Source organism: Oryctolagus cuniculus, chromosome 3 (assembly GCF_964237555.1).
Source record: "Oryctolagus cuniculus chromosome 3, mOryCun1.1, whole genome shotgun sequence".
NCBI lineage: Eukaryota > Metazoa > Chordata > Mammalia > Lagomorpha > Leporidae > Oryctolagus > Oryctolagus cuniculus.
The window spans coordinates 126,171,489-126,459,846 of NC_091434.1; positions in this window are offsets into that span (position 1 = coordinate 126,171,489).

The window sequence follows — 288,358 nt, forward strand, 5'->3', positions numbered from 1 at the left end:
CCATTTTCATTTTATTTGAAAGGCAGAGAGACAGAGACAGAAACAAAAGTAAGATCTTCCGCCTGCTGATTACTCCCAAAAATACATGTAGCAATCAAGCAAGGGCTATGCCTAAGTCAAAAGATTAGAACTCAATGCATGCCTCCTCTCTTTTGTGGCGGGGACCCAACTACTTGAGCCATCACCTGTTACCTCCCAAGGTATGCATTAGCAGAAAGCTGGAATTGGGAGCAGTACCAGGACTCAAACCCAGGCACTGATATGAGATGTGGGCATCCCCAGCAGCATCTTAACCAATCCCCAAATGCCTGTCCCACTAAATTCTAAGTTTGCAAACGATAGCTGGATTTTGGAGAACATGGATTGGCCTCCATGAGTGTGAGAGCTTCACAGTGTTAGACTTCTTTCCTGGTGAGATCGATGATGCTGTCAATGATTGTGTGATGTTGGGGACTATATAATAAAATATGTCCTTTTGGGAGATCTGTATAATGTAGCAAATTAGTGGTTTATTTGTTTTGAACAACAAAAATGCACATCTCATAGCTCTGGAGATCAGAAGTCCAAGTCCAAGATGCTAGGTTTGTTTTCCCTGCGGCTTCTCTCAGTGACTTCCAGCAAGCTCTCTTCTCAGTGTGTTCCCTTGTGGTATTTTCTCTTGCTGTGTGCATCCCGGGTGTCTGTTCTCAGATAGAAGTCATACTGGATGGTTCTTTCATACATGATGACATCATAATCCTTCAGAATCATGTATAGTTACAGAGTTGAAAAGCTCTTTAAAATATTTTCAGATTCTACATTACAACTAATCTTAAAGAAAGAGCGTCTTGTCAACTTCCCATGTGGTATCACAGAAGGCTGTTCACGATGATCTGAAGCGGCTGTTCAAATAAATTCTCTCCTTTCCAACTTTGTATCTCTGTGGGCTGAATTTTCCTCACAAGTTTAAATCAAAAGAACAAATTGTGGTGGTCTGAATGCAACTGTGGATATGATCACCTGCTGGCTTCTAATAAGCCAGAAATTAACTAGATACAAAAATGTAAGCCAAAGACCCTCCCTTCCATAAATTGGTGTTTTCCAAATAACTTTTCATGATAATATTGTTACTGGTACGCATAGGCTTCCTAATATTTTAAATTAATTAAGTGGATTTTCTAAATTTTAATTTATAATAATAATATTGATTGATTTGATTCACATAAACCTACTTCGGGCCCCTCAAAAAAATCAAATATAAAGTGATCTTGAGGGCCCTGCATTATGACATATGGGATAAAGTCCCTGCCTGTAACGCTGACATCCCATGTGGGCACCAGTTCATATCCTGATTGCTCTACTTCCAATCTAGTTTCCTGCTAATGGTCCACAGAAAGCAGTGGAAGATTGTCCAAATGTTTGGGCCCCTGCCAGTTACTAGCTCCTGACTTCAGCCTGGTCCAGCCCTTGCAGGTGTAGCCATTTGGGGAATCAATCAGCAGACAGAGAGTTCTCTCTTGTTCTTTCTCTATCTTTCTATATCTCCCTCTGACTGTAGCTCTGACTTTCAAATTAATAAATACATCTTTAAAAATAAAGTGATTTTAAAACAACAAGCCAACTAGAGAAATAACTAAGAGACAGATGATACAACACACATCTCCTATATTATATTTTCTCTTAAAACAGGCCTGGATATAGCTGCTCCGGTTTGCTTTCTTTATCTCTTAAACATATGTCAACATGCTGCAGGTAACTGTTGTATCCCCGTGCCTATTAAATTAGTAGATCTTTGACCACAGAGCCTATTCTGAACTTATTGAACAGTGTGTTTTGCAAAAGTGCCTGATGCTGTCCCTGGCCTCAAGTGCTTGCTTATTGAAGATTTGTTGAACTCAGTTAAATTTGATTACTTTTACACTTTTTCAGACTTATTTTGATCATTTAATATCCTATAGACATAACCTCAGACAATTAAGTTCACAGTGGGAGCTACTCACTTTAGCATCAAGAGTTAATCCCTCTATGTGCTACCTTTACAAAGAAAGCTATCGTATGCAGGCCAGGTCTTCCAAAGCATTTATTTGATGTAAGGACGGGAGCTGCAGGGTCTGCTGCCTTTGAGTTGCTCTGGCACAACACCATACTTCAAGCAGAGCTGTCTCCCTTTCCATCAGATCTTGCCTGTGAGGCTACATTGCAAAAGCTGTCCAGGGGCCAATGCTGATACCAACATGACTCACATGCATTACCCGTGTACACACACCCAACTGGGATAAAAGGAGATTCCATCATTAGGCTGTCTTTGGCACTGCAGGAGAGGGTGCAGTGGGGAGAATACTCTCATTTGGGTTCAACTCTGTGACGATTTAGACTTGGCAGACTGGTAGCTCTATTTTCTATCTGTGCTCAAAATTAGAGCAAAGGAGGAAGATAATATAATAAATATTTTGCTTAATGTCTTATACATTATTTTATTGATAAAGTTGGACTCCTTCACTGCATTCATTACAGGCTTGAGTGTTCATGGCAAAAGTTCATCCATTCAAAAAACATAGTTAGGGGCCGGCTCTGTGGTGCAGTGGGTTATAGCCCTGGCCTGAAGTGCCAGCATCCCATATGGGCGCCACTTCTAGTCCTGGCTGCTCCTCTTCCAATCCAGCTCTCTGCTGTGTCCTGGGATAGCAATAGAAGATGGCCCAAGTGCTTGGGCCTCTGCACCCACGTGGGAGACCTGGAAGAAGCTCCTGGCTCCTAGCTTCGGATCGGTGCAGCTCCGGCCATGGCAGCCACCTGGAGAGTGAACCAATGGATGGAAGACCTCTCTCGGTCTCTACCTCTCTCTAACTCTGTCTTTCAAATAAATAAAATCAATCTTTTAAAAAAAAAGAAAAAAGATGACCGACGCTGTAACACAGCTGGTTAACACCTTGGCCTGAAAGCCAGCAACCCATATGGGTGTCGGTTCTAGGCCCAGCTGCTCCACTTCCAATCCAGCTCTCTGCTATGGCCTGGGAAAGAAGTAGAAGATGGTCCAAGTCCTTGGGCTCTTGCACCTGTGTGGGAGACCTTGAAGAAGTTCCTGGCTCCTGGCTTCGGATCGGCGCAGCTACGGCGGTTGCAGCCATTTGGGGAGTGAACCATCAGAGGGAAGACCTCTCTCTCTCCCTCCCTCCCTCTCTCTCTCTCCTCTCTCTGTGTAACTCTGACTTTCAAATAAATAAATAAATCTTTAAAAATGTATATTTGGTTGGTTAAAAAGAGATGTAACACTTACTTTGTTCATCAGTGGGAATTTGCCAAGCATCTATTCTGCACACCGAGTATCTCTTCTGGTTTAGAAACTGTAGGAAGTCAGGAAGATAAGATATATATTAATGAGACACAGACTAATCATGCACAATAATCATGCACAAATATTTGTGCATACAGCTATAGCTGCAACTGTGTCTATTTCTATATCTATTTATCTTCCTTTTAAACCAGAGAGCTAGCGTCTGTTGTTTTCTAAAAAAAAAGTTTTTCTCATATTTTTAATAGGAAAACATAGGTTGATAAAATGAAAGACAGAAAACAAAAAATATGCATACAATAAATACTTGGTGATGAGCAGACTCATATTCCCCCAACGATGCCCATTTCCTAACCTGTGGCTATGTCACTTTACATGGCGAAAGAGACTTGTCATACGTATTTAGATTTAAGCCCTTCAGATGCAGAGATCAATGTGGCTTATGAGGCAGGAAGGGGGTGGCTGTTTAATTGGTTCAGTCCTTCAAATGAAGAAACTTTCTTGTCTGTGGTTAGAGAAAGCTTTGAGAACAAGAAAAAGTCCAATATTTAGGGACTTTAAAGAAGACAAAAGGGGCTCATGAGTGGTGGAATTAAGATGGCATCTAGAAGCTGAAAAATGTAAGGAAAAGTGAATGGGTGTATTTGGATGCTCCGGAAGAGTCCAATCCTGGGGCCGGTGCTATGCTACTGCAGGTAAATCCAGTGCCTGCAGTTCGAGCATCCCATATGAGTGCTGGCTCATATCCTGGTTGCTCTACTTCTCATCCAGCTCCCTACTAAGGGCCTGGGAAATGCAGCAGAGGGTAGCCCTTCAATACTTGGACTCCTGCTACACACATGGGAGAGCTGGAAGGAGCTCCAGGCTCCTGGGTTTGGCCTGCCCAGTCCTGGTCATTGAAGCCTTCTGGGGAGTGACCCAGCAGATGGAAGATCTCCTTCTGTGTGTCTCCCTCTCTCTCTGTAACTCCAATTTTCTTTATTATTTTTTTTTGACAGGCAGAGTGGACAGAGAGAGAGACAGAGAGAAAGGTTTTCCTTTGCCGTTGGTTCATCCCTCAATGGCCGCTGTGGCCGGCGTGCTGCAGACGGCATACAGCGCTAACCCAAAGCCAGGAGCCAGGTACTTATCCTGGTCTCCCATGGGGTGCAGGGCCCAAGTACTTGGGCCATCCTCCACTGCACTTGCTGGCCACAGCAGAGAGCTGGCCTGGAAGAGGAGCAACCGGGACAGAATCTGGCGCCCCGACCAGGACTAGAACCCGGTGTGCTGGCGCCGCAAGGCGGAGGATTAGCCTAGTGAGCCGCAGCCCCGGCTGTAACCCCAATTTTCAAATAAGTAAATGAATCTTGAAGAATAGAATCTAGTCCTGCCTGCATTTTCTATGAGGCCCAATGAGATCAGTGCCATAGTTCTCCAGGATAGTGACACAGTAGTCACGAGTTAAGTCCCTACGTTTGTGGAAATTTGTTAGAGCACACAAGGAAACACACACATCCTCAGTCTGCAATTTAAGCAAATCAGAGCATACTTTGACCATACTCAACGTGATCCTAGGAATAAATCCATTAGATACATTTCTATCCTCTATCCATCATAAAGAAATCATAGTGAATCTCTTGATCACCTCATGTTTGGCTCATGCCTTACTTTGACTTTTTTCTATGTTTAGCAATATGTGTTTCTATGGCAATTTACTCTTTTGCACACTTGAATGCCAAGATCACTCTTGACCATCATTTTATCGCTACCACATAGCACACGTGCCTAAAACACAGAAAGGCTCCTGGTAATCAAATTTGGTAAGGTTAGCTCATTATTTAAATGTGACAGAAGTCAGATCTTCTTCATAAGATAACCCACTCATATTATGGTATTATTTATAAATAGAATTCATTTTATTGCTGTCCACACAAATTTCTTTTCAATATTATATTCATGTAATGGTTATTATTTGTTCTGCTGAGTATTAACAACATTTGTAGCTGATTGTCTCAAATATTTGTATTTGCCAACTGAAGAAACAAAAATCTTGAAGACAATGGCATGTTTTACTTCTCTTAAATATTCCCATGTAATGTTCACAGCTGGACCAATAACTGAAGATTTTTAAAAGAGAGTGAGCATAATTTAAAGGGATTTCGCTCCTTATCAGTCCAATTTAAAGGTTACAATAGGTATTATTTTTCAGGGTATTCATCATACCACTGAATGAAGGAATTAGAGAAATATGTACAATTTTGCAAATCCTGGCATACCCAATAATAAAATGGCAATTCCATAATGACAGATGTCTGAAGTATCAGCTGGCACTGAAAGAGGGAGTCATGTCATAAATTCTGATGATTGCAAAGTAAAAACACCAGTTACGCTATGGTGGGGGGAGCATCTATACAGATAAAGGCAAAAGTAGGATACACAAAAATATATTAAGATTTCCAGAGGAAAAAAATGCCATGTAGATGTGAGCTTGCCATTATAATGACCAAGAAAATTGAAGAAACATATTTCAGTGGCTGCCTCAACTCACTTAAGGGGTGTGATCATTAGCCTCTGAAGGAATACTTGTAAATTATGCAAATGTTTGCATTATTGATACAGCTTAGTCACTTAACTAAATTTTGATAACATGTCGAAATCTTGTGAACCTCATCTATTCAAAGAGCTCTATGCACCACTCATTTTCAATGTTTGCAGAGCTTGCTGGTTTCATAAATGTGTCTAAGGCCAACTTTTTTTACATCACATATAAGCTCTTCCATAGTCATCAATCTTTCTTCCTTGGGCTTGTCCTTCTTTGAAGAAAGGACTATTTTGAGAAAGAAGGCTTTCTGGAGCAACATTCAGAAATAGAAGTCTCTTGGGTAGTAGATCAAGCTAGACAGGGATTAGGGTGGTCTCTGAATATATAGTATCTTTAGGGATGCACTTTTTTTTTTACTTTTATTTAATGAATATGAATTTCCAAAGTACGACTTATGGATTACAATGGCTTCCCCCCCATACCGTCCCTCCCACCCACAACCCTCCCCTTTCCCACTCCCTCTCCCCTTCCATTCACATCAAGATTCATTTTCAATTATCTTAATATACAGAAGATCAGCTTAGTATACATTAAGTAAGGATTTCAACAGTTTGCTCCCACACAGAAACATAAAGTGAAAAATAATAGATGATTTTTTTAAATGATGATGAAATCAGCTCAGACCTATTGTCATGTTTAATCCCAGTGAGAGTCAAGTTGGGAATTGATAATTTCTTTTTTTTTTAATTTTTTTACAGAAGATCAGTTTAGTATGCATTAAGTAAAGATTTCAACAGTTTGCACCCACATAGAAACACAAAGTGAAATATATTGTTTGAGTACTCGTTATAGCATTAAATCTCAATGCACAGCACATTAAGGACAGAGATCCTACATGAGGAGTAAGTGCACAGTGACTCCTGTTGTTGACTTTACCAATTGACACTCCTGTCCATGGCATCAGTAATCTCCCTATGCTCCAGTCATGAATTTCCAAGGCTATGGAAGCCCCTTGAGTTCTCCGACTCTTATCTTGTTTAGACAAGGTCATAGTCAAAGTGGAGGTTCTCTCCTCCCTTCAGAGAAAGGTACCTCCTTCTTTGAAGACCTGTTCTTTCCACTGGGATCTCACTCACAGAGATCTTTTTGCCAGAGTATCTTGGCTTTCCATGCCTGAAATACTCTCATGGGCTTTTCAGCCAGATCCGAATGCCTTTAGGGCTGATTCTGAGGCCAGAGTGCTATTTAGGACATCTGCCATTCTATGAGTCTGCTGAGTATCTCACTTCCCATGTTGGATCACTCTCCCCTTTATTTATTCTATCGGTTAGTGTTAGCAGGTACTAGACTTGTTTATGTGCTCCCTTTGACTCTTAGTCCTTTCATTATGATCAATTGTGAACTGAAATTGATCACTTGGAATAGTGAGATGGCATTGGTACATGCCACCTTGATGGGATTGAATTGGAATCCCCTGGTATGTTTTTAACTCTACCATTTGGGGCAAGTCAGCTTGAGCATGTCCCAAATTATACCTCTCTTCCCTCTCTTATTCCCACTCTTATGTTTAACAGGGATCACATTTCAGTTAATTTTCAACACTTAAGAATAACTGTGTGATAATTACAGAATTAGACCAGTCATATTAAGTAGAACAGACAAAAAAAAATACTAAGAGGGATAATGTATTAAGTTGTTCATTAACAGTCAGGGCTATGCTGATCAAGTCACCGTTTCTCATAGTGTCCATTTCACAAAGAATGTTTGTGTTTTGTGGGAAATTTGAGTTGGTTTGCATTTGTCTCTTCATCATGAATTCCTCTGTTCCCACAGCATACAGAACATTCATTTGCTTACATTTTTTTTTTCTTTGGATTCCTGGGATTGCTTAAGCAGTGCCTTATATGAGTCTTACGTCAAAGATCAGTGAACAACTATTTCACGACCAACTTTGCCTATGGACATCATTCTCTGTGCATCAATTTACGAAGCTATGGGAACCAGGTGGAGCTGCCTTTATGTCCATCTCTTCCACTATGAATTTCATCTCAAGAAAGTGCCTGGAATATAAAGGTCGTGTGTTGGTGAACTGAGATAAAGGCTTACCCAAGAGGAAAACGTCTTTGATTGCATTCAGTGTGGCCTAGTTAGGAGCCAAGGAAAATAAAGTGTTAGCTGAATAACACAGTAACATACTGTGTCACCTTCGGTGATTGGTTTAGTCTCACTCATTTCTCAGTTTTACAAGTGAATTCAACAAAAATCTGAAGGACAATTTGATGGCACCAGTGAAGGGAGATACTAATGCTGACCGTTGCCTGAAGAGGGACGTGAAATGAGCTGAACAGGCCCCAAGTTAACACTACTTTTTCGCTGTATTCATATGCAATCCTGGGGAGAAGAAATTGCTTATTATTGTCTTGGAGTAGCAGAGGAGAGACAACACAGTTTAAAAAGAAACAGCTGGAGTATGATCTAATCTCCATGTTCCAATTTACTTATGGATATAAGATGCATAAAAAATTTAATTCTTTCACTGAAGAATTTGTCTGCTGCTCCTGGCATGTCGCAGCTCTGCCAGGGCAGCAGTCTTGGCTTAGCAGAACCCGGGGATGCCTCTAAATAATAAATAGATTATTTACACAATAGAGCTTTTATCAGTTTAATATTAATTTCACCACAATATAGTAACTGTGTCTTAACCATAAATATGCCCTTATGTTCAGGTCACCCTTGTCACTGCCACTTGACCTCCTTAGCTGCAGGTGTAGGAAAGGAACAGCTCTGCCCCAGCTCTGGGAAGTGACATCAGACTCAATTAAACACTCATGCATTTATGGGTCAGCATAGTAAAGCAGGGATACATCCACAAGGGATGAATACTATATAGGTAGTTCCTTGGTCATGTGTGGATAATGTAAACTTGAGGTCTGCATGGCCTTCCAGTGAGTTCATAATAATGAGTTGGGTCTCAGGGCCAATTCTGTGGGATAAATAGGCTAAGCCTCTGCTGTGGCTCCAATCCCATGGGGGTGCTAGTTTGTGTCCGATTATTCTTTTTCTGATCCAGCTCTCTGCTTATGATCTGGGAAAGCAATAGAAGATGGCCCAAGTGCTTGGGCCCTTGCACCCATGTGGGAGACCTGGAAGAAGCTCCTGGCTCCTGACTTCAGATTGGCCCAGCTCTGGCCTTTGCGGCCACTGGGGAGTAAATTAGTGGAAGGAAGACCTCTTTCTCTGTCTCTTCCTCTCTGTGTCTGTATACTTACTCTTCCTCACAAGTAAATAAAATTAAATATTAAAAATAAGTTATAACTCAATATTTTGATCCAAATTAGCAAAAGAATATTTACTCCACTATTGTAAGTGGTTTAGTTTGTTGCTGTTGTTGTTAGTTGGATATTCACTATGTGTTCAAGATGATGTTAAAAATATGAGAAGCAGAATCTCAATACTTAACAAGCTAAAAGCCTAACTATCACATCTCACCCCTTAGAATTAATTCTTTCCAAAATTTAACACAAAAAACCAGATAATGGAGAAATTGGAAATCTTAAGCACTGTTGGTGAGAATGTAAAGTGATGCAGCTCCAATAGAAAACAGTATGACAGTGCTCTCCAAAATTAAAAACATTATTGTCACATGATACAGCAATTGTACTTCTTGCTGTATCTCCAAAACAATGAGGCAGAATTTAGAAGAGAGATTTGCACATCCAAGTTCACTGTGGCAATATTCACAACTGCCTAGAGGTGGAAGCAATCCATGTGTCTTTCTACAAAGTGGATGGATAAGCAAAATGAGGTATAGGCATACAATTGAATATTATTCTACCTTAAAAGGATGAAAATTATGACACCTGCTACAGCATTATACTGAATGCAGTAAGCCACATGCAAAATGACAAATATTTTATGACTCCACTTCCATGGAGGATTAAATGCATAGAAGCAACAAAAAGATGAGTGGTGGTTTTCAGGTGTTAGGGAGAAATGGGTAATGAGGGAGTGAGTTAATTGCTATAGAATTTCAATTTTCAAGTTGAAAAAGTTCTGGAAATTGAAGGTAACATGATATGAATATACTTAATATTATTGAAATGCATACTTAGAAAATAATATGGTAAATTTTATGCCATGCATTTTTATCACAAAATTGAAAAGTCTACATGGATATGCTATAACACAGAATGATGAACAGCATATAGTTAAATAATAAATACACATAAGAAGTCTACCTGGAGCCCAAATTTATATCTTGTGCTCTGAGCTTAGAGTTAACAGTTGTCCAATTTTTTTTTTTTTTTTTTTTTTTTTTTTGACAGGCAGAGTGGACAGTGAGAGAGAGAGAGAGAGAAAGGTCTTCCTTTTGCCGTTGTTTCACCCTCCAATGGCCACTGCGGCCGGCGCACAGCACTGATCCGATAGCAGGAGCCAGGTGCTTCTCCTGGTCTCCCATGGGGTGCAGGGCCCAAGTACTTGGGCCATCCTCCACTGTACTCCCTGGCCACAGCAGAGAGCTGTCCTGGAAGAGGGGCAACCGGGACAGAATCCGGCGCCCCGACCGGGACTAGAACCTGGTGTGCCGGTGCCACAGGCGGAGAATTAGCCTAGTGAGCCGTGGCGCCGGCCCGGTTGTCCAAATTCTTCAGCCATTCATTCTAATCTGATTGGTTACTGATCACTCCTGTTTATGACAGGATACAAGCACACACACACAGCCCAAATGTTGACCATACATGTAAACAACACCTTACCCATACAGGGCGGGAGAGAAGAGGGAAGGTGTGAGGCAGACAGAAACAGAGCAGACTGATCCTCTCAATGAAACTACAGGGCTTGAATCCTTATGTTGTCTAGCACGATCTGCAATGGCAGTCTGGATGAGCAGCAAAAGAGCCATCTGGTCTCCATGGGTCCAAAAGCACCAGGGTGTCAGTGGTGCACAGTTGAAATCATATTGGCTACAAAAAGTGGAAGAGAAAAGCAGGGAGTAAACTAGAGGGTTTGGGATATTTCAAAGGGATGAACAGACACTAGATAAATTGAAATACATAAAGAAACCGGGTGCAAGAGGACGGAAGGAGGGAGACAGAGAAGAGAGGAGAGAACGAATCAGCATACCCCTCTTCATATTTTAAGAAGCATAAATAAAGAGCTTGCTTGAAATTACGTTTGGACACTAAAATCTCCCCACATATTTAATACCCACTCCAAGTGTTCCAACAGTGAATCACATGGAAGATCTGAGGACGCGCTTCTGAGGACTTCCTTTCTGTTCCTACTTTGCCGAGCATCTTTGTTATGAAGTGTGCTCAGCTGTGCCAAATAGCATTTCTGCATCTATTGGGATAATCATGTAATACATCTTTATATCTCCACTAATATTGTGATACGATGACTTTCAAATATTTAACTAATTTTGCATTCCTGTAATAAGTCATATTTGGTCATTATATCATACCACTTTTGCTGTTGTTGGATTTAATTTGCTGTTTTTTTTTTCTTAAGGATTCTTGCATTTTTGTCTAGGATAATTTAACTCCTATTTTTCTTTATTTAGTTTGATATCAGTGCAACTCTGGTAACAGAGAATGAAGTAGAAAACATCTCCTCTTCCAATTTTTTGGAACAATGTATACAGCTTGTGTGATTTCTTCCTCCATTGTTTGGAACATGCCACCAGTTTTATTTCTGACAGTGTTTTAATGTATGCATTCTAGATAAATACATGTCATTAATACACACAGGGCTATTCAGTTCATTTATTTCTTCTTGGGTGTGTTTGGAAGTTTTGTGTTTAAAGGAATTTATTTTATCTAACTTCCATGTTTATTGGCAAAAAAAAAAAGTTGGTTACACCATTGTTTTATTATCCTTTTAATATATTTAGATCTGTAAGGGTATCACATCTTCATTCCTCTTATTTATCATCTCCATCTGCTCAGGGTTATATCACTTTTTTAACTAATCAAAGGATGAGCATTTGTTTCATTGATTTTTCTCCACAAGCTATTCATTTTTTGTTTAGTGATTTCCAGTGTGATTTTTGTACTTTTTTGCTTTCTTTAGTATTAATTAGGCTTGCTGTGCTAGTATCTCAATGTAGAAGTTGTGGATATTGACTTAGACAGTGACTTAACAGCTTTCTTCTATTCTAATACAAATATTCAGTGATGTGTCATTGCCCTATAAATTGCTTCAGTAGAAACCAAAAGTTTTTGAAATTTCATTTGTTCATTTTCAGTAAATAAAAAAACTCAGTAAATAAAAATTTTTGGTAAATACAAATATTCAGTAAATAAAAACATTGAAAACATTTTAAATATATTAACAATTAAAAATTTTGCAATTTAATTTTCCATATTTGGGGATTTTCCTGAAATCTTTCTGCTATGTGTTTCTCATTTTCTTCCATGGTAATTAGACAAAATAGTTTCTATTATTTTATATCTTAAAATTTATTGAGAACTGAGCTTTTTGTTCCATCATATTTGAGCAGTTGAGATGAATGTGTATTCTGCTTTTTTTTTTTCATGAGATGTTCTATAATTTTCTGTTCAGTCACTTGGTGACATTGCTCATCTCTTCAATATCACTGCCAATGGTTTGGCTTCACATAGGATACCAGACTGGTAGTTTTTTTTCTCTTAATACTTTGAAAATATTCCTTCATTATTGTCTAATTTCATTATGATGAGAAACACACCTTCATCCTATTTCCCACCAATGCAATATTTCTTTCTACTTGCCTGCTTTTAAGATTTTTTTTCACTTATTTTGGGCATTATGATTATCATGTGCTTTGTACAGTTTCCTTTACATGTGTTTGGGGTTCACTGTGCTTCTTGGATATGTAAGTTAACAGTTTTTATCAAATTCAGAAAACGTCCACCATTATGAGTTAAAATATTTTTTCTCTCACTCTTTTGTGTGGCTCCATTTACGTATATTAAATCATTTGAGGTTATTCCACAGTTAAATAAAGCTACAGTCATTTTTCAAATTTTTTATTATTTTTACTTTCATGTAACTTCTATTATTGTGTCTTCAAAATCATTACTCTTGCCTTCTGTGATGTTAATCCTTATTTTCTTTCATTGTATTTTCCATCTTGGACATTGTCTTCATCTCTAGAATTATATTTTAAGTCTTCCTACTATCTTTCGTATGTCTTCTTCATGTTTTGAACACAGGGAATGCAGTTATGATAACTATCTTATTGTCTTTGTAAGCTAATTCTAACAGTCCTTCTGATTCAGTTTTGATTGATTTTTTTCTTCACTCAGTGGAATCATACTTTCTGGCTCCTTGAATACCTGGAAATTTTGCTTGTGTGGAGTTTAGTCTGTTGAATGATGAATGTTTATTTTCCTGTAACTATTCTATAGCTTTGCTCTAGAATGCAGTTCAGTCGCTGAGAAATGCTTTGATCCTTCCAGGTTTTGAATTCAAGATGTGTTGGAGATGATCTGGATTGCAGTTAGCAGTCTACCCATGCACCCTTATGAACAACAGTTCCTATTGCTGTTGGTGGGAGCAGGCACAAGTCTCAGTGTTATAGGAGGGCCAGATTCTGGTGTTTCCCATAATCCTTTAAGGTCATTCTTTTCCCAGTCGTGGATGGCTTCTTTACTCCTGTGCTTTTATCAGGAATCTGTTGACCACTTGAGAAGGCCCTTCTGCAGATTGCCAGAATTCTTCCCCTCTGATTGTCTTGCAAATGTTAGCTGCTTTAGCTTTTTCCAGACTCTCAGTTCCATCTCCTAGCCCAGGTAGACTGCCTAACACTTTCTGGATTCCCATCGCTCTGTACCATGTCCTGGACTTAACCCCTAGACTCAGCATTAGTAGAAATGTATGGAAGTGGAGGAGAGATGAAACCCACACAAATGGGTTTTCTGAACTAGCAAAATTTGCTGTTTTTCTTCAAAAAGTTTCACTCAATTTGTCAAAGAACCTACCGAGTTTTTGATATTCCAAAAATCTTAAACATACATTTTTCAGTTTCTCATACTTTAGTGTCCAGAGACCAGTTCTGATCCAAGCAATCTTATTTGACTGGGGTATGAGAGAAAAAGGAAAATGAATAGTCACATGTATGATTACTTTGAGTCTCCTGACTTTAATAAAATACCTTTGGAGTGAATGTTTGGAACAGTAGTTAAGATGCTACTTGGGGGGCTGGAGCTGTGGTGTAGCGGGTCAAGCTGCCGCCTGCAGTGCCGGCATCTGCAGGCATCCCATATGGGCGCCGATTCAAGTCCCAGCTTCTCCACCTCCAATCCGGCTCTCTGCTGTGGCCTGGGAAAGCAGTAGAGGATGGCACAGGTTCTTGGGTCTCTGGACCCATGTGGGAGACCTGGAAGAAGCTCCTGGCTCCTGGCTTCAGATCAGTGCAGCTCCAACTGTTGCGGCCAACTGGGGAGTGAACCAGCGGATGGAAGACCTCTCTCTCTCTCTCTCTGTCTCTCTCTCTCTTTCTGTCTCTCTCTTGGTCTCTCTGTGTAGCTCTTTCAAATAAATCAACAGTAATAATAATAATAATAATAATAATAAATGCTTCTTGGGATATCTCCAACCAAAAAGTCTGAGTTTGATTACTGCCTCTGTTTCTAATTTCAGTTTCCTGCTATGTGCACCCTGGGAGGCAGCAGGTGGTGGCTCAATTACCTCAGTCTCTGCCACCCACATGGGAGACATGGAATGAGTTCTAGGCTCCTGGTTTTGATAAGGCCCTGTCCCATGTTTGCTGTAATTTGAGGAGTGAACCAGAGAATGGATGATCTCTCTCTCTCTCTGTCTCTGTCTCTCTCTCTCTCTCCACCTGCTCCCTCCCACCCTCTCTGCCTTTTAAATAAATCAAAAATTAAATTTAAAAAAGTAGAATAAAATGTGCATTAGCACAAATAAAGGAAGAGCTAAAGGCTGTGAATTTTTTTTTTTTCTCAACGTTTGTTGTTCACTGTATATGAACATCAGGCCTCTATGAGATTAATAGTAAACAGCAACAAATACAATTTGATACATAATAAAACAAAGCCATTAAAAATGTTCTGGAAGAAAAGAAGTGTGGACAATATATTCTTTGTGAGACACTGCATATTTGAAGTTTTCACCAAGTGATATCTTTCGATCAGGCTTTGTGGAATGATTGGGCAGCGGGAGTAGGAATGGAAATTAAATGCACAAAATGAGCAAATGCTGTGAATTATGAAATTCATTAAAGTTCTCTGACTTTTCTCTAATGAATAACATTTAAAAATATTCAGCCATATTTTTCTCCAGCTTTCAACCTTGAGAGGTAGATGTTCTTTTGTACATAATTTTCACTATGTGAATATTTTTTTTTTTTTTACAGGCAGAGTGGACAGTGAGAGAGAGAGAGACAGAGAGAAAGGTCTTCCTTTGCCGTTGGTTCACTCTCCAATGGCTGCCGCAGCCGGCGCGCTGCAGCCGGCACACCACGGTGATCCAAAGCCAGGAGCCAGGTACTTATCCTGGTCTCCCATGGGGTGCAGGGCCCAAGCACTTGGGCCATCCTCTACTGCACTCCCGGGCCACAGCAGAGAGCTGGCCTGGAAGAGGGGCAACCGGGACAGAATCTGGCACCCCGACCAGGACTAGAACCCAGTGTGCCGGCGCCGCAAGGCGGAGGATTAGCCTAGTGAGCCATGGCAAAGACCGTGAATACTTTTTATTCATTGGTATAATGCACCTATAAGAGACTCCTTTAAATAAAAATTCAGTACTTCTAGGTGCTCAGGCCTAAGTCAGATAACTTATTATCATTCAGTCTGGTACTTACATGACACGGACCTGAGAGCAAAACAAGCTGCTAAAATTTCTGAAAATGTTGTACTATTTAATGAGGTTTCTTATTATTTGCTGGGTACTTATCCATAGCAGCCATTGTGGTAATGCAGCACTGAACAAGGGAGACTTGTGACCTCTGCGGGACTCCTGGAAGATACTGAATTGCTACACAGGTTGTATGTAGTGACAGGACAAGTGATGTACAGGGTGATGCAGGTCATATCATGGTGGCTAAGAGGGCATACAGTGAAACCATATGACTTAGGTCGAATGAGAAGCTCTAGCAATGAGTTGACTTCCCTGTACTTCAGTGTTTAAGAAAACTGAATGTGAATCAAAGACTATGTCCTAGGAATTAAGTGAGAGAGAGAATCCTAGAGAAATGAAAGGGCAGGGCAAGTAAATAAGGTAGAAAAGGCGGGCAAATGAATGCCAGATGGTGCATTAGCGGAGGACAGCGTTTCTCAAGAAAGCACAGTGGGTGTATTAGTGTGTGACACATCTGAGAAGATGAACGCTGACCCTGGGTGTGTGGGTGGTCGATTGCTGGAGCGGAAACACAGGAGTATACGTTCCAGATGCACTCCACTTGCACTTCTGGGTCTTATCATGTGGCCCCTTTAGAAAGATCCAGGAAGTTGGAACCAAAGCCCAGGAAGTGGGTTCCGCATTAGAATCCAGGAGCAAGACTCCCTCAGCTGTGGGCTCATGAGAATGTAAGTGCCGTGAATGTGTATCTGTAGCATCAGTGGCAAAGGGGGAAATTATAACCAAGGGGTGCCAGTGCCTGTGGGCATGTAGAGTCCTGAGGATTAGCATTAGAGAAACACAGGCTGGGAACTGCAGGTTCACAAGAGTTGGCTGGGCATGAGCTAGTTCTTTGCAGAGGAAGCATATTGTAAAGCCAGAATTCTCATGCACAGTTATTACTTAAAAATGAACCCAGTAATTATGGTTATAACATGGTTGAAGTAAATTAGAATGGCATAAATAAATTATATTGGAGAACAAAGGAAATCTACATCAGGGTCCAACAGACCTGAAAGATGGAAAACAACAAATTCCAACCCATTTACAGACTTCCATGTTGGGGAAAGGAGAAACAACTCTAACCCCTCTAGACATGCTGTCCCAATAAGAGGAGAGAGGAAAAACTGAAACTCACTTGTTAAACTAGCATTCCACAGTCCAGGCTCACTGAAAAACAGCAACATAATCAAAGGACTATAAATACCCCCATATACCTTACCACCAGATGACTCAAGTTCTATTTGGCGAAGTTTGCTTTGCCAATAACACCATGTATAACAATCAAAAAATTGCAAGGCATACCAAAAGATAAAAACCACAATTTTAAGACACAGAATAAAATTAGAACCAAACTCAGATAAGGTAGAAATGGTAGAATTATCAGAATGTGAATTTAAAATAACTTATTAATATGCTATGTCTCTAGTGAGAAAATAGACCATACGTAGGAACAAATGTATAACATAGCAGAAAGATGGAAATTCTAATAAAGAGTTAGAAACACCTTGTCTTATTGTAGACTGGATGTGCCTGGGAAATAATCTTTGAGTTGAGCATTTCTGAATCAAAATTTATAAAACTAAAAATCAAAGAGGCAAAAAGACTGGAGAAAAACACAATATATAAGAATTATGGAGCAGATACAAAAGGTTTAGCATAAGAATTGTGGAAACATTAAAGGGCAAACAAAAGGAAAAGAACATATAAAATATCTAAAACAGTAATGATTAGTCATTTCTATAAGCTAATTTCAAGTACCAAACAACAACAAATTCAAAAAGCTCAAAAAACACCAGGAATGGTAAATATCCCCAAGCTACACCTAAGCATATGATATTCAAAATGTAGAAAATCAAAGTTGGAGAAACCAGAGGAAAAAGAATTGCTGATCTTTCAAAGAGAAACGATAGTAATTATGTAAAACTTCTCAAAAATCATGTAAGCAAGGAGACAGTGAAATATTTAAATTGTTGAATGATAAAGAAAATCTAGGGCAACTGCTTGGTGCAGCAGATAAGTTGCTTCTAGGGATAACTGCATCCCATAATAGAGTGACTGATCCAGCTTCCTGCTAATGCACACAGTGGGACAGCAGCAGATGATAGCTCAAGTACTTCAGTTCCTGCCTTCCCTGTGAGGGACACAGTCAGAATTCCTGACTCCTGGCTTTACTCCTTACTGTTGTGGCTATTTGGGATATGCATCGGTGGATGGAAGACTCCCTGTCTCTCTGCCTTTCAAATAAAATGAAAAAAAATGAGAATTTCATGCCATATAATTTATGTTCCAAAATTAAAGAAATAAAAGCTATCTGAGGGGTAAAAAAATGAGAGTATGTTGGCAGTAGACTCTGCCTGCCATGCAATAACTGTTAAAGGAATTTCGTCATAGGAAAAGAAAACGATACAGATCAAAAACTTGAGTCTACATAAAAAAAGGAAATACATTGGAGGTGACATGGGTACATTGTTTAAAAAATTTTTTCTTACTCAATTTAACAAGCTAATTCAAAATAATGGCAATGAAGTATTTGAGTGTATACTAAGGTAATTCAGAATTCATGGAAATATGTAATGAAAAAAATAAGCTTAGGATTAGAAGATGGCTGAACAGGGAAAATATGTGTTGATACTGATGATGGAAAGCTAGAAGAGAGAATGATCCAACATGGGAAGCTGGATACACAGCAGACTCATAGAATGGCAGATGTCCTAAACAGCACTCTGGCCTCAGAATCAGCCCTTAAGGCATTCGGATCTGGCTGAAAAGCTCATGAGAGTATTTCAGGCATGGAAAGCCAAGACACTCTGGCAAAAAAAAAAAAAAAAAAATGACCTAAATGAAAGATCTCTGCGAGTGAGATCCCAGTGGAAAGAACAGGTCTTCAAAGAAGGAGGTACCTTTCTCTGAAGGGAGGAGAGAACTTCCACTTTGACTATGAACTAGTCTAAATATGATCAGAGTCAGCAAACTCAAAAGGCTTCCATGGCCTTGGCAGCTCATGACAAGAGCCTAGGGTGATTACTGATGCCATAAACAAGAGTGTCAATTTGTTAAGTCAACAACAGGAGTCATTGTGCACTTACTCCCCATGTAGGATCTCTGTCCTAAATGTGCTGTACATTGTGATTTAATGCTATAACTATTACTCAAACAGTATTTTTCACTTTGTGTTTCTGTGTGGGTGCAAACTATTGAAAGCTTTACTTAATATATACTAAATTGATCTTCTGTATATAAAGATAATTGCAAATGAATCTTGATGTGAATGGAAGGGGAGAGGGAGCGGGAGAGGGGAGGGTTGTGGGTGGGAGGGAAGTTATGTGGGGGAAAAAACCATTGTAATCCATAAGCTGTACTTTGGAAATTTATATTCATTAAATAAAAGTTAAAAAAAGAAAAATCCATATACATAAAATTGACAACATTTCCACTAAGATCTAGGATGAGACAAAGATTCTCACTTTCATCACTGGTATTTAACATAGTCCTGGAAATTTTAGCCAGAGCCATTAGGTAAGATAAAGAAATCAAATGTATACAAATTGGAAAGGAGGAAGCCAAATTATCCCTGTTTGTGGGATGACATAATTTTATATATAGGGGAACCAAAAGACTCCATTAAGAGGTGATTGGAATTCATAAGAGAGTTTGACAAAGTTGCAAGACATAAAATTAACATAAAAATCAATAGCCTTTGTATACATGTCAATGCCACGGCTGAGAAAAAACTTGAAAAAGTCCCATTCACAACAGGAAATATTTAGATGCTACATTGTCAATGGCTCTATTTCATTAAAAGATATTATGAATGACTAATTGACAAAAAACTATATAAATGAAATGGTCATTTATATATTCAATTATTCTTTATAGCCATTGTCTAAACTAAACTAGGATTTTTTTTTCACTTGTTAAACTTCTTATTTGGGGATGTATTAAGCCTTTAAGGTATCTATGATATAAACTTAAAGTATGTTATCTCAAAAACAAAAAAAAAAGACGAGTATAATAAAAGAATGGGAGGGTGGTATTCAGGGAGGGAGGATGGGACTATCATGTTGTTAGACTTGCATCTTCAAATCATATTGCATCTGTTAAAATTAATTAAAATTAAAAAGGAAAAAAAGAAACAATAAGATTATTTTGGTTCAGAATGTGTTTAAATTTATATAATTTTTAAACAATGTGCATTTCCACAACCTTTTTGAAGATTCCACAGATATGTAATCTTACATACTTATGTGTGCCAATATGTAAGTGTAATGAGTAATGATACAGGAACAGAAGCAAATAATTAGGACTATCTTGTTATTACAATATTCTCTTGCTGTCACTGAAGCAGCTCAGTGCAATTTGAAAATGGACTTGGAGTAGCTATAAATGCATATTGTTAATTATTTAAGAACTATCAGGCATGGCACAATAAGAAGTACAATTATTATTCTAAAAAATGAGACAATGGTATGGATGGCACAATTAAAACCAAAAAGAAAAAAATATAAGATACAAAAGTAGGAAGGAAAAGAATAATGGGTAGAAAAGAATGACAAATATGGTCAATATTAATCCAATTACATTAATAATCATTTTCATCATCAATGATCTTAAAATGCCAATTAAAAGGGTTTGTCAGAGTGGATAAAAAACATAAGTAAGAGGAAGACTAATCCACTGCTGTTTGGAATGTAAACTGGTAAAGCCACTGTGGAAGACAATATGGAAAGACCTCAGAAATCTGAATATAGACCTACCATATGACCCAGCCATCCCACTCTTGGGGATTTACCCAAGGGACATGAAATCAGCATATGAAAGAGTTATCTGTACCCTCATGTTTATTGCAGCTCAATTCTCAATACCTAAGATATGGAATCACTCAAATGCACATCAACTGAAGACTAGATAAAGAAATTATGGTATATATACACCATGAAATACTACACAGCATTTTTAAAAAATCAAAATTTGGTCATTTGTAACAAAATGGATTGAACTGGAAAACATTATACTTAGTGAAAAAAGCCAGTCCCAAAGGGACAAATACCATATGTTATCCCTGACCTGTGATAACTAATAGAGCACCTAAAAACCAGATTATAGAAGTGAAACTGACACTGTGAGAAGTGATGACTTTGAACAGCCCTTGTCTTGACTGTTGGGGAACAGGTTTTTTTTGTTTTTTTTTTTTTTTTTGTACTATTTGTTGAACTTTTTAGTTAAGAGAGCTGATCATATTCGTATAAAGTTAATTGAAAACAGATCTTAGTAAAAAATAAGAGTGAGAATAGGAGAAGGAGGAGAAAGAGGGTGGGTGTCGCTCCCCCTCTTCGCGGAGGAACGACACAGGACCCTGCGTTGTTCTTTTGTCTGCTCGGCCCTTCCCGGGTTTGCTGCTGGTTCTTCCTGGGTTGGCTGCCGTCCCTCCACCTCCGTGGAGGGGCGAGCCCCCCTGCCACTTTCCCCACTTCCGCAGGGAAGCGGCACACCGCCGGCCGGCTCTCTCGGGGGCTGCTCAGATGTTCCTCAGGTGTTCCTGGTGCATGTTGTCTCTCTCCTCCTTTATAGTCCTCTTCCACCAATCCCAACTCTGCTACCCACACGCCGAGTACGCTGCTCTCCTCCAATCAGGAGCAGGATCAGCTCCTGCAGGTTACTGGTCGAACTGGAGGCAGCTGTGTAAAAGTTGTTTACTCCTCTCCCAGCGCCATATTGTGGGAGAGCAGATGCATAGAATAAGTCTTAATTCCAGTAACTTAGTCTAGTCCGAGTTGCTCCCCACAGGTGGGGGAGTGGGTGGGAGGATAGGTACAGTGGGAAGAAACACCATGTTCTGAAAGCTGTATTTAATAAATATATAAAGCTTGTATTCCTTAAGTAAAGGTTTCTGGGGGAAAAAAGAAGAGAGAGAAATATATGCCATCCTAAAACTAATCCTAAGTGAGAAGTTATAACTACATGAGTTTCAAAAAAAGTAAACTTCATAGAAAAGAAGTATTGAGGCATCAAGAGGAGCTATGAAAAATGATAAAAGGGTCAATTATCCAAGAAGACTTCACAATCCTTAGTGTATGAATGCCTAACAACAGAGTGTCAAACTGTATGAGAAATAATTGATGGAGTTTCAAGGAAAAATAAATACATCCACTATTACTCTTTAAGACTTCAATATCCTTCTGTGATAAACAGACAAATTCAACAGGCAGAAAATCCATCAGGACATGGTCAAATTTAGCAGCACCATCAATCTACTGGAAGTAACTGACATCTAAATACTACTTCATCCAACACCAGAATAGACATTCTTCCCAGGCACACATGGAACATTCACCAAGATGGATCACATTCTCAGGCATAGAACAAACCTTAATAAGCTTAAAATAATATAAGTTGCAAAATACTTGCTTTCACATCATAAATGAAGAATCAATAAAGGAAGATAACTGGAAAATTCTCAAATAACAAACTCAGTGCAAATATCTGGACCACATGGATAAAAAGAAATATCAAGAAAGGTTTAAGATTGGTTTCAGCAAAACAAAAATGAAAACTGAGCTTGGCAAATGTTGCATTGAAAGTACTGCTTAAAGGGAAATTCATAGCAGTGAATGAACAAAGATGTAGCATCAATAATCTGTTTCCACTTAAGGAAATTAGAAAGGGAGGAAAATTTATTCTAAATAAAGAATAAGAAAGAAAATAGTAAAAAATTAGAACAGAAATCAATAAAATTCAAATCAGTAAATTAATAGACAAAAATCAATGAAACTATAATTGTTTCCTTAAAAGAACCAATAAAATTCACAAGACTTTAAGTAGGTTAACAGAGGACAAAAGATAAAAAATATATACTCTAATACAAAATGAAAGAGGGGACATCACTACAGATCCTATGAACATTTAAAACAATAAAGAATTATTATGAAAAACATCATGTCACATATTTTATAATCAACATGAAATAGACAAATTTCTTGAAATATACAATCCAGGAGAACACACAAAAGAAGGAATAGACAATTTGGATAGGCATTTATCTATTAAAGAAATTGACTCAACAATTAAGCACCTTCCAAAGCAGAATTCACCAGACCCAGCATATCTGTAATAAAGAGATTGAATCAGTAAACAAAATGTCCCAATAGATAAAAGACCAGAAAGGGCTAGCTTTAGGAGTAAATCCCACTAAACTTTTTGCTGTAATCATGGCTTTATTGTTTGCATTTTTTAAATTATTTATTCATTATATACTTATTTACTTATTTATTTGAACAACAGAGAGTGAGAGAGAGAGAAACACATAGAGATAGAGAGAGAGAGAAAGAGAGAGACTGGTTAGAATGGCTTCAATGATTGGGCTGGACAGGCCAAATCCAGGAGTCAGGAATCCTATTTGGGATTCCTGCGGCGCCCCCACACAGGGTTCTGGTCCCGGTCAGGGGGCCGGATTCTGTCCCGGTTGCTCCTCTTCCTGTCCAGCTCTCAGCTGTGGCCTGGGAGTACAGTGGAGGATGGCCCAAGTGCTTGGGCCCTGCACCTGCATGGGAGACCAGGAGAAGGACCTGGCTCCTGGCTTCAGATCAGTGCGGTGCGCCGGCTGCAGCAAGCCAGCAGCAGTGGCCATTGGGGGGTGAACCAGCGGAAAAAAAGGAAGACCTTTCTCTCTGTCTCTCTCTCTCACTGTCCACTCTGCCTGTCAAAAAAAAAAAAAAAATCAATGGTTTCCATACTTCTGTAAGGAACAGCATAAAAAAGGAAGCTAAAAAGCAGTTCCAGGGCCAGCGCATGGCTCACTTGGCTAATCCTCTGCCTGCGGCGCCAACACCTCAGGTTCTAGTCCCGGCTGGGGCACTGGATTCTGTCCTGGTTGCTCCTCTTCCAGTCCAGCTCTCTGCTATGGCCCAGGAAGGCAGTGGAGGATGGCCCAAGTGCTTGGGCCCTGCACCCGCATGGGAGGTAGTACCTGACTCCTGGCTTCAGATCGGTGCAGCGCGCCTGCCATAGCGGCTATTTGGGGGTGAACCAACGGAAGGAAGACCTTTCTCTTTGTCTCTCTCTCTCACTGTCTAGCTCTGCCTGTCCAAAAAAAAAAAAAAAAAAAAAAAAAAAAGTAGTTCCATATAAGATAGAATAAAACATCTGGAGATAACAATCACATTAAATATTTTTGCTACAAGAAGTTAAAGAGGACATAATATTAACTGAAAGACATCCAGTGTTCATAAAAAAAGACTTCCCAATATCAAAACTAGTGCTGCGTTGCAACTGGTTAAGCTGCTGCCTATGGTGCCAGCCTCCCATATGGGTGCCGGTTAGAGTCCCAACACTCCGGTTTTGATACAGCTCACTGCTAATGGTCTGGGAAAGCAGTAGAAGATGGCCCAAGTTCATAGACTCCTACACCCATGCTGGGAGACCCAGATAAAGTTCCTGGCTCCTGCATTCAGCCTAGCCCAGCCCCTGCCAATGTAGCCATTTGGAGAATATACCAGTTGATTCCCTTTCTCTCTCTCTCTCTAACTCTGTTTTCAAATAAACAAATAATTATTTAAAACAAAGCCAAAACTAGCTTCAGTGTAAATTAAGTAAATTAGAATGTATGTACAAAGTGTCTAGTAAAGCATCTTGGACACCCATATCCCACATATATCACTTTTTCTCCTTTTCTTTCCTTGCATTTCCACTTTTTTGGTATTTATTGTTTAATTTGCCTTTACAAAATGTCTCAAACTTCCACTTTTTAATAAACATTTGTCTTAGAATAATGGTAATTTTTTTAAACTTTTATTTAATGAATATAAATTTCCAAAGTACAGCTTATGGATTACAATGGCTCCCCCCCCATAACTTCCCTCCCACCCACAACCCTCCCCTTTCCCTCTCCCTCCCCCCTTCCATTCACATCAAGATTCATTTTCAATTCTCTTTATATACAGAAGATCAGTTTAGCATATATTAAGTAAAGATTTCAACAGTTTGCACCCACACAGAAACACAAAGTGAAAAATACTAGTTATAGCATTAAATCACAATGTACAGCACACTAAGGACAGAGATCCTGCATGGGGAGTAAGTGCACAGTGACTCCTGTTGTTGACTTAACAAATTGACACTCTTGTTTATGGCCTCAGTAATCACCCTAGGCTCTTGTCATGAGTCGCCAAGGCTATGGAAGCCTTTTGAGTTCACCAACTCTGATCATATTTAGACAAGGTCGTAGTCAAAGTGGAAGTTCTCTCCTCCCTTCAGAGAAAGGTACCTCCTTCTTTGATGACCTGTTCTTTTCACTGGGATCTCACCCGCGGATCTTTCATGTAGGGTTTGTTTTTTTTTGTTTTTTTTTTTGTTTTTTGTTTTTTGTTTTTTTTTTTTTTTTTTTTTTTTGCCAGAGTGTTTTGGCTTTCCATGCCTGTAATACTCTCATGGGCTTTTCAGCCGGATCCGCATGCCTTAAGGGCTGATTCTGAGGCCAGAGTGCTGTTTAGGACATCTGCCATTCTATGGGTCTGCTGTGTATCCAGCTTCCCATGTTGGATCGTTCTCTCCCTTTTTTATTCTATCAGCTAGTATTTGCAGACACTAGTCTTGTTTATGTGCTCCCTTTGGCTCTTAGTCCTATCATTATGATCAATTGTGAACAGAATTTGATCACCGGGACTAGTGAGATGGCATTGGTACATGACACCTTGATGGGAATGAATTGGAATCCCCTGGTATGTTTCTAACTCTACCGTTTGAGGTAAGTCAGCTTGAGCATGTCCCGAATTGCACATCTCTTCCGTCTCTTACTCCCACTCTTATATTTAACAGCGATCACTTTTCAGTTAAGTTTCAACACTTGAGAATAACTGCGTATTGATTACAGTATTCAACCAAAAGTATTAAGTAGAACAAATAAACAAAAAAAAATACTAAGTGGGATAACGTATTAAGTTGTTCATCGACAGTCAGGGCAAGGGCTGATCAAGTCACCGTTTCTCATAGTGTTCATTTCACTTTAACAGGTTTCCTTTGTAATTTTTAGAAGAGTTATGAAGACAGTTTCCATATAACACACATCCAATTATTAACATATTTCATTAGTATAGCACATTTGCCACAATTAATGATGATACTTGATTCATTATTACTAGCTAATAATAAGACTAAAAGTATACTCCATTCATGTTTACTTAGCTTCTTTTTTTAAGATTTATTTTATTTATTTGAAAGGCAGAGCTATATATAGAGGAAGAAACAGAGACAGAGAGACCTTCCACCTGTTAGTTCCCTCCCAAAATGACCGCAACAGCTCGAACAGGGACAACTCAAATCCAAGAGCCTATAACTCCATCCAAGTCTTCTCCTTGGGTGGCAGGGGCCCAAGTAGTTGGGCCTTTGCTGGTTTTCCAGGTGTGTTAGTATGGAGCTGGACTGGAAGTAGAACAGCTGGGATGCCGGCATCACAGGTGGCAACTGAACCCACTGCACCACAATGTTGGCCCCTAGATTTATGTAGTTTCTAAGTGTGCTTGTGCTGTTCAGAGACCCTCTCAAGGTCAGCACATTGCATTTGCTCTTCATGTCTTCCTAAGCTCATCATGACTGTTAGTTTATTGGATACGTCTTGCCCTTGATGACATTAACAATTTTGAAGAGTGATGATCAGACATTGGGTAGGATGCCTGTCTCTAGATGCCCCATCTCTTTTTTAATGCTTCTCACAAGACCAAACTAGGGCTTTGGGGTTGGTGGGGAGGAAGACCACAGAGAGCTCTTTATATCACATCACACCAAAGAGTCAGGTAATCAACATGACTTTGCAGCTGATGCTAAACTTGTTCACCTGGTTGCAATGATGTTTTTCAGATTTGACAATTATAGAGTTGTTTTCCCCCTAATTTCCTTCCTCCACTCTTGTACAGGAAGTCACTAGGTAAGGATTACATTCATTTGGTTGGAAGTTATGCTTCACTTCCTGGAAACGGTGCATCTATATAAGGAATATTGAATTTTATATGGGAGATTCGTCTTCATTTATTTATTTAATCAATAATTTATTTTTATCAGCATGGACTCATAAGTATTTGTTGTATATCATGCAGCATAATCTGAGAATGCTTTGTACTTTTCGCTGCCTGAAATCATGTAAGTTTGACCATTGGAAGTTCTTTCAGTTGGTTCCTATGTCCCTTTAACAACTCTCCATAATTGTGGTTTCTTTCATTATTTTTCTGCTTCTGTTATTACAAGATTGTTCAAGCTTATTTTCTTTATTCCTCATTTCATACCTAAACTAAGCTGTTTTTCTAAGGTATTCTGGCTCCTTTTATTTGAGAGCATTTTAAAAACCAAGATCTGGGCACTAATGCTTCTTGGGGTATCACTTCTAGACTCAGAATGAGGGCATGTAGGAGTATGATGTATAATAACCTGTGTATTTATATGTATCTCTAAAGATGTATATTATGTACATGTATATTAATATGTATAAAATTAAATTAAACCTAAGTTTATGTGTCACAAACACTAACATATTACCGTATGAACCATTCTAGTCTTTCTATCCTGTTTCACTGCAATCTTCCATTCCAACAGCAGGACATCAGGTTCTTGCCATTTTCTATACATTAGATATTTTTTTTTAATTTTTTTATTTTTATTTTTTATTTTTTGACAGGCAGAGTGGACAGTGAGAGAGAGAGACAGAGAGAAAGGTCTTCCTTTTGCCGTTGGTTTACCCTCCAATGGCCACCGTGGCCGGCGCACCATGCTGATCCGATGGCAGGAGCCAGGTACTTCTCCTGGTCTCCCACGGGGTGCAGGGCCCAAGCACTTGGGCCATCCTCCACTGCACTCCTGGGCCACAGCAGAGAGCTGGACTGGAAGAGGGGCAACCAGGACAGAATCCGGCGCCCCGACCGGGACTAGAACCCGGTGTGCTGGCGCCTCAGGCGGAGGATTAACCTAGTGAGCTGCAACGCAGGCTAAATGTTTTTGACAGAGTTAGTGAGAGAGAGAGAGACAGAGAGAAAGGTCTTCCTTTTTCCGTTGGTTCACCCAGCCAAGTGGCCGCTACGGAGGGCGCGTTGCAGCTGGTGTGCTGCGCTGACCCGAAGCCAGGAGCCAGGAGCTTCCTCCTGGTCTCCCATGCAGGTGCAGGGCCCAAGTACTTGGGCCATCCTCCACTGCACTCCCTGGCCACAGCAGAGAGCTGGCCTGGAAGAGGAGCAACCGGGACAGAATCCAGTGCCCCAACCGGGACTAGAACCCGGTGTGTTGGCGCTGCAGGCGGAGGATTAGTCTAGTGAGCTGCGGCGCTGGCCCCATTAGATACATTTTTATTTCCAATCTATTTTATAGTGGTTTTAGAATTGTTAACACACACTTCTGTGGGGCTCCCCTTTTCAATCATAGCCATGCTTCTGTAGTTATTTTTTCCTTAATATTATAGATTTCACTCATTTTCTCAATTACTTAATCAAGATCTTTTTGTTGTTCTATACATTTAAAATATGGTTAGATATAATTTTCATGATTCTTATTCCTCCTTTGATTTCCCATTCTTCTAAAATATGATCCTTAACGTGCATATATTCAGATTTACTTTTCTTGTTATAAAGTTCTATGAGTTTTGACAAATGGCAATATCATACATGGTACTTTGGCCATTTTAAAATATTCTGTGTTTTGTCTATTTAAACTTCCTTCATTGCTAAATGCATGAAAAATGCCATTCTATTTAACTCTGTCTACAGTGTTAGTGTTTGCAGATGCCATATAAATGAATTTAGATACTAGATATGTTTTCAGACTTGTTTCTTCCATTTAACAATATGCTTTTTAAGTTTATCCATTGGGGCTGATGTTGTGGCACAGCAGGTAAAGCTGCTACCTATAATGCCAGCATCCCATATAGGCATCAGTTCTTGTCCGAATTATTCCCTGTCCAATTCAGGCCCCTGCTAAGGTCTGGGAAACTGATAGAAAATGGTCCAAGTGTTTGGGTCCCCGCCACCCATGTGGGAGGCCCAGATGAAGCTCTGGCTCTTGGCTTCTTCCTGGCCCAGAACTGGCCATTGTGGCCATGTGGGGAGTGAACCAGCAGATGGAAAATTAATATCTCTCTCTCTGTAACTCTGACTTTCAAATAAAGAAATCTTTTAAAAAAACTAAAATTCATCCATGTATTTACATATCTTAATTGCATATTCCTTTATATCACTGAATATAGACATATATCATTTATCTGCTCAGCCACGGAGTGACACCTTCATTGCTTTCAATTTTTGACTATAATGAATAATGTTGCTATTCAAGTTCTGTATGCAGGTTTTCTGTGTGACCATATGTTTTCAAGCCATAGAGATACATTCCTAGTAGTATGATCAATGATTTTTAAGGTAAGACTATGTTCAGTTTTGCTATAAACTACAACAATGTCCTTCCAAGTCAGTGTACCAGTTTGCTCACTTGTGAACAAGGAGGGTCACTCTTGCTCTTCCCTTTTGCCAGCAATTTAAAATAGCAAGTGTTTGGATTTAAGGCACACTAAAAAGGCAGCAGACCTATCTCATCTTCGTTTTAATTTGAATTTTTGGAAGAAAACTGAATCTGCCCTTATTTTCATATTTGGTGACCCGCCTATTCAAGTATTTTGCTTATTTTTAGTTGAATTGTTTGTGTATTTATTATTAAGTTTAAGAGTTTCTTGTATATTTTAGAAACAAGCTCTTCATCAGATGTGTAATTTTATAAATATTTTCTCCCATTTTGTATTTTATTCCTGTTCATATTGTCTGATGCCATCCACTTTCCATCACTATAACAAAAATCACAGAATAGGCGATTGATAAAGGAAACGAATTTACTTTGCTCGTAATTATTGAGGCTTAGGAGTCCTTAGGACATGGCAGCAGCATCAGCAGAGCTTCTGGTGAGGACATTTGCTGCATGATAATATGGCAGACGGCAGAAGGAGAAGTGAGTGGGAGCAATGGCCAGGAAGTGCATGGGGTGGACTTGCTTCACAACACACTCTTGTCACAGTTAACCACCGCCCCCCACCAAAGAGCAGCACTGATCTCATGAAAGCAGTCTCCCTGAGCATCTTTTACAGGTCTCACCACTTTTCAGCACTGCTACATTGGGAACTAATTTTCCCACACCTGAATTTTAGGAGACATATTTAAACCAGTGCAGCGTTTTTCAGAGTAGCAATTTATCATTTTAACAAGGTCCAAACATACCTCTTTATATATTTTTCCCTTTCTTTCATGGATTTGTGCTTTTGGTTTTGTATCTATAAACATTACCAACATAAAATTCATATAGATTTTTCTCCTGTTTTCTTCTAGATATCTTGCACTTTTGCCTTTTATATATAGATCTCTAATCAAACTTTGAGTTAATATTCATGTAATGTGTAACATGTGTGCTTATGTTCATTGTTTTTCATATATACTTCTTATACTCTGAATTCCATTTATTGAGAAGTGCTTTCTTTCTTCCTTAAATTGTCACTTTGATTTTATAAAATTTCAGTTGACTGTATTTGTGCAAGTCTACTACAAGACTACATATTCTGTGGCCTTGAACTAGGTATCTGTTACTTTTCTCACACCACATTTTCTGGATTACTATAGCTGGATCATAAGTATTGACATAAGCAATCTCCATTATTTTGTTGACTATCGGAAGTGCTTTGTATTTCTATAAAACTTTTAGTATCCATTTGTTAATATCTGCAAAAGGTCTTGCTGGGAATTCTGAGATTTCATTAAACTGATAGATCAAGTAGACAAGAATTAATATTAAGTCTACCCACAGGTGAGAATAAAATCTCTCTCCAGTTTTTTAGATCTTTGATCTTCCCTCAGTGTTTTATCATTTTCATCATGCACATACAACACATTTATGTTCTCAGATTGATTTGCAAGGACTCAAAATTTTGATATTGCTTAAATATCATTTTAAATAAAATTTCCAATTCTAAACTTTTATGTAGGAAAACAATTGAATTTTATACATTACCCTTGGATTTTGTTACTGTGCTATAATTTATACTTAATAGTTCTAGGAGTATTTTTTATATGCTAGGAATTCGTACGTCATTATGCTACATTCAAATGAAGACTGAGTAGATTATGACCTCTCAACTTTAAAATATTAATATTTCATATTTTTATTTTATGTAAAAAAGTAGTAATAGCAGTACAGTAGCAGTGATGATAGTTAGAACATGTAGCACTTATTATGAGACAAGAATTATTCTAAATTCTCCATGTATTACTTTCCCATCTCATTTCCTCCATTTTAAGATCTCTCCGGTTTTTATTGTTGGATTCAAATATTAGCCTAGAAGAAGACAATATGCATGATGCTACCTACTAGCAAGTGAAAAACTATTTGCATCTGCCTCGCTATGTTTCTGAATAAAGTCCATTCATTTTTAACCTCCTCAGCACTTCAATTCTCAGGCACACTTCCTAAATAGTAACTCATTGTTATTAATATATATTCATTTTATTCATTCAATATCCATTTTTCATGCATACTGTTTTCCAGGCTTATTAAAATATATATTATTTTCAGGCTGTTTGCAAACACAGGTGGGTTTTCAAATATAAATATGGACACTTTTAACATTTTTCTTCTAGTCTGGTTTGATGAGGGTACTTCAACTTTTTGGTTACATCATTGTTTTGAAACTTCAGAAATTATTAAAACTTCTGTTTACAACTACATGGAAATACATCTGTGATTCCCTAAATGGAAAACACAAGGAACATGACCTTAAAATTATTTGAGAACACTCACAGATTGTTCGAAGTATGTGCTGCTGAACCAAAAAATGATGGATGAAAATGACACTTAAAGTGACAATGTTACAAAAATTCAGAGACTACATAAGATTCTAAAATAAAAAGTTATCCTCAGAAGCAAGCACTGTGGCATAGCGGATAAAGCTGCCACCCAGTGCCGGCATTCCATATGGTCTCTGGTTCAAGCCCCGGTTGCTTCACTTCTGATCCAACTCTCAGCTGTGGCCTGGGAAAGCAGTGGAAGATGGCCCAAGTCCTTGCGCCCCTGCACCTGCGTGGGAGACCCAGAAGAAGCTCCTGGCACAGCTCTGGCAATTGTGGCCAATAGGGGAGTGAAACAGCAGATGGAAGACCTCTCTCTCTTTCTCTCTCTCTCTCTCTTTCTCTCTCCTCTCTCTGTGAAACAGCGGATGGAAGACCTCTCTTTCTCTCTCTCTCTTTCTCTCTCTCTCTGTGTGTAACTCTGCCTTTCAAATAAATAAATAAATCTTTTAAAAAAAGTTATCCTCACCCATTCTCGAACCACTCAGTACTCCTAGATTACAACTTCCGAAAGTTTAAATTATTCAGTTAAAAAGAAAGTTTCTGGGGCCTGTGCTGTGGCATAGCATGGAAAGCTGTCACCTGCAGTGCCAACATCCCATATAGGTACCGGTTCAGGTCCTGGCTGCTCGACTTCCAATCCAGCTCTCTGCTCTGGTCTTGGAAAGCAATGGAAGATGAACCAAGTGCTTGGGCCCCTGCACCCACATGAGAGACCCAGAAGAAGCTCCTGGCTCCTGGCTTTGGATTGGTGCAGCTCCATCTGTTGTAGTCATTTGGGGAGTGAATCAGTAGATGGAAGATCTCTCTCTCTGTCTCTCTGCCTCTCTGTAAACTCTGCCTTTCAAATAAATAAATAAATATTTATAAAAATAATAAATAAATAAATAAAAAGGAGATTATCCTTTCCATCACTGATGAGCAGTGGATGCTTGATGCATAAATTAAACTGATGACAATTAGATTAATGTGTTAACATCTGGCAGATTTTGACGATGGCCTTGTCTAAAAATGATCAGAGTCAGTGAACTCAGGGGGCTTCCATAGCCTTGGCAGCTCATGACAAGAGCTTAGGGTGATTACTGAGGCCATAAACAAGAGTGTCAATTTGTTAAGTCAACAACAGGAGTCACTGTGCACTTACTCCTCATGTAGGATCTTTGTCCTTAGTGTGCTGTACATTGAGATTTAATGCTATAACTAGTACTCAAACAGTATTTTTCACTTTATGTTTCTGTGTGGGAGCAAACTGTTGAAATCTTTACTTAATGTATGCTAAACTGATCTTCTGTATATAAAGAGAATTGAAAATGAATCTTGATGTGAATGGAAGGGGAGAGGGAGTGGGAAAGGGGAGGGTTGTGGGTGGGAGGGATGTTATGGAGGGAAGCCATTGTTATCCATATTCTGTACTTTGGAAATTTATATTCATCAAATAAAAGTTAAAAAAAATAAAAAAAAGAAGCAGGAAAGGGATGTTCTCACTAGCGGTGTCTACCTTGGGGAACAGACAGAACCAAAGTGGAAGGAACACACTGATAAATCTTATGGAAGGCATGAGCAGGACAGTGCTCTGTAACACCAGCATGCTTGGAAACCAGCAACCACCACCAGCACACATGCAGGTTAGCAGAAGAATTTAACAGCAAGACTGCTACCTAACAGGTTCATGATGCAAGTCTGGAACTAAAGCTAAACTTCCAGTGACAAAAAAAAAAAAAAAATGAAGGTGAAGAGTTTTACTTTTTCACTTTTCTCCCACCAAATGATTGGTTTGTCCTCTTCTACAAAGTTGAATAAATAACCAAAGAGTAGGGGCCTTCACTTTGGTGTAGTGGGTAAAGTCACCCTCTGTAGTGCCAGCATCCCATATGGGTGCTGGTTCGAGTCCCGGCTGCTCCACTTCCTATCCAGCTCTCTGCTTTCTTATTGGAAAAGCAATAGAAGATGACCCAGGTCCTTGGACCCCTGCACCCACTTGGTAAGACCCGGAGGAAGCTCCTGGCTCCTGGCTTTGGATCCCCACAGCTCCGGCCATTGTGGCCAATTGGGCAGTGAACCAGCGGATGGAAAACCTCTCTCTGCCTCTCTTTCTTTCTCTGTGTAACTCTGACTTTCAAATAAATATATAAATCTTTAAAAAATAATTAAACAGAAAAAAATTGCTAATTAAAGGCAAATTCATACCAAGAAATACTTTTCCAAATTATCTTTGATGTTTTTCCTTCGTCTTCCTGAACAGATTTCCAGTATGAAAGAAAATGTGGCTTTTCATTTTGTAGTTACAATACAATGTCTATTAAATATGGCTACTCCATAAATATTGATTATCTGGCTATCATGGTAGGATTCAGGAATGTTGCCAACCACTGTTTGTAACTCATATGAACCTTGTTGTACTAACTTGGATATATGTGGAATATGAGTAGAGTTTTCATGAATCTTCTATTTAACTCAACTTCATTCTGATTTTCAGCCCTTACCAAGGTTGCAGTAATCTTGTCATAATGGCTGCAGTATTCTCTCTTATTTCTACCATTTTTCATGTTTCTGAGTTCTGGCAATCTCACGTACAGCCTAGCTGATGAGTATGGTGAGAAAAGCACATCTGATTTGTCACAAACTGGGAAGATTTTTCTCTGGCGTCCCCCTCCTCTAGTTTTATTGTTGTTGTTATTTTTCATATGTAGCTATTGAGTTAGGCTTCACACTGCAGTCCCCTTTGGGCCTAGAAGTCTTACACTGCCACAACAGCTTCTACACATATATCTGAGGAAGGAATTCCAGACACAGCAAGGAAAATGGAGAAAAAATACAAACAGCACTCACACAGTATATAAAGTTATATCATTATTAGTTTCACTGTCTTTTTTAAATTGAATAGGTAGTGGCTGGTGTTGTGGTATAGCAAGCTGCTGTCTGTGACACTGGAAACCCATATGGGTTCCTGTTAAGTCTCAGGTACTCCACGTCTGATCCAGCTCCCTGCTAATGCACCTGGGAAGGCGACAGATGACAGCCAAAGTGCTTGGGCCCTGCACCCACATGGGAGTCTTGGAGGAGGCTCCTGGTCCCAGCTGCTTCAGATTGGCCAAGCTCTGGCTATTGTAGCCATTTGGAGAGTTAACCAGCCTATGGAAGATCTCTCTCTCTCTCTCTCTCTCTCTCTCTCTCTGTGTGTGTATGTGTGTGTGTAACTCTGCCTTTCAAATACATAAATAAATATTTAAAAAAGAATGCAGACATTAGTCAAATAGAACTGGATTTCACTTCCAATTCCAATTCTGTATGTGATTTGTGTATATGTGTGTGTGTGTGTGCTCCTGTATTAAGGTGTCTCAATTCCTGTTTTCAAATACGTGTGTGTATGTACTTTTAAGATACATATATTTATTTGCTTGTTTGTTTTAAAGGCAGCATGACCGAGAGGAAGAGACATACAAAGAGAGATCTTCTATCTCCTTGTTTATGCCCCAAATGCCTGCAACAGCAGGCAAGCCAAAACCACAAACCAGAAACTTTATCCTGGTCTCCTATGTGGGTTGCAGGGGCCCAAGTACCTTGGCCATCATTCATTGCTTTCCCAGGGAAATTCAGCAGCAGGGACTTGAATCAGCACGAGGACAGGCACTTTAAAAATTGGGTGTCTGCATTGCAGGGGCTTAACCCACTGCATCACAGTGCCAGCAAATATAAATTTTTTAAAAAATTGTTTTTATTTATTTGAAAGTCAGAGAGCCAGAGAGGGAGAACTCCCATTCACTCATTTATTTCCCAAATGGTTTCTTGGCCGAGTGCCCAGGATCTCAGCATGCTGCAAGCTGGGGGCCCTGACTGCACTGGTCCCTTGACACCTACCTCCTGCCCCTAGTCCTCAGTGCACAGATCTCACCTGGGTGCAGTGAAATAGAGTAAAGCCCATGCCAGACTCTGGCCTTCCAAATACTAACTACTGTCCATGTTTGCCCTGCCTTGTACCTGGGCTGCATCCCACACCCTAATTAGCACCTGGTTATCTGCACAGGTGAGAAGGAATCAATCAGTAATGACTATTCTAGTGCTTAAAAGCACTCTGTACCTTGGTCAAGAAGCTTTATTTCAGCCTCAACACAATCAGAGCAAATGAGTTAAATTTTACTAACAAGAAAACTGAAGCTCAAGGCATTCAGATTAACTTATATGTGACCATGTAATAGAAGAGGTGTAGATGAAATCTGAATCCCAGCCGTTTAGGTTCATTGTGAGTTTGTGCCTCTAACAGGCTTTGGAATTTAAGCTGAGAGGGATTTGGTTAAAGTCAAACAGCTTAGCCCCAACCAGTGACAGCTCAGGTGTCTTGTTTTCTCCCAAAGCAATGCCTGATACATTCTTAAATCAAGGGATGAATTGCCCTGCTATAATGATCTGCATATCAGCAGTGAGCTTGAGACACCAGCCCAAGACACTATTCTTTAGGGCACTTCCTTGCAACATGAAGGATTGAATTTTGCTATTATTACTATTAAAGAGAAAAAGTAAGTAGTTTTAATTTAAAATGTCAGCAATAATTACATCTCACTTGATATGATAATATCAGATATTATAAGGTCCTGACCTGAACTCTTGCCTGAAGCTAGAAAATATAGTGGTTGCCCTTTTTTTTTTTTTTTTTTTTTTTTTTTTTTTTTTTTTGACAGGCAGAGTGGACAGTGAGAGAGAGAGACAGAGAGAGAAAGGTCTTCCTTTTGCCGTTGGTTCACCCCCCAATGGCCGCCGCTGCAGCCGGCGCACCGCGCTGATCCGATGGCAGGAGCCAGGAGCCAGGTGCTTTTCCTGGTCTCCCATCGGGTGCAGGGCCCAAGCACCTGGGCCATCCTCCACTGCACTCCCTGGCCATAGCAGAGAGCTGGCCTGGAAGAAGGGCAACCGGGACAGAATCCGGCGCCCTGACCGGGACTAGAACCCGGTGTGCCGGCGCCGCAAGGTGGAGGATTAGCCTATTGAGCCACGGCGCCGGCCGGTTGCCCTTTTTTTAATTCATTTTCTTTTTATTTTAAATATACTAGAGGTGTTATTTCAGAGGTTTTACATTCATAGAAAAATTAAGAGAAAGATAGAAAGAGCATATATGCCCCCTGCTCCACGTATGCACAACCTCCACTATTACCACCATCTGTTCACTACCGTGGTACAATTGTTATAATTGAGGAACTTGTACCGACGTTCATAATCACCCAGTGATCACATTATAAAATAGGGTTCACTTTTGGGGTTGCACATTCTATGGGTTTTGATGAGTGTATAATGACAGATATCTGCAGCATAGTATTATCATACAGAATAGTTTCACAGCTCTAAAATTATTCTGTGTGTTGCCTATTCATCCACTTTCAAATAATTGCTTCACAGTTGGTACAACTAGCCAATTCCTTCCACCTGTCCTTTGTGTCATTTTTTCATTTATTTAACTGCTACATAAATATGTATGTATATTTCAAAAACCTGTTATCCATAAGATCAGTAATTTATTAATAAGAAAAATATATATTTTTATCTTTACTTCCTCCTTTTCAAATACTTTTTTTTTCTTTTTGTGGATCATAATGCACACAAGGCAGCAACCCTATCAACAGATTCTCTCAATGTTTGTTTGCTTCTCTTTCACTTTTGCTGGATTATTTCACAAATTCCAGGTTTTCTATCAACACTTTAAACACTTCACTCTACTTTCTTCTTGCTTGCATGGTTTCTGAAGAAGAGCCAGGTGTAAGTTCACATTTTGCTCCTATGGAAGTAGGTATTTCTTGCCTCTGGCTTCTTTCGGGATTTTTTTTCTGTGTCTTTGTTTTTATGCAGTGTGAGTACATTATGCGTAGATGTAGGAGTTTGTTTATTTGTTTTTTGTATTTATCTTGATGTTCTCTGTACATCCTGAATGTATGAATTAGCATCTAACATAGATTTGGGTAAATTTCCAGTCATACTGCTTTAAGATTTCTTTGGTTTCCTCTCCTTTCTTCTCCTTCTGTATGTCCCGGTGCACATATGTTCCAACTTCTGTTCTTGTAGTCCCTTAGTTCTTGGACATTTTGTTATTTTCCAGTTATGAGGTTTTAAAGTTTCTGTGGATGTGTTCTGAACTTCAAGGGTTCCTTCTTTTTTACCATGTGGAGTCTACTTATGGGCCTATCAAAGGCAGCTTTTATTTTTGTGACAGTGCTTTTGAGCTTTAGTATTTATTTTTGCTTTCTTTTCTTAGAACTTCCTTGCTGTCATCTTTTTCCACTAGATTCATTTGCAAATCAATCATTATTGTTTTAAATTCATGATCAGATAGTTACAACATGCCTGTTGTATCTGAATCTGGTTCTGATGCACGCTCTGTCTCTTCACATCGTCTTTTGTTTGTATCCCCATTGGTGTGTAGTTTTAACATTGAACATGGTACAGTAGGCCAAAAACACTCTGGAAAATATGTCTTTAGCAATATTGTGGTTAGCTATATGGGCAGGTCCTATGGCTAGGCCTCAATCTTTTAGTGAGTCTGTGTCCCTTGGCTTGTCTTTCAGTTCTCTCCAAAGCCTGAGGTGGGACAGGATAAAAGGAAGTACTAGCCTTGGGCATTCTTTCCTCCAGGGTGGTTTTAGTAGGCTCTGACCAGAGTCCCGTAGCTAAGGCAGTTGTGATACACCTTCTTCCAAGGGCAGGCCTTGTTCAGAAGAGCACAGTGCTCCAGCATATTTTAAAATGCCCTGGAAGCGTGGGGACATTGTCTTTGATCTTCACTGTGAGAACCCGGTAGAGTTTCTGGAGATAAAACTCAAAAAGTGTGCCCCTCCAGTTTTTCACTCACAGACTTTCCCATACTACATCTCCAAAAATTTGCCGATTACAGCTTAGGCTATCTCTCCCCAGCATTATGTTAGTAGTTGGAAGCTATCACAGTATTTGGTATCTTTGGCCTGTGTTCCCAAGAGGAAACAATGCGTTTTGTCCCTTGGAGAGTCTTTGCAAAAAATATTTCCCTTTTATTTGAATTAGAGTTAGTTAATTTCATATGTGTGTTATCTTGACGGGGACAGTGAGAAGCTGCCAGAGGGACTACGGAAGAATGAAGCACAGCTCTAAGAATGGCTCTGAAGCTGACAGGTGCATGTTATGTACAGTAAAACATCTCGAAGGCCTAGGTTGTGTGTGTTCGGTGGCTACTTGGGATGGGTGTTACAGGAAATGGGGGAGGGAACTTGAAATGTTTTGTCAGAGTGATGGGAGGCTGGTCTGTACTACTGAGATTTGCCTACTAACTCACATAAACTCCAAAGTCAAGGTAAGATATCATGTTTCCCAACTCTCAAACCAAGATTCTGTCTTCTACTCTGTATTGACTCATAAATTACTGAATTTAACTTTTTTTTTACTGGCAACAAAATCCCTTTCAAGAGCTAGGCATTTTCCTAAATAAGGGATATTTTCAGCTCACATCAGTATCCATGGGTTGTAACCATGCTAATGAGAGCTGGACTTTTCCAGTATTTAATGTTACTCATCAGTGAGTTTGGTTTAGAAAGTTTTGAGACTCCATATATCCACAGGCAAAGGCTTGGCTTGCAAATGAGATTGTGCCATATTTGTGGAAGGGGTTGTTCATCAGGCACGACTGATATGGGACATTGGAATGAAATCCCAGAATGAATGATAGTGACAGAAGGACATGCAGGTTCAAACCCTATTTACTGTTGCTTTCAGAACAGGAGCAAAATAAATGAAAAAGAACATAGCAGTGATTTGCTCTTTTGAGGCTATTTATTGGGAGTAAAAAGAAAATATTTACCATTTTTTTCCAGAGTCATGCATCTATTGAATGTAAGGTATATACCAGGAACCAAAGTCATTTCTTATAACTCCAAAGATGAATAAATAAAAACAGCATTTGCCTTTCAGCTAGCTATAGACATTGAGTGCACAAGCATTCCTAATAATCCAATTTTCCAAAAACATACTTTGTGAACATCACCAAAATATCCTCAGGGTAAGGACCCTATGCTGGTTATTCCATGAAGCACAGTGAGGGGCGATCACAAGGTTCTCAGCAAATATTTCAGCTAAAAGTAAATTAAACTTAACTCTGAGATACAGAAGCAGGAATGGAAGAATCTTGATAGTCCAGTTGATGAGAGTAAATGGAGTCGCTTATTACTGATGTGTGGGTCAATGGTGTTAGACAGGAGGAGAAGCAAGTCAGTGCCAGGAAAGCAAATCTAAGAAGTCAACAAGGCATATTTATTTATTACAAGTCCTTGGTGTCACTCCTCCAGCAAGCTCCAGACACTGTGCATGAAAATTTTAAAGCATGCAAAATTCAAAAATAGCACTGAAATACTTGAGGAAAAAAAGTTGGGAAAAGTCAGTGATGCTTCAGAAGAGTTGGGAAAGCTGGCCACAGCAACTTGTAAAATTAATTGAACATCGAACTTTAACACACAGAAAATTTTATGAACATATATGTAACTTAGCAAACTGCTCTAAATTTAACAGCTGCTTTGTAGAAGTGCCTCTGTCAAAGGAAAGAGCATTGCCAGCCCTTCCAGCCCCCTGACCGCCGGAACAGGGTCACATTGATTTTCTTCCCTGGTGGAAATGTTACCTTGACCACTATGGAAATTACTTTCTTTGCTTTATTTTGCAGACTTACTCTTATGAATCATCTACAAATAAAAATATTTATCTTTGATATCTTCAAATTTTAAATAAATTTCATCATTACATATATGTTTACATCTTTCTAATCAATATTAAATAAATTTCATCATTACATTTATGTTTACATATTTCTTTTTTTTGTTTGTTTGTTTTTTAACTTTTATTTAATGAATATAAATTTCCAAAGTACGGCTTATGGATTACAATGGCTTCCCCCTCCATATCGTCTCTCCCACCCGCAACCCTCCCCTTTCCCACTCCCTCTCCCCTTCCATTCACATGAGGATTCATTTTCAATACTCTTTATATACAGAAGATCAGTTTAGCATACATTAAGTAAAGATTTCAACAGTTTGCTCCCACACAAACATAAAGTGAAAAATAATAGATGATTTTTTAAATGATGATGAAATCAGATCAGACCTATTGTCATGTTTAATCCCAGTGAGAGTCAAGTTGGGAATTGATAATTTCTTCTTTTTTTTTTTTTACAGAAGATCAGTTTAGTATACATTAAGTATAGATTTCAACAGTTTGCACCCCCATAGAAACACAAAGCGGAATATACTGTTTGAGTACTCATTATAGCATTAAGTCTCAATATACAGCACATTAAGGACAGAGATCCTACATGAGGAGTAAGTGCACAGTGACTCCTGTTGTTGACTTTACCAATTGACACTCCTGTTTATGGCATCATTAATCTCCCTATGCACCAGTCATGAGTTTCCAAGGCTATGGAAGCCTTTTGAGTTCACCAACTCTTATCTTGTTTAGACAAGGTCATATTCAAAGTGGAGGTTCTCTCCTCCCTTCAGAGAAAGGTACCTCCTTCTTTGAAGACCTGTTCTTTCCACTGGGATCTCACTCACAGAGATCTTTCATTTAGGGTTTGGTTTGGTTTTTTTTTTTTTTTTTTTTTTTTTTTTTTTTTTTTTTTTTTTTTTTTTTTGCCAGAGTGTCTTGGCTTTCCATGCCTGAAATACTCTCATGGGCTTTTCCGCCAGATCAGAATGTCTTTAGGGCTGATTCTGAGGCCAGAGTGCTATTTAGGACATCCACCATTCTATGAGTCTGCTGAGTATCTCGCTTCCCATGTTGGATCACTCTCCCCTTTATTTATTCTATCAGTTAGTATTAGCAGGTACTAGACTTGTTTATGTGCTTCCTTTGACTCTTAGTCCTTTCATATGATCAATTGTAAACTGAAATTGATCACTTGGACTAGTGAGATGGCATTGGTACATGCCACCTTGATGGGATTAAATTGGAGTCCCCTGGTATGTTTCTAACTCTACCATTTGGGGCAAGTCAGCTTGAGCATGTCCCAAATTGTACATCTCTTCCCTCGCTTATTCCTACTCTTATGTTAAACAGGGATCACATTTCAGTTAAATTTCAACACTTAAGAATAACTGTGTATTAATTACAGAATTAAACCAGTCATATTAAGTAGAACAGACAAAAAAACTACTAAGAGGGAAAATGTATTAAGTTGTTCATTAACAGTCAGGGCTATGCTGATCAAGTCACCGTTTCCCATAGTGTCCATTTCACTTCAACAGGTTTCCTTTTTGGTGTTCAGTCAGTTGTCACCGATCAGGGAGAACATATGGTATTTGTCCCTTTGGGACTGGCTTACTTCACTCAGCATGATGTGTTCCAGATTCCTCCATTTTGTTGCAAATGACTGGATTTCGTTGTTTCTTACTGCGGTATAGTATTCTAAAGAGTACATATCCCATAATTTCTTTATCCAGTCTACCGTTGATGGGCATTTAGGTTGGTTCCAGGTCTTGGCTATTGTGAATTGAGCTGCAATAAACATTAGGCTGCAGACCGCTTTTTTGTTTGCCAATTTAAATTCCTTTGGGTAAATTCCAAGGAGTGGGATGGCTGGGTCGAACGGTAGGGTTATCTTCAGGTTTCTGAGGAATCTCCAGACTGACTTCCATAGTGGCTTGACCAGTTTGCATTCCCACCAACAGTGGGTTAGTGTCCCTTTTCCCCCACATCCTCGCCAGCATCTGTTGTTGGTAGATTTCTGCATGTGAGCCATTCTAACCGGGGTGAGGTGAAACCTCATTGTGGTTTTGATTTGCATTTCCCTGATTGCTAATGACCTTGAACATTTTTTCATGTGCCTGTTGGCCATTTGGATTTCCTCTTTTGAAAAATGTCTATTGAGGTCCTTGGCCCATCTCTTAAGTGGGTTGTTGGTTTTGTTTTTGTGGAGTTTCTTGATCTCTTTGTAGATTCTGGTTATTAACCCTTTGTCTGTTGCATAGTTTGTAAATATTTTTTCCCATTCTGTCGGTTGTCTCTTCACTCTCCTGACTGTTTCTTTTGCAGTACAGAAACTTCTCAATTTGATGCAATCCCAATAGTTGATTTTGGCTTTGACTGCCTGTGCCTCCCGGGTCTTTTCCAGAAATTCTTTGCCTGTGCCAATATCTTGAAGGGTTTCTCCAATGTTCTCTAGTAACTTGATGGTGTTGGGTCGTAGATTTAGGTCTTTAATCCATGTTGAGTCAATTTTTGTGTAAGGTGTAAGGTAGGGGTCTTGCTTCATGATTCTGCACATGGAAATCCAATTTTCCCAGCACCATTTATTGAATAGACTGTCGTTGCTCCAGGAATTAGTTTTAGATCCTTGATCAAATATAAGTTGGCTGTAGATGTTTGGGTTGATTTCTGGTGTTTCAATTCTGTTCCATTGGTCTATCCATCTGTTTCTGTACCAGTACCATGCTGTTTTGATTACAACTGCCCTGTAGTATGTCCTGAAATCTGGTATTGTGATGCCTCCGGCTTTGTTTTTGTTGTACAAGATTGCTTTAGCTATTCAAGGTCTCTTGTGCCTCCATATAAATTTCAGCACCATTTTTTCCAGATCTGAGAAGAAGGTCTTCGGTATCTTGATTGGGATTCCATTGAATGTATAAATTGCTTTTGGGAGAATGGACATTTTGATGATATTGATTCTTCCAATCCATGAGCATGGAAGATTTTTCCCTTTTTTGGTATCCTCTTCTATTTCTTTCTTTAAGGTTTTGTAATTTTCATCGTAGAGATCTTTAACGTCCTTGGTTAAGTTTATTCCAAGGTATTTGATTGTTTTTGTAGCTATTGTGAATGGGATTGATCTTAGAAGTTCTTCCTCAGCCATGGCATTGTCTGTGTATACAAAGGCTGTTGATTTTTGTGCATTGATTTTATACCCTGCTACTTTGCCAAAATCTTCTATGAGTTCCAATAGTCTCTTAGTAGAGTTCTTTGGGTCCCCTAAATAAAGAATCATGTCATCTGCAAAGAGGGATAGTTTAAGTTCTTCCTTCCCAATTTGTATCCCTTTAATTTCTTTTTCTTGCCTAATAGCTCTGGCTAGAACCTCCAGAACTATATTGAATAGCAGTGGTGAGAGTGGACATCCCTGTCTGGTCCCAGATCTCAGTGGAAATGCTTCCAACTTTTCCCCATTCAATAGGATGTTGGCTGTGGGTTTTTCATAGATTGCTTTGATTGTATTGAGGAATGTTCCTTCCAAACCCAGTTTGCTTAGAGTTTTCATCATGAACGGGTGTTGTATTTTATCAAATGCTTTCTCGGCATCTATTGAGATAATCATATGGTTTTTCTTCTGCAGTCTGTTAATGTGGTGTATCCCATTGATTGTCTTGCACACATTAAACCATCCCTGCATACCAGGGATAAATCCCACTTGGTCTGGGTGGATGATCTTTCTGATGTGTTGTTACATTCTATTGGCGAGAATTTTATTGAGGATTTTTGCATGTATGTTCATCAGGGATATTGGTCTGTAATTCTCTTTCAGTGCTGCATCTCTTTCCGGCTTAGGAATTAAGGTGATGCTGGCTTCATAGAAAGAATTTGGGAGGATTCCCTCTTCTTCGATTGTTCTGAATAGTTTGAGAAGAATTGGAGTTAGTTCTTCTTTAAATGTCTGGTAGAATTCAGCAGTGAATCCATCTGGTCCTGGGCTTTTCTTTGTTGGGAGAGCCTTTGTTTAGGTTTTCGATGTCTTCCTGGTTCAATTTAGGTAGGTTGCATGTGTCCAGGAATCTATCCATTTCTGATAGGTTTCCCTGTTTGCTGGCATACAAGTCCTTGTAGTAATTTCTGATGATTCTTTTTATTTCTGTGGTGTCTGTTGTTACGTTTCCTTTTTCATCTCTGATTTTATTGATTTGGGTCTTTTCTCTTCTTTTTTTAGTAAGTTGGGTCAATGGGGTGTCAATTTTGTTTATTTTTTGAAAAAACCAGCTCCTCGTTTGGCTGATTTTTTGGAATGTTTTTTCTTGATTCAATCCTGTTGATTTCTTCTCTGATTTTAAATATTTCTCTTCTCCTACTAGATTTGGGTCTGGTTTGCTGTAGGTTTTCTAGATCCTTGAGGTAAATTGAAAGCTCATCTATTTGGTGCCTTTCCAATTTCTTGATGTAGGCACCTATTGATATAAACTTTCCTCTTAACACTGCTTTTGCTGCGTCCCATAAGTTTTGGTATGTTGTGCTGTTATCCTCATTTACTTCCAGAAAGTTTTTGATTTCTCTTTTAATTTCTTCTATGACCCATTGTTCATTCAGGAGCATGCTGTTCAATCTCCATGTGTTTGCATATGCTCTAGGGATTCCTGAGTTGCTAATTTCCAACTTCATTCCTTTATGGTCTGAGAAGCTGCATGGTATGATTTTAATTCTTTTGAATTTGCTGAGACTTGCTTTATGGCCTAGTATGTGGTCAATCCTGGAGAAGGTTCCATGTACTGCTGAGAAGAATGTAAAATCTTTAGCTGTAGGATTGAAAGTTCTGTATATATCTGTTAGATCCATTTGGGCTATAGTGTCATTTAAATCTACTGTATCCTTGTTGATCTACTGTCCGGATGATCTGTCTATTTCTGAGAGTGGAGTATTGAAGTCCCCCAGTACTATTGTATTGGGGTCTAAGTCTCCCTTTAAGTCCGTTAACAAATCTTTTAGATAAACTGGTGCCCTGTAGTTAGGTGCATATACATTGATATTTGTTATATCTTCTTGTTGTATTGATCCCTTAATCATGATATAGTGTCCCTCTTTGTCACTCTTAACAGTTTTTGTGGTAAAGTTTATGTTGTCCAATATTAAGATGGCTACGCCCGCTCTTTTTTCATTTCTGTTGGCATGGTATATCTTTTTCCAGCCTTTCACTTTCAGTCTGTATGGATCTTTGTTGGAAAGATGTGTTTCTTGTAAGCAGCAAATAGATGGGTTTTGTTCCTTAACCCAATCAGCCAATCGGTGTCTTTTAACTGGACAGTTCAGGCCATTCACGTTCAATGTGACTAATGATAAGTGGTAACTTTGCCCTGCCATTTGCCAAAGATAAGTTCTAATATATGCTTTGAATTCCCTGTGATCTTTTGCTGTGAGGTTTCCTTCCTTTACCTTCTTTCATATTGATGACTGTGTTTCTGTGTTTCTGTGTGTAACACATCTTTAAGCATCTTTTGCAGGGCTGGACGAGTGGCAACAAATTCTTTCAATTTCTGTTTGCTATGAAAAGTCTTTATTTCACCTTCATTCACAAATGATAGCTTTGCAGGATATAATATTCTGGGCTGACAGTTGTTCTCTCTTAGTACCTGGGCTATATCTCGCCATTCCCTCCTAGCTTGTAGGGTTTCTGATGAGAAGTCAGCTGTGAGTCTGATTGGAGATCCTCTGAGAGTAATCTGATGTTTCTCTCTTGCACATTTTAGGATCTTTTCTTTATGTTTCACTGTGGAGAGTTTAATTACAACGTGTCGTGGTGAGGATCTCTTTTGATCGTGTTTATTAGGGGTTCTGTGAGCTTCCTGTACTAGGATTTCTCTGTCCTTCTCCAAACCTGGGAAATTTTCTGCTAATATCTCACTAAAAAGGCCTTCTAATCCTTTCTCCCTCTCCATGCCTTCAGGAACTCCTAGAACCCGAATGTTGGGTTTTTTAATAGTATCCTGAAGATTCCCGACAATATGTTTTAGATTTCTAATTTCCTCTTCTTTTCTTTGGTCTGACTGTATCCTTTCCTGTTCTCTGTCTTCTAAGTCTGATATTCTCTCTTCTGCTTCACCCATTCTGTTTGTAAGGCTCTCTATTGTGTTTTTCATTTGATCTATTGAATTCTTCACTTCAGTCACTATCCCCGTTTCCTGTTGTACTAGTTGTTTCGTTTCATTTTGATTCCTCCTTAATATTTCATTTTCACGAGAGAGATTTTCTATCTTGTCCATTAAGGATTTCTGTAGTTCAAGAATTTGTTTTTGAGAACTTCTTAATGTTCTTATCAATTTTTTGAGATCTGCTTCTTGCATTTCTTCTATGTCATCATCTTCATAATCTTGAATTGGGGTGTCTTTTTCATTTGAGGGCGTCATGGTGACTTCCTTGTTTTTATTACCTTGGTTTTTGCATTTGTTATTTGTCATATTGGAGATATTTGGTTTCTTCACTGTGGTGCTTTTTCTTGTTATACTATGACTCTAGATTAAGTGGACTATCTGTTTTTGATGGAGCCTTAGGGCTTGAGATGGGTGTGGCCTGAGAGCTCTGTTTGGTGTGCCAAAGGTGACACTCCCAGGTTAGGCGTGGTAAATCTCTCTCTCTCTCTCTTTCTTTTTTTGATTCAAAAGGGAAGTAATTCCACACAGCTGAATGAAGTTGGAGGTAGTTAGCAGGCAAATGATATACCCACAGGAGCCAGAGATCAGAAGCTCTTTCCCAAGGACCACACAGGGAATCTGTTCGGCCCTCAGAGTGGGCTCAAAGTCTCCTTCAGTCTCCCACTGGGTTGCCAAAGTTACGGAATTGTAGCATCTCTGGAGAGTGCTCACGTGAATTCCGTGAGTTCTCTCCCCCACCGTCTCTTTTTTCACAGTCTCAGTTCAGTAGCACCACAAATTTACTAGGTCCTAATCTCCTGTTCATTCGCCCTGCCCAGAGTCACGTTTTTCTGCTAGGCTCAGGGCCAGTGCAGACCTGAGGTCGCTCTGCTTATGACGTATGTCCAAGATGGCTCCTGCCCTTTGTCTTGCTCGCCCTTGAGAGGTGAGCGGAGAGAGAGAAACCCATTTCCGTACCAGTCACCCTTTTTTCTCTCTCTCTCTCTTCCAGTTAGCCTGGTGAACTACCCCCCCCCGGGGGGTCGTTCCCTCTAGTCTCCTCTCTCCGCTTGCCTGCCGGTGTCTCGGGCTATTGAGGTTCGGCTCACCTCGCGTTCCAGCGCTGGTGTGTTGAGTCTGCCGCTAGTGTCCCGAACTGTGGGCTCCCACGCTCTCCACACAGGTCCGCTGTGAATCACGCGTTCCGGAAGATGTTTACATATTTCTAATTAATAACATTTTAATATATCACTGTAGTCTTATGGTATACTTTCCCTTTAAAAAATAAAACATATTGATTATTGCTGTCCATAGACACAGTCTGAACATAACAACCAAGCTGGTAACAATAAGCACTTCTTTCCTACAAAAATAAAAGTGTATCTGAAAGAAGTGAAGCTTCTTGGGCACATGACCAATTCCTGACCTGGAGCAAGAATTCTGGGAGAATTTGTGACACCTGAAAATCAGGAGGCTGTGTGGCACTATGGAAAGGGGAAGGAAGCCTCTCTGAAGAGGAGCACACTATTATAAGTGAATTCATCAACAGATCAAGCATAGAGGCATGAGTAGATGGAAAATGTGCACATAGCTAGATAAAATAATGCTTGAATGAATATACACGCTTTTACTGCATTCTAGTCTTCCTTTGGGCCTCAATGATGTTTTAAAATGCTAACAATTCCATTCATGTAACCAGAGCCTCGGAAAAAGGACATCCCTCATCTGAAATGCTACAACCAGAAGCATGCTGGAATTTGGGTATCTTTGGATCTGAGAACATTCACGTATAGATAATGAGATATTTCTGGAAGCAGATGCAGGTTCACACATGAAGTTCATTTGTTTCATACGCACCTTATACACAAAGTCTGAAGGTAATTTTATGCAATATTCTTGGTGCATTGGCATTTTGACTATATCCTGTCACGTGAGGTCAATGTGGGATTTTCTACTGGTTGCATATCATGTCAGTATTCAAAAAGTTTCATATTTTGGAACATTTTAGGATTTATATTTTTGGAATAGGGACGCTCAACCTGTACACAAAAATAAACAAAAAATATAAAACTTCAGTGTAAAGCCCATTCCTACTATTTCTTAATGTTTACTTGAGGAAGTTTGAAGTCCACACAGTTTTTTCGTAGTTTGCATTTTCTGTGAACTTTCTGAAGATCATGTATATTCATGAGTTTCAGAAAAAAAGTTTACATCAAAGCAAACATCTTTTAATTCCATTTTTACACAAACTTTTTAAAATGCCTTCATATGTACAATGGTATGCTATCACTGGTAAAACATTTCAATGACTCTACAATACCCAAAGACATCACTGAAGCTCCCTGTATAACTCTGCTTCCTTCCGTTCCTCCCTGTTTTGCTTTATCTTCCTCCTTTTACTTCACTGCCCAGCAACTTGGAAACACTTCATCAGTTTCCTGGGTATAGTGTGCAGCTTTTCCTTTTGATGGCTTTCTAGATGTGCATTGACCTTTAACCCCGCCCTGCATCTCAGATGATTTGCTCTTCATGTGTCTTCTCTATGCAAGCCTCTCTTCCGCAGGATACTGTGTGGCCCTTTTGCTTCTTGCCACCCTGTGTCAGAGATGGTGTGTGTACCTCCCGGGTCCACCCAAGGGCCTGTAGTGAAGAAAGTACTCAGGAAATGTTCATTTAGTACACCTTGTACTTAATGGACTATATCTTTTTTTCTGTTATATTCAATAAAGGGAGTTTTTTTTCTATTCAATCAGGTTTGCTTGACTGCAAGAGATATTGATGTATTTATGTATACACAGTCACATTTATATATTGATTCCACACATATACATGTTTACAATCTGAGACAGGTTTTTAAAAATAATAATAGCCGGCACCGCGGCTCACTAGGCTAATCCTCCGCCTAGCGGCGCCGGCACACCGGGTTCTAGTCCCGGTTGGGGCGCAGGATTCTGTCCCAGTTGCCCCTCTTCCAGGCCAGCTCTCTGCTGTGGCCAGGGAGTGCAGTGGAGGATGGCCCAGGTGCTTGGGCCCTGCACCCCATGGGAGACCAGGAGAAGCACCTGGCTCCTGCCATCGGATCAGCACGGTGCACCGGCCGCAGCGCGCCGGCCGCGGCGGCCATTGGAGGGTGAACCAACGGCAAAGGAAGACCTTTCTCTCTGTCTCTCTCTCTCACTGTCCACTCTGCCTGTTAAAAAAAAAAAAAAAAAAAAAAAAAAAAAAAAAAAAAAAAAAGAAACTCTGGTGTAGAACTATGACTATGAAAAGTTTGAGATTACACCAGTTTTAAAATAAAAAAATAAAAAATAAAAACAATAATAATAATAACTGCATGTAGGAAGGTCCAGGGTATCTGACTAAGACCAAAAAAAAGTTTGGAATATAAGAGCAGAACCTCAAATAAGTACCTGTATTAGAATTAGACTGCTTTGGCCATTATTTTTGCACATAAGCTAGGGTGAATATTTAGCTAGAAGAGATACATGTTTGTACAGCCATTTAGGCAGTCACCACAAACCTTTACAAAAAATAATTGTTTCCTGGAGTAGAAGTAACTGGCTTGAAAATGTGTCTGGAAATGGAATAAATCAACCACAGTTTTGGGCATCCTGTTACAGAGTTTGCATTGCTTTCTCCTTTGCCCTTAATTTCATACCTTTTTAAGCCCAGTGGGAAATCTCAGTTAAACTAGTTCTTTACTCTCTTCTGGTACAATTTATTATAATTGTTTTTATTAAAATTTATTTTACCTCCTGAAGTGCTGAGATACCAGCTATATGTATTAAAGACAATTTTATTGCATTATCCTATAACCTTTTAAAATAATTGATCAGGCAATCAAAATAAAAACGGGCATTAATTATGCTGAGAAAAGTTTTACCTCTTTTCAACCTGATACATTTTCCTTCCCCAAACACTTTGAAATTGCTAAGAACATTTTGATGGCACCGATAATAAATTTGAGGAACTAAGTTGAGCAGATATAAAATGACAAACTTAAGTGCATTTCTGTTAAAACATTTTTCAGCTCATCAGAGTGAGATGAAAAAATTAATATGTAAACCATTAACTTACACCCAAATGCATTGTGTTCCCCAACTATAATAGATATTTGATGATATTATCAACAGCATGTTATTGCAATCTGAAAGAAAAATGCTGTGGAAAATTACTAGACTATATTCAAAAGATGTTCATTAAAATATTATAGTTTCTGAAGATATAACCCACAAACTATTTCCACGTCCTTGTTATATCTTTTATATGCTTTCATATTCAGTTTTTCTTTTCCTGTCTGTTTTGTTACATAATCTCCATTTACAGTGTGAAAGAAAGTATAAGCTAAATCATCAAGAGAGCTTTGATTATATCATAATTTGCTTCTTAGTTTTTGGCTACCATGAAAGTAAAATTAATTTCTGCAACTAAAATTTGATGTTCTCTTTAAGACTTAAAGCAAGAGCAATTTGTTTAACTCCTTGGAGGATTTTATGTGGAGATCAGATAGATGGGAGTTAAAAATAGTTGAGGAATTTATGGGACATTTCTGGGCCTAATGTATCCCATCTATGTAATTAAGATATATTAGCATTTATCAGAGCCTTATAATGAGATTATTTGAGCAAATCTATCATTCAGGAGCTTTTGATGCAATATTTCTTATAATATAACAAAACAGTGCTCTGGGTTGCATCCTTTTTATTGCTGAAAACCAGTTTTCCATGATACTAGATATTTCTGGGTATACCTTGGAGGCAGCCATAAAAGAAATCCTGGGTCAGGCTTTTGGTACAGCTGTTAAAATGGCATTGCAAAAGCTTAAATTCCATATGGTTGTGCCTGGGTTCACGTCGGGGCTCTGCTAATGCACACCCTGGGACACAGCAGGTGAAGGCTCAAGTATTTTGATCCCTACAACACTAATGGCCTGCCCCAGACCTAGATGTTAAGGATATTTGCAAAGTAAACTATATGATGGAAGATTGCTTTTTCTCTCTCTGGTTTCTTGCCTTTCAAATGAATATATATATACATATATGTATATATATATTCATTATATATATTTATATATAAAAGTTCAAGCAAAAGTAAATCATGGGTCATCTACTTGATCTATTTGGCACTAGATTTCCTCAAGAAAGTTTCAGATTTGCTTTGTTGTGGTCACCCCAGGATTTTCTGGACTAAATTGCTCCCATGATATGTTTTGTTCACTGTTATTTTCAATTTGGATAGATACTGTTGGGTGAATTTCAACAGTATAAGCTGAGAAGTTATACCTTTTTGGTAAAGATTCAAGGATACAGGAAAGAAAGTAAAATCCACATGGTAGTAGATTCGACATCTCTCTAGATACATTGACTTTAGCATATCATATACATACTTAATACACAGCATCTTCTATTGCATTTTCAAGATTAAGGTTATGGAACAGCTGCTATGAGCTATGCTAACAGTCTTTAAAAATGATTTATTTTTTGAAAGAGTTACAGAAAAAGAGGGAGAAACACACACACACACACACACACACACATCCTCCAGGGGATGGAGGATCATTGAAGAATCACTCCCCAGTCTCCTTCTCCCGGTTCCTGGGAGAAGCCACCGATGTACTTTCTCCATATCTGATTACTCTAAGCATTTCAAATACATGAAATCATACAATAAATGGTCTTTCATGACTGGATTATTCTGTTTACACAATACCTTCAGGATTCATCCATGTTGGTGTAGTGTCATAATTTCCCTCCTTTAATAGACTGAGTAATGTTCATTGCATGTATTTATTATATTTGGCTTATCCATTTATCCAGTAGTGGACAGTGGGAATGCTTCTAATTTTTGGTTATTTGAATAATGGTACTAATAAATGTGGCTGAGCAAATATATGTCTGAGTTCTTGTCTTTAATTACCTTGGTATATACCCAGAAGTGAAATTGCTGAATCAAATGATAATTTTGCTTTCAATATTTTTTGTTATTCATGAGTATTTTAAATACAGACAAAAGGAAAGACGTGTAGATTTCCCATTCAGTGGTTCATTCCCCAGATGACCACAGTAACTGAGTCTGCCGGAGACAGAAACTGGGCTCTAAAATCCAGGTCTCCCAACATGCGTAGCAGAGACTCAATTACCAGAGCCATCACAGGTGTCTTCCAGGGTCTGCCTTGGTAGGAAGGTGGACTCAGACACTAGACCTGGAAATGAATCCACTTCATAGGCATCTTAATGATTAAATAAAATGTTAAAATGTCTGCTCCCTACTTCAGATTTTTTGAACAGGCTCCATACTGTTTTCCATAGTAATGAACATTTTACATTCAAATGAGCAGTGAAAAAAATTGCAGTCCTTGTACCTCTCTCCAACATTCATTTTCTGCTTAAGAAAAGCTAATATTATTTTTTAGTATATTTTTGGGTTCACAGCAAAATTAGGAGGAAGGTACAGCATTTCATACCAAGGGCAACACATGCATGTCCTCCCTCATTATCAACACCCCTTGCCAGAGTGGTACATTTGTTACAATTGACAAACCTGCTGTAGCACATCAAAACCTGTAGTGACACATCATAATCGCTCAAAATTCCATAGTTTACACAATAGGGTTCACTCTTGGTGTAGAACAGAACTAGTGGCAACGAATTCTTCAGCTTTGTAAAATATGGGACTGTGTTAATTTCTCTTTTTGAAAGGCATTTTCACTAAATATAAAACTCTCCATTGGCATTGTATTTTTATTTTTTTAACAATTTAAACATAAATGTACTTCAAAACTTTCATTAAAAAGGAATTAAAAACCAGCTTATTTGGATATTGATCTTCTGTATATTAAGATAATCGAAAATGAATCTTGATGTGAATGGAAGGGGAGAGGGAGTGGGAAAGGGGAGGGTTGTGGGTGGGAGGGACGGTATGGGGGGGAAGCCATTGTAATCCATAAGTCGTACTTTGGAAATTTATATTCATTAAATAAAAGATAAAAAACCCAGCTTATTTGGATATGAAAGATTCTGAAATCTATGCACATAAAGGATCTTCAACAAGTTCATAAAAATTCATATTTTGAAAAAAAATGCTTGGACTTCAAAAATTTTTGTACCAAAATAAACTTGTCTTTTGATTCCATTTTTTCCATGAACTTTGGAAGTACCCTTGCATATCATCTTATTGTCTTGTGGTCTGCACTAAGAAATATGCTGCTGATCTTCTTGAGGTCTCCTTGTACATAAAAAGTCACTATTTTATTGTTTCTTTCATGTTTCTGCCTGTCATTTGCTTTCAATTATCTGATACAACAAAAATGGTGCTATCTTGGTTTTATCCTACTTGAAGGTTTTTGAGCTCCTTTTATGAGAGTACTTCAAAATGGTCACAGAAAATGCAATTAAAAGATAAATTTCTATCTAGGTATAAAATTTTTTAAATATATTCATGGTTCTTGTCATAATGTGAATATGTCATAAACTATTTGCTGTTCACGTATATTTATCTATGGCTCTCCTCAAATTTAGGAAATAATTAGACATATTATTTGTCAAATACATTTTTCCACCCAAGCACTTGGGCCATTTTGTTTGAATAATTTTTAAGATGTATTCATCTGGGGCCAGTGCTGTGGTATAGCAGGTAAAGCCGCTTCCTGCAGTGCTGGCATCCCATATGGACGCTTGTTTGAGTCCCAACCACTTTACTTCCAGTCCAGCTCTTTGCTATGGCCTGGGAAAGCAGTAGAAGATGGCCCAAATGCTGGGACCTCTGCATCCACATGAGAGACCCAGAAGAAGCTCCTGGCCCTTGGCTTCTAATTGACACAGCTCCAGCCATTGCAGTCATCTGGAGAGTGAACCAGTGGATGGAAGACTTCTCTCTCTCTCTGACTCTGCCTCTCTGTAACTTTGCCTTTCAAATAACTAGCTAAATAATAAATCTTAAAAAAAAAAAGTTCTTTCCTGACCACACTGTATTTAAAAAAAAAAAAACTACTCAAATTTCAAATAAAATTATTTGAGAGTGACAGAGACAGAGGGGGAAGGCACAAATACAGACAGGAGCAGAGACCAAGAGTGTGCACACACACACACAAGAGATTTCTGTTAGTTCAATCCCAAATACCTACAATAACCAGGTCAAAATCAGGATCAGGGAACTTCATCTGAGTGTCACATAGGGGGCAGGGACCCATGTATCTGAGCCATCATCTGCCGCCTCCAAGATGTGCTATAGGAAGCTGGGTTGGAAGTGCTGAGTAGCAGAGACTGGAGCTGAAATGCAGATGTTCCAAGCAGTAGCCTACCTGCTGTGCCACACATGTACTTCATGTTTTATTTTTAAATGAAAGATCTATGAGTATTTGTTGTTTGGCTTTCTTTTAAGTTATGAAATTAAGACTTGGCAAATGTGCCTTAATCTTTAGTAGAAAATAACTTCTATGTGCTCTTGAGGGGGGATTAATTCTGGGCTGTTAGTTCTAGGTTACAAATTTGCAATAAAAAGGATTGTTGGGACTAAGAATTCTGTTCACACGTTCTGACTGATCATGCTGGGGTTCTGCCCCATTCTACAGGTTCACATGGAGGAGAATATGGTTAATTAGCTTAGAACTGAAGGAAAAGTCTATGGAATAGCAGTTCAGCAATACTTTTCTCAGAAAAATGATGCAACACTACTGTACTGCTTGGCAAACCAATAGAAATGAAAAGACCGCATTGATGGGAGTTAGGAGGAAGGGCAGGTGTCAAATCATCCCAAAGTAGGGGAAAGATAGGCATGCAGGGCCCTTGCCAGCAGAAACACCTACACCATGTATGAGCTAGAGTTTTTGTTTTGATCTGCTGTTTAAACAGGATCCTATCCTACATGACAGAAATCTTAAGAGCTTGGGACAAGAAATGGAGAACCACTCAGCTTCCAAAAGGATGCAGGAAAATCCATTAATCCATAAACACACACCTCAATTGGTTTGTGACTCACTTCCCTCAGGCCTCTACCTTTCAATTCTTTCATCTTCTAGAATTATTTTTAACATTAGTTCTCTACTATTAAAATATATAAATGACTTTGTACAGTAATTTGTGAGACAGCTTTTGAACAAAATAAAGCTTTAAATTTGGCAATATTACTGTCATCTAGAGAGTGAATGGATGGAAAATATTGTAAAACACATATTTTTATGGTGTGTGTATTTAAATGCTCAGATTTAATCTCCAAATGGAGTAGAGTTAAGCCATTCACTTTGATTTAGATTTGATTAATGGTCTTCAGTCTTTCATTTAGAGAGTGTTTTACCATTGATCTGACAAAGTATTTGTGCAATTTAAGTGTTTTGTGGGGAAAACCAAGACAATTTAGCAGGATATGTTGCAACCACCTCTAAAATTGCTTGCCAAATTGCCTCACTCACACATAAAGGTTTGAAATAAAAGAAACTCGGAAGTCTGTGCTAAACAAAGATGACTGGAAAGTCACACATATAAAATGAATCTCACAGAGGCAATCTGAGATTTTTTAATACTGCTCTCTTCTACTTTTCTGTGCATTCAAATATATTTATATACTTCATCAGTGTTCCTTTCTCAGTTTTTGATTTTGTCTGATTTCTGCGGTTGTTAATGTCATATCTTCTACATAATTTTATGCCATGTTTTTCTGAGTGCTTTGCATAAATACTTGATGATTTTTTCAATAAAGACATTATAATATTAATGAGGAAATTATGTATTTGTATTCACAATTTCCAGTGTGTACAATAACTTTTTTGCATATGTCTTTTACGGGCCTACGTAAACTTCAAAGGCTTTCAGTTTGCATTAAGTGGAAATGGTTTCATTTTTAAAGAATTTAGATGTTTGTTTTCAATGATGTTAAAAAATTATTATCTTTTCATAGTACATTTAAGATTTTATTATTATTTCCCCACTTGAATTGAGGGGAGATTAATATTTTTTGCATAATCACAGCCATGATAATAACTCATATCATGTATCATCTATTATATCCTTCTATTCATAACATGTGAGTCAACTAAGACTGTAGCATAGAATGAAATGGAAGGCTGTATGTCATGTATCATGTATGTATATTATGAGAGGTAAAAAGATACATATTATATATGTGTATATGTATGCATATGTGTGTTGCACATGTATCTATTTTTATATACACATATACATATTATATATGCATATTCACACATTACATTCATATTTGATTATATACATACACACAAAATACATATCTTAATATCATTCATAATGGCAATAATTTTTTTTATTTGACAGATAGAGTTAGACAGTGAGAGAGAGATAGAGAATGGTCTTCCTTCCTTTGGTTCACTCCCCAAATGGCCGCTATGGCCGGAGCTAAGCCGATCCCAAGCCAGGAGCCAGGTGCTTCCTCCTGGTCTCCCATGGGGTGCAGGGCCCAAGCACTTGGGCCATCCTCCACTGCCTCCCCGGGCCACAGCAGAGAGCTGGACTGGAAGAGGAGCAACCGGGACAGAACCAGCACCCCAACTGGCACTAGAACCAGGGGTACCAGTGCTGCAGGCGGAGGATTAGCCTAGTGAGCCGCAGCACCAGCCTATTTTTATAACTTTATTATATAATTAGTTAGAATAATTATCTCAGTATTTTACCCACCAGTAACTTAAAGTTGTCTTTCTGACTTTAAAAGAAGTTTCAGATGGATGGCAGAAACCCAGAAATGAACAGGATTTGGTTATGTGCAGAGAATTGAATGCTTAGGATTCAGGATGTCTCAGGTCAAATTCTGAGTTTGAAGCAATGAAGCAGGACAGTTGGCCAAGGTCAAGCCTAGAGACCAGCTTAAGCAGTTCAGATATCCTTTGGAGAGAGCAGAGACATTGAAGGATTTTAAACAAAGGAGTCAGAATTGTGCTTTAGAAATTTCAATGTGGAATTCAAGTAAAAGAAAGTTAAGTATACACAGTTCTTTCTGAAAATAAATGAAAATAAAAGGAACAAGAAATCAAGAATGACATCTATAAAAACTATGAATACCTGCCCAACTGAAACCTTAATGTATAATTTTGCTCGGTTGCAGTGAATATTGGTAAAGCAAAGAAGCAGAGGGGCAGGCATTCGGCACATGGTTAATATGAGATACCCACATTTCACACTGAAGCGCCTGAATTACATTCCCAGCTCTGCTTCCCATTCCAGCTTCCAGCTAATGTAAACTCAGGGAGAGGCAGGCTATGGTTCAAGTCCTTGGGTCCCTGACAGACTCTGAATTCTGGACTCTTGACTTAAGCCTGGCCCATTCTTGGATGGGCATTGGGAGAGTAAATCAGCAGATGGGTGATCTGTGCCTGTCTCTATCTTTCTTTTGGTCTATCTTTTAAACAAAATAACTGAAAACTGTTAAAAATGATTGGATAACAAGCAGAGAACAAAGCCATGCTTTAGAAACCTTGTTGACATAGGTATCCAAAGGTGATCTTATTAGGAATCACTTAGTAGGATAACACTTTGAGTGAGTTGAAAATGTGCACAACATTCTACCACCACTCCCTGTGACACTGCCATGTTAATTGCAATGGTAGTAGAATGTTGTACACATTTGCATGAAAGATGGGATTGAGTAAAGAAACAGATGAACATTACATTTGAATAAACTTGTCAGGATGCATGATGCCAATCACTTTTTCAGTGACCTTGATCCTTTTACTAAGGAGGAATAAATGTGAAATGGACTCAAAAAGGGTCTGTGACATGGAAGGCATCATTTATAATCAGTGGTTCCTGCAGCCCCACAGAAGACTCAAGTCCCTGGTGCTGGCTCTAGGCACTGAGGGTTTTGAGATGATAAAACAAAATCCAGCAGTTTTGGTTCATTTCGGTGACCTCTCCTCTTCACTGTTTGTCATCATTGTGTAAGGAATTTAAAAAATACGTAATAAACAGAAATGTGCTAGCACAGAACCCATAAAAAATATTGGAAAAACGGATTTAGCAAAGAGACCAGCAGAAATGAACCAGAAAAATTATATATAAAGTCAGAGCAAAATATAAGTAACATTGCTTCAACAACTCTGGTTGTAACTCCTACAATTATATTGAAAGAGGCTATCCTGGAGACAAAAGAATCAGCTTGGAGATAGTTCAAATAATTTAAATAATACAGATCACTATTGCATAATTTTGCTCTTCAAGTGTTTGTGTACACAAGACTTGGGCTTATAGTTGATGCGTGAGATGGCTTAGGTTTCCAAAGTTTATTTATAAAGGTAAAGAAACTCAGTGTTTTACCTGGGAAGCTAAAACAGTAATGAACAAAAGCATGAATGAGTGAGTGGGTTTTTTATAAGGAGACATCCTATGATTCTCCTTGCGGTTTTGAGGAAACATGGAGAGAAGAAAAACTTTTGCTAGTGTGGACAAATTCTGTACTCTCAAAAATCTCAAGTGATTTAGATAATGTTAATTATCAAATTTTATGATGCACTTATCTGGATATTGTCTGTCTCCAAGTGTCCAGTTTATATACCAGTAAGTCCCGAACCGTCCATGTGTTTATGTTTTTAAAAGGAGCTTACATGAGCAATAACTGTCTTGCAGAAGATACTTCTTTAGGATAAATGACCAGCTGGTGTTAATGGGATTCTGCTACCTGAACCTATCAACACCGCCCAGGAGATCATTTGTCTCCCCAACTGCCCTGTAGAACAACTGTCATCCTTTAAATGCAGTGTGTTTTAAATAATTGAGGTTTAATTTCAATAGAGTTCCCTGAAAATAGATCAATATGACTACACAGAGCTGAGACCAAGAAGAATTGCAAGCACTTCGTGGGTCTGTGTTTCCACTCGGTTTATTTTCTGCACAAAAAGTGTGGCCTGGACTATCTATAAGTGAATGGGGTGCTCGGTGTTGCAGTATGTTTGGGGTTTAAAACATAACAGGCTTCTCTGTTTTGTCTTTGGTTAAGACGCTGTGCTTCACTCTACAAGGCTGGCTGTGACTAAATGTCCTAAGAACAACTTAACAATCTATTTTGAGGCTTTTGTTAAAGGGCGGTTGGATTACTAACTTCTCTCCCTCCCTCCTTCCTTCCAGCTAGATAGGTCTACTGGGCTATCTTGCAGAATGCACCTGCAAGCCACCCAACCCCTGCCCATGTTAACTTCTGTGCTCCTACTGTCAATAAAAACATTTTTTTCAAGGGCATATCTACTTCATCTAAGACCTAAGGGAAGCACCTTGAAAATACAGATGTTAAGCTCCATATGCAACTTGTGGTGGTGCCACGTAACTCGCAGGTAGCTTCATTCTTGAAGGGGGACCCCATTCCTACCTCATGAAAGAGACCAAGAACTGGGAGGTGTTCTCTCTTTCTCTTTCTCTTACACAACAGGCAATGGCTGGAGGGGCTGCTTCATGCTCTCTCTCTGTTTAACCTCCCCCACTCCTTCTCCTTTTGGGCAATCTTCTGGCCCATTGCCCATGCATGATGGGTATTTATCTATGTGGGATGACCCATGCTCATGTGTGTGTGTTTTTATTTATGCTCACTTTCTCACCTTTCAAATAAATTTTATCACTTTGTGCACCTTGTGTGTATCAGCACTTAGAATGAATGTCTTTGTGCATGACAAGACTGTGGAGTGACATAAATGCACCCCTTGCTCACTTCCTTCTCTTCTTCCCTTCCTTTTCTCCTTTTACCTCTGTCTCTCATTCCCCCTTTCTCTCCCTCTCATTCTTTCCTTACCTTCACCCTTTCTTCTCTTCTGTTTTCTCTCCCTTCCTTACTTTCTCTCCTCCTCCCACCTTCCCTTTCTTTATGCCAAAACATTTGTTTTTGTTTTTTGGCCAGGCAGAGTTAGACAGTGAGAGAGAGACAGAGAGAAAGGTCTTCCTTCCGTTGGCCGCCACGGCTGGCGCTGCACCAATCCAAAGCCAGGAGCCGGGTACTTCCTCCTGATCTCCCATGCAGGTGCAGGGACCCAAGGACCTGGGCCATCCTCCACTGCCTTCCCAGGCCACAGCAGAGAGCTGGACTAGAAGAGGGGCAGCCGGGACTAGTACCCAGCTCCCCAACCAGGACTAGAACCCGGGGTGCTGGCGCCGCAGGCGGAGGATTAGTCAAATAAGCCACTGCGCCAGCTTGCCAAAACATTTGTAAGTAACAATATATAGTGGCACTGAAACATTAGGATTCTAAAGTCAAATAAAATAGGATTTCTGCTTTCCAATAGCTTTTTAGAAAATGATAAAAAAAATCAGATTTGTTGACAATATGATAAAACATCTGGTTTTCTCCCTCCCTCTCCATCTCTTTCTGAGTTTTTGTATCCTGGTAGATTTTCCAAATATTATCTTTACTCTTAAATGGAGAAAAGATATTACTTAGACTTATTCATGTTTCTTCTAGTTAGCATTTTGGAGGAGAAAAAAGTGGCACCTCAGTTTCATATGAGGACTGGTAGCAAAGAGAGTTTTGTGGTTGAAACTGAGCCTCTCCACAGTGAGTTGAATGCAGGCACAAGATACCATCAGCACCTAGGTTCTCCTAGCCTCTATTCTTTAGCTTAAACTGTCCTTGCCCTGTCTTTTAATTGGAAATCAAATAATTGAGGAAAAGATGCAGCCACATCTACATGGTTCTAATCACCAGGTCATTTTGTTTCTCTCATAGATAACATCATGATGTTCAGTCTTGTCTCAAAGGGTTTGTTTTCCAGAAACTATAGGTCCAGAGCAGGAAGTAAATACCACCTGCCTATAGTCCCTACATGGACTTAAGCCCACTTTGCCTTCATCAAAATTCCTTAAAGGCCACTAATATGGCCCTAGGCATTGTAACTTTCAATCTATGTTCTTGCACCCACAGACATAAGAATTCAAAAAGGAAGCATATATGAAGTGCACAATGAGAACAAGATTTATTTCAAAGTGAGTGACTAAACACACATTCATGTATGAATGTGGAGCATCCCACATGGAAAAATATCCGTCATGATTAGGCCAGAGGTTTACCAGTGTTTGTTTGTGTGTAGTATGTGTGTGTGTGTGTGTGTGTGTGTGTGTGTGAAAATGAGAGAGAGAGAGAGAGAGAGAGAGAGAGAGAGAGAGAGAGAGAGAGAAAGGCCTGAATAGTACCTCCAAGCATGGTCAGGAGCAAAAAGAGACCTCTCCTCTGTTCTCAGTCTTTTATGAGGTAGGGGATGGTTGAATACCTTAATTGGATAAATAAGTGGGTTTTGGTATGCTTGAAGTCTTTTAGGACTTTTACAATTCTTCCACATGGAAAAAACTGTAAGCTGTGGCCTGCAATATGAGTGCCAGTTAGAGCTTCAGCTGCCCCACTTCCCATCCAACTGCCTGCTAATGTATGTGGGAAAGCAGAGGAAGATGAACGAAGTACTTGGGCCTTTGCCACAGACATGGAGTCAAATGGATGGAGTTCCAGACTTCAGGGGCTTCAGTCTGGTCCAGTCTCAGCCTTTGCAGCCACTTGGAGATTGAACCACTAATAGAAGATTTCTCTGTGTCTCTCCCTCTCTCCATAACTCTGCCTTTCAAAGAAATAATTCATAAAATTATTAAAAATCTAATTCAAACTGAATCATAGATTTAAATGTGAAGCATGAAACTTCAAAAATAAATAAATAAAATAAAGTCCATGTGATCATCACGGTGTCTCCTTTTGGTCCTGGCTGATACACAGGTACATGCTGGGAAGGTGGGCATACCAAGCTGACAATTAAATAGATAAATATCATACTAGAGGGCTGCAAAAATTCCAGCTCCCCTATTCTTGGTTATCCTCCTAGTTATAGCATATCAACACCAATGAGTCAAAGGAGGATCACAAGTTTTGCAGACCAACTGGGAAATTGGACCCAGGTTGAACAGTTACCTTTCAGCCCTTACTTCATTCTTGAAGAACTTTTAGCCCTAACCCCTTGAGAATCCCCAGAATTAAGCCATAGCTGCCCTGCTCTTTGCCCTGTGCTCTGTAATAAGCACTTCTTTCTTCCACCACTCAGATGCCAGTGTTTGCCTTTCTGCAGGTCAGGTTGAAGTGTGGGAGTAGGGTATTAATGTTTATTCCAGTCTCTTGTCATGCACAAGGAGAAGCATTCTTAGTGCTGACATAAATAATGTAAATGTTATTCAATAGCTGAGACAGTGAACACATACACACATGAGCACAGGTAGCCCCAAACAGAAATATATCCATCATAATTGGGCAGTGGGCCCAAAAGGAGAAAGGGGAGGGGAAAGGGAAACAGAGACAGCACCCTCAGGGCATCCTCCAGCCATGGTCTATGGCAGAATAGAGAGGGAGTTAAACTCCCATTGTCGATCACTTTCATGAAGTGACAGGTGCCTCTACAGGTGTGGAGCCACCTAGAAACTAGGTGGCACCTCCCCAGGTTTCACGTGGAGCTCAATAGCCATATTTTCATGGTGTCTCCCCCTCAGGGCCCAGATGAAGCAGTTGCATTTTGATTGACAAGTAGGAAAACAGTATAACATATGAGGGGGTATTGGCTTACAGGTACCTCCAGCTCTCCAGATCTACCTAATTGCCTGCCTATCCCATATGAAGGCGAATAGACCCAGTTTTGGGGTTCTGTTGCAACTGGTCTTGGGAATTGCTCTACATTATTATCTGTAGATATTTAGCTTTCATTCAGTAGATTGGGGTGTAGAGTTTTATTTCCTAGCATCTCAAAACTGTGTGGCGTTTACAGAATTTGACATGGGAGGGATCTGAAGCCTACAGAGCACTTGTGAGATAAAGGAAAAGAGAGAAGGAGAGCTCATGAGTGTCAGACCATAGCCTGCTTACTCTCTACCCAGAACTCCTGGATTCCTCTGGGTCATCAGACCCTCAGTGAGGTGAAGAAAGATGGGAAGGAGTGGGTGTATAAGGAGGATGTGTCAGACAACATGTGAAGCCCATGAGATGAGACTCTGTAAGAGCACCACCGGGAGGCAGGAGGTGCTCTGTGGAGCCTGGCTTCAAAAGACAGCTTCTTGGGGTTGTCAGTGGCTCACAGCAGGTTAAGCCACTGCCTGCAGTGCCAGCATCCCATATGATTTGGTCCTGGCTGCTCCACTTCTGATCCAGCTTTCTGCTAATGCACCTGGAAAAGCAGTGGAAGTTGGCCTAAGTGCTTGAGCCTCTGTTACCCACATGGGAGACCTGGAAGAAGCTCCTGGCTCCTGGCTCTTGGCTTCAGCCAGGCCCAGCCATGGCCATTGTGGCAATTTGGGAGGTGAACCAGTGGATGGAAGATTCTCTCCCTCTCTCTCTTTCTCTCTCTCTCTCTTTCTCTCTCTCTCTGTCTCTCTCTCTCTTTCTCTCTGCTTCTCTCTCTGCCTCGCCTTCGCTGTAATTCTTTCAAATACATTTTTAAAAAAGGCAGACTGTCTTTTGCTTTCATTATGACACTACCCATAGGTTGTAAGTCCTCTGAGCCCACAAGGAGAATTTGTCAGCAAACAGAGACCAAGGTCAGTTGAATGATTTACATAGGACTGGCATGTTTACATTTCTCCCATTAAAGTGTGAAATACAATAAAATTTTAATTGTCTCTTTCTTTAGTAGCAATGTTCAGAAAACAAGTGACAATTTAAAGAGAAATGCTGTGCTGAAATAGCGAGAAGGGGCACCTGGCTAGGAGAAGGCAGGAGTTCGTCTCTGGCAGCTGAGATGCAGACTTAACATTCATGGCCAGAACACACCAGCCCACTGTTTTTGCTTTCTTTTCCTAGTCCTTGAAGTTTCCAGGCTTCAAATTTTGCTTCCAGTCTGATTCAGAAACACAAAACTATGTATGTGGGTATTAGGTAGGCTGAGAGAAACGAGCTCCACAGAAAGCCAGACTCCATCTGTGGGTAAGAAGAGAACAGCTGTGAGTTAAACTTTCTAATTTGAAGATGCTTGAAAGTGAGTGGAAGCCACGAAAGTCCATTCTAAAGTGATTTCAGACATATGAAAGCCCAGCGCCCTCTCTCTGCCCTGGAAGCTTTGCAGACAGCCACAGGGCACACTGTCCAGCTGTGAAGAAGAACAATGCTGAAGGGTTTGTTCTTAGTTGGCAAAAAATCCTATTTCCTTGTCATTACCATTTTTCTTCAAGTGTAATAGATCATGAACACACACGCACTTTCTTTTCCATAAGAGCCCCTTCTTTCCTATATGTGTATTTCTGTGGGATGTTTCTTCAGCCTCGAATATTTGTGTCTGTCCCTCTCCAAAAGGCTGCCTCCCCTTCTGTTGCTCTGTGATTTCTTCTTCCTTTGATTTCAACATCATTTGTGATGTCTGACATACTCATTTAAGGGCTTATTTATTTTATATTTTGAAGTGTTATTTGCGAAAAGACAAGAAGAGGGCAGAAAATTTAAAGTCATGAGATAATAGGTACCTTACAACTCTAGCTCTAATTAACTTCTTGAGCCTGGGTTTTTCATCTCCAGGATGAAGACATGATGTGGGTGTGATGGTCTGAATATTTTCTGAAATTCTTGTGTTGTAATTTAATGGCCAGTGTGGCAGGATTAAGTAGTAGCCTCTTGGAGATGATGGAGTCAGGATGAGCCTGTGGAAGCTGGTTAGTTCCCAGCAGTTCCTTCCATCAGGTGAAGAGGTAGCACTGTAACCTGTACTAGGAGGTGGCAACAGGCTGTGTCCTGGAAACAGAGAGACCAGGTTCTCCCTGTTAGTAAAGTGCCAAGGTCTTATCTGTGGCACCATCTTAACCCCAGGCACCATCTTAGACTCTGGCCCCTGTTGCCATCCTGTACAGTAAGCTTTGGTCCTAACTCTAGCCTGGCTTGCTAGAAGTCAGGTGACTGAATGGCCCAATCCAAGTGTCAGCTCCACCTCCACCCTAATGGGATTCATTGCTCCTACTTCCCTACCCCTACAAGGCTGTAACAAGACTTGCTTCCCACACACATGCTCTCTTGACCTACTCTCTCTACCCTTCTCTCTTTCTGCCCCTTCTCGCCTTCTCCTTCCAGCCTTTTGGGTTTCTCCCACCCAACAATGAACCTTTCTTTCAACTCCAGTGTTTGATGTAATTTGTGGTGGCCTTTCACTCCCCAGACACCAAGCCTGTTGATGCCTTGATCCTGAACTTACCAGCCTTAGCCTCCTGTACTCTGAAGAAATAAAGCTACTGATCTTTCTTTAAAATGATTATTTATATATTTATTTTTATTTATTTGAAAGGCAGAGAAACAGAGACAGATAGATTAATGGACAGAGATCATTTGTCTACTGGTTCATTCCACAAATGCCAACAATAGCTAGGACTGGGCCAGGCACCCTGAAAGGGGTTCTTCTATGGGTGGCAGGGACTCTAGTAATTGAGCCATGGCCTGCTGCCTCCCAGGGTAGGGAATAACAGGATGTTGAAATTCATAGCAGAGGTAGGGCTCAAATCCAGGCATTCTGGTTTGGGGTGTAGGTGTCTCAAGTGTAGGCTTAGCCTCTGTGCAAAATGCTCTCCATGTCCTGGTCTTTTTTTTTTTTTTAAGATTTATTTTTATTTGAAAAGCAGAGGTACAAAGGGGGAAGAAAAAGAGACACAGAGAGAGAAATCTTGCATCTGCTAGCTCACTTCTCAAAGAGCAACAACAATGAGGCCTAGGCCACACTGCAGCCAGGATTTGGGAAATCCATTTGGATCTCCCATATGAATGGCAGGAGCCCAAACACTCAGGCCATCTTCCACTGCCTCCCCATGCCCATTAGCAGGGAGCAGGATCTGAAGTGGAGCATCCAGGACTTACACTAATACAAGATGCCAAATCACAGGTGGCAGCTTAACCCACTACACCACAATGCCTGCCACCCCTCAACCAGCCCCAACCCTATTCTACTCTTTACAAATGACTAAGTTTCAGATATTTTGTTAAGTTCCACAATAAATGAAATGGTGCCTTTTGTGTGTTTTTCAGGTGTTCAATTTTTATTTGACATATGCATTATTTTAAAGAAAGGAAAAACTTCTCTTGGCTGTTGACAGTGAAGTTGCAATTCTGAGAGAAAACTGAATGCTCAAAAAAATGGGAATGATTTGTTAACTATGCCAACTCCTATTTAAAATGACTAAGGTTTCCTTTTGTATCTTTATGTCACTTCTATGAATCCAAAGGCCAGAAAATGAGGCCAATGTCCATCTTCAGTCTACCTTGAAGGTTTCCTCTTGTGTTATAGGTAAGTTACCAGTGGAGGACTTGCTTTTCAGTAACAGAGTAACAATCATAGTTCACAGAGACACAGTAGGGATAGCAAACCAAAAGTTTATTGAAATATGCTCCAAGAGAGGAAAGCACAGTTGAGAGATCACATGGCGACTTTTCTTCCTGGTCTGAGCTTTTATCCCCGAAGTATGATGGGTATTGACTGGTGATGTAGTCATGATGGTCATGATTGGCATTTGTGATTGACATCTGGGAGCAGCATTCCTTTGGGCTCTCTGTACAGGTGGCTACAAACTAGACTTAGTACACACTGGGCTGAGCTCCCACCTTGTCAGAATACTTCAGCTACGAGTTGAACAGCAAAGTGGGTGTTCTTGGCTGGGGCCTGGAAAAGAGCATGTTTTTCAAATTTGTCCCAGGAGGAGGGTCTTGTGGCCCCTCCACAATGGCTCATGTCTAATTATCTGCCTGACAGTAGGGAGATGCACAGCCAGTCCTTAGCCTCTCTCCTAACATTTTGAATTCAAGGTGAGTGGATCCAAGCTGTATAATTTGTTTTGAATAACAAATTGCATTCACATGTATATATGCAGGAAGTGCTTTTGGATGATAATGGCATTGATGATCACTCACCCCATAAAATGATTGAATGAAAGCTGAGAGGATCCAGTTAGTGATGCGAAGTGGAAAGAATTAACATGCTTATCATGACCTAGCAATGGCTGGGAGGAAGCTATCCTTCAGCATCCTGATTCTATTCCATTTCTGAGTTTATCTGGTACTTGTCATAACAGCTCCAGGCAAGTTACAATAATGAGAGTAACATATGGCATTTGGGGAGTGTCAACACCAAGGAGAAAGTGTGATATACAGGGCAACTATTGGGGGAAGTGAGGGAGCAAATACCCATGCTAAGGTAGGAAACTGGTTCCTATAGATCGTTAATCCTATTTCTGTGTTCTATAAAGTTTATCCTTCCCTCATTATTTTTTCTTCTTCTCCTTTTTCTACTTTTTTTTCTTCATTTTTAAATACATTGACCATTGAAACAGGCTGCTGTGAGGATTGCATAAGACTAATACTTGGGGCTGGCGCCGCGGCTCACTAGGCTAATCCTCCGCCTGCGGCGCTGGCACACGGGGTTCTAGTCCCAGTCGAGATCTGGATTCTGTCCCGGTTGCCCCTCTTCCAGGCCAGCTCTCTGCTGTGGCCCGGGAGTAGTACAGTGGAGGATGGCCCAAGTGCTTGGGCCCGGCACCCCATGGGAAACCAGGATAAGCACCTGGCTCCTGGCTTCGGATCATCGCGATGCGCCAGCCACGGCGGCCATTGGAGGGTGAACCAACGGCAAAGGAAGACCTTTCTCTCTGTCTCTCTCTCTCTCACTGTCCACTCTGCCTGTCAAAAATAAAAATAAATAAATAAAAAAAGACTAATACTTGGAATTCTGAAACTTCCAGCAAGATAGATTTTGAGGAGCTGCAAAGAAACACAAGTATCTATTGAGATGCTTCTGTGTAATAACTGAAAAGGAGAGAAAAGAGTTATAAATGAGCAACTCTCATTTGCCATTATACAAAAAAAAAAAACCATAAAGTTTTGCTTCCTCTTTCTTAAGCATATAGATCAATTCATTTGTACTTTTAGTCATAATTATCATAAATATTAACAGTGATTATGTAATCCTTATTGAAAGTTTAAAATAATTTACATAATTTTTACTTTTTTTGTAAATTGAGGCAATATCTTACACACTTTTAGGACTGTAGCACTTTTTGTTTTTAGAAAAACTAAAGGTTTCTAAAAACACCAAATTTTGAGAATCACTTTAGTTTTTAAATCTCACTAGAAATTTTTCAAATTTACAAGAATAGCAAAATTGTGTTCTTAAAGCTAAGTAAGAGTAACCATACAAAGGGGCATTGTGCTAAAAATGTTAGGGAAAATATCTCAATCCTTGTTTCTTGGGGAGATGTTTGCATAAGAATAAAAGTCTCTTAGTAGTCATTTGGAACATCTATTATGATGCTGGTGAAGGTATTACTGGAGTGCCTGGGTTTGGTACTTGTCTCCTACTCCTCACTCTTTCTGTTAATGCAGAACCTGAGAGGTAGCAGGGATAGCTCAAGTAGCTGGATTCTTGCCACCCAGGTAGAAGACCTGGATTGAATTCTTGGCTCCTGGCTTTGTTCCCAGCTCTTGGCTTTGGTTTCAAACCAGTCCCAGCTATTACAGGCATTTGGGAAATAAACCAGTAGGTGAAAGATCTCTCTATCTGCCTTTTTCTCTCTGACTCTCTGACCCTCAAAAATAAATTAACTAATGAATATTATTTTAAAAAGAAAGAATTAAAGTCTCCATAAACTGAATAGTTATATCCTAGGAATGAAGACTGCCTGGACTCATCCTGTTCTGGTTGAGTCTTGTGTTGTTAGGACATACAAACCTAAGTCAGTAAATAAATGCAGATAAATTGCAGATAAAAGATCAACTATAGGAGATTTTAAGATATTTAAAGAAATAATAGCTATGCAATCTAGCACTAGCTTAGCAGACTCTGTAAGCCTTAGAGTGCCCATTTTGAAGATGGGCACAATAGTATTCAATCCATTAAAGTTTTGGGGGGTTATAATTCTTATAACATATAACTGGTTCTCGGTATCCATGGATTCCACAAAATAGTCAAGCAACTATAAATTTCATTTAAACTAAGCATGTACAGACTTTTCTCCCTACCCAATACTGTACATAATACTGTATCACAACTATTTATACAATATTGATATTATATTAGGTGTTGTCAATAACAGAGAAATGACTTAAAATCTACAGGAAGATGTGTATGGGAGCTATGGAAATATTTTGCCATTTTATATCAGGAATGGAGCATCCATAGAGTTGAGTATCTGTGAGCCCCTGGAACCAGCACTTCTAGGTTGTAGTGACTATATGTGAACCATTTAGCACTTTTTGTGGCATGTGTATAATCAATAATTTGCAGTGGTTGTTAGTTTTATTAGCTCATGGCCATCTGCAGGTAACAACACATTCATAAAGCAACCAGCGCATCAGGAGCACTGGTGAATATTTATTCTGGCTCCCAGAGTAGGGAGTGTCCTTAGCATATATTGGTGGTGTCAGTCTGCCCCCTATAGAGGTCTTAAATTTGGTTTCTATCTGCATTTGTAAACCTTTTTGTGAAACATGCACTGTTTTGTAGGAATACCAGTGGGCATGCTGATATGAACATTATTAGAAGTTCAAATCCAGGTCCAGATGTTGCTCAAAGAATCCTGGAACATAACCATGCATGACAGCACGACAGCATCTCTTGATCATGACCTTTGGTCTAATTTTACAGGAATTTACCACACCTTGTCTGACCCTGCTTTCATACACTCCCAGAGAGCACCTATTTCACACACCACATTGAGCCAGTTGTTATATTGGTAAAAAAAAAATAAATAAATAAAAGTGACTGTGGCCCTTCTGGAGATAGACAATCAGAACTAACTACATGTTGAGTGTTATATATTAATGTCAGCCGTCACAAGACACACTGGACACCGGAGTAAGGAAAAGGGTTTATTGAGGAACACCCAACAGACCGGATTGAAGGGGCGGCCAAGGAAAAAGAGAAAGAGAGTATAAGAGAAACAGAGAGGAGAGGAGCTAGCAAGGAGGGAAGAGAGCAGAGAGGAGCCGAGAGAGCCCAGAGACCAGAGGAGGAGTCTAGAGAGAGGAACCGAGAGAGAAGGACCAAGAGCCAAGAGAGCACGTGTTCAGGAACAGGCCCTTTTAAAACTTTGCCTGAGGGCAGGCAGGGAAGCAGGAGCAGCCAATCCCATTAGGATGGGGGTGGAGCCTGGCTCAGGTGGCTGGGCCATGTGGCCACCTGGCTAAAATTGCGCCAGTTTCCTAACATTAAGGGCATGGTTAAGAATTAGAATCATCAATTTATAAGCAGTAAATTAATTGAGTCTGCATGTGAGAGATGAGGGGACTAGAAAAAAAGATCTGGTGGTGTATTCATGTTTAGAAACAAAAATAATACATCAGGGTAGAAAGGAGAAGAAGAGAGATTTTGCAAAGAAGAAACACCTGAGCCAGACGCTGGGTGGTACCAGAGTGGGTAGTACATTCCAGAAAAAGTAAGAGAATCAGAATAGCCCAACGTAGGGTGTCTGGGGATGGAGGAGGGATATTAGCAAGAGGTGATGTTGAAGTAGGCAGGCATACAGGTTAAAATCAATTAGGTTTGTGAGCTGGAAGACCACGCCTTCACCACGCCCCTGTGCGACCTCATGCCCTACCTGATACCTTTGCCACGCCCCTGTGTGATCTCCTGCTCCTACCTGGCCACACCTGGGTGCCCACCAGCCAATCAGGTTAATTAACCACTCCCCTTTGGAAGCAGGTTAAAAGCCTGGGACACAGTGTGTCCGCCCTTCTCTTCTTCCCTGGCCTCTTGCCAGAAGGGGGCTTGCTGTAGCCCTGCGCCTCCAGGGTGCATGGCCTTCGGGCCACCTGCCCTAGGCTTCCTGGCCTAGATGCTCTTCCACGTGGCTGGTTCCTGGTGCTCGGTATGAACCCAGATTTACCCCTCTCTCTCTCTCTTTTTTTTTTTTTTTTTTTTTTTTGACAGGCAGAGTGGACAGTGAGAGAGAGACAGAGAGAAAGGTCTTCCTTTCTGCCGTTGGTTCACCCTCCAATGGCCGCCACGGCCGGCGCGCTGCAGCCAGTGCACCACGCTGATCCGATGGCAGGAGCCAGGTGCTTCTCCTGGTCTCCCATGTGGGTGCAGGGCCCGAGGACTTGGGCCATCCTCCACTGCACTCCCGGGCCATAGCAGAGAGCTGGCCTGGAAGAGGGGCAACCGGGACAGAACCGGTGCCTCGACTGGGACTAGAACCCGGTGTGCCGGCACCGCAGAAGGAGGATTAGCCTAGTGAGCCATGGCGCCGGCCCCCCTCTCTCTCTTAATAAAGTTCTCACTCTCCTATGCACCTTTCTCACTAAATAAAGCTTAAAATGCACCATGCTGCCTCGTTTATCTGTGCCGGTATTTAGAATTCTTCTCTAAATATTAGGCAAGAACCCTCTTGGGCTCATTAATACTAGCGATTTATTAATAAGCATATGGTGAAATTGTATGGCACCCCAAATTCTGGTATGAATTTTAGGGGGTCATCTCCGATATCAATGTGAGGAAGGTAATTTGGACCTGATTTTGAACAGTTTTCAATGACATAGGAGTATTAATTTAGTGTAGGCAGTCATCAGGCACTGCACTTAAAGAAAAAAAGACTTAATTGTTTGTTTGAAAGGCAGAGTGACAGAGAGAGAAAGAGATCTTCCATCTGCTGGGTCACTCCCCAAATGTCCACAGTGCCAAGGCTGGGCCAGGCCTAACCCAAGAGCCTGAAAACTCCATCCCGGTTTCCCACTTGGGTGGCAGGAACCCAAGCATTTTGGGCCATCATCTGCTACCTGCACAGGCAAATTAGCAGGGAGCGGGATCAGAGCAGAGCAGCTAAGGCTCCAACCTGCACTCTGATATGGGATGTAGCAAGCTGCAGCTTAGTCTGTGTGTCATGACACCAGACCCCACTGCATTTTTTTTTTAGCAGCAGGGGAATGTGATTAAAATATTGTTGGAGAAAGATAGGTAACCATGAGAAGAACAAACAAGATCGGGGCAATTGAACCAACCGGAAGCATGCAACATCAGGTGAAGGGATGACAAGCATTGAGAGGTTGTGGCAGGGGCCGGCACTGTGGCAAATGGGGTAAAGCTGCTGCCTGCACGGCTGGCATCCCATATGGGTGCCGGTACAAATCCCAGCTGCTCCAGTTCCGATCATTCTCTCTGCTAAGGCCTGGGAAAGCAATAGAAGATGGCCCAAGTCCTCGGGCCCCTGCACCCACATGGGACACCTGGAAGAAGCTCCTGGCTCCTGGCTTCTGGCTTCGAATCAACACAGCTCCAGCCATTGTGGCCATTTGGGGAGTGAACCAGTGGATGGAAGACCTTTCTCACTCTCTCTCTCTCTGTCTCTCCCTCGGCCTCTCTGCAACTCTGCCTTTCAAGTAAATAAATAAATTTTAAGAGAGAGAGAAAAGGAGAGGGAGAGGGAGAGGGAGAGGGAGAGGGAGAGGGAGAGGCTGTGGCAGAGGAAACAGCATCTGATTCTAAAGACATTTTGAAAGTGCAATCTGTATTTCCTGGAGAATGGGTGGACATGATGAGTGAAATAAACAGAAGAGTTTAACGTAACTCATGAGTTTCACTTTGGGAGATGTTGCTGGACCTAGGTTTAAAAATAAAGTAAATATATACATACATCCCAGTATGTTTCCACTGAGAAGAAAAAAGTGTTATTTCTGATCCACTGTTTCACAAAACCTGCAATGAGTCAGTGCATGTAAGACAATTCAAATAAAGGGCTTGTCTATTGTAACAACTTCCTGCAAACTGAAAGACTTCAGGGAGATTAACATCTCAACTGACAGCAGAGTCCACTAAGTCACAATTCAGGGCTGATTTGTTATCTGAACACTATGGTAACCAATAATAAATACCCCTACTACAGCCAGTCGTGAATGCACAGGATCTAAATATGCATGAGGTCATTTTCTTTCAAGAGTCATAACTCAAAGTGGCATCTACATTCTTCATGGAGATTATCTTTCATTTGCAAAAGCTTGTGGGACGGGGCTTAAATTGTCCAGTTCTATTCAGAAACAATGAATATTTTATATCCGTTCATCTCCGAGTTGTAAAAGATTTACATCTTGAGAACATTAAAATTAACTCAAGACATTAATGCACAACAACAAAAACTGTGGCTTGACTTTGAAGTTAAAATCACTGGGAAGGGGTGAGTGTGTTCTGGATTGGAAATCTGCCATGAGAGGTGTAACCCTGTCCAGAGCTGCTCTGTCATGGTATTGCTCTCAGGTCATAGATCAATGGAGTTTTATTGTATTTATTCAAATAATTAGTCTGGAGATTGTTTCTGTGATGGAATTGCTGTTTGCAAAAGGTACCCTAGGGCAGCAATGATGAGGTCTCAGTGAGGATGAGGTTGACCTCCATAATTACCAAGGACCTGGAGAGAGCAAATCTAGACATCCAGAGCTCACATTCTGGCATGCACTCCTAAGGGGCATTCCTTTTTCTGAAATCTCAGAATCAAGAATACAGTTACTATCCCAATGATGATAAAGCTTTAGAAGAAAAGTTGTTTGTTATTTCATGCTTAATTTGGATCTATGGGTCATTCAAAGAAAAGATTTATTTTAGAATTTCAAATGACTATCCAGGTTACGAACAACTTGGGAAAATTAAGAGCACCCAAATAGTTTCAGTAGAGTAGAAATTGCATGGAAAAACAATATTGATTCAGTAGGTCTTCAGCATGATGGCAGAGGTCCAAACACTTGGACCATCTTCTGATGCTTTTCCCAGGCCATTAGCAGGGAGCTGGATTGGAATTTGAGCAGCCAGGACTGGTGCCCAGGTGGGATGCTGGCGCTGCAGGTGATGGCTTATCCTATTACAGCCACAGCGCTGACCCCTTCAGCAGCAATTTGAAGAAGAGCATTTAGAGCCAGGAAACTTCCATCATGAGACTGTGAGTGACGAAGGCATCATGGCAAACTCCTAAAATCCAGTGTCCACATGACTTTGCGAACTGAACTCCCTCCTCTGACAAGTAGCGGTACTATTTTATGGACTAGGTTGCAGATTAAATCTGATGATTTACACTCAAGGCACTTGTAATGTGCATGTGCCATCCAGAGCACATGCCTTCTCTTCAGCGATCTTAGTGTGCTTGTGTTTGCCTGGGAGTGTGAGTGTGACAGGGACCCCCAAAAGAAAGAGAAGAGGGAAGGGAAAATGGGAGAGAAAGAAAGATTTTTGATTGAGAAAGTGAGGAGCTGTCGCCTCAAAACTGTGGTCAAATAGGAAAGAATTACGAGCTGGCAGTTTGCTCCTAAGTCTCAAACAGCTCCCCTGAGGTTCAAGTTCTATTCCACAATAGACCTGATGAAAGCCAGTGGCTTCCTATGCATAGCCTTGTACCCTTCTGCCTGCTCAGCAAAGCCCCATAGCTAGGGCTTAAGTCTTCTTTCTCCCCCTGGAGATGATATGGAGGCCTTTGGACTGCAGAATGAGTGTTACTGTGTCTATCCCAGATCATGTTTAACTACTAAATTATATATACTGCCAAGGGCCAAAGTGCGACCACTTTTAATATGCAACTTAATAATAATGTATTGGAAGAACAGGCACCACATACTCACAGGCCTTGGATATCCAAACTGAGCAGAAAAGGGAGCTCAGTCCAGTCTCCCAGGAACACAGTGGGAGCTACAGAGTGGAGCTCACTAGTTGTTCCCTCCTGCAATATGTCCCTGCTATGAGAAGATGTGCATCCCTGCTGTGTGCCTTGCCTATCCCCATGGGGGCACTGTCTATGGCTCTATCACTTTCAAATAAGGAAGTAAGTAAATTTGTTTAGAGAACCTGGATTTTTTTTTTTTTTTTTTTTTTTACTTTTCGTGAATGGGTATGAATCCCTGTCTCAGCAGACTTCTGTTAGGATAAACTGTGAGACTCTATGGAAAATTGCTAGCACAGCACAGGGTACACAGTTAAGTACTCAACACAAGAGAGCTACACCCCATCCTTGGTGCCATCAGTGTCATGTGTTTATGTTTTGGTGTTTATTCATGTTGCCTTTCACTTGTTTATTTATTCTGAGTTGGCATAGACAATTCTATTTTTGTCATGTACATGATGTTTTGAAGGATATGGATATTGCGCAGTAGTTAACCTAGCTAATGCGGAAATGCATCACCTCATAACATCATCATGTTTGTGTGGGAACTGAACACATTCTGTATGCATTTTTCAAGGATTAGTGTCATCTGTGATAGTCACCACATGCACAGCCGATGCCTTGAATCTATTCTTCCTATTTAACTGCAATTACACATCTTCTCTGACCAGCACCTCCCCACCACCTTCCACCCCAGCCTCCCAGCCTCTGGTAAACAACATTCTACTCAGACCTCCATGAGATCAGCTGTTTTAGATTCTACATATAAGGGAGATAGTCTTTCCATACCTGATATCTTTCACTTATGGTTTGCAACAACAAGAATGAACCCAGAGGATTTTTTTAAATTATTTTTCATAATGGAAAGCTGAGACATATTCAAGAAGCCAGTCCACCATTGCCTGGGGATGCTCCTAAGGCATCCACAGCCTATCTTCTGTGAGCCTATCTTCTGAGACTTTTCTGGTTGGGAATCATTTTCAGAATTTCACATCTGAAAAGGAGGTAAGATGGCTTGTTAGGATTGAGCTTTGAAGAAGTGAGAATCTTCACAGTGAATTATTTAGATTTCTTGAGACTGCGAGATAAGAGAATAGTTGCCTAGGAGCTGTTAGGTTAATGATATTCTGTCTTTTGCATATAGAATGAGTATGTCTCACCTCCCATCAATTGGCTTTTTCTGTCAGATGTCAGAAACAGGTTTGATTTCATTCAGTGTTTGATCTCTATCAGGCGCTTTGTGTCAACATAAAATCTGGGCCATTGTTATCTTGAAATCTCAACTAAGGCACTTCAGAAGTTTGTGTCCCATCACACAGAATAAAATAGCCATTTCCTTGTCTGAAGATGGTATTGATGTTTGTGTGCAAATGCCTTTATTGTGTCAACATCTCACAGTGACCAGAACAAGGGACTTGCCCAGTTTGGATGCACGAGAGGATTTCCAGATGTGTACCTAACCATGGTCCTAAACATTGTCATTGAATTTTAGGATCCTCTGGAGGGCTTTCTAAAATAGAGATCACTGGGTGCCCCTCTGATTGGCAGGTCCTTGGAGTAGCCCACAAATTTGCATTTCTAGCAAGCCCCCACAGGGTGAACACCAATGACTTTCTTGCTGTGGATTTCTGAACAAAGCAGAAGACAGGGAACTCAAGTCTCTTTCCTGATAGGTGACATGTTCTGTACTGGATTTTGTAAACCTTTTTTACTTTCTATTTCATTCTTTGGCAAAATATGTGCTTTAAAAATCTTATTCAGAGTCGAGGATAAATAAATGTTGGTGACATGTTCTGTAAAAGGCTGGACAGTAAATATTTTAGTCTTCGTAGTTCACATATAGTTTCTGTAATAAACACATAACTTGGTCATGTTAGGGTGAAAAGAGCCACTGATAGCATAAACACATGCATGTGCTGTGTTCCAATCCTGTTATTTATAGACATTGACATTTGGATTTCATCTGTCTCTTACATGCCATGAAATGTGTTCTTTTTTGAAAAAAAAAGTGTTCATTTGTTTTAAAGATATATTTATTTATTTGAAAGGCAAATACATAAAAGAGAGAGAGAGAGAGATCTCCTAACCACTGTTTCACTTCCCAAATGTCCACAACAGCCAGGGCTGGGTCAGGCTGAATCCAGGAGCCAGGAGTTTCTTCTGGGTTTCTCAAGAGAGTGCAGGGGCTCAAGCACTTCAGCCATCTTCCACTGATTTCCCAGGCACATCAACAGGTAGCTGCAATGGAAGTGGAATAATCTGGGGCTAGAACTGGGGCCCAGATAGGATGCCGGTATTACAGGCAGCAGCTTTATTTGCTATGCCAAAATGCTGGCCCTCCAAATAGTTATTTATCTATTTATTTAAAAGGTAGAGTTACAGAAAGAGAGAAAGAATCTTCCATTTGTCCATTTGCTGGTTCACTCCCTAAATGGTCACAACAAACTAGGACTGGGCCAGGCCAAAGACAAGAATCAGGAACTTCACTTGGGCCTCCCGTGTGTGCAGTGAGGACCCAAGCACTTGTCCCATATTTTGTTGCCTTTCCAGGCACAATAGCATGGAGCTGGATCAGAAGCAGAACAGCCAGGACTCAAACTAGAACTCTCATAGGGGATGACTGCATCTCAAACTAAATTAGCTTCACAATACTGAAGCTAATCAGTAAGATGAATTTGTATTATTATCATACACATGCCAGTCAGGAAGCCCTGGCTCCCTTTTTCTGTGAAGCAGAAACTTTTCAAGGACCAGACTTGTTAAACTGGCATCACCTGAGAGGATTATCATATTTATAATTCTTTCCCACCACTGATGGGACAAGGGCATAAGCCTCAGCCATGTTAAGTTCTTGTTACCCATGCCTTCTTTCAAGACACCAATTCAATCTCACACCCTACTGTTCCTAGCCCTCCCCCTGCATTCTTCCCCAGGTTTGGAAACTAGTGGGTCAAACTTGAAGAACCTGTGTGGGGAAGCTCACCTCCACCTACTGTCCCCTACTCCCACTCCTAGCCCACCTAAGATATTAAAAGGCCCAGCCTACCAGGGTCTTATGCCCTCTGCCAATGTTCAGTCTGTGTATACACTGGCAGTTGGTCGAACTCCGCAAGTTTATTTTCTTTTAATAAATTTGGTCCAGCTGCAAGTTTGTTTCTGTCTCTTCTTTGTTCTGCGTCCTTTTCCTTCCATTTGGTGCCCTGTGTGGGGAGACACCAATCTGTGCTACTTTTCCTTACAACCACCTCAGTCTAGATCCTGATTTATTAGCCTGAAAAGACTTGGAGCATATATTTTACAAAGAAAGAAATAAAGAAAAAAGAAACATAAATCTAAAAGCATGTGTGACTTTCCTGTTAGCATGATTGTAGAATTGCTAGCTTTGAGTGCTAATAGAGTAAGTCCTTGATGAACAATAAAAAATCAGGAAAATTGCATTTTGATAAAGATATTCTCAATGGTCAATAAATTGATAACCTCATTCCATATGTATGTCAGGTGTTTAAGTATACCTTTTACTGTAGTCAAAAGAGTTTTTCATTATCATATCTTTAACTTGACATGTTTTAAATCTTCTGTATTTTTTATTTCCTCAAATCACTGCATCATCCCTATAGATCCAGCTCTGTATAAACTTAAAGCCTCCAAGAGATTTGTCTTTTGTTGGACAGTGATGAAGCACTGCACATCTTTTCTTGGATTTTTTTGTTGGGTCTCTGCATTGTAGTATCTAAGAACGTAAAGACAAGGGGGAAAAGCAAGTGGCTTTTGTTAATGTGTTCTGGCCTGGGAAACAAGAATTCAGCAGATGGAGCTGACTGAACAAGAAACTTTGCTGGTCTCATTGGAATTAAACTTAATCTACCCATTGTCTTTTAATCTCCAATTATAAAAGTAAGCTACTGAAAATAGATTAAGGGAAAATGCCAACCAAAGCTGCACATTCTACACCTGTGATGTCTGTGGCAAACGCTGCTAGACACACAGGAGCCTGCCCCGTGCTTTGAGTCATGCTGTCGGAGCAGAGCAGTGTAGCTCTGCTGATTTATTTCTCCTGAGGTGCAAGAGACGGGTAGATCCAAAGAACTGGAGACATGTCCTTGAGATAATGCCTTAATTAATGATGGCAAAGCAATCTCCCTCTAACGTATTGCATTATTGTTCCAAGTGTTATTATAATTGAATTACTTGTTCTGTGGGGGAGGAAATACACTCACTCTGAAAGTACAATTAATTGTCATTTTATAATGCCTCCAACAGGGTTACGAATCCTGAAACTCTTAATGAATATGAACTGAAGATAACAGTGGCTATTTTTTCTCATGGAAGCATCAAAAACCAAGAGGAGGATGAGTTGCCAATGGCAATTCTAATTGCATTTAACTGTCTTATAAAAATTATATTATTTACTTTTATTTGAAAGTCAGGGAGGCAGCCAAACAGATTGGGCAGTTCAACTAAATGTGTGAGGTTTAAAGGGGAGTTTGAAACTATATCCAAGTCTCCTAAATGGGCAGAAATCCAACAATTGATCCATCACCTACTGCGTCCCAGCGGAACGCCTGCATCCCATACCAGAGTGCCTGGGCTTGAGTCCTGGCTCTACTCAGGACTCCAGCTTGCTTATACTCTAGTAAGCAAGAGATGATGGCTCAAGTACTTCAGTCCCAGTCACCCATGTGGGAGACCTGGTTGATTTCCTGGCCCAGCCCTTGCACCTGTGGGTATTTAAGGAGAGAGCCAATAAATAGAATATCTCTCTCTGCATGTATTCTCTCTCTGTCTCTCTGTCTATTCCTCTCTCTCTGCCTCTAAAATAAATTTTAAAAGTTTAAAACAATATATTCAATAACTATATACTAAATGTCACCATATGCCAGGTACTTGGCTTGGTGCTGGAGCTACAACACAAATAAGGCAAATTTAAGTCTACTGCTGCGCAGCTCAGAGCCAAAACATGGGACAGAACTTCATAGAACAATAACAAAACAAAGATGAAACTTGAGATTGTTTTAAGTTCTTAGAAAAGAAAATACAGGACATTTAATGTGAAGTATTTTACTTCCTAAAGTGCAGAAAAGCAGTGGAAGGCATTTTTATTCCTTGTTGGCTAAGGAAGAGGGTCAGCTGGGAGGGGACTCAGAGGCCTGCCAGTGTCACCACAGAGGTGGATCCAAAGCTTCCCCATGGCAATTCATCCGCCTTTCACCCTGCCACATCACCAAGACCAAGTCCAGAGAGAGATGTTGAGCTTTTACTCATAGAATTATCTGAATGCTTTGAAATGACCTCACTGTATTAAGAAGTCGATGTCAAATACATCAGCGAGTCAAGATCATTAAACAAAAAATGGAAGGCTAAAAGGCGATTGAGGCAGTTAATCCCAGAATGAGCTTTGTCTAGAGTGTATTCTCAGAGAAGGGGGGCGGGTAAGAAAGAGGAAAGAGAGCATAGAAGAAAAGTTTCTCCTTTTCAAAAGCATAATGTAATAGAATTACAGAAATTGCTTTCATTCTTGCTTTCAGGAAAGGAGAGGGAACACTGCAGATCAATTCAATGTCCTCTTGTTAATAGAGAGCGTTTAGTGAAACTCCAATATTTCAAGCCAGATGGTGCTCCTCAAGGATGTGAGAAAGGAGATTGCTAACTGTAACCTGAACAAACACTGGTAATTTCACCATCAATATAGATGTCTTTTTCTTCCTAAACAAGGAGCTACCTGGAATAATGACATATATAATTGATGTCAGTCATAATTCTCTAATCTCGAGGGATTTATTCATGGTAAATCACATTTATCTACAGATGATTACTGTTCCTTCTAAACTTGCTTCCAGAATAAACTCCCAGAATTGAACTAAACACACACAAATTCAGAGGTTTGTTTTGCTACTTTGGAATCTCCACTCTGCATGTGATACAAAGCTTCCTGTATTATTTTAGTAAATGGATGTTAAGAAAACTATTCAGGTAAACTCCCTTCAAAACTAGTGTCTGAGTTTTACCAAGACGTTTACCCTCTCCCACCTCACCTTGAGTAGAGACAGGATATTGGGAATTTGATCAATGGGCCACCCAAACAGGCACATTGCAATATGCACCCTCCCAGTAGGATGCTGTAGAACATCAGTGAACAGGTAGCAAAGCAGCCCACAGACACGGTCACTTCCTAGTTATGCACTGTGGATGTGATGGAAGGAGAATCTCTTCTTCCTGAGCCTTCGCTGTGAGCCATTTATTGTGCTGGGTACCAGTGGTGAAAGTACACATGCCCGCAAAAATAATCCAACTATACATGTCCTTTTGCACTGTATAAACAGTAGGAAAGACAACGCAAAGGACATGTGTGATGCAGGGATGAATTGATGTCACAGGGGTCTGCACTGAATGCAGAGGCCCCACTAGTTCAGAGCTGTGGGGCAGAGTAGCCAAAGATTCCTCCAGAAGGAGGTTGTGTTTGAGGTCAGTTCTGAGGAAGAGGCCCGAGTTGGAAGTTTTAACCAGCTTGGCAGACAGAGGCACAGAAGGCAAAAGGCCATCAGAGACCATATAATAAGGGAACTTGCTTGTGTGTTTAGGAATCTGCACTCTGCAAGCAAGCTGGAGTCACTGAGGCACGTTCAGCAGGAGGGGACATGGATAATTTCTCCGATGTCCTGATGTTGGCCATTTGAAAGCACCTTCCCAGCCCTACAGCCTTTCAGGCAGGATAGATGACAGCCAGGCTTTCAATAGTGTAGGAGAGGACAAAAGCATGTGAATTGGATCAAGGGTGGTGAGAGGTAGAATGATCCCTCAAAGGAATCTCAAGGGTGGAATCCCATTTCCAGGCTTGAATGATGGGTGGAGAGGTGAATATTGGGGAGTGCATGTGAGAGAAGAGGCTTGCCAGAGAAATGTGTTCCACCATGGCTGTATTGTGTCTGTGGTTCCTTCGGGAAATCTAAGCAGACTTGTGCAGAAGCCAGATTCAATTGAAAGAAGAAAGAGCTGCTGGGGCAGCTACCTTTGGGAGTTGTAAGAGTTGACTAAGCCAAAGACCATGAGGAAAGAACTAATCCATTCAGGGAGAGTGAAAATCATATAAGCCATAAACTCTCAAACTGCAGTGCCTGGACAAGCAGCATAGGCATCAGCTGAGAACTTAATAGACATGTGAACACTTGGCCCTGGCACAGACTCGTTCAACTCGAGTTGGAGTCCAGGGGGCTGTGATTTATGAAGGCGTCTGGGTGATTCTGATGCCCACCTAGCACAGGAGAACTTCTGATACAGAACACCCCTCAAAGAGACTTTTGAGTTTTTTGGGTATGTGACTGGGATACAGCTAGTTCAGGAAATAAATTATTTACTTGCAATTTCTGAGTACATAAACAGTGGAAACTGAGCACAGTGGGAAGATATGTGCATGGTCAACATTCCTTCCCTCTTCCTCTCATTCTTTCTTTTTTGTAGTTTTTGAGAGAACATATTTTAAATTTACATTATACTAGAAAGGCTTAATGCTTCACCAAATAAGAAATTTAACAAGCAAAAAGACCATAGTTTAGTGGGAAGGTAGGCAATGGTTATAAACAATAATTAGCTGGAAAAATGACCAGTTCGCCCATATACAGTAAATTTTAAAGTAACCACAAAGCATTAAAACTATAGTGGTATGGTATTCTTTTTATTTGTTTATTTATTTGAAAGGTAGAGTTACAGAGAGACAGAAGCAGAGGTCTTCTATCCACTGGTTCACTCCCCAAATGGCCACAACAGCTGGAGCTGGGCTGATCTGAAGCCAGAAGTTTTTTCTGGGTCTCCCATGTGGGTACAGGGGCCCAAGGACCACAGACATCTTCCACTGCTTTCTTAGGCCATAGAAGAGATCTGGATCAGAAGTGGAGCAGCTGGCACTCCAATCAGCACCCATATGGGCTGCTGGCACTGCTGGCAGCAGCTTTACCTGCTACATTACAGTGCCGGCCCCAGTATAGTATTTTTAATCATTGATTTGAAAAGCTATAAAAAAAATATCTTATAATAATGTATTTGCAGCAATATTGATACAACACAGGTGTTTCTTTATTGTTTTTGTTTGATTTCTTTTTTTTTTAATTTAACAACCACATATAAGGGGAAATATGCAGTATTTGTCTTTGTATGTCTGGTTTACTTCACTCAATGTGATGTCCTCCAGTTGCATCCATTTTGATGCAAAGTATAATGGGCAGATACAAGAAACCTATCAAAATTATTGTTCGTATGTGGTGAGTGTCCATGTACCCATTGACACTCAAACTATATTTTTTAAAGGGAATTACACAAATAGTTTCTTCATTAGGTTTTTCATCTTTAATTATAGCGCCGCGGCTCACTAGGCTAATCCTCCGCCTTGCGGTGCCGGCACACCGGGTTCTCGTCCCGGTTCCCCTTTTCCAGGCCAGCTCTCTGCTGTGGCCAGGGAGTGCAGTGGAGGATGGCCCAAGTGCTTGGGCCCTGCACCCCATGGGAGACCAGGAAAAGCACCTGGCTCCTGCCATCGGATCAGTGCGGTGCGCCGGCCGCAGCGCGCCAACTGCGGCAGCCATTGGAGGGTGAACCAACGGCAAATGAAGACCTTTCTCTCTGTCTCTCTCTCACTGTCCACTCTGCCTGTCAAAAAATAAAAAATAAAAATAAATAAAAATTATAGATTGCTTTCAGATAAAAATAGAGAAATCTGAGTCAGTGTTGGGATTAACTAAGAAAGAAAGCAAAAATCCACAGCACTTTAAAAAAAGACTTACTGACTGAGAACCCAAAAACTTGTGTAAGAACATTCCGTAGGCCCTGATGTGCTTACATTTAGGAATATGAGCATATGCAAGCATCACATCACCTGCAGTGAGAGAAAACAAGTGTGAAATGAGATATCCAAATTGGATACCTCATTAAAGAGAGCAAGGGGAGTGAGGGCCTGCAGCCCACTATCTCCGGACATGAATTGGCTGGATATTGCAAAATTATACAAGCTGGTTGTTCTGGTTCTCGGTCACGCCATCCCAGGAGCAAAGCAGGAAATTGAAGTTTTCAGCTTTGCCCACACGACCTCTGCAAGAGAAGCAGAGGATTAATTTCCTTTACAATAATATCCATGATGGTAAACTGTCTCCCTAAAGTCCAGGGAAGGTGGAGCGGAGTGACTGGGTTAGGCAGGTAACATCCTAGAATAAGCACACCCATTCTCTTGGTTCTCAGTCATTCCATGTTAATATGACAGCAGAAAGTCAGTCATTACCACTATTATTTAACCAAGACACCTTCTTAAATGCTAAATGCTTCATTATTATAAAAATATCGTCAACATATACCTACAATAAAACAATGAATGAAAGGAATGAATCCAAAGAGAGAGATCTTCTATTCATGGATTCATTCCCAAAATATCCACAACAGCCAAGGCTGGGCCAGGCCAAACCAAGAAACCCCGTTCAGGTGTCTCTTCAGGGTAGGAGGGACCCAAGCCCTTGGGTCAACCCCTGCTATCTATCTTCCCAGGCACATTAGCAGAGAGAGCTGTGCCAGAAGTGCTGCCAGAACAGAAACCGACAGTCAGATACAGGATGCTGGCATTATAAACAGCAGCTTGATTGGCTGCACCACAATGCTGTGCCTCTTAAAATAAATTAAATTTAAGCTCGTGAAATATTTTTATAGATTTATGTATTTATTTGAAAGTCAGATTTACACAGAGCGTAAAATATTTTTATAACCTGTCAAAAATGTCCCATACATGTACTTACATGTATGTTATAATTTTATTCTTCCTTTCACCTATTTTTTTCACTCAGTATTTCTTTTTTTGTAGCCATCTTTGATGTATCTGGTTTCAGCTTTGATTCTTGAATAGCATGTAATAGTTTCACAAAATAAAGAGTAGCATTTTAACACATGTGTGTATATCCTGAAATTTTTAAATGACTGCTTTATACTTACTTTCAAATTTATTAACTATTTTTATTAACATTTAGATTATATTCATTCTTTTTATGCATTTATTTTTAAGTTTTTTAGTAATTTTAATACTTTGCCACATTAACTTCATATGTAAATATTATACACATACACATATATACTATTTTCTTTGAAAACAGGGATATCAATATTACAGTGAGAATTCATGGCAATGATTATAACTTGGAGAAAGAAGGACATATTGTCCTTTAAATAATTCCATGAAGCAATATTTACAAATATATACCAAATGATACGACATCCTCACAATTTTTAGACTCTAGATATTAACTTCCACAAGTAAGAGAAAATGTGTGATATGTATTTTCCTGAGTAGATTATGTCCATTCTTGCTTGTTTTCTCTCTTAGATTTTTGTTTGGGTTTACAATTATGACTAATGTTTCAAAGGGCATCTGGCATGCAAATATTTGTACCATTTATAAATACATATTCAGGACAAATCTTAGGAATGGAATTGCAGCTATTGGTGGGCAAACCAGATTGCCCTCTTTTGTCATTGTCTTTATTCAGTAATAATATATAATGTGACTATGTTGTGTTCTACTGTGGTTACTGTGGTTTGGGTTGTTAGTCATTGGATACCTCATTAAAGAGAGCAAGGGGAAGCAAGGGCCTGCAGTCCACTCTCTTCATTATCTTACATGATTAGCTCTGTTATTTGGGTCTACTGTATGCCTCCTTATGCTTTGTTGGTTGATCCATTATGGAAGGAGATAGGCTAATTACTCATTAATTTACTATTGTCTTTGATTTATACATTTTGATGCTATGATATATGGGGAATCATGATTCATGGCATTATTATTTAATATTTATATATTTTACAACAATAAAACAATGATCAGAAGACTTTTTTTTATATATAGGACCACATGGCAATTATTTTAGGCTCTAAGGGCCATATGGTATCCATAAAAATTCCTAGGCTTCACAACAAAAAGCATAATTTATTCTACTCACATAATTATCTTGCCTAGTTTCTATTACATTTTAAATATTTCATTTATATGTTATTTAATTTCACTTTTAAATTTTGTCATATATTGCTACTTTGGAAAATTTATAATCTGTTCTTTTAATTTATTACTTGACTCTTTAAAACTTTCAAACACATTCTTGAATATCTCCTTTTTGATCTGTTACTTTTAAGCGGCATTATTGAATTTGGAATGAAACATGAGGACATAAACAAGCTCCCAGTAGGCTTGTCCTCTTTTTTTTTCACTTCTTTGTTTGGCTAGTATTTTTAAAAGAATCTGTTGTTTTTATAATCACTGTTCCTAAAGCTTTTTATTTTGCTTTGATTGCATATTTAAATACATTTATTTTTCAACACATACCTCTGGAGAAAGGTGATTTTTCTATATTTCAAAAAGAGCCATTTTTCTCCAGGAAAGAATCAGGGGTGGTGCTGTGTCCCCTGAATCCCTGCATTTTTGAACCATTCTTATCCAGATGGATAATGCTCCTTATGCCATTCTTTTTGTACAACAAAGGTCAAGTTGTCAAATGCTTGGCTCCCATCTTTCTCCCATGAAGATTCTGTTACTTTTAGAAAGTCTATAGCTCATTTGAATTGTTCCCTTTCCTAAATATTTGATAAGTATTTTTCGCATGGATTAACAAACAATGCCCTTTTTCAAAGTGTTTTGCAACTTCAAATGAATTGGTTATTTAAGTCTTCTGCATCAATGTGTCCCAGACGTGGTAAAGACTTTCAATCTAAAACATTTTTGCCAGAAATTTTCTTCTGTGTTTTTGATACGTCTGTGTTTGGTTTGTTCTATCTTCAATTTTAGGGTTAGCAAAATATTGGCTTTCCATCTTTTGCTTTTAATATTTGTCCTTCTAACACCTTTTTTCTAATTTATTTTGTTAGATGTTGTCAAGACTTCATTTCTCTAATACTGGTTTTAGAAGTGATTTCTTCACTTTTTGTTTGTTAGTAAGAAAGTCAATGGATTGATTTTTCTCTTTATTACTTCCTGAATTATGTCAATTGCTGTTACAGCTTTCCACTGTTATATTATTCTGATGTTTTAATTTAATTTTTAATTTATTTGAAAGGCAGACAGATGTGCACACACACATATACAAACATTGTCAAACAAAATAATTTCTTATCCACTGATTCACTCCCCCAATGAACAGAACAGCCAGAGATAACCAGGCAAAATCAAGGAGCTGACGGCTGTTTTAGTCTCTCTCCTGGGTAACTGGTATCCATATGCTGGAACATTACCTGGTTCTTCCTAGGGTATGCATAAGCAAGAATCTGGAATTGGAAGCAGAGCTATGACTCAACCCCAGACACTCTGATAGAGGATGTGGGCATCCCAAAGAGATGTCTTAACCACTGCACTAAATTCCCACTCCTGAGCTGTTTTTAAAGAGCGTTATTTATTTAATATTATGTAGAAATATTTCTTTGACATCTCCTTTATGATATGATTCCCTCTTGATCTATGTCTGCCTTATGCCTTTAACGTGTTAGGATTTTTCACTTTTCGTCTTTAATTTATAGCCATAGACTTCTTTGCTATGATGACTCATCTTAATTAAATAAGTTTGCCAGGGCAACTATTCCCTGAAGAATGTTTTAAGACGGAACTAGGAGTGTGGGTAGACAGCTTGAATTCTTCTACATTTTTCCAGCCACTTTCTCATGAATACTGCCAAGTATTTCATTGCACAGGACATGTGTCCATTTGCTCTTTCTACCTCTTCTTATCTCAGTGATTAGTCCTGCAGCTCCCAATGCACAGTGTGCTTGTGTATGCTGACTTTAATTTATGCCTCCTCTCATTCGCAGCATCAGTAGTTGTCCCTTTCTACTTGCTGTCCATCTTCCACACAGCTCAGAAACTGCTAGCTTCTGTGCAGGGAGTAGTCCAGTTTCAAGCTGCGTTTGCACTAATCTTCTGTTTCAGTAGTTAGTAGCACTCTCGCGTTGTTGGTGCTCTCCAGATTGAAGTGTCCAGATTGGGATTTTTATTGGGCCTGCATAGTAATCCTCCCCATTTTGAAAATTCCAGGAAGCTGTCCAGTCTTTTTAAAAGTTAAGGGCTATAGCCGGCACCATGGCTCACTAGGCTAATCCTCCGCCTTGCGGCGCCGGCACACCGGGTTCTAGTCCCGGTCGGAGCGCCGGATTCTGTCCCGGTTGCCCCTCTTCCAGGCCAGCTCTCTGCTGTGGCCAGGGAGTGCAGTGGAGGATGGCCCAAGTGCTTGGGCCCTGCACCCCATGGGAGACCAGGATAAGCACCTGGCTCCTGCCATCGGATCATCACGGTGCGCCGGCCACGGCGGCCATTGGAGGGTGAACCAACAGCAAAGGAAGACCTTTCTCTCTGTCTCTCTCTCTCACTGTCCACTCTGCCTGTCAAAAAAAAAAAAAAAAAAAAAAAGTTAAGGGCTATTTATAATATCTGCTTGCCATTTCACCAACATGGTCCATACTTGGAAACATTCTCTAATTTCATCTGACGAAATTTCCAGTAGCATTTCAGATTATTCCACTCCCTTTCACGCCCAGGGATCAGGGATGGGTTGGGTCTGAGTGGGGGTCAGTTGGTTTCAATATAGAAAGCTACTAAGGTGCCCTCCTGGCTGCAGCTGGGTTGACTAGAAGGCCTTGAGTCAAATGCCTGTGAGTGAATGTGAAAGTTACAGGATCGATTTAAGGCCCTGGCCTGCAGTGCTGGCATCCCATATGGGCACCAGTTCGAGATCCGGCTGCTCCACTTCTGATCCAGCTTTCTGCTATGGCCTGGGAAAGCAGTGGAAGACGGCCCAAGTCCTTGGGCCCCTGTGCCCATGTGGGAGACCCGAAGGAGGCTCCTGGCTCCTGGCTCCTGGCTTTGGACCAGCGCAGCTCCGGCAGTTGTAGCCAATTGGGGAGTGAACAATTGGATGGAAGACCTTTCTCTCTCTCTCTGTCTCTCTCTCTCTCTATCTCTCTAGGCCTCATGTCTCCCTCTCTGTGTAACTCTGCCTTTCAAATAAATAAATACATCTTTAAAAAAAGTAAGTTACAGGGTAATGAGAGTTCCCCGAGGGCCTGTTCAGTGAGCCCCACAAAAGGCTCTAAGATCTGACATAAGTCCCCTTTCTACAGCTGTAAACATGACTTCTCCCTTTGAACCTGAGGAGACTGAAGGACTGTGTTAGGTGGGAGTGTTGGAGTACAACACTCTGGTTACTTTATTAATATACATGGATGCTTTTAATTTCAATTTTTCGATTGAATTACTTGTTGGTAGGTTTTTTTTTTTTTTTAAGTCTGTCTTATTTTATCCACAGGTAAGACAATACCTGACACTGAATAAGTGCTCACTTATTGTTTGCTGCCTGTCTATTTTTACAATCATTTTGAAGTATCCTAACATATAGCTATCCTAGACTAACTTACAGACATTTAGAATATCTATATAGCATCTATCTATCATGACATCTATTTATCTGTCATATGTCATCTAAGATCTATCTATCTATCTATCTATCTATCTATCTATCTATCAACTATCTATGCCTCACCAACATCTCCATTTACATGTGCAAATCACATCTCAAGCCACATGTGTTCAAAATTGAATCCCTGTGCTTTTCAAGCTGCTCTATATGGAGACATCTCCATTTCAATTAATGTCAGTTATAAGCTTACCCAAGCCTAAAGCTGAATTCTTTATTTACTCCTGTCTTTCTCTCATACCTAAACCCCAAATTTGTAGGAAGTCCCATTTACTCTACCTTTCAAATATTTCTGTATTCTTACTACATCTTACTGCCTCTATTGCCATATATGTTGCATTAAATTAACCACTTCACCCATTTTCCTATTTCTATGTTTGTCTCCACCAAGTCTGTTCTCAAACCAGCAGCCAGAGTGTTCCTATTTAAATAAAGATTATATAATTTTTAATCTCAACACCAGTCAGTGACTGCCAATCTCTCACAGCTGTCTGCCTGTAACTCCTATTGAGAAAATATGTCAATTTTTCTGCTGGGGGGATAGTGAAGATTTATATACAAATATCCTCAATCCACAGGTAACTGCAGATTATTGCCTCCAGTGTCATTTTAATGTGAGATAAGTAGTGGTTGAGCAACATATGTTTTGAGGTAGAAAATTCCACCTCAGAGGTTCTGGGAAAATTATTTATTAAGGGGACAAGATCTTGCAAGCATTAAATGAGACTAGATAACGTCATTTGACTGAGTAAATTGCACAAGTCTGACATAGACCCCAATACATGTCTCATCACAGGGAGCACATTTGAATAGCCATCAAATCTGTGAAAACATACATTCATGAAACAAGGGCAGAAGTTCCACTGTATGAGATCTTGTGCAATCTTTAAGTAAGGAGCTAAAGAGAAAAAAATATATATAACAGAACAGATTTTTTTTCCTGAGCCTATCATGCTCTCTCTGGCACCAGCAGATTAAGTAGACGGGAGTGTGTGTACACTAACCACATCACAAGGTACTGGCTAGGAAGAGACAGAGACAGGGAAAAAAAATACTAGGTTCTTCTTACCCAGATGGCTGTGATTTAGGAAGCAGCTCAAAAAAATAGGGAAGGTACTTAATTCATCTCCAAAAATTACTTTCTCATCTTTGATCATTACAGTCTTCATTTCCACTTTCTATTTTTATCCATTGCTTTAAGCTCTCCTATTTTTGAATATGATTAATCATCAGTGGGAAAACAGAATTTTATTTTAGATAATTGGCAGGCTGAAGCTATCTGAAATTATGAATCAGTCCAAAATGTTGAGCATGAAGCTCACACACACAGAAATCAACCCAGAATTGCTCTCTATACCCTTGTCATTGTCCTTTGTGCCTCTAGGTGCTCTCTCTGGAATTATTGCTTAGAAACATCAAAATTGTCAAATAAGCCAATAGTAAGTGAAGTAGGTCATAAAAATCTGGAGATCTATTCTGGATTTCTCGACTGTTTCATGTATATGATTTCTGGAATTGTCTCAGAATAAAACAGAACATTAGTAAATCAAACCATCTCTGATCATTAGCATTCTTCTCTCATTTATCTGAGTTTATCTTCTAAATTAGCCTCATTGCTGCAGGCACAACAGGCTCCACACTGTTCCTCTGTATGCCAAGTTTGCTTCCTCTTTGGCCTTTGCTCAGCATAGCCCTGTCTTGCCTAATGCTCCCATACTCACCTCCCTGATCCCCACAAAGCTCATTGACTTCAAGCTTTTCTCAACTTCCATTGCACTTGGAGCAGACACTCTGTGTTCTGGACATTAGGTCATTACCTCAAGAACTTGGAGTAGCATTAAGGTGGTGATTAGGAAGAAAACGGCATTGCCTCTTTATAACAATGGTATAACATCAGTAATGGTATAACATCAGTACAATGGTAATAACATTAGTAGCCTTAAGGGTAGATGCTCATTTTTCTCTATCCATCAAACAAGTCCAAACAAAAAGCATAGAACTAATATCAGGGTTCCACATCTTAGAGCATCAAATATCATTTGCTGTCCAATGAATGTAATCTCCCAGTGAGAGATAATGCTTTGGGTGTCTTCTACACAAGATACTAGCATATTTTGCAATTCTATTTCTGCTTAATGTGAATTATTTGGTCAGGACTCTGGTCTTAATCATTGGTCTCGTGAACTGCTTTTCTGAATCACCTCACACAAGCATACTGGCATATCTGAATTCCTGAGCCTGTAGGGATGTGGTCCAGCAGTTGATGGTTGTCACCATGGAAGTTTCACTTCATAGGACACTGCAGTATCCAATCAATCAACCTCTTCTAGCCAACACATAACTGCAAGGTCATGTGCAGAAAGAACCTATTATGATTTGCAAATTTCCACTCTCCTAGATATTTGGCGTTGCAATCAAAGTCTGCTGAAACCAGGAACGTATCCACTGCCAAGAAGCAGAATCCAGGCTTCTCATTTCATCTGCAGAGCTACTCAACTCCAGAATTTCTAGACTCCACATACAGCAGGTCATTCTGGTAGCAAGTTAAGTTTCCTTCTTTGAGTCTGGAGAACAATTCCATGTCACTTCTTCCATGGCATACCTGTGCTGCACCACAACAAAAGCAGTCATTATGGAGACATAATGAACTGATCATAATTGCTTATCTGAATTTTAAAATAAGAATATCACTTTGAGTATATGCCTCGTTTTTTCAAATATGAACTTCTCTAGTAAAAAAAAAAACTAACTTGTACTACAAGCTAGATTTCTAACAGTTAGCAGTGAGTGCTTAAGATTTAAATATTTTACTTGCATATTACCCTTATATAACATCATCTCACATATAGTTGCATACAAGATGATAACTATGGTATCTACTTTAATGTGTAGTAAAGTCTTTCACTTGTCTGCCAGAACCCTAGGTATTCAGATAGAGATTCTGCTGAAGTGAACACGAGTGATACGCTCAAGTCCATTCCAATGTGACTTAGAGGAATCTTCAAATGAAGGTCATTGTCACTGTAAAGGCTATGCATGTAGCCACTGCACTACTCTGTCTCTTTAACGTAATAAATCTAAACACGGTTTCCAATTTGTTTAGCTTCCACTTGCTTTTTTTTGTTGTTGACTGCAAAAACACTGGGCTCATCCATGTATCTGGAGTCAACACCACTAATATTTATTTTCCATTATGCTTGAACATTATCATAGTATGGACGAAATCTGTATGTGTTGATTTTAATATTATCTGAAATGTTTCTGAACAGAAGTTGAAGAAAAATGTAGGTTGTGTATAAAATATGGAGCTTAAGTTGAGAAGCAAGAGAATTTTTTTTGCAAGCTATGTGAATTATAAGTGATGTCTACTAATAAGTTGTCTTCTCTGACCATTTTTGTATTCCAAAATTCCAAAAACTTATTTTAGAGTGAACTGCTATATTGTGGTTTTGTGTTTTGGTGCATTAACTAGGCTGGCGCTGGCTTTAATGTGTCTGTGATTATAGATGTACACATCAGGGCATTTTACTCTATTGAGGGCAGTTCCTCAAATAAAATGGGGCTTTTGCACATGTATCCATTTTCAGGTTCCTTGGGAATTTATCAGTTTAAGTCTATAATATCATATGTTTTTTCCAAAATTTCAACATCAGTACTTACTATATTTTTCTCTGTTGGAAACTTTGAGAATGTACAACCTAGAAACAGATGAGTCCTGATATGATTCTGATTTGCTGGCTACCTGACATTGAGGAGATATACAACCTTTACCACAAGGAAGCTCATGTAATATTAGTAGCTGCATATATGCATTTTTGCTATGATAAAATATATTTATGAATATAAAATATTTAGCACAAAATAACCTATTTTACTATATAAATGAATGCTGGTGAAATAACTATTATTATATATCATGAGCTGGGCTGAATTAAAATCAATCTTTCCTAAGTCTCTTCTTTTTGAAAGTTATTTTCATCCTGAATCAATTACCAACATCTTTTGAATATATAATGTAATAGTTAGCCAACCCCATTCAGACCTAGAGACCAAAGAAAAGGTACGTGTAGACTGCACTGAGTATTATGACAGAGGTATGATGAAAATGCTTGCTGACAGAGAAAAAGGAGAAGTGAAGTTCTATAGAGGAAGGTGCACTGAGCAAGACTAACGATTGTACAGGATGCTGTCATGCTGTAGAGGAGCAGGAATAAGAACTGCAGGTAGAAGTCAAAGTGAATAGCTGAGAGGAAGGGTTGATATAGTTAACATTGTGACAATGGAATGGTAGACTGGAGCTGGGTGATCAATATGAAATCTTCATGGGAAAGTCACACAAAGGTTTAATTTCTTATATTGAGAGACTTAAGATTGATTAATTTTCTGCAAACATTAAAAAATTTTAATAAATACTTAACTAACATTTTGCATCTATTGATTCATTTCATCCTTATGACAGCTCTTGTAGGCAGGCATTGTATTACTGTTATAAGAGTGGAAAACCAAGGCAGAAAATCAAATGAAACTTTCAAAGCGAGAAAGCAGCAGGCACTTATTCAAGGTGGCAAGACAGATTTTTTTTTTTTATTTTTTACTCAGACTGCTGCAATAAAGGAGAGAAACAACACTGTAAACTGAGCTCAAATCCAACAAAACAGAGGTAACTGAGGCTTTTAAAGTGATACAGAATGGGGTCAACATTGTGGCACAGTCAGTTAAGCTGCCACTTATAAAACCAGCATCCCAAATGGGCACAGGTTCTAGTCTCAGTTGCTCCTCTTCCAATCCAGCTCTCTGCTAATCCACCTGGGAAAGTGGCAGGAGCCAGCCCAAGCACTTGGGTTCCTGAACTCATGTGGGAGACCCAGACGAAGCTCCTAGCTCCTGGCCCAGCCTTGGTTCTTGCAACCATTTGGGGAGTGAAGCAACAGATAGAAGACCTCTCTCTCTCTCTCTCTCTCTCTCTCTCTCTCTGTTTCTCCCTCTCTCCCTGTACTCTGACTTTCAAACAAATAAATAAATCCTTAAAAATAAATTTTAAAAAGTGATACAGAAGAGGAACACAAAGGGACTGGTAAAGTAAAAATGGGGTTTGAGGGACTATAGAATGCCAAACACGGGGATGGGTCTACAGGGAAATGGAAATTTACAGCAGAGGAAGTAGAAAATCACTGAACGGTGTTTTGCACAATAGGCTGAGCAAAGTACATTTTATAGTCAGAGGTACTGAGCAAATACTGTATATGGGAGCTTGAGTCACCTTTAGGGTCACTGCCTGGTGCTGCTGGAAGTTTGTTCAGTCCTCTTGGCAAGTCTTATGTGCTGTTGTAGCTCACAGCTCACAGTGCCCACATTCACGTATCTCCTAATGGCTGAGCCAGGATTCGAGAACCAGCATTCAGGCTGCCAACTGCTTGCTGCAGTTCTGTGTCCTACTGATCTCTAGATAATTCCTGTGCTTCCCATTAATTCCTTCCCAAAGGTTATGACCCGACTGGTGGGTATTCACCTGCTTGGAGTCTCTCCAGTGGCTTGGGATATTTCAGAAACATTTTAGGGGAACTTGGTTTTTTTTGTTGTTGTTGCTGTTGTTTTTATTTGAACTTTGACTATGATTCCTATAGATTTTTAACCTGACAATGTTTAAAACATTGAAAATGTCTCTTTGTAGTTCTCATGGATCTGGGTTAGATGTCATTTTTACCCATTTTCCTCTGCATTTCCTTAATCTCTCAATTGAAAAAAAAATCAGAAGTAAAGTACCTGAATGGTTTTTTTTCTCTTAAAAATAAAGTAAAAATTGGATGTTATAGACAAGAATATAGGAAGAATACAGGAAAATTCTGGCTTGAGCCTCCTCATCATTTGTACTAGCTTCATTTAAATAGAGCTTTTTTTAAAGTTATTTCTTATTTGAATACTCTTCTTTCACGTTGCTGAAATTACTAGAGTGGGCTTTTCCTGGCTTCTTATCACATAGGTTCCCAGCTCAGATATTTCACTTAATAGGCAAAATCATTCTGGCACACATGAAATTCTCCCTTTTTAAAGATTTACATGAAAAAGACAGAGCATGGTGGGAGTTTGGGAAGAGAGAGCAAACAAGCTCACAATGAAGTCTATCAACATGAGAAAGAGAGAAAAAGGAGCAATTAAAATATAAAAATGTTCTAGACCATGTGGTACACACCCAAATGCTATCTTAGCCACCATAGAGCTCCATCAACTCAATTTCCCTCGGTCAGAAAGCGCAAGGGCGTGGATAAGCTTTGCCGACATTTGAGTCTTCCTGATTGGGAGTACAGTGATTCAAGCAGAGCAACCCTCATTTCTAACAAGCAAAAGGCACTTCTAAGTAAAATGGGATAGCATTTAATAGAAGGGTGTGAGGGATAAATCCACATGAGTTCTGAAGACTAAAGAAATATGAAATAACAGCCCCTAAGTATCCGTGCAGGTGGTGAGAGAGAAAATGCAAATTGCCTCTGAACATTTTGGAATACCATTATGCTGGACGATTGAGCAAAACAGAACAAATACACTGACAGCATGCTTTGAAATAGCCTTGAGCCAGGGATATCCAGCTATGATTGATTTTTGTCATTAGCAACTTCAGCAGCTTCAACTTTACATACTTTTTGTCCTCCTCCACATTTGTCATCCGCAGCCTGATGAAAGGGAGGAGTCAATCTCTGGGCACAAAATTAAACCCAAAGGGAGAAAAAGAATCTATATTAAACATTTAAAACACACACACAATCAAAACACTCAGGTTGCTGCACTTCACAACACCTTGATTTCCATCAGCTAGTGCAGCTGTGTGCTTCCCACAGCGCAAAGTCTCATGAAGGGTATATTAATTAAGTCATTATGCCCTGAGAGATAGGTATAATTACAAATCTTCTCACCATACTATTTTCAGTTCCCAAAATTCAATAAGTTAGAGGTTGAGTGTTATTTTTTCAAGATGTCACTGTCAAAAAAAAGTCAACAACAACGGCACAACAGCAAAAAAAAAAAAAAAAAAATAGCAAAAGGGAGCAGAATCATGCTCCCTGCTAGAAGGCATCTGTCAGAGGAGAGACCTTCAGAGAAAGTCCATTTGCCTCTCTCAGCTCAGTTTCAGAATTACTCTTACAAACTTCCAGCAAGAGCAACCCTTAGATGGTCAGGCACATGCAAATGAAAGAGAAGCAACAAAAGCTGGAGAATCCCCCTTCTATCTCTGTAGGGAGGCAATGCATGCTTTTGGAATTGAGAGCAAAGTGGCTCCCCATCTCTTCTACTCTCTTTATGAGAAATGCAATGAAATGTTATCCTTAGTAGAACCGTATGGAGAGCTCCTAATACTGAGGGCAATATTTCATAGGGTAATTCATGCAGTTTGCTTCCATTGAATATCAACAATTTTGAACAGTCTAGAAAGAGGATTGCAATTTCATGACAGTATACAATTATCTCTTTTCTACAGCGAGATATAAGTCTGTCTTTTCAATAAATTGACTGAAATGTTTAATATCCTACAGAGTGTACCCTAATTACTTGTGAAAACCTCACTTGACTGCCAAACCAGCCTTACACCAGTGGATATTGAGAAAATATTTTCTAAATTCTGCTGAAGTTAACATTGTGTAATCACTTGTATTCAGAAATTAGTTTCCCCATGCCTTTGTAACCAATTTAGAAGACAGAGTAATTAGCCTTAAACTTTAGAACTTCTAAGGCTTAGAAATTTTGTCTTTCTCTACTACTTAGCTGCACTGTCTATAGAGGAACCCTCCCATGTATTGCCTGGTAGGTGTGTTTCCATGTGCTTATGTGTAATTTATCTTTTGCTACATGCCGTCTTTGTTCATCTTTGTTAGTGTTTTTCCCCTCAGTAAATACAGAAGAGTCCTGAAATCAGACTTTGTGCTTTTTGATTTTGCCCAAATTCTTTGAGAGTTTCCTATCCATTGAGATCACTCTAGCTTACCATCCTTTCTGTGAGGAGTCAGATGGGTTAATAGTCAGGAGATCCCAATGGAATTTGGGGTGTAAAATAATTGTTTCCCTCCCTTGTTCTTTAGCAAGAACAAGCTGCCCTCCTTCCTTTGGAATCTCAAAATTTATCATAAGAATAGCAAGGCAGCTCTTTCTTAGCCCACAGCTTATTGTCAAAACAAGTTACCTATCCACCCACAGTAGGCCAGACAGGATGGAGAATTGTAAATGAGGTCTTTTGATGATTTTTGTCCCCATTTGGTAACTGAATGCCAATCTAATTGTTGTTTTTTTTTCCTTTGAAATCCTACTTAAAAAGGTGCCTGCCCTTTGGATTTTCCTCTGTTGGAAGCCCTCTCCATGCTCCTCTGGCTGGAGGTCCTTGATTCCAATAAATACTTTTAAATCTCTGCTGTCCACTTGGAAATTCTTCTTCCATGTGAGACAAAGAACCAAGGTAACAATAATTTCTGCACCATCATTTTCCTGTAAAAGTTTTGGTGCCATAACTCAGATTGCAACTCCAAAGTGATGTGGATCCAATGTTGTCGGATCACCCCGTCAGACTGGTGAGCATGTGGATCACTGTTGCTTTTTTTTTTTTTTTTTTTTTTTCAGAGAGCCTTACTTTTCTTCATAGTAACTCGCATTTTCCCTAAAACACAGGGTCCCTGTCAGCCACTTAAAAGCGATTAGCATGGCTGCTGGTCTTAAGACTCAGGGGCTAATCTTGCTGACCAAGGCCAGACCAATCCCCTGGAGCTGGGACTCTATCCTAACACCTCACCTCCCTCTTGTGTGGATCAGCCCTTTGTGTGGGACTGGAAGAAGGCCTGAGACAATGGATGGATTCTAGCTGGGGCTACACGCTAGCCTTTACAGGAGATCTCCTGGTTGGGCACCAGGCTCTGATTGCAAAAAGGATGATATGAAATCGGACATGACCCCCTAAAATTCATACAAAAATGTGGCCCTTTACAGTTACCCAAAATCTCCATCTGGGGCACCACATATGCTACCAGAATTTGGGGTGCCATACAATTTCACCATATGCTTATTAATAAATCCCCAATATTAATAAGCCCAATAGGGTTCTGAAGAGCCATTCCCCTCCGTCCCAGATGAAGTAACCTTTGTCCTACTTAGAGAGTTAATTCTTAGAAGTAGCCTTTGCCCCATGTAGAGTGCTAGTTCCTAGAAGGAGCCCTAGGCACCAGCTGTCACTTGAGATGTGGTTCGCAGCAGGAACCCCGCCTCAAGGCTTTGCGATAACTCCTAGTTGCAGAGCACCTTCTGGCGAGCAGCAGATATCCCACCCTAAAGTCTTAAAGTGACTCCTGCGATAGCCAGGAAAATTTTCCCGCCACTAACCCCCTCATTTAAATCCCCCAACCAGTGTGTGAATCGTGTGTGTATCATTTAAACCCTCCAATTAGCGTGTAAATTGTGTGTATTAAGTAAATTGTGTGGTTTTTCCCTTTAAAAATGCTCGTTAACAACTGTTCGGGGCTTCTTCTTTGGATGGCCTTGTGCTGTCGAGAGGCCCATCTGTGCAGAAGTTGAATAAATCCTCTTGCGTGTTGCATCTACTGGTTTGGAATCTGAGTCTTTGGGGTGCACATCTCAACGTGTTGGGGTCCTGGTTCAGGAACCCAACAGTTCTTGCCTAATATTTAGAGAATTCTAAATACCGGCACAGATAAGCAAGGCAGCATGGTACATTTTAAGCTTTTATTTAATGCGAAAGATGTATAGGCAAGTGAGAAAGAAAGGTAAATCTGGGTTCATACCGAGCACCAGGAACCAGCCATGTGGAGGAGCATCTAGCCCAGGAAGTCTACACACGGGGCCCAAAGGCCCCGCACCCTGGATGCGCAGGGCTACAGCAAGCCCCCTCCTGACAAGAGGCCAGGGAAGAAGAGGAGGGCAGGACACACCATGTTCCTGGCTTTTAACCCACTTCCAAAGGGGAGTGGTTAATTAACCTGATTGGCTGGTGGGCACCCAGGTGTGGCCAGGTTGGGGCATGAGGTCACACAGGGGCATGGTGAAGGCGTGGTCTTCCAGCTCAGAAACCTAATTGATTTTAACCTGTATGCCTGCCTACTTCAGTGTTGGGTCCAGAAATGCAGTTTGCAGCAGGGAGCCAGTCCCCTGCCCTTTTGGAGTCCTCAGGAGCTGTAAGCCAGAGGCTCCACTCTTGCTTCTCGTCTCAGCTCTGGGAATGGTGGTCTGGGCTCAACTCAGCTTCCTTTTGTGGGGATCAGCCCAACACACTGGACTGGGAGAAAGGTTTGGAATAACCTTGAAATTTGGGCCAGGGCCACTCTCTGGCTTTTTTCAAGGACTCCCTGACTAGACACCAGATCCCAATGGCCTGTTAGGGTGTCAGCTGAAAAGTGCATTCTCTTCTTCCTTCCCAGAGATTAATCTGTTGGTGAAATTGGGCACAGCCTGGAGTAAGGCCATGGGCTCTGGGCTCCATGTCTCAGTGGGTTTTCCTTTACCCCGGATCTCAACAAGATCTCACCTCTCTCTCTCTCTCCCTTTCTCTCTCTCTCTCTCCCTTTCTCTCTCTCTCCCTCTCTCTCTCTCTCTTCCTCTCTGCCTCTCTAAATGCTTTCTATACTACATCAAATCTCCATAATTTCTACAAATTCGATTTCCTACTCTCATTAATGGCTATTTCCTAGATAATTAGTTTGTTAGTTCTGGGTTAAAGTTTAACCATCTTGTTTGAAGACAGGCAGTCTCTGTATCCAGACTCTCATTAGCTGCAGCCCCATGTGTCATAGACAAGTCTCAGCATGTCTCTGGTATCCCCCACCTTCCTTCTCCAGTCTGCTCTTTTGGGTCTTCCTCTCTTGGAACCCCCCTCTTTGCCACTCTGGCAGGAAGTTTTCAACCTAAATAAATCCCACTTTACTTTCACTGTCGTGTCTGCCTGCTAATTCTTCTTTGGCGTGAGACAGAGAACCAAGGCAGTCTCTTCGCTGCTGTTTCCCCATAACGTTACTTCAGGGAACTCCTTAAAAACAATTGTCCTTCCGATTAAGTTTGTCAAAGGAAATAGATCAAAGGTTAGTTCCAACTAATTCCAGTTACAACTCTACTGATTGATAGTTATTTAACCTAATTTGTCTCAGTTTTCACATCTACAAAATAAGAGCAAAGAAACTTCCCCACTGAGTTGACAAAATTAGTGGTTTCATTCTCATAAAACTTTGTTTTTCATAGGTAGTAAGTCAATGCTAGCTATTGACATCTCATCACAAATCCTTTCTGTGCTTTCCAACCTCCAGAATTTTGCTCATTCTATCACGTGATTCTTTGCATCAGTCTTTTTGTCCTTCTAGGAGCAAGCAAATCCCCTTTTTCTATGAAGATATTTTTGCTCTCTGTAACCCAATCAGGTATATTTGATCTTAGCATTAAAAACTCAATGGGTGGGCATTGTGATGAAGGGGGTTAAGGGATTGCTTGGGATATCCACATTCCATATTGGATTGAGATGCCCACATCCCGTATCCAGGTTGCTAATTTGAGTTCTGCTACTCTGCTCCTGATCCGGTTTCCTGCTAATGTGTACTCTGAGAGACAGCAGATGGTGATTCAAGTGCTTGAGTGCTTGTCACTTACATGGGAGACCCACAAGGAGTTCCTGGCTCCTGGCTTCAGCCTGGCCCAGCTCTGGCTGTTAAAGGTATTTGGGTAGTGAACCAGCAGATTGTTTCTCTCTCTTTTTCTTTCTATCTCTCCCTCTCTCCCCGTCACTCTGCTTTTCAAATAAATGACTAAAAATATTTAAAAATAGAAAAGAAACATCTTGGAAGCCAATTTTTATAAATAAAATAATGGTCCTCACATGTGAAGGACATGCTGCAAGATGCTTTGCAAATATTCATCTGGTGACAAGCCTGCTTGTTTTCTGACCTCTTACACTTTCTGTGCCCTGTGTTGCCTACTATTAATAACAATTTTGTGAACATGCATGCTTTATGTTCCAATTTATTCTTCACCATGATATCGGGAAAGAACCCCCAAAATTTATACCAAAATGTGGCACCGTAAAGTTTCCCAGAAGCACCATCTGATATGCCACATATGTTAGTGGAACTTAGGGTGCCATACAATTTCACCATATACTTATTAATAAATCCCCAATATTAATAAGCCTAAGAGGGTTCTTGCCTAATATTTAGAGAAGAATTCTAAATACTGGTGCTGATAAATGAGGCAGCATGGTACATTTTAAGTCTTTATTTAGTGGGAAAGATGCATAGAAGAGTGAGAGTTTTATCTAAGAGAGAGAGAGAGAGAGAGGTAAATCTGGGTTCATACTGAGCACCAGGAACCAGCCAGGTGGAGGAGCATCTAGGCCAGGAAGCCTAGGGTGGGTGGCACGAAGGCCATGCACCCTGGAGGTTTGGGGCTACAGCAAGCCCTCTCCTGGTAAGAAGCCAGGGAAGAAGAGGAGGGCAGGACACACCATGTCCCAGGCTTTTAACCCACTTCCACAGGGGAGTGGTTAATTAACCTGATTGGCTGATGAGCACCCAGGTGTGGCCAGGTAGGGGCATAAGGTCACACAGGGGTGTGGCGAAGGCGTGGTCTTCCAGCTCACAAACCTAATTGATTTTAAGCTGTATGCCTGCCTGCTTCACTAAGCACTTGTATGGGTTGTTTGTTTGTTTGTTTTTCCCCTGTATCCTTTAGGCTACTTTATTTCTTCTTCCTCTTCAAGGTCATTGAGGCAGGGAGTGGACTTGTAGTCATTGTTTATAGGTTTTACTGTTGGGAGTCAGACAGGCAGTCAGGGTGGTCCCAGTGGAAATTTAGGGTGCAGAATGCTTGCTTTTTCCCCAAAAGTTACCTTTAGCAAGGTCAAAAATGCCTGCTCCATTTCTTAGGAATTTACAGTTTTACCATGAGAATAGCAAGGGAATGGTGATTCCACCCTTTAGAGCTCAGGTTTATTGTAAAAACAAGTTACCTATCCCACCCTCCTCAGCAAATAAGATTCCTGATCAAGTCTTTTGGTAGGTTTTGTCCTTGCCATTTAACTGAATATCAACCTGATTGTCAAGTTTCTTTTTTTCTTTTCCAAAAATTGTGTTTAAAAAACACCATTACTACCAGCCACTTCGGATTTTGCCTCTCTTGGAGCTCCCCTCTAGGCCATACTAGCTGGAGGTCTCTGACTTAAATAAATCTTGCTTTTAAATGCATCTTGCTTTTTCTCTTTGCTTTTTTCACTTAGAAATTCTCCCAAGTGAGACAAAGAACCAAGGTAATAATCTTTTCCTCACTGCCATTTCACCATACTCCATCACAGGGCATATGTGTTACCCAGTGTGCACCAGTTACATGTTTGGCTTGGGTAAACACCTTTTTCAGGAAACTTGGTATCAACCCAACAGAAGTTTTCAGAGGCACTTGTTCTAATACCTGAGAGACAGAAAGGGATGGCAACTTTTGTTGACAAGAAATCCTTCCAGCAGGTGCATATCTCTACCAATTGTTTAGAAGGGGAGTGAGGTTAAGGTCCTGGCTCCTTTGTCCTAAGACACTGAGTAGAAAAGGAATAAATGCTTCTGGGGAGCAGGGCCAGTATTTTTTGATTTTTTTTTAAATCCCTGGGAAAAAGAGTACTCTAGGCCTTAGTGTTTCTATCCATTGCCGAAACATGAGGCATGCTGCTCTTGCTAACTTCCCAGGGAGTGAAGAAATGAAATCTTATCATGGGTTTAAAAAGGGAAAAAATATGGAAACAGGTAGCATGAAAGCATTAAAGATAGCCTTGTTATCCTATAAATACCTTCACATTGGCTTAATAAATAACAGACTAGGGTTCACCACAGGAACAATGTTTTACTGTCAGGTTGCCTACTCTTTCCCCCAACTATATTTCTGTAGTTATTAGACCACCTCCAAACCAAGAGCTTCCTTCACAGTGAAATGAAATCAAATCCAATGGTGCCATGCCTATAGTGATTTATTCTTTTTCCTCCCCAACGAACTCTTCTCAGCAACCTGTTTCTCTACTTCCACCTTGAGTTTCCTCTGAAACAATGTGCAATTGCAAAGCATTTGGACAAGTCAGCCTCCACAGAGGATAAACTCCCCTCCCATTCTTTCTAGGGCTATCATTTCTTTGGCATAGTGGATCGACGCATCAGCTCAATGAGACAGTGGGCCCAGGGAGGAGGAAGCCACAACAGGGATGTTTATGGAGGAGAGATTTACAGACTTGATGTGGCTGCAGGGCTATGAAGCAGAGCAGGCTTAGGGATCTGACACAAGTATTTTATCATTATTTGTTCTGGTTACCCAGGGACCATAAGAAAAAGACTGGCAAGCAATCAAGATATTTTTTTGACAGCTGAGAAGACATATGTGAGTATGGAGAGACTGGCAGAGGTATTTTTCACAGGATGCTTAATATACTATATATCCTCATGCAGAGCCTGATAGAGGCTCACTAACACTGCTTTGACTTTTCAAGTAACCTCTACAGGAAATCTCTCTCTTCTTCAGGGAAACCTTTATTTTAGGGGAAGATCAGCTCCTGTGTAGGTAATACTCCTATAGGGCAGACACACACAGCCTCTCTTTAATCATTTTTATTATGACCGAATTATTCAAGGCTATAAGATATGATGAAAGAAATCTCTAACTAATCCCAAAATGTCCAAGAGAGTACTTACGGAAATTAAGTAGACTGGAAAACATATGTTAGATGTCTCATGAATTAGAATTTGTAAATAAATGATTCTGGTTTAATCACATGGCAATTTACAGAGACATTTTTGGTACAAATGACCACATCTGAGTTTCTAACAAGAATTTCATGTAGATCGTGCTCTTTGACTTGCTACATGAGCAACTTTATGGTTTCTAATCAGTCATTCATCTTTTTAAACAGTTTATTGTTTTAACTCAAGCATTCTGATTTGAAGTCAGTTGCACTGGGAATTTTGAAATATAGCTCAGTGTCTGCAGTCTGGAAATCTGTGATCAGCCTTCGAACTTATAATTCTCCATGGGCTGGACTGCATTGTCAGGTAGCAAGGCAAGCGCTCACTATAAGAACAATGTGCCCAGTCTGTGGCTACAGTTTTGTGCAGCTCTTTGGTTCATTTATTGATTTTGATGAGGGAAGACAAGACAATATTTTGACTGCCTCCAGGCACCAGAGCAGAGAAAGGATTGTAGGAGATCCTGACACTGGAGCTAGCTTGTGTTCCATTCACACGAGGCCAGTAGTGTTCAGTGTGTGTTTCCCATGAGACAGGCATTCAGATGGAGTGCAAGAGGCTGAGGCTCTAGAAGTAATGTCGATATGGTCTTCTGACAGCAGACGAGGATCTCTAAAAACCTGGCTTCCCATTCTGCTGATACACACGATCATTTCCCCCCTTGTTTATCTTGCATTTAGGTGGGAAGATGAAACCACATGTGGACGAACACAGGTGACAGAAAAGGGCATCAGCAACATTTCAGCCTTCCCCAACATAAAGAAATACCTTGCCCCTGGACCTTGACAATTTTCTTCCTCCCATGGTCTGAAACAGCAGTTGCTCAGTTTCTACCACACAAATGACTGACAGTCTAGACAAGAACTCAGGATTCTGAAAACTACGTGGAAGAAAACTTACTAGCTATCATTGATGAAGTAGACTGGAGAGATCAACTTCCGTTTAAACTATTCAATGTTTGGGTCCCATTGCCTTTCCTATTTTTTTTTCTTTAAATAACAGATAACATAACTAAAAAAAGTCACTATTTTTTTTCTTTAAATAACAGATAACATAACTAAAAAAAGTCACTTGATTTAAGTCACTTGATTTGTTTACAATCTTCTGTATTCTATTAGGCAGCATTCAACTTCGGCATCGTACAAAAGCCATTTCAAGACACGAATGTTTTTCAGAAAGAAATCTTAGGAATTGCATATTGGTGCCTATGGGTTGCTCACGAAGCAGGTTAGCTTGTTCTGCAGATACAGGCAGAACAGTTGTGGGCCCTGAGTCTGCTTGCACAGAGCTCAGACTGGACTCGACTCTGCTATGGCCTCTTGCTCCTGCTGGCTCATGTGACAACCTAAACAAATGAACTGGACCCTCCTTCCTTTTTCTTGACCTCATTCCTCCTCATGAACTTCATGGGGATTAATGGATGTGACAAAAATGCTATCAGGACCAATAATAAAGAGAGCTTTGGTAAAGGTTACCTTTCAAATACAGGCTCATGTGTTCAGATGCTGTGAATAACAACCAACCAATAGTATTTCTTAACTTATTACTGAAATGAATATCCTGAAATTTAGTGCCAAATATTCCTTTCTAATATATTTGATTAAACATATCACATAGATATAATGCTAAATGTCCTACTGCTATAAAGAGAAATTGTTATCAAATCCCTTTTGATGTGATATTATTCAGGTCAGCAAAGGTATAAATGAGATAAAATTGCATGCACTTTAGTAATCTCATCAGAACTACAATTCACTCTTGTAGCCTTTAGTGAAAAGAAATTAGAAATGGTTCAGGCTACCAAATAATTAAGATGTAACTTGACCACTGAAAATTATAAGGTGGGAAAATGCTAAATGAAATGCGTCATTTTCCACTTTTTGTTTTCTCCTTTCTCTGGAAAATATGCAAGCAATGAGTACCTGATGAGAAGTAGAGATCACTGAACTTTCAGCCTTTTTCTGATGCAGGTCGAAGGGTTTTGCATTTATGTAGATTTTTTTCTGCTCTTCTGCATTTAAATTAAATCCTGATGGCTTTCAGCCTCTCCCTCAGTCTCATCTTAGGATGGGCAGCCAGAGATAGCAGTTTGTGCCAATTATAAGGCATATCACTCATCCTATGCCTAAATTCTTTACTCCTTCTCTCACAATCATATCTCTATCTGTCATGATCTGTAAATATGGTGTAGTAACACCCTGTATTAAAATGAAAGGAGAAACACAAGAATAAAAATAGTTATTGATCTCTTCATCTTCAATTTATATCATATTTCATGAACATGTTTATGTGAACATTTAAAAAATATAGACACACAACAGAGCTTGAGTCAGATGCATGTGTTCTTGGGGCTAAAACACAATGAATGAGATTCTATGTGAATCTGTACAGAAACTCACCGATAAGAAATCACAACTAAACAGTCAGGGCAAGGGCTGATCAAGTCACCATTTCTCATAGTGTTCATTTCACTTTAACAGGTTTCCTTTTTGGTGCTCGGTTAGTTGTCACCAATCAGGGAGAACATATGATATTTGTCCCTTTGGGACTGGCTTTTTTCACTCACCATAATGTTTCCAAATTCCTAATAGGGATCACTTTTCAGTTAAAATTTAAACACCTAAGAATAATTGTGTGTTAATTACAGAGTTCAACCAATAGTACTAGAACAAAAAAAAATACTAAAAGGGATAAAATATTATATTGTACATCAACAGTCAGGACAAGAGCTGATCAAGTCACTGTTTCCCATAGTGTCCATTTCACTTCAACAAGTTTCCCCTTTGGTGCTCAGTTAGTTGTCGCCGATCATGGAGAACATATGATATTTGTCCCTTTGGGACTGGCTTACTTCACTCAGCATGATGTTTTCCAAATTCCTCCTTCATGTTGCAAATGACCGGGTTTCGTTGTTTTTGACTGCTGTATAGTATTCTATAGAGTACATGTCCCATAATTTCTTTATCCAGTCTACTGTTGATGGGCATTTGGGTTGGTTCCAGGTCTTAGCTATTGTGAATTGAGCTGCAATAAACATTAATGTGTAGACAGCTTGTTTGTTTGACAATTAAATTTCCTTTGGGTAAATTCCAAGGAGTGGGATGGCTGGGTTGAATGGTAGGGTTATTTTCAGGTTTCTGAGGAATCTCCAGACTGACTTCCATAGTGGCTTGACCAGTTTGCATTCCCACCAACAGTGGGTTAGTGTCCCTTTTTCCCCACATCCTCACCAGCATCTGTTGTTGGTAGATTTCTGCATGTGAGCCATTCTAACCGGGGTGAGGTGAAACCTCATTGTGGTTTTGGTTAGCATTTCCCTGATTGCTAGTGATCTTGAACATTTTTTCATGTGTCTGTTGGCCATTTGGATTTCCTCTTTTGAAAAATGTCTATTGAGGTCCTTGGTCCATCTCTTAGGTGGGTTGTTTGTTTTGATGTTGTGGAGTTTCTTGATTTCTTTGTAGATTCTGGTTATTAACCATTTATCTGTTGCATAGTTTGCAAATAATTTTTCCCATTCTGTAGGTTGCCTCTTCACTCTCCTGACTGTTTCTTTTGCAGTACAGAAACTTCTCAGTTTGATGCAATCCCAAATGTCAATTTTGGCTTTGACTGCCTGTGCTTCTGGGGTATTTTCCAAGAAGTCTTTGCCAGTACCTATATCTTTCAGGGTTTCTCCAATGCTCTCTAATAATTTGATGGTGTCGGGTCGTAGATTTAAGTCTTTAATCCATGTTGAGTGAATTTTTGTGTAAGGTGAAAGGTAGGGGTCTTTCTTCATGATTCTGCACGTGGAAATCCAATTTTCTCAGCACCATTTATTGAATAGACTGTCCTTGCTCCAGGAATTGGTTTTAGATCCTTGATCAAATATAAGTTGGCTGTAGATGTTTGGATTGATTTCTGGTGTTTCTATTCTGTTCCATTGGTCTATCCATCTGTTTCTGTACCAGTGCCATGCTGTTTTGATAACAACTGCCCTGTAGTATGTCCTGAAATCTGGTATTGTGATGCCTCCGGCTTTGTTTTTGTTGTACAAGATTGCTTTAGCTATTCGAGGTCTCCTGTGTCTCCATATGAATTTCAGCTTCATTTTTTCCAGATCTGAGAAGAAGGTCTTCGGTATCTTGATTGGTATTGCATTGAATGTATAAATTGCTTTTGGGAGAATGGACATTTTGATGATATTGATTCTTCCAATCCGTGAGCATGGAAGATTTTTCCCTTTTTTGGTATCCTCTTCTATTTCTTTCTTTAAGGTTTTGTAATTTTCATTGTAGAGATCTTTAATGTCCTTGATTAAGTTTATTCCAAGGTATTTGATTGCCCTGACTGTTGATTAACAATTTAATAAGTTATCCCTCTTAGTATTTTTTTTTGTTTTTTCTACTTAATACTTTTGGTTGAACACTGTAATCAATGCGCAGTTATTTCTTAGGTGTTGAAACTTAACTGAAAAGTAATCGCTGTTAAATATAAGAGTAGGAATAAGAGATGGAAGAGATGTGCAATTCGGGGCATGCTCAAGCTGACTTGGCCCAAATATTAGAGTTAGAAACATACCAGGGGATTCCAATTCAATCCCATCAAGGTGGCATGTACCAATGTCATCTCACTAGTCCCAGTGTTCAATTTCAGTTCACAACTGATCATAATGATAGGACTAAGAGCCAAAGGGATCACACAAAGAAGACTAGTGTCTGCAAATACTAACTGATAGAATCAAAAAGGGAGAGAACGATCCAACATGGGAAGCGAGATACACAGCAGACCCATAGAATGGCAGATGTCCTAAACAGCACTTGGCCTCAGAATCAGCCCTTAAGGCATGCGGATTTGGCTGAAAAGCCCATGAGAGTATTTCAGGCATGGAAAGCCAAGATACTCTGGCAAAAAAAAAAAAAAAAAAAAAAAAAAAACCCTAAATGAAAGATCTCCGCGAGTGAGATCCCAGTGAAAAGAACAGGTCATCAAAGAAGGAGGTGCCTTTCTCTGAAGGGAGGAGAGAACTTCCACTTTGACTATGAGCCTGTCGGAATAAGATCGAAGTCGGCGAACTCAAAAGGCTTCCATAGCCTTGGCAACTCATGACTAGAGCCTAGGGAGATTACTGACGCCATAAATAAGAGTGTCAAATTGTTAAGTCAATAACAGGTGTCACTGTGCACTTACTCCTCATGCTGGATCTCTGTCCTTAATGTGCTGTACATTGTGATTTAATGCTATATCTAGTACTCAAACAGTATTTTTCACTTTGTGTTTCTATGTGGGTGCAAACTGTTGAAATCTTTACTTAATGTATGTTAACCTGATCTTCTGTATATAAAGAGAATTGAAAATGAATCTTGATGTGAATGGAAGGGGGTGGGAGAGGGAAAGGGGAGGGTTGGCGGTGGGAGGGAAGTTGTGTGTGGGGGGAGCCATCGTAATCCATAAGCTGTACTTTGGAAATTTATATTCATTAAATAAAAGGTAAAAAAAATTTAGCTCCCAAATACAAAAGCGAACATTAAAAAAAAGGAAAGCACAGCTCAGTCATGCACCAAAGACATAGCCATGAGGAATAAATGGGGATGTTCGTGTTGAGCAGCAGAAGGAACATTGCATAAGAGGTGGAAAACAGAATACATGTGCACTACCTCAAATATCAAGGTAATCTCCCAAGTTGTATGTCATTAAGAGTATGATTAAACAATGAAATGCACAAGAAAGATAGGCTTTGAAAATTAAGAGTTTCTGTGTCCTCTAAGGCAGTAAGACTCTAAAATTAGAGGCTAAAAATGAGGTGCTCTGCGGGGAACATGGTGATGATAACTACACTGAGAGCAAACTGGTATCTGATAAATTGGTTTAAATAATTAGTCAAAAATTTCTAGTAATCGTTTATTTTTTTAAACTGTTACTAATCATGTTATAGAATAGAATTATTCTGGTTTTGTTTACTAATCCTTATACATATGCATTAAATGGAATTTTTCTACTTGAATTTTCTGACAACGATTCATGTTCCAGCTGTAACATGAAAAATCAGAGTAAATCATGTTTTTAATTGTATGGAATGCATTAGAAACAATTGAGTGCTTTGCATTAATGTACCAAAAATAAAAAATAGTTGAATATCTATCTTTGAATATTTAAGTTTCTCTCAGTAATACCAAATGTTTTGCTGAAATTGAATGTCTTAAAGCAGATTGCACACTGTCTGGAAGGAAAAAGGTGAGTGAAAAAAATAAACAGTTATCATTGTGTTTTATTGACTTTCCATAATAAAATAGATGTTCTACCAGGTTTGGTGATCCTGGAAAGCATGTTGAGGGAATGATCTCTGCAGAGAATGCATTTCCCTTCACTTTGCAGACCTCATGCCTCTAGGTAAAGCCCTGTGACTTTGTAACTAACTCTAGCTAATAGTTTATAGACAGCATACTCAAAGGTTGACATTGCGGTGCCATGGGGTAAGCCACCACTTGAAATGCCAACATGCAGTCTTAGAGTAAGAGTTTGAGCCAGGCTGCTCTGCTTCCCATGCAGCTTCCTCCTAATGTACTTGGTAGGGTACCACCTACATGGGAGACACAAATGGAGTTCCTTGCTCTTGGCTTCAGACTGGCCCAGAACCAGCTGTTGTGGCCATTTGGGGGTTGAACCAGCAGATGAAAGATTTCTGTCTCTCTCTCTTTCTTTCTGCCACTCTGCCTTTAAAATAAATAAATATTTAGAAAGGAGTATCATACTTTCTTTTTTTAAAGTTCTAGCTTCTGAACAGCATGATCAAAGAGGGAAGTAGCCAATATCCCTGAGTAACTGCATAAAAGAAAGCAGACTTTCCACCTCCATGTGATTGAGGAATTTAGCCCCTGCAATATTGATCCGCAGAGAATAAAGGGTAGTGTTTACAAAAAAATCAACCCTGGGACCTGCAGGCTAAGTTTCTGCCTGTAATGCTGGCATCCCATTTGGTTGCCTGTTCGAATCCCTGATGCTCTGCTTCTGATCTAGCTCGCTGCTAATGCATTTGGGCTACAAATAGAAGGTGACCCAAATGCTTGGTCCCCTGTCATCCATGTTGGTGAAATGGATGAAACTCCTACTGGCTTCACCCTGTGCCAGCCTCAACCATGGTAGCCAATTTGAGAGTGAACTAGCAGGTAGAAGATCAATTCTCCCTCTTCTTGTCTGTCTCTCTCCCTGTCTCTCTCTCTCCCCTCTAACTCTGACTCTCTCTCTCTTCTCCTCTCTCTGTAACTCTTTCATTTAATAAATGAATAAATCGTATTTAAAAAAATTAACCCAAACATATTCTGTTTTGGCTTCATGGTCAAGGGGAGAAACAATGACAAACTAATTTACAGGCTTGCAAATATATCAAATATGTGTGCAAAAGAACTCTGCATAACAATCAAGTCAAGAGTACACTTTCCCCATTCAAACCTGCGTGTTCTATCACTTAGTTGAGAGTGAGGATTAAATAAGCAGATGGAGAAGAAGCAAAGCAAAAGTCAGTTCTGAGAACTATGATTACATTTTGCAGGTGAGTTATTAACACAAAATAGGGAGATGGATCAATAGACTGGAGGTTTATTATAGTGTGGCAGAAAATGCGTGACTAAAAAATGAATCCAGTATTAGTTTTCAATAATCAGAAAGGGAAAAACATATATTTAAAAATATTTTTAGCTAATGGAAAACAATCATAATTACAGGAATTTTGGATACAAAGATTCCAGAACTAGTGGCCCAGGGGGAATTGCAGTGTCAGGAAAATATCTTCAACATCTCCTTGTCAACTTCAGAAGTTCATAAGATAAACTTCGTATTTCCGGATGGAGACAAGTATGATGGTGAATATACAAAAGCATCTTCTGGAGTTTATGAGAGAAATGGAATAGATATTCATACCACTCCTCATAGGATTAACCACTCAGGGAGCTGGAAAGATGACAAGATTAATGGTTTTAGAAAATGTAAGCACTTTTCAGGAGCAGTATATGAAGAACAATTTAAAGATGATAGGCTTCAAGGGCTTGGGACTTACAGATTCCCAAATGGAGCAAAGTACACTAGAAATTTCCATGAAAGTATAGGGGAATATACTGATATCCAAGGACTAAAATTGAGTTGCAACTTGCATTTAACAGTTGCTCCAGGTCTAAAATTACACCTCTACCTGTAGATGGTCTGCCTTAAAGTTTAAATGTGGCAATTGAAGGTTTTAGTTTAAGTCTCTGACCTATACTGACATCATACACTATCTATATCACCATTAAAAGCATCATACACTCACTCAAAACAGAAAAGAAACAAAGATTCCAACAAAAAGGAAAATAACCAATACTGCGTCTTCTTGTCTGCCCCAACTTTTTTTCCCCTCCATAACTTTGCTGATGCCTGAGCTGTGAAGGCTGCAGAACAAAGCTGGCAGTTGTGTCACAGGGCTGGGAGGGACAATAATTGGAGTTCAGGAGATGACATTATGCTTGGTGGGTTAAGCTGCCACTTGTGATGCCAGCATCTCATATCAGAGCACTGGTTCAGGTAGTGAACACTTCACTTCCAATCCAGCTTCCTGTTAATGTCTCTGAGAAAGCAACAGATGATAGCCCAAGTATTTGGGCCTCTGCCACCCATATGAGGACCATGAAGTAATTCCTGTCTCCTGGCTCAGTCCCACCCAGTCCTAGCTATTGCAACCATTTGGCGAGTAAAACAGTGGAAGAAAACTCTCTCTTTTCTCTCTCTTCTCTCTCTCTCTTTCTCCTCTTCTCTCACTATTGCTGTGCCTTTCCAATAAATAAATGTTTTTCAGAAATAAATTAACATACAGAATGATCAAGATAATCAAGACTTGGGGACAGTGTTGTAGCATAGTGGCTAAAGCCGACACCTGTGAAGCCAGCATCCCATGTGAGTGCGGGTTGAGTTCTGGCTGTTCCACTTCTGATCTAGCTCCCTGCTAATGCGTCTGGGAAAGCAGCAGAGGATGGCCCAAGTACTTGGGCTTCTGTACCCCTCTGGGAGACCCAGAAGAAGGTCCTGGGTCCTGGCTCCAGACTGGTCCAGCTTCAACTATTGCAGCCATTTGGGGAGTGAACCAGTGGATGGTTCTTTCTTCCTTTCTCCCTATGTAACTCTGCCTTTGAAATAAATAAGTAAATCTTAATAACAACAACAACACAAAATGTAGCCAAGACTTGAGGAGTAAAAGTACCATGAAAACAGAAGTGCAAAGAAGTGATCCCAACATTTGGTACTTCCTTTCTTCTTGGAAACGAGCTGAATTGCAGTCCTTGGCATAGAATCTGAAAGCCAAGCAGAATGTAGTGACTGACAGGCTGAGATGCAGGCAAAGCTTTTGGTTGCCTCAAGGTGTGTGTGGTGGAGAAGATATACTTTGGAATTCTACTTCTGCCAAGGAAACTGTCCTGGGTAAATTCCACAGGCTCAGTTGAGAGTCCTATGGATGATTATTTCTGAACAGCAGACAAACTGGTGGTAAAGAAATTGTTTTTTTTTTTTTTAATTTTATTTGTTATACAAGTTTCGTGAATTTCATACATACAGATTTAGAAACATACTTCTCCCCCATCCTCCCTCCCACGTATGCTCCAATGCTTTTCCTCCTCCCTCTCTCAATCCTACTCAAGTTTTATAAAGATCAATTTGCAGTTTACTTAATGATTATAGTTAACCATACACTAAGTAAGAATTCAACAAATAGCATGAGGAAGAAAAAAAATACTATTCCTCAATAGAAGAGACATAGTTAGAAATAATCATTGAATCTCAAAATGTCTATTTTGCTCCTTAAACATTAAATTTTAGGTGCTCTATTAGTTATCTCAGATCAGGGAAAACGTATGATATCTGTCTTTTGGGGACTGGCTTATGCCACCTAGTATAATGGTTTTCAGTTGTGTCCATCTTGTTGCAAAAGATAGAATTATTTTTAAAGAAATTTATTCAGCTGGCACCACGGCTCACTAGGCTAATCCTCCACTTTGCGGTACCGGCACACCGAGTTCTAGTCCCGGTCGGGGCGCCAGATTCTGTCCTGGTTGCCCCTCTTCCAGGCCAGCTCTCTGCTGTGGCCAGGGAGTGCAGTGGAGGATGGGCCAAGTGCTTGGGCCCTGCACCCCATGGGAGACCAAGAGAAGTACCTGGCTCCTGCCATGGATCAGCGCAGTGCGCCGGCTGCAGCATGCCGGCCGCGGCAGGCATTGGAAGGTGAACCAACGGCAAAAGGGAGACCTTTCTCTCTGTCTCTCTCTCTCACTGTCCACTCTTCTTGTCAAAAAAAAAAAAAAAGAAATTTATTTAAGTTATACAAGTTTCATGTATTTCATATATACAGATTTATGAACATAGTGACACTTTCCCTCCTACCCTCCCTTCTGCCCACACTCCATCCATTCCTCTTCCTCACTCTCACATTCCCGCTCTTAATTTTTACAAAGATCTATTTTCAGCTTACTTAATGATTGTATAATTAACCCTATACTTAGTATAAGACTTCAACAAATAGTATGAAGAAAAAAAAAGAAACAAATTTTAAAAACCACTATTTTTCAATGGAAGAGACAAGGACTGTAAACAATCATCAAATATTGAAATGCCTATTTAATTTAAACACATTACATTTCAGGTACTCTAGTAGTTAACTCAGAACAAGGAAAATATATAATATCTTTCTTTTTGGGACTGGTTTATTTCATTGAATATAACTGTTTCCAGTTGTGTCTGTGTTGTTGCAAAAGACAGGATCTCACTTTTTTTACAGCTGGATAGTACTCTGAGTATGTGCATACCATAATTTCTTTATCCAGTCAACAGTTGATTGATATCTGGGTTGATTGCATATCTTATTTATTGTGAATTGTGTTGGAATGAACATGGGGGTACAGATAACTCTTTCAGATGCTGATTTCTTTTGGTTTGGGTAAATTCCCATGAGTGGGATGGCTAGATCATATTGTAGGTCTATATTCAGATTTCTGAGGTATATCCATACAGTCTGCCACAGTGGCTGCACCAGTATACATTCCCACCAACGGTGATCCAGGGTACCTTTATTCCCACATCTTCACCAGCATTTGTTGCTTATTGACTTCTGTATGAAAGTCATTCTAACTGGAGTGAGGTGAAACTTCACGATGGTTTTGATTTGCATTTCCCTGGTGGCTAGTGATCTTGAATGTTTTTTCAAATGTCTGTTGGCCTTTTGAATTTCCTCTCTTGAAAATTGCCTGTTCAACTCCTTTGCCCATTTCTTTACTGGATTGTTTGCTTTGTTGTTGAATTTCTTGAGCTCTTTGTAGATTCTGGATGTTAACCCTTTATCAGTTGTGAAGTTTGTGAACATTTTCTCTCATTCTGTCAGTTGCCTCTTCACTTTGCTGAGTGTATCATTTGCAGTACAGAAGCTTCTCAGTTTGATGCAATCCAATTTGTCAATTTTGGCTTTGATTGCCTGTACTTCTGGGGTCTTTTCCAAGAGCTCTTTGCCTATGCCATGTCTTGCAGAGTTTCCTAAATATTATCTAGTAATTTGATGGTAATGGGTCATATATTTAAGTCTTTGATCCATTTTGAGTGGATGTTTGTGTGAAGTGTAAGGTATAGGTCTAGGTTTATACTTTGACATGTGGAAATCCAGTTTTTCCAGCACAATTTGTTGAAGAAACTCTCCTTGCTCCAGGGATTGATTTTAGTTTCTTTGCCAAAGATAAGTTGTTTGTGGATGTATAGAATGATATCTGCAGTTGCTATTCTGTTCCATTGCTCTACATGTCTATTTTTGTGCCAGTACCAGGTGGTGTTGATCATGAATTTTTTCCAGCCCTCACTAATTTCCAAGATCAGTGTTGAATAAGAGATACATGAAGTTGACTAGGGCACTGCTCATTCTTTCTATGATTTTATAATACAGTGAACAGAATGCATGAAGGCAGACTCTAAAATAGAGAACATGTGCTATGATAGGGAAAGTCACAGGGAGGCTCAAGACACCCATTAAGCACTCATGGTTTGAGATGTGTCTGTGGGTCCCTTGCTGCTTTACTCTCCTCATAGAGGATGACATTAGCCTTGATTTTCAGGTGTTGTAGAGGAATGAGCAAGCAAATCATTGACACTGATATGTATTTTTTCCTGAAATATTTGTGCATTCCTAAGAGGACTTCAGAAATTTCATGGAGGAAGCCAGTGTTAGGGCACAGTGGGTTAAATAGCTGTTTGCCATGCCAGCATCCCATATTGGAATGCCCTGCTTCTCATACAACTCCCTGCTAATGCACCTAGGAAGTGATGGATGATGGTCCATGTATCTGGGCCCCTGTCCTCCCTGTAGGAGACCCAGAGGGAGCTCTGTGATCCTGAAATTAGCTTGGCCCCACCTTGATCATTACAGTCATATGGGGAGTGAACCAGCAGATGAAACGATCTCTCTGTGTCTCTCCCTCTATTTGTATGTCACTCTGCCTTTCAAAAAATGTGTTAAAAAGAAAAATAAACCAGAATTAGTCTTTTTAAAAAGATTTTATTTATTTATCTGAGAGATAGAGTTACATACAGTGAGAGGGAGAGACAGACAGAAAGGTCTTCCCTCCATTGGATCACTCCCTAAATGACTGGAGCTACACCGATCTGAAGCCAGGAGCCAGGAGCTTCTTCAGGGTCTCCCACACGGGTGCAGGGGCCCAAGAACTTGGACCATCTTCCACTGCTTTTCCAGGCCATAGCAGAGAGCTAGATTGGAAGAGGAGCAGGCGGGACTATAACTGGTGCCCATATGGGATGCCAGCGCCACAGGCCGAGGATTAACTTACTGTACCATGGCACCGGCCCTGAGAATTAGTCTTTTTTTAAAAAAAAGGACATGAGAATGAAATTAAAAAGAAATATTTTATTTGCTGTAATATTTATTTATTTATTTATTTGAAAGGAGTGAGAGACTTTTTATCTACTTTTATCCCTTCCCAAATGCCCACAATAGTTTGAGATTGGGCCAGAATCAGTCCAGGAGCTTAGATTTCTGAGTTTCCCATTTATGTGAGTGGCAGGAACCCAGCAGTCTGAGCCATTATCTGCTGCCTCCCAGGGTACACCAGGAAGAAGTTGGAATGGAGAGTTGAGCTGGACTTGAACTCAGCACTCCAACATAGGATGTGGATTTCCAAAGTGATATTCCAACCACTGTGCCCAATGCCAACCACTATTTCAGTGCAAATTTATTTTAACTTTTTTTTATTATTTCAAAGACAGAGTAACAGAGAGAGGGAGATATGGAGAGATCTTTCATCTTCTGGTTCTCTACCCAGATGGTCACAAATGTTGTGATTGGGTTAGACAAAAGCCAGGAGCTTAGAACCCCATCATGGTCTCCCAGGTGTGTGACAGGGGTCCAACTACTTGTACCATCCTCCGCTGCTTTCTCAGGTGCATTAACAAGGAGCTGAATTGGAAGCGAAGCAGCCAGATTCAAACCAAAGTGGAATTCTGGCATCAGAAGTAGTAGATTAACACTCTGTGCCACAATGCCAGCTCTGTTGCAAAAATTTTGTAGTCCATATGTACAGGGGATATTCAAAAGCATTCACTGAAAAGTATATTGTGGAAAAAATTATTCATGGGTTACAAAGATTTTGCACCCAAACAAATTTATCTTTTAGTTGATTTTTTTCCTGAAAACTTTTGAAGCTGTGTTTCTGCTTCGTCCATTCAGGCTTCTATAATAAAAATACCATAGACTAGAAGGCTCATAAATAATAACAATGTATCTTTCACAATTCTGATGATTGAGAAGTCCAACATAAAGACCCTGGCAGATTCAGTGTCTGGTGTGGACCTCCATTCCTGGTTCATAGAAATACCCTTCTTGAAGGGACTTCACCTGATAGAAGAAGCCAGTTAGTTCCTTGGGGGCTAATCCCATTATGAGGACTCTACCCTTTCCAACATCCTATTTCCTAATACCTTCATGTTTGGAGTTAGGATATGGATCCATGAATTTTAGAGGGGCATAATCATTCAAAAATCACAATATATGTCCCGATATATTGTCTGCACTTTACTGATTAGAAACATGAAATTTATGAGGCTGAGTTTGACAAGAGCACAATGAATGGGGCATGATTCAACACCAGGTTCTGAGAGCAATAAGCACTTTTTGACTGCACTACCTACAAATATGTAAGGAAAAATGAAGGGACTATGATTTTGGCTTCATCTGTACCCCTCAACAATGAAGAGCCCAAAGATGATCACTATTCCTCAGTTGTTTAAAAAAAATCCACTGACACAACCCGTGATGGTGAAAAATGCAACTGTTAACAGTGGCAACAGGTTTGGTTCTTGACTGTGATGTCAAACTCCCAGCTGGCCTCAAATTCTAATTCCTTGAGTGCCACCATTAGTTCTCAAGTATTTTGCGTACCACCCAATATTATTCACTGCTATTTCTAGAAATAGCTCTGGTGTTTCTATACTCAAGTTTCCTGTTGCAATGGATGTGTAGGCATCTGGTACACCACCAGCTTTCTGTGACTATTTGGGACAGCTGGAGAAGATTCTGTCTCTCTCAGCTTCCTTTTGTCTCTGATGAGCTCTGTTGCTTTGTTCAAGAGGAAAAGTTCTCTCCATCCTTTTGAGTTATGGAATAGCAAATGTCATTATTTTCTCACATAAGCATGCTTGCCATAGCTTATTTGGTGTTATTTAGCTTATCATCCAACCCTGTCTTATAGGTGCTTGGATATTGGCCATAGAAAGATATCTGAAGCTGCCTGGGCTCTAAGGGTTCAAATCACAAATACATCCATATCGTTCACTGTAAGCAAGTGTCCTACCATTTTCTTTCCCATACAAATTGAAGCAATAGGACCAAGGCTTGTACCATTGCCACTTTGGCAGCACTTAGCTCCCACAAACAAAAATGTGTTCTCTGAATGTGTGGACCAGAATGACCAGGGCCTTATAGTCCTAGGCTGTGTTTGCTGTCCTCAGCAGCAATAGGCTGAATAAGGTTATACAAGAGCCCTTCACTTGGATGGGATGTTTTCCCGTCCATTTGAACCTAGGCATTTCAGAAAGGACCTGGAGAAAAAGTGCTTACAAAAATTTATCAGTTTCTATTGTTAGATGCAATCAACAAGTAAAACTCAGAGCTCATCGTGACCTGAGGCAGCCTCAGGCCATCACTGTCCTGAGTTAATATTTAAATGGACAGAAAAACCCTTAGAGAAGAAGAAAAACAGCTAGCTAAGTGTAAATAGCAACTAGGCTTTATAATGATCATTTCTACTTATTGAATCACTTTCCCTCATTCTTGACTGCAGGTGTTAGCAAACTAACTAGCCCTCCCTACTGGGTGAACTGAGTTGGCAAAAGGGAAAGGAAAAAAAATCTGTTGATTATATATTAAATTGGACAACAGACCATGAATCCTTTTTTTCAATTTCTACTGGCTATGTGATAAAGAAACGTGGAAATGTAAAAATGAGAGAATTAGACCTCAAAAAGAAAAGTCACCAAGTAGATAATTTTTAGTGATTACATGAAGGATGCTGCTGGAGAATCTGTGAGAAATCTTTACAAATTAGTAAGACTTGATATATTACATGTAGGTATACCTCTGGATTTGTAGGATGCTTAGTTCAGTGCAGCCCAAAGAAAACATGGCAGGGAATAAATGACCAGAGAGTTCATTTCTACTCCTACGATTCAAAGGAATTATTTTGAATATTATGAAGGAGTTATAATTTTAAGTGCAGCTAACGTGTCTTTGGAAGGACTGTTATTGCAGATGGTGGGAAATCATATCTCCTATTTGTAAGAATAGCGATGAAAGCAATGCAGTTCATCAGAGATACTTCTTGAGGCAGGAAAAAGTGCTGACTGTGGCCAAATGGAACGAGGAGATAAAGGACAGCAGCGTAGCGTGGGGAAAGATTCCTAAGAAAATTAATGTGTCCCCAAAGAGCTATCTTCTCCTTAATAATAAATATGCTTTGAGAAACATGAAAGCAAATGAATGTGAATAAAGGGCAAAGGTTAATCGAAACAACTCTATGAAAGGCAAGAGACATCCATGACAGAGGCACGGAAACACATGTAATAAAAACATAGGATCACAAAGGAAGGAATTAAGCCCTTTGTGAAGGGAGGTTTTATCTCCTTTGTATTTGCAAATCTTTTTGCATCTTCAAAACCTTCCTGGTATCCCAATTCTTCCAGGAAGCCTTTTTATTTTATTTTTTTAAATATTTATTTATTTATTTGAAAGAGTTACACAAAGAGAGAAGGAGAGGCAGAGAGAGAGAGAGAGAGAGAGGTGTCTTCCATCTGATGGTTCACTCCCCAGATGGTCGCAATGGCCAGAGCTGCGCCAATCCGAAGCCAGGAGCCAGGAGCTTTTTCTGGGTCTCCCACGTGGGTGCAGGGGCCCAAGGACTTGGGCCATTTTCCACTGCTATCCCAGGCCACAGCAGAGAGCTGGATTGGAAGTGGAGCAGCCAGGTCTGGAAATGGCGCCCATATGAGATGCCGGCACTTCAGGCCAGGGCATTAACCCGCTGTGCCACAGCGCCAGCCCCCAGGAAGCCTTTTTAGAAAACTCAACCTCCCTTAAACAGCCTTCATTGCCTGGGTCACCCATGTGACAATAAATCCTGTTTCCATGTGTCTAATGGAATGGGGGAGTATCGAATAAGAGAGAAGAAGCAGTTCATATGAAGATAATTGAAAATGTCCAAGGAAAATGGGATTACAAGTTATATTTATTTTGGTGCAAATACTTGAAATTAATAATATGCATTTTCTATGAACTTTTTGAAGACCCCCTATATGTATGAATTTCAGAAAATTTTTGCACCAAAATGAACTTTTAACCCCTTGTTTCAATGAGCTTTTAGAAGCACACTTATACTTTTTACATTGCAGAACCTCATGTTTCCTCCTCACACTGTCTTTCCATTTCAGTAGAAGCCCACAGCACTTTTAAAGTTGCTTATGACATATAAATTATCGTTGACACATTCTCTCTCTCTCTTTTAAAATATATATTTATTTATTTGAAAGGCAGAGTTACAGAGAGAGAAAGGGAGAGAGAGAGAAAGAGAGAGAGAGAATCTTTCATCTGCGGGTTCACTCTGCAATGACTGGGACTAGGCCCGGCCAAATGGCCTAGGCCAGGCTGCAACCAGGAGCCAGGAACTTCTTCTGGGTCTCCCATGCGGGTGCAGGGTCCCAGGCACTTGGATCATCTGCTATTGCTTTCCCACACACATTAGCAGGGAGCTGGACTGGAAGTAGAGCAGCCAGGACTCAAACTGGTTCCCGTATGGGGTGCTGGTGCTACAGGTTGCAGCTTGACCCACTGTTCCACAGTGCTGGCCCCTCTCTCTCCTTGTAAAGTTACCAAACATCAAAAATGAAAAGTGTGAGGCTAGTTCAGTGTTCCCATATAACTAGTACTCAGTTTCCTCTGTTGTAACTCCAGTATGATAAATTTGAACAATTAATGAAGCAGTTCCAACCCTTTTTATTTATCAGTAGAAGTCCATACTTTATTCAGATTGCCTTTGTTTCTACTTAATGCCCTTTTTGTGTCCCAGGATCCCATCCAGGGGGCAGCACTGCTTGTATGGGATGGGCCAAATGTTTGGGTTGAATCCAAATTCCTGTGTGGTGGGGTTTGGTGCTGGTGTCTTTGCAAGTTCATGGATTTGGTGAAGATAAGAGTGGAGCATCTTTAATGGGAAAAGTGTCTTTGTAAAGGGATGAAGAGCCTGGATCTCACACTTTCTACCACATAAGTACCCAACAAGAAATCTATAACCAGGAAGAAGTTATTGAATCAACCCAATCTGTCTGATTTTGTTATTGCCTTCCAAACAGGCCTAAATGATTTAGTAGCCTAGTCTCATTTCGACTTTCCTTTCTGTGCTTATTTCTCAAGCTTGCCTTGCCTGATAGTTCTGAGGAGTAATGGTGAGGGATTTTGTAGGATGTTCCTATAGAAGAATATGCCTGTTCTTTTTCTCATGGTTAGACAGCAGTTATGGATTTAGGGAGATAGGCACGAGTATCATTCTCATCATTTCAGATCCTTAACTCTTGTGCTCACAACACAGCCAATGCATTAGAAAATTCCATTGATTTATCCACTGGCATATTTCCAGAATTGAATTATTAAACACCATTCCATAATGGTCACTCTGGTTTAAATTTTCATCATTTTTCTCCTGGGTGATTTTATAGCTTCTCTTTAAAATATTTTTTACAAAAGTTTTTTTTTTTTGAAAGGCAGAGTGACAGAGAGGTGGGAAGATTCAGAGAAAGAGAGAAATCTTCTATCTACTGGGTCACTCCCTAAGTGGCCTCAAGAGCAAGATTGTGCCAGGCTGAAGCAAGGAGCCAGGAACTTCATCCAGGTCTTCCAAGTGGATGGCAGAGGCCAAAGCACTTTAACCATCTTCCATTGCCTTCCCAGGTTCCTGGTAATGTGCACCCTGGGAGGCAACAGGTGATAGCCCAAATTCTTGGGTCTCTACCACTGTGCCAGAGACTCAGATTGAATTCTGGGCTCCTGACTTTGGCCTGACCTAGTCCTGGCTGTTAAGGGCATTTGAGAGTGGATCAGTAGATGGAAGGGTCCTCTCTATCATTCTCTTGGTATCTCTCTCTCTCTCTCCTTTTCTTTCCCTTCCCCCTCCTTTTCAAATGAAAATGAAAATAAATTAATACCTTTTAAATAGAAAAGAAGTACCATTTGTAGTAGTCACTCTGTCAACTCACAATATGAGATAATTATTGATTAAAAGGACCATGGTTGTTTCTTGCTTATTTATTTACTTATAAAACAGAGACAGAGGGAACTCTCATCCACGGTTCATTCCTCAAAAACCTGTAATGGATGGGCTTGGGTAGGAAGAATATTGGGAGCTAGAAATTCAATCTAGGTCCCCTATGTAGGCAGCAAGGACTTAACTATATGAATCATTACCTGCTGCCTCCTAGGTTACTCATCAACAGGAAGCTGGAATCTAAAATGGAGCCAGAACACAAACCCAGGTACTCTGATATGAGATATATACATCCCAAGTGGTGTCTTAACAACCACTCCAGATTCTCTCCCTTAAAATGACCATGTCTATACACATTTGTCACTTTCTCTATTCCCAGAAATTGTTCTAAATATAGTAGTTATTCAATCATGTTAATTGAACCAAAAGCTTTTTGTAATGACACAGAAATTTTCCAAAATACATTTTTGAGTAAAAATAAAAATGAAGAAGTACAGAATTATGTGCATGGCATGTTAAAAACTGAGAAAAATAACAAGAGAAATATATAGCTGTATGAATGTATGTAAGCACGTGTGTGTGTGTGTGTGTGTGTGTCTCCCACCCACTTTGTTATTCCTGTTGGACTGAGTGTGGGAAATAGCTCAGCTTTTACAAACGCAGATGACTTTATTTGGTCCATTAAGGTAACCCAGGACAGTCCTCTCATTTCAAGATCTGTAACTTTATCTACATCTTCAGAGTCCTTTTTCCTTTATAACTTCACATATTCATACATTCTGCAGATTAGGAAGACATCTTTGGGAGAGGTTGTTTTTCTGCCTACCACATTCATGTAATTCTCTTGAGATAATAAAATATCACTGTACTTAAGAAAGCAAGAAGAAAGAATTTTTCTGTGAAGCACAAAATGTATAGTACATAGTGCTGTCTATAAAAGACATATTGAGTAAAGTAGTGGGTAGTTAGCCTACTGGTTAAAACATCCAAGTGCCTGGGTTAAATCCTTGGTTCCAGCTCTTGACTCCAGTTTCTTGCCAATACAGACCCTGGGAAGAAGCAGTAATGGCTCACAGAATTGAGTTCCTGCCACTCATGTTGGAGAACTGGCTGGCAGCTCCTGGCTCCAGTATTGATCCAGCCTAAGCTGATGTAGGCATTTGATGAACATTTGGTGAATGAACCAGAGGACAGGTTTCCCTCTCTCCCTCTTTCAAATAAATAAAAATTATATGTATATATATATAGAGAGATGTATGTATATATATTAACTTAGGATATATATATATGATAACTTCAGATTTAACTCAATATATGTATGTGTGTATGTAGTAAACATTATTATAAATACTGAGCTTTTAGTTTTTCTAAATTCTTCTTTCCACATTTGTTACTATTTGCAATAATTGTAGAGCGTTACATAAGCAATCAGCATTATAATACAACCACTATCACAAAGTGATTGTGGCATTAATTCAGCTTTCTGAGCTACCATAATTTCATCTGCATTTGTTCACAAGAAAAATTTAAATACTAGAATGAATAGCTGCAAATTGAAACAAACTTAAAGGAGCCATATTTTCTGCTGTGAGTGTTTCATCTCATGGATTTGTTCATCTAATGGTATTTTATAGCCTGACTCTCAGAACTGTGCTCCACTGAAAATCCGAGTGTTGATTCACATCTTAAAATTGTGGCTAGTCATCTAAATATGATCTAAACATTTGACTCACAATAGCGTGCTCAATATTCCTCCATTTATTATCATCAAAAATTGCTACATACATTGTTTTCTTCCACTTGGAGATCATTAATTAAGATGTTTTTGGTGACTGAGCACCTCCCTCCTTCAACTCACCTCATTAAGAATCTCCCGGCACTGAAATTCTTGGGCCATTTATCAGTTCCAATTGGCCTCAGTCCTTCAGCCTACATTGCTGCATATCAGCATCTCATCAAATCTGACTGCAATTAGAGTGGGAAGGCCAGGTTCTCAGTTACTGTCAGACTTCCAGAGGGACCACAGTGAGCTTAACACCCTGTGAATAAAAATTAGATCCACTTATAGGTTTTATCAGGCCTTTGGCCATGGAACAGTAAGTCCAAGGTAGGGATGGGTGTGAAGAGAGTGAGTATGTTGAGAAATATTTAGATCATAATACTGGCATGACTTGGAAATAGAACAGCTGGAGAGAAGGCAGGTAATGTCCAAGTTATAGTCTCTTTTCCCTCACTAAAGGTCAGTAATGCCATTCCATTAAATAATACAGAAAAATCGGTAGTGTGTGTGTGTGTGTGTGTGTGTGGTGGTAGTGAAGAGTTGCAATAAGTTTATTTCTACAACATTTTTGATATGTCTCAGAAAGATCTCACCAGTGATTGTAATAAGTATTTCATACATGTTTGAGGTTGAGGGGTGTGGTCTGAATTCAGATTTGGGTTCCACTATTGTATACTCACACACAGTAGTTAATAGCATATTTGTGCATAAATTCCCTCAGGAAAAGGTGTATAGAGTGAAGAAGGAAGAATATGTTGGGGACACTCCTGAGACAACCCTGGGGGACTCTCCTAAGAGTCTGGGCTGGCCCAAGGAAGCACCATTAGCCAGTGGCTCTTAAACAGCAGACATTTACTTCTCATTGTTATGGACATGGGAGTTTCCAAGTGGGTGCCAGCTGGCTTGGGTTCTGGTGGAGCTCTCTTTTGGGTTGCAGACTGATTGCTGACTTTTTGTTTAATCCCCACGTGCTGGAAAGAAGGCAAGAGAGCTCTCTGGGGTTCTTTTGAATCCTGTTGATGCTGGACCCCTATGACCTCATTTAAATATAATTAACTTCTGAGGATCCTACCTCATAACACCATCACATTGGGGATTGGTATTTCAACATTTGAATTTGGGGGGCCATGAAAAATTAAAAATTGCAGTGACAGAGTAAGTACAGTTATTGATACAGAATACAACCTAGGGAACAAGGACATAGCAGTTGCATGGTGATGAGGGTATTGACCAGCCATAAATTCTGCCAGATAATCTGGAGCATGATGTATCGTGCAATTATTAAAGTCTCCCCTACAAGTTTCAATCAGTGCCTTCTTTAGTGGACAATGGACATAATACAAAGAACGCTGACTCTGAAATTGGGGTAGGCCTGGATGCAATCACCGTGACATAGAAAGTGACATTGAGCGAGTTACATTATTTCTCAAGGCCTCAATATGTTTACATAGAATACCTATGTTTTTCTTTTTTATTAATTTATTTATTTGAAAGGGAGAGAGAGAGAGAGAGAGAGAGATCTCCCCTAACTGGTTCACTCTCCAAATTCACATCTGTTGGTTTACTACCCCAATGCCTGCAATAGCTAGGGTTAGGCCAGGGCAAAGGAAGGAACCAGGAACTCAATCCAGGTCTTCCATGTCAGTGGTAGGGACACAGAAAGCTGCAATTGCAAGTGGAGCCAGGCATTCCGATATGGAATGTAGGGCTGTCCCAAGCTATGTGTTAACTGTTGTGCCAAATGCATTCACCAGTGGAACATTGAGAGAGCAGTGCTCTGCACAGATGAGGAAGCTTTCTGGGGATGGCACAGGTCAGGTGACCATCAATGCTCCCCTTCAGCCATCAGCGGGGAGGGGCGAGACCTTGGTCAGTTTTGTTCACTGCTATAGGCCCATTTTCCAGAGCAATGCTTTTCATGTAGACTTTTTTTCTATAGATGTTATCTATTTAGGGAGTCAAATGTGCTCCCTATAACCATTATTATCACATGTGCTTCAGCAATTTATTGTTGTAATGTCCTGCAGTGACCGTAACAGTCCCTGTTGAAATGTTGAAGAGATGAAAGTGATCTCTGAATTTTATTCTGAAACTGGAAGAGGATTGATAATTTAGTAATGAGATGGTTTTTATAAATTCATTATTAATTAAAAGCTGTTTCCGAGTTATGTAAGAGCTCTTAAAAATGTTCATGGCAAAAGAGCAATATGAAAAAACCTATACATGCAATTTTTTTATCTCAAAATAAACTTATATTTTAATTTCATTTTGTCTATACACTTTTTAGATATGTTTCAAATCAAGTTACCTGGACAAAAAATTATTAAGGGACTCAGATATTTAATAAAATGTGCCAGGTACTAACACAGCTGCAAAGAAACTCAGGAGAGATATTGATACCAAGTAATTACATGAAGAAATAAAGAGTGTGGAAATAAAATTTTGGAAATGATGGACAGGTGTATGACATAGATTGTGATGATGGTTTCCCAGGCATATAATTATCTCCAAATTCATCAAATTACATATATTAAATATGTGGTCTTTTGAATGTCAATCGTACCTCAACAATGTGCCTTAGTAAAATGTATCATACACATACACTAGGCTCTTATGGCACTGTAAAAGAAAAAAGGAAATCATTTCACATTTTAAAACCTAGATTCACCTGTACGACCTTAGGCTAAGCAAAATAAAGCGATCCCAAAAGGACTAGTATTGTATTATTTCACTGGTATAAAGCATCTAAAGTAGCCAAACTCAGAGGAAGTAGAAGGTGGGTGTCAAGGAAGGGGGAGGAGGAAGCAGTGTTTATTGGGCATAGAGATCTAGTTTTGTAACCAGTTGTACTGCACTGTGAATATACTTAGTACTACTGAACTGCACGCATAAAGAGAGTTAAGATAGAAAAATTAATATTATATATTTTTTATCTCCACAGAAATAGACCTTAAAGTTTAGAACAGGCATTTAGCCTAGCAGTCAAGATGCCCGCACCCCACATCAGAGCACCTGTGTTTGAATCCTAGCCCTAGCTCCTGACTCTACCTTCCTGCCAATGCCAACCTGGGAGGCAGCAGGTGATGGCTCAAGTAATCTGGCTCCAGCCAAACCTGTGGGAGACCTAGATTAACTCATTGGCTCTTAACTTTGATCTGCCGAAGGCTGGACCATTGAAAACATTTGGGGAATAAAGCAACAGATGGGAGTTTTGTCCATCTACCTCTCTCTCTCTCTCTCTTTCTCTGCCTCTTAGCCTCTCAAACAGTTAGAAAAAATAAATTGAATTAAAAGAAAATTCTCCTCACTACCAAATTCTGCATTAATAGAACGCTTACCCATCAGAAACTATGTCAACGTTTCCTCATTTTCCTCTTATACTACGGACTGAATGTTTCTGCTTCCCCTTTCCCCCACATATTTATGTTACGTCCCTGAGCCTCTCTGGGATGGTATTGAAAGGTGGGTTGTGGCCTTTGAGAGCCAATTCAGTTTAATGGGTCACGAAGGTGGAGTTTTCAAGATAGCATTTGAGCCTTTATAAGCGGAGGTGTCAGAAAGACATCATGTCTCCACGAATATGCACCTAGGAAAGACCATGGGAGCACAAAATGAGAGGAGAGCCACCTGTGTGAACCAGGGATGGCTCTTACCAGGCACCTGATCTTCTGGGTTCTTTCACCTGGGCTCCCCAGTCTCCCAGAACTACGAGAGATGAGATTAGTCAATTGTGCCATCCAGCATACGGTATTGTTACAGCACACCTTCAGTTCCCTTTGGACTTCTGTTGAGTCTAAAGTAGTGGCAGACAGGCTCCCTTATGACAGAAACTCACAAGAAAGAATTCTGGCGACTTTTGCCTGGGATTTGCTTTGTTTTTATCGGGACTCAAATTATACAACCTTAGGGAAATAGAAGGGAAACTTGAGTTTGTGGACTAAGCCACATCCATGAAGAAGAAACCATAGGTTTGTCAGAATCTAGACAGTGCTATACATACATCCAAGAGGGCTTGATGGGAAATGGTGATTCTTTTAGTATAGCAATGTTTATAACAGCAAAATATGCAAATAAAGCTAATGGCAGCTGAAGCAATGAGTTTGCCCTTATTAAATACCTCACCAGTATCTGAAATTGCCAGCCTTCCTTTTTTTCCTTAAATCACTCCCCTTTCTTTATTTCTGTGACATGACACTGTTCTGATTTTCCTTTATTCTCATGTTCTCTCTTATCTGCTCCTCTGTAAAATTTTAGAGTTCAGCCCCCGTGTTTCTTTCTCATGGAACCTCTTCTCCCTATGGAATTGAATCAATTCCTTTTGTTTTCTTTTCTTTCTTTCTTTTTTTTTTTTTTTTGACTGGCAGAGTTAGACAATGAGAGAGAGAGAGAGAGAGAGACAGAGAGAAAGGTCTTTTTTCAGTTGGTTCACTCCCCAAAATGGCCGCTACGGCCGGCACTACGCCGATCCGAAGACAGGAGCCAGGTGCTTCCTCCTGGTCTCCCACGCGAGTGCAGGGCCCAAGGACTTGGGCCATCCTCCACTGCACTCCCGAGCCACAGCAGAGAGCTGGACTGGAAGAGGAGCAACTGGGACAGAACCCGGCGCCCCGACTGGGACTAGAACCTGGAGTGCCAGCGCCTCAGGCGTAGGATTAGCCTAGTGAGCCACGGCGCCAGCAATTCCTTTCATTTTCAATTCTTCTGCAAACCCTGATGACTTTCTTTTTCTTTTCTTTCTTTCTTTTCTTTTTCTTTTCTTTTTTCTTTTTTCTTTTTTTTTTTTTTTTTTTTTTGACAGGCAGAGTGGACAGTGTGAGAGAGAGACAAAGAGAAAGGTCTTCCTTTACCATTGGTTCACCCTCCAATGGCTGCCACGGCCAGCGTGCTGCGGCCGGCGCACCGCGCTGATCCAATAGCAGGAGCCAGGTACTTCTCCTGGTCTCCCATGGGGTGCAGGGCCCAAGCACTTGGGCCATCCTCCACTGCACTCCCGGGCCATAGCAGAGAGCTGGCCTGGAAGAGGGGCAACCGGGACAGAATCCGGTGCCCCGATCGGGACTAGAACCCGGTGTGCCAGCGCCGCAAGGTAGAGGATTAGCCTAGTGAGCCACGGCGCCGGCCCCTGATGACTTTCAAACATTTCTCCACCCAGATATATCTTCTGAGATTTATTTTTAAAAGTATTTAAAATCTATTATTTGAGAAGCAGAGAGACAGAGACAGATAGGAGAGTTCCCAAGTGTTCTCCCCAAATGCATGCAGCATCAAAGGCTAGGTTGGAGTTGAGGCTGGGAACCAGGAACACATTCCAGGTCTCACAATGGCAGCAGGAGCCTGATTACTGCAGCCATCACCACTGCATTTGCAGGAAGTCTAATCACGAACCAGAACTGGAAATCTCACTCAGGTACTCTGATGTAAGACTCATACATCTTAACTGCTAGACTGAACATCCACTCCCTCCTGAGCTTTGGATGCTAGTTTTAGATGATAAAGCATCTTCAATTTTTGGGGCTGGTGTTATGGTACAACCAGTTAAGCAACCCCTTGTGACACTGGCATTCTCTATCAGTGTTTCAGTCCTGGCTTCTAGTCCAATATTCTGCTAATGCTCCTGCAAAGGCAGCACAAAATGCAAAAAGTACTTGGATCACTGTCTACCCTCATGGAGACTCAAATGGAGTTCCTGGCACCTGGTTTTGGCCTGGCCTTGGCTGTTGCAAGCATTTGAAGAATGAACCAGCAAATAGAAAGTTTGTCTCTCTCTTGCTCTCTCGCTCTCACTCTTGCTCTTGCTCTCTCTCTCCCCCACCTCTATGTTTTTTGCTTTTCAAATAAATATTTTTTAAAAAGAAGTTTACAGGGCTGCTGTTGTGGCTGGCATAACAGGTAGAGCCACCACCTGTGATGCTGGTATCACATATGGGTGCTGGTTCACGTCCTGGCTGCTCCAGTTATGATCCAGCTCCCTGCAAATGTGCCTGAAAAAGCACAGAAGATGGCACAAGGACTTGAGCCCTTGCCACCTATGTGGGAGACCTGGAAGAAGTTCCTGGCTCCTGGCTTCAGACCAGCCCAGTCCAGGCTGTTCTGGTCATTTGGGGAGTGAAAGATATCTCTCCCTCCCCCACCTTCCCCCATAACACTGCCTTTGAAATAAATAAATAAATCTTTAAAAATAATCTTCAATTATTTTCTAGTCAAATCTAGAAATTCCACATCCAGTTACATTTTTTTTTATTTTTGACAGGCAGAGTGGACAGTGAGAGAGAGAGAGAGACAGAGAGAAAGATCTTTCTTTATCGTTGGTTCACCCTCAATGGCCTCTGAGGCCGGTGCGCTGTGCCGATCTGAAGCCAGGAGCCAGATGCTTCTCCTGGTCTCCCATGCGGGTTCAGGGCCCAAGGACTTGGGCCATCCTCCACTGCACTCCCGGGCCACAGCAGAGAGCTGGACTGGAAGAGGGGCAACCGGGACAGAATCTGGTGCCCTGACCCGGACTAGAACCTGGTGTGCTGGCACCACAAGGCGGAGGATTAGCCTATTGAGCTGTGGCGCCAGCCCCAGTTACATTTTTAAAAATGAAGAAATAAAGCTTACCTCTCTCCACCAACAAGACCCCTTCTGGGTTTTGGCATTGTTTTTCCTTTTTCTCAGAACAGAAACCTGAACCTCATGCATAGTTTTCCTCTATACACTCCTCCTTAGCTGTCATCTTGTCCTCTCTGGGACCTTTTGATTTATATGTGACTTCCTACTCCCAGTGTTATTAGTTTGATTCAGTTTAATTCACCATCATCCTCGTTAAGCACTAATGAAATCCTTCTAACCAGCCTATCTCCAAGCCTGTACACCTCTGATTTTCCATCCTTGTACTGCAATCAGAGCAGTATCATTAAACATAAACAGAGATGTGTTACTTTGCCGTGGGTAGACTTTACACCTGTAAGTCAGTGCTTCTGCACTGTCAATTTCTGTCTCCTTGCAAAGTAATGCTAATGCATAATTTCCTGTCCCTGTGATGTGGGTTTTATTGTTAGATGCTCTCTTTCCCAGGTGATGCTTCAGTAAGCATCCAAATCCAGGAAAAGAAGGAAACCAAGGGACGAGGCAGAGCATTTAATCCAAACACTAAGATAAATAGTAATTTAGTTGGTATAAACCTTTTTGGGACATTTGAACACATATTAGAGATAATTTAATTGCTGCTTTATTACCAAGTTTACAGTCTTTCAATTCAGGCTCTTTCTCCCCAGGTTTTTTGAGTTACTTTATTTGTGTTGATTGATTCTACTTGGGCTTCCATAGTGGGCTCTTTTGATTTACTAATAGAAACAGTTATCTTACACCCAGGGAACAGTTGCATTTCTGGTCTCTTTGTAAAGCTTTATGCTAAGGCCCTGGAAACCAATGTGAGTCTTTTGTCCTGACATTTTTGCGAAGTGTGCTTTCAATTGGGTTACAGAGACAAAGGAAGCAAGGCAAGGTGGCAATGAGCAATTCTAAAAAGAGAGAAAAGGAATATATTTTTGAGTTTTGGAATATTGAAAAAATACATTACTTTCTGGAGTTCCATCTTTTTTCACTATCTAATATCTGAAGTTTCTGTTCTGAGATTTATCAAGTTGCAGACAGGTAGCTGGCTGGCCAGAAAACCTAAGTCAAAGTCATTTTTGCAGTGGAGAAGAATCAAGCTCACAGGCTAAAAAGGACATATTCAAGATGCTGTGTGGTTAAAATAGAGATCCGATAGCAGACTTCATGGTAAGCATTATTTCCACAATAAAATGCAGATTAAATAAGCAAACAGGCTGCTGCTTCTGATCAGCTTACCCAGTCATCATCGTTCTTTTGAGTTTGGACATATTCACATTCTACACTTGCATAATAAATTATTATAAGACTTGTGGATTAAAAACAGGTGCATTTATTTTCTCATCATTTCTGTGAGTTAGGTCATCATTTATCTGGGCCCTCTACTCAAGTTACTCAGCCTGTGATCGTAACATCAGCCTGGGGGCTGTCTCTGTTAAAGTATTGAGGCTGCTTCCAAGATCATATAGGTTTGGACAATTCAATTCCTTTCAAATGTCAAAACCGTGCTAACGTGATTCTCCCCAAACAGCTGCAGATGCTCAAAGGCTTCTGGATCTTCTTTCAAGGCTCATCAGTTTAGGTCTGGGTTAGGCCATGATTTCTTTGATTAAAGTCAACTGACTGAAGATCTTAATTGCATTTGCAAAATCCCTTCACCTTTGTCATATAATGTACCTAACCAAGAGAGGAGTAGCCCATAATATTCACAAGACATCTGATTTCTTCTCAGTAGATAAGTAGCATAATTAGACAAAGAGATGATTAAGATAACTTGTTTTGAATCACAATCCTGACCTCAAAAATTGTCTCTAACATTTGGTAATAATTCCTGCAACTTATTCTTCATCTACTCATTTATGGCTTTGTTTACTTCTCTGCACAGTGAAGACAAAAGGGATTCACATCCAGGGCAGAGTTGTGAATTTTCTCACGAGCTCACTCACAGTAGGTCTCTCTTGGTGCATACTTCTCTTGGTCATTTCTTGGATGCATGCTTCTCAGTACTTGGGGATCCAGCAGCTCTGGTATTACCTTACATAGAATTTCTTGCTACATAGAATTTGGCCAAAGGTCCAGAATCAAGCAGGATCTCTCAAAATTCCTCTTTCAGAAATTTGGAATAGAGACTTCTTTCTTTTTTGAAAAATGTATTTGTTTATTTGAGAGGCAGAGTTACAAAGAGAGGTCTTCCATCTGCTGGTTCACTCCCCAGCTGATTGCAATGGTCAGAGCTGGCCCAGGAGCCAGGAGTTTCTTCCAGATATCCTATGTGGGTACAGGGGCTCAAGTATTTGGATAATCTTTCACTGCCTTCCCAGGTCATTAGCAGGTAGCTGGATTGGAAGCAGAGCAACTGGGACTTGAGTCAGTGCCCATATGGGATGTTGGCATGGCAGGCCAAGGCTAAATCTATTACACCACAGTGCTGGCCCCTACAATAGCGACTTATAAAGCCTAATTTAGTCTGAGGGATTATGAGTTAGGATATTGTTGCAGCAGCTGTTATCTACCCCTGCGTGGGGAAGGCTGAGACAACTGCCTTACAAAGAGACATTATATTGTTGATAAGTTAAAAGCGAATGAAAGAATAAATGGGAGCTCCTGAGCAAGGAGAACCAGTGTGAAAGAAAGCAAACTAAAGTGAGAGTAAATAAAAGACCAAAAACTAAAGCAGCAGTTGTCAAGATAAACTGAGAATAGCTTCTCAAGTTCAAAAAAACCTTTTTTTTTTTTTTTAATTTTGGTTCCAGTTATTCAATTAGACTGTCAACAGAGGTTCACTGAGCATGTATCGACTGCTGGGCACATTTTTGGCTGTTCCTGAAATAGTGTTGGAGAAGACACACGGAATGTCTTTACTTGCAGGATTTATATTCTTTTGAGAGCCATCGAGATGTAAAATGGTAAGCCAGGATGCCATCATGGCAATGAGTGCTCTGACAGCATGCTAGAGACTGACTGCGGAGGTCTCACGTAGGAGGCCTCACTCGTACCACTACAGCTCTGAAGGAAGATCCTCTGAAGACAATTATATTGCTATCTGGAAAATGAGAAGCGAAGGCGCATGCGACAATTCAGAGCAAGCATGGCTTTAGGTTATTGCCTTTGGATTCCATAAAGAAACATACTATCAAGGTAGGCATGCTGCACAGTGGTTAAGACATTCCTTAGGACACCATAATCCATATCAGAGTGCCAGGTTTGAGCCCTGGTTGCTCCACTTTTAATTCAGCTTCCTGCTAATGTACACCCTGGAAGACAGAAGATGATGCCTCAAGTTCTTGGGTCCCTATCACCCACACAGGAGATCTCAATTGACTGCTGGGTTCCTAGAGTCTGGTGGCTGTAGAAATTGGGGGAGTTAATCAGTCATAGAAGATCTCTTTCTTTGTCTTTCTATCACTGCTTTTCAAATAAAGTGAAAATTAATAAATATAATTTTTTAAAAAATTACCTAGTATCTTTTTAATAAGTGCTACTTTTTTAAGTTACAAAAAATCTGATTGATTTTGTGCTTTTAAAACAGAAATCTTTAACAAATTATAGTTCTTGTGCTAAATTAACTAAAATTACACTAAAAATATTGAACAAAGGGGGTAGACTGTTTTTCTATTTACTTAAGAATGTCTTTTTCCAATAAACTGTAAAGCAATCGTGCGTTTTTCACCTTGCCTATGTCTGTTTTTAGCATTTATTAGCCATGAATTTAAAAGTGCTCTTGTAGATAAAAGTGCCACTAACAAAAGGGCATGGCATAAATTGAATCCCCAGCTCATTATCGGAAACATTCAACAAGGAGGGCGATGAGGGGTGAAAACTGCCCTGAATGGCTTGTCTTCAACAATCGCTCTTGACCTCCAGGTCTCCAAATGAAAACGCTCCATAAATAGGCCCAGGGTCTCTAGGCCAGAGTCAGAGGGGAAAAGTCAACAGGTGGAGATAGAGTGTGTGGACGTGGTGGCACCTGATAATCCACTCTCATGTGTTAGGGAAAAGGTCATCTCTTGTGTGCTGTGAGCCCAAGCTCACCCCTGGTGCCTGTTGCTGCACCTGTTACCCTTGAGAGGGCAGAGATGTTGATTGCAATGGACAGTCATTACTTGTTCAGGTTGTTCCACTTCCAGCCGTTCATTTGTTGGCCTGCCAAATATTTTCATTGCCACGAGAATCATTAATCAATTCAAACAGGATCTACTATGAATTGCTTGTCTTCTTCTAGTCCCATTTCAGGTAAGACAACACCTTACCAAAGTTGGAGACAGTGCTCCCCTGTAAGATCTGGGGTGTTTCCTGGTGCTTAGAAACATGCAAAAAGTAGTTTTATTTTACTACTGAAAGCTGATTCTGTGCACCCCAGAACATAGATGCATTGTATAATTGAACAGAGATAGAAATAATTGGAGACAGGGAAAGAGAAAAAGCAAATGCTAGACAATCTATTATCTGACAGAAAGCCCTCCATGTAAATGCATGGCATAGCTGCCCTATCCCTATATACAGCAGCCAACTTAAGAAAAATTAAAAAGTTTCAATATAGAATAGAAACCAGAAACTTTCATCTCGTGTATTTCATGAAGTTTGCCATCCTTGAAGGATTTATTTGAAGTCAGTGCTGCTTTTTTCTTATCAGTTTGATGTCAAATACTGTTAATATTTTTACTTGGACTCAGAAACTTGCATTTCTTCTGACATAAAACATCAAGGTTTTTAAAAAAATTTGCTTACTTTTGTTTGTCTTATATGAAAATAATTGCAAATAAAAGTGACAGAAATTTCAAATGTTGCTACCTGCTAAGAAATGTATGTTAATGAAAGAGTACAATGACCTTTGGCCAAATATTCCTTGGCTGTATAATATACAAATGCTTTAAGGATCTTATTCATTTATTTGAGAGGTAGAATTATAGACAAAGAGAGGGAGAGACAGAGAGAAAGTCTTCCATCCTCTCATTCACTTCCCAAATAGCTTCAATTGCCAGAGCTGGGCCGACCCAAAGCCAAGAGTCAGGAGATTCTTCTGGGTCTCCCACACCAGAATCGGGGCTTATGCACCTTGGCCATTTTCTACTGCTTTCCCAGGCCTTAGGCAGAGAGCTGGATCGGAAGTGGAGAAGCTGGGACAGGAACCAGCGCCCATATGGGATGCAGGCACTGCAGGTGGAGGATTAGCCTACTACGCCACAGTGCTGCCCCTATAAATATTTTTTAAAATTGACAAAATGGGAACTTTTGGAGACTGATCTTGACCAACTGTGAAGTTGTTTTGCTTTTCTGGGTTTATATTAAAAGTCTGCTAACATTTTAGGGAGCCACGCAGGAATCAAGACTTACAAAACAGCCCTTGATTGGCAATTAGCAATTAGAAAATTTCAGACTGTTCAGGAGGTAATTTTGGATAAGTATCTAAATCCATGCCTGAATGCCTGATCCTGTGCAGAAGTCTTCTTGCATCAAAGTTGCAACACCGAGGGGAAAATGTTCCAGTTACAGGTTGCCTCCAGGGATGTTTTCCATGTTTGCTTTATTTAAGGCTAAAGATAGTTCATAGTTCTTTGCAACTGTGATCCATTCTGAAGCAAGAACATAGACATAAATGGAAGGAAAATAAGAAATATTCACAATGACTTATGCAGTATCTACTTTGCACGTGGGATCTTTCCCAACCCCATAAATAAAGAATTACTGCTTTAATTTTCTAGATGTTTGGAGATGGTACAGGACTTACCCCAGACCATCAGTGTCTAAGTCACACACAGAATACAGTTTCATCCAGCCACTTAGTTCACAACAATAAAATCTTGTACAAGGAAGTGGGAATCATTCTTTTGAATGGAGGCTCTGTCACAGGAAAAATAAACCAATCAATCTGCAAAACAGGTGAACTGAACTCACTGATGTTGTATTGCGAGATAGTCTCTGGAACTGTACTTTTATTCATTTGTCTGTTTCATAAAAACACTTAAGTTCCAGGCATTTTCGTAGGCCTTTAAGATGTATAGATGAATATAACAAACAAGATATTTGGCCTTGTAGAACTTATTTTTGCATTTCCTGAAAAAGCCACAAAAATATGTGTTATGAAGGAGCAAATTACAAGGTATGATAATATTAGATGGGAAATATTGATCAAGGTGCAAAGGTCAGAAGGGCAATTAGAAATATAATGGCTAGAATAGGCCTCATTGGCAGGAAAACCAATGAACCGCTTTCCAAAAGCTAAAGAAATTAGATATGAGGGCATTATAGAAGGGATGCCTTATAGCAAGATGGACAAACTATGTTGAGAGTAATTCTAACTCTTTTATACTACAAAAATCCATCTATAATCTCTTTTTTTAATGAAAAAGAGTTGTTTGTTTATTTGAAAAGCAGAGTTACAGAGAGATGGGTTGGGGAGAGAGAGAGCGGGTGCACTTCCACCTCCTGGTTCTCCCCAAATGGCTGCAATGGCCAGCGCTGGGCCAAATTGAAACCAGGGGCCAGAAACTCCATCCAGGTATCCAATACGAATGGCAGGTTCCCATGTACTTGAGCCATCTTCTTTTTTTCCAGGTGCATTAGCAGGGAGCTGGATCAGAAGTGGAGCAGGTGGGACTTGAACCAGTACTTATATGGTTCATGAACCAGTGTTTATATGGTTTCATCATAAGTAACTACTTAACCTGCTGAACCATAGTGCTAGCAACCCCCACTCCCACATCAAATCTCTGTTTCAGTTTTTAAGAATCCATGATATGTTCTTTCTCTTCTTGTTTTTCTGTTTACCACTCTCTGACCATGTCTAATTCTGTGTGCTCTTCCTTCTCCCTTTTCATAATTCTCCCTATTATAATGTATCTTCAAAATTTTTCATAGTCTACATTTTCTCTTAGTGATGATTTTGACTTATATTCCTCTATCTGTTCTACTCAAATTCCATAGGCAATATTACACAGAGGATATGTGAGCAATATTTCTCTCTCTCTCTTTTTTTTTTTTTTTTTTTGATAGGCAGAGTTAGACAGTGAGAGAGAGAGAGAGAGACAGAGAGAAAGGTCTTCCTTTTTCCGTTGGTTCACCCCTAAATGGCTGCACACTGCGGCCGGTGTGCTGCGCCAATCCGAAGCCAGGATCCAGGTGCTTCCTCCTGGTCTCCCATGCGGGTGCAGGGCCCAAGCACTTGAGCCATCCTCCACTGCCTTCCTGGGCCACAGCAGAGAGCTGGACTGGAAGAGGAGCAACCGGGACAGAATCCAGCGCCCAAACCGGGACTAGAACCTGGGGTGCCGGCCTCGCAGTCGGAGGATTAGCCAAGTGAGCCGCGGCGCCAGCCAGCAATATTTCTTGCTCCTTTCAAATTCTGACCTATGCCTTGATCTGGACAGATTTTTTTGGATATAAACCCAAGACTGTAAGCAATGAAAGCAAAAGTAGACAAATGGGATTGAATCAGACTAAAAGCATCTGCAGGGCTGGCTCTGTGGTGCAATGGATTAAAGCCCCAGCCTGCAGCGCCAGCATCCCATGTGGGCGCTGGTTTGTGTCCCGACTGCTCCTTTTCCCTTCCAGCTCTCTGCTATGGCCTGGGAAAGCAGTAGAAAATGACTCAAGTCCTTGGGCCCTGCACCCGCATGGGAGACCTGGAAGAAGCTCCTGGCTCCTGGCTTCGGATCAGCGCAGCTCTGGCTGTTGCGGTCATTTGCCGAGTGAACCAGCAGAATGGAAGACCTCTTTCTTTCTGCCTCTCCTTCTCTCTCTGTGTAACTCTGACTTTCAAATAAATAAAATAATTCTTTAAAAAAAAAAAGGCATCTGCACAGCAAAAGGAGTGACCAATAATATGATGAGACAAGTCACAGACTAGGAGAAAATATTTGCAAATCATGCATTTAATAATGGGCTAATACTCAAAGTATAACACTCAATAACAATAAATAAATCTATTATACATGGATAAAAGGTTCATATCGGTATTAATCAAAACAAATGGGCAATAAATAAATGATAGAAATGCTCAATATCTCTAATCATCAGAGGAATGTAAATCAAAGTCACATGAGATATCACCTCACATCTGTTAGATTGTTTATTATCAAAAACCTGAAAGATGACATGTTAGAAAGGAGAAAGTGAACACCTGTGAACTGATAGTGGACCTTAAATTAGTACAGCCATTTTGTAATACAGTATAGAATTTCCTCAAGAAATTAAGAATGGAACTACCACATGAACCAGCAAACCTGCTGTGGTACTTACTTTCTATGGTGTGAATTTGCCAAAAACATATGTTGAAATTTAATGCCCGTTGTGAGGAATTCATTGATCAGACCAGGTGGATCCCTTAAGAAGTAATTAGATTGTGAAGGCTCCACCTTTGTGATTGGGTTAATCCATTAGTGGTTCAATGAGTTAGTGGATTATAATGACAGAGGGTCTGCTATAAAAACCAGTCTGCCTGTCTCTGGGCTGTGTGCTCTTGCCATGTGACACCCTGCAGAAAAGTCCCCACACCTCCAGCACCCTGAGACTTAGCTTTTATATTTTTGTTCATTTACCTGTTAAAGATCTATTTTGCTTATTTGAAAGGAAGAGTGACAGAGGGAGAGAAAGAAAGAGGTCTTCCACCCGCTGGTTCCCAACAGCCAATTTTGGGACAGGAGCCTGGATCTCCATCTGGGTCCCTTGGGTGGGTGGCAGGGATCTAAGCACTTGGGTCATCTTCCTCTGCTTTTCTAGATACATTAGTAAGCAGAGCAGCCAGAATTCCAACCCACCCTCAGATCTGGGATTCATCACAAGCGGTGAATTAATATACTCACCACAACCCTGTCCTAATCATATTCTTTATTAATTCCCCAGGCTGTGATACTCAGTCATTGCAACAGAAAATAAACTGAGACAATAGGCAAAGGCTGTGAAATCAGTGTACCCAAGTGATGCCTGCACTTCCATGTTCATTGCAACCCTAATCACAACAGCCAAGACATGGAAACAATTTTCTAAGTGGATGGATGCCTTAGCAAATTCACAGTGGAACAGTGTTCAGCTTAAAAAAAAAATCAAACAAACAGAAATACTGTCATTTGTGAAAACATGAATGAACCTGGAAGGCACTATGTTAAGTGAAATAAGCCAAGCATGCAAAGACAAAGAGCATACTACCTCACTGCTAGGTGGATGTCCCCTAAAATGAAACTGTTAGAAATAGAGAGTAGAATGGTGGTTACCAGAAACAGACATGGAGGTGTGGATAGAGAGGACAAGGAAAGGAGAGATCCCTAACAGGTACAAAGTGAGATGGGAGGACTTAGTTTTGGTGTTCTACTGCACAGCAAGGGGAATATAGTTCATAAAAATGTGTATTTTAGGGGACAGGCATTATGGCATAGCGAATTAAGCCACAGTCTGAAACACCAGCATCCCACGTAGTTGCAGGTTCAAATCTCAGCTGCTCCACTTCTGATCCAGCTCCCTCCCTGCAGATGCAGCTGGGAAATCAGCAGAAAATGGGTTAAGCCTTAGGTCTCAGCACCTCTGAAGGAGACTTGGATAGAGTTCCAGGCTCCTGGACCTTGCTTTACCAGGCTCCATGGCTCCAGCCCCTGTGATTGTAATTTAATTGTTACTGTGGTCCTACAGTAATTAATTTACAGTTTTAGGTAAACTTATATTTTGAAGATGTGCTAACTACATGTACATTCTACTTCTTATGGGGGTGGGTAACCTTTATTCTGCAAAAACAAAACAAAACAAAACAAAAAATTGGCAACTTAAAAGTTAGCCTGCTTTAGATTTCTTGAATTTCAAGTCTTGTGTGTAGTTGGTTCCCTTGGTAGGGCCTGACCAAATGATTTCACATCTTTTTTTTTTTTTTAATTCTATTTAGGGTATACATTTTTCATGTATTTCATATGTACAGATTTAGGAACATAGTGATATTTCCCATCCTACCCTCCCTCCCACTAATGCTCCAACATGTCTTCCTCCTCCCTCTCTTACTCCCACTCTTAATTTTTACAAAGATCTATTTTCAGTGTGCTTCATACACTCATAAGATTAACCCTATACTATGTAAACAGTTAAACAGTATATAAAAAAAAAGACACTGTTCCTTAACAGTAGATACAATGGTTGTACTATGTGGAGGCCAGAAGCTTCCCACACCTGCTGGAACCAGGCAACATTGAGAACTCCTCAGAATTCTTAAATCCTTCTCACTGGCAAAGATTAGGATGCCAGGAACTGGCACTGTGGCCTAGTGGGTAAAGCTACCACCTGCAGTACCATCATCCCATATGGGCACTGGTTTGAGACCTGGCTGTCCACTTCAGATTCAGCTCTTTGATATGGCCTGGAAAGCAGTAGTAGATGACCCAAGTGCTTGAGCCCCTGCACTCATGTGGAAAATCCAGCAAAAGCTCCTGGTTCCTGGGTTTGGATTGGCCCACCTCAGGCCATTGTGGCCATTTGGGGAGTGAACCAGCAGATAAAAGACCTCTCTCTGTCTCTCTCTGCTTCTGCCTCTGCATCTCTGTAATTCAACCTTTCAAATAAATAAATATGTCTAAAAAAAAAAAAAAGATGAGGGTGCCTGTTGACAGCAGACAAGTGGGCTGTGTATGATTTATTTGAGAAAACTGAGATCCTAACCATCTTTTTCTAGTCTTACTAGCTGCTTGAACATGGAAAATCTGCTCCCTTGGGTCTCTCCTGTAATATAGAAAACAGATGCCATAATGCATACTACATGAGGACTGAGTATATTTTTCAAAACTAAGTGAAATCATTTTAAGCATTATAAATTGTCATAACATATGGAGAATGATGTTGATAAAGGTGATAGGCCTCAGCAGCATGAGCTAAGAGGAATCTGTGGAGATAGAGAATATCACCCTTGAATTTTGAAAGTCTACTTTCACTCATAGAATATTCCAATCTTGATTTTTCACATGCCCTGTCAATTTTGGGAAACTTCATCACTGTAACATTAATACATTGCTAGTAAACACTAAGAGTTGTATGTGATGAGACAGTGAATTTTTCTCTCTTAGCTTCCTTGCTAATGCAACCTTATTTCTCACTTCTAAGGGGGATATGAAGACAGTGAGACTCAATCCTGAGACAATCTATGTGGGATAAGATAAAGGGTACATCATTTCCTATTATACTACTTATCTAGGATGTGACATTCTGACTTCTTTCAGACAGCATTTGAGCTGACATAATAAAATATTTAAAAAAGAAGGTGATTCAAATAATGCTAAACTTAAAAAGATATAAATAAAAGATGAAAAGATATCACATTTAAAAAGAGAAGGAAGCAAAACATGAAGACTAAAATAATCTTTTTAAGTGGAAATGACAATTGCCTCTGAGCTTCTTTTCAGCATGGACAAAAAAGAAAAAATATGACTCATTATATGAGTTTAAAAAAGCAGGACAAAATATCCCCAAGATGAGCACAGGACATATTTATAGAAACCTAGGGAAGTAGCTTTATTGTTTCTCCTAATTAGAAAATAATCCCAATTACTGAAAATTTACTATTTAATAATTATACAAGTGATATATTTTCATTACTTATTATTTCAAAGACTTAAAATATAGAATATTATTAAAAAGAAAATTAAAAGCACCCATAATCTCACAATCCAGAGATACTAAACATTAATGTGGGACATGTGCTATATTTTCACAATTGTTTCTATTCATGTATTTTCCTAAAAGTAGGGTGCAATTATTTTCACTTTATAACTTTTGCTCATAACAAATTGTCATGGGCATTTTATAATACCAGTAAATAAAGATATCCAATTATCACTTTGATGATGGTATAACATTTTTGTGCAGATATTAAATGATTAAACAATCCAGTGTGTGTGCACAGAGAAACAGAGACAAAGGGAATCTTACTTTTGCGTCTTCTGTTACAATAAGCACCTTTGTCTATTCTATTTCTATATTACTTCCTGTATTTCCCTAGAATACTCTATCAGGATAACATTTCTGGACAAAAGCATGTCCTTGAAGCCTTCAGTTTTTAAAAGAGCATATGAAAGTTTTTTTTTTTTTTTATTTTTAAGGGAAATGTTTATTGTTGGCTGGGGGAAGCCCAACTGGCCGGGGAGAGGGCAAGAGATTAAGAGAAGAATCAGGAGAGAGCACACCTGTTTGGGAACAGGTCCTGTTAAACCTTTGTGGGGGGAAGGGTTGGCGGGTAGGTAATTAGGAGCAGAGAATCTAATTATCCCATTAGGCTGGGGTGGAGCTGACACCTGTGGTTGGGCCGTCTGATCACCTGGCTTCCAGCAATGGCGGCGGGTGCTAGAGCTGACCTGGTGTCTGGAGCAGAGCTGGCATCACAGATAAGACTGCATCATTTTACTAACATTCCCCCCTTTTGTTTTTCATAAAGCAAGTGTTGCTCGAGATTACATCAACCCCAGAAGTCCAGGAAGGGTGGAGGGATGATGATCTGCCTTTAGAGCTACTTCCTGCTGACATGGGGCAACGAGTTAGTCTCTGCCGGTATGAGGTGGTGTCTCAAGCTGCTGTTTCCCAGGTGGGGAGCCGGGTATATCCCTGTGGCAGCATTTGGTTGACCGCCTGGTTGCTGAAGACTTTGGTTTCCTCCATTATCCCCTCCTTTAGGCACTTAAACAGAAAAGGTAGTATAAACGACAGGGTGAGAATAACAGCCAATGGTCCTAAGAGTGGCAATAACCAAGTAACGAGAGGATTTTATAGAGGAGAGGAAATGACGGAGGGGTCTTTGGACCCCAGTGAAGACTGTTTGATGGATGTTGTTTTACCCGGCCTGTTTTACCTTGGTTAACATAATAGCAATACTGTTAAGGCCTGTGTGTTCCATAGTATCATGCTGTTAGTGAGGGGATTTGGCTTTGGAGACCTCGGATAGCATCAGCTGAAGTCTCAGTGGACCTAGTGACCTCGTGTAGCTGTCACAGTTGTTTTGGAGTCAGTTGATCAACTGTTGCTGAGATCCCTACTGAAGAGAGGGGGACTGCAAAGCTGATTCCAACCAAGACTGGGAAAAAGGCCATTTGTCTCTTGTGGGTAGAGGGGTTTGTCTGTAGAGAAAATTCTGAACAATCTTATAACATTAAGCGGGGGAGAGGACCATGAATACATGCAGGTTGGGAGTAAAGCCATTGATGTTAGAGTAGAGGCTATGATTATAAAGGAATGAGGTTCCATGTGGGATAGACAGGGTTTAGAACAAAGGACAGAGTCATTATTGGAGGACCTAAGAAAGCTTGTGTCTAAACCACTACTAAGTTCTCCAATTGAGAGGCCAATAGAAACTGACAGAAGAGGCCTGATAATAATCTGGTGGGCTTTAAGGCCTTGCCAATTATGAGTCCCAGGCCTATCTATCACTTCACATGGGGTATATCATAAGGGAGGTACAAACTTCATTAGGGAATACACCCTGTTGACTTCCATTACCTAGCTGTCCTGAGAAGAGAGGTGGCCAGGTAAAAAAAGTGTGTTTTTATCAGCTTTGTCAACTCCAACTTGTGCAAATAGGCATTGTATGTTATGCATGAATGTATTTCCCTACTTTGATAGGCAAAAGCATGGTACTTTGGTGTTTACATGCATTTTTTTTGTTGTGAGGATGAAAGTGTTTTCACAAATATATATATATATATATATACATGCATACATACACATATATATTAAAATGCGTTGATTTGTTTGAGAGGCAGAGAGAAAGAGATAGAGATATAGATAGATAGAGAGAGAGAGAGAGAAAGCAACCAGAACATGAGGGGGTGTGGAGAGGCAGGGTGGCGTAAAGCCAAGAACTTGGAAATCAATCCAGGTTTTCCAGGTGTGCGGCAAGAATACAATTATGAACCATCTCTTTACATCCCAAGGTCAACATTCACAGGAAGCAGGATCAGAATCTGGAGCTGGGTGGCTGGGTTTCAAGCCCAGGTATTCCAGTGTGGGATGAGGGCATCTATCCACCAGACTGAAGGGCCATTCCCCATATATATATATAGATAGATATAGATATAGATAAAAGTATATATTTCATATAATTTTGTGGTTAGCTTATTAGTATTCTGTATGTTTTGTCTAAAGTATCTTTTTTCTATTTTGACATATTTTTTAAATACTCTAAATGGAGATATTGATCTTTGGTATTGTATGTGATTCATTATCTCTATTTTGATAGTATTTTTTTCATTTCTAGTTTTTTGTCTTATTTTTTAAATTTTATATAATATATATATATTTCATGTATTTCATATATATGGATTTAGGAACATAGTGATACTTTGAACCTATCTCTCTCCCACCCACACTCCCACCCTTCTTCCTCCTCCCTCCCCTATTCTCACTCTTAATTTTTACAAAGACCTATTTTCAGTTACTTTATGCTTGTATGATTAGCTCTACAGTAAGTAGAGTTTAACAAAAAAACCCACTGTTCCTCAACAGTAGAGACAATCATCAAATCTCACTTGTTTCCTGTAACTGACATTAAAAGAGTCATGTTTATAAGTGTATTATACCTAACAGTCTTTTTCTTTGTACTTTTTACTTTACTATCAGTCTTAAAATAAGCTTAAACTTCTGCAGTGTGTATGTTTGCATTCTAAATTTTACTCTGGTAGGGTTGAAATGTTATTCAATACTATAAATATATAGCCTACCTACAAGTTATCATTGTGAAAATTATAAAGCAGCTATAGGACTTTTGTTTCTCTTTAAATATTGTTGGAAATCTACTTTCAGACAACATATCCTTTGCTACTGACTTGAAATGATAAATTTATAATATTCTAAATGATTAAGTCAAGTATTTCTGAATTTTATAAATCATTCTATCCTCTGTATGAATATCAAAATGTTATAATTAATATATGCTTATATAATATAACAACATTTTCTAGGGCAAATATTGCCTATTACTCATTTTTAAAATTATTTTTTCTACTTTCCAGAATTTGAAATTCCTGTAAATTTTAGAATTACTAAAATATGGAGTAAGCAGAAAAATTCCACTGAGAATTTGACCTAGAGCTTTTCGTTTATTTATATATCCTATCTCAATGAATTGAAATACCAGTTTTGTCATGTAATCGATTTCCATCTATTGGATTTCTGCTTAAAATTATTGATTATGTTGGGAAAGCATCTGACAATAGATAATGTTTCTAAATTCATTCCAATTTTCTTTATGTCCATGAGTAAAACAATTTTTTCTCTATATAGATCTTCAGAATTATTCTTTGATTTTTCCATGTTAGAGGTATTTTCCCATTCATTGCATTATAATCACTTACAGCTGATTGAGAGGCACACTAAATGTTTATGTATTTATAGTCATCACATGCCTTGCTCCCTTAGAGCACACATGCACTTGCACACACATACACACACACACAATTTATTACCTTTTAACACTGATTAAATTAGGTTCATTACCTTTTTTGGAAATTTTTTATTTAGTAAATATAAATTTTCAAAGTACAGTTAATGGATTACAATAGCTTCCCCCCCCATAATTTCCCTCCCACTCACACCCCTCCCATCTCCCGCTCCCTCTCCCATTCCATTCACATCAAGATTCATTTTCAATTATCTTTATATACAGAAGATCAATTCAGTATATATTAAGTAAAGATTTCATCAGTTTGCACCCACACAGAAACACAAAGTATAAAATACTGTTTCAGTACTAGTTATAGCATTACATCACATTGGACAACACACTAAGGACAGATCCCACATGAGAAGTAAGTACACAGTGACTCCTGTTGTTGACTTAACAATTTGACACTCTTGTTTATGGCATCAGTAATCTCCCTATGCTCCAGTCATGAGTTGCCAAGGCTATAGAAGCCTTTTGAGTTTGCTGACTTCGATCTTATTCCGACAGGGTCATAGTCAAAGTGGAAGTTCTCTCTTGCCTTCAGAGAAAGGTACCTCTTTCTTTGATGGCCCCATTCTTTCCACTGGGATCTCACTCGCAGAGATCTTCCATTTAGGAATTCCTTTTTTTTTCCCAGGGTGTCTTGGCTTTCCATGCCTAAAATACTCTCATGGGCTCTTCAGCCAGATCTGAATGCCTTAAGGGCTGATTCTGAGGCCAGAGTGCTGTTTAGGACATCTGCCATTCTATGAGTTTACTGTGTATCCCGCTTCCCATGTTGGATGGTTCTCTCCCTTTTTGATTCTATCAGTATTAGCAGACACTAGACTTGTTTGTGTGATCCCATTGACTCTTAGACCTATCAGTGTGAACAATTGTGAACTGAAATTGATCACTTGGACTAGTGAGATGGCATTGGTACATGCCACCTTGATGGGATTGTATTGGGATCCCCGGCATGATTCTAACGCCACCATTTAGGGCAAGTCCGATTGAGCATGTCCCAAATTACACATCTCCTCCCTCTCTTATTCCGACTCTTATATTTAACAGGGTTCACTTTTCAGTTAAAATTTAAACACCTAAGAATAATGGTGTGTTAATCACAGAGTTCAACCAATAATACTAGAACAAAAAAAATACCAAAATGGATAAAGTATTACATTGCACATCAACAGTCAGGACAAGAGCTGATCAAGTCACTGTTTCTCATAGTGTCCATTTCACTTCAACAGGTTTCCCCTTTGGTGCTCAGTTAGTTGTCGCTGATCGGGGAGAACATATGATATTTGTCCCTTTGGGACTGGCTTAATTCACTCAGCATAATGTTTTCCAGATTCCTCCATCTTGTTGCAAATGACCGGGTTTCGTTGTTTTTGACTGCTGTATAGTATTTGATAGAGTACATGTCCCATAATTTCTTTATCCAGTCTACTGTTGATGGGCATTTGGGTTGGTTCCAGGTCTTAGCTATTGTGAATTGAGCTGCAATAAACATTAATGTGCAGACAGCTTGTTTGCTTGCTAATTTAATTTCCTTTGGGTAAATTCCAAGGAGTTGGATGGCTGGGTTGAATGGTAGGGTTATAGTCAGGTTTCTGAGGAATCTCCAGACTGCCTTCCATAGTGGCTTAACCAGTTTGCATTCCCACCAACAGTGGGTTAGTGCCCCTTTTTCCCCACATTCTCGCCAGCATCTGTTGTTGGTAGATTTCTGAATGTGAGCCATTCTAACCGGGGTGAGGTGAAACCTCATTGTGGTTTTGATTTGCATTTCCCTGATTGCTAGTGATCTTGAACATTTTTTCATGTGTCTGTTGGCCATTTGGATTTCCTCTTTTGAAAAATGTCTATTGAGGTCCTTGGCTCATTTCTTAAGTGGGTTGTTTGTTTTGTTTTTGTGGAGTTTCTTGATTTCTTTGTAGATTCTGGTTATCAACCCTTTATCTGTTGCATAGTTTGCGAATATTTTTTCCCATTCTGTTGGTTGCCTCTTCACTTTCTTGACTGTTTCTTTTATAGTACAGAAACTTCTCAGTTTGATGCAATCCCAAATGTTAATTTTGGCTTTGACTGCCTGTGCTTCTGGGGTCTGTTCCAAGAAGTCTTTGCCAGTACGTATATCTTGCAGAGTTTCTCCAATGTTCTCTAATAATTTGATGGTGTCGGGTTGTAGATTTAAGTCTTTAATCCATGTTGAGTGAATTTTTGTGTAAGGTGAAAGGTAGGGGTCTTTCTTCATGATTCTGCACGTGGAAATCCAATTTTCCCAGCACCATTTATTGAATAGACTGTCCTTACTCCAGGGATTGGTTTTAGATCCTTGATCAAATATAAGTTGCCTGTAGATGTTTGGGTTGATTTCTGTTGTTTCTATTCTGTTCCATTGGTCTATCCATCTGTTTCTGTACCAGTACCATGCTGTTTTGATAACAACTGCCCTGTAGTATGTCCTGAAATCTGGCGTTGTGATGCCTCCGGCTTTGTTTTTTGTTGTACAGGATTGATTTTGCTATTCGAGGTCTCCTGTGTCTCCATATGAATTTCAGCATCATTTTTTCATTACTTTTTTTTAAAAAAAGATTTATTTATTTATTTGAAAGTCAGAGTTATACAGAGAGAGAAAGAGAGGCAGAGATGAGAGAGAGAGAGAGAGAAACAGAGAGAGAGGTCTTCCATCTGCTGGTTCACTCCCCAATTGTCCATTGATCTGTGCCAATCCAAAGCCAGGAGCCAAGAGCTTCCTCCGGGTCTTCCCACAGGGGTGCAGGGTGCCCAAAGACCGGGGGCATCCTCCACTGTTTTCCCAGGCCACAGCAGAGATCTGGATCTGAAGTGGAGCAGCTGGGACTTGAATGGTGCCCACATGGAACACAGGCACTGCAGGCGGCAGCCCCACCGGCTACACCACAGCGCTGGCCCAGGCCCATGTCCTTTTATGCTTGATCCTTCCCCCCATGTGTATCATAAGATGAGAATGACTAATAGCCACAAAAATAAGCTTCTTCTCCTGTTTCTTGCTTTGATGAAATGACTCTCACCACTTCATCTTTGAGGAGAACAAATGTTAGTGTTCATCAATAGATAAACTTAATTATTTGTGCTTTACTAATATTTTTAAAAGAAAATAAGAAGAGTCTTAGATCTTAAAAAATCTTCTCAGACTCTATCTGGACTTCTAATGTTCAATTAGAGGCAGCAATAGCCTCATAGAGGAAGCATTTGAAACATGGTGTGAAAGAGGGAGTCAGTATTTTTGGTTGCAGTAACTGAAGGATGTTACTGGTACTCACCAGGGAGTGGCCAGAAATGCCAAAGCTTCCACACTGCATAGTAATATCTGGATCGATTGCAGTCAATGTGCCTCCTGAGAGGCTGATCCAAGTTATTTTTTAAACTTCTTTAATATATTAATATTATGGCTACATTAATAAATTTCATGTTTTTGGAAGGAAATAGCTTTCCTATATGACACTGTAATTGATCATGACAAGCTAGATTAGATTTGATAATATTTTATTTCAGAAGTTTACAACCAAATTCATTAAAGTGATTGAGCTGGATTTTGTTATAAGAATCTGTGTGTGTGTGTGTGTGTGTGTGTTGTGTGTGTAAGCTTCCTGATAGCCTTCTGAAATGGAAACTTACCTTAGTATTATTTTGCTTTTGTCCTTTTCTGTGTTTTATGTTTTTCTCTTATTCTCTTTTTTTTAATCTCTGTTCAGATTAATCCTGGGTCTTCCCATTGCCTTTTGCATTTGAAAGATAGAAGCCCTATGCTGAGTGTGTTAATGGTTTCATCTCATATTTGAATCTAATGCTGTGTTAACATCCAAAACAATTTTTTCTTACATCTCATGAAGTAATGTTTGGCATTTCTTCCTTCTGAAACTTTGGGCTTAACTGTTTGATAATTACAGATCTCATTCAGAAAATGTTCCTGGACACAGGAAAAGGGAGCTTGTGTGAGTGGAGACAGGGAAGGGCAAAGTCCTTCTAGAACCTCCTTTTTTTTTTGGAAAATATTTATTCATGTATTCCCTTGAAGGCAGAGTGATATGCAGATATCTTCCATCCGGTGGTTCATTCTACAATGGAGACAACAGCTGGAACTGGGCCAGGACAAAGCCAGGAGCCATGAGGTCCATCCTAGTCTTCCACATGAATGGTAAGAACCTAAGTACTTAGACCATCATCCATTGCCTTCCCAGCTGCATTGGCAGGAAGCAGGTTCAGAAGTGGGACAGCTGGGACTTGAGCCAGCATTTTGACATGGGATACCAGCATCATAAGTGGTGACTTAACGTGCTGCACCACAATGCAGGTGCCCTCCTAGAGTTTTCACATGAGTTTGATGACTGTTGGTTGCTGGGTAAATGAGCCCTCAACCTCTTTCTCTACTTCTAAAACTTACATTTTGTGCCAAACATACATGACTGTCAAGCCCCTGTTTGTTTCCAGTGGTAGTAGAACAATTTATCTTTCATATAGATTAGATAATTTCAACAGGAGATTTGAAAGGGAAGGAAGATTTGTGCAGGCTTGTTGTCAAGTTTTATCAGATCTCCAGTTCCATAAGGGATGGATCACAAAACTCCTAACATGTATAGCATGTGGTAAAATCAAGCATAGTACTTTCAATCATGGAATATTCATATTTATATGTTTTAATTGATAGAAAATATGTATTAGTCATGTATACTATTATGATGTTTTCAAACACACACACACACACATACACATTGTGAAATAGCTAATCCAAGCAATGAACATATGCATTATCTCACAAATTTGTCATTTTTGTGGTGGAATATTTATAACCTATTCATAGCATATTTCAAGGATATAAATTTTATTTTATTAACTAAAATCATCACAATGTATAATATACCTATTTTTGATTATCATTTATTATTCAAAAGCAATACTAAGGCATCCATATATTTAAAACTTCAAGTGATATAAAATTTGTGATAAGTAAAATCCTCTCTCCTCACTTAGATCATGCATCTCATTTCTTGAATTATTATTATTGTTTTTTATCAAACTTTTGTATAAAATAATATATTTATATGGTAGATAGAGACTCACATATATTTGCAAATTAATAATTTTGCTTCCTTAATAAAACATACTTCATTCTTACTCTCATCTATTACTACATTAGGCAATATTTGTCCCTATAATGAGTTATTTGGGGTAACTAACTTTGTAAAAGAGGTTTATTTAGCTCACAGAATTGGACACTTACACTTATAATCAAACTACATAATCTACTGTATGGAAGTATTAAGCTATTTTGAATTCTTTATTATAAAAATACCATGGTGGACATCATCCTACAATTGTCTTTCTTTGATTATATTATGTTAGCTGAATTATTGCTTTGAAGATAGATTTGTTTATGATTTTTAGCTCAAATTGCTTCACCACTCTCTAAAATATTTCCAAATATTTTGTTTACTAACTGTCATATTCCTAGTACCTATCATAATTGTTGGAACAAAGTAGGCATGCACTGAATGAATAATTGAAATATTTTATGCCTATTTCACTCAAGATTTTTGGTGGATTTTATATACATACCCCAAATTTGGAAAACACTAAACATTTAAGTTTTCATATGACTTTTTTGAATTGATTGTCATTATGATTAAGAAGATCACATGGTTCATACAATTTTACTATGAGATAAGACAACATTTCTAATTCATCAATGAGCTGTATAATTAAAAATGATTCCTTTCACAATTTTTATTGTGTATTTCTTACTACAGTTTCAAAACTGGCAAAAATAGAGAAATTATACAGTATGGAAAATTATTTGTATATTTTGAAGGAAAGCAAATTAACCCTTTCAATATGCTTACTAGGCAAGAAGATGAGGGAAGAATTTGTATACTGTGTGATTTATAACATCTGGGCATGGGGTCTGAGTCTTATGACTCTTGTTTTCCACTTTATACAAAGCACTCTAACAGGTGAGAATGAATGAGCAAACAGACTGGAATAAATGATTGACTTCTGTCTACATGTGTTTCCTTGGATCAGGTTGATATTCATTTGGAAGGGAATATATGTCCTCCCTCAACATAGAGGATATTCACATATGGTGGTAGATGATAGATTGCCAGATGTATTCCCAAAGGTACCTTGTTTGGCCCAGAAGAAGAAAATAGAAATGACATTTTGAAAATATCTCTAAGACTTCCATTAGGTAGCTGCTTCACACATTTCAAATGGCACTGTGTTGGTATTTTCTACTTTGCATAATAACTACTTAACAAACAAATAAATTGGATGGATACAAAAATTAGCAAATACCAGGGCATGAATATTTGAGGAGTAAAGTAAGTTTTGCTTATTCTCATGGTATCATTCTACAAATTATTTATTAACTGCATAGAGACAAATCGAAACTTTACAGAAGTCAAATCTAGCATAGGTCATGCCACAGGTATCGGTGTGTTGGTTGAGGTAAACTTTATGTGCACCTCATGGGATGCAAAGAGAAGAGCCAACAGCAACTCTCTGTTGTTCCTTTTAAAATTCACACACAAGAGCCATCTTTTATCCTACTGGTCAAGTCACCAGTGAAGAAGCCGATGAGCCATATCATGGCTTTGATAGTAAGCTCCAGCTCTTGATTCCAGCTTCCTGCTAGTCCAGACCTTGGGAATCAAGAGTGATGGTTCAGTTGAGTTTATGTCATGGGGAAGACGTGTATTGGATTTTCAGCTTCAAACTTTGTCATCAGCCCAGTTTTGACTGTTGTGGACATTTGGAAGGTGGACTAGCATGTAGGAGCTCTGTGTCCATTTCTGTCTGACTCTCTTTCTCTGTGCTTCTCAAATAAATTTTTTAAAAGATGTAAGTATTTAGCCTAGAAGTTAAGACAACAGTTAGGATAGATATCTATATATAGCTACTGATAACTGCACATGTAGATAAATGTGTCTATCTATCTATCCATCTGTCTATCTATGTATCTATCTACAGATGTCTGTCACTATGTATCTATCTATAATATAGGTATCTATGTAGATTTCTATGTTCTATCTAACATTTGTCAATCATCTATCTGGGGCAAAGAGGAAGGAGTATGATAAAGTAAACAAAGGAATATGTGAACATTTACACTTGAGAAATTTGAGTAAGTTATATGTATATTATATTTAAGTCTTATTTCTGTAATTGTATTATTTTCATGGTGTCTTGCTATTCTGCTTCAGGGTACTCGTGCTACATGGCTTTGGTTGAGCCAAAGCAGTCCCTGCAGAGGATGAGAGAGCCACATGCGAGGGAAAAAGATGTTGGTGAGGGATGGGAGAATGTGTTCTTTCTCCAGAATGTTTAGCTCAGAGTATCATACAAAGAAGAAAAGAAAGAAGGAAATTAAGGTAATAATACACTTGAGTGAGGGGATATGAGAGTTTTCATATCAAAGTCAGGAACATTCACAGAATGGATGAGCTCATAGAAACAACTTTTAATCAATTAGTCACAAACATGTGCTGTGGTTTCAGATCTACAATGTAAGATGTGACCTTGAAAATGTCATTGAAGCACAACAATGAGTATGCCTACCAGACGTTCCCAAGTAAACTGTGTGAGGACCTTCAGGAGGTCTCAGAAGAAGATCTTTGTAGCCTTGTGGGAGGTATGTGCAGCTCTATTCTCTGGGCATAAGCGCCTGGTCAGGCAGCGTGCCTTGGAACTAAAGTGAAGTAATGAGAGCTCATATGAGAGCTTGGATTTGGAACTAGGAGAATTTGGACACAGCTTCTTCAACAGAGATGCAAACACTGAAGCCGTGCACAAACTTTCTTGGTGTGTCTATGAATATTTCAAGGACATCATCCTTAACAAAAACAAAAAAACTACAAACAAAAGTAACATCTACTAAAAATTAGGAATGAGGTTCATCTATTCTCTTTGGCTGTTTCTCTTCAGTAATAGAGTGCTGAGTTTTTTGGGATGGCCAAAATATATACAGAAACAAAAAGAGAGTCACGATGTATATATTTGAAAGTTAACGTTTTACTGGTAGATTAAAAACTCAATCTCCTTTTAAAGCGTCAATTCCAAATCTGAGAAACACTGAGACAGTTTCAGATTTTTGTTTGCTTCCTGTTTTTATCTTTTATCTAAGAATGTAGTGTGAGTTTATTGTTTTTGTTCCTATAGGGAGCCCACCTTGCTGAGGGAGAAGGCAGTCAGAGGCCAAGCAATGATCAGGTCCAAGTACTGAGTACAGTGTTAGAAAAAATAATGACAAAAAAGGAGGAATACAGGAAATTAGCAAAAATATATAAATGAAAGTAAGGCAGTTCAAGATATCTGCCAGATAAATTTGGAATTGCTTAATCTCTCTTTTGGGTATTTTTTTGTCATAAAGAATAGACATATTTCAATCTTTAAATGTACAGATGTTAAGTTAGCAATTTTAAGGATGATTAATTTTCTTCTTTTTCTTTTCTGCTTTGTTTTGCTTTGTATTTGTTTTTGTTTTTCAAAAAAAAATCTTGTATTTAATAAATACAATTTCATAAGTACAACTTTAGGCATATAATGATTCTTCCCACCATACCCACCTTTCCACCCCTAGTGCAACCCCACCTCTCCCATTGCCAGTCCCATTCTCCATTAAGATTTCATTTTCAGTTAACTTTATACTTTAAACTTTATATACAGAAGACTAACTCTATACTAATAAAAGATTTCAACAATTTGCACACACACAAAATTTTTTTGAGAACAAGTTTAACAACTAATTCTCATAATACAGCTCATTGAGGACAGAAGTCCAACACGGGAAGTAAGTGCACAATGACTCCTGTTGTTATTTTAACAATTATAACTCTTATGTATGATGTCAGTGATCATCCGAGGCTCTTGACATGAGCTGTAAAGGCTGTGGAAACCTTTTGAATCCACAATTTCTGTCAGTTTTTAGATAAGGCCATAAGCAAAATGGAAGTTCTCTCCTCCCTTCAGAGAAAAGTACGTTCTTTAGTGGCCACTTCTTTCCACTGAGTTCTCACTCCAGAGATCCTTCATGTAGGACAAATTTTTTTTCCACAGTGTCTTGGCTTTTCTTGTCTGCAATGCTCTCATGGTTTTTTCAGCCAAACCAGAATGCCTAAAGGGCTGAATCTGAGGTCAGAGTGCTATTTAAAGCAATTCTCATTCTATGAGTCTGCTGTGTGGACTGCTTCCCGTGTTGGTACATTCTCTCCTTTTTAAGTCTATTGTTATTACCAGACACTTGGTCTTATTTATGTGATCCCCTTAACACTTAATCCTATCTATATGATCACTTTTACACTAATATAATCACTTTAACACTGAAGATGGCATTTTTGCCACCCAGCTTATTGGGATTTGGGGTTCCATGGCAAGTTTTTAAATTGTACCCTTAGAAGTAAGTCCATACGAATGTATGCAGAACTATATAGCATTACAGTTACAAACTTCCTCCTCCCTTTCTTATTCCCACTCTTATTTTTAACTGATATCTATTTTCAATTGACTTTATAAACATGGTTTACTCTATGTAAAGATTTCAATAAATGGTATGATGAAGAGGAAATTAAAAATGTTCCTCGACAGTTGAGACAAGGGCTGTTCAAGTCATTGCTTCTCAAAGTGTCAACTTTACTACTACAGATTTCCTTTTAAGTCTTATATTAGTTACTACAGATCAGGAAGAATATATGGTATTTGTCCCTTTGGGACTGGCTTATTTCACTAAGTATGATGTTTTGCAGATTTGTCCATTTTGTTAAAAATGACCAGATTTCATTTTTTTTTAACATTGTGTAGTATTCCATAGAGTACTTATCCCATAATTTATCAGTCTTTAGTTGACAGGCATTTGGTCTTAGCTATCGTGAATTGAACTGCAAAAAACATGGGGGTGCAGATAACATTTTCTTTGCTGATTTCATTTCTCTTGCGTAAATTCCCAAGAGTGGGATGGTTAGATCGTATGGTAGGTATATATCCAGATTTCTGAGGTGTCTCCACACTGTATTCCATACTCGTTTTACCTGTTTGCATTTCTACCAACAGTGGATTAGGGTACCTTTTTCCCAACATGCTCATCAGCATTTACTGTTTGTTGATTTCTTTATGAAAGCCATTATAACTGGGGTGAGGTGAAACCTCATTGTGGTTTTGATTTGCATTTCCCTGATGGCTAGTGATCCTGAACATTTTTTAATATGTCTGTTGGCCATTTGGTTTTCTTCTTTTGAAAAATCTCTGTTTAAGTCTTTTGGCCATTTCTTAGCTGGGTTTTGTTGTTGTTGTTGAGTTTCCTGAGCTGTTTATATATTCTGATTATTAATCCTTTATCAGTTGCATAGTTTGCAAATAATTTCTCACATTCTGTGGTTGCCTCTTCACTTTTTTGAGTTTATTTTTGCAGTACAGAAGGTTCTGAGTTTGATGGAATCCCATTTGTTAATTTTGGCTTTGATTGCCTGTGCCTCTGAGGGCTTTTCCAAGGACTCTTTGCCTATGCCAATGACTGGCAGGGTATCCACAATGTTCTCTAATAATTTGATGGCATCGTATCATAGATTTATCTTTGACCCATTTTGAGTGGATTTTTGTGTAAGGTGTAAGATAGGGGTCTTGCTTCATACTTGTATGTGGAAATCCATTTTTCCCAGCACCATTTCTTGAAGAGACTGTCCTTCCTCCAGGTATTTTTTTTTTTTTTGCTCCTTAGTCAAGCAAAAGTTGGTTGTAGATGCTTGGATTGATTTCCAGCTGTTCTATTCTGTACCATTGATCTTTCTTTCTTTCTTTCTTTCTTTCTTTTTTTTTTTTTTTTTACAGGCAGAGTGGACAGTGAGAGAGAGAGACAGAAAGAAAGGTCTTCCTTTACCATTGGTTCACCCCCCAATGGCCGCTGTGGCCGGTGCGCTAGGCTGATCCGAAGGCAGGAGCCAAGTTCTTCTCCTGGTCTCCCATGTGGGTGCAGGGCCCAAGACCTTGGGCCATCCTCCACTGCACTCTTGGGCCACAGCAGAGAGCTGGACAGGAAGAGGAGCAACTGGGACAGAATCCAGAGCCCCGACTGGGACTAGAACCCAGTGTGCCGGAGCTGCAGGCGGAGGATTAGCCTAGTGAGCCACGGTGCTGGCCCCATTGGTTTTCCATATTTTTTATACGAGTACCAGGCTGTGTTGATTATAACTGCCTTCTAGTATGTCTTGAAATCCAGTACTGTGGCCGCCGCTGTGGCACAGTAGGTTAATCCTGTGCCTGTGGCACCAGCATCCCATATGGGCACCAGTTTGAGTCCAGGCTACCCCTCTTCCAATCTCTCTCTCTGCTATGGCCTGGGAAAGAAGTAGAAGATGTCCAAGTGCTTGGTCCACTGCACCTTCATGGGAGACCAGGAAGAAGCACCTGTCTCCTGGCTTCGGATCAACGCAGCTTGGGCTGTTGCGGCCATTTGTAGAGTAAATCAACAGAAGGAAGACCTTTCTCTCTGTTTCTCCCTCTCACTGTTTGTAACTCTACCTCTCAAATAAGTAAAATAAAAAATAAACTATGATTTAAAAAATAATAAATCTGGTATTCTGATGCCTCCAGCTTTGTTTTTGTTATATAAAATTGTGTTACTTATTCTAGGTATCCTGTGTTTCCATATGTATTTCAGCATCATTTTCTAGATCTGGGAAGAATTTCTTTGTTATTTTGATAGGTATCCCATTGAATCTGTAAATTGCTTTTGGAAAATGGACATTTTGATGATTCTGATTATTCCAATCTGTAAACATAGAGGATTTGTCCAGTTTTTTGTTATCTTCTTCTATTTCTTTCTTTAAAATTTTGTAATTCCCATTGTAGAGATCTTTGACATCCTTAGCTAAGTTTATTCCAAGGTATTTTTTTTTTTGTAGCTATTGTGAATGAGATTGTTATAGAAGTTTTTTCTTAGCCATGGCATTGCCTGTGTATACACAGGCTGTTGATTTCTGTGCATTGATTTTCTATCCTGCTACTTTACTAATCTCTTCTATGAGTTCCAATTGTCTCTTGGTATAGTCATTTGGATCCCATATATATATATATATATACATATATATGGGATTATTTATATATATATTATAAGTATAATATATATTATATAAACTATATAAATATATATTATATAAAATTATTTCATCTGCAAATTTGGATAGTTTGACTTCCTATTTCCCAATTTGTATCCCTTAGATTTCTTTTTCTTGCCTAGCGGTTCTGGCTAAATCTTCCAGTACTTTATTGAATGGCAATGGTGAAAGTGGGCATCTTTACCTGATTCCAGATTTCATTGGGAATGCTTCTAACTTTTCCCCCTTAAATAGGATGCTGGCTGTGTGTTTGTCATAAATTGCCTTTACTGTGTTGAGGAATATTCCTTCTAAACCCAATTTGCTTAAAGTTTTCATCTTGAAAGGGTATTGTATTTTATCAATTGCTTTTCTGTATCTATTGAGATAATCGTATAGTTTTTGTTCTTCAGTGTGTTATGTGATGTATCATATTGATTTTTTTTTGTGAATGTTGAACCATGCCTGCTTACCAGGGATAAGTCCCACTTTGTCGGGGTGGATGATCTTTCTAATGTTTTGTTGGATTCAGTTAACTAGAATTTTGTTGATGATTTTTGCATCTATATTCACCAGGGAAATTGATCTGTAATCCCCTTTCTCTGCTGTACCTTTTTCAGGTTTAGGAATTAAGGTGATGCTGGCTTTATAGAAAGAATTTGGCAGGATTCCCTCCCTTTCAACTCTTTTGAATAACTTGAGAAAAAGTGGAGTTATTTATTCTTTAAATATCTGGTAGAATTCAGCAGTGAATCCATCCAGTCCTGGGCTTTTCTTTGTTGGGTCAATGTTTATTACTGATTGAATTCTCTCTTGGTTATGGGTCTGTTTAGGTATTTTTATGTATTCATGGTTCAATTTAAGTAGGTTGTATGTATCCAGGAATCTTAGTTGGGCCAATGTTCTATCAATTTTGTTTATTTTTTCAAAAAAGTCTTCATTTTGCTGATCTTTTGTCATTTTTTTGTTTCAATTTTGTTGATTTCTCTAATTTTAGTTATTTCTTTTCTCCTACTAGTTTTGGATTTGGTTTGCTGTTTTTTCTAGATCCTTGAGATACATTGATAGTTCATTTATTTGGTGCTTTTCCAATTTCCTGATGTAGGTACCAATTGCTATAAACTCCTCAACACTGTTTTTGCTATATCCCATAAGTTTTGATATGTTGAATTGTCATCTTTATTTGTGTTGAGAAATTTTTTGATTTATTTTATGACCCACTGTTCATTCAAGAGCATGTTATTCAATCTCCATGTTTTCATATGTTCTGGGGATTCCTGAATTGTTAATTTCCAGCTTCATTGCATTGTGGTCTGCGAAGATGTATGGTATGATTTTGGTTATTTTGAACATGCTGAGACTTGCTTTATGGCCTAGCAAGTGATAAATCCTATAGAAAGTTCCATGAACTGCTGAGAAGTATGTGTGATCTACAACTGTAGGGTGAAAAGTTCTGTATATATTTGACATATCCATTTGGTATATAGTATCAATTAACTCTGCTGTTTCCTTGCTAATTTTCTGTCTGTTTGATCTATCAATTACTGTCAGTAGGGATTTGAAATCCCCCATTACAATTGTATTTGAGTTAATGTCTCACTTTAGATCCCTTAACATTTCTTTTAAATAGCAGGTACAATGGAATTAGGTTCATATACATTTCCAATAGTTACTTCTTCCTATTGAATTGATCCCTTAATCATTACATAGTGCCCTTCTTTTAACAGATTTTGTGTTAAAGTATATTTTGTCTGATATTAAGATGGCTACAACTGCTTTATTTTGGTTTCTGTTAGCATGGAATATCTTTTTCCATTCTTCCACTTTCTGTCAGCATACATCTTTATTGGTAAGATGTGTTTCCTGTAGGCAGAAAACAGATGGGTTTTGTTTTTTAATCCATTTAGCAAATCTACGTCTTTTAACTGGAGAGTTGAGGCCATTTACATTCAAGGTGACTATTAATAGGTTAGTACTTTGCCCTGCCATTTTTCCATACATATTCCTATTTTTAACTTTGGATTCCTTTGTAGTTTTACTGAGAGATTTCCTTTCTTTGCCTTCTTTCATAGTGATGACCATGTTTCTGTGTTTCTGTGTGAAGCACATCCTTAAGTGTCTTCTACAGGACTGGTTGGTGACAAAATCTTTCAAAGTCTGTTTGTTATGGAAGTTCTTTATTTCACCTTCATTTTTAAAAGAGAGCTTTTCAGGGAATAGTATTCTGGTTGACAGTTCTTTTATCTTAAGACTTGAAATATATGCTCCATTCTCCCTTAGCTTGTAGGGTTTCTGATGAGAAGTCTGCTGTAAGTCTAATTGGAGATACTCTGTAAGTAATCTGGTGTTTCTCTCATGCACATTTAAAAATCCTTTATTTATGTTTTACTGTGGAGAGTTTGATTACAATGTGTCATGGTGAAGATCTTTTCTGGTCATGTCCATTATGAGTACTCTGTGCTTCCTGTACTTGGAGGTCCCTGTTGTCCTCCAGCTCAGGGAAATTTTTTTGTTATTATTTTACTAAGAAGGCTTTCTAATCCTTACCCTCTTTCCACACCTTCAGGAACTCCTAGAACTTGTATGTATGCTTATTTGATAGTATCCTGTAAATCACCCACAGTGTTTTTTAGTTTTCTAATTTCTTCTTGTTGTGTTTGGTATGAATGTATAAATTCCTGTGCTTTGTCTTCTGAGTCAGTCATTCTTTCTTCTGCTTCACCAATTCTGTTGTTAAGGCTTTCTACTGAATTTTTATTTGTTCTATTGAATTATTCATTTCCAAGATTTCATTTTGATTTCTCTGTAAGAGCTCAATTTTGTGGGAGAAATTTTCTTTAATCTCATGTATGGATTTTATTAGTCCATGCATTTGCTTCTTATTACTTCTCTCTCTCTCTTTTTTTTTTTTTTTTTTTTGACAGGCAGAGTTAGATAGTGAGAGAGAGAGAGACAGAGAGAAAGGTCTTCTTTCCATTGGTTCACCCCCAAATGGCCGCTCTGGCCAGCGTGCTGCGCTGATACAAAGCTAGGAGCCAGGTGCCTCCTCCTGGTCTCCCATGCAGGTACAGGGCCCAAGCACTTGGGCCATCCTCTACTGCCTTCCCAGGCCACAGCAGAGAGCTGGAATGGAAGAGGAGCAACCAGGACAGAACCAGAACCCCAGCCAGGACTAGAACCCAGAGTGCCAGTGCTGCAGGCAGAGGATTAGCCAAGTGAGCCACGGTGCTGGCCTTCTGATTACTTCTAAGTAAACCTATGATCAATTTTTAAATTCCTTTTCTGGCATTTCTTCAATCTCATCATCTTCTCAATCTAGTATTGATGTATTTTTTTTAGGGCATCATGTTGTTTTCCTTATTCTTTCTTGAATTTTTGTATTTTTTACTCAGCATTTGTGAAAATATTAATTGTTTTCTTCTTTGTTTTTTCCCTGTGGCAGCTTTTATCTTTGTACTATGTCTATGTGGATTAGTGGAGTGTCTGCTTTCAGGGAATACCTTGGTGGGTGAGACCAAGGAGTTCTGCTCAGTGCTCCAGTGTGAAGGGTGTGTCTGAGGTGACATACCCAGGTATGGCTCCAAAAATCTCCTTTTTCTTTATCAGAGGGGAGGTTTGTTCTTGTCTGTTGACATAAACTTAGCTTAGCTCCTCTCTTCAAAGGAGACCATTGCCTAGGGGCTAGCCCCAGTGTATATATTCTTCATCCACGCTGCCACAACGACCCCAAAAGATCTGTTCAGTCCTCAGTGTAAGCTCAGATTCCCCAGCAATGGCCCTCACCAAGTAATCAGGGAACCTTGATTGTGCAGTCTCCAGCCCTGATTGTATGGAGCCTCCCACAGTGACTGCCGAAAGTCTCAGCCATGCCCGGAGTCTTCCCATGTAGCCTCAGTGTTTTCACAGTCCCAGTGCACAAACCTCCCAAAGCCACGAGCACCCAGCTCCCTGTCTGTTCTCCCCACCAGGCTCAGGAGTCTCTGCATGGCCTGTTGCTGGGCATGGACAGGAGCTGGTGCAGCTGTTATATATGTCCAAAATGGCACTTGCTCTCTATCATCTTGTTATAGGACGCTATTGCAGGGTGATCAGGGAGAGAGAAAACGTGCTGACCCCATTTATTTCTCCTCTAATTTGGCAAGTACACTATTCCTCATGGGAGCTCTAAGACAGATTCCCTCTAAGCTCTTCCTGCAGCTTTTTCATCAGTGGCTTGGGTGTGCTGCAGTCTGGTCTCACTCACTCTCCAATACTGGTGTGTAGGATCTCTGCTGCTGGGGTCCTGAATTGTGTGTGTCCTCGCCCTCCACATATGTCCACTATGTCCTTCCAATTTGCATAGTTTCCTCTGCTATTTTCTCTCTATAGCTTTCCTGAGACTGCACTCTTTCCACTTTTTTTAAAACTATCTTCTCTTAGACTAGAGCAGCAAGCTTCCCCACCCCTGCTATGCCATCCTAATCCAATCATCTTCTTTTTCCAGTACGTGTGCATTGACCCACAACTACCAGTCTTCAGGTTTTGGCTACATTTTATCTTTCTAAACTTCTCCTACAAGGAACACATTGACCTGTGTAGAGACACAATATATAAATGATCCACCACTTGTCAAAAATTGCTTAAACCTGGAATAAACGATTTGAAAGAATGAATTTCATCATCACATATAAAAATCAATCATATATAAAGCTGAAGATGATAAAATCAGAATATGATGTATGAGATCCAAAGTGTAAACATTCATTTTCATATGATTTGTTTATAAATAGTTTAAGCAAGTGATATAAAAGAAACCAACTTTGTCTGCTTTGGATAAGAATTACTAAGTTACCTGTAATACTTATTGACTTTGCCTAGTTATATGTTTGTATTTCATAGTTTCCGATATAAAGAAAGTTTTCAAGAAAATCCAAGTTTATTTATCTTCTTCCCTTGGCATCTTCCCTTCCCACTAGTTAACAAATCTTCCAAATTTGACAGAAACCTGTATTTGAGGCTTGCCTATGCATTTTCCCCATCAAGAGTAGTTCGCCATAAGTCCTATCTCATTTTCTGATGACAGGACTCATTAATTCGACCAGTTATTTTTTTGTCCAATTCAGATAGGATGTTAATGTTCTAAGGAGGAATTTGCAAGAACAAAGATTTAGTAAAGGTGCAAATCTGATGAAGCCTCTTTTAGGAATTGTTGAAAGAAGTTCTTTTTTTTTATTTTCCCAACTTGCAGCTCACTTTCTTTTCAAGAGGGCCAAGATGATCTAATTAGAAAACTGTCCTCATGAGGATTGTGTCATGGCACAGCTGATTAAGCTACCTTTGGGACACTGGCAACACACACCAGAGTACCAGTTTAAACTGCAGTTACTCGCCTTCTTATGCAGCTCTCTGCTAACGTGCCTTGGAAAACAGTGGATGAAGGGCCAAGTACTTGGGCCCCTGATACTCATGTGGGAGACCTTGATAGAGTTCTTAGCTCCTGGTTCCTGTCAGGCCTTGCTGGCTTGTTGTGGTCATTTGAGGGAGTGAACCAGCAGATGAACTTGCTCTCTTAAAAGAAGAAAAGGAAGAGGAAGAGGAAGAGGAAGAAGAAAGAAGAAAAAGAGGAAGAAGAAGGAGAAGAAGAGGAGGAGGAGGAAAGAGGAAGAAGAGGAGGAAGAGGATGAAGAAGAAGGAAGGGGAGGAGGAAGTCAAGGAGGAAGAAGAGGAGAAAAAAAGTTATAATGTACCAGCTTGGGATACATCATTAAGCAGTAGAAATGAATAGGAGCCGGTGCCGCAACTTTCTAGGCTAATCCTCCGCCTTGCGGTGCCAGCACCCCAGGTTCTAGTCCCGGTCGGGGCGCCGGATTCTGTCCCGGTTGCCCCTCTTCCAGGTCAACTCTCTGCTGTGGCCCAGGAGTGCAGTGGAGGATGGCCCAAGTACTTGGACCCTGCACCCGCATGGGAGACTAGGAGAGGCACCTGGCTCCTGGCTTCGGATCAGCGTGGCGGCCATTGGAGGGTGAACCAACGGCAAAGGAAGACCTTTCTCTCTGTCTCTCTCTCTCACTGTCCACTCTGCCTGTAAAAAAAAAAAAAAAAGAAAGAAAGAAAGAAAGGAATAGGAGACGATGGTTCTTGCAGTGGGCAATGAAGAAATCGTTCAAAGGGAAAGTTATTCCAAGGTTGATGACAGGAGCAAGAAGAAGTCACTAGGAATTCAGGCGCAGAGGTGTAGGCATGAGAACAAGAACCTGAACACTGAGGAAAAGGTCAAAATGTGAGTCCGGGTAGAAGTAAATAAATCCGTGTGCAGGAATTGAACATAGTCAGCAGGACTCTGAAGAGCATGTGGTCAAGACAACAGGCGTTTGGAGATGGATGACATCATTTCCAGGCCCCTGGAGACGGAAGGTTCTGTGAGATACACAGTTCAAGTTATCTGGCTGGCTACGCAGATTCTTTATCATTGGTACTCTGCTTCATGCCTGGCCCATCCTTTTAGAGACAATTAGGTGAGAATACGGCAGATAAGGAGATGCCAGTATTTGTATCTGAGCTAGAACAGGTTGTAAAAGGTCTGCCTGCACTTTAGAGGCTGGGAGAGAAACTTTTTTATAATATTTATATAAATGAAATGAACTAGCATTGAATAAACCAGATAAACATTAAATAGAACAAGATAAGACATAACTCGAGGTTGTCTGTGTTGCAGATGCATAGTGAATTCAGCTATGGTCCCAGCAATGAGCAGTGCCCCAGGACTTGGTGTAGTCTGCACCTGCAGCCTGAACAGCTGTACCTCAAGCTGGCTTGGGCAGAAACGTGTGTGCCTCTAGGTTCCACCCACCCCTTGGTAATTCTGATTTAATCTCTCTTCCCCCAAGAACAGCTAAGTATTTCCAATGTGCTTTTTCAACTGTGCTTAGGTGTCTACATAGTAGAATGTGACCATATTTGCTTATATGGATCGTGTATTAGTTTTTATTGCTGCTGTAACTAATTACCGCAAATATACTAATGAGTTAGCACAAAACAGATATATTGCCTTACAGTTCTGGTGATCAGATATCCAAAACGTACTCCACTGGAATAAAATCAACTTTGCCACAGGAGCTGCATTCCTTTCTGGATGGTATAAAGTGTTGGAGTATGGGGAAGTTGGTTTTCATGCCTTTTCTAGCTTCCACAGACTGTTCCCTGTCCTGGGAGCCTCTGGATAATCCTGGACTCTCTATTTTCAGGTAAACAGATTAAGAATCTTCATTTCATCCCTTGTAAACTTGTTCAACTCTATGCTTCTTAAGATATTCACAGGGACTTTACAGCCACTTTTCTGGAGAAATATCATTATTTCTGCAACAAATCTGAATTCTCTAATAGGTCAAAATATGTCAGAACTGAATAAGTGTGTGTGTGTGTGTGTGTGTGTGTGTGTGTACTTATAGCAATATAAATGAAAATACTTCAAGAATTCATGGGAAAATGGATTTAGGAGATAGCGTGCACTTTCCATGAAATGTTTGAAGTCCTCTCATATGCACACACACACACACACACACAGCTACACAGAGAGAAAAATAAAGAAATGTATTCCTTTGCAAAAAGCAACCAAATGAGCACATTCTGCCTAAAAACAGAGCATTTAGAGATATTCAACATTTAATTATATCAGAGCATACTTGAAATCAGTACTATAAAGACACCTCTGCAGAAGTGGAAGTTGATTCAGTCATCAGTTTAAGAACTGTAAGCCCAGATTTTCACATGGGGCACGAAAGGGCTTCATCACCTGAGCTTCTGTGTCTATGAGAGCTCTGTATCCATTGCATGGATTCCCTGGTTTTGGTAGGCATTCAGAACAGAGCCACAACAAGTTAAAACTGTCAGAAACGTGTACAAACAGCTTCACCCTTGGCCTCTGTTTTCAAACTTTCTGTAGCACTCTCTCTTTGCAAACATAAAGACCCAGAGGAGTGTGAGGGAAACACCAACCCCCAAGCAGCCATTTTTCTCTCAAGTAGGCTCAGTACCACTGCTCTTCAGAGTTGAGTTCACTTGACCCCTCTGGATCGTCACAGCTGGTGACATGCCTGGCTGGCCTTCTAGAGCTCACACTACAGATTTTACTGTTTAAGAAATCTTATTATTGTAAAGGGAACAAACTTCATGTCTTTCCTATACACAGTTTTAAGAGCATTTCCACTTTAACCCCCCTCCATCCCTCACTTTCATCCTCCCTCTTCCTTCCGTCCTTCCTTCCTTCCTTCCTTCCTTCTCCCTTCCTTCCTCCCTTCCTCCTTTCCTCCCTTCCTCCCTTCCTTCCTTATTTTTCTTCTAATTTTTGCAGTGAAATATTTTCAATTTCCTTTATAATCACAAGCTTACCCCTCCACTCAATAAAGAATTCAACAAGTAATAAGTAGAAAAACCATGGCTCCTCAAGAGTATAGGAAAGGGATATAAAAATAATCAAATCTCAAATGTCAATACCACTCACATACATTACTTTTTTTACACTATTAGTTAGTTAACATGGATTAGAGAAAACATTTGATATTTTTTCTTTTTGGGTCTGCTTTATTTCACTAAACATAATGGTCTTTAATTGCATTTACCTTGTTGCAAAAGACAGGATTTCATTCCTTTTTTATGGCTGAGTAGTATTCTGTTGTGTAATACTCCATATTTTTTTTATCCAGTCATCAGTTGATTTATTTATTTGAAAGGCAGAGTGACAGAGTTGGATACCGATCTTCAATCCTCTGTTTCACTCCTCAAATGACAACAATGTTTGGGGCTGAGGCAGGCTAAAGCCAGGAGTCAGATTCTCCATTCTGATCTCTCATATAGGTGGCAGAGGTTCAAGTGCTTGGCCCATTGCCTGCTGCCTTTCCAGGTACATTATTACCAGGAAGGTGAATGGAAAGTGGAGATTCGAACCAGCCCTCCATATGGGATGCTGATGTCACAAGCAGTGGCCCCACACAGCTTCTAATTTGTAACAGCAAAGGAACAAGAATCATTGACAGAGGGGCTATGATATCTGCCTTGAAACTTTGTGTAGTAAAAACATGTCCTTTGGGGTGCCAGCATTGTGACCCAGCTGTTTAAGCCACCACCTGCAGTGCCAGCATCCTGTATCAGAGTGCTGGTTTCAGTTCCAGCTGCTTTGCTTTTAATCCATCTTCCTGATGATGTGCCTGGGAACACAGCAGAAGATGGCCCAAGTACTTTGGCCCCTTGCCACCTACATGGGAGACCCAGATGGAGTACCAGGCTCCTGGCTTTAACCTGGTCCAGCCCCGACAGCTGCAGCCATTTGGGGAGTGAACTAGAAGGTGGACAATCTCTGCCTCTTTCTGTCTTTCTGTTACTTGGCCTTCCAAATAAATAAAATAAATATTTTTAAAAAGTCAGTTGTACTTCAAATATGTGGGTTTCAATGATGGCAGGGTGTGATGTGGGCCCTGAACTCCCCCCTACCAGGCTGCTAATTGAAGAGAAACCCACCTAATCCTTACTGGGGCAGGGGCTTCAATGAAGAAAGAAGGCAACATGTACAGAATACAGAGTGACTTCCTCCCTTAACTCACTTGTTCCCATTTATTTATTTATCTTTAAAGATGTATTTATTTAGGCCGGCACCATGGCTCACTAGGCTAATCCTCTGCCTGCGGCGCCAGTACCCCGGATTCTAATGCCAGTCGGGACGCCAGATTCTGCCCCGGTTGCTCCTCTTCCAGGCCAGCTCTCTGCTGTGGCCCGGGAGTGCAGTGGAGGATGGCCCAAGTACTTGGGCCCTGCACCCGCATGGGAGACCAGGAGGATGCACCTGGCTCCTGGCTTCAGATCAGCGAGGTGTGCAGCCGGCGCCGGAGCGGCCACTGAGGGGTGAACCAATGGAAAAGGAAGACCTTTCTCTCTGTCTCTCTCTCTCTCTCACTGCCCACTCTGCCTTTAAAAAAAAATAAAAAAAGAAAAGAAAAGAAAAGATGTATTTATTTATTTGAAAAGCAGGGTTACAGAGAGGCAGAGGCAGAGAGATGAGAGACAGAGAGAGAGAGAGAGAGAGAGAGAGAGAACAAGCTCTGCTTTCTACTGGTCACTCTCCAAATGGCTGCAATGGCTGGAGGTGGGCTGATCCGATGATCTGAAGCCAGGGGCCAGGAGCTGCTTCTGGGTCTCCCATGTGGGTGCAGGGGCCCAAGCAACTGGGCCATCCTCTACTGCCTTCCCAGGCCATAGCAGAGAGCTGGATCAGAAGATCAAGGACTTGAAGTGGTGCTCCTACGGGATGCTGGCAATGGAGGTGGCAGCTTTATCTGCCATGCAACAGCGCCAGCCCTGTCTGTTCCCAATTATGACCTGAAGGAGGAAAAGAAGTCTCAGAGTGGCAAGTAAAGAGGAAGGAAGGAGGGAAGCAGGGAAGCAGGTAGGCTGGAGACTGTCCTTAGCAGCTGGGCCAGGGTGGAGTTTTTGAAGCCAAGGCAAGAGTTCAGGCCCTCAGCAGCCTTGAGGGGTTAATGGAAATGCAGACTACAGAGATCATCTTGCTAACTGTCTCCCCATACCATTGCTAAACTCTTCAAATACATGACTTTTGCTCTTTTTTAAAAAACTCTGCCCCTGAGAGCCTCCTCACTTTGCTAATTCACACATCTTTGAACTTATGATGAAATATAAAAAGGAAGCATTTTTTTCTATGCTGCATTTTGGAAGGAGAGGTGTGCATTTAACTTTGCAGAGGGTCAAATCTCATGCATGATGTCACTGAGAAGGGATCCCTGAAAATTATCCTAAGGAACGAGTGCCTGAGGGCAGCTCTTTTTTGTTAGCATACGACAGATCCTTTTCTATAAATATAAAACATAACTTCTCTTTTTTTTAAAGACTTTTAAACCTGCTGCAAAAAAAAAAATTCAAAGTGGCTTGAAGTACTTAGAAATGGCATTTTAATGTGAGTCTAAATAAAGTCAAGCTACTTAACTAATTTTTTTCTTTAAATTACCTATGATTTTAAAAAGTTTAGTGAAAATACATTTGCAAGTGTACTTAAAGGTTCAGTGGCTCTTGGATGTTTTGGAATTCAGCGGCAGTGGTTAATGCATTCAGATCTGGTGAGCTGTACTGGAATTTCAACTGGATCTTTCATCTTCAGAGTTCAAGGAACCTTTCTTGTGTAAATTCATTAAGCATCAATCCCATGCCTTTCACTACTCTGTGAAATGTCAGGGGAGAGGGGGGATAGCATACCAAGACTCTGTCTCCTCAACACAGAGCTTCGTGAGTTTGGAGCATGCCAGTCACAAGGTTTGTCTCCAGAAACACCTAGAGATGAAGAACAGAAAGCTAGTGTCTGCTTAAGGTAATCATATAGCCAAATGTGTTAATATATTAACTATGCAACCCTAGCATGGAATTCAAAGCATTCTTCCTAGTGTACAGATAAAGAATGGGAGGCTGAAGAGATGATGTAACTCATTCAAGGCCAAATGTTGGAAAATCATGGCCGTGAGATGAAGCACAAGTAACTTCCACTTTCCTAATGACCACCAGAATTATAACGCGGTCCCTCCTGTGGTCTCACTGCCTGCCCAGAAGGCATACAAGCTGGACTTTTGAGACTTCTGTCTCTTTCTTTGAAATATTTTTGCCCCATGACAGGTTCCCTATCTTTCAATGTTCATTTTTTAACACCAGATGCTAGGATTTTGTCCTACTTCTCTGATTGAAATGTGAGCCCAATATAGAATCTAACATCATCACATCTTAATGTATATTTGCGAAAAGTGAAGAAATTCACTGCTAATTAAACAATTCTCTCAATTAAAAAAATCAGTGAAGGAAAATTTGGAGGAGGAAGTTGTCTTGTATCTCTCAAATCACTTTATTGCAACTTGGATTGAATGAACACTTAGCATGGGTATTTATTAATAGAACCCCAAAGGTACAATATTTTTATCTTTAATGATTTTGCTAATTGATGCCCCAATTGAACTGAATTTTAAAACAAGTGTGCTAATATGACAGACATAGAGATTTTTTTTAAGATTATGAGTTGCCACATCCTTATTATTTTAGAAATGCCTGATCACTTTTCACATTGTGTTGACCACACATAAGTAAAAAAAAAAATAAAATCTTAGAGTCCATGATGTTATCATAATTTAGAAAAAGCATTCTTATGTCAATGATGACTAAAGGAAATCAAAATTTTGGACATATTATATCATGCTAAACACACTTATTATAGCTAATCAGAAAGGTTATACCATTTATTTTTGAATTGGTTAATAAAAATAATTAAATTTTTAGAAATGCAAATATCTTAGGTTTCTACAAAATTTTTTGGTTTTTCTTTGTGGATGAACATGTCTTTGTTTCTTAAAATTTTAAAATATTTCTCTTAAGAGTTTTTGTTTGAACAGAGGATTTAGAATAAATATTCTTTTGAGTGCATTTAAATTCTTTTTTTTTAATTTATTTGATGGGTAGAGTTATAGACATTGAGAGAGAGAGACAGAGAGAAAGGTCTTCCTTCCATTGGTTCACTCCCCAAATGGCCACTATGGCTGGCACTATGCCGATTAGAAGCAGGAGCCAGGTGCTTCTTCCTGGTCTCCCATGCGGGCGCAGGGGCCCAAGCACTTGGGCCATCCTTCACTGACCTCCTGGGCCACAGCAGAGGGCTGGACTGGAAGAGGAGCAGCCAAGCTAGAACCCCTTGCCCATATGGAATGCTGGTGCCACAGGTGGAGGATTCACCAAGTGAGCCATGGTGCCGGCCCAGTACATTTAAATTCTTAAAGCTATGTTTGGGTTATCACTTGGTTTTGAAGAGAATTTATTCATCAACAAACTTAGTTATTTATTCCACAAATGTGCTGCCTGTTCAGTGCCTGCTCTATACTACACCATTCTCTAGGTAAATGGGAAATAGAATAAAACCAACTCATATTCTTGCCAACTGTATTTTCCATTGTCAGTAAGTTTATAAATAGATGCTGCTAATTCAATAAGTGCTGCACAGAAAAAGGAAGGGGAGGAAAAAGGTAGTGCCATGGAAGTCTAGGGGTTAATAATGAACAGATGTGAGATTGCAGCTATCTGGGGAAGCACACCATTTCTGGGTGGAAATGACGGTATGTGGAAAGAACCAGAGCTCAGGGCAAGATTGGGGTATTTGAGGACTGGGAAGAGGCCCAGTGTGGCTTAAGTGTAACTGACACAGGGAGAGTGCTGAGGCAGGAGATAAGATCTCAGGGGCAAGATCACAATGGGTCAAAGGTGCACTGTAAGAGATTAGGTGCCAGTAAAAGCATGGTTAGCTTTGGTTTTTTAATAATGACTGGCTGCTCAGTGGATAACTGACGATGGGGATGCAATAGAGTGGTTGGGCGTAATGGCAGCTTAGAACAAGAAGTTCTCTCTGTAGAGTACAGTGGTTTCCTCTTACCCATGAGGGACACATCCTAAGACCCCTAGTGGATGCCTGAAACCATCAACACTACCAACTCCATTTGTGCTGTGGTTTTCCCTGTATAGACATACATATGATAAAGTTTGCTAAAGTGAGCACAATTAGTAATAATAAAATATAACAATTATGACAATATACTACAGTAAAATGTCATGTGAATGTGGTCTTTCATTCTTGAAAGAGGCAAGGTAAGTACTAATATTTTCAGAATGGAGTTGAATTGGGCAACTATTTCATGGAAAATGGAATCACCTGAATAAGAGGGCACTACTATATCAGTGTAACGTCAATTCACATGTTTATATAAACTGTGTGCACATTTACATATTTGTATATCAATTGCATGTCTCTATGTACGTGCATTTATTAAATGTTTAAGAAAGGGTTGAGAACTTGTTGATAGATTGGAAACACAATAAGAGATAGAGGGATGAAAGATATGTGCAAGATCATTTTTGCTGGCATTTGTCTCAGCGGTTACATTGCCTCTTGGAATATCTGTATCCCATATTGCAGTGCTTGGTTTGAGTCCTGGCTCCTCTGTTTCTGATCCAGCTTCTTGCTAATGCACGTTCTAGGGGTCAGGAGATGGTGATATAAGTGTTTGGTTCCCTGCCAACCGCTGGACACCCATATTGAGCTTTGGTTCCTTCACTTAGCCCATCCCTGGCTGCTGAAGGAATTTGAGGAGTGAACCCATGGGTAGAATCTGACTCTTTCTACCTTTGAAATAAAATAAAAATAAATAAAAGCATTTTTAAACAAATGTATTGTTTTTTAACTTGATCAAACAGGAAGATTAACTTATCAATTACTTAAATAGCAAACAGCTTTAGAAGAGACTGGTTTCTGGTATCCAAAAGAAGTGTGGTTTGGGATATCCTACGTTTGATATCACTCTCATAAATGTATGATGAGATTATAGATAATTGTCACACTGGAAAACTCTCTAGCCATTTGTGATAAAACACAATATGTACAAATCTAGGAATTCTACTATGAGATGTCTGTCAAAGAGAGGTGTGTACACATTTCAGTGTAAAGCACACAGGAGACATTTCCCAACAGCACAATTTATAACACTGAAAACTTACAGACATGGTAAATAATAGTAATTAATGAGTCATGATGTACATATGCAATACAATATTATAAGCTATATTGGTTTTTGAAAAAACATAAATTAATCCCACTTCTGCAGTTAAGAGAAAATAGACACAAAGAGTAAGCACTTTTTTATAAAGTAAAACACAAGCAAACTATGGTATTGAAAATACTGGCAATGTTGAGGCAGGGTGGTAATCATTAGCAAAAGACAAAAATCGGGCTGCTGTGATGCTGATAAATAGTGCATTATCTTTGTAGGTATTCATTGAACTGTACAGCCATATTTTGCATACTCTTGCTTTTATTTTGATCCAATAAAATATTTTTTCTGATGTTACTCTTGCCTGATCAACTTTCAAATGGAGATGATGAATAATGACTAGCACAGAGAAACCTAGAGTTAGAGGGAAAATGCTGGGTGAGACAAAAAAAATCAGGAGCTTATGGCTGGCACCACAGCTCACTAGGCTAATCTTCCACCTGCAGTGCCGGCACACTGGGTTCTAGTCCCGGTGGGGGCACCAGATTCTGTCCCAGTTGCCCCTCTTCCAGTCCAGCTCTCTGCTGTGGCCTGGGAGTACAGTGGAGAATGGCCCAAGTGCTTGGGCCCTGCACCCACATGGGAGACCAGGAGAAGCACCTGGCTCCTGCCTTCGGATCAGCGCGGTGCGCCGGCTGCAGCGTGCCAGCCGCAGCGGCCATTGGAGGGTGAACCAACGGTAAAGGAAGACCTTTCTCTCTGTCTGTCTCTTTCTCACTGTCCACTCTGCCTGTCAATAAATAAATAAATAAAAAAATAGGGAGCAGTCAGGGCCAGCGCTGTGGTGTAGTGGATAAAGCCGCCACCTGCAGTGCCTGCATCCCATATATGGGCGCCGGTTCAAGTCCCAGCTGCTCTACTTCCAATCCAGCTCTCTGCTATGGCCTGAAAAAATAGCAGAAGATGGCCCAAGTCCTTGGGACCCTGCCCCAACATGGGAGACCCAGAAGAAGCACTTGGCTCCTGGCTTTGGATCGGTGCAGCTCCGGCCGTTGTGGCCAATTAGGGAGTGAACCAGCGGATGGAAGACCTCTCTCTCTCTCTCTCTCTCTCTCTCTCTCTCTCTCTCTCCCTCTACGTCTCCTTCTCTCTCAGTGTAACTCTTTCAAATGAATAAATCTTTTAAAAAAAATAGGGAGTGGTCAATACAAGGATGAGATGTCAAATACTGTATGAACTCCTCCAGAGGATAAGTATGTAGGGAAAATAAAAAGTGTAAGGGCAAATTTTGTGCACTCACTCCAAGTGAGACTTTAGGGAAGTCAACTGTGGCCTCTACATGGATATGAGAAAGTGTGATCAGCAAGACAAGGGGAGAACTGAATCAATGGATTCAAAACTCCAAGCCCAACAATGTTTCTGAAATTTAATCAGCTGTCACTAATAATGAAGACAGGTGAAGCAATATGACCAAGTAGACAAAAGAAAAAATGCTGATTGAACAGAAGCATGGTGCTTATAGTTAAGAATATATACTTAAATTTATGTTAAATGTTATTATTGACTGATGATAATGGTGACAATGAACAACATGGGCAGGAGAAAACTTTTGGAGATGATGAATACATTAATGGAACGGGCTATGCTATATACACATTTCCAAAGTTATCAAGTTGTTAAATACTTTCAGCTTTCTGTATTTTAGCCATGCCACAATTAGGTGGCTTGAAAAGTAGAAAAACAGAGAGAGACCATTCATAATCACATCCAAACAGAGTCAGTCAAAACTCAGACACGTGAATGTCCTTTGATTTGATTTCCAAAGTACTTAAAGATTTGCTTTTCATTCTCTGTATCATTCTGAAAAAATAAACATTGTTTTCTTGAAAGTACATAAAATAGGGGGAGAGAAAGAGAGAAGAAAGGCAGGAGATTAAATAGAGGAAGGTTAATGGAAGGTCTTTTTTATTTTTATTATTATTTTTTTGACAGGCAGAGTGGACAGTGAGAAAGAAAGAAACAGAGAGAAAGGTCTTCCTTTGCCGTTGGTTCACCCTCCAACCACGCTGATCCGAAGGCAGGATCCAGGTGCTTTCTCCTGGTCTCCCATGGAGTGCAGGGTCCAAGCACTTGGGCCATCCTCCACTGCACTTCCGGGCCATAGCAGAGAGCTGGACTGGAAGAGGGGCAACCGGGACAGAATCTGGTGCCCCCACCGGGACTAGAGCCCCGTGTGCCGGCGCCACTAGGCGGAGGATTAGCCTGTTGAGCCACGGCGCTGGCCCACTGGAAGGTCTTAAGGAGAGGAACCTCATGTGGCAATGAAGGGATAGCCCTTGGTTAGGCTGTGGTAACAGGGCTGGTGTCATGTTAGCAACCAGAGTTGGCAAGTGGAGGGCAAGTAGGTGGACATTCCTATATAGATGCTTATGAAGCCTCACTGGAGGGAGGAGGGACTCAACCTAAAAGAAAAGGGGAGGGAACACAGGCTTGGGAGAAGAGCAGAAGAAATTATAATGTGTCCTCGAAGGACATGATGCTGATGACCACATGGAGCGTGATGGATTTTCTGGAGAACATTAAATGTCCACCTGCTGTTATAGCTCATAGGTTAATGGCAAAATAAGTAATAGCAACCCTCCATTCACACAAGAATGAACAAAGCTATTGGATCAACTTCCTGCCTGGAGGAATTGCTAATAAATATCAGCTTCAGCATCCCCATAGGGATAATAGCTTAATAGAGATTAATCTGGCCAAGATTAAGCACACCATGAAAGAAAGTAGTTTTCTCTTCATGATCTATGTTTCATCAGTTGTTGGTTTTTTCCCTCTTCCTGTATCTAAAATAATTATAAACAATAACTGAGACAAATATCAAAAAAGTTATGGAATATCAACACAATACCAGAATTGTCATGGGGAAATTTTTCATCTATGAGAGAAAGTCGAGTAAGATAGCAGATGTTTTCCAGGTTCTGGAAATTAAAATTAGGGTGATGTGTGTTTATCTGGATGTGATTTTATCTGTGTGTGTTTTCACACCACCAATTTTAATTGTTTCCTCGACTGTAAAGATATAGGAGGTAATGAGTTCTTCATTGTTCGCTAATTGTGTACTTAAAAGAAGTCTCAGGAAAAAATTGTAAATTGCTGCTTTACTCCAATGTTTGGGTATTTCAGTGAAAATAATCACAGATACATCTGTTGTCACATAAAGCAAACTGCTTCTGCTAAGAAAATAAACAGATGCAGTGAGCATTAAAAATCATCACGGTGAAGCTGACTAGAATTTGGTAACTTCTGCTTTTGATAAAAAGCATCTTTAAAAATTCACATGTATATCTATCTACACTGTCTATCTGTCTATCTGTCTATCTCTACATTCATAAAATGAAAGCAGAGATAACAAAAGCCAGAATTTACCTATCATATCAACAATGTTCATTGAGACCACAAACTACTTTCTACAGAGGACTATATTTTTTTAAAAAAAGAAATGCATTTTAAAATAATATAGAGGATGACATAAACAAAATGATGTTGCAAGCAAGTCGTAATTTCCAATCCTTCCTCAAAAACATCAAAAAGGAAGCAAAATAGACAGAACCAACTTCCTCCGAACTCTGGGAAACAGCCAAGAGTTCATAGCAACCAAACACTGAATCAAGAAAAGACAACATTAAAACATTAGGAAAGTTTTGCAGCGTTTTTGCTTGCTCTTCACCTACTCCTCTTCACTTTTATTTATTTTATTTTATTTTATTTTATTTTTATTTGTGCATTTATTTATTTATTTTTTGAAAGGCAGAGTTAAAGACCGGGGACTGCGGGAGACTGAGAGAGAGAGATCAGTCCACTGGTTCGGTACCCAGACGGCTGCAAAGGCTGGGACTCGGCCAGACCAAAGCCAAGAGCCTGGATTTACATCTGGGTCTCCCATGTGGGTGGCGGGGTCTCAAGAAACTGGGCCATCTTCTGCTGCTTTATCAGGAGCATTAACAGGGAGCTGATATTAAGCTGAGCAGCCAGGACTATAGTATGGGATTCTCGTGTCACAATTGGAGGTTTAACCTGATGTGATACCATGTAATCCACTCTCAACTTTTAATCATGAGTATAATATCTAGGTTGAAGATTAATTTAAAAAATTGAGGACTTAAACAATAACACAATACAACTAGACTTAACAGGCAGAAGTAAATTTCTTCAGTTAGTAAGAGCAGAATGCACATTCCAGCCATAACAGACCAAATTTTTGGAAATAAAGTAAGTTTCAATAAATTTTAAAAACTATCATATACAATATATTTTCCATCCTCAGGGAATAATTCTAAAAATAAATGAGAGAAGAAAAACTGGAAAAATTCACAAATGTGTGGAATTTAAATGACAAACAAGAGATCTAATGAAGAGAAAAACTCATCAAAAGTTAGAACACAGAGAAATAAAAAATATAAAATATTAAAATTTATGGGATGCAGTTAAGGTGGAACACAGAGGAAAATTTATAGCCACAATCACTTTCTTCAAAGAAATAAATTAAAATGTATACTCAATAGTTTAACTTTAAAACCTAACAAGCTGTAAAAGGAAAAGTTAGCTAAACCAAAAGCTAGCAAACAGAAAGGAATAATAAAGATAGAATGAAAATAATTAAGAGTAGATAAATAATAGAGATCAATAAAATCAAAATTTCTTTTAAAAAGATTCCCCCAAATCCTTAGAACTGAGAAGGAAAAAATGAGTAAAGGAAAATAAATAAGATCAGAAATAAAAATGCAATATTTATTTCAAACTCTATGAAAATAAACATGGATTACAGGAAAATAGCATGAAAAATTGTAAGACAACAAATCAGATAATTTTTCTGGAATGGAAAAATGCATATAAACACACAAAGTACCAAAAGTGGCTCAAAAAGAAAGTGAAAATCTCAACATACCTATAAAAAGTAAACAGATTGAGTCACCAAAAATAATAAAAAAAATTACAAACACTCAAAAGAAGAAAAAAAAATCCAAGGACTCATGTCTTCACTGCTGAATTCTATAAATATGAAGAGAAAAATTGGCAAAATCCTTCTCAAACCTTTTCAATATAAGAGAGAACACTTTGCAACTCATTCTATGAAGTAAGCATCACTTTTATATAAAAGTAAGAATAAAGAGAAGAAAGGATCATTGCAGAATCCAAATTCCATAACAGATAGTAGCAAATAAAGCACAACAACATATTAGAAGAATTTCGTACTGAAACAAAGTGGAATTTGCACCAGGTATTGTTCAGTATAAGAAAACCGATTCACTAATACATCACATTAAAAACAAAAAGACTCAGAAATAGCATTTAATGAAACCCAACACTCTTTTCTGAGAAGAACCCTACGGAAACAAGGAGGAATGAAAGGAAATGTATTCAATGTGACCACATGCATTTATGAAAATTATACTCAAAGGTGAAAGACTAAAATATTTTCCTCCCCATTCAGGAACAAGACAAAGATGCTTGCTTTCACAATGGGTATTTATAATGGCACTGTAAGTTCCAATCAGAGCAATTAGGCATGAATAAGAGAAAAAGACATTCCAGTTGAAAACGAAGAGAGGAAATAATCATTTGTGTTTACAAAGACATGAAGCTACCTATAGAAATGCAAAGTAATTCGCAGGAATATAAAAGCAATATTGCCAAGAAGAATATCAGTGATGCTAGAGAATACAAAATCAAAATGCAAAAATGAACAGTGCATCTGCAATGAACAAACTGGAAAGAAAATTAAGAAAGCAATTACTTTTACAATGGCATTTAATAGAATTAAATTTAACCACAGGGATAGATTTAACCACAGAGATGGAAGATGTTTTCATTGAAAACCACAAAACACTGCTGAGAGAAATAAAGAATACCCAGATAAATAGAAAGACATTCTTTATTCATGGATTGGAAACTTCATACTACTATCTAAAGCAGTGTGCACATTCAATGCAATCTCTATCAAAATTTGAGCATTTTTTTTTTGAGGAAATAGAAAAGGCTGCTCTAGTTATTCATAGAGAATTGTAAAAAGGTCACAAAGACCCAAAGTATTCTGTGATTAGAAGCAATCACACTCACAGTTCCAAAACTTACTACTGACTACAATAATCTTATGTTCATATAACAGTATGTTGGTACACCAATGGAACAGAATTGAGAGTTCAGAAACAATGTCACACATCTATGGCTAACTGATTTTCAATAAACACTGAAAAACCATATTTTCAACCAAGAACAGACTCTAAAAACAGTGCTTTGGGGGCAGTACTGTGGCGTAGCAGGTAAAGCTGCTACCTGCAGTGCTGGCACCCCATATGGGCGCTGGTTCAAGACCTGGCTGCTCCACTTCCGATCCAGCTCTCTGCTATGGCCTGGCAAGGCAGTAGAGGATGGTCCAAATCTTGGGGCCCCTGTATTCATGTGGAGACCTGGAAGAAGCTCCTGGCTCCTGGCTTTGGATCCACCTAGCTCTGGTTGTTGTGGCCATTTGGGGATGTACCAGCGGATAGAAGACCTCTCTTTGTCTCTCTCTCTGCCTCTCCTTCTCTGTAACTCTGCATCTCAAATAAATAAATAAATCTTTTTATAAAAAATTACCTTCAAGAATTCTCACATGTAGAGAACAGCAAACAGGAAATACATTACAGAACAAAATTTATTAAATAAATAGATTAAATACATAAATATAGCTTCATCAAAATTAAAAACTTTTTTGCCAGTGCAAATTATCAAGAAAATAAAAGAACATTTCCTAAAATGGTTGAAATGTTTGCAAATCATATCTGAGAATTCAACAGCAAAAGATAACACCACAATTTAAAATGGCAAGAACCTGAATAGACATTTTATTCTGAAGAAGACAAACAAATGGACAAAAAGCACATGATAAAATGCTCAACTTCATTAGTCATTAGTAAAATACAAATAAAACTCATAATGATGGGAAGGGAGTAGATCCATAACATATTGCTGGTGGGAATTACAATAATTATGCTGTGGCAAATAATTTGAGCACTTTTCAAAAGTTTAAGCATAAAATTATCCTTTTACCTCACAGCTGCACCCCTCAAAAACTGAGAATATATCATCAAGTAAGTGTACAAAAATTGTTCAGAGTAGTCATATTCACTATAGCCATATGATAGCAAAACCATCCAAAAGCCCAGGAGTAGATAAACAAATTGTAGTCTATACATAAAATTAAATGTTTTTCAACAATAAAAATGAAGAACCGATATGTTCTACAATGTAGATGTAACTCCCAGTCAAAGGGCTATGTGTGCAAGAGGTGACTCATTATAAAATCCATTTAGATTAAGTGTCCAGAATAGGCTAATCTAGAGAAAGAGAATGTAGGTTCACATTTATCAGGATCTAGAGGGGGATGGGATGGACAGAAATTGCTTGTTGATCAGGGGTGTTACTTTGAAATAATGCTATTATTTTGAATTAAATATATGGGTTCTATGCACAAAATGTCCTAAAGTGAATACGCTAAATGCCATTGAAATGTTCACTTGAAAACGTTAAAATAGTTAAACTTGCCACATTAAATTAACTTTAATATGCTTGATTTTATGTACGTGAATTTCACCTAGCATAATGTCTTCATTTTTAAAAATGATGTTAATTTAGATATGATCACATACATAAAAATAGGGCTGTTAAAATCATGGTAAAAAACAAATATTTACATCAAATATTTGTTATAAGTAAGGGTAGAAATGTAGAAGAATTCATGTGTGAAGGCAAGATTGAGTTCTTTACCTGTAAATGAGAATTGTGCTGAAATACAGTAAGTTGTTCACCCTTACTCAAGAGCACTTGGCTTTGAAGTGCCTCATTTAAACTCAACCAATAGCAGCTTCTTAGGTACCTATTGGATGTTAATTCCATCTTGTTTGTGGAAATGTTAAAGTTCATGAAATAGAAAAAAAAAAAAAAAAAAAAAAAAAAAACCTTTGCTACTCTGGATAACACATTCTGAATGGAGGGGAAAGACCATAAACAAGAAAATTAAAATCTGTTGGTTGCTGGGCGGCAGTAAGTCCTAAGACAATCCCTGTAAATGAAAAGTTGGTAATAAGTGTGGTAAAGAATTGACAGAAGAGAGAGTAGAATTTTGGGTAGAGTCAGGGTAGTTCTATCATGTGGGTAGCCTGTTTGAATAAATGCCTGAATGAGATTGTTACCGGAGAAATTACAGGGTTCTTGTCTTCGCGCAAGAAAGAATTCAGGCGTGAGACAGAGAGTAATGGGAGGTAAAATAGCAAGGTTTATTAGGGAAGGGACATCCGTAAGGATGGATGGGCACCCCTCCAGACAGAGCCTGACAGACTGGGGCGGGGGGAGGAGCGAGGTTACATGACCAAGTAGAGAGAGTACACCTGACCAGGCCAGGTGGGCGGCTCAGCAGACAGGCAGAGGGCTGAGCTCACAGTCCGGTTGAGGCCGGGAGTGGGGGGTGGGGTGGGGGGTAGGAGGGTGTTTAAGGAGATGGGTCTCTGTCTTCACACATTTCCTCCTGAAACAAAGGATTTTTTGGCTGTAAATACTAAGAAGCTCCTATCTGAGTTTTTCCTTGAAGGTATCAGACAGGAGGAAACCTAGCTGGTGCCATCCTGGGTTCAGAGGAAGGGTGAGCAGGACCCCCTAGAGAATGGGGATCCAGAGCAGGGTGTTTGAAATGCAGATACTGGGCTGCATCTGGGAGATTGTGGAAGATTTGTCAGGCAGAAGGGGCAGGGATCTCCACCTGGCAGGTTATCAGGTAGAAGGGGGCAGGGCAGGATGCAAACACTGGGCTGCCCCTGAAGCATTATCGGGATAACTTTGAGATGTAGATGCATATGCTGGACGTAGAAGTCTTCTCTGGAGGCCTTTGTCACACACACATAAGCTCATACCTAACTTCCTGCCTAACAAGATGAGGGAGTGAGAGCAACAGATAACTTGGGGAAAGCATCCCAGGCAAGAGATAAACAGCAGCCAAGACTCCACTGAAATGTTCTTGACCAAGCATTGAAGACAGCGTGACTGAAGCAGAGGGACATATGTAACAGCTGTGCTAGCTCGGGGCTGCACCCACCCTCAGCCAAACAGTAAAATCTGACTCTGGTGGGGAGTAATAACTGGAGAATATGACCTACTGAATGTGTGGAGCTTATGAACTGAGACCGTGAAAAAAAAAAAAAAACTGAGGGTATGTGGGAGAACTCACGGTGTGGCTGAGATGTGAGTAGTCTCTGTGGGAGACGCCACAGGCTCAGGCAGCCCTGGCTACCTGGTGAGAGACATTGCAGGGGAATCTGAGCTTACACTGAGGACTGCACAGATCCTTTGTGTGGTCCTTCAGAGAGAGCAGATGAATATTATACCCACAGGGGCCAGCGCTCAGGCACTGATCGCCACAGAGAAGAGCTCAGCTGAGTGGAATTACTTCCCTTCTGAGGAAGAGAGAGAGAGAGAGAGAGATTTACCACACCAAACCTGGGTGTGTCACGTTTGGCACACCCTTAACCCTGAAGAACTGAACAGAGCTCACTGGTCACACCCATCACAAGCCTCTAGAGATTCACCAAAATCAGACAGTCCACTTAATCTAGAGTCATAGTATAATAAGAAAAGCCACCACAGTGAGAGGTGAAAAAAAAAAAAAAAGAAAGAAACCAAAGAATATCTCCACAATGCCAAACAACAAATTCAAAAACTGAAGAAACAAGAACAAGAAAGACATCATGATGCTCCTAAAAGAACATGACACTCCAATACAAGATTATGAAGATGATGAGATAGAAGAAATGAAAGAAACGGAACTCAAAAAAAATTTATGATAAGAATATTTAGAAGTAATCATAAACAAATGCATGAACTACTGAATTCTGACTTTCAAATAAATGAATAAATAAATCTTTTTAAAAATCATTTATTTTAATGATATACAGATAGAGGGAGAGACAGAGAGAGAGGGAGATGGGGGTGGAATTAACTCCCATCTATCCAATGACTCACTCTCCACAACAACTGAGGTTGGGCCAGAGCTGTGAACTCAATCTTGATCTCCCACATATGAGGCAGGAATCCCATTACCTGAGTCATCACCCCTGGCTCCCAGGGCCTGCACTGATGTAAGGTGGAGTCAGGAGCTATAGCCACTAACCACCCAGGTGCACTGATGTGGAATGTAGGAACCTTATCCACTAAGATATATGCTTACTCTGGACTGTGAGTTTTAAATGGTGACAGTGCATGCGAGATCATTGGATATTTTTCTGTTTATCTACCTGCATGTGTTTGCACACACATATATAGGGAAAAATACTTGTTACCTCTTAGGTTAGCATGAGAGAAGTGGTGATACATGGTATATTTTATCCAGGTTTATGTCAAGATCTGGAGCTGCATCCCAGGGTCCTAGGTCTTACACTTACTAGCTTTGCGATCTTTGTTGACTCGTTTAACATTTCAGTGCATCAGTTCCCTAATTGTTGTATTAAACAAATTACTGTGGAGTTCCAAAAATGGCATGGCAACTTGTACCTAGTAGAAGCTATATACATGGTACTATTATTTGAGTTGGGATACTACATGCCTGTGAGAGCATTGAAATAGCAGTGATAGGAATTAAGTATTCTCTTTTAGAATCTTAACTACTGAGTTAAAAATAACGCATACTGATTTCTTGGGGTAAACAGTTAAAATAAGTTTTACAGCAATCAGTGTATTGATAATAACTAATACTAGTACATTACCAATTTTTAAAATATGTTTTACTTTTGATTTTATTTATTTATCAAATTTAAATTATAAAATTTTGTAAAAACATGAGATTAGCCTAAGGTATCCCAGATATTTTTGTTGTTGTTTTTCTTTTATTCTGATTTATTTATTTTAGTTGAAAGGCAGAATTATTGAGAGAAAGGTAGACTGAGAGACACACACACACACAGAGAGAGAGAGAGAGCGAGAGAGAGAGCTTTTCCAACCACTGATTCACTCCCCAAATGGCAACAATGGCTGGAATTAGGCCAGGCTGAAGCCAGAAGCTTCTTCTAGGTCACTCACGTGAGTGCAGGGGTCCAAGCAATTGGGCCATCTTCCACTGCTGTGTCAGGTGCATTGGCAGGAAGGAGGACCAGAAGTGGAGCAGCTGGAACTCTAACCAACCCTAAATGGGATGCTGGTATCACAGGTGGTGGCTTTAACCAACTATGTCACAGAGCCAACCCTAAGTATCCCAGCTGTTATAATCATTCCATACACTTTCTTTCATAGAATTAATTCCATGTCTCCTAATGCATTTTGTATAGACTTGTATCCATGTAATCTTAAGTGTCATTTCAAGCTTTTTAAAAAAAAATATTTTATTTTTCTTAGAAAGGCAGAGTGACAGAGAAAGAAGGAGATATAGGTAGAGACAGAGGAGGCTAGACATAAAGATATGAACGAGAGAGTGAGAAAGAGAGAAGGAGAAAGAGGAGAGAGTAGAGAGGGGGAGAGAGAGAGAGAGAGAAAGAGAGAGAGAATCTTCCAACCATGGTTCATTCACTGAACCATGTAATGGCCAAGCTGAAGCCAGGAGTCTGGAACTGCATCTGGGTCTACAATATGGGTGTCATATATTCAAGTACTTGTACCATCTTATGAAGTTTCCCCAGGTGCAGAAAGAAGTTGGATTGCAAGTAAAGCAACTGGGACTTGAAATGGCACTCTGATGTGGGATACCAGCATTGCAGGCCATGACTTAACTCACTGCACTACAATGCTGGGCTCCCATTTCAAGTTTAGAATGCATTTTAATCCATGAACTTTAATACTTATTACCTAAACTATGATATTAAACTGTGGAATATTATATATTAATAGCAAAACACATCTTATAAAATATACTTATATTGGGTAGCAGTTCTTTGTGTATTTTGTTCTTTCTTTCCCAATTTTTCAAGCTCTCTACAGTGAGCCTTTATTAATTTTATACTCAGATAAAAATAAATGCTTTGAAATAAAAATTTTAAATTAAAATAGTAGTATGGAACATATTAGAATATAATAGTGAAACTAGTAAAAGAAAAAGAGATTTTATTTTTTTGTTTCACCAAATTTAAGTACCACTTTGGAATTTGGTCAAAAGACAAGATTTTTATTGTATCTTATATTTCTAAAGTACTATAAAGAAAAACTTGTTTGAGAAAAACAAAGTCCATCTACAATTAGTGAGTGGATATTTGTACCAATTTATCATTGACACCACAAAAAATTTATTGTGGTTTCTACATTTACCCTGGATACACTGAATAAAAATCATAGCATATAAAAGTGGTAACAGTATTATATTACATGAAAGATTTTGCCACATAAAATATGGCCTTGAGGAGAGAACTTCTCTCTATGTCTCAATTTTATTGCCTACAAAATGAAATGGATGCTTTGGTTTATCTCTTCCATTTACTTAGGCAGTTTAGGTCAACAGGGTTCTTAGAGTTTATCAAGCATCTCAAACTAAATCCCACTACACATTTTATCTTACTTTTGTAGATACATATCAGAAATCAAGTGAACAGAAGGTATAAAGAATTATTTGGTGGTATCAAGAAAACAGCTCACACACAATATGCATAGATAGATAGATAGATAGATATAGATATACAGCAGGGATATCTATATCTATCTATCTATCTATCCACACACACACACATATACATGCCATCCTCTGAGAAAACTGATCCAAATTTATTTAGGTTCATGGATTTAAGATGACTACAGAATGGCTGAGAATAGATTACCAAGTAATACATCAACCTGAACCCTAGAAGTCAAATGCAATTCTTCTTTTCTTTTCATTCTATTTGCATATAATGATTTATATAGATTTATATAGAGGAAGAAGCAAGCGTTATTTCCCTACAAATTTGTCCCCACTGCTTCCTGGGTAAGTTATAAGTTATTGTGGGTCTCCCATACGGATACAGAGGCCCAAACACTTTAGCCATCTTCCACTGTTTTCCTACGCCATAACAGAGAGCTAGACAGGAAGTGAAGGAGCTGGGACTTGAACTGGCAGCCACATGAGATTCCAGTCCTGCAGGCTGAGGCTTAGCCCACTACACCACAGTGCTGGCCCCTGTAGTCTACTTTTTTTTTTTTTTTCAGGCAGAGTGGACAGTGAGAGAGAGACAGAGAGAAAGGTCTTCCTTTTTGCCATTGGTTCACCCTCCAATGGCCGCCACAGCTGGCGCGCTGCGGCCAGCGCACTGCGCTGATCCGAAGGCAGGAGCCAGGTGCTTCTCCTGTCTCCCATGGGGTGCAGGGCCCAAGCACTTGGGCCATCCTCCACTGCACTCCCTGGCCATAGCAGAGAGCTGGCCTGGAAGAGGGGCAACCGGGACAGAATCCGTTGCCCCAACCGGGACTAGAACCCGGTGTGCCGGTGCCGCAAGGTGGAGGATTAGCCCATTGAGCCACGGCGCCAGCCCCCCTGTAGTCTACTTTTAAGATACATCCCAAGTCAAAGGAATATTCATTAGTACTGCTCAACTTCCATTTCTCAATTTATAGGTCCTTGATTGTTATTTTAATGGAAGAAATATGGCTGTCATATTTAAACAAATGAATGAACAAAGTTTCTGAATTTGTATCCAAGTCTGTTTTAGGCATAGATTTTTGATGCCCTGAAAGGCAGGAAATGCACAGATAGCATTTTAATTGTCGCTCCCCCTCTTCATGGAGGAACGACACTAAACCCTGCCTAGGCTTCATATCCGAGTCACGGCACCATTATGTCGCTCCCCCTCTTCGTGGAGGAACGACACAGGACCCTGCGCTGTTCTTTCGTCCGCTCGGCCCTCCCCGGGTTTGCTGCTGGTTCTTCCCGGGCTGGCTACTATCCCTTCCACCTCCGTGGAAGGGCAGTTCCCCCTGGCCACATTCCCCACTTCCGCAGGGGAGCGGCACACCGCCGGCCGGCTCGTCTCGGGGGCTGCACAGGTGTTCCTTCAGCTAGATGTTCCCCTTAGATGTTCCTGGTGCATGCCGTCTCTCTCCTCCTTTATAGTCCTCCTCCGCCAATCCCAACTCGGCTGCCCACACGCCGAGTACGCTGCTCTCCAATCAGGAGCAAGTCCTACAGTTAATTGGTTGAACTGGAGGCAGCTGTGCGGAAGCTGTTTATTTCTCTCCCAGCGCCATATTGTGGGAGAGCAGATGCATAGAATAAGTCTTAATTCCAGTAACTCAGTCTAGTCTGGGTTGCTCCCCACATTAATATAATTTATTTCTTTTTTTAAAGAGTTTATTTATTTGACAGGTAGAATTACAGACAGAAAGAAAGGTCTTCCTTCCATTAGTTCACTCTCCAAATGGCCACTACGGCCGGCGCTGCGCCAAACCAAAGCCAGGAGCCAGGTGCTTCTTCCTGGTCTCCCGAGCGGGTACAAGGGCCCAAGCACTTGTGCCGTCCTCCACTGCCCTCCTGGGCCACAGCAGAGGGCTGGACTGGAAGAGGGGCAACCGGGACTAGAACCAGTGCCCATATGGAATACGGAATTGCAGGCAGAGGATTAACCTAGTGCACCACAGCACCAGCCCCTTAATATAATTTCTTAAAAATGCATTTTATTTATTTATTTATTTATTTAGAGAGGAAGAAGAAGAAGAAGAAGGCCGGCGCCATGGCTCAATAGGCTAATCCTCCACCTAGCAGCGCCGGCACACGGGGTTCTAGTCCTGGTCGGGGCGCCGGATTCTGTCCCGGTTGCCCCTCTTCCAGGCCAGTTCTCTGCTATGGCCTGGGAGTACAGTGGAGGATGGCCCAAGTGCTTGGGCCCTGCACCCCATGGGAGACCAGGAGAAGCACCTGGCTCCTGGCTTCGGATCAGCATGGTGCGCCGGCCGCAGCACGCCGGCCGCGGTGGCCATTGGAGGATGAACCAATAGCAAAAGAAAGACCTTTCTGTCTCTCTCACTGTCTAACTCTGCCTGTCAAAAAAAAAAAAAGAAGAAGAAGAAGAGGAAGAAGAAGAAGAAGAAGAAGAGGAAGAGGAAGAGGAAGAGGAAGAAGAAGAAGGGAGAGGGGGAGAGGCAGAGAGGAAGAGGTCTTTAGTCCACTGGTTTACTCTCCAAATGTCCTTAGTGGTTGAGGTTGGGCCAGGCTAAAGCCATCCAGGTCTCCCACCTGGGTGCAGGGACCCAAGGACTGGGACCATCATCTGGATCAGAAGTGAAATGGCTGGGACTCCAAACATGAGATGCTGATGTCCTAAGACAAAAGTTAACCGATTGTACAACAATGCTGGCTTCCTGCGTGCATATTTTGTATGGGCTGTCCTCACTTGGGATTTTGGCTTTAAGACTTGCTCCCTTGGGGCTGGCATTGTGGTGTAGCGGTTAAAGCCATCACCTACCAGTCCGGCACCCCATATGGGCACAGATTCATGCCCGCTAAACTCCCAATTCAGTCCCCTGATAACATGGCTAGAAAAATTAGCAGAAGATGACCCAACTGCTTGTGTTCCCCATGTGAAAGAACTGGAAGAAGCATGTGGTTCCTGGCTTCAGTGTGGTCCAGACCCCACTGTTTCAGCCATTTGGGGAGTGAACTGGAGAAAGGGAGATCCCCCGAACACACACACAGTCTGTCCCTCTCTCTCTGTAACTCTCAATAAATAAATAAATCTTTTTTAAAAGTTGCTTCCTTGAATGAGACATCAAAGCCAGCTTCTTTTCTTTGTTTTTCAGAGGACCTGGAGGTTATGTGCAAGAATCATCATTGTGAAAGGGAAGTGGTAGTAGGAGGGAAAGGAAGATAAGATAGCAAAAAATATGGAAAATAAATCCATTGACGGCCGGCACCACGGCTCAATAGGCTTTCCATGCCAAAAATACTCTCATGGGCTCTTCAGCAGGATTCAAATGCCTTCAGGGCTGATTCTGAGGCCAGAGTGCTGTTTAGGACATCTGCCATTCTATGAGTCTGCTGTGTATCCAGCTTCCCATGTTGGATCATTCTCTCCCGTTTTGTCTATCAGTTAGTATTTGCAGACACTAGTCTTGATTATGTGATCCCTTTGACTCTTAGACCTATCAGTGTGATCACTTGTGAACTGAAATTGATCAATTGGACTAGTGAGATGGCATTGGTACATGCAGTCTTGATGGGATTAAATTGGAATCCCCTGGTGCATTTCTAACTCCACCATTTGGGGCAAGTCCGATTGAGCATGTCCCAAATTGTACATCTCCTCCCTCTCTTATTCCTACTCTTACATTTAACAGAGATCACTTTTCAGTTAAATTTAAACACCTAAGAATAATTGTGTGTTAATTAAAGAGTTCAACCAATAGAATTAAGTAGAACAAAAAAATACTAAAAGGGATAAAGTATTAAATTGTACATCAACAGTCAGAACAAGGGCTGATCAAGTCACTGTTTCTCATACTGTCCATTTCACTTCAACAGGTTTCCTTTTTGGTGCTTGGTTATTTGTCACTGATCAGGGATAACATATGATATTTGTCCCTTTGGGACTGGGTTAATTCACTCAGCATGATGTGTTCCAGATTTCTCCATTTTGTTGCAAATGACTGGATTTCATTATTTTTTTTTACTGCTGTATAGTATTCTATAGAGTACATGTCCCATAATTTCTTTATCCAGTCTACTGTTGATGGGCATTTGGGTTGATTCCAGGTCTTAGCTATTGTGAATTGAGCTGCAATAAACATTAAGGTGCAGACCGCTTTTGTGTTTGCCAATTTAATTTCCTTTGGGTAAATTCCAAGGAGTAGGGTTATATTCAGGTTTCTTTTTGAGGAATCTCCAAACTGACTTCCATAGTGGCTTTACCAGTTTGCATTCCCACCAATAGTGGGTTAGTGTCTCTTTTTCCCCATATCCTCTCCAGCATCTATTGTTGGTAGATTTCTGTATGTGAGCCATTCTAACTGGGGTGAGGTGAAACCTCATTGTTTTTTTGATTTGCATTTCCCTGATTGCTAGTGATCCTGAACATTTTTTCATGTGTCTGTTGGCCATTTGGATTTCCTCTTTTGAAAAATGTCTATTGAGGTCCTTGGCCCATCTCTTGAGTGGGTTGGTTGTTTTGATGTTGTGGAGCTTCTTGATCTCTTTATAGATTCTGGTTATTAACCTTTTATCTGTTGCATAGTTTGCAAATATTTTCTCCCATTCTGTCACTTGCCTTTTCACTTTTTTTTTTTTTTTTTTTTGACAGGCAGAGTTAGACAGAGACCAAGAGATAGGTCTTCCTTCCATTGGTTCTCCCCCAAATGGCTGCCATGGCTGGCGCTGCGCTGACCTGAAGCTAGGAGCCAGGTGCTTCTCCTGGTCTCCCATGCAGGTGCAGGGCCCAAACACTTGGGCCATCCTCCACTGCCTTCCTGGGGCACAGCAGAGAGCTGGACTGGAAGAGGAGCAGCTGGGACAGGACCAGTGCTCCAACTGGGACTAGAACCCAGAGTGCCAGGCCGCAGACGGAAGATTAGCCTAGTGAGCCGCGGCACTGGCAGGGAAGTACTTTCTTGATGCAGAGAATCCTGGGCTACAGATGAGAAGGCCAGATTCATAGCACTCAGTTGATTCTCTTCTCTGCTCAGTTTTCTATCCCTTGACTAATGATAATTTATATAGACATCTTATCCAATGTAAATAGAAATGTATACAAGTTTTTGATTTTGAATTTTCAGATAGTCACTTTCAAAAATATAAACTAAAAATAAGATAAATTTTGTGTCAATAAGGTGTTATATTAAACCCAACGTATATAAAGCATTTTAATTTCAAAATAGAATAATATAAAAACAAATCATTAATAAAAACCTATATTTGGTTGATATACATGGTCGATATAACAATAAAAGTGCCATCATAGCCAATCGACATCATAGAGAAATAATTTGTACAATGATAGTATTTCCTAAGGTATAAATCACAGTAATAGGTCACTTACTTTACCCCTCTGCTGCCTGTGACTTGGCAAGTTAACAACAAATAATAGATCCGTGTTTCTTTAGAGTTTCTTTTCTCCTGCTACTCCATTCAGTTCTCAAGTTGAACCTTCTCTTATGACAACACCACAGTCCCTTAGGACAGGATTATGAGGCTGCAAATGCCTGATGGGAATTCCAGATAAATTAAAATTAAGTAGAGTTTGATGAACGCAAAATATCTCCTTGGCATTAAAAATTTACTAAAAAAAGGAGTGGAGTGTGTTATAGATATGTTTGTTTTTCAGAACTGTTTCATAGCAGGCTTGTTCATAGACCTCCTATTAAGCTATTTTTTGAACTTAGTCAAGAGGTAAGATGATATCAGTAGGAATAGCATCTCAGAATCAGAAACATTTGCCTTCTAATTCTAGATCACTCTAGCTTAATTTACCTAAATTATCCAAGCCTTCATCCATCACCTGAATAATAGAATTACAAAGGTGCTTACTGCATCATTTAGATAACTCCTAGATGGCATCTCAAAAAATGTTGGCTTAGTAACAGTATTCCTTCATGAAATAGTGATGTGGGTGGAATATAACTGTAGTTTTCTTTTCTTTACTTTCAACATTTCAGCCCAGTTTCAAGTCAAGAAAAGGCAAGCAGGGCCAGTGCTGTGGCTCAGCAGGTTAAACTGCAGTTTGCAATGCTGGCATCCCATATTGGAGCACCTGTTCAAGTCCCAGTTGCTCAGCTTTGGATCCACTCCCTGCTATTGTCCCTGGGAAAGTAGTAAGAGTTGGCTCAAGTACTTGGGCCCTGTCACTCAAATGAAAGATCCACATGGGGCCCTAGGTTCCTGACCTCGGCTTGGTTCAGCCACAGCCATTAAAGTCATTTGAGGATTGAACCAGCAAATGGAAGGTTGATTCATTCTCTTTCTTTCTCCTCTGTCTCTCTAACCATCTCTTTCTCTCTGTCACCGTGCCTCTCAAATTAATTAATCTCTAAAATTAAAAAAGTAATAGTTATAGCATAAGATTGTTCCATTTAGAAAATTATTTTATTGATGTGTACAATAAGCATTATAAAGTCATTATCATCAGATATCCTTTGTAAAAATAAAATAAAACAACATCATCATCATAGTCTCGCTACAACACCATAACTCCAGCTTTCTGTGTACTGCAGAAATATGCTGGGAAGAAGGAGATGTTAAGCAAAGTATAATCACTTTCCTTTCATTTAAATTTCCTATCACAACGTGTTCCATTGAGTATGTTAAAGTCAAAAGCCATAAATGGGTCAAACAAGAGTCTTACTTAATTTGTACTGTTCCATCAGTCAACAAGTATTTGTTCAGTTCTGGCAGGATATGCAGCCCAGGAATAGTTGTACAAAGACATAAGCAATGCTTATTGTAAGAAAACAACCCTCTGTTATGAGTTAAGATAAAAGCTACACCGATCCAAAGCCAGGAGCAAAGTGCCTGCTCCTGGTCTCCCATGCGGGTGCAGGGCCCAAGCACTTGGACCATCCTCCACTGCCCTCATGGGCCACAGCAGAGAGCTGGACTGGAAGAGGGGCAACTGGGACAGAATCCAGCACCCTAACCAGGACTAGAACCCAGTGTGCCAACACCGAAGGCAGAGGATTAACCTATTGAGCCACGGCGCCAGCCTAAATCCTCTTTCTTCTAAGACTGCTATTGCCCATTGGTAATGGTCGGAGGAGGGGATGAGACCAAACCAGAGAGAAGGGGGAGAGCAGAGTCAACTGATAACAGCAAAATGGGGAAGACATAAAGGAGAGAGAGCTGTTTGTAAGAGCCTAGATTTAGCAGCACTTCAAACAAAAATTTATACCCATAAATACCTTAATTTCCTCCCCCCAAAGATATTTTGAATTGGGGTTTTATTTTGATTATTTATAGCTAGCAAAAATCATACTTCATGAAAACCTATGAGTTCTAATTGTGTAGCTTGCAAAAGTATTATAAGACACTGAAAAAAGAACATTAAAGTGAGTAGTCTTGGAATCTTATGAAAATAAGAGAGTGAGCATTATGCAGTCTTCCACACGTCTACTCAAAGCGTGAAGTGTGAAGTATTTTAAAAATTGTCAAAATACGTAAGTACATATTTTAATTTTTTTCTACTTTTTACGCTTTTTAATTTATTAATACAAAGAAAACCGATTTATGAATTTCATCCAAAAATTCTAAAAATATAGTGAAACTTTCCTCCCTCCTTCCTCCTTCCTTTTTTTTATTTTTTTTTAAAATTTATTTGACAGATAGAGTTAGTGAGAGAGAGAGACAGAGAGAAAGTTCTTCCCTCTGTTGGTTCACCCCCCAAATGGCCACTACAGCCGGCCTGCTGCGCTGATCCGAAGCCAGGAGCCAGGTGCTTCCTCCTGGTCTCCCATGCAGGTGCAGGGCCCAAGCACTTGGGCCATCCTCCACTGCCCTCCCAGGCCACAGCAGAGAGCTGGACTGGAAGAGGAGCAACCGGGACTAGAACCTGGCCCCCCTCCTTACTTTTTTTAAAAACATTTTTTGCAAGAATACACTCTCAATTTACTTTATAGTCACAGGCTTAATTTTCCTTTAAATAAAGAATTCTACAAGTAAAAAGTAGAGACCATTGTACCATATTTTAAAAGAGAGCAAGGCACATGGGAGCACTTTTGCTTTCTAGCTAGGAATAAGATGTTCTGAGGTTTACCCTCCTGCTCCAACAACTAGACGACTGGAGAAAATGCAGGAAATAACTACTTAAGACTGTAAGACTATTGCATTAGGAGCAGCTCAGAGCTGAATTCAAAAGGGAATGGAAGCAAATCAGATCAACAAAGTTCCTGCTTAGTCTTTTTCTGTCCAGAGACAATGCCTGCACAACACAGAAAGGAAGGACTCAAGCTAAATTTCGAAATCTCACTTAGCTGAGGAAACAGAGCTTGGGGTTTGCAGAAGCCAAGATGGCTAGAGATTTGTATTTGGCCAATTAGATCTAGAAAACAAACTATAAAACCGTAGAAATGTAATGCTCCTAAAATCTTTAGCAGAGGCCAGGAGTCATTCCCTGAATTGCAATATGCAGTGCACGGTGTGAAATCCCCAAAGTGAAAGCAAAAACAACTTTCAAGGAAGGAGTATAAGATGAACAGTTCTCAAAGGTCAACAAGGAAAGGAATTGTTTGAGTTCCTCCCACTGCAGAGACCACACTGAGTGCACTGGGTCTTCAGACAATGGCTTAAAAGTGCCTCTAAAGAGCTCTGAAGAGCTGTCCCAGTTAAAATCAAAGCAAGCTTCAAAAAGATCAGATAAACCCAAATCAAATTAGCTGCCTGCTGTGAAAAAATATCCATCATTCTTTCACTCTTAAGAAGTGGAAAAAAAAATACAAGATGATAAAACATGAGATTCTAAAGGTTCAACATGCTACTGAGAAGCGCTAGATTAATAAAGAGTTTAAAAAATACTGATAATTGGGAGAAATAATAAGAAAGTGACTAGGAAATGATAAATGATAGAATTAAAAGGCAAGAACATTAAAACAGCTATTATGAAAATGATCCACATGTTTAATGATGTAAATAAAAATATAAACATGAAGAGAAGAAAAGGAAATGATGTAAAAAAGAAGTAAATGAGACTCCATGAGATTAAAGCAACACCAGAAATAAAGGTGGAATTGATAGTGTATGAGACATTGGAGAGGAAAAGCATAGTTAACTTCAAATGTGTAGCAACACAAGCTATCCAGATGAAGCCCAGAGAGAACAAAAAATAGCTAACATAGGTACAATTGGAGTCTTAAAAAATAGGGAAGTATGGGGATATATATGTATCTGTTTTTGGAAGAATAGGACTTTTCCAAATTTTATGAAAATTTTAGAACCATATATCAGAGAAAATTCAATAAACTATAATCAGGAAAAATGTAAAGTAACCCATATCAGGGTGCACATAATAATTAAATTGCTAAAATATTGAGTTAGATGTTGTGGGGCAGCAGGTTAAGGTGTCACCTCGGACATCCACACTCCATATCAGAGTTTCTTGGTTGAGTACAGGCTAGAGTGTCTTGGTTAAGTACAGGCTACTCCACACTTCCAGCCCTGCTTCCTGTTAATGTGCTTAGGAGGTATCATCAGATTACAGCCTGAATACTTGAGTTTCCCACCATACATGTTGGAGTCCCAAGGGGAGTTCCTGGCTTCTGGCTGTGACCTAGCCTGGCCCCGGCTGTTGCAGGTATTTGAGGAAGCACCAGCTGATGAAAGAGCTCTCTCTCTCACACTGTCTATGTTACTCTGCCTTTTAGGTAAAATAAGTAAAACTGGCTTAAAAATTGTGATAATGAGATGAAAAGATAAACCACCTTTATAAAACATGAATAAAAACTAAAAAAAATCAAATAATTCAAGAGTATGAATCAAAGAAAACTAATTTCCTGACTATAATGCAGTAGAATTAAATATAGACAGTAAAAAAACTAAAATCACTAAAATTCTTGAAAAACAATGTGATTATAAATATTTCCTGGCTTATTATGGAATCACTATAAAAATTAATGAATTTGGAGTTAATCAGTGTGAAATCCATTCATAAAGATAGTGTGACACAAGCAAACAGACTTCAAGAAAATTGTAAATACACAAGGCCAAGTTAAATGATTAAACCATCTCCTGTTATGGACTTGGATGCAATAGAGAAGTACAACAATGAATACACAGACAGATGGTCAAAGTGCTACTTTAGTTACTTTACAGCTGGTTAAAGGACATAATTTGGCATGACTCTAAGGGGCAGTAATATGTGAGCTCTAACAAAATAGAAAACAGGAAATTCAAAACGTAGTTCCAGAACTGACATTTGCCTTCACCAATGGGCACTAAAACGTCTAACATGGAAACAAGAAAAAAATACAAGTGAAATGTTACACCAGAGATGAAATGCAAAGAATGATGTAAACAAATTTATATGTGTAAATATTAAATGAATAGGTAAGTAAAGCTGTTGACTAAATAAAGGCATTGTATCAATTATAAATATTTTCTATAGTTTCTAGAGCTTGTAATTTTTTTCACAAAAAATGCTGAAGTGAAAAATTCTCAGAAAAACAGTTTAAAGGGGTTGACAAAGACATTTCATTGATTGTTTAATTGACTTCTCAATCAAGAGTTTCATTGACTTCTCTATCAACAACAATTTACTGAGCACCTACTATAGGCTGGGAAGCATCCGAAATCTCGATATTCATCCTCAGGCACTATACTATTGAGTAGGACTCCAGTTTATATGACCTTGACTTTGCATAAATATAATTTTGTCATGATTGTATTATAGACTGCAGTGGGAACCTAGAGAATCAACACTGAATTGGGACTGGGATTATTTTCAAAAAATATACATTAACAAAAGAAAAGAGTCTGTATTCTACTTCCTAGAGGGATCTGATTTCAGGGTAGAAAAATATTTCAAATTGAAATTGTATCTATTTAAAGGCATAGGCCTCCGGATATACATTGTTGAAGGAATTCAAGGTCATCTTGCATGAAAATGAGGAAGAGTCCATACAGGACTCAAAAGTGCTGGAGAGGACATTCCCCCAATTTACCCACAGATTTGATCACATTTTAGAAGTCATTTTCTCTGTAATTTATCCCCATGCCTGCATTTCCTGCTGCATGGTGAGCTGCTCTGGGGCGCAGGCATGATCTGAAGCATCATTCCTCCATGCTAACACAGAGTGTGGCAAGTTCAAAGTACTCCATAAATAATGTGCAGGCATGCACTAATCACATAGAATCTGATTTCAAAATGTCCTTCTAAGCAGAATTATCCAGCAACACATAATGGAAAATAGTTTAATGGTCTTTGTACATGTGTGATAGTCATCAGGATGACTTCATAGGTGTGGGCTGGGTAGCAGAAGTGCTACACAAGAAGAATCTGGATTTAAATCTTGCTTTGGGCCACTTACTTGCTCTGTGATGTTGAGCAAGCTCATTTAATTTTGGAGTCTCAAGTAAGTGATCCATGAAGTGCAGATTAATTTCATCTAGGTTTTATATTAAGAGCCTATGAAATAAGCTATATATCATTGAGTGTCTGGTCAACACAGGCAATAAAAAATGTGAGCTAACTTGCCATTCTCACTCAACTTTTGGTTTAGAGGCAAATATTTCTCTTCAGTAAGTGTAGGAAAAAATAATAAATGAAATAATCAATGCATTTAAAGGCCATTTAGGAGGTATATCTAATCAAGATAGATATTTTATCAAAATTTAGAAGATAAAATGAAAGTATAACAATATTTATGGGGCAGGCATTTAGCTTGACAGTTAAAATGCAACTTAAGAAGTTTGTATGCATTAACAGATTGCCTGGATTTGATACCTTGCTCAGGCTGCTGATTTCAACTTTCTGCTGATACAGACCCTGGGAGGCAGTGGTGATGGCTCAAGTAATTGGATACTTGCCACCCTCATGGAAGACCTGGACTTTGGCTCCCAGAGGGCATTAAGCATATTTGAGGAATAAAACAGTGAATGACAGTGTTCTGCCTTCTCTCTCTCTCTCTCCCCATATTTCCCATTTAGATAAATAATTTTTTAAAGTTTTATTTATTTGTTTGAAAGGCAAAGTGACAGAGAATGAAAGACAGAGAAAGAGAGATATCTTCCATCTGCTAGTTCATTCCACAAATGATCACAACTTCCAAGGATGGGTCAGGCTGAAGCCAGGAGCCAAGAGCTCCTCCATTGTCTCCCACATGGGTAGCAGGGGATGAACACAGGGATACAGATGTTGCATGCAGTGACTTAAACCACTGTGCCATGATGCCAGGATCTCTGCATGCAGAATATGAAGCCAGACTCTTACCTTCCACCTTATACAAAAATCCACTCAAAATGGATGAAAGATCTAAATCTATGACCCAATACCATCAACTTATTAGATAATATTGAGGAAACCTGCAAGATATTGGCATAGATAAAGACGTGTTGGAAAAGACCCCAGAGGTACAGGCAATCAAAGCCAAAATTGACAAATGAGATTACATCAAATTGAGAAACTTCTGCACTGCAAGAGTGCACTGCACTTTCACTTAGGAAAGTGAAGGGCAACTGACAGAATGGGAGAAGTTATTTACAAGCTACAAGCTATGCAACTGATAAAGGATTAATATCTTTAATCTATAAAGGGCTTAAGAAACCCGACAACACAGCAAGCAATCCAGTTAAGCAATGGGCAAGAGATTTGAACAGACATTTTTCAAAAGAGGAACTCCTAATTGCCAGCAAACAAATGAAAAAATTTTCAGCATCACCAACCATCAGGGAAATGCAAATCAAAACCAAAATGAGGTTTCACCTCACTCCAGTTAGAATGGTTTTCATACAGAAATCTACGAACAGTCAATGCAGGCAAGGATGTGGGGAAAAGATACCCTAATCCACTGTTGGTGGTAATGTAAATTGGTAAAGCCATTATGGAAGACAGTAGGGAGATACCTCAAAAATCTGAATATAGTCCTACCATATGACCCAGCCATCTCACTCCTTGGAATTTACTCAAAGGAAATGAAATCAGCTTATGAAATAGTTATCTGTACCCCCTATGATTATTGAAGCTCCATTCACAATAGCTAAGATATGGAATCAACCCAAATGCTCGCCAACTGAAGACTGGATAAAGAAATTATGGGGCATGTACACCATGGAATATTACACAGTGGTAAAAAAAAAAGGAAATCCTGTCATTTACAACAAAATGGATGCAACTGGTAAACATTATATCCAGTGAAATAAGCCAGTCCCAAAAAAACAAATTCCATATGTTCTCCCTGATCTGTAGTTACTAAGAGAGTACCTAAATGGTAATTTATACAAGTGAAGTTGACACTTTGAGTAGTGATAACTTTGAACAGCCCTGTCTCAACTGTTGAGGAACAGTTTTTGTTTTTTGTTACTATTTGTTAAATTCTTTATTTAGTGTAGAGCTAATTTTATATTTATAAAGTCAATGGAAGGCAGGTCTTAGTTAAGAATGGGAATACGAAAGGGAGGTAGAAGAAGGGTTGGAGTGTGGGTGGTAGGGAGAGTAGGATGGCAAGAATTTGTTTAAATTTGTATTTATGAAATGCATGAAGTTTGTACACCTTAAATAAAAGGTTTCTGGGTTAAAATAAATAAGTAAGTAAATTTTAAAAATTAAAATCACGGGGCTCTTTTTTTCCCTGGCCTCTTGCTAGGAAGGGGCTGGCTGTAGCCCCGTGCCTCCAGGGTGCATGGCCTTCGGGCCATGTGCTCTAGGCTTCCTGGCCTAGATGCTCCTCCACATGGCTGGTTCCTGGTGCTCGGTATGAATCCCTATTCACCTCTCTCCCCTAAATAAAGCTCTCACTCTCTTATGCATCTTTCTTACTAAATAAAAGCTTAAAATGTACCATGCTGCCTCGTTTATCTGTGCCGGTATTTAGAATTCTTCTCTAAATATTAGGCAAGAACCCTCTCGGGCTTATTAATATTGGGGATTTAGTAATAAGCCCGTGGTGAAAGCATAAGGTACCCCAAATTCCAATAGCATACGTGGCACTCCGGATAGCATTTCTAGGGAACTTTAAGGGGCCACATACGTGGTCCGTGCCAGCCTTTTGGAACATGGCCGACCTTTGTGGCTTTCCTGCACCAGGGTTCCAAAGGCGGCAGCCATTACCCAGCTTGCTCAAAGCAAGCTGAGATGGGTGTGGGGAGAGGAGTTAGTGCGGTAGTCCATCACTTGGCCAGAGCCACCCTGCCCTGGGGGAGAAGAGCAGCTCGCTCAAGCAAAAGATAAGTGAGCTTTTTTTCCTTCTTTCTCTTTTCTTTTGTTAGTGGCTTTTTTTTTTTTTTTTTTTTTTTTTTTGGTTTCTGGCTTTAAGGACTTTGGTGATGTTGCTAATAAGAAAGGTAAAAGATTTACATGGAGGAAAAACTCCTAAGGAAAACATTTCTCCTTGTCCCTGGGCCTTATCATACAAGCTTTCAATTGCTAATTTCGAATTGGAGATCTGGTCTGGTTGCTTAGAAACATGTTAGCATCAGGGAGAAGGAGCCTTTAAAAAGGACCCTCTACTTCTGTCATGGAGGGTGGAACTTCTGCCCTCACAGCAAGATGGGCAACAGACTCCGCCCCAAGATGGCGGCCCCCATGGCCCACCACATGCTACATCCTGATTAATAGAGTGATATATGCATTAAGCTCTATAATAGGCATAGTAGCTCTGAGATGTCAGATTATTGGTTAAGGTAGATGATCAGAGACATAACTGGGCCGAAAGCTTAGCCCTATTTACCTCCTGTCTCCCCAGGTTACAAGGTGATTTAACTATGGGTAGTTCTACATCTGCTCCTTTGGAGACTCCCTGAAAGATCTACACTTAATAATTGGAAGACCCTTCAACTAGATGGGATTAAGGAATTATAACTAATACAATGTATCCATGCAAAATGCTTAAGAATAATTAAGCTCATGAAGAGCTCTGTTTTTATTTCCTCAGGTTCTAGAGAGAGACTGTTGAGCTGTGTAGCTCTACATGCATTCTTATGGATTCTAAGGGTACAGTTTAAAACTTGCTATGGGATCGCAAATCCCCTTGGCCTAGATGGTAATGGTAACATCTTAAGTTTTAAAGCAATCATATCATGTCAGTGGGATTAAGTGTTTATTACTACTGCTAATAAAGAGGAGTTAATGCTCCAACATGGGAAGGAGTTCATACAGCAGACTCATAGAATGGCAATCGCCTTCAGTAACACTCAGTGACCTAAAGATCAACCCTAAAGGCATTCTGGTCTGGCTGGAAAGCCCAGAAGAGCATTTCAGTCGTGGAAAGCCAGGACACTTGTGCAGAAGGTCTCTACGTGGAGAACCTCCCTGGGTGTGACTCCAGTGGAAAAGAGTGGCCATCAAAGAAGGGTGGACTTTTCTCTGGAGGGAGGAGAAAACTTCCACTTTGCTTATGGCCTTGTCTGCACACTGAGGGAGTTTGTGGAACTCGGAAGGCTTCCATGGCCTAGGCAGCTCATGTCAAGAGCCTCGGGTGATCACTGATGTCACACGTAAGAGTGTTAATTGTTAAATTAACAACAGGAGTCACTGTGTACTAACTTCCCATGTAGGACCTCTGTTCTCAAAAGAGCTACAGTATTAACTTCGACGGAAAAACTTAATCCCACAGATTTGCTTTACTCTATTGTGTGATAGTATGCATCGTAAGTTCTACTTATGTCTAAGTATCAGACTCCATTTCCTGTGTTTCTAGGTATTTATTTAAGGTTTAGTAAGTGCCTCAAATGTGAAATCTTGCATACATGTCTCTGTGAAATTCCTATCTTGTATGTGTTAACATAGGGTCAGATATTTAAAGGCAGCCGAGGAGATTTCTGAGAATAGCAATGTTCTGTGGACTTCGGATTCCAAGGTTTTGTGGATAGCTTTAAAGATGCCCTGATACGGAGTACGGAGACTGAAAAGGGTAGCTGCAAATGTTGTTCCAGGGAACTAAGCAGCTTCTAAATAAAAGCTCTGGTTTTGGGAATTACTGATGACAGGATTCTATGGAATTTGAAGTCCAAGATTTGGATTCCAAACTTTTTACATAGCTTTAAAGAGGCCCTGATGCAGACTCTGTACTGAAAAGGGTAGCTACAAGAGTTGTGGATTCCAGGATCTGGATTCTAAGCCTTGTGTTTGCTTAAAAGCCTCTGAAACAGACACTGTGCTGGACAGGGGAGCTCAAAGGTGTTCCAAAGAATCAAGGAGATTTTAACAAAAACTCCAACATTAGGAATTCCTGAGCAAGCCATTCATAGAAGATCCTCTTCAGGTGAGTTTCAGCATAAATGAAAGGGACCTTACCAGGTGCTATTGAGCACAACTACTTCTGTGAAATTAGGATTAAACTTCTACCTCTTAAGTCTTCGCAGGTGAATACGAAAGACATGCCCGACTGTTCCTATAAGCCAATCAGAAACCTTAAGTACTTCAAAGCAAAACAGGTAAGTAAAGCTTTTGCCTTTGTCTCCTTAAGGCAACATGCTATACCTGCCTTCCTTGATTATCTCTTAAGAACTGTTATTGAGGATAAAGCTACCTAATGATTTCTTCTATTATTCTCTACACTCAAGCTAAATGGGTTTATAATCTACATAAGGGTGGCCTACCACTACCCACTATCTGGGAATCTGTAAGATACGTTATTTTTAGCTAAAGGGGTACCCCACCTACAATTGGTTTTGCTCTAGTTTTGCTTATACTAATTAACAACTTATGTGTTTCGGAACTGAACTTCTGGGAGTAACTGACCACACAGGTCACAGATCTTGGCAATGACCGAGACTGCACCAGCTCACAAAGCAAATTTGTTAGGATAGGCAGAGACCTCCAGACCCTGGATAGGCAGGGCTTGCACTACACCCCTCATAAGCAGGAAGCAGTTACAGAAGAGATGATTCGATGTCCATCAACTTCCCTTAGGATTAAGGGATGGAGTCTCTGAGGGGAGAATGAAGTAGGCAGGCATATAGGTTAAAATCGATTAGGTTTGTGAGCTGGAAGACCACGCCTTTGCCATCCCCTGTGTGTCCTCATCCCCCTACCTGGCCAGACCTATGTGCCAACCAGCCAATCAGGTTAATTAACCACTCCCCTTTGCAGTGGGTTAAAAGCCTGGAGCACAGTGTGCCCAGGCCCTGCTCTTTTTCCCTGGCCTCTTGCCAGGACAGAGCTTGCTGTTGCCCTGCACCTGCAGGGTGCATGGCCTTCGGGTCATGTGCTCTAGGCTTCCTAGCCTAGATGCTCCTCCACGTGGCTGGTTCCTGGTGCTTGGTATGAACCCCTATTCACCTATCTCCCCTAAATAAGCTCTCACTCTCTTATGCATCTTTCTTACTAAATAAAAATTTAAAATGTAAAAATAAAAATAAAAAAAATTAAAATCACATCTATTTATTAACCTTGAGCCCAGGATGAAATATATAATACATTGAAGTTTCAGCTTTTTCACACACAAAGCATTTAAGGATTAAATGAAAACTCATATCACACAATTAGGCACCTTCCAGACTCTTCAGCTCACATTACCAAATCCAACATAGACATGAAAAGAGCAAAAGAGATTAGCTATTTGTTGATTGGATTGGCTGTTCATTGTTTGGATGTTTGGTGATTTTGTTATGTAGATTTTATTTGTTTTTGTTTCAATTCTGAGGAACAACTTTGTTTAAGGTTGTCTTTCAAAACTGTCTCTTGAGGAAATTTTACCACTTGTGTTTCTATGATCTGATACTGTGAGAAAGCATTTTCTGGTATTGTTAGTTCCTGATGATAATGGGATTGATGACATCTTGCTTTCTAATTAATGGAAAAAGCTCCTTTCTGGCATCTATGAAAGCAGGCATTTTTGGTAACCACGCTAATTAAACAAACAACGGTGGTTGATGAGTGGCTCCACAAGTCCACAGGGGCTAGTGAGAAAAGCAATTGTTTTGCCAACTGTGTTGAACTCTTGGCTTGTTTATTCCCACAAACTGTTAACTCTCTTGTGGAAGAAATGAGTTAAAGTTTATTAGGAAAATGCAGAGATTCTAAAACATCCAATTACCTTTAAATATATTTCATTTATTTAATAAAATATTAGCTATTTTATTTTTTATGCTTCATCTATGGTATGGAATAGAAACCAAGGGCTTGAAAATCTAGGATTCATACATCTTTCTTTATTTCTTTCAATTTATTTATTTGCTTGGAATGCAGAGTTACAGACAGAGAAAGAGCAAGCGAGTGACATCTTCCATCTGCTGCTTTACTCCCCAGTTGGCCTCAACTGCTGGAGCTGGGCCAGCCAAAGCCAGGAGTTGGTACTTCATCCTGGTCTCCCACATGGGTGCAGGGTACCAAGCACTCAGGATATCTTGCACTGCTTTCCCAGGCACATCAGTAGGGAACTAGGTCAGAAGTGGAGCAGCCGGCAACAAGGCACACAAACTGGAGCTCGTATGGGATACCAGCAGCACAGGCTGCTGCTTAACACCCTATACCACAACATCGGCCCCAGTATAATTGTTTTCTGAAGAGAAAAGTCTGCAAAATGGAAAAATTTTTGAGAATAAAGGCTAACTTACTTCAGGAGATGTGATGAAAGGGACAAAGTGTAATTATTAGAAAACTTGAATTGTGGTGACTGAATCATGTTTGTTTTATTTCAGAAATTAAGAAAGTGGGTGGCCACCCTTGTGATGCAGTGGGTAAGCCCCTGCCTATGATGCTGGACTCGGATCTGAGCAGCAGTTAAAGTCTTGGCTGCTCTATGTCCCACCCAGCTCCCTGCTATTGCACTGAGGAAGGCAGCAGAAGATGGCCTGAGTACTTGGTCCACTGCTACTCACGTGGGAGACCCACATGGAGTTCCTGGCTCCTGGCTTCAACCTGGTCCAGTCCCAGTCATAATGGCAACTTGGGACTGAAGCAGCAGATGGAATCTCTCTGTCTCTGGAAACTATAGAAGTCCAGAACAGAAGTGATGTCAGAAATTAGTTATCAAAAGAAGCAATGAGCACCTCAGTTGGAAATCCTTATAGAGACACAATAAAAAGATTGAATGAAAAAGAGCAATGAATGTCACATAATTTTCTGATGGGTTATTTACATAGTGAAGATTTTTTGAAAATGTATTTGCTATTATTTGAAAGTGAACAGAGGGAGAGTCAGACAGAGAGATATGTTCAATCTACTGGTTCATTCCCCAGATGTCTGATGCCAGGAACTGCATTGTAGTCTCCCGCATGGATGGCAGTGCCCCAAGTACATGAACCATAATCGGCTGCCCTCCTAGGCACGTTAGCAGGGAGCTGCATTGGAACTGGAGCAGTCCAGACTCAATCCACACTCCAATATTAAAGTTAGTGTAGCAACAAAGAGCTTAACCCACTGTACTACAGTAGGGTTCCTTACATGGTGAGTTAAAAGAAGGTGGGCCATGTAATAATTTAAATTCCTCAGTTTATGATGGAGTGGTATAGTGATTTAATGATACAGTGATATATTGTAGGGATACAGTGATATAATAATATAGTGATCTATTGATACAGTGATATAGGGGAGTGATGTATTGATAAAATAATATGACAAGACAGAATATACTGGAGGGATAGAGTGATATAATGACAGAGTGATATAATGCTACTGTGATGTAGTGAACCAGGGATTCCACAATACACTTCGTTCCATTGTTATTGCAGTATTTTACCAATTAATGCTTAGCCCCAAGGCCTAATCCTGATCAGCAATCACTCTGTGCTCTTCAATCTCCTGAATCATCTAAGCCTCAAGCCATTAGATACAGCCACTTTAAAGGGAGTTTATCATCAGTGAATGATTTTCGAATGACTGATAAGAAATCACTCCTCTTATCCCCATCCCGGAATAAACAACTTAAGTACTAAGGTACTGCATCACTGCAATACAGCTTTATTTTATAACCAAAGCTAAAGACCAAAGAATATTACAATGGTTATATCTGTGTATAAACTTGTTTCATAGATCTAAGCCTAAGTAGACAAAAAGCAATATATTAATCATGATTATCTCTTAGAGATGTAAGTAAATGTGATTGTGCTTTATTTCATATATGTTCTTCATTTTATAGTTCTTTTTAAAATTTTTTTTTATTTGACAGATAGAGTTAGACAGTGAGAGAGAGAGAGACCGAGAGAAAGGTTTTCCTTCCATTGGTTCACCCACCAAATGGCCGCCATGGCTGTAGCTATGCTGATCCAAAGCCAGGAGCCAGATGCTTCCTCCTGGTCTCCCATGTGGGTGCAGGAGCCCAAGCATCTGGGCCATCCTCCACTGACTTCCTGGGCCACAGCAGAGAGCTGGACTGGAAGAGGAGCAACCAGGACTAGAACCCGGCGCCCATATGGGATTCTGACGCCTCAGGCAGAGGATTAACCAAGTGAGCCACGGCGCCGGCCCCATTTTATAGTTTTTAATGAGCATCTACTATCTATGCAATAGAATGGCCAACTATATTTACAATAAAACCAAAATATGTAATATGATATATGCATTATACTATATATGTACATATATGTAATGGAAATATATTCAAGTAGCTAACAATAATAGTTTCAAGAGTTAGAATTGTTGAGGTTTTTCTTTTTTTACCTATTTCTAATTTTGCTAAAATGCGACTATGTTGCTATGATATTCTTAAAAATGAATTCATAAAGAAAAATGAGCTGTAATTGCAGGGCAATTTGACAAATGTAATTATTTGCCAAGCTCTGACTGTTTCTTCAAGGTGACTTCCCCACCAGGGAAGGAGCTTCCTGGATTTCGGCACAGGTTTTGACTCTTCATGAAGCATCAGCGGTGAATATCACAAAACTGAGACAAACTGTTTACCCTTGGCATACTGAAAGAGAAGAAAGTGAGAGTTTTTTTTTTTAACTTTTATTTAATGAATATAAATTTCCAAAGTACAGCTTATGGATTACAATGGCTTTTTCTCCCCCATAACTTCCCTCCCACCCACAACCCTCCCCTCTCCCGCTCCCTCTCCCCTTCTATTCACATCATCTTTATATACAGAAGATCAATTTAGGATATATTAAGTAAAGATTTAAACAGTTTGTACCCACACAGAAACACAAAGTATAAAATACTGTTAGAATACTAGTTATAGCATTAAATCACATTGTACAGCACATTTAGGACAGAGATCCTACATGAGGAGTAAGCACACAGTGACTCCTGTTGTTGACTTAACAAATTGACACTCTTGTTTATGGCGTCAGTAATCACCCTAGGCTCTTGTCATGAGTTGCCAAGGCTATGGAAAGCCTTTTGAGTTCACCAACTCTGATCTTATTTAGACAAGGTCATAGTCAAAGTGGAAGTTCTCTCCTCCCTTCAGAGAAAGGTACCTCCTTCTTTGATGACCTGTTCTTTCCACTGGGATCTAAAGTGAGAGATTTTAAAGTGAGATGCAGCCACAGGCTTCTACATGTACAGTTAATGTGCTTTCATCCAATACCCTGTATGTGCTAGAGATTGTATAACAAGCACACAAAGAAGGAGACAACTCTTTTATACCGAGGTTCTGCTAGCATTTATTTTAACAGACAAACCAGTAGTAACACAAAGTCATTAATCAATGAGCAATCTTTATGTTCAAAGAGCTATCTTTGCCCTGTGGGAGAGACTCTGCCTTACCAGTGATGTTTAAACCAACAGAGTGACATTTGCACTGGATCGTGATGGCTAGCTGCGCACCAAGCAAGCATACAAGAAAACTGCCTCTTACAGCAAGGGAAACATCTTGTGCAAACATGCCTGCACACTGAAACAGATAGAATAAAAACATCCTCACTTTTCAAGATGGTTCAAGATTGTTTCAGTGGTGTTTCAAAATATCCATAAGTGAAACTGGAGCAGTTTGTTTTCATCTCATGGTCATTGATTTTTTTTTATTGAGACATAGAGCATGAAAAGAAACATTCAAATGCATCCTAAGACTGTCTTCTGTCTCTCAGCAGAGGATGAAGGAGAAGAGAGGTCCCCAGCGGACAGCATTCCAGGCAGGTTCTGGAAGTGCTGAGGTGGTTCAGAGTCTTCCAATGCCTGAGGCTTTCTTCTTCTGGGCCAGGGTGAGCCAGCATTTCCAACAGTGGGTTCCAGCTGGACAAAGTGATGCTAACATACAGCACCACTTAAGTGCTGAGGTCCCTCTGCCTATGGCTTTACCAGAAAGTCTCGTCTTTAGGGGGAGTCTAAAGCATTTAGGCAGGGATCAAAGTAAAATTATTGAGGAGATCATGTGTCCATCACCACCACCTGTTCATTGCTACAGACCATTTCCATAGACCCAAGTCTAAAGCCTTTAACCTCTAACTACCTTACAGCATATTCTAGCTCAAGAATGAGTCTTAGAATCAATCAATTCTTCTTTCAAAGTGGCTGGGGCCTGAGAAGGGAACTATTTCAGCAATTTTCCCTTAAGTAGAAAAAGAGTACAAAAAGGACTGGACATCCAGGTATAGTAGAAGATAGATTTGTAGAGAGATTGGAGCAAGAGGAATAGAAAGAGAGAGATTAAAGATAGCTTTATCAGTCTCCTTAAACATATAAATGGTGATTCTTTTCATTATCTCGTCCATCAAAGTATATAATAGGGTTAGGGTATTAGGGACCACAGGATTAAATTTAGAAGTGCCTGGAGGTAGTCTTGGACTCAAATTGTGTCTTTATATCAGACTGTAGCCCAATTCAAGTTCAGGAAATAAGATAACCACTGAACATGGATACTGCTGGGTGATTATGAACCATGTAATCACCAGTTCTCTGTATTCTTTGTAATACAGAGATTTGTTCTAGCAGTAAATAGCACATTTAAAGCAATTGCAAATTGCATTGTAAATGGAAAAGTCTCACAAAGTGTTCTACTACTATATTTAACAAGACCAAGTTTAGATTTTCTGTATAAAATATAAAGGATCAAATTAAGTGAAACAACATTTCATCATTACACTTAAAATTCTTTGCAAGTATAAGATCTGATTTCAAATTTAATATATCAATCCATTTATTCATTCATTCACTAACAGATTAATTAGTTAATCCTTTAAATTTTAGTTATTGGTAAGTATGTTCCAAAAATGTGGAAGAAGATGAGCATTAAACAAAAAGCAAACAAAAATAGTAAATAAAGGAAGAGAAGAATTAATCCAGCCATTTTTAGAATTTATTTATTTGAAAAAGTTACAGAGAGGTAGAAACAGAGAGAGAGGTCTTCCATCTGCTGGTTCACTCCCCAGATGGCCGCAAAGGCTGGAGCTGTGCCAATCCGAAGCCAGGAGCCAGGAGCTTCTTCTGAGTCTCCAAAGGCAGGAGCCAGGAGCCTCTTTCAGGTCTCCCACGTGGGTGCAGGGGACCAAGGACATGGGCCATCTTCTACTGCTTTCCAAGGCCATAGCAGAGAGCTGGATCAGAAGTGGAGCAGCCAGGACTAGAACCGGTGCTCATACGGGATGCCGATGCTTCAGGCCAGGGCTTTAACCCTCTGTGTCACAACGCTGGCCCGGATCCAGCCAATTTTTTAAAAAATAGGGAAAACTCCTCAAATGTATGAAATTTTTAAAAAATCTAGATTTTTTTTTCTATTTTATAATGAAGTACTATTAAAAGAGGTTTTGGTTGCTTTTGTTCTTGTTTGTCAACTTCAGGAGTTCAATTGAGGGGCCTGTGTTGTGGCATTATGTTTAAGATACCATTTGGGAGACCCACACCCATATCAGAGTGCTGGGATTCAAGTCCCTGCTCCACTTCTGATCAAGCTGCCTGCTATTGCACATGTGGGAGACCTGGACTGAGTTCCTGGTTTCTAGATTGGACCTGGACTAGCTCAGCCACCGCAGACATTTGTGGACAAATGGACACTCTCTATCTTTGTCTTTCTCTCTCTGTCTCACTGCCTTCCAAATCAATAAGGTTAAGAATAATAAAAAGAGTCAAACTTGGATTAAAAGTGTGTTTCAAATGCTCTTGTTCCCCAACTGAACGTGTTGGCAGGAGCTCATCAAAATCTCACGGCATTGGAAATTTAGTTTCCAAGTAGAAGAGGAGCATAACATTTTAAACATCTTTGTGATATATTTGCCTTAAACTTTTACAAAAAAAATTATAGCATCCTGGAAGGGGAGGAATATTCAGGATAAATGTGAGTAAGTGAAGATCATGACACTCATGCTGTCTTGACATCATGGCATCGCATGGTAACTGGATTAGTTTTCTATCCTATTGTCACAACTCATGCCTAATTTTTTGGCTTGAAAAAATCCACGCTTACTATCTTAGTTTTACTCTCAGGAATCCAACATCAGTCTCACTGGGAGAAGCGATTCTCAGTGTTCCATCCTGAAATTGTAGGGGGCAGTCTGATTTGTCTGCCGTTGATTTCTGGAGGCTGGTGCAACCTAGGCTGTGGCCCTTCCCCATCTTGAAAACCAGCAAGTTGAGTCCTTCTTAGGCTACCATCTATATGACTCTACTTCTGTTGTCATGTCTTTCTCCAACCACAGCCAACAACACTCCTTCCTTCCTTGTTTCTTCCTTCCTCCCTTTCTTTCTTTTTTCTTTCTCTTTCTTTCTTCTCTCTCTCTTTCAGTGGTGCACACACATACACATACACACACATACAGAGTTCTTCTCCACTGGTTTACTCCCCAAATACACAGAACTCAAGTAGGAACAATGATAGGAGCCAGGAATTCAATCCAGATTTTCCATTTGAGTGGCAGGAATCCAATGAATTGGACCATCACCAATGCCTCTCAGTCAAGAGAAGAGGCAGGTATCAGTTGCACCTAGACACTCTGACACAGGGCACAGCCATCTTAACCTCTAAACCAAATACCTCCTAGGTTCTCCAATATTAAGGATCCATGTGATTAGATTGGGCCCATGTAAACCATTATCATCTCCCATATCAAAGCCTTTAACCTCAGTCACATTTGAAAAATCTCTCTTGCAATGGAAAGTAACATGTTCATGTAGTGCAGGGATTAACTTGGGTGCCATTATTCTAGCTGTCATAGTTGTGTTACCACTATGTCTATTTATTTACTTCCACAACGATTTGACAACCTTTATTTATTATTATTATTATTGTTTTCCAAAATGAGCTACAAGGATATTCTTTTTACCTGATTCAGATACATTGTCATTTATTACACATATTCACTTATTAAACACCCAATAAATGATGTGTTCCAAAATCTTCTTTACATGTGTTCACTGCATTGAGCAACTCTCATTTGTACATTTAGTTAATGAATATTTATCTCCTCAACTATGATCTAGAAAGTGAAATTCTTATTTTTTTCCCTCAGTGACTAAGCAATGCCTACAACCAAATTGTTTCCAATGTATATTTGTTTCAAAAAATAAAAAGATGAATAGCTAATTAAATTTTTACTTTGGTCCAAGTATTTTTTAAGGATCAATATTTGTGTCCATAAAGACAGATAGGTGGATAAAAGAGAGGTTATACTGAGACATAAATATTGCTACTATAAAATTTATATATGAATGTCTCCCAAAAAGTTAATGAAAAAAGAATTAAATTTCAGTTTATTTTAATGAAAATAATTAATAAAATCATGTATATGAGATATATTCAAAATAAAAATTTATATTATGAAAAAATATGCATGGATTTCAAAAAATTGCACAAAACTATTTTTATTTTCCTTTTTCCAAGAACGTTCTGATGTGCCCTTGTGCTGTAAGCCATTTCCGTAATTTCCATTATGAGGGTCACCTCATCACCATCACTTGCTAAAACTGACCATGTTTAACATAGGAGGCTGACATTAGCTTCTGGAGGCAGGAAATAAATGCACAGAATTTTCAACAGTAGCAAAAATCAGATTCTCACTCTTACTCTGCTGCTCACCAATCGTGTTGCCTTGCCTATGGGGTAAAGGTTACCCGTTCCAGCAGTGGATGCTGGAATCACATCAGTTAGGTAATTTTTGGTTAATTTCTCTACAGTGTGACACCTGGCTCAGCTTCTGGTCTATCCCTCTTAACACAGAAATGGAAATATCTAAGAGTCCCTTCTGAGGAATGGCTTCTGTGTCTTTGGACACAGTGGTGTAGCTCTCTGAGCAGCCAGCAGAACACAGAAGGGAAGTCATTCCACTTGGTGGTCAAAAAGGCATAAATAGCCATGACAAGACACAAGTGGGAGAGGAAGGAAGGTAAAAAAGATGAGCTCAGGCACATGACAAAAGACCCCCGAGGGAGCCATGTTTCTCTGGACTGTGCATCTGTCTCTGCACATAATTTATATGTATACCTGCATCCTGTGGATAGTAAAACTTTATTTTGTATGACATCTCTCATACTGCACCTCTAAATATTTAATAGGGTTAAATAATGCAGTTACTACGGAGAGTAATCGGAGGTAGCAGGGGGGAATGAAAAGGCAGTGACAAACACTAAGATTTATGTTTTGGGGAAGAGTCTAGGAGTGATTTCTTCTTCCTTTCATCGACTTGCCAGGAACTGTCCTGAAGACAGAATGAATCAAAGGTAGCCACAATCCAAGAATAGAAAGCAGCTTTTCCAGATCTGCTCTGTTTTAACCATCTATATGACCTTGGTTGGAGACTTGACCTCTTTGAGCCTCAATTTGCCCCTCTGGAAAGTGGAGCAATACCTCAGTGGCAATTGTGAAGGTAAACTTTTTTTTTTTTTTTAGATTATTTATTTATTTATTTGACAGGTAGCGTTTACAGACAGTGTGAGGGAGAGACAGAAAGAAAGGTCTTCCTTCCTTTGGTTCACTCTCCAAATGGTCGCAAAGGCCGGCGCTGCACCCATCTGAAGCCAGGAGCCAGGAGTGTCTTCCAGGTCTCCCATGCGGGTGCAGGGCCCAAGGACCAGGGCCATCCTCCACTGCTATCCTAGGCCACAGTAGAGAGCTGGACTGGAAGAGGAGCAACCAGGACTGAAGGTAAACTTTTCTAGAGTAGGTAAAAGGGCTTTGCAATCTTTATCGCACTAAACAAACTCCTTTGCTACTAAAAGGAAATCTGGTGGGGAGGACAGAAGGAGGTATACACACAAAGCACAGTAGGACTGGAGTGGCAGCTTTGGAGACTAGACAGGAGCAGATTAAAATTAATTAATTATGTTTAGTTTACAAGGCAGTGAAGTAGGACACTAATTCCAAAGGAGTTTAGGAATTGTTTGATGCAAGGAGTGGTTGGAAAGCAGAGGCCACCAGCATGTGCACCATTAAGTGGGTGGATTTCCTACTGATAGGAACTCATTGATACCAGATTAGTCTGCTCTTTACTATTTTTATGGAGTTTCCCACCAGTCTAATTAATTCACACCTCCTCAACTATTACATGTAACTTAGCTTTCAATCTTCTTGTTTAGAATTTTTAAAAACACTCTATAAACTTTCAACTCAAAATCTACCTCTGAATGCTCATGCAAGTGTCAGCTCCATAAGAAACTTTTTGTCCCTAGCCATAGAACCCATTGTTGACCATGTGTGGTGTGTAGCACAGCCAAGTTGACCACCCATGGGGATTTATTAGGATGTAAATAGAAAGTTCCAGGTCAGACCTATGGCACATGATGGCATCCTCTTCTAGAAAGAAATGTGGAAGAGGAGCCAAGAAGCAAGGTGTGAATCTTGCTGTCTTACAAGGCTTTCTTGAGAATACTCTTTCCCGTTGAGCAGCAATTCTCTAACTTCAGTGTGCAACAGTCATCTTGAAAGTTTATGTTTAAAACACAATTCATGGGACACCCACAGTTTTTGCTTCAGATAGACTAGTTAGGGCTCCGGAATTCATATTTCTAATCAGCTCCCAAACTCTGAGAACTACTAGCCAGAGATCCATAGCAAATTTTGTCATTAGTGCACAAACAGGTGGGCGTTCAAGCAAGAAAAATAACCTTTCCCTAATTCTCTTTGACAAAACAGAAAACAGAACCAAACAATAGAGTAGATCAAGGTAAGAAAAGGAAACAGGAGAATCACATAAGCTAGATACTTTTTGGTTAATTTCCCTTCAATGTGATACCCAGCTTAGCTTCTGGTCTATTCCTGTTAACAAAGGCCATCTCATGCTTAGAAACTGAGGTAGCATCAAGCGACATCCATCACCAAATCTGTGTCTGGGCTGGCAGCCTTGTTCATGATTGCTCCAGCTTCTGTCCTTAGCTTCATTGTTCTCAGCACAGTTTTGTTTTGTTTTTTAGATTTCTTTCTTTATTTGAGAGGCAGAGGCTGACAGAGAGAAAGAGAGAGAGAGAGATCATCCATCCACTGGCTCACTACCCAAATGGCCTCAACAGCCAGAGCTGAGCTGGGTTGTTCTGAGCCAGGAGCCAGGAGCTTCTTCCGGGTCTCCCTCATGGGTACAGGGGCCCAAGGACTTGGGCCGTCTTCTACTGCTTTCCCAGGCCATAGCAGAGAGCTGGATCAGAAGTGGAGCAGCCGAGTGCCCATATGGGATTCCAGCACTGCAGGAGATGGCTTTACAAACTATGCCTCAGTTCCAGGGCCCTCAGTGCACTGTTTTTATTGATATATAACTAACACAATAAACCACATGGATCTTTAAGGTTTTGTATGCAGTAAGTTTTTTTTTTATTTATTTTTATTTTTATTTTTTTATTTTTTGACAGGCAGAGTGGACAGTGAAAGAGAGAGACAGAGAGAAAGGTCTTCCATTTGCCGTTGGTTCACCCTCCAATGGCCGCCGTGGTCGGCACGCTGCGGCCGGCGCATCTCGCTGATCCGAAAGCAGGAGCCAGGTACTTATCCTGGTCTCCCATGGGGTGCAGGGCCCAAGGACTTGGGCCATCCTCCACTGCACTCCCAGGCCACAGCAGAGAGATGGCCTGGAAGAGGGGCAACCGGGACAGAATCCGGCGCCCCGACCGGGACTAGAACCTGGTGTGCCAGTGCCGCAAGGCGGAGGATTAGCCTAGTGAGCCACGGTGCCGGCTATGCAGTAAGTTTTGACAATTGTATACAATGTGTAGCCACTACCAAAACCAGTATTTAGAATACATGGACTGCTCAAAGTTTTCTCTCCAAAAGAAAATATAGAATTGGTTATCAGAGGCTGGGGAGAGTAAGTGGGTGGAGATACATGGAGAAATTGACTAACATAAACAAAATTGAGTTAAGTAGGAGGAACAAATTCTGATTTTTTTTTAGGATTGGTCGGATGACTAAACTTCATAACAATGTATAATACAGATCATTTTTTCAAATATTTATTTATTTCAAAGGCAGATTTACAGAGGGGATGAAGAAAGGGGTTGGATGAGAGGATTTCCTATCTGCTGGTTCACTCTCCAAATGTCCATAAAGGCAGGACTAGGCCAGTCTGAAGACAGGAACCAGGAGCTTCTTCTGGGTCTCTCATGCAAGTGCAGGGGCCCAAGCACTTCAGTCAGCCTCTGCTTATTCCCCAGTGTATTAGCAGGGAGGTGGGTTGGAAGTGAAGTAGTCAGGGTTCAAACTGGCACCTGTATGGAATGCTGGCACTGTCGGCAGTGGCTTACCCAGCTATGTCACAGTGCTGGCTCCCATACAGGTTATTTTTTTAAATTAACGGTTTTTGAAAGGCAGAGAGACAGACAAAAGACACACACACATCTGCTGATTCACTTCCCAGATGCTTATGATGGTCAAGATTGGGCTGGGCAGAAACCAGGAACTAAATCCAGGTCTCCTATGTAGATTACAGGAACCCAACTATAAAAAGCATCCGCATTGCTTTATAGAATCCATACTAGCAGGGAGCTGGAGTCAGGAGAGCCAGGATTTGAACAGAGGCACTCCAGTATGAGACATGGGCATTCCAAGCAGCAGCATAACCACTTCAAATGCCTGTCCTTGTCTATTTCAGGATAACTAGGAGAGAGATTTTTCCAGGAATCTTGTCATAAAGAAATGATTTATGGGGATGAATATACTAATTATCCAGATTTACTCACTCCTATGCATATATCAAAACATCAGGTTGTACCCCAGAAATGTGTACAATTATGTCAACCATAAATTATAAGCAAAGCGTTTCTGAAGAAAGAAATACATGTAGGTTTAGGTTAAAAAACATGGAGAATTTCCATCCCCTTTGAAATGTTTGTCTTCCTTCTTTCCAGTCAAAAACATTGCTCCTAGTCCGATAATAACTACCAGACATCTAATTTATTATCATAGATTAGTTTTGCTTATGGTTGTATTAAATACAAATGATATCATGACATATGCATTCTATTGTGTTGTATGAGCTTCTTTAATTTCATATAATCACTTTGATATTAATCTATGTGATTGATTGTCTTGGTAGATTTTCAAAAATTACTATGAAATATTCAATTGTGTGGCTACAGCAATTTATCTAATCACAATCTAGAGTACTTTGTATTATTCTCAAGTTTGGTGTACACTTGCTATGACATTTTGCACTCAAATGTTTGTACTTTTATTGTATAAGTACCTGGGAATAAAATTGCTATCCCATAAGATCAATTTATATTTGATTTTTATCAGAAACTTATGCATGGTTCTTCAAAGTCTGAACCAGTTTACAATCCCAGAAGCAGTTTAACAAGGCTCCAATTGTCCACTTTCCTTGGAAATATTATTACTATTTTAATAAATTACATCTGCTGTAGTGTGAAATCTAATACTAGTATGATAATTATTTGTATTTTCCTGATTACTAGTAATGGTAAGTGTCATTTCATGTTCTTATACAACATTTGTATATTTTTTGAAGAATTTAATTATTTAGCTGTAAATCCTGCTGTCTATTTATTGATTGGTAAAGATTTTTTATGTACTTGATTAAACTTCTTTTTCATATATTGCTGTCATTATTCCTATATGATAATTCATCTGTTCATGTACTTAATAGTGCCTTTTGAAAAGCAGAATGTTTAACTTTGATTAAATCTTATATAATTTTTTTGTGGCTTGTGACTTTTTTATCTTGTACACAAAAGCTTTACATACTAGCAAATTATAATCTTCCTATAAATATTCAAACACTCTATGCTATGATTCTGAATATTTTAAGTCTATGATCCATTCTGAATAGTCCTTGTTCATGGAGGAAAAAAAATAAATATTTATATAAAAATCCAAATCACAGGCTCTAGCTAATTAAGCTGTACCTTACAAATGTCAACATCCCAGTTTGGAGGGCTGCATTGAGTCCTGCCTGTTCTACTTCTGATCCAGCTCCCTGCCTCTGTATCTGGGAAAGCAGCAAGTGATGGACCAAGTGTTTGTGCACTGTCACTCATGTAGAAGACCCAGATGGAGTTCCAGGCTCCTGGCTTTGGCCTGCATCAGACTTGGCCAATGAGTCAGTTTTGGGGTGTGAACCAGAAAATGAAAGCTATCTCTGTCTGTCTGTCTATCCCTCTCTTTCTGTTCATTCTTTCAAATACATAAAAATAAGTCTTTTAAAAAATTGATTGCCTTACAGATGAGTAGGTCAGAGATCTGGAATGGTTCTTCCTGAGCTGGATCCAAAGCACAGTAACCAGGCACTCCAATATGGATGTCCCAAGTGGCCACTTAATGACTGTGCTAAACATCCACCCACTTATCCTTTGATTCTATTTTCCATGAACTTTTTGAAGTACTACTGTGTATACATACACACACCTCAAATCTTCAAAATTTCTTAAAAATGCCTAATATGAAACCAGTATTCTGGGATTCAAAAACTTTTTGTACTAAAGTAAATTCATATTAATTTGTTAGCTCATATTTGGAAAGGATATTCTTTGAGACACTAAGAAGGGTAAGACATCTGTTTGGAAACAGAAACTCTAAAATAAACATGGATCTTACTATAACGGAAGCAAGAACAAACACACTGATGGTGAAGCCTAAGTAGAAAAAGAGTAAAATCATTATTGCTTTATGAAAACTCAATGGGGACAATGCTCCAAAGAAAACAGTATTTTGCAAACAGATAATTTATTTTAAGAAGGGACAAGACTTTCAAAATGAAGTCTGTAACAGTTGATCAACCACGTCAAGTTTCAAGTAAAAATTAATCTTGTTTGTGCATTGAAAAAGACAGATGATTAACTGCAGAGACGAGGGTCAACTATACACATGTGATTTGTTCAGCATACACAATTCTGACTTAAAAAAGTGAACCAAATTTTCTGCTCATTGAGTGTCAAAACTATTGCACTCAATCGACTTCTGACAAGAGCAGAGATTTCAATGGAAATGTTACACAAGTGACATGAATGCACTTAAGGATTTCTTCCAAGAATCCTAACAGGAGAAGAGATATGGCTTTCTCAGTGCGATCCTGAAGACAAAGCACAATCAAACTAATGGTTATTAAGAGATGAAAGTGATCCAGTCAAAGCTACAGGAAAAATCATTGCAAGAGTGTGTTGGGATGCCAAAGACACTTTTCTGGTTCATTTTCTGGAGGTAAACTATAATAACCTCTGCTTATGAGAGCTTTGCAAAAGCCAAAATTGCCTGGAAAAGATTCCTTAGAGAGTCTTCCTCTACTACAGTTCTCTTGCTCATTCCTCTATTATTCCTTTGTAACTCTGACTTTCAAATAAATAAATACATTTTTAAACCACAAAAAAGAGAAGGCTGATATTGTAAAATTATGACAGGAGTAGCCAAAGCTGTAGCTTAGCAGGTAAAGCTGCTGCCTGCAGCGCTGGCATCCCATATGGGCACAATTTGAGTCCCAGAAGCTCCACTTCTGATCCAGCTCTTGGTTTATGGCCTGGGAAAGCAGTGGAAGATGGCTCAAGTGCTTGAACCCCTGCATCCACATAGGAGACCCGGAAGAAGCTCCTGCTCTCAGCTTTGGATTGTCCTAGTTCCAGCTGTTTGTGGCCATTTGGAGACTAAACCAGTAGATTAAAGATCTCTCTGTCTCTCCCTCTTCCTCTGTAACACTACCTTTCAAATAAATAAATAAATCTTTTAAAAAAGAGTTTGACGTGAACCCATGAGGCATCACCTCACGGTCCTGATAGCGCACCTTCTGACATCTTTGTTCCCTAATCTTAGAAAACTTTCTAAAGATTTTGTTTCTATTAATAATGTGATGAAGACTGCAATAGCATAAATAAATTAATAGTACCCTCAGTTATTTTATTTTATTTATTGGAATAGTCTAAGTAGATGTATCATTGCTTAGAAAAGTCTTTTTATTGCCTTGAGCTAGTAAATTTCTTTTTTTTAAACTTTATTTAAGGTATACAAATTTCATAATTACATATTTAGAAACAGAGTTATATTTCCCATCCTACCCTCCCTCTCACCGATGCTCCCACCCTCCCTTCTCCTCCCTCTCCTATTCCCACTCTTAATTTTTACAAAGATATCTTTTCAGTTTACTTCTTACTCATACGATTAACCCTACACTGAAAATTTGAAGTTTATGTTACAAAATAAAGTTGATATTTTAATATCAATTTTTAAAATATCCAGTAATTTATTTGAAAGTCAAAGTTACAAAGAGAGAGGGATATATATATAGAAAGAGAGAGAAAGAAAGAGAGAGAGAGAGAAAGAGAGAGAGAGAGACTCTTCCATTTGCTGGCCCACTTCCTAAATGTCCCTGAAGGCCTGAACTGGGCCAGGCTGAACCAGGAGCCTGGAACCCCATCTGAGTCTCCCACGTGAGAGGCAGGACTTCTGGACATTCTTTTTTCTTACACTGATATACTTACCTACATTTAAGTGGATCACAAACTAATTAAACTATTAGATTTACAAGTCTTGAAATGAAGTGGAGTAAATTTTCCAACTTAACTTTGTTATTTTCAAGATTTGATTTTACTAATTGATATGTTTAGCTTTTCCAAGTAAATTTTAGAATTTGTTTTACATAAAATCCTATTGAAAACATAAAATCCTACTGAAATTTCAGAAGGGATTCAATTAAGCCTAGATATTTATCAACAAAAAGGATACTAAACAATCTTGAGGCTGGTGACTCCTGAACAGAGTGTATCTCATTATTTATTTAATTTCTCTCATTGAACTTTTGTGGTTATTTGGACTTACATACCAATTATTAGGTTTATTCATAGGCATTTTTCATTTCTTTGGATTTATATTTGAGTTTTTCATTATGTCCATATGCCCTCCGATACTTGCCACCATTTCCCTATGCTTTTTGATTTTTCTTATATATTGGATATTTTCTTTTCTTTTTTTTTAACTTTTATTTAATGAATATAAATTTCCAAAGTATGATTTATGGATTACAATGGCTTCCCCCCCATACCGTCCCTCCCACCCACAACCCTCCCCTTTCCCACTCCCTCTCCCCTTCCATTCATATCAAGATTCATTTTCGATTATCTTAATACACAGAAGATCAGCTTAGTATACATTAAGTAAGGATTTCAACAGTTTGCTCCCACACAGAAACATAAAGTGAAAAATAATAGATGATTTTTTTAAATGATGATGAAATCAGATCAGACCTATTGTCATGTTTAATCCCAGTGAGAGTCAAGTTGGGAGTTGATAATTTCTTTTCTTTTTCTTTTTTTTTTCACAGAGGATCAGTTTAGTATGCATTAAGTAAAGATTTCAACAGTTTGCACCCCCATAGAAACACAAAGTGAAATATATTGTTTGAGTACTCATTATAGCATTAAATCTCAATGCACAGCACATTAAGGACAGAGATCCTACATGAGGAGTAAGTGCACAGTGACTCCTGTTGTTGACTTTACCAATTGACACTCCTCTCTATGGCATCAGTAATCTCCCTATGCTCCAGTCATGAGTTTCCAAGACGATGGAAGCCCTCTGAGTTCTCCGACTCTTATCTTGTTTAGACAAGGTCATAGTCAAAGTGGAGGTTCTCTCCTCCCTTCAGAGAAAGGTACCTCCTTCTTTGAAGACCTGTTCTTTCCACTGGGATCTCACTCACAGAGATCTTTTGCCAGAGTGTCTTGGCTTTCCATGCCTGAAATACTCTCATGGGCTTTTCAGCCAGATCCAAATGCCTTTAGGGCTGATTCTGAGGCCAGAGTGCTGTTTAGGACATCTGCCATTCTATGAGTCTGCTGTGTATCTCACTTCCCATGTTGGATCACTCTCCCCTTTATTTATTCTATCGGTTAGTGTTAGCAGGTACTAGACATGTTTATGTGCTCCCTTTGACTCTTAGTCCTTTCATTATGATCAATTGTGAACTGAAATTGATCACTTGGAATAGTGAGATGGCATTGGTAGATGCCACCTTGATGGGATTGAATTGGAATCCCCTGGTATGTTTCTAACTCTACCATTTGGGGCAAGTCAGCTTGAGCATGTCCCAAATTATACATCTCTTCCCTCTCTTATTCCCACTCTTACGTTTACAGGGATCACATTTCAGTTAATTTTCAACACTTAAGAATAACTGTGTATTAATTACAGAATTAAACCAGTCATATTAAGTAGAACAGACAAAAAAACTACTAAGAGGGATAATGTATTAAGTTGTTCATTAACAGTCAGGGCTATGCTGATCAAGTCACCGTTTCCCATAGTGTCCATTTCACTTCAACAGGTTTCCTTTTTGGTGTTCAGTCAGTTGTCACCGATCAGGGAGAACATATGGTATTTGTCCCTTTGGGACTGGCTTACTTCACTCAGCATGATGTGTTCCAGATTCCTCCATTTTGTTGCAAATGACTGGATTTCGTTGTTTCTTACTGCGGTATAGTATTCTAAAGAGTACATATCCCATAATTTCTTTATTCAGTCTATCATTGATGGGCATTTAGGTTGGTTCCAGGTCTTAGCTATTGTGAATTGAGCTGCAATAACCATTAGGCTGCAGACCGCTTTTTTGTTTGCCAATTTAAATTCCTTTGGGTAAATTCCAAGGAGTGGGATGGCTGGGTCGAACGGTAGGGTTATCTTCAGGTTTCTGAGGAATCTCCAGACTGACTTCCATAGTGGCTTGACCAGTTTGCATTCCCACCAACAGTGGGTTAGTGTCCCTTTTTCCCCACATCCTCGCCAGCATCTGTTGTTGGTAGATTTCTGCATGTGAGCCATTCTCACCGGGGTGAGGTGAAACCTCATTGTGGTTTTGATTTGCATTTCCCTGATTACTAATGACCTTGAACATTTTTTCATGTGCCTGTTGGCCATTTGGATTTCCTCTTTTGAAAAATGTCTATTGAGGTCCTTGGCCCATCTCTTAAGTGGGTTGTTTGTTTTGATGTTGTGGAGTTTCTTGATCTCTTTGTAGATTCTGGTTATTAACCCTTTATCTGTTGCATAGTTTGCAAATATTTTTTCCCATTCTGTCGGTTGTCTCTTCACTCTCCTGACTGTTTCTTTTGCAGTACAGAAACTTCTCAATTTGATGCAACCCCAATAGTTAATTTTGGCTTTGACTGCCTGTGCCTCCCGGGTCTTTTCCAGAAACTCTTTGCCTGTGCCAATATCTTGAAGGGTTTCTCCAATGTTCTCTAGTAACTTGATGGTGTCAGGTCGTAGATTTAGGTCTTTAATCCATGTTGAGTGGATTTTTGTGTAAGGTGTAAGGTAGGGGTCTTGCTTCATGATTCTGCACGTGGAAATCCAATTTTCCCAGCACCATTTATTGAATAGACTGTCCTTGCTCCAGGAATTAGTTTTAGATCCTTGATCAAATATAAGTTGGCTGTAGATGTTTGGGTTGATTTCTGGTGTTTCAATTCTGTTCCATTGGTCTATCCATCTGTTTCTGTACCAGTACCATGCTGTTTTGATTACAACTGCCCTGTAGTATGTCCTGAAATCTGGTATTGTGATGCCTCCGGCTTTGTTTTTGTTGTACAAGATTGCTTTAGCTATTCAAGGTCTCTTGTGCCTCCATATAAATTTCAGCACCATTTTTTCCAGATCTGAGAAGAAGGTCTTCGTTATCTTGATTGGTATTGCATTGAATCTATAAATTGCTTTTGGGAGAATGGACATTTTGATGATATTGATTCTTCCAATCCATGAGCATGGAAGATTTTTCCATTTCTTGGTATCCTCTTCTATTTCTTTCTTTAAGGTTTTGTAATTTTCATCGTAGAGATCTTTAACGTCCTTGGTTAAGTTTATTCCAAGGTATTTGACTGTTTTTGTAGCTATTGTAAATGGGATTGATCTTAGAAGTTCTTCCTCAGCCATGGCATTGTCTGTGTATACAAAGGCTGTTGATTTTTGTGCATTGATTTTATACCCTGCTACTTTGCCAAAATCTTCTATGAGTTCCAATAGTCTCTTAGTAGAGTTCTTTGGGTCCCCTAAATAAAGAATCATGTCATCTGCAAAGAGGGATAGTTTGAGTTCTTCCTTCCCAATTTGTATCCCTTTAATTTCTTTTTCTTGCCTAATAGCTCTGGCTAGAACCTCCAGAACTATATTGAATAGCAGTGGTGAGAGTGGGCATCCCTGTCTGCTACCAGATCTCAGTGGAAATGCTTCCAACTTTTCCCCATTCAATAGGATGTTGGCCGTGGGTTTTTCATAGATTGCTTTGATTGTATTGAGGAATGTTCCTTCCAAACCCAGTTTGCTTAGAGTTTTCATCATGAACGGGTGTTGAATTTTATCAAATGCTTTCTCGGCGTCTATTGAGATAATCATATGGTTTTTCTTCTGCAGTCTGTTAATGTGGTGTATCACATTGATTGTCTTGCGCACATTAAACCATCCCTGCATACCAGGGATAAATCCCACTTGGTCTGGGTGGATGATCTTTCTGATGTGTTGTTGCATTCTATTGGCGAGAATTTTATTGAGGATTTTTGCATCTATGTTCATCAGGGATATTGGTCTGTAATTCTCTTTCAATGTTGCATCTTTTTCCGGCTTAGGAATTAAGGTGATGCTGGCTTCATAGAAAGAATTTGGGAGGATTCCCTCTTCTTCGATTGTTCTGAATAGTTTGAGAAGAATTGGAATTAGTTCTTCTTTAAATGTCTAGTAGAATTCAGCAGTGAATCCATCTGGTCCTGGGTTTTTCTTTGTTGGGAGGGACTTTATTACTGTTTCAATTTCTGTCTCAGTTATGGGTCTGTTTAGGTTTTCGATGTCTTCCTGGTTCAATTTAGGTAGGTTGCATGTGTCCAGGAATCTATCTATTTCTGATAGGTTTCCCTGTTTGCTGGCATACAGGTCCTTGTAGTAATTTCTGATGATTCTTTTTATTTCTGTGGTGTCTGTTGTTACGTTTCCTTTTTCATCTCTGATTTTATTGATTTGGGTCTTTTCTCTTCTTTTTTTAGTTAGTTGGGTCAATGGGGTGTCAATTTTGTTTATTTTTTTCCAAAAACCAGCTCCTCGTTTGGCTGATTTTTTGGAATGTTTTTCTTGATTCAATCCTGTTGATTTCTTCTCTGATTTTAATTATTTCTCTTCTCCTACTAGATTTGGGTCTGGTTTGCTGTAGGTTTTCTAGATCCTTGAGGTGAATTGAAAGCTCATCTATTTGGTGCCTTTCCAATTTCTTGATGTAGGCACCTATTGATATAAACTTTCCTCTTAACACTGCTTTTGCTGCGTCCCATAAGTTTTGGTATGTTGTGCTGTTATCCTCATTTACTTCCAGAAAGTTTTTGATTTCTCTTTTGATTTCTTCTATGACCCATTGTTCATTCAGGAGCATGTTGTTCAATCTCCATGTGTTTGCATATGCTCTAGGGATTCCTGAGTTGCTAATTTCCAACTTCATTCCTTTATGGTCTGAGAAGCTGCATGGTATGATTCTAATTCTTTTGAATTTGCTGAGACTTGCTTTATGGCCTAGTATGTGGTCAATCCTGGAGAAGGTTCCATGTACTGCTGAGAAGAATGTAAAATCTTTAGCTGTAGGATTGAAAGTTCTGTATATATCTGTTAGATCCATTTGGGCTATAGTGTCGTTTAAATCTACTGTATCCTTGTTAATCTTCTGTCCTATTGATCTGTCTATTTCTGAGAGTGGAGTATTGAAGTCCCCCAGTACTATTGTATTGGGGTCTAAGTCTCCCTTTAAGTCCATTAACAAATCTTTTAGATAAACCGGTGCCCTGTAGTTAGGTGCATATACATTGATAATTGTTATATCTTCCTGTTGAATTGATCCCTTAATCATTATGTAGTGTCCCTCTTTGTCTCTCTTAACGGTTTTTGTGGTAAAGTTTATGTTGTCTGAAATTAAGATGGCTACGCCCGCTCTTTTTTCATTTCTGTTGGCATGGTATATCTTTTTCCAGCCTTTCACTTTCAGTCTGTATGGATCTTTGTTGGAAAGATGTGTTTCCTGTAAGCAGCAAATAGATGGGTTTTGTTCCTTAACCCAATCTGCCAATCGGTGTCTTTTAACTGGACAGTTCAGGCCATTCACGTTCAATGTGACTAATGATAAGTGGTAACTTTGCCCTGCCATTTGCCAAAGATAAGTTCTAATATATGCTTTGAATTCCCTGTGATCTTTTGCTGTGAGGTTTCTTTCCTTGGTTTCCTTCCTTTACCTTCTTTCATATTGATGACCATGTTTCTGTGTTTCTGTGTGTAACACATCTTTAAGCATCTTTTGCAGGGCTGGACGAGTGGCAACTAATTTTTTCAATTTCTGTTTGCTATGCAAAGTCTTTATTTCACCTTCGTTCACAAATGATAGCTTTGCAGGATATAATATTCTGGGCTGACAGTTGTTCTCTCTTAGTACCTGTGCTATATCTCGCCATTCCCTCCTAGCTTGTAGAGTTTCTGATGAGAAGTCAGCTGTGAGTCTGATTGGAGATCCTCTGAGAGTAATCTGACGTTTCTCTCTTGCACATTTTAGGATCTTTTCTTTATGTTTCACTGTGGCGAGTTTAATTACAACGTGTTGTGGTGAGGATCTCTTTTGGTCGTGTTTATTAGGGGTTCTGTGAGCTTCCTGTACTAGGATTTCTCTGTCCTTCTCCAAACCTGGGAAATTTTCTGCTAATATCTCACTAAAAAGGCCTTCTAATCCTTTCTCCCTCTCCATGCCTTCAGGAACTCCTAGAACCCGAATGTTGGGTTTTTTAGTAGTATCCTGAAGATTCCTGACAATATGTTTTAGATTTCTAATTTCCTCTTCTTTTCTTTGGTCTGACTGTATCCTTTCCTGTTCTCTGTCTTCTAAGTCTGATATTCTCTCTTCTGCTTCACCCATTCTGTTTGTAAGGCTCTCTATTGTGTTTTTCATTTGATCTATTGAATTCTTCACTTCAGTCACTATCCCAGTTTCCTGTTGTACTAGCTGTTTCGTTTCATTTTGATTCCTCCTTAATATTTCATTTTCACGAGAGAGATTTTCTATCTTGTCCATTAAGGATTTCTGTAGTTCAAGAATTTATTTTTGAGAACTTCTTAATGTTCTTATCAATTTTTTGAGATATGCTTCTTGCATTTCTTCTTATCATCATCTTCATAATCTTGAATTGGGGTGTCTTTTTCATTTGGGGGCATCATGGTGACTTCCTTGTTTTTATTACCTCGGTTTTTACATTTGTTATTTGGCATATTGGAGATATTTGGTTTCTTCACTGTGGTGCTTTTTCTTGTTATACTATGACTCTAGATTAAGTGGACTATCTGTTTTTGATGGAGCCTTAGGGCTTGAGATGGGTGTGGCCTGAGAGCTCTGTTTGGTGTGCCAAAGGTTACACTCCCAGGTTAGGCGTGGTAAATCTCTCTCTCTCTCTCTCTCTCTCTTTCTTTTTTTGATTCAAAAGGGAAGTAATTCCACACAGCTGAACGAAGTTGGAGGTAGATAGCAGGCAAATGATATACCCACAGGAGCCAGAGATCGGAAGCCCTTTCCCAAGGACCACACAGGGAATCTGTTCGGCCCTCAGAGTGGGCTCAAAGTCTCCTTCAGTCTCCCACTGGGTTGCCAAAGTTACGGAATTGTAGCGTCTCTGGAGGGTGCTCACGTGAATTCCATGAGTTCTCTCCCCCACCGTCTCTTTTTTCACAGTCTCAGTTCAGTAGAACCACAAATTTACTAGGTCCTAATCTCCTGTTAATTCGCCCCGCCCAGAGTCAGGTTTTTCTGCTAGGCTCAGGGCCGGTGCAGACCTGAGGTCGCTCTGCTTATGACATATGTCCAAGATGGCGCCTGCTCTTTGTCTTGATTGCCCTTGAGAGGTGAGCGGAGAGAGAGAAACCTGTGTCCATACCAGTCACCTTTTTTTTTCTCTCTCTCTCTCTTCCAGTTAGCCTGGTGAATTCCCCCCCCCGCCTCCGGGGGTCGTTCCCTCTAGTCTCCTCTCTCCGCTTGCCTGCCGGTGTCTCGGGCTATTGAGGTTTGGCTCACCTCGTGTTCCAGCGCTGGTGTGTTGAGTCTGCCGCTGGTGTCCCGAACTGTGGGCTCCCACGCTCTCCACGCAGGTCCACTGTGAATCACGCGTTCCGGAAGAGTTTCTTCTGCTGTTTCCTCCCCTACTCTTCCTTGAACCTGCAGTATCTCCACTTTTATTAAACTATTTCTCCCCGGACTATCAGTGTGCTCCCTTCCTATTCCGCCATCTTGCCTCCTCCCTCTAAGGGTCAGTTTATTGAAATTCACTTCGTTACTTTGGTTGAGCCATGGCTCCCTGTTTCTTCTTATGCCTTAATATATTTTTCTGGCATTTGGTCAGTTGAAATAAAAGCTGCCTTTCTGAGGTTGCAAGGACTGATTTGTAAAGAAGACATTCTGTGCACCTCTCGAAATTTTCCTACAAATGCATTTCTCTGGATTTGTAAATATAAATTCCCATTAATTTTTTTTCAAAGATTTTGTTAATTGGACAACTTTCAGATTTTTTTTTTGTAAAATGTATTCTTTTATCCTTTTTTTAAAACTTTTATTTAATGAATATAAATTTCCAAAGTACAGCTTATGGATTACGATGGCTTCCCCCCCATAACGTCCCTCCAACCCACAACCCTCCCATTTCCCACTCCCTCTCCCCTTCCATTCACAGCAAGATTTATTTTCAATTCTCTTTATATACAGAAGATCAGTTTAGCATACATTAAATAAAGATTTCAACAGTTTGCTCCCACATAGAAACAAAGTGAAAAATACTGTTTGAGTACTACTTATAGCATTAAATCTCAATGTACAGCACACTAAGGACAAAGATCCTACATGAGGAGTAAGTGCACAGTGACTCCTGTTGTTGACTTTACAAATTGACACTCTTGTTTATGGCCTCAGTAATCACCCTAGGCTCTTGTCATGAGCTGCCAAGGCTATGGAAGCCCCCTGAGTTCACTGACTCTGATCATATTTAGACAAGGCCATGGTCAAAGTGGAAGTTCTCTCCTCCCTTCAGAGAAAGGTACCTCCTTCTTTGATGACCTGTTCTTTCCACTGGGATCTCACTCGCGGAGATCTTTAATTAGGTTTTTTTTTTTTTTTTTTTCCCCAGAGTGTCTTGGCTTTCCATGCTTGAAATACTCTCATGGGCATTTCAGCCGGATCCTCATGCCTTAAGGGCTGATTCTGAGGCCAGAGTGCTGTTTAGGACATCTGCCATTCTATGGGTCTGCTGTGTATCTCACTTCCCATGTTGGATCATTCTCTCCCTTTTTTATTCTATCAGCTAGTATTTGCAGACACTATTCTTGTTTATGTGATCCCTTGGCTCTTAGTCCTATCATTATGATCAATTGTGAACAGAAATTGATCACTGGGACTAGTGAGATGGCATTGGTACATGCCACCTTGATGGGATTGAATTGGAATCCCCTGGTATGTTTCTAACTCTACCATTTGAGGTAAGTCAGCTTGAGCATGTCCTGAATTGCACATCTCTTCCCTCTCTTATTCCCACTCTTATGTTTAACAGCGATCACTTTTCGGTTAAGTTCCAGAGCACTTAAGAAGAATTGTGTATTGATTACAGTATTCAACCAAAAGTATTAAGTAGAACCAACAAAAAAAATACTAAGAGGGATAACATATTAAGTTGCTCATCAACAGTCAGGGTGAGGGCTGATCAAGTCACCGTTTCTCATAGTGTTCATTTCACTTTAACAGGTTTCCTTTTAGGTGCTCAGTTAGTTGTCACCTATCAAGGAGAACAAGTGGTATTTGTCCCTTTGGAATTGGCTTATTACACTCAGCATAATGTTTTCCAAATTCTTAACAGGGATCACTTTTCAGTTAAAATTTAATCACCTAAGAATAATTGTGTGTTAATTACAGAGTTCAACCAATGGTACTAGTACAAAAAATACTAAAATTTATAAAGTATTACATTGTACATCAACTGTCAGGACAAGAGGTGATCAAGTCACTGTTTCTCATAGTGTCCATTTCACTTCAACAAGTTTCCCCTTTGGTGCTCAGGTAGTTGTCGCCGATCAGGGAGAACATATGATATTTGTCACTTTGGGACTGGCTTAATTCACTCACCATGATGTTTTCCAAATTCCTTCATCTTGTTGCAGATGACCGGGTTTCATTTTTTTTGACTGCTGTATAGTATTCTATAGAGTACACGTCCCATAATTTCTTTATCCATTCTACTGTTGATGGGCATTTGGGTTGGTTCCAGGTCTTAGCTATTGTGAATTGAGCTGCAATAAACATTAAGGTGCAGACAGCTTGTTTGTTTGCCAATTTAATTTCCTTTGGGTAAATTCCAAGTAGTGGGATGGCTGGGTTGAATGGTAGGGTTATATTCAGGTTTATGAGGAATCTCCAGACTGACTTCCATAGTGGCTTAACCAGTTTGTATTCCTACCAACAGTGGGTTAGTGTCCCTTTTTCCCCACATCCTCTCCAGCATCTATTGTTGATAGATTTCTGAATGTGAGCCATTCTCACCGGGGTGAGGTGAAACCTCATTGTGGTTTTGATTTGCATTTCCCTGATTGCTAATGACCTTGAACATTTTTTCCGTACCAGTCACCTTTTTTTTCTCTCTCTCTCTCTCTCTCTCTCTCTTCCAGTTAGCCTGGTGAACTCCCCCCCCGCCCCCGGGGGTCGTTCCCTCTAGTCTCCTCTCTCCGCTTGCCTGCCGGTGTCTCGGGCTATTGAGGTTCGGCTCACCTCGTGTTCCAGCGCTGGTGTGTTGAGTCTGCCACTGGTGTCCCGAACTGTGGGCTCCCACGCTCTCCACGCAGGTCCACTGTGAATCACGCGTTCCGGAAGAGTTTCTTCTGCTGTTTCCTCCCCTACTCTTCCTTGAACCTGCAGTATCTCCACTTTTATTAAACTATCTCTCCCCGGACTATCAGTGTGCTTCCTTCCTATTCCGCCATCTTGACTCCTCCATATTGGATATTTTCTATAACTATGGGTAGGAAGTTAAATAATAGCATTTGGCCAGCGCCGCAGCTCAATAGGCTAATCCTCCACCTAGCAGCTGCCAGCACACCGGGTTCTAGTCCCGGTCGGGGCACCGGATTCTTTCCCAGTTGCCCCTCTTCCAGGCCAGCTCTGTGCTGTGGCCTGGGAAGGCAGTGGAGGATGGCCCAAGTACTTGGGCCCTGCATCCCATGGGAGACCAGGAGAAGCACCTGGCTCCTGCCATCAGATCAGCACGGTGCACCGGCTGCAGCGTGGCAGACATGGCAGCCATTGGAGGGTGGACCAATGGCAAAGGAAGACCTTTCTCTCTGTCTCTCTCTCTCACTGTCCACTCTGCCTGTCAAAAAAAAAATAATAGTATTTATTCTAAGAAGCATTCTTTCCCTAATATTATGCTTGTGAAGTGAGAACAGATGCAATCTGATATGTAGTTTTGACATGGGATAGACGGGAAGTTATTAGTGAACAAAATGCATTAGAGGCTTCCAACAGTCTCTTTGCCTTAGCCTTGCACCACTAAAAAAATAAAAATAAAAAAAAATACTCTTTCCCCTTATGGGCCAGATCAGCACACCTACTTTTCCATGATGCAACTCAACATCCTCCACCATGCAGAAGTTGCCACAATGAACACGTGTATGCTGAGCTCCACGTGCAGATACCATGAAACCTTCCCAGAGAGCAATCTGTGCTGTGAACCATCATACCCTACTCAATAGAAGGGGAAACTGAACTGTTCTGGGGTGCGAGTCTCTCCATGAGATTGCCTGCACCTCTTTCTTGACTGTGTACTCTCTTTAATCTCTTTTAATAGATCCTGCCTCATTCTTGCTGTTTAAGGCTCAGATTTTAATTCGCCTCTTATGCTGAGGCAAGAACTTGAAATAAGTCTAGCTGGGGATCTATGTTCCCCTATAGCAGTTTGGCTAGGTCTGGGTTGCTGCAACTTTTAACCTGACACATTTTACATGGGTTTCAAATGTTTTGCAGGTAAGTTTGGGATGGTCTCTTCAACACACACAGGTGACTGAACATGGTCAGTATTTTTAGGGTCTTCTTGTATCTGCAGGTATTTTATCCGCTAACTTTTGAAGCATGGATGAGAACCTCTCCCTGCTTTGATGATGATCTTTGCAGCTGGCAGTCATGAGACAGTTCACTGAGTTCTCATGTTCTGCTCAAGGTTTCTGAGTTTTGGGAGAAGTTTTTCAGCCCTTAAATATACCCCTTTTCTTCTGAGATAGACCTCATTGCCCTTTGGAAAAGCTCCAGATTTCTTGGAGAGTCTTCCTCAAACTCTGACCCTTTCTCAGAAGTTGGCAGCTGGAAGCAAAGACGCTAAACATGCTTTTCTAAGCAGGTCTCCTGCCTTCCTTCCTTTTCACTCTTAATTGCTGTATGAATTATAAGGTGAAAGGGGGAAATGAGTCCAGACTTACCCAGTGGCTTGGGCTCTTTGGGATCTTAACCTGTCACCTCAGTATTCACACTGGGATTCAGAGTGGGTAAGTTTACTGGTTTTCCCTTAACTGATCCATGGAAACATCCTGATTGCCACAAGTTTTTACATTGACGAACAGAAGTGGTAACTCTTCTGTCTATAAAGACACTCTTCTCAGATTTTGTTTTGTGTTTTGTTTTGGTTTTAAGATTTATTTATTTAAAAGGCAGAGTTACAGAGAGAGGGAGAGGCAGACATAGAAAGAGATCTTCCACCCACTGATTCACTCTTCAAATAACTGTAACGGGGACTGGGCCAAACCAAAGCCAGGAGCCAGGAACTCCATTTGGGTCTCCCATGTAGGTGGCAGAAACCTGAGAACTTGGACCATCCTTTGCTGCTTTCCCTGGCACATTAGCAAGGAACTGAATCAAGGTGGAGCAGCTGGAACTATGGGATGCCAGCATTGAAGGCGGCAGCTTAACTTGCTATGCCACAATGACAGATTCATTTCTTTGTGTTCTTGTGTATATAATGGAATTTTCAAAAATCTGTTTTGAGATTTACCCATCTATAGTTGCTAAGATGAGAAGTTTGATTTTAGAAACTTTTACATCTAAATATGTGGATACAATATGCTACATGGAATTATTTGTTTCCAAACCGGTCACCTCCCTCCTAAACTCTGAAATCCTTAGGTCAAGAGCTATAATTTCCTTTTTGTGTCCTCAGCATCTATCAGAGGTTAGGCATTGAGAAGGCAATGGATCAGTACCTGACAAATGTCTGAGGGATTTGCAGCTGAGCTCCATACTTACACCAGCTCCCAAAGAAGCCAAACACTATAATCTTAAAAAAAATCCACTTTTTCAAAGGCAACTGAGAGGAAACTTTGGAAATTTCTAATTCCTTGGAGGTCATGAATCATTACAGAATGTAAATGTAAAGGAATAGATTTGGACTGGCTTTCATCTATGTCATCTAAAGCAAACACATTTTTAAAATAAATGTTTTTCTAAAAATCACTTCCCTTAGTAGACTACTGCATCCCAGTATCCAACTATTTTCAACAAGATTTTTCCTATATGTAAGATAATTATGAAGGTATTTCAAAAAGTTCATGGGGTGTGCATATTTGATGCTATGGTTAGCACTCTCTTTAGGATGCTTGCATCCCCTATCAGAGTGCCTGGATTTAAGCGCTGGCTTTGCTTTTTATTTCAGCTCCTCCTAATACCCTATGAGACAGCATGTGATGGCTCAAAGCCCACCTACCTGGGAGACCTGGATTGAGTTCCTGGCTCCTGGCCTTGGCCTGGTTAAGCCCTAGATTCCATGGGCATTTGAGGAGTGAACCAGCCAATGGAGATTGATCTCTCTCTCTGACCCTCTGACTTCAAATAAATAAAGGAAAGAAAAATTTATAAAGAAAAATAAAGTTCATGGAAAAATGAAATTTAAAGATAAGTTTATTTTGTGCAATGTTTTTGATATTCATGCATAATTTTTTCATAATACACTCATTCCAGAAACTTTTTGAAGACCTTCTGTAATTCCTTCCTGTAATGGCCTCAGTGGATAAGGAGAATATTGATTTCCTCATTAGAAATAAAATGTGAAAATTTTAAACTTCGGTTAATTTACTAAGTGGAAAAAATAGGAACACTGAGACCACCTAGGTAATTATGCACCTTCCCTGGCACTGAATCTGCTGGTGAATGGCTTCTGTGGTTCCAATGAGAAGCATAAGAACAGAGTGGTTCTAAGCTATTTTTGGGATTTTAATGTAAATACAAATTTTTAAAAAGGCTGTTGAGTCTGAGATTAAACACTATTAATAATTGATTTCCTTTTTACATATATTTGTGATGCACAATTTCTCCTCTGAAAAACAGACATCTACACCTAGTTATGGTAAACAATGAAGCAAACTGGTTTTTTATTTATAATCTTTCTCAATGCTATTTGGATCTGATCAAATTCCACAATGCCTTTCTCACTAACGTGATACCCAGCTGTGGTAACTATGGAATATTTAAGTTAGGAAGTTTGAGACACAAATGTGCTCAACTTTAGTTTAGATCACAATGATTAAAAAAATCTTTCTTTAATGAAAAAATGGCATTAATCTCCAGGTGTTAGATTATCCTTAAATCTATTTCCTTATACCATTTAGCTGCAAGATTCACCTGCCAACATCAAGTCATATATTACCTAGACTTCAATCTATCACTTCTCAGAATATGAAGGATATGAACTCACTGGGACCAAAATGAGCATGCTGTCTCCCCAAGGTAGTCTGAACCTTGGGAAACAGTGGGAGCTGACAGTTGCAAGGCATGTCCTTTAGGGAGAGCCACCAGTTAAACTGAAGACTTCAAGGGCAGAGATAACTGACATGGGGGATGAGGATCATGAGAATGCTTGTCCAGAATAAAAATCTAAAAAATATTGCATGGAAAACATACTCCCTTTTATTGTTGACAAAATTCAAATTCCTCCTTTAATTTCAACAGTATGCAACAACATACTGAAATTTATTCTCTTCATATTAATAAAAATTTCAAAATTTCAAAATTTTCAGTGTGACACACAATGCTTTTTTCCTTAGCATTAGTACCTACCTCAAATTCAGAAATTATTTTTAGACACTCTCACAACTCATGGTTTCATTCTGGTGTTCCATGTGACTGTCCTTATATTACAGACTTTGTGATTTCCCTTCATCTTTCAAAATTTTCAGTTCCAGTGTTTCCTGCCAAATCCATCACCTAAATCTTCCTTCTCCTTATTATCCCACAATTTCACAGTTATATGACATGGTAATAACCCAATTATTTGCATTAAACATAGCAGATTGGAAGCCCACTTTTTACCTGGCCTTAGAGTTCCTGTTTCTCGCTAACATTGTTGCTAGACCTCACCAATACTAAACTTGCTTATATCACTAAGTCAATTTTTAATTCACTTCAACAAGTATTTTATCTTTGGAAAAAATGGTACATTTTGCACTCAGTAAAGACACTTTTTGGAAATCAGAAAGGCAAGTCAAGCATCCCCACAAAATCACCAAAGATTCTCCAGAAATCGCCTGTGATTCTCCCAGTTCCAGTTCAAATGTCCTTCTTTCCTTAGTATTCTATTGACATCTACACTTCACTTGACAAACTTAATTGCTTTCATATGTGTCTTTCTAAAATATTCATTGGCTAGGAGTGTTACCACATTGATAATTTCACTAGAGTTATCTGCTTATGGGTAAAGTCCCCCTGCCTGTCTAATGTCACCAAGAAGTATCCAAGTTAGCTCATTTTCTTATCCATTGCACTAAGTAGGGATCCTTGCAATATAACAGACACTAATGAAAGTGGATGGTAGGTAGGAAAAGGAAGGACAAAAGAAAGGAAGAGAAATGAAGGTAGGAAAGAGAATGTTAGAGAAAGAGCCAGAAAATATTACATAGTGCTTAGATGTTGATATATTGCCATACTGTATGTCAAAAGCATTCCAGGGGCCTGTGCTGTGGTGTGGCAGGTAAAGCCTCTGCCTGTAGTGATGGCATCCCATGTGGGCGTTAGTTCATCTCTCAGCTGCTCCACTTCCAATCCAGCTCCCTGCCAGTGTGCCTGGGAGAGTAGCATAGGATGTCCCTAGTGCTTGGGCCCCTGTACCATGTGGGACAGCAGGAGGAAGCTCCTGGCTCCTGGCTTTGGTCGTTGAGCCCATTTGGAGAGTGAAGCAGCAGATGGAAGATTTCTCTCTCTCTCTGCCTCTGCCTCTCCACCTTTGTAACTCTGCCTTTCAAATAAATAAATCTGTGGGGGACAAAAGCATTCCATTAATTGATTTATGTTTCCACTCTCTTCTTCTCTAATAGAAATACACTAAACACAAAAGATGGAAAATTCTTATGACAGAGCAAAAAATGATTACAAGCATGTCAGGTTGTCGAGTTATTCTTCTGACATACTTAAACAATCTCCTGAGAGTTTAGTTATTCAATGCTTTGGCACAATTTCCCTAATGAAGAAAGAATACTTACATAGTAAATGCCTAATAAATTTTGACTGCTGAGGCAGAATTTTATAAGAATCACCTTTACAGTGGGTTTATTTGTATATTCTTATTCTCCCTAAGCTGCATAGGTTATGTCATTGTATTACACTTGAGGCTCATCAAAGTTAATAACATATCTTATAGCACAATTGACAGGCATACCAAGGCCATTTGACTCCAGAGTATAAATTTTAACTTTCAAACTGTGTAACTCAAAAGGTTTGCTACTATCTCTAATTTTTAGAATCATAATTTTCAGAAATGTAAAGTATTATTATCATTGTTTTATACATAAGGACATTAAAAGGTAGAGATTCATCTAAAAGTCCAAAAGCATGTGATTTATGCAACACTGAAGACAATTCCATAGTCTTCCATTATTACTATTACCCATGGCTTCCAACGTGTAGGTGTTTACTACAGAGTAGCTACTTCAGAATCACAGTTAATGCATAATAAATTGACTACATTATAAATGTTGATAGAATCTTGAGCATATAGCCTTCTGAATTCTTAAGATAAAGACATTTTAATGAACACTGAATTGGAGCATACAGCCTTTCTTGATAACTTTGTCCTGGCTCTATGATATGTAGTCACCTAGCTAATGTGGCAGTTGGGTCTGCAACGGGTCACTCCAATCTTCTACAAAGCCAGATGCTTCACTAATGGCAATGAATATGGTTAGCCTAGTGAATTTCATGAACATAGGTCCATTATCACATTTCATTTGCTGTGAAGTGGGTTCCATGATTAGAAACAATTTTATGTGCAATGCCACATCAGTGGATAGACAGTCTATGAATCTACATTTGGTAGTTTTGTCAGAAGCATTGTATTGAGGGCAGGCAAACCTAGATCCAGAGTGTCTGCTTCACTGAGAACAAAATGATGCCTGCCCTCCATGACAGAAAAAGTGTGATGTAATCAGCCTGTGACCAGGTCCACATCAGGGAATGGTGTTATATCAGGAGTTCATAGAGGATCTCTATTCTATGCATATTGGACACTCAGCAGTGCCAGTAGCTTGGTTGACCTTGGAAAGTAGAAGTGTTTGTTGCTGAGCTCATGCATATCCTCCAACCCTGGCAGCATGGCAACTTTGTGTGTGAGCTCATTGGACAATGACAAGAATTGTTGAGCAAAGATGCTGACTGGTACTGACAGAATTGTGGGTCATTCCATCTACTTGATGATTAGAATTTTCCTATTCTGAAGAGAATGTAAAAACAGATGGCATACATTACAACAGGACATAAAAATCTTCATATTTTTCATCCATTAAGAGGAGTTTATCCATACACCTCTTTCTTATGTGTCCTTGTTAACCAAGTTTCTAATCATGTTAAAGTCACCAACCTTCCAGCAAAACCACTGGTGAGAGCCCAGAAATTCATATATAAGTATAGTTCATCTTTTCTCCTTCAAAGAAAACTGGACAGCCATGTGCACTGGTGGAAGAAATCCTGCCTGTGGAGAGGATTTCCTATCACTGTCCTTCAGAGATGTCGCACAGAGGAAATGTAGTACTATAGCTCTCCACATTTGGGTGGTGCTGAAATATTGTTCAACCCTGAGTCTTCTCTGTCTCCATGTGTTTGTAGGGAATTTTTTCTCACTGGGAGAGAAAAGGTAGTGTGACAGAAATGAGTCCCATGACCATTTGAGTCACTTATTCATCCACTTACTTGTATTTTCAAGGCCTCCCGAGGCTCAATCTTGTATATGCCACTTTGTTTGATGATGGAGTATTGCTGTGCAACTTTGATGCTGTGCACTAACCCCAACTTTTTGCTGTGAAAACCCAGTTCATGATGGGCAGCTCAGGTCACAGGATAAATTAGTGGCCCACAGTTAAGCTTTCAGACTCCACTAAGGCTCAGTAGAAGTTCAAAATATCTTCCTCAAAATGAAAGCACTTATTCAAAGATGATGGCAGGACTTTGTTCCAAAATCACAAGAGGCTGTACTAACTTTCATCTCTGCTACACATCAAAGGTCCCAAATGGCATCACTATCTGCCAAAGACTCTTCAAGCACCATTGACTCTGCTGGATCACATGGCCCAAGTGGCAGGGAACTTGCCCAGAAGATTGGACCTGCTCCAAAACCTTCTGTCTGGGCCCTACTCAAAATCAGCAGCTTTTAAAGTATGCTCAATAAATGAGCTGAAACAAACCATCAAAATGAAGAATATGTCACCTTCCATATCCCAAACCCAAAGAAGTCCACTAGGTTTTTCACTGTCCTCCTCCTCTTCCTCCTTCTTCCTTGTCTTTGTCTTCATTTGCTTCTGCTTCTGTTTGGTTGAAGGAGGGACGAGGTTCAGCAATTTATCCTTCACCTTAGAACAAATATCTTGGTGTGTCTCACATTACTATATCCCTGAAAATTTCACAAAGGAAGAAGACCAAGCAGATTTATTTCCCAAGCTCTGAAACATGAAATGTGTCGCCAGTAAGTCTAGAGTTGGAGTTGTTGCTCCATATAGCTCATTGAGTCCAATCACCAGGCAATCAGTTATGTCGCTGATGTAATATCTTTGTGGAAGGGAATGCCATCAAGATTGTATAAGGTTAGAGTAGATATCACTAAGATGTTGAACAGCTATGGTGCATTTTCAGCCTTGTCACTAGGAAAGACACTGTTTCTAGTGGTCTTTATTAACAGAGAGAGCTAAAAATGCATTTTCCAGATCAACAGCTATATACCAGTTAACAAGAGATATATAAATATACTCAAGCAAATGCAATTGGAGTCTCTACCTGGTTAAGCTTACAATAATCCGCTTGTGTTCTCCAAAATCCATCTGTATTATGAATACACGAGAGGGGAAAGCTGAGTGGGGATATGGTTTGCCACTCCTGCATCTTTCAAGATTTTGATGGCAATGTGAAACTCTGTAATCTCTCCAGGAATGTGCCATTGCTTCTGGTTTACTATTTTTCTATTAAGAGGTAGTATAATGGCTTTTACTTGGCCTTTCATATCATAATAGTCTCATTCCATCAATCTCTATTATGCATTCAGGAACTGAGGAAATAACAAACAAAAGGTGGTTAAGAGGACCCATTAGCCACACTTTGAGGTATATTTGAATTAAAATTCCACTGACCTAATTAAGCCTCTACTCTGCCTGTTAAAATAATAACCATTGGTGTGTCATTCCTGATAGCTATGATCTCCAATGTTGGCATCAATGCGTAAAAATGGAAATGACACAATTTACTTTTACCTAGTGATTGAAAATTTGTGCTTTCTATGCCCACCACTTCAAGCTCTTTTAGCCTAGAGCTCTTAATTCTAAAAGGAGGTGCACATTCACTATTTGTCTGAGAATTAAACAAATATCATTGTCTTCTTTCCTTCATGTAACAGAAGATGTATTGACTTTATAATAGTTATGAAGTCTTGATTTTGCATCATAAACTTTAAAGTATAGGGTAATCAAGGAGAAGATTAAATATCACATAAGCACTTTGCACCCTCCTTTAGGGAAAAAGTTTGGGCATTTTTGGTTGTACACTTGCTGGTTATATCATATTCGTCAGTAGTATGGCTTATTATTGTCTACATGAAAAATAAGCATGAATTAACAATATGTGTAGCGGCCAGTGGTGTGGTATAGCGGGGAAGGCAGCCATCTGCAGTGCTGGCATCCCATATGGGCACCCGTTCAAGTCCTGGCTGCTCCGCTTGCAATCCAGCACTCTGCTATGACCTGGGAAAGCAGTAGAAGATGGCCCAAGTCTTTGGGTCACTGCACCCCATGGGAAACCTTGAAGAAGCTCCAGGCTCCTGGCTTCAGTCTGGCCTACCTCTTGCTGTTATGAACATTTGGGGAGTAAACCAGTGAAGGGAAGACTCTCTCTCTCTCTCTCTCTCTCTCTGTAACTCTATCTTTATTTTATTTTATTTTATTTTATTTTATTTTATTTTATTTTATTTTATTTTTTGACAGGCAGTGTGGACAGTGAGAGAGACAGAGAGAAAGGTCTTCCTTTGTCGTTGGTTCACCCTCCAATGGCCACCGCGGCCGGCGTGCTGCGGCCGGCTCACCGCGCTGATCCGATGGCAGGAGCCAGGAGCCAGGTCCTTTTCCTGGTCTCCCATGGAGTGCAGGGCCCAAGCACCTGGGCCATCCTCCACTGCACTCCCTGGCCACAGCAGAGAGCTGGCCTGGAAGAGGGGCAACTGGGACAGAATCCGGCGCCCCAACCGGGACTAGAACCCGGTGTGCTGGCGCCGCTAGGCGGAGGATTAGCCTAGTGAGCCGTGGCACTGGCCTTGTAACTCTATTTTTAAAATGAATAAATAAATCTTTAGAGAGAGAGAGAGAGAGAGAATGTGTAAGGGTGCCAAATTGGCAATAGTGGACTTGTGTTGTATTTTATGTATTTTATGGCTGGGACATGTGCGCTCAGGTATGCGATTGTACATTACTCTGGATGTTTCTGTCAGGGTGATTTTGAGTGACATTGATGTTTAAATTGATGAATCTTGTATACAGTAAATTGCTTTTCTTAGTGTGGGTGGAGTTCACCGAAAAATTGAAGGCCTACATGGAAAAAAAGACTGACTTGCCTGGAGCAACATGGAATTCTGCCAGCAGAGGACGTCTGGGCTTGAACTGCAGCATCAGCTCCTTCCTGTGTCCATAGCTTGATGATTTTCAGGCTTGAACTGGAGCATTGGCTCTTTGGATCTCCAGACTGCCAACCTAACATGTAGATTTTAGTATTTGACATGTTTGGTATGTGGTTCATAATTGCATGAGTTAATTCCTTAAAATAAATCCCTTCCTATACAAATATAATCCAATTTGTTCTGTTCCTGTAAAGAATCCTAATACAGACATCATCCCTACCTAAGATTACCTAAGAGAGCTTCTGAAAGGAAGCTGCAGATACAATAATTTTCAAAGTTGCCAGAGGTTTAGCACAAAGGAGAGTCTTAAAGAATCTGTTGTTAGTAGGTGCAGATTTCCCTTAAATTAAAAGCATTTGCCTTTTTGTTTAGTTTAATTTTGAAGAGCAGCTAACTCAAGTCATCATAATGCTATAGAAAAACACCCCGTCTTGACTTCTTGTCAGGTAAACAATATATGCTTATCTTGTCAACACAGCAGCTTTGGAGACCTTAATGGTTTTCCTCTGGTCCACCTTAGAAATTTTAGAAAAGGAAGTTGATCTTCCTCATTACCTATTCTAGACAATGATCTCCATCTATTATAATGCAAATGCTGTATTGTCCATGGAGTTGATGCTGTTACTTGTCTCCTACAATGGGTTGGCTACTGCTAATGAGCATGACCATCAACTTCTGACAAGACGAATGACTTGTCTTCAGGAAACTCCAAAAGATTTTTCCATGATGTCTTATCTTTTAATTTCATATTTCATGAACATTTTTAGTACACTCATATTACATATATATGCCATAACAGTTTAATACATTGAAACTAATATTAATAGCAAATATTCTCAACATTTACTAATTATAATTTGAAATATATAAGAATACAATAATTGATAATAATTATCAAGTTATTCTTAATAACTTTTTTGTCTGTATATACCACTACATTGTGTGTAGAAATAATTGTTGTTTTAAGAAATTTCTTTAGGAGCTCAGTATATTAAAAAATTATTGCATATTAACTGTATAAGATCTTTGTCAGGCTGAGCATGAAATAGAAATATGTGTAAATATAACTGCTATGATAAAGAAGTTACTATAACATAATTAGAAGGACATAACATGAAAAAAATAAAAGCATTAAAGCAACATAAGACAATAATGATTACTTTTTGAATAGCCTGCCAAATAAGTGTAATGAGAGCAAATTTTAGTGAATTTGCTATAAAAGGGGTGGTCACAGACAGGCATCTGGCACAGCAGTTAAGGTACCTCTTGGGATGCTCACATTCCACATAGGAGTGCATAAGTAAGAGTTCCAGCTCCGTTTCATATTCCAGCTTACTGACAATTCGCACCATAGGAGACAAGAAATGATGGCTCAAGAGGTTGGGTCCCTGATACCCATGTGGGAAACTCACATTGAATTCCCAGGCTCGCTATTTCAATCAACCTGGTACAGACCTGGATGTTGCAGACATATTGGGGGAGAACCAGAAGATGAAATATCTCCTCCTATCTTTCTATCTCTCTGCCTTTCAAGTATAAATAAATAATTTGTTCTAAAAAAGTGGTTGTGATGTGGGGTTGTCACTTGTGGTTTAGTAGGCTAAGATGCTGCTTGCAATGCTGTTATTTCCTGTACAAGAGCTAGTTCAAGCCCCGACTACTGTGCTTCCAATCTAGCTCCCCATAGTGTGCTTGGGAAAGTAGTGGAATATGGTGCAAGTGCTTGGGCCCCTGTCACTCACATGGGAGACCTGGATGGAATTTCAGGCTACTGGCTTTGGCCTCCACCAGCCTTGGCCATTGTGGCCATTTAGGGATTGGACCAATGGATGAAAGATTGCTCTCTTTCTCTCTCTTTCTCTCTAACCCTTATTCTGCTTTATAATAAAAAGAAATAAAATTTTTTATAAAAAGTATATTAAAGAGGGTTTTGTGAACCTATGGCAAACTGGAGGTGGTTTGTTTACTGTTCAGGAATTCTGAACCTTGAACCTTAAAAACAACCATGACTAAAATTAAATTACATAGCTAAATCACAGGTAAGATTTCAGACTCATTACTTCCTAATTATTTTTACTGCATTTCAGTAATCTGTATATTTTCAGATTGTGTACATTTATTGTTATCTATATGGTTAGTGCATGACATAATGCTGTGTTACTGTGCAGCTTTTCCCACTTCCAAATTCAGTTAATTAGAATCGGTTAGAAATCATTTATAATTGGAGTTTACACTATAGAAGCTACCAAATGAAATGATAAAGATTTGGCTAGGTAGGCCATAATAAAAGAAGACTTAAATTACAAAAATTGTAAATGAAAGAAAGTTTTTCCATTGTGATGCAGTAGATTATGCTATCTATCTTTCTGCTTTTCAAATAAATGTATAAATAAATTAATATTTGCTAGCTCTACCAATTCAACTTTTTTTTTTTTTTTTTTGACAGGCAGAGTGGATAGTGAGAGAGAGAGAGACAGAGAGAAAGGTCTTCCTTTTGCTGTTGGTTCACCCTCCAATGGCCGCCGCGGCCGGTGCGCTGCGGTCCACGCACTGCACTGATCTGATGGCAGGAGCCAGGTGCTTCTCCTGGTCTCCCATGGGGTGCAGGACCCAAGCACTTGGGCCATCCTCCACTGCATTCCGGGGCCACAGCAGAGAGCTGGCCTGGAAGAGGGGCAACCGGGAAAGAATCTGGCGCCCTGACCGGGACTAGAACCCAGTGTGCCGGTGCCGCTAGGTGGAGGATTAGCCTATTGAGCAACGGCGCCAGCCCCAATTCAACATTCTGTAAGAAATTCTAGCCAGAGTGAAGTAGGAATGAAATAAAATGAATTTGTTTGAACATATGTGCAATTTTCTCTGTTCTCAGATGAATTGTTTATTAAAACTTTAAAGGGATCTGCTGAAAAAAAATAAAATAGAACTAATAAATGAGATCAGTAATGTTGTAAGACAGAATGTTAGTAACCAAAAATGTATTTCTGTAAACTTGAAATGACTACTCTGAACATGATTTTACATTCTATTTCAGGAATGTGCCACATACACATAAACACATGTGTGTAACATACATTAACATTGTCGTGTAACTTTGGTAATTTCTGTTCACTTCAATATATTTGAATTCCAGTGATCAGTCATGGAGGGTGCAGTGTTGTTCCACAATCAAGACACTCAAAAACATTATATATTATCTTGAACCATTGTTAGATTATTTGGAGTATTTTAATTTCCTGACTCATCATAAATCCTCTATACCTGAATGACACTTCAAACTAACATTTTTTCCTGCAAAGAATAATCTGAAAGCACACAGTTGTAGTCAATTAAACATGACAGATATGAATCAAAACTGCTGTATATAAACATAAATTTATAAAATGAATCTCATTTTAATATTTTTAAAAGTTTATTTATCAATTTGAAAACTGAAATTAGGGAGAGAGAAAGAAAGAGAGTCAGAGAATCAGCTGATTCACTCCTCAAGTACCCTCAATAGCCAAGACTGGGCCAGGCTGAAGACAGAAGCCAGGAACTCCCAACTGGCCAAGTTTCCCACATGGGTGTCGGGGCCCAGGTACTTGAGCATTTTGTGTTGCTTCCCAGTACCCAATAGCAAGAGGCTGGATTGCAAATGAAGGTGGTATGTGAGCAGGTCCTCTGATATGGCATTTGCATATCCCAAGCAAAGGTACAACTGACTACACCACAATGCTTACCTTTTCATTTTAAAGCAAATTTATTTAAAATCATCGTATTTTGAATCTGTGCTGTATGGTAATGAAGCATATTGCTTTAAAATCTGTCTTCTTAACCAGTTCTGTTACCTTGAAACATTCACTGGTTTTTCTGAGACCCAGTATCAAGAAAGAATGGGAAAATCTAAAGAAAAGAATCTTACATGGAGGAATGTGAGAGTCTAAGGTAGACAGTCAATTCAGTATGTATCTCCAATGTCATTATGTCTTGTGATACAAAATAAGAATTCGTGTTCAAAGGAGTGATCTGAAGATCCCCAGTGCTTTCACTTCTTAAAGGGAATATAATCTGCTATCAAGCTTCTCTACTTCTCAGGGGAGACATTAGGTATGCTAATAATATTTCAAGTGAATGAATTGAATGGAAATTCTTTAGGTGATTATACTTTAATCACTTGGAATGTTTTATGGTCTGGAACTGTATTTCAGTTGAATTTCCTATACATTTCAGTGGGGGTTAATGTCATTAAATGCATCTAATGTCACTTATACAGCCTTCAAATAATAACAATTCACGTGATACTAAAGGGAAAGGTGATAGAGATATTGACTGTTGGAAAAGACATAGCAATGACTTTTATTAAACCTAGGAAGTGCTACTAAGCTTGGTGAGAAATCCATTGACGTTGTTGCACAAGGGTGACATCTGTGATTCTGCAGCAGGCAGTGAGCCCAGAGGGGTGGCTTGGAGCCTCTATTCTGGAAAAAAAATGTCACCCAGAGTAAGGATTACCTTACAGGAATGTCATGCCATTTTTCTGTAAAGGGAATAAAGCAGACGTGACGCTTAAGAATAAGATAGCATGGTACTTTTGTGCCATGAAGACTTGAATTCTTCACAGCCTTTGTCTCAACTGCTGAAGAACACTTTTTTCCTTCATACTATTTGTTGAACTCTTTACTTAAGTAGGCTTAATCTTATGAGTATAAAGGAAACTGAAAATAGATCTTTGTAAAAATTAAGAGTGGGACTAGGAGAGAGAGGAGGAAGAATGGTGGGAGTGCAGATAGGAGGGAAGTAGGGTGAGATGAATCAGCACCTTCCTAAATGTGTATATATGAAATGCATGGTTTATATAACAAATAAAATTTTTTAAAAAAAGAAAAGTAGAAATGATGAAAATAATTACACAAGTCCAAAGGCACAAAGACTTCCAAGCAAATAATAAATAATCAAGAATTCAATGTTCCCTTTACTGCTTCCACTTTCTGTTATATCCTGCCGTCGCTAAACTTGTTTTTCACCTCTTACTACAGCATAAGATATTCATGATTAAGTGAGAATGATGCTACTGCTTTTGCTGCTGCAGTCACTACAGCATCTACAACCAGACAAAACTTTTAAAAATAGATAAATAAGGTTATATAAGAGAACACCAAGCTGACAGGTTGCCCCAAAATATCTCCCCACCCACATGGCCATCTGGTATCATTTTGAATCTCAGAGCCTATTCAGTTTTCAAAATCTACATAAATGTCATTAGAATTAAAATGTGATAGCTTATGTCAAGTTTTTGGTGAATGAATTCTCAGGACATTTAAGACATCTTCATATCCGATTCTTCTGTAGTCTCTAAATAAATGAGAGATAAATACGAAAATCATTATTAAAATTAAAAACTTAGTTCAGGCAGATATATCCTAACCAACAGCAAATCCATTAGATCTAACTGCACTTAATAAATTATGATAAATAGATAGACTGATAGAAAATAATGGACAAATTAGGTAGGATAAGATTTGAAAAATGCTAATCTAAATGCTACTTAAGTCATTAAATCCCTTCCTGTGTATGGAGTGGTTGTGCATTTTACCAAACCAGAAAGCTGGACAGGAATCAGTAACTGATTTGAAAAGAAGGGTTATGGGGAAACCAAGAAATAAACAAGGCATATTTCACCCATAAACTTCAAATTAAGTAATGATCAAAAGTTGAATTCATGGCCTGAGAAATGTTACCCTCTGACTCAATACAAGCTGGTAGAAAAGGGGAGGAGGAAGATAAACAAGGTTATACAAATCAAGACAGATGTGAAGGCTCTGTCTGGTGGTACCAGGGAGTCATGCCAAGGTGTTGCATCCAATTTTTTATTTGTTGACATTTGTTGAGTGCAAGCAACCAGTCCACCTACTGGGGATCTTGCGAAAAGGAATGAGGCTCTTCTGTTACCCAAGAAGCTCTCTCAAAATAGAAAATTAGGCTTGAATACCAAAAGGTCAAGAAGGGAGGAAGGAAGGAATGAAGAAGGAAGGAAAAGACCTAGTATTCCATAGAGTACATATCCCATAATTTCTTTACACAGTCTTCCATTGATGGGCATTGAGGTTGATTCCAGGTCTCAGCTAGTGTGAATTGAGCTGCAATAAACATTGAGGTGCAGATAGCTCTTTTATTTGCTAATTTAATTTCCTATGGGTAAATTCTAAAGAGTGGGATGGCTGGGTTGTATGGTAGGGCTATATTCAAGTTTCTAAGCAATCTCCAAACTGACTTCCATAGTGTCTTACCAGTTTGCATTCCCACCAACAGTGGGTTAGTGTCCCTTTTTCCCCACATCCTTGCCAGCATCTGTTGTTGGTAGATTTCTGTATGTGAGCCATTCTAACCAGGGTAATGTGAAACCTCATTGTGGTTTTGATTTGCATTTCCCTGATTGCTAGTGATCCTGAACAAGTTTTCATGAGTCTGCTGGCCATTTGGATTTCCTCTTTTGAAAAATGTCTTTTGAGGTCCTTGGCCCATCTCTTAAGTGTGTTGTTTGTTTTGTTTTTGTGGAGTTTCTTGATCTCTTTGTAGATTCTGGTTATTAACCCTTTATCTGTTGCATAGTTTGCAAATATTTTTCCCATTCTGTTGGTTGCCTCTTCACTTTCCTGACTGTTTCTTTTGCAGTACAGAAACTTCTCAATTTGATGCAATCCCAATAGTTGATTTTGGCTTTGACTGCCTGTGCCTCTGGGGTCTTTTCCAGAAGTCTGTGCCTGTGCCTATATCTTGCAGCTTTTCTCCAATGTTCTCGAATAATTTGATGGTGTTGGGTCATAGATTTAGATCTTTAATCCATGTTGAGTTGATTTTTGCTTCATGCTTCTGTAAGTGGAAATCCAGTTTTCCCGGCACCATTTATTGAATAGACTGTCCTTGCTCCAGGAATTGGTTTTAGATCCTTGATCAAATATAAGTTGGCTGTAGATGTTTGGATTGACTTCTGGTATTTCTAGTCTTTTCCATTGGTCTATCTGTTTCTGTACCAGTACCATGCTGTTTTTGATTACAACTACCCTGTAGTATGTCCTGAAATCTGGTATTGTGATGCCTCCAGCTTTGTTTTTGTTGTCCAAGATTGCTTTAGCTATTCAACGTCTCCTGTGCCTCCATATGAATTTCAGCATAATTTATTTCCATATCTAGAAGAATGTCTTTGGTATTTTGATTGGTTTCACATTGATTTTGGAAGAATGGACATTTTGATGATATTGATTCTTCCAATCCATGAGCATCCATTTTTTGGTATCCTCTTCTATTTCTTTCTTTAAAGCTTTGTAATTTTCAACGAAGAGATCTTTAACACCCTTGGTTAAGTTTATTCCAAGGTATTTGATTGTTTTTGTAGCTATTGTGAACGGGATTGATCTTAGACGTTCTTCCTCAGCTGTGGCATTGCCTGTGTATACAAAGGCTGTTGATTTTTGTGCATTGATTTTATACCCTGCTACTTTGCCAAAATCTTCTATGAGTTCCAATAATCTCTTAGTAGAGTTCTTTGGGTCCCCTGAATAAAGAATCATATCATCTGCAAAGAGGGATAGTTTGAGTTCTTCCTTCCCAATTTGTATCCCTTTAATTTCTTTTTCTTGCCTAATAGCTCTGGCTAGAACTTCCAGAACTATATTGAATAGCAGTGGTGAGAGTGGGCATCCCTGTCTGCTACCAGATCTCAGTGGAAATGCTTCCAACTTTTCCCCATTCAATAGGATGTTGGCCATGGGTTTTTCATAGATTGCTTTGATTGTATTGAGGAATGTTCCTTCCATACCCAGTTTGCTTAGAGTTTTCATCATGAAAGGGTGTTGTATTTTATCGAATGCTTTCTCTGCCATCTGTTGAGATAATCATATGGTTTTTCTTCTGCAGTTTGTTGATTGACATTGATTGATTTGCGAACGTTGAACCCTCCTTGTATACCAGGGATAAATCCCACTTGGTCTGGGTGGATGATCTTTCTGATGTGACACTGCATTCTATTTGCCAGATTTTATTCAAGATAATTGTTCATCAGGAAATTGGTGTGTATATCTCTTTCAATTCTGCATCTTTTTCAGGTTTAGGAATTAAGGTGATGCTGGCTTTATAGAAAGAATTTGGGATGATTCCCTCATTTTTGATTGTTCTGAATAGTTTGAGAAGAATTGGAGTTAGTTCTCCTTTAAATGTCTGGTAAATTCAGCAGTGAATCCATCCAGTCCTGGGCTTTTCTTGGTTGGGAGGGCCTTTATTACTGATTCAATTTCTGTCTCATTTTTGGGTCTGTTTAGGTTTTCTGTGTCTTCCTGGTTCAATTTAGGTAGGTTGTATGTGTCCAGGAATCTATCCATTTCTTATAGATTTCCCTGTGTGCTGGCATACAATTCTTTGTAGTTATTTCTGATGACTCTTTTTACTTCTGTGGTGTCTGTTGTTACATTCCATTTTTCATCTCTGATTTTATTGAATTGGGTTCTTTTTTCTTGTAGTTAGTTGGGCCAATGGTGTGTCAATTTTGTTTATTTTTTCAAAAAAGCAGCTCTTCATTTTGCTGATCTTTTGTAATTTTTTTGGATTCAATCTATTGATTTCTTCTCTGATATTTATTATTTCTCTTCTCCTACTAGTTTTGGGTCTGGTTTTCTGCAGTTTTTCTAAATCCTTGAGATGCTTTGATAGCTCATTTGTTTGGTGCCTTTCCAATTTCTTGATGTAGACACCTATTGCTATAAACTTTCCTCTTAACACTGCTTTTGCTGTATCCTATAAGTTTTGATATGTTGTGTTGTTATCCTCATTTACTTCCAGAAAGTTTTTAATTTCTTTTTTGATTTCTTCTATGACTCACTGTTCATTCAGGAGCATGGTGTTTTCTTTATATTTCTCTATAAAATGGGAATAATCACAGTGCTTCAAATTTTCATAAAGAAATTTAATGGATGAAATGAAATATTTTTCACAAGAAGTTTTATCAATAGGTAATAGTTTCGTATTAATTGATAGTCTTATTTATAAGTGCTACAATTTTTTGGCTTGGGATTACTTATGGTAATGCTTCCAAAGTGCTCAGAAGTTTAGTTTTATTTTACTTACTGACAAAGGCTAGTTGCAGATTTCTTAATTTCTAAGTTTTGTTCTATCTCAATTAAAATATCATAGCTAAGTCTCTACATAGAGATGTACAATTAAGATTATGTGTGAGTCTATACACAAGGAAACTTTCAAAAGATTGTTATAAATGGAATAAAAATACATTTATTTTGGTAAAGAAATTTTGAAATCTGTACATATGAGCAGTCCAAGTGTCAATTTTACTCCTATAGCGTACCTTTTAGTTACTCTATTACTTATCACAAATCAGAGAAAATGTATGATATTTGTCTTTTGGGTACTGGCTTATTCCATTAAGTATAATGGTTTCCAATTGCACCCATTTTGAGGAATTGTATGACAGTGTCTTTTTTTCCCCTCATACTATTTGTTGAACTATTTACTTAGTATAGGATTAATCTTATAAGTATAAAGTAAACTAAAAATAAATCTTTGTAAAAAATAAGAATGGGAATAGGAGAGGGAGGAGGAAGAAGAGTGGGAGTGTGGGTGGGAGGGAGAGTAGGTTGGGAAGAACCACTACATTCCTGAATTTGTACATATGACATACATAAAGTATGCTCCTTAAATAAAATTTAAAAAAAAAACTTCAAGAAAAAGTGTTTACTATAAAGAAATTATGCATGTGTTTCTAATCATTTTTTACCAAAATAAATTTATTTTTAATTATGTTTTCAATGAATGTCTGAATTTCCATCAATACTTTTGTGTGTAAATTTATTTATGTATACATTTATTTTGGGAATTTTGAGTTCCCAAAAATGCATGGCCTTCTTATCATAAACGAAGCTTTGAGTTTTGAAGGAAATCCCTTTATATACGTGAGGAATTACTATTATTCTATCTGCAGTCCGTAACTCAGTTGATCACATTAGGTAGCTAATGACACACACCTTGCACTCCTTTTATTTTTAGCCTAGATAATATTTAGAACTGCATTGAACTACCCTAAACATGAATCGAAACTCAAGGGTGAAAGAAGAAAAAAGATTTTAGTTATCGTCTAAGCTCATTCCATTTGGCAAACATTTTTTTCAACATATGGTCTTAATTGCTTCTGTAACATCACTTCATGTGAATTAAACAAATTAGAGGCATGAGTTTAGCGTAGCAGTTAAGATAGCTACATCCTATATCAGAGTACCTGGATTTAATACCTTGCTCTTGCTCCTGATTCTAGTTTCCTCCTATGCAGCTCCTGGGAGGCAATGCTGATGGCTCAAGCAGCAGGGCCCCTGCAACTCATGGGAGATCTGTAATGCGCTTCTTGTTCCTGGCTTTGGCTCCAGCTCAGCCACATGCTTTGTGGATATTTGGAGAATGAATTAGTAGATGGAACACATGCACTGTCTCTCTCCCTCTCAAATAAATACTTAAAAAAATGAAGTATAAAGTTCTTGTAATATCATGTTCCCAAAAGAGGGGTACAGATTACTTTACACAGCTAGCAGTCATTTTAATGATTAAATGACATAATAGACAAAAGAAAGTTTGATACATGACTCATTTCACAAATGCAAAGTATTTATACTATTACTTCAGATGCAATTATTGATAGTAATGTTAATATTACTGTAATTTAACTATTTTACATTATACTGTTTAGATTATAAGACTAGAATTGAAGAGATGTACCAAATTATTAAATACATTTATAATTTATTAGATGCTTAATCCATTTTGAAGCTTCTTGTCAATATCCAAAAAGATGCACCTCTAATGCTAACTTTACATTCTTTTAAAGAGTCATTTGTGCTACTTCAGTATCAACATTTATCCTCCATATAACACATGTTCAAGCTCAGGAAGGATTTATCTTTAGGGCTTCCATAAAGTTCATTAAACTGAGTACTCTTGAGATAGTCTTAGTGATACTACTAAAAAATAACTCTAGCATATTACACACACATTGACAAGCAAAGATATGCAATTTACCTGGTTAGAGCAGAAGTTTCAAGTGATCATCACTGTGTTCTCCTGAGGCTCTAGATTATTTCTCACTTAATGACCTGGATAAGTAATAGGGGCCCCTATGATTGATCTTGGTAATATAGCAACTGGAAACTGGATTTGGAAATACAGAGGTGAAATGCTAAAGGGCTGAGAGCACAGACCAGCAACTGTTCATCTTCTTTGGCAGGGTTGTCTAGTCACCAGTGTTATTCTCAGAGAAATGGCAACTGACCTAGTTACTTCATGAGACAAAGGTAATAGAGGAAATATGCATTAAACTCCAGGAATTCTGAAATTCTACTACCTCTGTTTAAAGTACCTTAGCAACAGAGTGACCAGTGGGTGTCTTTGGTGTGAGACCAGAAGTGGTTTGGGGAAGGTACAGCCACATAGTTTCTCAAACCAGATGCCCGACTACAACAAGATGTCTAAATGACCATCATTTTAATAAGGATGTTCTTAAGACTGGGCCAAGCCTAGCATTACAGCCTGGGTCCTCTCCTCCAGCTTCTGTCATCCAAAGGGAAGACTAAACTATTAAAAGTTTTAATTCAAAGAGCTTTCTGGCAACTGGACAATTTTTCAGATTCCAATCGGTTTTCAGCCTATGGCCATCAGTCTCCACCAACCTGACCGTCCAAAACTAAAATTCTCATCAATAAGTACACTGCAACCTTCCAGGCATAAAGATGCAAGAGCACAAAATTAAATGAGGTTTCAATTCCACTGCTTCTAGTCCTAAAGACACCTAACAGGCATTTAACTTGGGGGGAACCCAGAGTTTGCTTTCATTTATTCCTTCCCACACTCACTCAACAAACAGTAGTGGAGTCTTTCCTATGATCCAGGATCTGTTTGTACATTGTGATAAAGCAATGACCCAAAGAGCAAGATTTGTGCCCTTGCAAAAGAGTTATCATAGGGATGCCAGGGAAGATGTTCATAAGAACCTTGTAGCTTGATGAAACCTAAAGAAGCCAAAGGCAGCCAAGTAAAATCTGAGGAGAAGCATTCCAGCAGAAAAAGAAAGCAAGGCAAAGCAAAACACAGTGTGCACAAAAGCAATGGGGTGGGAATGAGCTCATTGGACTAAGAAAATGGAAGAAAAGACCCAAAGAAGTAGAGAAGTGAGGAAGTGAGAATAGTATAGCATGAGATCAGAGAGGAAGGCACGGCCCAGTGCTACAAAAGTCTTGGGATCCTGTAAGGACTTAATGTTTCATTTGAAGTTCAATTGCAAACTTTTGAAGGATTTTTGGCTTGGGAGAGCCATGATCTGATTTTAGCTTTTAATAAATCACTGACTTTGTCAGATGATTAATGGATTCAGAAGTGACCAGGGTGTGCCTATTGCAATAGTTCAGGCAAGAGAGGATATTAATATGGACTAATCTGGCAGTTGGGAGGATGTGAAGATAAGATGAGTCAGGATATGTGGGGGTTACATTGGATTAGATGTCAAAACGGGGGAATGCTGGGATTAGAAATAAATCACAGGACTCTGGCTTGAGCAATTGGATGGATGAAGATGTCATTCAATAAGCTTGAGATGACTGTAGGAGGAATGTGTATTTAGTACTGTGTAGATACATGGGAGGTAAAGGAAATTGAAGTTTAACTTTAGAATTGTTAAATCTGAGATGCCTGTGGCACACAGAAAAATCCATGTAGGAGTTCCCATAAATTAGTGGGAATTTCAAAGGAGATATCAGTGACAGGTCCTTAACCTGTATCTGCTCTCCTTTTAGGGTATCTTAGAACAGTAAGTCTAAGATGCTTTCCTGAGATAATTTTTCTCTTAATAAATAAGAAATTACATATTTAATCTATAGAGGAGTCAGAATAACAGACACAAATCAACATAGGCGTGGGCATTGTGGCACAATGGTTTAAGCCTGCATTTGCAGCACTCACATCTCATATCATTTCCAATCCAGCTCCCTGGTAATGTGCCTGGAAAAGCAGCAAATGATGATCAAAGAACTTGTGTCCCTGCAACCCATCTGAGAAACCCACACTGATTTTCAGGCTCCCAGATTTGGCCTGGCCCAACCCTGGCTGACAACAGCCAGGGTATTTGGTGAAAGAACCAGCAGGAATAAGTTCTCTCTCTCTCTGTCTTTCCTTCTCTCTCCCTCTCTCTATTACTCTGCTTTCAAAAATGAAATACAGCTTTAAAAAATCCAGCATAAGGCCGGCGCCGCGGCTCACTAGGCTAATCCTCCACCTTGCGGCGCCTGCACACCGGGTTCTAGTCCCGGTCGGGGCGCCGGATTCTGTCCCGGTTGCCCCTCTTCCAGGCCAGCTCTCTGCTGTGGCCAGGGAGTGCAGTGGAGGATGGTCCAAGTGCTTGGGCCCTGCACCCCATGGGAGACCAGGAAAAGCACCTGGCTCCTGGCTCCTGCCATCGGATCAGCGCGGTGCGCCGGCCGCAGCGCACCGGCCGCGGCGGCCATTGGAGGGCGAACCAACGGCAAAGGAAGACCTTTCTCTCTGTCTCTCTCTCTCACTGTCCACTCTGCCTGTCAAAAAAAAAAAAAAAAAAAAAAATCCAGCATAAAACTGATTCCTAGGGCATCGATGACACATTTATACAGTTGAGACATGGCCTTGAAAAATAGAAGAATTTTCTGTTTTGTCTTTCTGTCTAAAGCATTTCTTAGTCATGGACTAAGAATGATAAGTGACAGCTGAACTGCCTACAGATGTTCCATCTTGTTCTCATAATAGTTATCTTCTCAATCCTTTGGCTTTTCTCTCTACTTAAGAATTTTCTGAAAGAGAATCTTAAAAGCCCAGCTATTAATCGAGATACACAGTTAATGGTTGATGATTGGCTTGTGATACCAAGTCAGTATTCTTCCACAAGAATGTGTGGGTCTGAAAGAAGTCCCTGAGTGACCTGGAATTGTGTTGCTCAAATCTCCTTTCAAGGGAACCTGTTCTGAGAGGCTAGGTAGACAAATGGCCTCCTGAAGCTGTACCTTCCAAGCTGCCTGGGGGCCACACTGAGGTCACATGTCACCTGGACTGCTTCCTGTCATTGATGAGCATGGCAGTAGGACCAGTGCTGGACCATTTCTGACACAGGAAACCCCACTGGCAGCCTGGCCAGGACTTTCTGATCAGTGCTGTAGTCTGGAGCTCTCAGTCTCTATCCTCAATCTCTATCCTGCTCAGCTGTCAGGCTTGCACCTGATCTGAATATCTGCCTTCTTTCTCCTTCTTAGATATTCCCATAAACCTTGTACACACCTAATGTAGTCATAGCATCTGCTAGCTGTAGGCCCTGAAATGACATATCTCCCCCAAACTATATATCTCAGGGTTATAACCAGGGATAAGTAGGTATATATGGGGACCATCTAAAGATTCCCACAACGTGATACATTGTCTGAAAATTGATGGCAAACACTTAAGAAGTTCCCTGGCTGGCGCCGCGGCTCACTAGGCTCTTCCTCAGCCTGCAGCGCTGGCACACCGGGTTCTAGTACCGGTTGGGGTGCCGGATTCTGTCCCGGTTGCCCCTCTTCCAGTCCAGCTCTCTGCTGTGGCCCGGGAGTGCAGTGGAGGATGGCCCAAGTACTTGGGCCTTGCACCAGCATGGGAGACCAGGAGAAGCACCTGGCTCCTGGCTTGGGATCGGCGCAGCACACCGGCTGTGGCGGCCATTTGGGGGGTGAAGGAAGACCTTTCTCTCTGTCTCTCTCTCTCACTGTCTAACTCTGCCTGTCAAAAAAAAAAAAAAAATTCCCTTACTGTTTTTTCTCTGGGTTTTTCCAAGTTGTTTTCTTTTCTTTCCCCCTCTATATTTAGTTGTCAGTCATATTTGGAGTGTGTCTGAGTCTACTTGTCTTTGATTTTACTGTTTCTTTTTTCCCAAGCCTCTTACACTTGAAATTTATTTATATCTTCCACCAGATTTGAGATGTTACCCAATGCTTATTGTAGTATTTCTCTGCACCCGACTATTGCTCTTTTCCTTTTCTGAATGCTAAGAACACAAATGTTAGACTTCGTGTAACTTACCACATAACCTTGGGCTTTCTCAGTCTCTTGCCTGTGTCCCTCACATGGGGCATTGTCCTGTACATGTACATCCCTTGGCTCATTCTTCTGTCAGCTCCATTTGGCTATTGGACACACCCATGATTTTTTAAGCTATTATGTTTTTCAGTTATAAAATTTTCATTTTGTTTATTTTTCTATGTTCTATGTCTTGGCTAAAGACTTATCATTTTTACTAAATTTTCAAACGTTTACTTTCACTTCATGAGTTTGCAACATTGCTACAGCTTGACATATTGTTTATTGTATAATATATACACCAGGTCTGTTAAAAGTTTATGAAAAAACTACATGAATTTCAAAAAAGGTTTTATACCAAAGTATACTCAACTTTTAACTTTAGGAGCTTTTTTTTCTTTTCTTTTCTTTTCTTTTTTCTTTTTTTTTTTTTTTTTTTGACAGGCAGAGTTAGACAGTGAGAGAGAGAAAGGTCCTCCCTCCGTTGGTTCACCCCCCAAATGGCCACCATGGCAGCGTGCTGCACTGATCCGAAGCCAGGAGCCAGATACCTCCCCCTGGTCTCCCATGCGGGTGAGGGCCCAAGCACTTGGGCGGTCCTCCACTGCCTTCCTGGGCCACAGCAGAGAGCTGGATTGGAAGAGGGGCAACCGGGACAGAACTGGGGCTCCAACTGGGACCAGAACCCGGAGTACTGGACCACAGGCAGAGGATTAGCCTAGTGAGCCACGGCGCCGGCCTTTAAGAGCTTTTATTTATCTGTTTTTATTTATTTGAAAAGACAGTGAGACAGAGAGAGAAAGAGAGGAAGAAGACAAAGAGCAAGAAAGAGAGAAATTAGCCATCCACTGGTTCACTCCCCAAGTGCCCACAATAGACAGGGCTGGCTAGGCCAAAGTCAGCAGTCCAGAGCTCCATCCAAGCCAGTTACATGGGTGGCAGGGGCTCAAATATTTGAGCCATCTGATAAATCATATTTTACTTTCATTTCTCTAGGAAGTTTTAGAAAACCCAGGACATATAGTACAATATATCATATTAAATAATACCACTGTTTAATAAATACTGGATGATTATGATGATAGAATGAGAGAGAGAGAAAGAGAGAAAAGGAGATATATATATATATATATATATATATATATATATATATATTGCTCTGAAAAAGACAGGAGTGACTGTGAATTAGAGTGGGGTAATTACAAAATCACCATTATGTTGTCTGTTAGGGACTGGTGTTTTGGTGCAGCAGGTTGAGCCACTTAGGATATTTTTGCTCCTTAATCTAAGTCCTACTTGGATTCCCATTATATTCATTTATACCAAAGTATAAAGTATTGATCCAGAGACATCTGAATCTCTTCTTGTTTCACTTAAGTTTATGATTCTTTTCTGTTCTCTTCATATTGGGCTATTTAATCTAAGTTAAATGACTCTTATTCTGTTGTTAATCCTGTGCCATGGATTTTTGATGTCATTATATTTAGTCAACAGTTTTAGACTTTCCATTTGGTTCTATTTCTTAATTTTCCTTTCTTACCTGATGTTTTTATGTGTTCATTCATATCTTCCCAAATTATTTGAAAATATGTTCCTTTAAATCTTTGAACAGCTTTGTCAAAAACTGCACAGAAGAATCTGTTTGCCAAGATCAACATTTAGGCCATCTTGTAATCTTGTACTCATGTTTCTATCAACTATTTTTTACTTTTTCGTAAATATAAATTGTTTTGCATGTCTAATGATTTTATGGTCTACTCTTATGAACTGTAAAGACTGTAGATCCTCATTGCAGTCAGGAATTATCCCAAGGTATAGAGATGAATGCTTATGCAATCAACTGCTTTTCTTTTGCCTCCCTTCCTCCCTCTCTCCCTTCCTTCCTTCATCCCTCCCTCCCTCCCTCCTTCCCTTCTTCCTTCCTTCCTTCCTTCCTTCCTTCCTTCCTTTTCCCATATTGCTGTCATTCACTCTCTCTCTCTCTCTCCCCCTCTCCAAACCCAGAGCAACTGATTGACTTTTCATCTCATCTTCATAGAAATGCAGGGTTGAATTTCTGCACACCATACCTCCCTTTTTATTGTTACTATTTTTTTAGCATTGCTTTATGTAGAATGATTTGCCAGATCTGATGAAGTGTTGTTGCTTGGTCCTCTATTTTGATACTTAACATTGACCTTTCATATTACCACTTGGAAGTTTCAAAATGCAGATATACAATGCTGATTATTTATACAGCTGAGTCCAGCATCTTGTTTATAGATGCTTTTGTATAATACAACTGTAAAGGAAGATGATATTTCTGGAAAAATCCATTTAAAATTATTATTAAAAATAGTACCTATCCTTGTGAATAAATGAGGGTTTATGTAAAAAGTCATCCAAACTAGGTGACCGGAAATGAAAAATAAAATTTTGTTGCATAATTGATATAATAAAGTATGGGGAAATTCTGGGCATGAATAATAAATTGTACCAGAATCCCAATAACTCCTTCCTACCCAGTCTACTATACCACTTTGGGAAGTAGTTGGTGAAGTGAACTCAGGCCAAGTCTAGCCATCATTGTTTCTATAAGTAAAATTTCATTGTAATTTTGCAGTTTTGCTGCAAATACAGTGTTCTATCAATTTTTTAAAAAATGCCAAAGCAATTGATAGGAATTATATACTACTGTAGTGTTAATGATTTTGTAACCTTTATTATTTACTGTACATGAGTGAAGTTGAATATATTTTCATCCATTTATTGTTTTTTGTTGTTTTTTTAAAGATTTATTTAATTTATTTGAAAGTTAGAGTTACACAGAGAGAGAAAGAGAGGCAGAGAGAGATAAGTCCTCCACCTGCTGGTTCACTCCCCAATTGACTGCAATGGCCGGAGCTGCATCAATCTGAAGCCTGGAAACAGGAGCTTCTTCTGGGCCTTTCACATAAGTACAGGGGCCCAAGAACCCAGGCCATTTTCTACTGCTTTCCCAGGCCACAGCAGAAAGCTGGGTCTTGAACCAGCGCCCATTTGGGATGCCGACACTGCAGGAGGTTGCTTTACCCACTACACCACAGAGCCAGCCCCCATCCATTTATGTTTTCCACCTTTACCTATTTTCCTCTTGGGTATTATCATTTTACTTTTATGTGCCGAACTCTTTATTTAGTAGAACCATTAAGCCTTTGACTATCTCAAACAATAAAAAGAAGTATTCAAAAAAGATTAAGATTGATACAATGCTGATTTAGAAGTCTCAGGATATTATCTTCCCTGACATGATGTAAATAGAAATAAAATGAATTAAAACTATAAGAAAAAACCTCATGGGAACATATCCATGCTCATTGACTTATATGTTGGGTGAGGTCACTTCTGCGTGGTAAAAGTAAGAAGTTACAACGCAGAGCTGAGAGGTCCACCTGGCCTAAAATATTTACTGTCTTGTCAGTCCAAGAAAAATTATCAATCCCTGACATATTATCAGCCCAACAAGGATCAGAAAAGAGAGGCATTACAGCCCACTGAGTCCACATGAATGATTATTTTGTTAGAATTTCTAAAAATACAGTTTTTGTATGTATGTTCTTTTTTTTTTTAAAAAAAGATTTATTTATTTATTTGAAAGTCAGAGTTACACAAAGAGAGGAGAGGTAGAGACAGAGAGAGAGGTCTTCCATCCGCTGGTTCACTCCCCAGATGGCCACAATGGCAGGAGCTGCACTGATCCAAAGCCAGGAGCCAGAAACTTTTTCCTGGTCTCCCACATGGGTACAGGGGCCCAAGGACTTGGGCCATCTTCTACTGCTATCCCGGGCCTTAGCAGAGAGCTGGACAGGAAGTGGAGCAGCCGGGTCTTGAACTAACGCCCATATGGCGGGCTGGTGCTTCAGGCCAGGGCATTAACCCACTGCACCACAGCGCCGGCCTCAGTTCTTTTTTTTTTTTTTTTTTTTTGACAAGCAGAGTGGACAGAGAGAAAGGTCTTCCTTTGCCATTGGTTCACCCTCCAATGGCCGCCGCGGCCGGCGTGCTGCAGCCGGTGCACCGCGCTGATCCGCTGGCAGGAGCCAGGTGCTTCTCCTGGTCTCCCATGCAGGTGCAGGGCCCAAGCACTTGGGCCATCCTCCACTGCACTCCCGGGCCACAGCAGAGAGCTGGCCTGGAAGAGGGGCAACCAGGACAGAATCTGGCACCCCGACTGGGACTAGAACTCGGTGTTTCAGCACCGCAAGGTAGAGGATTAGCCTAGTGAGCTTCGGCGCCGGCCCAGCCTCAGTTCTTTTAAACTATTACTTTATATTTCCCTTACAAGGCCTTGCTCTTGTAAGTCAGTCTGTCATACTTCCTCACCTTCTCTTGCCTCATAGACACCTACCTCTGATTTACCCTGTCTAGTTTGGTCATTTAGCTGAACTACCTGTCTCATGAAGGAATTTGAATTTAAAACCTTGATGTAAACAGATCATAGGAAATATGACAGTGTAACTATACCACAGGCCCACATATGTGATTTAATAAACATGTACAGCTTCAGAAAAGAAAGCTAGATGAGAGAGTGATTTAATTTCTAATTATAACCTAGGTACTGGTCAATTAAGAGCAACAGCAATATGATTTAGTCTATGCAACAAATATTGACTCTCTTCTCTACTGTATTTCTGCATTCATGCTAACTGCCCTCATGAACTTTCCATACTTGTTTGTGATGTCTGTCAGAACTGCAATACCAGCAGCTAAATCCATGATAGCTCAACTTCATTCATATTGCCAGTCTATAACTTCACTGTTGGTATCCTCACTTGCTAATTAGTACAAGATGCCTATAGTTGGTTATTCTGATTGGTAAATATTGATCAAATAACTGATATACCCTCTTATAAAAAATAGAAATTGAGAGAGAGATTTCCATCCACTGGCTCACTCCTCAAATGGTTGCAAGAGTAGGGGCTGGGCTGGGATGAAGCCAACAGCCTGGAACTCTATCCAGGTCTCAAATGTGAACGGCAGGGCCCCAAGCACTTGGGCAATCTTCTGCCGCTTTCCCAGATGCATTAGCAGGAGGCTGGATTAGAAGTGGAGAAGCCAGTGTTCCAAGCGGTGTTCAAGTCGTTAGGTGGTATTCCCGGTGGTGGCAGTTAACCCCTTGTACTGGTATTCTTTACTGAATCTCCCCCATGAGAATATGATTGGTTTCATAAAAGATGTGTGGGGCCTCCTGATGTCAGATGACACCTGATCCCCAGAGAGTCACATTTCATGACAGTCCCACACAGCCTCCAGTTTTTGCCAAAACTTTTTTTTTCCCACTAGTTTAGGATTCCCGAAGCTTTCGCTCCTGCGTCTCAGCTTTCAGCCACAACTCTGGATTTGCTTGTCTTTTCACATTTGAGGGGAAAATTGACCTGAAAACTTATCACAGAATTGTGTTTGATATTTTTATAACTGCCTTGATATTCCATAACCTTTTTAAGTTTATGCTAATGTTAGGCAGGAAGTTAAGTATGAGCTTATGTGTGTGTGACAAAGGCCTCCAGAGAAGACTTCCAGCATATGCATCTACATCTCAAAGTTATCCCGATAATGCTTCAGGGGCAGCCCAGTGTTCACATCCTGCCCTGCCCCCTTCTACCTGATAACCTGCCAGGTGGAGATCCCTGCCCCTTCTGCCTGACAAATCTTCCACAATCTCCCAGATGCAGCCCAGTATCTGCATTTCAAACACCCAGCTCCGGATCCCCATTCTCCAGGGGGTCTTGCTCACCCTTCCTCTGAACCCAGGATGGCACCAGCTAGGCTTCCTCCTGTCTGATACCTTCAAGGGAAAACTCAGATAGGAGCTTCTTAATATTTATAGCCATAAAATCCTTTGTTTCAGGAGATGTGTGAAGACAAAGACCCATCTCCTTAAAAGCCCCCGGCCTCAACTGGACTGCGTGCTCAGCCCTCTGCCTCTTTGCTGAGTCGCCCGCCTGGTCTGGCCAGGTGTAATCTCTGCACTCTCTCTCAGGTCCTGTCTGGAGAGGTGCCCATCCGTTCTTGCGGATGTGCCTACCCTAATAAACTTTGCTACTTCTACTTTCCACTACTCTGTCTCACGCCTGAATTCTTTCTTGTGCGAAGACAAGAACCCTGCAATTTCTCCGGTTGAGGGGAAAATTGACCTGAAAACTTATCACAGAATTGTGTTTGATATTTATATAACTGCCTTGATTTTCCATAACCTTTTTAAGTTTATGCTAATATTTTTTATTTGCTGAATATGCAGGTTTTTCCACATATGGAAGTATATCTTCAATAAATCCTGTAAGTTTTACTTCTATTTTAGATCACTGTTTAGTGACTGTAAAGCTTACATTTGGGGAATGAATAGTTGAGAAGTTCGAGGTGAACACTCTGAAATTTAGAAGAGCATTTGATCTGCTTATGGGGAGCTGAAGTGGCAGAATGGGTTCTTACCAGGATTAAATTCTTACCCTGAAGGTCTAAACCAGTTTTACTAAGATAATGTTCTCATGTCAATTTGTAGTATAATGATCTATTTTTATTTTAACTTCTGATTAGAAACAAAAGCACAATCCTTTTTAGATCATTATCATTCAAATTCTTCAATTCTCCAAGCAACATTTCATTCACATTGCTTTAGATTAACAACAACTAAGAATCTCAAAAGATAAAATCAAAAGAAAATTGATAACACTATTCACAGATTACAGAAGAGTAAAAATTTGGACTATGGCAAATGATCTTTTAAATATCTGTGATTAATTTGTTCACTAAATTAGATGACAAGATGAATGATATCAGAGTACTGAAAATTACATTAAAATTCAGATAGATAAAATTTAAGAACCATAACAATACATTAACTGAAAATAACATCTCAGTTGATGGTTTGTCTAGCAAATTGGACAGTATGAAACAGAAAAGTAATGATCGCCATGATAAGTCAAATAATAGTACTTAGATTAAACAGAATAGAAAATGAAGGCATAACAATATTTTAAACGAGCGTAAGTTCAGCAGATGGTAAATGTTCAGATGTACATCTGTAACCTCTGTCCTGTCCAAAAACTCTTCCCACCCCAAGTTGATGAGAACTGTCCAATACGTTTTCTAGAACCATTAGGTAGGAAAACAGAAATTAGTCCATGTGTGTTAAGGAAGTCTACAGAAAACAAGTACCTACAAAAAGGAGTGCATCAGTCTCTGAAACAATCTTTGGAAGCACTCCAGTATTTTACACTACAAAGTCTTGCCCATACCCTAGTAACTTTACAAGAGATCCCTGCATTCCCCCCAAGAAAAACACCCCAGAAGAATCCCTTCTGCCCTGATACCATGAGATAACACAACCTTAGAAGGCATTTTCACCTCTTGTACACCCAGGAAACCTTTTGTCGAAGAGAAGAGTGAGGGAAAAGAGAAAAGGCAGGAGGAAGCATGTCCTTTTCCCGTACAAGCCCCACTCTGGGCTCTCAGTGCTTTGCTGAGATGTCCACCTGGGCTGTCAGGTGCACTCTCTTCATTAAACCTTGCTGCCTGGCTTCCCTCAGTCTGAATGTAGGCTGGACACTGTCTCTCAGATCCTCGTGGAACAGGGTCCACTCATTCCTCACTGAATCTTGCTACCTTGCTCACCCCTACTCTGCCTCATGTCGGAAATTCTTAAAGAAATATAAAAACCTCTATTCCAGCCATCTCCACTAACAGAACTATAAGATTAAGTAATAGAATTGAAAAATTTCCAAAATTGACACCAGATATTAATGTAAAGAATCATAAAATTATGAGCATATATTGTGTAAAATTTACTGAAAACTATAAAGAAAAAAAATCTAAAAAGTGGCCAGAAAAGCCAAAACAAAGCAGAAACATTGTTCTATAAAAATCAGTAATACTGGCAGTAGCTTATTTACAGAAACAATGGAAGTGAATAGAAACATAAATTAATGTTCTTCTAAATAACCCATGTCCTAAAGAAGAAACTACATAAAAATCATAAACCCTTTATCATTGAGTGATGATAAATACAGTGTAAATCAAAATATATTCACCTCAGGTTGAGTCATTTTTAGAGAACAATGTATAAGATTAAATGCATATATAAATATAAGGGTTGGCATTCTGATGTAGCAGACAAAGCCACTACCTGCAACTCGAGCATTCGATGTGGGCACCTGTTCTAATTTTAGTTGCTCCACTTCAAATTCAGCTCCCTGCTAATGGCCTGGGAAAAGCAGCAGAAGATGCCCCAAGTGTTTGGGCTCCTGCCACTGATGTGGGACCCCTAGAAAAAAATCTTGGCTCTTGGCTTCAGCCTGGCCCAGTCTGGGCTACTGCAACTATTTGAGGAGTGAATTAGCAGATAGTAGATTTCTCTTTTGCTCTCTCTCTCTCCCTCTCTCTTGTAACTCTGACTTTCAAATAAATAAATAAATTTTTAAAAACAAAAAGCATATGTACAAATTCAAACCAAAAATAATTTATAAAATCAAATACCCAGCTACCCAGTACAACATAGAAACTTAATAGCAAATTTATTTCAGATAATTTTTTTAAATTGTCAATAATAAAGATAAGAGAAGAAATTAGTAAAGTAGAAAACTAAATATATAATAAATATGATAAAAAAGGTTTGATTCTTTTCAGGAAGGACAAATAAAATTTATTAACATTTAATGTATCTGAATGAGAAAAAGTGATTAGGCAAAATTTTCCAATGCACAGTATGAAAATATATATATATATATAGGTAGTATCACTATTTAAGAAATAAAGAATATTATGAACAATGTTATGAGAATGAAAAATTAAATGTCATTTTGAATCCCTACAGAATCATTAGCTACTAATGATGCAGAAAGATACAGAAAACCTGAATAATCAAAGCTACTAATGAAATCAAATCCATAATTAATAAGCTCCACCAAATAATTATAGGACCACCTGGTATCACTGATAAACCAGCACAAAATTTTAAGTAGGAAGCAAAGTTAGCATGACATAATTGCTTCCAGAGAGTGTAGGAAAAAAATAACATTGTTTTCTAAACAATCTTCTATGCTTTTAAAAATCTACATCTACATGAAGTAGACAGACAAAACAATAGAAGGAGGAGCAAGTCTTCTATATGAGATTCAAATAAGACCCAAATGGTCAAAAACATTAGAAAGTACTCATCTTCTTAGTAGTTATTGGAAACATGTTAATGAAATCGAAATGAGAAACTATTGCATATTCTGAATGCAATAGAATAGTTAAAATTACAGAGACCTACAATGACAAATTTTGGCAAGGATAGGGGAAAACAGAATTCTCAAGCAGCGCTGTGAGTGTAAATTTATACAATCACTCTGTAAAGGTCTTTGAATGTGTTTACTGAATAAGCACACAGAAAACAGTTCTACAGTTTCTCTAATAAGCAGCTCTATTAAGTATGTATATGAATTTCTGTTACCTACATAAATATAGGTTACTTTAAAAAGTCATGGAAATAAAATTAAAAGATGTTTATTTTGATGTAAAAATTTTTTAAGTCTGTGTAGTTATTTTAGTGCACTTTTTCATGAATTTTTAAGAAATCCATGGATTTCAAAATTTTGCATCAAAATAAACTTTCCTTGTGATCCCATTTTTATACAAAATTTTTGAAGCATTCTTATGTTTCTTCCCATAATGCCTGTTTACTTGTATGGTAAAATTATTTATGAAAGACAAAACTTTAACTGTTCACCAACAAATAGGTTGTTACACATTCTTTTACAAAAGTCTTTGCAACCATAATAATGAAGTCTTCAAAAACATCAGTTTTGGGGCTGGCATTGTGGTGCAACAGGCTAAGCTGCTACTCAAACCCCATATAGGAGTGCCAGATTGAGTCTTCTCTACTCCATTTCTGATCCAGATCCCTGTTAATGCTCCTGGGAGACAGCAGATGATGACTCAACGTCTTGGATTCCAGTCACCCATGTGGTGGGTGTTCCTTGTTCCTGGTTTCAGCCTGACCCAAAGCAAGTTGCTGCAGACAGTTGGGAAGTGAAAAAGCGGAGGGAAGATCATTCTATCTCTCTCTCTCACTTTGCCTTTCAAATAAATAAATTAATAAATCTTTAAAAAATTAGCTTTGACCAGGAAACGTTATTGGCTTAAACAGAGAAAGATTGTCCAGTGGAGTAGAAGATTAGAAAGAGATTTTTTCCTGGCCAGCACCGTGGCTCACTTGGCTAATGCTCCGCCTGCAGTGCTGGCACCCCGGGTTCTAGTCCCAGTTGGGGCTCCAGATTCTGTCCTGGTTGCTCCTCTTCCAGTCCTGCTCTCTGCTGTGGCCCGGGAGTGCAGTGGAGGATGGCCCAAGTGCTTGGGTCCCAGGAAGGGGCACCTGGCTCCTGGCTTAAGTGGCCATTTAGGGGGTGAACCAATGAAGGAAGACCTTTCTCTCTGTCTCTTGCTCTCTAACTCTGCCCATCAAAGAAAAAAAAGAGAGAGAGAGAGAGGGAGAGAGAGAGGTTTTTCCTGAAATAAAAAACAAAGCATATTTTGAGCAGCATAGTGTAGTCAACTTAATTGAATTTTCTCGGAGTGTCTGAAAAGTTGACTCCCCCCAAAAAAACTTTGGGTTTAGGCAGTTTTGAGTTACTTTTTACTTTCCCAGGTCAGTTTATTATGGAAAATTCAAGTAGAATCTGTCAGTGATCCTAGACTGAAAGAGTTTTAGAATCTCAAACAGCGTTAGGTGAGTCCCCCCTCCATTCATTGAGAAGCAAGCAATATTTAATGGTGTCAGTTTACATCCCCATCCCTCTGCAGACATCATCAAATTGTATGGCAAAAAACTAAAGGTGTCAACAGAAATGCTGACTTTTGTTTTAAGAGATTAAATTGTATCCAAAACATAAAAAGGATAAGATAATCTAGTAAAATATTTAATCCCTGGGGCTATTTCAAAGTTGCAGTTGATATGGGGAGTCAGGCAAGGATTGAGTGATTTAGGTTTAGGTGAGCTGGGATTTTTGCCAGGCTGGTGTTGTAACTTTATCCCTTCACCTGTCAGCTTGATACTCAGGATGCACCTGTGTCTCATCTGGGACTAGGAAAGCTGACCACATGGAAGTTGAAGTCTATGTGGAGGTGCCATAAAAATGCCAGATTCACCCATGTTAAAACCACACCCTTTGTTTATTCAATTAAAGCACCGCCCCTACCTCATAAAGGAGACTGATAACCGGGGAGAGTTCCTCTTGGACCATACTTGGGATTCCCTGTCTGGCTTTTTCTCTCTCCTCATAAGCAACTCTCTCTCCCACTCATGATGGGTATCACTCTGCAAGGAGTGGTCCACTCTTACAGGTGAATATACGTTCCCACTCTTTCTGAGTTTTAAACAAATCACTTGTCACATGTGCATTATATGTAAGCCCCCATTTTATATACACATGAATTATTACTTGAGTAGGGACAAGACCCTGGAGAAAAGTGGAAGGTACCTGGACCCCCATCATGATAAAGAACAGTCTTTGGTCTGTGTAAGGAAACACAATTAGTTGATTTACATTCTACTGAGTTAGACTAAAATGTTGTTGCCTAGGTGAAAACACATCCTGCCTAAATAAATAATTGGCTTTTCATTGTTAACATGAGAATTTCAAGTCCTGAAGCTTGCATTCTTGGAATTGTCAGGAATATGCTAAATACGCAAATTTTATATAAATGGTGAGTAGTTGTTTACTTATTTAGATTTAAATCAATGCATAAACTATACAGCAAACTTGGTAGAGAATTTTTATGGAGTCATAAGGAAAGGTTTAAAATGGCAGCAGCCTGAAAGTGATATAATTTACCTTTTCAGATTCATGTAACTTTTTCTCCTTCCAAGATAGTGCTACTGTCTCAAAATAACTTGTAACAAATTTATAACTTCGTAGAAGACAGCAGTGGGGTCCTGAATTTGCTCACCACACCTGTATCTTGGATTACATAATTTGTCTTATTTTCATCATGCTCCTCATTTTTTGATACAACTTTCAGAACTGGAACACGTTTTCCTATGAAAATTGGGGGTGGTGGTGTGGGTGGAATTCAAGGCATTTGGACATATTTGGTCTATGATTCAAACATCAAACTATCTGTTTTATCATAATTCTGCTTTGGAGAAAATGTGCATCTAGTTTTGTGCCTTTGTCCTCCTCTTCTGACACAGACTATGTAATCGAGCTTCCTTATAGGATCCTGTGAATTTATTCACAATTTCTGATGAGTTCAGAGAATCAATAGCAGTATTGATATAGAACATCCAATAAACTAGTTGGAAGACTTGCTGTAGAACCTCAAAACTAGGTCCAGTTGCTCAAAACACAAGCTACTACTGACATTGAGTAGTGAAGGAGTATCTGTTGCAAAGAGCAGAGCAAAGTGCTGGGCACTTGTTTAGTTCCCAGGCTCTCCAAGAATTTGGGGATAAACAACCACATAGATTGAAGTTGGAGCTGAGAGATACATGACAGCTCATGTCCAGTTCCTGATAAGTCTACAGTGCTCATGATCCTCCTCCTTTGACTGGTCAGTGGTATCATGTCCTTTTAGGAAGTTTTATTGAACTGATGAGTATAAAATATCTTCTCATAATATATGTAACTTGCAAGTAAATTCATAGTGAAGCTCAGTACACAAAGCAGGTGCAAGGACAACATAATCTGTGCTTCTATATATCTTGGATATGAAAATCCACATACACAGAACATATATTAGTGGTTGTCAGAAACATGAGAAGGAAGGCTTGGGGTGTTTAGCAATAGATAACAGATTTCTTCTTAGGCTAATGAAAACGTTCTGGTGGTGATGTCTTGCATAGATGGTGAATATGCTAAAAAGATTCCACTGAAATGCACATTTCAACAAGTAAATTTGATCAGATATGAATTATATCTACAGACAAATTAAAGGAAAACTTTATTATTATTTCAATAAATTTATAAAGCATTTAACAATTTTACCACCTATTCACTATTTAAAAAAAAAAAAAACAAAAAACTCTGAAACGTAAAATAGAAGGGAACTATCTTACCGTACTAAAAGTATATAAAAACTTCAGTCAATATCAAATTTAATGACAGCCTGAACTTTCCCACTAAGTAGTCAATAAGGCAAGGATATATTCTCTTTCCACACATATTGAACATTTTGCTAAAAATCCTAGATGGAACAGCAACAACAATGACAACAAGTTAACTAAATTAAAGCCCTGCAGATTGGGAAAGAAGAAGTAAACTCACTTTTTTCATGGAAGACTGAATAAATTATTAAAGACACATGAAGCAACCTTAAAATGAATGATTGAGCATAGTAAAATCTGAAGACACAAGGTCAACATGTAAAATTTAGTTGCTTTCTTGTATACTAGCAATGAACAATTGAAGTTATATTTATGTAGCTTTACATAGCACCTTACAAAATATTAAATATTTAGGTGTAAACCTAACAAAATATGTACAGCATATATATGAAGAGCATGCACAGCAAAACACTGATGACAGCAGTCATGGAATATTTAAATAAATGAGAAAATATTCCATATTTATGAGTTAGAATACAATTTTGTTAAAATGCTGTCTTCTTCTTTTTTTTAGATTTATTTATTGACTTAAAAGGAAGAGTTAAATACACAGAGAAGGAGGGAGAAACAGAGAGTGTGATCTTCCATCCGTTGGATCACTCCCCAAATGCCCACAATGGTTGGAGCTGGGCCAGTTCAAAGCTAGGAGTCAGGAGCTTGCCTTGGGTCTCACACATGGGCACAGAGGCCCAAGCATATGGGCCACCCTCCACTGCTTCCCCAGGCACACCAGCAGGGAGCTGGATGGAAAGTAAGGCAGCTGGGACACAAATCAGCACTCACACATGGTGCTGGCCCCACAGACTGCTGTTCTGTCTCTTAGGCCACAGTATCTGCCCCCAAATGCCATCTTCTTAATTTAAATATTCAATAAAATCCTTATCAAATCACAGGAAATACTTGTAGATACTTAGGCCTAAAATTGATAAGAAATGGTGAAGAATATAGAATAAATTTATTCATTTACTTACAGAGCAGACCTCATGTATTTCATATCTATAGTTTAAGAACTTAATGATACTTCCATCCTCTCTCCCTCTCTTCCTTCTCCTTACTATCTTGTTTTTCCTTTAATTTTGGTGATGAACTATTGTCTTTTTTCCCCAGAAATCTTTATTTAAGGTATACAAACTTCATAAGTACAACTTTGGGAACATAGTCATTCTTCCCACCATACTCGCCCTCCCACCTGCATTCCCACCCTTCTTCCTCCTCTTACTTCTATTTCCATATTTTTAGTAAGATCTGAATTTTCAACTTACTTTATAATCACACGCTTAATCCTCCACTAAATGAAGAATTCAGTAAGTTGAAAGCAGAACGATCACTGTTCTGCAGAAGTATAGACAGGGCTATGAACAATAATCAGTTCTCAAGATGTCAGTTACAACAGACTTTTTTTCACTCTGTGTATTAGCTACCACAAATCACATAAAAGATATGATATTTTTGTGTGGGAATTGGCTTTACAACAGACTTTTTTTCACTCTGTGTATTAACTACCACAAATCACATAAAAGATATGATATTTTTAGTGGGAATTGGCTTATTTCATGAAGCATAATGATATCCAATTGCATCCATTTGTTGTAAAGGACAGGATTTCATTCTTTTTTATAGTGAGTGATACTAGCAGTTGATAGACAGCAGGATTGACTCCGTATCTTAGCTATTGTGAATTGAACTATTATGAATGTGGAGGTACAGAAAGCTCTTTTTTTTCTGCTGATTCCACACCCTTTGTGTAAATTCCCAGGAATGGGATGACTTTTAGTTTGCTGAGATGGTTTTATTTCTAACTCTGGATTCGATCAGTATATGCTGTATGCATGTATTGAATGAAATGTCATCCTGTACCCTACAAAAGTGTACAATAATTGTTAATAAATATTAGTTTTTTGAAAAGTAAGTAAATAGGAAAGAAAGGTGCATTGTGCTAAGTGAAATAAAGCAGTCACAAAAGAGCATATATAGAATGTTCAGAATGTGCAAATAGGGTCCAGCACTGGGGCACACTGAGTAAAGCTGCCACACACAGTGCCGGCATTCATATAGGTGCTTCCTTGAGTCCTGGCTGCTCTACTCTGACCCAGGTCCCTGCTAACGTGCCTGGAAAAGCAGCAGAAGATGGCCCAGCTCTTTGGACCCCTGCACACCCACATAGGAAAAATGGATGAAGGTCCCACCTCCTCCATTAGCCTGACCCAGCCCTGGCTGTTGCAGTCAACTGGGGAGTGAACCAGAGGATAGAAGACTCTCTCTCTCTCTCTCTCTCTCTCTCTCTCTCTCTCTCTCTCTCTCTTTCTCTCCCCTTCTCTATCTCAGCCTCTTTCTCTGTCATTCTGCTTTTCAAGTCAATAAACAAAGCTTTTAAAAATGATCCGAACACCCCACAGGAAAACAAATAGATGGTATATCAGCCTCTGAAAAATTGCTCACTATCATTTGTGGCATTCATGTTCACTCAGAGAGGAAGTTAGTAGGCTGGAGGACATGAGGACAGGATGCAGCCTTCAACAAGGGAATCTATCCCTACTAAACCCCCAAATCTTATGTTAACAGCTAATGAACTGTGATAGAGGTTTGATCCAATTACAGAATGTGAAGGTTGGACATCTCAAAAGAAATTGTATTGGATTAGGTTACTACTGTGGATGCCATGATCAATCATGATGATTTTATAAGGAGAGCCCACAAAAAGGATAGATTAGTAGTGTGAAGCTGTGTGTCTCTGCTTCCTGTTTTGACATATGATTATCCCTCCACCACCCTCTGACCTCTTCAAATGCCCTAACCACTGGAACCACCAAATTTTGGACTGTGAACCTCAAAAATGTAACTGAAATAAATTTTATTCCTTTTTAAATTGCTCTTCTTAGATATTTTAGTTCAAGTAAGGAAAAGCTAATATACCAGTATGCATTTTGCTCCAAAATATATCCAGCTGAAACATCTTCAAGTGGTATTTAATTAACATATTTAGAAAATGAAATTATTCATATATACCTCCAAAAACATATTAGACATAAAATATCTTGTGATATTGTTATGGACATATTTATTCAGAACAATAGTAAGTGAATACTAACTAAATTCAGTTGCTCCAAAAATAGCAATACTCCTAAACTCTTTGACTAATTGTAAAGATATCTTGTCACAAAACATATAAAGCAATTTGCAGTTTAAAAAAAGTAATAGGGGCTGGTGTTGTGGCACAGTGAACTAAGTTGCTACCTGTAACACTGCCTCCCATATCAGATTGCTGGTTCCAGTCCCAGCTGCTCTGATTTCCACCCAGTTCCCTGCTAAGATGCCTGGGAAGGCAGTAGTTGATGACCCAAGTTTTTGGAACCCTACCACCGATGGGAAAGCCCACCAAGATGAAGTTCCTGGTTCTGTCTTTGGCCTGGCCTAACCTTTGAGGTCACTTGGGGAGTGAACCAGCAGATGGAAGATCTTTCTTTTTCTCTCCTTCTCTGCATCTCTATCATTCTGCCTTTTAAACAAACCAGCAAATAATTAAATATTTAAAAAATAAAATAAAATACTGCAACAATCAGATTTGGTCATATTTATTCTGAGTTTTACAAAAAATGCCACAAGTGACTTAGCAATCCATAAATCCATACATGACTGTATTTAAGTGGATTTCTAACATTATTTGCAATGGAAGTGAAATTTTACTTTAATTGTTTTCCTTGGCCAAGAAAAGCATTATGAACCAGGAAAAAAATGACTAGTTTATGTTAAAGAGATATGTTCTCCTAGCAACATTTTAAAGAAAGTCTGTAAGGGAAAAACAATAACTGTATCTATATAAAGTAAGACTGAGTTCTTCTCAGTAGGTAAGACAGACATTTCTCTAATCTTATGGAAGAACCAGTTCAGCACCCTCATAATTAAATCACAGTATCAGTGGTTCTAAAGCTTTCGGATAAGATAAGTGTCTTAGGATTTACGATGAAAAGCATTTTCTGGTTCCTGTCTTCCGAGTTTCTAACTGAGGGGGTTGATTGAACCCAGTAACACCCATTTTAATTAAGATCTCATAAGCTATTCCAACAACTCCTACTCTGATATACAGACATAAAAGTATATATACACGCACACTAACAGAATATGCAACAAAGCAAATAAACAATTCACTTTTGCTGACTGGCTAAATTTTTCAGCAATTCTATAAATATAAATTCTGTGTCTTTTGAAGTTCCTATCTTTCTCGATGACTAAAAAACTATGAAGCTCATTACAAATGAATTGACATCTGGAGCCAATGCTGTGGCACAACAAATTAAACTGTAACTTGCAATACAGGCATCCCATATCAAAGTGCCAGCTCAAGTCCTGGTGGCTCTGCTTCTGATCCAGCTACTTGCTAGTGCTCATGGGAAGACAGTAGAAGATGACCAAGTGCTTGGGTCCCTGACACCTATGTGAGAGACTTGTTGGATTTCTTGGTTCCTGGCTTCAGCCTGGCCCAGCTCCAGCTGTTGCAGTAATTTGGGGAGTGAGTCAGTTGGTGGTAGATCTCTCTCTCTCTCCCTTTTTCCCCCTCTCTCTCTCTTTCTCACTCTACCTTTCAAATAAACGAAAAGATAAATCTTTAAGATAATAATTGATATTTAACAAAATCCCAGCAGAGATGGAGAATACACTCAAAGATTTACTCTCTATGAAGCTTGAGGAGAACCAGTTGTGGACAACTTGCTGGATGTCTGAGTGCACATGTATTACTTGGTCACTCACTGTCTGCTGTTTCATTCCCTGTTCTCTTAGTTCAGTTCAGAATTCGGTTATTCATTCTTCTTTCCATAGAGCCCAGGAGCTTTGGGGAAAGTTGAAATATTTCCATATTCTCAAAGAAGGATACAATTGGGAATTGTTCCTGAATACAATGCAGGCAAATACAGGACTCAAACCTAAGAACTCAAGTGAGTCCAACTCTCTTGCTTTCTAAAGCCATTTGGAAGAACAGTCTCTTCTGCTGTGTGTGAATGGGGAGGCTATCATCCCACTTGTCACTTTTTGATGTTATTATCAACATGACAAATAGGTTAGGCATAAGTTAACAGATGTACAGGAGAAAAAAATGTATGCTGGAGGCCAGTGATGAACCACCAGTATTAATCCTAAAGTTTATCTTACCCTAGAACTTTCCATCTGTACTGCCATTTATCTGCTTGACTGTAGTTCAAACCACTTCAAGTTAAATTTCCGAACAGATAAAGTGAATGTGTCTACTTTAAAAAAGTCACAATTCTCTATTTGTAGCCTGGTTACCTAGCTAACGCCAGACATCTAGAAAGCATTAAGGCTGTGTTATAATCCAATATTAACATCTCACATGTTCACTTCTCCACACATATACTACCTTTGCCAAGATAATTTTGGAGCTCCTCCCATCAAGAGGCAGAACTTATTCACCTGCTACTTGGTTCTGCATTCAGTCATTTATTTTCTTTGGACAATGCGATGGTGACTGTGATACTGTCAAGGCTGGAAAATATAGCTGCATATTTCTTTCTACTGTTGATTCTGTATCTCCACCATGGGATCATGCCTAACATCCATATATCTCTTTTTTTATTTGATAGGTAGAATTATAGACACTGAGAAAGAGAGAGAGAGAGAGAGAGAGAGACAGAGAGATAAAGGTCTTCCTTTTGTTGTTTTACTCCCCAAATGGCTGCCACATCTGGTGCTGTGCTGATCCGAAGCCAGGAGCCAGGTGCTTCTTCCTGGTCTCCCATGCGGGTGCAGGGGCCCAAGCACTTGGGCCATCCTCCACTGCCCTCCCAGGCTAGAGCAGAGTGCTGGACTGGAAGAGGAGCAAGTGGGACTAGAACCCGGCACCCATATGGGATGTCAGTGCCTCAGGTGGAGGATTACTCAAGTGAGCCACAGCGCCAGTCCAGCTCCATATATCTTAAGATGTATGTATCTTAGAATATAAGGAGCAGAGCCAAATCATTTCTCTATATTGGCAGAAGCCATCCTATATGAGCTGATAATCAGTTGACCTCCCAATATGTGATAAATCCTGGCCTACAGGAGAAGAGTTACTTATGTGAATAGAAGCATAAAGTGACCTAATCCACAATGAAAACCATTAAACACTCTCAGGAAAAACAAAACATGAGACTGATGAGATAAAATTGTAGACTTAAAATTTAAAAATTTACTCATGTTTTGTAACACTGAGATTTTGGAGTATAGCTGTACATCAATATTCTTAGAATAGCCAACTATATAAAGACACTAAAGGTGCTTGGGCCAGCACTGTGGCATAGCAGGTAAAGCTGCCACCTGCAGTGCCGGCATCCCATATGGACACCAATTTGAGCCCTGGCTGCTCCACTTCCGATCCAGCTCTCTGCTATGGCCTGGGGAAGCAGTAGAAGATAGCCCAAGTCCTTGGGCCCCTGCACTCACATGGGAGACCCAGAAGAAGCTCCTGGCTTTTGGCTTTGGATTGGCACAGCTCTAGCCATCGCTGTCATCTGGGGAGTGAACCAGCAGATGGAAGATCTCTCTCACTCTGTGTAACTCTGACTTTCAAATAAATAAATAACTCTTTTTTAAAAAAGTGAACTGTGGTCACAATGGAAACTTAAAATAAGTGGTTTTAGTTTTGAGACCTGGTGACAAGGAAACTCTTATGCAGATGCTTTTGGTAAGTTGATCATGCATTTCATACACTGTGCCTACCGAACACCATAGCTTTGCCTGTCTTGTCTTAAACATGCTCAGAACACACTAGTCCATAGTTTGTCAAAATCATCCTACACAAATCCTATTTTATAATAAAGTGCTGATTATCTCATACTCACATACAGATGAGCATTTTGCAGACATGACAGGATGCAAGAACACAAAGCACAGTATATAAAAGATCCTGGCAACACAGGACCATACAGGACCAATCCCTGTGGCCATAATGATGACTGGAGACTGGGCTTACTGCCCCTGCCTAGTGTCATGGCAGTGTCATAACCCATATTGCTAGCCTGGGAAAAGACAAAAATCCAGAACTTCAAGTCTGTTTCTACCGAATAAATATTGCCTTTTCACCCATGTGAAGTAAAAAAAAAGAAAAAAAAAGAAAGAAAGAAAGAAAAAAAAAAGAAAAAAGCCCAAATTGAATCACCCATGAGAAGCTGATGGAACATCTGTGGCAGTTTATGAGTGATTAGGAAATGTATCTAGGTGACTGGGAATACAGTGACCCATGTCTGTGGTGGAGACACATTTGGCAGCATTGTTGCTGATGACGACAGAAGATAAAAACGCAATCACAGAATGTTTGGATTTGATGAATATTATTCCCAGGCAGTAAAGCTGAAAGTACTTTTGTGTATGAGATTAGATAGTTTAAGAAAGAGATAAACTCAGAAAATGACTAACATTTTCAAGGAGGAATTAACAAAGCGTAGATATGCTGATGGAAATTTCTTATGCACTGGCACAGATAGGCTTAATCATGAGAAGTGGACAAAGTTCCTGCATCCACAGTTGCATCCCAATGACTGAAAATATCGAAGAGGTGAGAAGGTCTCTAGGATTTCCACAGTATTCTTGCAGGAAACGGGCTGTGAATCCTGTTCAAAGGGTCTATTTTCCAACTTCCACTTCCATTGTAGTCCCAGAAGGTAATGGGATGCTAGCCTGCTTATGCTACTATAACAAAATACCACAGACCGAGGGTCTGAAAGAAGGAACATTTATCTCTCACAGTTCTCGAGGCAGGGAAGTCCAAGATCAGGCTGGAGGCAGATTCAGTTCTGGAAGGGCTCTTTTCTTGGTTTTCAGACAGATGTCTTTTCTGTGTGTCCTCACGTGACTTGGTGACAAAAAGGAAGCTCTAGTCTCTCTCATCTTAGAAGGATCTTAGTCTTAACATTGAGAAGCCCTGCCCACCACCACCATGATGATCTCTTCTAAAGTTACCTTCTTTTCAAGACTCCACATCCAGGAGCTGGCGCTGCAGAGCAGTGGGTTAAAGGATTCTTCATATGGACGTGAGGATAGGCGCTATCATTTGGTCCATAATATGGAGAGAAGAATATCCCAAAGGCAGATGCAATGGAGGTGCAGACATTGAATTGTGAGCCACTGGCAGGAAACAGAATGGTGGTCTGATCAAGAAAACCCTATCCAGAATGGAGATCTTGGCTACGTTTACTCCATGATTTCAGAATTATGACTAGCAGCTTCCTTATTACCTTCTTTCTCCCCCTGTTTGGAAATGGAAATATTTATCAATTAGCTTATCAATGACCGTTGTTTAAAAGGATGTTTCAGTACAACTATGTGTTGGATATGGAGTAGCAACATGGGGCAAATACTTTATATTTTGTTTAAGACCTCCCAATCAAGAAAACCACCATATGGATCTCTGTGAACCAGATCTTGAACTTGGAGTTTGGTGATGTGATGGAGCAAAACTTTCAAAATTATGAGGTAAAAATGAACACATTGTGCATGTTTAAAATGTGAATAGTAATGATCAGAATGCAGATCGCAGTATACTGATAATATCAATGACATTTACTTTCACCCTTCCTGTATTGATATGTTTGCATACTTTTAGAAGTAGTCTACAACACTCTCCCTTGCTTCTGAGTTTAGCCATGTGACTGAGATTCTGGAAATTGTGACCAAGAGGAGAATTGCAAAATCGTTGACATGATTCTACTTCTTGTTATTCTGCTTTCACCATGAGAGCATGTATGGGTTAGCCTACTACAGGAGGAGACATATTGGGCAGGTTCTAGCATTACAATCTTCCCTAATACAAGCATCCTGGAGCATGGAGCAACCAGTTAGCCCCAGACAATAAAAAAGCCCAGACAAAATGGGTATAGATGTCTCATCTTCTGCAGCTAACTTCAGAAAAATGAATGAACCTTGTCTAGCCCAGACAACACAACATGAATGAATCAAATATATGCTTCATTCTTAAATTGGGTATATGAAGCGTTTAGTTACCCAGTATTATCATGCAAGTACGTATCTGAAACAATGGTTTACAGAACCAAGTTAAAGTATGTACTGGGCTTTATGTGGAATTAATTTCGGTGTTCAACTAGCTCTGATTTTGTGAATGTTGACCATTCTTTCCAGCTCAGACTCTTGAATAACAATCTTTTAACAGATCCTAGCTTTAAAAAGTTCCAAATGAAAATCTACTTTAGTAACAATTTAACCATAGCAATTGCCAGCATACATTTTTGAAAGTATAATCTGTTTTCTTGTTAAAATTTCTAGTTATTTTGCCTAACAATAAATACAGGAAGATACATAAGGCAGAAAATGATTCATAATTTTTATTATCTATCTATGTCTACAAATTTATATCTAGTAAATTTTAAGTTAATCAGAATACTGAGGAATTTCTCCCATTTTCATTCAAGATTTATTCTGATTTTTGAGAGAAGTCATTTAGGCTGAATAGGTCAATTATAACTACTTATCAATTATCATGAATTTATATGTCTTGCATGATTTTAATTCAGGAAATATGCTCATGGTGGAAGAGAGTCGCAGAGTCACACAGGTTGATTGTCAAGAAGCATATCGGGGAGAGCAACATTTTTTTGCCATTGGGTGATTTGGACATTTATAACATATGCAGGCCATACATAATTATCAACTTAAAAATAAACCTGCTTTAGATTTATCGAACTTCAAGTCCTGCCTATGGTTGCTTTGGCAGGGCCAGATCACACACCTTGTACATCCCATGGGCTGGATGTTCCCACCTTTGAATAGTCAATCAGAGGAAACAAAACTAAACAAAATAAGTCAATGTTAAAACATTTCAAATATAATTTTAAAGATAATAACAAGAAACCAGGGGCAAAGAACAGAGACACTTGGCTCTGATTGGAAGCTGTGGCACAGTAGGTTAATCCTCTGCCTGTGGTGTCAACATCCCATATGGGCACCGGTTCTAGTCCTGGCTGCCCTCTTCCAACCTAGCTCTCTTCTATGGCCTGGGAAAGCAGTAGAGGATGGCCCAAGTGCTTGGACCCCTGCATATGAATGGGAGACAGGGAGGAAGCATCTGGACCTGGCTCTGGATTGGCACAGCTGCCATTGCAGCCATCTGGGGAGTGAACAAATGGACAGAAGACCTCTCTCTCTGTCTCTCCCTCTCACTGTAACTCTACTTCTTAAATAAATAAATAAAATCTTGGCCGGCGCCGAGGCTCACTAGGCTAATCCTCTGCCTTGCGGCAGCGGCACACCAGGTTCTAGTCCTGGTCGGGGCGCCGGATTCTGTCCCGGTTGCCCCTCTTCCAGGCCAGCTCTCTGCTGTGGCCAGGGAGTGCAGTGAAGGATGGCCCAAGTGCTTGGGCCCTGCACCCCATGGGAGACCAGGAGAAGCACCTGGCTCCTGGCTTCGGATCAGCACAGTGCACCAGCCGCAGCGCACCGGCTGCGGCGGCCATTAGAGGGTGAACCAACAGCAAAGGAAGACCTTTCTCTCTGTCTCTCACTGTCCACTCTGCATGTAAAATAAATAAATAAATAAAAAATAAAATCTTTTAAAAAATTAAAAAAAGATATCTCCCTAAATTTGAGGTTTCTGACAGGCTGAGTATAAGTTAATTATAACACAGCAACATGGACAATGAAGTTGGAAAGATTAGAGAGGCATAAAATATTCTAAAATACAAACATCTCACAGACTACAGAGGAATGAGATCAGTGAGCAGAGATGAGAAGGCTTTTCCACTGTGCTGTGGTTTCCACAAACTTTCTTCTTTGTTTGTTGCATGTTTTTCAAAAAATTAGGCAAGCTCCAGGAAATGTTTTAATTACATGTAAGCTTCACTTGGGATAAACTTATTCCTGAGAAACACTGTTCCAAATACTTGTTATTTAATGAGATCATATTGTTTCCTCTTATCTGTTCATGTGAAAATATGCCATTAACAATAATGGCAAAACATTTTCATGGAGTTACGGATTATGAAACTGATTTCGTATAGTGCATTTCCTAGTAACTAATTGTTATGGAAACCTGTCTCACAGGAATTCACGGAAGAGATTGAGGAAGGTAATGCATGAAATGGATCAAGCTAGGGGATGTGGTCAGATTTCGTAGAAAAAAATATCAAAATAAGTTGTTGTTTCTGAAAATCATGATCCATATAACAAGACAATCCAGTGAAAACAAGGGCCAAATACATAAATTCATAAATTAGTATTGCTAGTTGATCTTTGAAGAATGGTATTAAGTAATATTAATTAAATAGCTATGTTTTAAGTAAAGAATTATAGCCTAATCTTTTTTTTTAAATTTTTTTTTGACAGGCAGAGTGGACAGTGAGAGAGAGAGAGAGAGAGAGAGAAAGGTCTTCCTTTGCCGTTGGTTCACCCTCCAATGGCCGCTGCAGCTGGCGCGCTGCGGCTGGCACACCGCGCTGATCCGATGGCAGGAGCCAGGTACTTATCCTGGTCTCCCATGGGGTGCAGGGCCCAAGCACCTGGGCCATCCTCCACTGCACTCCCTGGCCACAGCAGAGAGCTGGCCTGGAAGAGGGGCAACCGGGACAGAATCCGGCGCCCCGACCGGGAGTAGAACCCAGTGTGCTGGTGCCGCAAGGCAGAGCATTAGCCTAGTGAGCTGTGGTGCCGGCCTATAGCCTAATCTTTTATATGTTTCTGTAAATATATGTTTACAATGGTTGCTTAAGAGAATGGAATTAGAAAGAGAAACAACCATTTTACCTTGAAAATGTAGACAATTTTAAATTTTAAATGAATTTGAAATACTTGCATTGAACAAGGAAAATTCAACCAATACATCTTAGACATAATATAAGCAACATGATGCCAAACACATTAAGTACCAGGCTTAACCTTTCATTTTATGTGGGATGGACAATCAAATCTGTAAGATGAGGAAAAACAGTGAAAAAAGCCTCTTTTAGGCAAGCTCAAGCTTTTCCCAAATGGTACCAGAAAAGCATCGCCTGAGATGCATTAGTTTTCATCGGATTGCTTTGCTATTCTGTGGCTTCTCCTTTCGACGTGTCTTCTGGGGTCTCTGATATAATTTAAGCTTTAACTCCTCACTCTAGCATTGTGTTGTGGATCTTCTCACATCAGACACAGAGGAATGGGAAGCACAAGTGACCCTGGGTGACTTGGGCGATGAACAGCAATAATATAAGAAAAAGAAACACACAGTAAAAGCAAAAAGGAGGAACTTCTAATGGAAAAATACTGCAATGTCTCAATTTCATAGATTTATTTTCTAAGAAACCCAAAGGCTCAGTTACTCTATTGTAGCCAAATATGCAAAAGTTGTATAAATCTTTATCTGAAATAATTGCAAAGGTACTACATATCTTGCAATATTTTATTTGTAAACTGTACAAAAATTCTAGTAATTTCAAAGAAAAAATGAAAATGTTCTGTACTGCTGGATTGAAGTAGATTAGCTTAAAAGTCTGCATTGTCAAATTAAAAAAAGAAGTCTGATGGTTGTATTCTGAAGTAAGGTGCTTTATAGAAAACTAGAGATACTGCACAACTCAATTTATGCCTTTAGAGACTTTCAGAGTCCTAGTAAATATTTTACTGACCATTTTATGTTTTTTAGTAAATGAAGTGCATAAAGCACTAGAGAAACCTGAAAAAATTGTTATTCTATTTCAGTTTTATAACCCCTCTCACATTAGTGGGATATGAGTTTATCTATAATATGTAATGATACAGTACATCGATTCTAATAGGATACTCTATAATATTCAGAATTCTCAAAGCACAGAGTAATAAAAATGCCTTCCACTCCACCTATAATTTGAAACATCAAAATATAAACAGGATTATATACATAATGGAAATAAACCTTTTAAAATACTGATATCTGCTGCTTTGACAAGCAAGAAAACTTTTATATTGTCAGTGGTTTTAGAATGTATAATTAGGTTTTAATATTAAAACTGAAACATGTTGTTAATGCCATAGCTGAATCAACGTGACTGCAAAATAATTCAGGTAAAATACTAGCCTGGAGCACAAATGTAATTTCTTTGCATAAAGCCAATACAGGTGCAAAACTCAAACAGCAGTAGATAATCATTTGTGAAGTAGTTGTCTCTTTTATCATATTTCTTGAACAAGGCATTAGTTATCAATAGTAGTATCTCAGTAAGATATGTGACTACTTTAATTGTAATTATCCATAAATATTGTCCATATATTGCTGTACAGTTTGTTTGTAAAGGAAAGTATAAAAAATCAAGGAGAAATAGTGGAAAAGGAAAGACAGCGTTCCATTATCTCAAAAGAAAAAAAGTCCAGATAAAGGGAAAAGGAAATGAAATCTGAGCATTGAAGTCCACAGAGTCAGAGGCAGGTTCTCTATTTACTGGTTAGGTATAAAGCACAAACAAGAGCAACAAAGACTCAAGGTACTGATGCTGGATATTTCGTTTCAAAATTAATGTATACTAGATTTTCTGTTTTCTCTCATGCTGATCTCACAGACAGATCTGGCCATTTTATTTTTGTTCTGTGACTAGCCATGACTCCTCCAACAACTCATACCAAATAAATCAAACCAGGGCTAGATAATTCATTCTAAGGAATATATTACACTCTAATATATAAATATTTCCATCTTCCAGATCTTCTGCTTCCTTTCCAACCTCAACTAGAGCATGCTTTAAGATACATATTTCTTGTGAATGGCTTCATCCATGATAATATCATGCAAGGAAGGCAAATCATAATAACTTTAGCTCTTGGCTTTGAATCTCACATTCCTATTTAACTTGTTTGCTTCTCTATGCCTCAATGTTGTCTTATTAAAATGGGAGAAATGATACCTACTTGAGAAGGGTTTGTGAGAATTAAATTAAATAATATATATAAAACACATCCCCCAGAGATGCCTCCTCTTAATGGAAGTATTGAATTATGTAATTGTGTGGTAAGATATTGGTTTCATCTGTTCAAAATACTGTAGTTATGTGAGAATGTTGTGAAAGGTAGAATGGCAGCATTGAAATAAAGTGAAGATCAAGTTTATGACCAATCTAGTTGTGAGTGATGGAAATCCCTAGTACGATATTTTGATAGCACACAATGGAGCTGTGGAAACAGGATGTTTTTTACAGGATACAATTGGATGATCATGCAAGCTGCTGTAAATACTTCAACAAACTCTTACATGCGAGGTTCTTTTAAAGCAAATGTCTCTGCCTAGCTCAATGGTGCATTCAAAATGCGCCAGAATACTACACAAAACATACAGAGTGGCTGAAGGACTGAAGGAAGAGTTTCTGAGACTTTGCAGTGCTATGAGCCCAGGATTAGAAAATGGGAAGGCATGTAAGTCTTTTTCCTTCTAATGAAATGAAACAACTGTGGGGTCTGTACTAGTTGTTGGATTTTCTCCTCTTGAGATATGAATGCATGAATACTTGATTTTTGTTTTGTGTACTTGTTGTTCACAAGGTGTAGGTCCTTATGTATATTTCTAGTTTAAGATGTCTCTAAAGTACTTTTATAAATATGCCAGAGAATCTGAGGATCATTCTTATAGGTCAGGGATAAGCAATGGGATGCTTGAGCAAATGGGAGATGAAGGCAGTTAGGAAAATTGGTAAAACAGAATGAGAATCAGATGACAGGCAGGGACCCATGGGAACTGGGACTAATTCTGATACTAACATCGTGTGTAATCGCAAGTGAATCCCTGAACCATTCCTGGCCTTATTTTTTTCAGATCTATGAAGTGCAGTATTGGTCTCTTGCGACCCATTTGTAGCTTTGGTTTCGCAGTGAAGAGCAGATCTCAACTATTCCTCATTCATGAACATTTTTCCCTCCAGCACAAGACTGACCATTTCTCAAAGCATAGTCTTCATGAAAACTGAGGTGCTTTGTGACATGAGCATTGCTGAAAACCCTAGACTTAGCAAAGCAGAAACTCCAGAGATTCTAATACTCCTTGAGTTAAAAAATCTTTGGTTTATCAAGTCAAGTAATAGAATACCTAAGTTATTATCCCTCACCTTTAAGTTAATGCTAACTATTTGTGCCACCCTCCCCTCACCCCAATAACAATATCAACAGCAGAAACATATGAAAAGTATCCTACATCTAAAATGAGTACACACATTCCTTTCAATCAATCACAAAGATCTTAATGGATTTATCTTCCTCTAGGCTAACACTGTTCCATAGATTTCATCTAAACTTATCCTTAAGATACAGTAATACCACTAATAAGCTATTTATAGGATGATGAATAGACTGAGATTTTGTGTATTGCCATGGGACTTTTACAGTAGACAGAAAACTGTGGATTTGAACTCAGTTGTATCTCACCTTAATTGTAGGCTGCAGATAACTTCATAGTGCCTTGGACAATCAGTTGCAGGATCATCTGTTGAAATTTCTATCATGAATGCTAATAACAACAAAGCCTCTTAGCCTTACTGACCAGGAAACATTCCAGACCATGCAGAAGTATATTGAAGGTTTCGCTGAGAAAGTGAAGTTTGATATGAGATACAGAGGGTGGATAGTACAAATGAGAGATGATATATATGGGATAATTTCCCATACAGAATGAAAGGTGTATATAAAGTGATTACTTGTCAAATAGAAGGAACTAAGAGGAAAACAATAGGCCTAGAGCACCAAAGATTAGAACATCAAAGAGCATAAAATATTAGAGGGATGATGATGTAGAGATGAGTGAATAGGTGGCTTTGCATGTTGTAGTAAAGATTTTGAATTTAACTTAGAAACAGTTGGACACTATATTTGGCAACATATTCACATATTAATGGAAAATGCTATTTGTAAAAATATCAGATAATATGATGATATTTATTTAAAATGGCATATTAAATACCAGTATTAAACAAGATATTTTATGAGGCCAGTGCCATGGTGTTGCATGTAAGACTGCCTGAATTGTTGGTGTCCCATATGGGCGCAGGTTCAAGTCCCGCTACTCCAGTTCAGATCCAGCTCCCTGCTAATATGCTTGGGAAAGCAGTGGAAGATGACCCAAGTGCTTGGGTCCTTGAACCTATGTGGGAGACCCAGAAAAGGCACCTGGCTCCTGTCTTTGGCCTGGCCCATCTCCAGCTTTTGTGGCCATTTGGTGAGTGAACCAGTGGATGGAACATTTCTCTCTCTCTTTCTCTGCAACTCTGACTCTGAAATAAATAAATAAATCTTAAAAGAAGATATTTTCCAAATAGAGAAGCTTGTCAACTTAGGATGGAGTTATTTCCCTATTGGGAAGTGTGCTTATGACATCAAATCTCTGAATATTTTAGGTAAACATAGCGCACTGTCGATAATCAGTTGTTCCCTTTGTGACCACGGGACTGACTGGGCGCTAAGCTGGCTGCCAGTGCCCAGTGTTAGCAGAAAGAACTGGAGTGGCTATCACTAGCCCAGAAAAAGTTCCAAATTCAAAATTCCAAGTTTAAGGGCCAGAGTTGTTAAGCCATTCTGCAATGCTGATTCAAGTCCTAGTTCCACATTCCAATCCAGTTCTCTGGTAATGTACCTGAGGAAGGAGCAGAAAATGACCCAGGCACTTGGGCTCCTTATGCTCATGTGGGAGACCTAGATGAATTTCTGGTTTAGTCCTGGCCCAGTTGCAATCATGGCAGCCATTTGTGGAGTTAATCAAAAGATGGAAGATCTCTCTCTCTCTCTTTCCCCTACTCCCTTCTCTGCCACTCCACCTTTCAAATAAAAACAATAAATCTTTAAAAAAGAAAGATAAAACTCCATGTATGGCTTCTACTGAATGTGTATTACAGGCACACCACTATGAAGCTGAAAAACATTAAGTATCTTGAGTCAGGGACTGTCTATATTGTAATGTATTTATGCTTTCATGTAGAATTAACTTATATAATTCAGGATCATACTATTTCCATTATTGTAAATGTTGTGTTCAAATGTTGTGTTCCATTTGGGATGGGGTTTCCAGTTCTTCCTTAGGAGGGAGCAAAGGTTGAAACACAGTTGTCAAAGAGGCTGCAGACAGGTGTCATATAGAATAAATGAGGCTCCCAGTATGTTTTCAGTTCCACAATAGAGACTGCAAGTTTCTTTGCTTGGTCTTGCTACTTCCAAAGCTTGTAACTGAATTTAGATTTGGTTTAATGTAGGAATTAAACATGTTAAGCATAGGTTTCAGTGTTGGGAAAAACAACATCTCTTGAAGACACTAGGCTGTACAAAAACAGTTTCTTTGTGGTGTCAGATACGGGTGTAATAACAGAACCATTAATAAGTTTGATGTTGAATAACTGAATCATAAAACAAGTAGTACATCTGTACATGGTTCCAGGAATATTTCACAGCTAATGTAAATCTTCATACTATGATCTTCAGTGCTTAATTATACACTTCGTGTAAAAAGCAATCTATTCTTTTATTAAGCATTAATCAAAATAACTGAAGAGATTTTAAGTCTTTTTATAATGAAAAATATTTAAACATATACTTTTGGTCTGAATTGTTAAAGAATGTGATAATAAATTTATTTTAATTTTTTAGTAACCCTGGGGATTTTTTTTTCTTCTTGACATTTTTCAAAATGGGAATTCTTTGTTTTTGGAATACAAATCAACAAAAACCAATCAATGCAACCAGCAGAGCAGTTACTCTTTTACTCAATTACTAGTAACAGTGAAAGACCATTGCTGCCAGAGATGAGGTATACAGAATGTTTTAAAAAACTGCTTAATTTTTGAGTTAAACAAAAACTGTCTTCCATGGAATCCTTTTTTGATCTCTACAAGCAAACAGGATTGAATTCAGCCTCCTGGGAGCCTCTATTGTATCCTGAAACACTTTCCCTACAATAACACTGCATGTCTATTTTCTGTGCTCCTGGTCCATGTCACCATAATGTGTTCTTTGCAATCCGAATGCCAAGGCAAAGGGTTGATACATGTGGTTGATGCTCCTGAGATTTTTTTTTCCCTTGGCTTACACTGCCTGGAAGCTTCTCTAGAGTATAGCATATTGCTCTGAGAAAAATACAGAAAAGAGACATATTGTTTAATCTGCCTCTAGGATATTTTAAGATGAAAATGTGACCATCTGACTTTAGAAACCATCTATGGCTCCCAGACTTTGAAGGACCAAAGTGAAGTTTCTTGACCCAGCCTGCAGGGACCTCCATGATTGGGTTCTCTGGCTTCTCCACTTTCTCCCCTCTGTCCCTGCCTCCTACACTAACCATTTCTACTGAGTTGCTGCTGAATGCATGCCTTGACCTTTTGCACCTGTGAGCTTGGCACTAGCTACTTTACCTGCAGAAAATACTCATCCTATCCTGGCCGTTGTGTGCAGTTCTTGTTTTCCCTCAATCCCCAATGCACGCAGCAGGTGCTGGGGTAGCTCTTTTCCTGCTCCCTCACCTCCTCTTAGAGCTTACCCCTTCCTTCAGTGCTCCACTCTGCATAGCTGTCATACTGAACATTTCACTGGGATGCTTGTCAATAATGTCTCTGTTCTGTCATAATGAAGATCTAGGCTCTGTGCTTACAAAGGTTGCAGACCACGTGTTTGCACTCCTAAAACCTCAGTACCGAACACACGGGGTAATCCGAGTTATATTTATGGAAGAAAGGAAATGAATGAGTGAATGGGCATTCTATTTTATGAATTTATTCTACATCAGATATACTTGCATTTGAACACCACATGCAACTCATAAATTAAGCATTTTTACTCAGATGGGAGGGATTCAGTCAACAGGTAAAGAAAATCATTTTAAGAAGAGGCTTCCAGGCACCACTAAGTTCAGAGTCTATTGGGAGCTGCTTCATTCAACTACTGTCACCAACAGTGAGTGAAGTTGATTGTGGCTGAGATACATTCGGAAGAGGGAATAATGTGTTTCCAGGAGAATGGTGCTTGGAACTGTAGACAGCAATCCAGATCAGTGTTAATGCACCCAGGAAAGTGACAGAAGTGGTCCAACTATATTGGCCCCTACCACTTGTGTGGGAGACCTGGATGGAATTCCATGCTCCTGGCTTTGGCCTGGTACAGCTCTGGCTTTTGTAGCCATTTGGGGAGCAAACCAGCATATGGAAAATCCCTCTCCCTCTCTCATTCTCTCTCTCTTTCTCATTTTCTGTTCACTCTGCCTTTCAAATAAATAAAAATAAATGTTTAAATTAATTATGACCCTGTCTTTATTGGTCATTTATAATTTATACATGTTTAATTAGAAATAATGAAACACATATCTGTTCAATAACATCAATATTTGTCATTTTTAATTGTGTAGCACCAGTTAAGCAAACTTACACATGCTTTAGTTCCATGATAACCAACTTTGAGGTAACGTTTTTATGCTTGCCTTTCTAAAAAAAGATTTATTCATATTTGAAAGGCTGAGTGATAGGAGGTGGAGGGAGGGAGGAAGGAAGAGAGAGAGAGAGAGAGAGAGAGAGAGAGAAAGAGAAATCATCTATTTGCTGGTTCACTCCATAAATGGCCATGACTACCAAGTCTGAGCCAGGCCCGAGCCAGGCCCAAGCCAGGCCAAAGCATAAATTGGAAATCCATTTGGGTCTCCCACATGGTTGTTAGGGGCCCAAATACTTAGGCCATTATCCACTACTTTCCCAGGTACTTTAGCAGGGAGCTGGATTGAACACAGAATAGCTGGGTCTCACTCTGATATGGGATGCCAGAATCAAAAATGGCAGTTTAACGTGCTGTACCACAACACAAGCCCCTGAGTTTTTTTTTTTTTCATCTATGCTTTTCACTCATAGTATGCTAATTTTCTACTTTTACTCTCA